This window comes from Miniopterus schreibersii (genome assembly GCF_964146895.1).
Source record: "Miniopterus schreibersii genome assembly, chromosome: 1".
Classification (NCBI taxonomy): Eukaryota; Metazoa; Chordata; class Mammalia; order Chiroptera; family Miniopteridae; genus Miniopterus; species Miniopterus schreibersii.
Window position 1 is genome coordinate 79089987 of NC_138101.1, and position 256645 is coordinate 79346631.

The 256645-nt window shown below is 39.7% G+C and overlaps 4 protein-coding genes across 4 annotated transcripts; 1 reads left to right on the forward strand and 3 right to left on the reverse strand.

The window, feature by feature from the left end:
• Positions 1-7888: 7888 nt before the first annotated feature.
• LOC308553030 (uncharacterized protein) lies at positions 7889-92931 on the reverse strand. Its single transcript, XM_081128540.1, has 27 exons — positions 92452-92931; positions 88103-88217; positions 87767-87940; positions 86941-87038; positions 83592-83662; positions 81514-81564; positions 79039-79089; positions 73930-73980; positions 71172-71222; positions 66217-66267; positions 61268-61318; positions 56339-56389; positions 54585-54635; positions 52825-52875; positions 51461-51511; positions 48323-48373; positions 38510-38560; positions 33116-33149; positions 30649-30709; positions 24166-25278; positions 22372-23301; positions 20668-20820; positions 16833-16957; positions 15195-15324; positions 10364-10639; positions 9297-9463; positions 7889-8118 (listed from the first exon to the last, which is right to left on the reverse strand). The coding sequence occupies exons 1-27, from the start codon at positions 92658-92660 to the stop codon at positions 8022-8024; spliced, it is 4365 nt and encodes a 1454-aa protein (XP_080984666.1). The 5' UTR covers positions 92661-92931; the 3' UTR covers positions 7889-8021.
• A 3927-nt stretch (positions 92932-96858) lies between these two features.
• On the forward strand, positions 96859-194025 carry LOC308553119 (amyloid beta A4 precursor protein-binding family B member 1-interacting protein-like). Its single transcript, XM_081128805.1, has 14 exons — positions 96859-97319; positions 137766-137837; positions 139395-139482; positions 140824-141116; positions 144178-144255; positions 150160-150319; positions 151409-151530; positions 163765-163848; positions 166144-166287; positions 172278-172388; positions 180495-180593; positions 181716-181830; positions 190357-190460; positions 192880-194025. Exons 2-14 carry the CDS (start codon positions 137766-137768, stop codon positions 193366-193368), a joined length of 1959 nt encoding a protein of 652 aa, XP_080984931.1. The 5' UTR covers positions 96859-97319; the 3' UTR covers positions 193369-194025.
• Positions 194026-204617: 10592 nt separating this feature from the next.
• On the reverse strand, positions 204618-230614 carry LOC308566584 (protein adenylyltransferase SelO-like; the record flags this gene model as incomplete). Its single annotated transcript, XM_081157028.1, is given in 14 exon segments — positions 204618-204952; positions 209271-209350; positions 214500-214543; positions 215300-215379; positions 218450-218467; positions 218471-218542; positions 218642-218723; positions 218832-218876; positions 220720-220849; positions 221504-221587; positions 223217-223289; positions 224257-224326; positions 230151-230278; positions 230558-230614. Coding segments are annotated over 14 exon segments (1086 nt in total). The 3' UTR covers positions 204618-204829.
• Positions 230615-236082: 5468 nt separating this feature from the next.
• On the reverse strand, positions 236083-255138 carry LOC308553085 (ankyrin repeat domain-containing protein 26-like). Its single transcript, XM_081128660.1, has 9 exons — positions 255082-255138; positions 252358-253473; positions 250566-251492; positions 248887-249039; positions 245053-245177; positions 243414-243543; positions 238594-238872; positions 237507-237688; positions 236083-236330 (listed from the first exon to the last, which is right to left on the reverse strand). Exons 2-9 carry the CDS (start codon positions 253378-253380, stop codon positions 236267-236269), a joined length of 2883 nt encoding a protein of 960 aa, XP_080984786.1. The 5' UTR covers positions 253381-253473; positions 255082-255138; the 3' UTR covers positions 236083-236266.
• Positions 255139-256645: the final 1507 nt, after the last annotated feature.

The following is a 256645-nucleotide window of genomic DNA, read 5'->3' on the forward strand; positions in this document are numbered from 1 at the left end:
GTTCTCGTGACGTTTTCACAAGTAGATCTTGATGTGAAGTTCACTGAGCAATGGATCCTACAGGATAAGCTCTAAAGGATTTGGATTCAAATGCAGCAGCACCTGGAAAGAAAAGGAAAATTATATTCTTTATCTAAACTACCACTAAGTATAAGTGTTAAGAAGAATGAAAACATCTGTATATGACGACAGTGCACAGCACAAGGTTACTATGGCCTGTAGTCTGCCCGCGATGCACACGGAATGAAGGGCTACTGTGGACACAAACAGCAGTGTGCTGGTTGCCAGAGGGAAGGAGGTGGGGGGTGAAGGGGGGTCTTAATATACGGTGACGGGGGAAGATATGACTGTGAGTGGGGCACACAGAGCAATATACAGATCTTGTGACATAGAAACCCACCCCTGAAACCTATATGCTCATATTAACCATTGTCACCCCAATAAGTTTAACAAAGTGTTATATAAAAAACCAAACCGAAACAAAAATAAACAAAACAGAATTGCTATCATGGCTAAGTAGCAGGCATCTGGCTGCCTTGAGCTTCATTCATTCATTCAACAGCCACACAGTCAGGGGCACGGCAGGCGCTGGAGTTAGAGGGGAAGCTGCTCAGGCCAACCCTGGACAATCACACGCTGTAAACTGAACAGACGGATGAGCAGGCAGTTTCCACTCAGAGCCGCATGTACCGTGGCGAATATAAAACAGGGCCCCACCGGAGCACACAGAAGGGACAATCCAGTTTTGTGTCAGTGTGGCTGGCTTCTGGGTGGCGGGGATGTGTAAGTTGATACCCGAAGGACACGGGAAACGTATGCCAGAAAGAGAACGGCAGCAGGTGCCGAGACTAGGGGTGAGGGGGGCTCCTGTGGAGCCGAATCGCCTCGTTTGCCAGACGCTGGAGCAAAGGGGCGGAGGAGGGGAAGTGGCACCTAGAGGCAAGTCTGAATTATTTGGTGAAAACAGTGGACTTCGGTGTTTTTACTCCATGCAAAGGAATCTGGAGATTTTCCTGAGGGCAGAAGGTAAATGAATGACAAAGTCAGTGACTGGAGATCTCAATGTCGCCCTCGGGTGATAGCTAGGTGAACTGTAGCTGCTTGACTAGGTCCTACATCGCTGGTGAAATCACGAGAAGTGGGTGACGCCCAGATTTCTGGCAACAGTTTCAGCTGACATTCCATCAGCATCACAGAGGAAAGGAAGGGGGTGGCCAGAAATGAGAGATGCACGGCCCGGCTGGGTGGCTCAGCTGTAGGACTGTCCCGTGAAACAAAAGATTGCAGGTTCGATTCCCATCAGGGCACTTACCTAGGTTTCCGGTTTGATCTCCGGTGGGGGCAGGAACTGGAGGTAATCAATCGATGTTTATCTTTCACATCAATGCTTCTCTCTCTCCCTCCCTCTCTCTCTAAAATCAGTAAAAACATCTCCTCGGGGGGGGGGGGGGGGGAATTAAAAAAGAGAGAGATGCACGGACTTTTGAGGTTTCTAAAAGCTACAGGACGCGATGAGTAGATGCAGAGTAAGCGCATCTTCCTCATGCTGCGCTTTCACTGTTCACCCGCTTTGGACAAGAAAACACGTGGTGCAGCGCCTGTTACCCGAACATGGAAAATGCCCTTTCCCACTTACAATGTGTTTCAGAAATCAATGATGTTTCAATTTAATTAGCAAATTTTGGCAACATACCTTCTTTTAGTTTTCTAGTTAGTTTTTTTTTCAAGCTCCTGCTGCATCTGAAGGAAGTCAAATATATTTATACTATTTCAGTTTAATAAGAGACATTATTATAGGAATGATAAAGAGCTTATGAAATGCGTCCTTTAAACAATGCTTTTAGAGACTAGACCTAACTTGGGGATTGCGTAAACAGAAAAATAATCACATAAATAAAATAAACTCAAATTCTATTATTTTAATTTTAGATAACAGAAAGCATGTATATGTAATGCTATTGAGATTAACCTGATAAAAAGCATAATTAATCTTGGTCTATTGAATAAATATAACTTGAGAAAAGTGATGTTTCATCCCATTGGTTCAAAGAAGTTCAAACGAGTCAAGTCATATTTCACACTGAGTGCATTACTTTTCAAGTCTTAGAAAAACTTCCCTTTTTAAAAGTTTAGGGGCTTGTTTTCCATTTTAATGAATTTTTCTTTAAAGTGACTTTTCTATTCTTATACTTCTAGAAAATTAAAATCTCAAAGTATGTTCTATGCCATTAATTTTTCAACCTAAAATGACAAAAGCGGTACTGTCATAGGTCATGTGAAAATTCTACCAGCAAAAATAAATAAATAAATAAATAAAGCTATTTTGCTGTCTGTTCTATGACTGAAACATTTCTTTCTAGAAATTAAGGATAAATTTGGCAACATTCAACTAATTATAATTATAGTCTTCTTCACTATAAAATGTGTGGGGATATTGCAAATCGTATTACATATCCCAATCTAGAGTATTCTTAACTTAAACCTTTCTTGTAAAAGGTATCCTCTCCCTAAAAGCCTGAAACGGGGTTTAAAATACTCTGCTAAACATAAACACTGTGGCGATCATGATAATGTGATACCCGATGCCTTTCCAAGTTTTAGATGTGAAGACAAATTTGTTGCCTAAGATGTTCCCCAGTATTTTCAGAGGCTGTTCTCCGTCCCACTTTACCAGGAGCATGAGCGACAGGCTTATTAAACAGAGAGGGTGGCAGCAACCTTGCTCGACAGGCCTTGTGGTACTAACTCAGCACCTCATAGAGAGAGGCCTTTACTGAAGCAATTTTATGTTACCATTAATAAACAATATGTACAATGTAAAGCACATTTTTACACAACTTGAATTAAGAAACCACTAATGTGACTATCTTTTCCCCAAAAAGCGCTTTTCCTAAATATTTACTTCTGTGACATTTATGCTTATTTCTAAGTGAGGATTCTGTTCAGATGGTGGAAGGAGCTTGAAGTCCAACATTAATAAGGAGAACACATCTGCAATTTTATTTATATTTTTCCATTTACCAAAGATATAGAAAGGTGAGGAACTTATGCACATAAAAACAATGCATCGGCAACTTTAAATTCAAAGGATTTATAATTAGAAGGATTTTTCTCACTACTGGTAGTTCTCAAACTATATCCCATAGGAATCTGAGTTTCCACCGGGGACAAGATAGCATTGCAGAGCCTGAGTTTCCTTCCCTCCTTTAGCTAGACAGCTCTGAGTCTCTGTTTTATATAATACAGTTTCATGAAGAAAAATTTTTTTTAAAGTTCTAGTCCTTGAAAGAAAATTGCTTAAGGTATGAAAATCACTGATTTAGTCCAAGTCCCCAATTTTCCACAAGAGGCAACAAAGGCTCAGAGAGATTATAGGTCGATCGCCCGAGGTCACGAAGCCAACCAGCTACAGGCCAGAGGCGGGCTCTGAGTCCCCCTCCTGAGCCTCGGGCTCCGTGGCAGCTGCTTCCTCACACTCAGGAAAGACACACAGGCTTTTAAGTAACTCAGAGAAAACCAAGGCGCAGAACTTTGTCATGGGGCTCAACAACCTTTCGGCACGGGACGCGAAACAGCAGCTTTCTAACTAAACTGTACGTTTCAATGTCATGAATAAAAATCAAGGGACGGAAATTAGCATCACGTCTCCTCTTAGGAGCGGCCAGGACACTCGGTTTATAAAGCGCAGGACAAGAAACGAAGGAGAAAGTCTTCAGTTAAACCGAACAAGCTGAAATGGAGGAAATTCTCCCTTACAAGAACGATTCCTTCCCCCGAATAAAACCTGGTTTACCAAGCCAGTCAAGGCGTGAGTGATCCATGTTGTGGGTCACCTAGAGCAGGATTTAAAACACGCAGCAGGTCTCTCTTGAGCACCTAGCACGCTGCTGTCCCACTTTCTCATCCTTAGTCGGTGTGAACGACAGACATGCGCTAATTTCCATGATGATTTGACCATCAGAAAGGGCAGGGCCCGCCTCCCTGCCTTCCTCTCACAGGAGGACCTGGGCTCTCTCCACCCGCCCCTAGAGCAGAGGTTTGCCTGGTGGGCGAGTCCGAGAGAAGGAACTGAGGTCACTCGCCTGCTCGGGGCTCTTCCTGGAGAAGCTGTGTCGCCCAAGGGCCAGCAGTGGGTCCCTGAACCTCCTGCTGAGCAGCCTCGGGTGATGCGCTGGGAACCAGCGGGAGGGCGGCTGTCTGCCCGCAGCCCCTGCTCCCATCTCAGAGGGGAAGCGGGTGTCACCTGCCACCTTCCCGCCACAGCTCCAAGAAAGGTGACTCCACAGCCCTCACAGAAAGGTTTTCTTCTTCCCCGACTTCTACTTAATGTGCATTGTCCAGAACCCAACAAAGGCTCCTCTGCTCGACACACTAAGTGGTCCACACACCAGGCCCTCAAAGGTGGGCTTACTGGAACGCGCAGGAGAGGCAGGGTGGAGGGAGAACAGGGACAGGCCCATAGCTGCAGCAGGCTGAACCCACAGCCCCAGCAAACCCAGTAGTTGTGGATGGGTTAGGGTGCAGCCCCCACACTGCAGACCATCAGGGGGCAACAGTCCAGCAGCATTCCTAGCCCCACCCCAAAATCCAGATCCCTGCCCAGCTGCAGCAGTGCTCACACCACCACAGACCAGTAGCAGCAGCAGAGACAAGTCTCCAGCCTCCTGGCCGCAGCACAGTGCTGCCAGTGGCCACGGGGAATGAGGCCGCAGCTCAGTGGGCTCACAAACTGGCTCCCCTCAACTGGCCACATCCCCCTGCCTGCCATGGTGGTGGTGCCCTGAGACCCAGGCAACCCGGGTCCAGCACCAGCACCCACCACCCTGGTCAGCCTGCTGCCACCACTCCCATGTCCAAGGCTAAGCCTCCCACACCTTGAATCACCGCACCCCTCTCCCCAAGCTTAAGTAGCACAGTGAGAGAAAACAAATCCTGTGCTACCCCACCACCTGCTGGAAAACAAAAGAAAGACCCCAAATTATCAACCTGCTGAATTGTGGAAACCAAATGTCCCTAAATAAGAAAAGTGTTCACTACTTCAAATGCACCAGCAGAGAAACAACCCATTAAGCAGCATGGACCACACCAAGGTAACACTAACAAAGAAAGAAAATGACAGTTCTCCAGAAAGAAACTCAAAATAACCGCTGGTTGTGATATAAATGAGAGAGAAATCAAAACAGCAGTCATGAAGAAACTCAACAAGACACAAGAAAACTCAAAAGGCAGTTCAATGAGCTCAGAAGTAAAATTAATGAACAGAAGGAGTACTTTACCAAAGAGAAGAAAACTATAAAAAGAACCAAACAAATTCTGGAGCTTAAAGAACTCCATTAAGGAGATGAAGAACGGATATATTAATAACCATGATACACAATGAAGGCTAGTTGCTATTTCAAGACTCCCTATCATTGCCACCTTAGTCACCAGTCATTCAAGTGCTGGAAAGATATACAGACATAAGTGACCCTCATTTTAAAAATTCAAATATATCGGCAAACATACTGCTGCGAGAGATGTCTGAGATTTTGCTGCCTACGTTTTCTTCAAGGATTTTCATGGTTTCACAACTTAAGTCTTTTATCCATTTTGAGTTTATTCTTGTGTATGGTGTGAGTTGGTGGTCTAGCTTCTTTTTTTGCATGTCCCTGTCCAATTTTCCCAGCACCATTTATTGAAGAGACTGTCCATTGTATGCTCTTGCCTCTTTGTCAGATATTAATTGAGCATAAAGGCTTGGGTCAATTTCTGGATTCTCTGTTCTGTTCCACTGATCTATATGCCTGTTTTTGTGCCAGTACCAGGCTGTTTTGATTACAGTGGCTTTGTAGTATAACTTGGTATCTGGTATTGTGATCACTCCAACTTTGTTCTTCTTTCTCAAGATTGCCGTGGCTGTTTAGGGTCCTTTTGGGTTCCATATAAATTTTTGGAGTGTTTGTTCTAGATCTGTGAAATATGCCATTGGTATTTTAATAGGGATTGCATTAAATTTATGGATTGCTTTGGGTAGTATGGACATTTTAATGATGTTAATTCTGCCAATCCATGAACACAGTATATTCTTCCAGTTGTTTATATCTTTCTCTATCTCTTTCTCTTCTTTTTAATATATCTTTATTGATTTCAGAGAGAGGAAGGGAGAGGGAGAGAAAGAGGTAGAAACATCAATGATGAGAGAGTCATTGATCGACTGCCTCCCTCACACACCCTACTGGGGATCGAGCCCACAACCCAGGCATGTGCCCTGACTGGGAATCGAACTGAGATCTCCTGGATCATAGGTCAGTGCTCAAGTGCTGAGCCATGTCCAGCCAGGCCTCTATCTCTTTTTTTTAATTGTCCTACAGTTTTCTGAGTACAGGTCTTTTACCTCCTAGGTTGTTTATTCCGAAGTATCTTAAATTTTTTTTTTTTTAAATATATCTTTATTGATTTTAGAGAGAGGAAAGGAGAAGGAGAGAGAGATAGAAACATCAGTGATGAGAGAGTCATTGATTGGCTGCCTAGCCTGGAACTGGGCATGTGCCCTGACCGGGAATCAAACCCTGATCACCTGGATCCTAGGTCGATGCTCAACTGCTGAGCCACGCCTGGCCAGGCCGAAGTATCTTAAATTTTTTGTTGCAATGGTAAATGGAATTGCTTTTTAAATTTCCCTTTCTGAGTTCACTATTGGTGTATAAAAATGCCTCACACTGAACCAGCAGAGCTCAGAGGTTGAGCATCGACCTATGATCCAGGAGATCGCAGTTCGATTCCCAGTCAGGGCACATACCCAGGTTGTGGGCTTGATTCCCAGTGGGGGGTATGCAGGAGGTAGCTTATCAGTGACTCTTGCATCATTGATGTTTCTATCTATCTCTCTCCTTCTACTCTTCCTCTCCCTGAAATCAATAAAGATATATATATATATATGTTTAACATATATATATATATTTAAAAGTGCCTCACACTGGTCAGAATGGCTATCATCAACAAATCATCAAATGACAAGTGTTGGTGAAGATGTGGAGAAAAGGGAATCTTAGTACACTCTTGCTAGAATGTAGACTGGTGCAGCCACTGTAGAAAACAGTATGGAGTTTCCTCAAAAAATTAAATATGGAACCGCCATTTGACCCAGTGATTCCACTTCTAGGAATATATCTTAAGGAAGCCAAAACGCCAATCAGAAAGAATTTATGCACCCCTATGTGCATAACAGCTGAATTTACAATAGCTAAGATCTGGAAAGAGCCCAAGTGCCCATCAGTAGATGAGTGAATAAAAAAGCTGTGGGACATGTACACCATGGAATACTATGCAGCTGTCATAAAGGAAGGATCTCTTACCTTTTGAGATAGCTGGAGGGACCTAGAGAGTATTATGCAAAGTGAAATAAGCCAGTAAGAGAAAGACAAGTATCACATGATCTCACTTATATGTGGAATCTAATGAACAAAATAAACTGATAAACAAAATAGATCCAGAGACATAGAAGTATAGAACAGACTGATGAATTTCAGAGGGAGGTTGGGGGTCGGGTGGTGGGGAGAGGGGAGAGATTAATCGAAGAACTTATATGCATATATGCATAATCCATGGACACGGACAACAGTGGAGAGAAGGCCTGGGGTGGGTGGGCCAGAGGGGGCCGATGCTGGGTGGAGGGGATCAGTGGGGGAAAAAAGGACATCTGCAATACTTTCAACAATAAAGATAAATTTTAAAAGTAAATTAATTAAAAACTCATATATCTCCTTAATTTAACTATTTAGAAAATGTACAACTGCTCTGCAAGACATTTTATAAAAATTGAAATAAAAATGCTGGAAGTAAAGTAGCAATTAAGAACATTCTCTCACATAAGAAGATGACAAAAAATGTTCACTTAAAAACAGAAATTAATCCTTTTAGTATTACAAGTTTATTTAATTCATAAAAAGGGTTCTTGAGGCAGGAGTCCCCAAGTTGTATTTTATAGTAGAATTTCTAGAGGGTACAAAACTATTATTAGCATTTTCAACAAAAAGTGTTTCCTAGACTGGCATCGTGCCGGGAGTGCTGTGTAAAGGTCTCTCCTGTTGCTTCTGCCTGAGAAGTTCATTTTTGACCTCTGTCATCTTCTCCTTAGTCCTGTGAAGATTGTAAACAACAAATGCTTAGTATTTTATTTTTCCCTAAGTGACCTGCATTTTTTTAAGTAGCCACAATAGTAAACGGAATTTCCCATTTTAACAATGAAAATGTGTTGGAGCAGACCTTCTATATTCAAGTATAGGTTCTAAGTTGTCCTAGAGAAGCACTATGTTTCTAGGGAGTGGGGGAGGGGGTTCCTCACTAACAAGTAATCCAAAGCAGGGAGGGGAGAGAAATGGCTGTGATGTGGGCCGCTTCTCAGGTGACACTTGCTGCCTCCTGGAAGGACTGTACCTACAAGATTCTGGAGGATGCCCTTGGGCATATCTAGTGAATCACTTGAGAGATTTTTTAAAATAATCCCTCAAAGACACTGTCAAGCATTTGCTTTCACCACCCTTGTACAATACACGCATTACCTTGGGGATTTTAAACATTTCCCATGGAGGCATAATTTAGAGCAACAGCCTCTATGGGAACAAGACAGCCTCGCTGGGGATCAAAATGAACGAAAACAGCTCCAGAGGCATCAGCTCATAACACTGTTCCCAAGGCACTGGAGGGGAGCCGCCCTTTCTGTCCTCCCCGCCCCCCCTCAGGACTCCACCACATTCTTTTTAGCATTTGTGTCAATCATACTGCCCTTCGCCCCTGTTCATCTTTCCCCATTTAACCTGCGTGCCTTTGAGCAGAAAAACTATAAAGGATAGTTTGTCTCAAGGCGCCCTCTAGTGATAATAACAAAGGTCACAATGAAGAAAGTAAATCTACCAAGCGCCAGAATGTGCCCAGCACTTAACCCTTTCAGTTTAAGTTATTTTCCAAAAATAGTTAAACTCGTTAATATTTCTATTTAGGGTAATGACAACAAGCCACTTTATAAAAATATCGCTGTCTAAATTATAAAGCTTCAAAAACAGCTTAAAGGCTAGTAGATCATGTAGGTTAACTTAGGAAAATATTAAGGGGGGGAAAATAAAATGGGGAAGAGATGCAAACTGTCCTGGACAAACATTTGATAGACAAGTTCATTTACTAACATAATTTTCTAAAATTATACTACTTGGTTAGCTTCCATTTCTACTAATCTCATGAACCTGGCTTGATAAAAATTATGCTTTAGAAACTAATTAATGAGGTAAATTTATTTTCTCTGATTTTGTGTTTCGACTTACTCGAGTAGTAGACTTGACAGTGACTTTGCACATTGGTTTTCTCTCTGGTGGAGTTGGTCATATTTTTCCAATTTGGGAAGTTCAGATTCCAGATCTTCAATTATGGGTTCCAACTCCCTTCTTAATGAAACTTTACTATGTGGCTTTTGTTGAGGTAATGGATCCGTCTGAAGAAAATAAGAAGGATACATTTTTTAAAAAAGTATAATCTGAATAATTTTATTTGTTTCCTTTAATTTTGAGTCAGCGATTCACAGAGCAGCTTTAAACATGAAAGCAAGCTGGTTTAAAATATGTCAACTAAATTAAATCTAAATTATAAAAATAAATTTAAATCTTCCTTTTTAATTTAAATTTTATATTGTTAACACTATTGTAGATGTCCCCTGTTTTCTGCCCCTTTGCCGCCTCTAACCAGCCCCCACCCCCCCCCTCCTTGGCCATCACCACACTGTTGTCTGTGTCCATGGTCTATGCACATATGTTCTTTAGCTAATCCCTTCACCTTCCTTTCTCCAGGCCCTCCGAACCCCCTCCCCTCTGACATCTGTCAGTCTGGTCCATGTATCCATGCCTCTGGTTCTATTTTGCTTGTCAGTTTATTTTGTTCATTAGATCCCACATATTAGTAGTATCATATGGTATTTGTCTTTCTCTGACTTGCTCATTTCACTTAGCATAAAATCTTTCTTTTATTAGTACTCATGCATTCTGATAACTCAAAAAATAATAGAATCAATTGACATTTTTAAAAATTGAACAATAGAACTTAATAGTACAATTTTTAAATCAAAATTTTTCTTCCTTTTCTTCCTTATAGTCTTGTTTAACATCAACTGGTCTTAAAAATAAAATGATCCTCTAGTAAGAATCATTCTGAATGGTCAATTTAGTGATAATAATGATGGAAATTAAAATACTGAAATGAGAAACATGCCACCTTCCTTCCTGAAATCTACAGAACAAATTGCTACTAAGGGAAGTGGGGGAAACACATACAATATCTATGTCCAAAGTGAAATTTGCACTGAAATGAAATAAAGCACATTAAAGATCAAGAAATTAACCTTTAACAACTGGGCTTGTTCTAATTTTTCGTTTAAATCCTGTGCTGTTCTCTTGCCAATCATCTGTTTATACTGTTCTATTTCTGACATCTTCATTTCCATTTGTTTTTCGAGCATTTTTGCTTTTTGTTTCCACTTCTCTTTTTTATCCTCTAGTTTTTCACATTTCTTTTGAATTGCTTTCACTGATGGTAATGCCTGTTGAAGTGTATTTTCTTCATCCAGGTGTGCACATGGTGAAGATGCAGGTTCCACTATTGCTATGAAATCATCATTCTGCGTGAATGAAATAATATAGTTTGGTTATGAAGCTGTGGACTGAGAATAGTCTTAATTCAACACCAGTTAATTGTGACATTTTGAAACAAATTCAGTTGCAGTAAAATGTTATCCGTACTGTTGTACAGTCTTAGAATGTGGAACCTTGGATTACTCAGAATCAAGACCAAAGTTAAAACAACCAGGAGTCACAAACATATATTTACTGTCGTCATATTTGCCACACAGAGTCTGCAGTTGATTTTATACTTTTTTTCTGTGACTGTTTCATGTCTTTCCTCCACAAAATGACTATGTGTCACCTCTTAGCAGAAAGTCTCTTACCTCTTCCCCCATCTTAACTCTTCATAATTTTTAAAGAAGTGCAGGGATATCATTTTGAGGTATTTAGGACTGAGTCAACAAATGCATCCCAAAATAAGACTTTCAAAATGAGACTCTAATTCATGAATCTTCTAAATATGGATTCTAACGCCATAAGTCTTGTATTGAACTACAAACGGTTGATGCTCATTTGAATTGCATTCCAAGAAAAAACGACCCCATGGGTTGCGGAGAAATCACATCTCTCACTGTAAAAGTTTAAGCGAGATGAGCCCTAAAAATGTGGGGCTTAAATCAACAGTGAAATATTGAAATTCTTTGTTACTTCCCACAAAATAAGGGACCAAACTCAACAGAAAGAACAGCACCGTCAACAACAAACCTGCTGGAATGTCAGTGATAAGGGTATGGGAGGAACAACCTCCTTAGAGATGATGATTGTTTGCTAAGACAAGGCGAGTGAGGCAGTTACTGAAACATGTCTACAACTCCTTTGCACTTCTCCATGAAGCAGTGCTGGCCTTAGTCGCTGGTTTCTAGTGAACAGAATGTAGTGGACCTGCTGTGTGACTTCTGTGTCTGGTGATACAGCTCCCACTGGTGATCTCACTCTCTCTCGGGAAGTTCACCCTGAGAACCCGGCCACCCTGTTGTGAAGGATGAAGCAGCCCAGGCCGCGCAGTCAGTCCTCATCTTGGTGGCCAGCTGAGACTGCCCCAGCTAATGTCCCAGCCAAAAGCCTGCTGCCACTGACCAACAGGTGAATGAATAGCCTTTACATAAGTCTAGTTCCCAGCTTCAAGTCATCCCAGCTGATGGCAAGTGGAAAAGAAATGAGCTGGCCTCACTGCAGATTTGCAAGCAAAGTAAATGCTGTTTTAAGACACAGGGGTTAGGGGTGGTTTATTAAGCACCAATAAATAACTGGCACAGATACGGATATTAAAAATGGAGTGCTGATGCACACATGTGGCGGAGTGCCTTTGAACAGGAGGTAGGTGGGTCCAGAGATAATGTATAGAGGTGTGACAATGAAAACCAAAAGGGCCTCCAAGAAACAGTGAGTGGAGGCCTCATAGCCCTGAGGAGGCTGACAGCAAGCGCTTCTGGGCAAGTGAGCAAAATGACACTGAAACAAGGATGACGGGATTCTCCCTAGGAAGCGCTGAAAGTGAAATGCACTAGAAAGATGAGCTAAAGGAAGATTATTAAATGGCAAAGAACCAGAATTTACCGGGTTCAAATATCCATTTCCCATTTAGAGCTTCTCCCACATGTCCAATGGTCAAATAATGCTAAAATACACACATGGCTTCTGGGTAACATCAAATCCAGGGTGTTCCAGGAAAGCATGGTCTAAGGATGAAGCCAAGACTTATAAAACCCTTACGACCTCAGAAAGACTCATGTGGTGCCTCAGATGCCTTTAAGGATTTCCAGAATGTGAGAGTTTTCAAGGCACTGTCCTACAACACCTCCAGGAAGCCCAAGGTGAAGAGCTTACCTTAAAACAATGTGTGAGGGCGGCTTTTCTAATGGTATGAACGCCAATAAAATTCACAGGAAACTCAAAGCTTCTAAGAGAATTGTAGTAGCAAAACCCCTGCTTGCTCACTTGGACTAAAGGAGAACAAGACAGTGCACAATAAAAAGAGGCCTGTGGGTCTTAGACCTTCTACAGGGAGGAGGCGGGCTGAGAAAAGAGCTGTAAGCACAGGTCATCTCTTATGAAAAGGGCTCAGGGAGAAGAGCCAAGGGCCATGGAGAAGCAGTCCATGGTTAGGACAAGTTTTCCTTTCCTCAGAGATGAAATAGAGAACTTTATGAAATCACTTTAAATGTCAGCAGTAAAACCAATGTAGTGTCCTTCAGCACCATTTACATACAATTTCCTTCTACCTTACCTCAAGCTTGTCTATAAGGGAAGGTAAGACCAACTCGTCTTTATGTCACACCACAATATTTCTCCATGAAGAACAAATAGGCTTTACATTTTTGAGATTTCAAATTGAGACATATCCAAAGACGAGAGGGGACAAGCCAGGTGTGAACCTTCTCCTCCCTGGGCAGTGAAACCTGCCGGCGAGTCTATGAATTATGAGCTCATCACATGAAGTAAATGCCAAGGCAGCAGATCTGTTACAGGGTTTAATGGAAATGAAGCGAAGCGGGAGGCGCTGGTTAGAGACTAAAGGTGGGAATGGACAGTAAAAGGAATGGGCGTTATCTTTGTGAGCCTACTTTCCCCTCCTGTCAGAGTCAGCAAACACAAGCTGGCCACAGGCTTTAGCAAGCAAAATATCTCCACAAAAGGAGCGTTAAAAACATTCCACTGCACTGACTTTTTATTATTACATAAAACAGCTGGTAATAAGCAAGATGACTGCAAAAAAGCACTCATAAAATTTGATTTGGGCCTAGCAGAAGGACAGACTTATCAATCAATGAATTAGAAGGGAGAATCCAAAAATTAATCCTCACATTATGGCCAAGTGCTTGTTGACGAGGGAGCCAAACAGTTAAATCAGACATGAATAGTCTTTTTTAACAAATTGTGCTGGGACAACTGGATATCCACATGCAAAAGAGTAAAATTAGATCTGTACCTCCTACCAAACATAAAAATTAACTCAAAATGTAAAAGCTAAAACTATAACACTCTTAGAAGAAAAGATAGGTGTATATCTTCATGACAGGATTTGGGTATTTTTCTTAGATGTGAAACCAAAAGACAAAAATAGATTAACTGGACTTGGTCAAAATCCAAAACTTCTGTGCTTTAAAAGACACCATCAAGAAAGTGAAAAGGGCGCCCGGCCGGGCTTGGCTTAGTGGTTGAGCGTCGACCTAGGATCCAGGCGATCAGGGTTCGATTCCCAGTCAGGGCACATGCCCGGGTTGTGGGCTTTATCAAGGACTCTCTCATCATTGATGTTTCTGTCTCTCTCTCTCTCCTTTGTCTTTCCTCTCTCTGAAATCAATAAAGATATAGTTAAAGAAAAAAAAAAAAGAAAAGTAAGTGAAAAGGGGAGCTATTGAATGGAAGAAATATTTGAAAATCCTTTATCTAATAAGGGATTTGTATCTAGGATATATACAGAACTCTTACAATTCAATAATAAAAAAACAATCCAATTAAAACTGGGTGAAGGGATTGAAGAGACACGTTTTCCAAGAAGATATACAGATGGATACTCAGCATGTGAAAAGATGGTGGACATCACTAGTCATTAGAAAATTGCAAATCAAAACCACAATAAGATGCCACTTCACACCCACCAGGATGGCTACAGTCAAAAGACAGGCAATGGCAAATGTTGGCAAAAATGCAGAGAAACAGGAACCCTCATACATTGTGAATGAAAATGCAAAATGGTGCAGCCACTTTGGAGAAAAGTCTGGCAGTTTCTCAAAAATTAAATATATGATCCAGCAGTTCCATTTATAAATATATTCCCAAAGGAATGAAAACTTGGATATGAATGCTCATAGCAGCATTATTAACAAAACCAAAAAGTGGAAACAACCCTAAAGGTCCATCAGATGATGAACAGATAAAAAAATGTAGTTGCTCCATGCAATGAAATGTTATTCAGCAATAAACAGAAACGCAGTACTGGTGACACATGTCGCAAAATAGATGTTCCTTGAAAACATCATGCTAAATATAAAGGGCAGTCACAAAGGACCACATATCGTGTGATTCCACTGATATGAAATGTGCAGAATAGACAAAACTGGGGAGACGGAGCAGACAGTAGTGGTTCCTAGGGCTAGGAAGGGTGCGGAAGTGGAAACGGGCACAGGGTGGTTGCTAAAGGGCACAGGGTTACTTTTTACGGTGATGCAAATGTTCTAAAATGGATTGTGATGATGACTGTGTAACTCTTGGAATATAGAAAAAGCCACTGAATTGTACACTTTAAATGAGTGAATTGCATGGTATGTTCATTATATCTCAATAAAGTCGTTGCCAAAAGGGATTTTAATTTGGTGCTGGTGCCTGGGGTCCAGTAATGGTATGCTTCTTGCCAGGGTTCAAGGCACAGGAGAATTAACAGTATGCCCTTTTTATAGAAAAGTGATAAAGAAAAAAGGCTGTCTTGTTCACTGATACCAAGTCTATACAATTAATAGAAAAATCTGTATTTCACTGCTCAAAGAATTGAATGATATGTATTTCCCCAAGGTAGGTGATTTTGGGGTCCCAAACCTGATTTACAATTACCTTCTGTTTTAACATATTAGTCTGAATTTCCATTTCAGTTAGACTTTGTTCTAAATCTTCAGGAAAACTAAGCTCTTCGTTTTCATGTTCATTTAACTTCCTTTGTGTAATGTTTAAGATTTCCTTAAATCTGCAGAAACGTACAAAATGAGTAAGTCTAATTCTTTAAGAGTAAATATTTGATAAGTATTTGAACAGATACTATGTTCTATCATATAAAATAAATAAATCTATAAATTCTGACCCTCTTATTTGTTCCAATCTAATATTGTTTGAAAGCATACTATCTAAATTATAAATGTAAGGTGAAAAAAACTCATGACATATGTGATACAGAGTTACTATTGAAACTATGCAGAGTTCTTATAAATAAGTTATTAATATTCATTTTATTATGGCAATATAAAACATTAACCTATTATTAAATATCAACTATAAACCAGAGATCAGTACCCCAAGTGAAGAAGAAAAGCATAAGTGAATGTTCTGAAGAGACACAAAAATACCTTTTGGTACCTCTTGACGACAGTCTGCAAGAAGAAAGGCACCAACAAAAACATCAAGGGGCTCATTCGAAACAGAAGGAGAAGCAGGAGAGAAAAATCTTTGAGGTCGGAATTGAAGGCAGAATTAGAAAGGGGCCGGGCTTTAGAAGAAGGGAAGTCCGAGAGAGCATGTGGAGCAGTCTCTTCAAGGCAGTTTTAAGAAGATATCTTTGCTAGCACAACGTTAACAAAATGAAAGGGATACAAAGCAGTGTAGAGAAGGATAGTGAAATGAGAGGAAAACACTGGTGAGGATCAGAGAACAAACTTAAGTGCTCGGCAAATAAACAGAAAGGAAGCCATGTGGGGACTCCCAGATTGGGGAAAATCCCTTTATTTTTTACTAGTGGTAAAAACACGATTATACAACTTCTTTAAGTCATACAGACATTTTTGTATGTGTGGTATATTTTATAACTAACAAAGGAAAAAGAAACATAAGCCAAATCAAGAGAATTTTTGATGTTGTTAAATAATGACACAGGGAGGCTTTTAGATATTAAACTACTTGAATGCTGAAGGGAAGCACACTCACTACTGAAAGTAGGAAAGGTCACCAGAGAGCAAAGACATCTTGCAGAAGTAAAAATTCAAGGTAGACATGAAAAGTGCAGTCGACAGGAAATGCAAAATGCATCCTCATTATTGTTTTAGGGATCACTAAAGAGTAAGTATAGCCCGGCTGGGCGTGGCTCAGCGGTTGAGCATCGACCTAGGATCCAGGAGATCAGGGTTCGATTCCCACTCAGGGCACATGCCCGGGTTGCGGGCTCGATCCCCAGTCAGGGGCGTGCAAGAGGCAGCGGGTCAATGACTCTCTCATCATTGATGTTTCTATCTCTCTCTCTCCCTCTCCCTTCCTCTCTTTGAAATCAATAAAGATGTATTTAAAGAAAAAAGAAGTATAGTATTTTAGGCCTCAAAGCAGTTTCAGATAGTGCTGTGAGTTTCTGAAGTAAATTTTTAAATAGGATAATTTGTTTAATTATGAAAATTACAGATAGGAAATAAATTTGGATTTTGGTTTTAATAAAGTAAATGACAGTTACATCTTAATTGAAGGTGGAAACGGTCTGAAATATTAAAACCTTACCTAGTGAGCTCTTTCTCCAGTTCCCCTGTCTTCTTTAATACTTCACGCAGGCAAGACTGCAGGGGGGATTTTAACTCAGCCCATTTCCTTATGTGTTTCTTTTCATGCTGAATCTGTAAAAAACACTTTTAAAGAGAATTATTTTTAAAAATCTAAACACTCACTCTTCTTTCTTAAAAATATGATTTCTCATGAGTTCATACATAATATGCATAGACAGGTTTATAAAACGTACTAGACAGGTTTATAAAATCTAGTTTATAAACCTGGTGCTCATAAGGACAGATTTGAAAAATATGACCTCTTACAGCAGCTTAAATTGACTTTACAGTTTCACCACTTTTTGTCTGGAATTTAAATTGCCAAAATTTGTTAAAACAGAGGTTTTGACATATAAAATACTAAGTATTAAAAAAAAACCACAACTTTAAGAGAATGGTTATATTGACATTTTAGTTTCTAAAGCTGTCCTAGAAACATTTTCATTAATAATTCAACATATTCCAGGTTTTATTAAATCGAATCTTACTAAGATAATCTTTGAAAAACTCCCAAGCAAATATGACTTTGGATGACATGCTCTCGTTCTCTGTAAGCTTCTTCCGTAAGTTTCAATCTCTCCTTTTCTGTTAAACACTATTCTCTTTAAACAAAGTTTGTCTTCTCTGTATTGTATAAAATCATAACTTTTACTTGATCCTTGTAGCTTTTTCCATCATCCTGCTCCCCACTTCCACTCAACGCTAGCATTCTTTAATGCAGGCTCACCCCCAGGCTCTTGCTCTCCACACTCCTCTCCTTTGACAGGAGAATCGACTCCAACCCTGGAACTGCCCCAAGCACTTCCTGAGGGTCCTTTAGGCCCTGTGCTGCTTTACTTCCCACAGCTACTGGAACAAGGACCACACCCCCACCCTCTGGGCCTCCAACCCCAATTCATTTCTACATGATGGACAGTCCTCGACTCTTTCTATTCCTTTTTAAATTATTTTTACTCTTTATTTATTTTTTGTTTGTTTGGAACAAAGTGGTAGCATGTTTATTTGTCTTCACCCTGTTGAAAGCCATGAGCTAGAGCTACACTGAAGTTGAGGGGAGATGTAACAAGTTTAAGAAACTCAATACCTGGTTTTATAATTTAATGGTCTTTGTTTATAGCAGCACATTAAACTAAAGATATGGGCTAGAGACTGTATACTTAGCACATGAAAATAAGTATATAATCAATACAACAGAAATTATGAGGAATTCCTAAGAGACAGAAAGCTGACAGGCTCAAAGCTGATAGGCTCGAATCACAGACACATGCACAAGAGGAGTGCTCTGAAGAAGGAACTGGGGGAGCTCACTCAAGCAGCAGATAGAGACAGTGCTCACCTAAGACAATCTGTTTTTATTTAACCTTTTTTATGGAAAATTTCTAACACAAACAAAAGAAGATAGAATATTATATTTACCCTCCATAGGTTCATCACCCAGCTTCACACTTTTCTTTTTTATTACTTTTTATTCTTTTTCTACCTCACTTCTTTTTCTTTCTTTCCATCACCATGTATCCCCTCTATGCCCCCTTCCACCTCCCCCCAATCCCCTCACAGCCCTGCAATCACCACCCTGTTGTCCATGTCCATGAGTTCTCTCTAGCTTTTTCTTTTTCGCTCCATCTCTACACCCCTCCCCCCCAACACCACCAACACCTTCAGCAGACAAGTACCATAAGATTTCACTCATAGCTGGAGTTTAATGAACTGAACTACCAAGCAAAACAGAGACAGACTTATAGGTAGAGAGCAGTTCCTTTCCTAAAATTCAGAGTTCCTTAAATCTCAACACTTCAGACCAGATTCCCTCATCAACATTTCCAGCCCTGACCCCTTTGCTGAGCTCATCTGTCCTTCTCTTTCTCCCTTCGAGTTCCTCATAGACAATATCCTCAACTACACACTCATAAACCATGATGTGATATAGGTCACCTACGTAGATGCTAATCTTGTACGTTTTATGTTGATTCTTATTGGTGTTACTTTGAGTGTGCTAGAGTTCTGTTCTGATCTTGGGGGCACCTTCGTTAACCAGCATTCTCTGTCTTGTTTTTTCTCTTATAATGCAAATGTTTTTCACGAGCATCAGATTATCAATTATTTGCCTTTAAAAAATAATAATAATTTCCTATTCCATAGAGACCTGACCTAGGGAAGTCTTCTGACGTGCCTTTCACATGCATACTCAACTATATTGTTTGAAGGCTTGAGAAAGCTAGGGCTATCTTCTTGCCAATTCAGACTCTTCACCTCAACACTGTTGATCAAATCTCTGGGTTTGAATCCCAAGTCCATCGGTGATATAAAGTATTTATTTTTATTCTAACGATAGTTAAACTCAAATATTTCCAATTTATATGACTATGTCATATAATATCATACACTCATATCATATAATATACATCACGGGGAAATTTATACTTATAAAGACAAGATTATCTTTCATGAGAAAAATTCAAACAATGTAAAATTAACGGCTAAATTCTCCTGTACAGCAGAGATGACAAGTGCTTAAAAGAATGAGGTCAATGAGAGTTCAAACAGTCAGAGATCACTTCATGGAGAAGGAGAGATTGGGAGCCGGGTCCATATAGATGTAGGAATAGGCAAGAGGAACAGAAACTGAAAAGTCAGAATGGACAGCATGAGTAACAGCAGAAAGATGTTGAAACCAGCCCAGTTATCTCAGAGGATAAAATCCAATGTCAAGGAAATAAAAACATATGTTCACACAATGACTTGTACACTAATCTTCATAGTAGAATTATTAACACCCAAAAAGTGAAAACAACACAAAGTGCCTTCAACCGATGAATGGATAAATGGTTGAGCCACACAATGAAGTATTTTTCAGCAATAAAAAGAAATAAAATATTGACATGTGCTATAATGTGGGTGAACCTTTAAAACATTACATTAAGTGAAAGAAGCCCATCACAAAGGATTGCAACTTGTGCTTGCATATATATGAAATATCCAGAATAGACAAATCAACAGAGAAAAAGTAGACTGGTGGTAGCCTGGTGCAGGGCGAGATGAGAAGCTGGTAGTGACAGCTAAGAGATGTGGAGTTTGTTTTTGGAGTGATAAAAATATTCTATAATTGATTGAGATGACAGATGCACAACTCTCTGAATATGTTTACAAATATTGATTTGTACCATTTACATGGGCAAATTACATGATATGTAAATTATATCAATACAGCTTTTGTAAAAAAAAATCCAATGGTTGATCCAGATTTAATTTTCTTAATTGTCTATTTCCATGCTTTCATAATATTCTGAGAGGAAATGAAGGATATGCTTACTTCAACCAGTTTGTATAATGACCTTCCCATACAAGTTATTTCAAAATCTGTAAAATAAATACAGATTCTATATCTATTCACCAAAATGAAGGTAAGAACTAAAACAATTTTCTGGAACATTCCATTAAGCATTAGCCTTTGATTTTATCTGGCTGCCTCATCATGATAATGGAGATATCACTAAAAATATTGTTTAGTAAAAAACAAAAAAAACAACAAAAAACCTCTTGACTTCTATGAAGAACACTGAATAATTCTCAACTTTCCTAAGGGTGAGTATTATAAGGAAAAACATAAAACACAAATGGCAGGATAAAAGCCAGGGTTTAAGAAATAAGTGCACTATAAAGATAATAAAATTATAATAAATTAATTACAATAAAAATAGAAAAGAAAGCTGACCAGGAAAAGTAGTACCCTGAAACATTTTATATTGTTTAATGAGCTATAAATGAACTGATGACATGTTAAATTTCATACATACTTGACTTCTGCTTTCATCTAATTCTTTCTTTAACTTCTTTTTCTCGTCTTCTAAATTCATACGATAGGGTGATTCAACCTTCTGGGAAGCCTCTAACGTAGACAGTTTTTTTTTGGTATCAGCCAGGTCTTGTTGAAGTTGTCTCACAACTGCCTAGTAAGATATTTTCATTACTGGTTTTAGAAATCACATTTTAATTAAATTATGTTAATAATTATAACTTCACATACAGGATAGGGCTAAAGGTTACAGCTGTGAGTACGTGAAACACAGTTAACTTTTGTATTGTTATTTACTAATTACTGCATTACTCTCCATATGAACAACTGTAAACCTACTTTTGCCCCACCCTGGATGTACTTAGAGTCACATATTGTTAACATAATATGTAACTGGGAAAATATCACCACGTACATCAATTCACCTTCTTAATCACCACGTACATCAATTCACCTTCATAATGGACAGATTCCTGTTTGCTTAATCAGGCTAAAGACACAGAAATGTAATCCTCCTGCCTAATCCGTATTAGGTTACTTAGACAGCTGATTCAGCCCCTTTCTCAAACCCCGACCCTCTTCATGAATCTCAAAGCTTTACAATCTACTGACGTCCCAAAGAGAAAGGGGTAAGGGGTATGTAGGTGGATCAAGTGGTAGTAAGTTCAATATTGTGGAACATTTTTCTCTTTTTATTTTATTTTTTTAACCAGAGGCTTCAATGAACTTCAGAGTTCCTCACACATTCAATCCCTTGCTCAAATTCTTCCAGTAGATTCCTATCATAATAGAAAGTGAAGTCATTCCAGCGGTCTTCGAGGCCCTAGGTAACCTGGCCTTGCCCTCTCTCCCTGCTACACATAAATCCTGCCACCCGGCACTAGTCTGAAATGGAGATCCAATGCCAAATTAAGAAATCACAGACAGTTACAATTCTCTCTGTATTGGACAAACATCTCCAAATGATAGTAATTAGGCCTTGACATGAGAAACACGATCCAATCAATTGTAAAAATATTCAAAGAAAATTGTAAATGGTAGTGGAAAGATTTAATCAATTACAAATTTATTAAAACTCATCACATTTGTCCCAAATTATGATTTAATGAAAAGTAGATGCCTTTAAAAGAGCTGAGGGGTCTCATGAATATATTACTTCAGACTGAAATATTTCCAAATTTAATTCAAATTCAAAATAACATTATACCAACTAAAATGTATAAGAAGCCACTGAGGGGAAGATACTATGAGATACAGCATCTGCACTTCAGTTCATCTGGAAAATCTGAAATTAAGTGTCAAGATAATCCACTTAATTGAATCTTAATTTCAAAATACTCATTTTAGGTATGAGCATTTCCATTTATCTGCTTCCTAAAGGTATTAAGATGTGGTGACAGAAAGATTAAAATTATTATTGTATCAGTATAAGACTAAACTTTCATATCAATCTATATCTATTAACAATCTATGGCTTAACCTCTTAAAATTTCATAGGCAACACAAAGTCTTGACTCAAAACAAAGCACCTCTCAGACCTAATGTTCAGTTGCTGGATACAATGTCTTTTAAGCTGACAGAGCAAACACATTTATAATCTATATACTTTTAATACTCAACTAGATTCACATTGAACCATCATCAAATATTACTCTGAATTTTCTTTTAGGAAATTGGAAAAATATTTATCTGTATGGATACTTACAACTTTTTCTGCGTTATCATTTTCATACTTATATATTCCTTCTTTTAAATGATGCCATTCATTGGTTAACTCATTTATGTCATGTTCAGCTGGAAATATTTTTCTGACCTCCTGAAGGGGATCTAGGATAGTAACAACTGTCTTTTTGTTACTGTCAGCTTTGCTGTAAGCATCATCCAGCTGCTGCCGAAGCAACATATTTTCACTTTGTAGTTGACATAACTTCTCCCTTAAGGATTCCTGCTCTGCAATGTATTTATTCACTTTACATTGTTCACTTTGATACATGTGTTCAATTTCTGTCTTTCGGCCCTTTGTTTTGCTTAGGTCTCTTTCTACGCCTTCTAAAACAAAGGTCCTTTCTCTGGGAGCATCTCTTGTGTGATGAAGCCCAATTTCTAGGCTACTGAGCTTACTTTCAGCTTTAGAAAGTTGTTGGGAAAGAATCTCATTCCTTTCCTTAAGGTCAGACATGTCCAAATTCATTTTTTCCCGGAAAGAAAACCATTCATCTCTTATTCTCTGGCAACCAAGTTGTAGGTCTTTCTTTGATGTCGGACATTGTTCACAATCCTGTAGAGCAGTAGCCAGTCTAGGTCGGCATGATTCAACTTCTGCTTCTAGTCTTTCTCTGTTTTGTTTTTCATTCTCCAGTTTAGAGTTGAGCATTGCATTCTGAGCTCTCAGGGCAGCAAGCTGTCCATTATACTGAAATGTTGTTTTTCTTAATGTTTTCTTATTCAGTTTTATTGTCTTCTGAAGATGGTCATTCTTTTCTTTGGCAATTGCAATGTCCTTCAAATATTTCTTTTCCATTTCTCGGCTCTGATTTTTTACTGCATCTACTTCCATTCTGAGTGCAGCAATTTCATCCTGAAACTTGTGCATTTCAGGCAACAGGCTTTCTTCTTTTTCATACCTATTAGAAACCTAAGTAAAACAAAGCAGACTTGTAGCTAACACTCATTGAAATGACATATCATGATAGCCTCTGAAATTAAAGAATAACCTATATGTTTATATAAAATAAGGCTGCAGTAAGTGGATATCCCTCTGGAAAAAAATAGAGTTGGATCCAGCCTCTAACTTTAGACAAGCATAAATACTCCAAAGTTCAAAAATTTAATAAGATGATGAATTTTTTAAAGTGAAAAAGAAATCACAAGAGAATTTTTAAGACTCTCAGAATTGGAAAGGGCTTTGTCTGAGTCACCACAGAACGAGAATGTATTATACAAATGATTAATAACTCTACACTTAAAATTTGAGTTTACAGTCTGAACATATGGCTACCCCACAGTAAGACTGTGCATCCTGCATATATTAAGATAGACTAAATTTCCTAAAATTCTTTTTTCCCCCAAGAATATCCCATAGGTATTCTCCTTTTCTAGTACTTTCAAAGTCAGCTATAAAAACTACCTCTAATAATAACTGATAACCTAGGCTTTGTCCTAAGCACTTCTGTATCCATCAATGAACTCATTCAGTTATCACAATCTAGAATGGAGAGGTTAAAAAGATAAGAAAGTTCAGGTTCTTCCCCAGGTGTGCAGACTCCAGAGTTTCTGACCCACAGTTCTTCTCTAGTGTGAATACAGAAACACAAAAGAAGCCTCATATATCAAAGTACAAATGGTGAATAAGATAAAATTTATAGAGCTCTTCTTAGAAAAGTATGAAATTTTTTGTTGTTACAATAACTTTTATTTCTTGTTCACGATGTTTAAAGTAGTAATAAATGTAAAATGGGGGGAAGTACACTGAACTACTTTACAGGAATAAAATACTTACCGATAAATTATCAGATGAACTTCTACCTCTCTTTCTCAAAGCCGGAAGCTCTGCTTTCGACATGTCCATGTTAAGCCTTTGTACATCTTGCTTTAATGCTTCAGTTTCACATCCTGTAGGTGTTCTGACACTATAGGGGTCAGAGGAACTCCATTCTTGTATTTCAGATTTCATGCTTTTATAGTTACTAGCACTGCAATGATCTGCATGTAATGGCTTCTGCAACAAGTCTTGATTTGGCTTTGTTTCCTTATAAGTACTTGTAACAGCATAAGTATCATGCCTTTTTATTTGAATCATGTGGGTTTTTTCACTGTGGCTGGCAATCTGCAAATCAAGATGACTTTTTAGACCACTAGGCTGAGGTGTATGTCTGACGCCTAATTTCCTATTAGTGGTATTTGGGTTCATATTTTTTGTCATCTGCATATCAAACTCTTGGTCTTCTTTCACTTTGGATGTAACTACTGGGTTCCTTCCTTTGATATTTTCTGTATCACTACAAAAAGGCTCTTCATTTTTGTTTAAAACATGTTCAGTGTCAGGTTTGTGATCATTTTCAGAGTGTAATTCCTTTTCGCTTAAACAAAGCTCAGAAGAAGATGACCAGGGAGAGCCCTCCGGGGAACCAGAGCGTGAATGAGATGGAAACACATTTTTGAGGGTGGGTTCTTCTCCTCCAGGAAATGTCTGGAATACTTCAGAGAGAGGCATTCCAAATGCATCTTTTCCCCCACAATCAAGTATTTTATTTGTCAGATTAGAAGGCATTTGTCTTATGCTTGCTCCTTTTTTAGAGTGATGTAGGGGCCCTTCCTCAGGACACTCGCTAGTGCCTTTTTCACAAAATTCATGACGCTTCTGCTTTAACTTATCACTGGTAAGTTGTAAATTCTTCCTCTGTTTGAATTTGCCATGTTTAAGCCACATTTCCTCATCCTTTTGCACAGAAGGATGTCCTGAATATGCGGAAGTATACTCTCCGTCACATGCCCTATTTATTTCTGAGTCCTGAGACATTTTTTCCAGATGCAAAGTTGGAAGATGAATTTGCTTGCTTTGGTTTTCTGCTGTCTTTGCTGTAGGGATATACATTTTTGAAATTACTTCGCCCTTAAGTAATCAAGTATGGACAAAGGAAAATTAGAATATAATTAAAATTTAACTTTTAGAATTCTTAATCTATAGTTAGCTACTCCCAAATCACTGGATTATAACTGAGAAGTAAAACAATTACTGGCCTTGGTCTAAAAGAAAAGAAAAGAAAAACATGAACCCTCAAACTTAATTGTGCCACAATTCATTAGATGTTAAATCTATCAAAAATAAATTAGTAGCTGAATTTTAATGTTAAAAGGCTTCCTCACTTAAAATATTTCACCTCCCCATATCCTAAACAGTGAGCCCCTGTACTGCATTTCACCTCCCCATAACCTCAACAGTGGGCCCCTGCACCTCATTTCACCTAACCAAATCCTCACTAGTGAGCCCCTGCACTGCATTTCAGAATTTTATTAGAGCTGATCTAAGATGGAGCCAAAGGAGCTGAGAGTTACATTCACGTCCTCCCTGGACCGAACTGGAATTACTACTAAGTTACATAACTACCAACCTGAATAAGCAACTGAAGACTAGCTGAACATTACTCTTGTAACCAAGAACTACAGAAGAACCCTCAGCTAGACTGGTAGGAAGGGCAGAGATTCAAAAAGGGCTGGCCCTGCACCCACTTGTGGTGGTTGAGAATGCTGAGGGGTATCTCAGTTGCAAAGTTTCCCCCTGAGGAGCATGCGGTCTCAACCCACACCGGGGTCCCTAGCCTTGGGCACCAGAGGTGGGAAGAGGAGCCCACATAATATCTGGCTCTGAAAATCAGCAAGGATTCTGTCCTCCAGGAAGAAATGGGAGTCTGCTGGAAAGACAGGAGCCCTCTTAAAAGGCCAGCACACAAGTCTTATTCCAAACACTCACTCTGGGACTATGAAGAAAGGGTGTCTCACAGTGGAATGGAGTCATGCGAGGCGAAACTGCTTTGAATGGCTCTGGGAAGAGAGCTGAAGGTATGACCTCTGGGTCCTTCCCTATGCTGAGCCTCTCTCCCACAATGCCCACAGATGCCATCATTCCTGGGTCAAGCACTCCCTTCGTTATAGCATCAACCTGGGGAATCTACTAGCCCCACTGTCCTGACTCCCTGATCTCTACCCTATGGAGCAACACACTACAAAGGAGTCAGCTGCCTGGGCCTATTGTGTAGACTTCATGGAGGTCTCTTGAGGTGGTCTGGTGGACTAAAGGGGTGTCAGAGGCTAAGTTGTGTAACTTTGGGGTGGGGGCCATTTTTCCCTTGCAGGTCTAAGGCCACAATTCCAATGAAGAGCCCTCCCTTCACACAGCCAAATCTTGGCCTTCTGGGGCCTGATGAATTCTGCTGGCTTTTACTCTAATGATTCCCTGAGGCCCCACCCAACCCAACCACAAAGGTCCACGGATACCCCGTGGGTGGTAGCTGGCATTGGTGTATCCTGTAACTTTTGCTGAGTAGCCTCACACTCAGTAATGAAACTGACTTTGAATCTGTATCAATCTGGTGAACACCACTCTCACCTACCTGATGACTCACTTACCTCATGCAACTCACATACCAACAGGAGCTTTTTCAGTGACTGACCCCAACAGAAAGCTAGTAGGGAGAGGTGGATCTCAGGGTGACTTGGGCTTTTTGCTCACCTGCCCCACAGGCTTGGTGCTGGTGGAAGGAGGCGTTGGTGTGCAGCTTGGCCCCTCCTAGGCACACCCAGGCACAGCAGAGTCAGTCACAAACCCTGATAGCTTTGTAACTCCACACAGGTTGCCCAAGGGAAGTCACTGGCAGAACCTGACTTGCACCAGAGTCCCTCCCAAGAGGACCAAGTACCAATACATGTGGTGGGGGGCTTCAGAGCATGATCCAATTAGCTCCATGAAAGCGACGCCCAAAGATTTCTGCAGGCACCAGACCATGTTGGTGGAAATAACTCAACATGGCATCAGCTTTCACACTGCAACACAGTGCATACCGTGGTCAGCCAGCCTGAGAAACAACCCCATCCATGAACAGGCCAATATCAATCAAGACTCTACAAAAGGAGGGCTCACATAACACACACAAGTGACTTTCCTGGAGCACCTAGCTCAGGTGATCAGAAAGATTTTGCCACTGAGCCTCACAAGACACCTAATACATAAGGTTATTATACCAAGACTGGGGGGCATACCCCATACAAAGAAACAAATACAAGGAGGCAGCCAAAATGGGGAAACCAAGAAACATGCCCCAAATGAAAGAACAAGAAAAATCCACCAAAAAAGAACTAAATGAAATGGAGGCAAGATATGCACCAGATACAGAATTCAAGAACATGGTTACAAAGATACTCAAGGAACATAGTGAGAACTTCAATAAAGAAATAGCTAGTATAGCCTGGGCCAGTGTGGTTCAGAGGTTGAGCATCGACCTATGGTCCAGGAGATTGTGGTTCAATTACCAGTCAGTGTACATGCCCAGCTTTCAAGCTTGATCCTCAGTGGGGGTCATGCAGGAGGCAGCAGATCAATGATTCTCTCATCATTGATGTTTCTCGCTCTCTCTCTCTCTTCCTCTCTCTGAAATAGAGACGTGTTTAAAAAAAGAGACAGCAAGTATAAAAAAGGACAAAGACACCATATAAAAGAAGCAGTAAGAAATGAAGAATACACTAGAAGGAATGAACAGAAGATTAGATGAAAAATGGAATAGAATCATTGATTTAGAAGACAAGGTAGCAGGAAACACCCAATTAGAGCAACAAATAATAAATTAATTAATTGAAAAAATTTTTTAAAAATGAGGCTAGTTTAACAGACTTCTGGGACAACACAAGCATAGCAATATCAACATTATAGGGGTGCCAGAAGGAGAAGAGAGAGAGCAAACAATTGAGATCCTATATGAATAAATAATGACTGAAAACTTTCCTGACCTGGTGAGGAAGAAAGACACACAAGTGCAGGATGCAAAGAGAGTCCCAAGCAAGATGAACACAAAAAGGCTCACACTAAGACACTTCAAAATTAAAATGGCTAAGTTTAAAGACAAAGAGAAAATCTTAAAAGCAGAAAGAGGAAAACAGATAGCTACCTACAAGGGAGCCCACATCAGACTGTCTGATGCTTTCTCAACAGAAACATTTCAGGTTGGTAGGTATTGGCACAAAATATTCAAAGTAATGAAAAACAAGGACCTACAACTAAGACTACTCTACCCAGCAAGGCTATCATTTAAAATTGAAGGAGAAAAAAAGAGCTTCCCAGGTAAGCTAAAGGAGCTCATCACCAACAGACCAGTATTAGAGGAAATATTAAAGGGACTTTTATACAAAGAATATGAAAAACAGAGGGGACATAATTATAAAGAATAAAATAAGAATAAGGGTGTACCTATCAATAATCACTTTAAATGTAAATGGCTTCAATGCTCCAATCAAAAGACATGGAGTAGATGAATGGATAAGAAAACAAGATCCTGTCTGGCTGGGCTTGGCTCAGCGGTTGAGCATTGACCTAGGATCCAGGAGATCACAGTTCACTTCCTGGTCAGGGCACATGCCCAGGTTGTGGGCTTGGTCCCCAGCTGGGGGTGTGCAGGAGACAGCCATTCAATGACTCTCTAATCATTGATGTTTCTATCTCTCTCTCTCCCTCTCCCTTCCTCTCTGAAATCAATAGATATATTTTTAAAAAAGAAAAAAGATCCCTACCTTTGCTGTCTACAATACACCCACCTCAGCGAAAGATATACACAGACTGAAAGTAAAGGGATGGAAACAGATATTTCCTGCAAATGCAAACAAAAAGGGCCCTGGCCAAGTAGCTCAGTTGGCCGTCCTGATACGCCAAGTGTGTGGGTTCAATCTCTCATCAGGGCACATACAAGAAGCAACCAATGAATGCATAAATGAGTGGAACAACAAATCAATGTTTCTCTTTATCCCTCTGTCTCTCTCTGTCTCTCTCCTTTCCTCTCTCTCTCTCTCAAGTCAATAAATTTAAAAATTAATTTAAAAAATTTTCAAATGCAAACAAAAAAGCTGGGATAGCACTACTTTGATCAGACAAACTAGAATTTAAAACTAAGGCTACAACAAGAGACAAAGAAGGTCATTACATAATGATAATGGAATCAATCCAACAAGAAGAAATAACCCTTGTAAACATACATGTACCCACCATAGGAGCACCTAAATATATAAAGCAAATATTGGTAGAATCATAGTTGGGGAGTTTAATACCCCATTGACATCAACGGTGAGATCTTCCAAAAAAACAAAAACAAAAACAAAATCAAAACTGCAGGGTATACACTTTTTTCAAGTGCACATAAAACAGTTTCCAGGATAGACCACATGTTAGACCATAAAACAAGCCTCAATAAATTTAAAAAGATTGAAATCATTTCACACATCTTCTCCAACCACAATGGTACGAAACTAGAAATCAATTGCAAAACAAAAACAAAAACAAAAACAAAACACCACACAAACACATAAAGGCTAAATAACATGTTACTAAACAGTGAATGGGTTAACAATGAGATCAAGAAAGAAATCAAAAGATATCTTGAGACAAATGAAATGATAACAGACCACCCAAAAATCTATGGGACACAGTAAAAGCAGTCCTAAGAGGGAAATTCATAGCAATACAGGTTTACCTCAAGAAACAAGAAACCTCAAATTAACAATGCAAACTTTCACCAGAATACATGTTTTAAATGAGCTCATCAGATTGTTTTAAAATGTGTAACATGACCTTAATTTGATCAACTGATTGATTGTTGTTATGACAGTATTCTATCTTTCGTGAGTCAAGTTCACCAAACATAAAGTTAACAATTTTAAAGTGAAAAATGTAGTAGCATTTGCTACATTTACAATGTTGTACAATGATCACCTCTATCTAGTTTCAAAACTTTTCATCACTCCAGAAGGAAACCCCATTCCGATGAAACAATAGCTCCCCATTCCCCCTATTGCAGTTTCTGGCAACCATTTGTCTGATTTCTGTCTCCATAGATTCACTTATTGTAGAAATTGCATGTAAAAGGAATCACGCAATAAAACAGACAAATTTTCTGCTTTGGCTGGTGTGGCTCGGTTAGTTGGACCATCATCCCATGCACAGAAGGGTCATGGGTTCGATTCACAGGGCACATACCCAGGTTGCCAGTTCAATCCCAGTTGAGGCACACTCGGGAGATAGCCTCTTGATTTTTCTTTCTAACCCTTCCTCTCGCTCTAAAACCAATTTAAAAAATATATATCCTTGGTTGAGGATTTAAAAATAAAAAGACTAATTTTCTGGTACAAACCTAAAGGTAGTCTACTACAAAATTTTAAGAGTAAGTGCTACCATGCAAAATTAAATTGAGGGCAGGAAAATTCATTTCACAAGAGAGCACATTACCTTGAAATCTTCATGGTGGGATATAGGAACTGAATCATTAATGCCAGGTTTGCTGGAAAGTCTTTACAGTAAAATATACAAACAAACAAACAAACAAAAAGAGTGAGTTCATTTCTTTAAAAAAAGCAACAAAAAATTTTAAGCGAAAAATCAGCTATCTATGTATCAAATGAAGATTCTTGATATAATTAACATCAGGCCCCTGTTTTAGAAAAGCTTTTAGTTATCTATTTCTGCTGCCACCTCTTCCAGCCTATGAACTATTTAATGAAGACACACTCTGCTTGAGATTAATTTCTTTTTACCACTTAATGGCTAACATAAATTTGTTACCTGAACTGGAACAAATCTGATGACTTAAACCAAGGTAGAAAGATACACTGTCTCTTCCCCATCATCTGTCCCTGGTTCAAAGACTAATCTACATCAGTAAAAAATGGCACTCTTGATTCTTGAGCATGGAAACCACTTATTAAGGAGAACCCATTCCTTCCTTTTACCCTAAAACTGTACAGGAAGTTCCCTGAAATGGTTAAAAGTTAAATGTCCAAATGTCAATGAACAAATTTATGTGTTCTTAGCCTTCCCACTCCCAGATCACCCTTCTGCAGACTCAATGACAGTCTTCAACCTTTAAATCTTCAACCTATGAAGGCACAGACTCCTGATACAAGGCTGGGCTCCAATTACCAAGAATAGGAGCTCTCTATTTCCCTGCTCCTGGAAAACAAACTAAATGGAGTCTCAGTGATTCACTCATAATATAGGCGTGTTATCAACTACCCAACCCCATTACTGATTTGACAGCTAGTCCTGCCCCTGCCCAACCCTGCGTGTACATGGGAAGCACATCAGCTAATTGGGAAAAGAGGTAGAGGTGAGAAGACACCTGCCTTGGGCCATAGATCTATGTCGTTCAGCAATCTCCAGTCCCCTAAGACTCAATGGGACCAAAAGCCCCACTCTGTAAGTCAGAGTTCAGGTAGATAATACCACAGTCCTGCTTGTGATCAAAAGAATCTTTCCAGTGGCTCAAAGTATTTTAATAGCTTTCTGTAATTGTCCTAGTTCCTCCAAATAAACAAACAAAAGAGCAGCAACCTCATCAGGATTCTCCTGAGCCCCTTTTTTTAATGTGCCTTTCTAGACAACTACCAACATCCTGTGGCTTCTTTCTTATAACTTATCATTAACTTGTCATGAACCCCCATATTCTCATCTCTTTTCTAAAACTCTAATTCCTATCCCAACCCAGTGTTGTTCATCTTGAAACTTGGGATTCCCCTGTTAATTCCACTCCTAACCTCTATCCACTGTGTTCACTAGACCCATTCCCCATATTTCTATTATTAAAACACTCACCTACAGGATGATAAAGAGGGAAGATTATAACACTTAGAAACCTGAGTTTACATTTCATTTCCACCACTTACTATGTTCCAAAGAGTCGCTTTAATCTCTTGGAGTTTCAAATTCTACATGTGAACAACCACTTGACCAGGTTATGAAACACAGGTTGAAGTGCTAGAAGGTTTTCTCATTAATTAATTGCTAAAATTCCTTAAACTCCTGAAATTCTATGTGCCTTTGATTCTGTCTATAGAAAAATGGAGAACACCACCGCTGGCAGAAGTGGGAAAAAATAGCACAATGAAAGAAACACCAAAAATAGAGAAGAAAGTAAAAATATCAAGAAAAGTCATGGAAGAGGAAAAAAGGACTCTAGGAAAAAAAGAAAAAACTTAATACAACTAGGCAAAGGTGCTAGCCTGAGGGGAAAACCAGACTGGGAAGTCAGTAAATAAAGTAGTCAATTAGAAATATCCTCTAAATAGATGTCGAATTTAATTAACATAACATGGTCTACACATAGACATTTGTTACTTACAGATAAGGAATTCATTTCTAGAAGAAGAGATATCATTATACCTAGAAACACTTGCCTGATTAGGCCTTGCTTGGATAAAACATTTGGTTCTGTGGCCATAGCTAACTGTGAAGTGCCCTACGGCCTTTAATGGGAAAAGGAGGTACTAGTACCACTGCAATTGTCAAGTATAGCAAGACAAATGCTTGGACTAACTGGGCCTCTTAGAAAAACTCTAAATCAGAGTTAACACACAGTTAGATGTGACTTTCTGAGTTGATATGATTTGCATCCTTATCTCGATGCCAGTGCTGTACAGGGACTTATTCGTGTATGTTGAGGGACCACAGAATAGATTTGGGAGCCAAGTAGGTTGACAGTCAAGTCATGGGTCAGTAGTTGGAGTCATCGGTCAATTAATCAACCTCCCTGAATCACAGTTGCCTAATTAATAAAAAGTAAGCTATAATAGCATAGCTACTTTGCAAAGCTATTGTGATGACTATGTAACACATGTTAATTACATAATATTGGGCCTACCCCACAGTAGAACACTCTAGAAATGCATTTCTTAACTAACATAATTTTTTAAAATCCTACCTCCTTAAAGAGTCTTCTTCAGAGCTCTCACCCCCTATTAAAGAAAAAGTAAAATACACTTTAAAGCAACAATAGAAAAATACAGGACTTTAATGCTTTGTTAGGAAGGATTCCTTTGGGACCACACCTGAAGACTATACTAGAGTGAATAGTAATGATATAATGGATAGGCCATTAATACGTTAGGAACATTTACTTTCCCTTTTTTAAATATATCAAATGCAAGAGAAAAGAAAAGGGTGGGCTCCATCAAAATGTGATACCTACATATGAACTGCTATTTACAATGAACATAACCTTACCCAAACCCCATCAGACTGACAGAAAATGATATCATTAGGAGAAGCAGTATCATAAACGAACAATATCAAACTTAAGTAGCATGAGTTTTCTGGACTCCTGCCATGAAGAGCAGTTAGAAGAGGGTGTGCTTAGTTTGCTATAACACAATGGCCACTTCTCCAGCTCTTCAGTGAAGACTAGCTGGTTTAGGATGAAACGCTCTATCACAAGGAAATTTGGTCACTAAGCACTACACTTGGCAGCACAGCAAAACAAAGGAAACAGACCCTTTCTCTTCCTATACCCAACTGCGAGATAAGTAAGAAAGACTTTGATTCCAGTAGTATAAAGTATAACCCCTTGAGACTGTCTCCTTCCATTGCTAGAGTCTATCTGGACCCACCACATAGAGCAGCGTGGTTCAAACAGTTAGTGCCCTGCAGTAGTGCATGAGGTCATTTTTCTCAACCCTCCCCATTAGTGGCAAATGCCTACAGAAATCATGCTTTTTTGGCTTGTGTGGCATATGTCATCAGATCCTATGCTGATGAACAAGAACAAGCCACAAAGGACAAAGAACATCTTGGGTAACTATATTCAAGTACCTTAGGATTTTAATTTTTTAAACATTCAAAAAGATACCCACTATATGACTCCAACTATTCAACAGTCAGGAAAAGGCAAAACTATGGAGACAGTAAAAGAAGCAGTGGGTTCCAGAGCTTATGGAGCAGAGAGGGATGAAGAAGCAGAGCACAGAGGACTTTTAAGGCAGTGGAACGATTCTCTGTGATACCTAATGGTCCACGCATATCATCATACATTTGTCAAAACCCACTGAATGTACAACACCAAGAGTGAACCTTAATGTAAACTATGGACTTTGGTTGATGATGATGAGTCAGTGCAGGTACATCCGTTGTAATAAATGTACCCCTCCGGTGCAGGATGTCAAAACTGAGGGAGGCTGTGTGTATGGGGATGTGGGGTTTATGGGAACTCTTGTACTTCCCACTCAGTATTGCTATGAATCTAAAAATGTTTTAAAAAAATAATGCTTACTAATTGTTTTTTAAAAAATATCTGCTGAACCTGCTATTAACATAGAGCAACATATTAACACTATTTTCAAGACACAGGCAGCTTCAAAATTAATATAAAGATCCAGTGAGGAAACAACATGGCCGCATAGATAACAGCTGTACACGCTGCCTCCCACAACCACATCAAAATTACAACTAAAATACAGAACCACCATCACTCAGGACCTCCTGAAATCTGGCTAAACAGAAGCCCTAAAGGAGGGAACTGAAGGAGCACCGAGTCCGGCAGGAGGGGCGGAGAGGCGGGCGGATTGGGGATGAATCACCGAGAGGTGATTACCTGGAGCCGAAGGATAAACCTGGGAGGGACATCTTGGCAGTAGAGGTTTCCTAGAGGAGCGAGGGGTCTGAGCCTCATATCAGGCCCCCCAGCCCAGGTCTTCAGGAATGGGAAGAGAACGCCCCACAACTTCGGTCTTGGAAAACCAGCGGGGACTGTGGCCTAGGGATGCGGAGGCTGCGGGAGTCCCAGGCACCTCTTCTTAAAGGGCCTGCACATGAACTCACTCAGACACGCTCCCTCTGAGCCCCAGCTCTGGGCAGCAACTTGAAAGGATGTGGCCCGGCTGCGCATAGCTCAGCGGTTGAGCGTCGATCTAGTATCCAGGTGATCAGGGTTCAATTCCCGGTCAAGGTACATGCCCCTGTTGTGGGCTGCAGCTGATCAATGACTCTCTCATCATTGATGTTTCTATCTCTCTCTCTCCCTCTCCCTTCCTCTCTCTGAAATCAATAAAGATATATTTAAAAAAAAAAAAAAAAAAGGATCTGGGACATTTGGGGAGGAACTAACTTCCCTGAAATCAGAGTGAGAGGTAGAGGGGCAGCTTTCTCCCAGGCAGAAGAGCTGGCAGAGGCCATTGCTCCTTTCTCAAGCCCTCCCCCCACAGAGCCAGGAGGCAGGTGGCATATTTGAATCTCCACCAACTGACTCACACCTTTGGCCTCGCCCCGGTGATTCCAGGAGACCCGCCCCTCCCTACTTGCCAGCTCAACCAAGCCATTTCCAGTGGCTTTTCTATGCAAGTGGCCTCTCAAATCATTTGTTTAGGACTTTCCTAAAATCTCTCAAGCAAGCAGCAGCATGCCCCACATGTCTTGTGAGTGGCCACAGCCCTGGCACTAGTGGCAGCCTGCATAACTTGGCCTCTCCTGGACACCTCCAAGCCCAGCGCAAGTAGCAGCTAACTATGGTTTGCTGTGTAGCTCATGCTGGGTGAACTTGGGCAAGGCACTGGCAGAGGCTGACTTTGCACCTCCCAGGAGGCCCCAGAGACAGTGCACCTGGTGGTCAGACTAGACCACGCTGGATTATAACCCTACTACATCCACAAGTGAAACACTCAAGGGGCACAATTGGTGCACACCAAAGCTCCACTGAAGTAAATCCTGATCCATAGGGGTGCCTCCAGCACACTAGCTCTTTAGTTGTAGTTGCAGCTGGTCCTCATAGCCAATTGGCCTGCAGGTCAATTCCTCCCAGGGACACCAACAGCAACCAAGCCTCAACTACAACAAATCAGAGCACACAGCCCACACAGGGGAGCACCTAAAAGGCCCAGATCAGGTGACTGGGGAGGCTGAGCCACTGGACCCTACAGGACACCTACTACACAAAGCCACTCTACAAATTCCAGGAGACACAGCAGCTCTACCTAATACACAGAAACAAACACTTGGAAGCAGCCAAAATGTGGAGGCAAAGAAACATGTCACAAAGAAAAGAACAGAAGAAATCTCTAGAAAAGGAACTAAATGAAATAGAACCAAGCAAGCTAACAGATACAGAGTTCAGAATTTTGTTTATAAGGATACTCAAAGCACATTAGTAAGAGTACTACAAAAACAAGTGAGACCATCAATGAGATAATAAAGTACAAATTTGAAATGAAGGCTACACGAACTGAAATGAAGAATAATTTACATGGAATCAACAGTAGAGTAGAGGACACTGAGAATCAAATTAGCAATTCAGAACGTGAGGAAACAAAAAGCACTGAAACAGATGAGAAAAAAGAAAAAAGAATCCAGAAATATGAAAATAGTATAAGGAGCCTCTGAGACAACTTCTAGAGGCCCAACATTCATATTATTGGGGTGCCAGAAGGGGAAGAAAGACACCAAGTAATTGCAAACCTATTTGAAAAAATAATTACAGAAAACTTCCCCTACCTGGGGAAAGAAATAGACTTACAAGTCCAGAACGCACAGAGTTTCCCAAACAAGAGGAACCCAAAGAGGCCCACAGCAAGACACATCATAATTAAAATGCCTAAGGTTAAAGACAAAAAGAGAATCTTAAAAGCTGCAAGAGAAAAGCAGTTAGTTACCTACAAAGGAGCACCCATACAACTGTCAGTTGATTTCTCAACAGAAAATTTGCAGGCCAAAAGGGAGAGGCAAGAAATATTCAAAGTGATGAAAAACAAGGAACTGCAACCAAGATTGCTCTCTCCAGCAAAGCTACCATTTCGAATTGAAGGTCAGATAAAGAGATTCAAGGATAAGAAAAAACTAAAGAAGTTCATCACCACCAGACCAGCACTACAGGAAATGTTGAAGGGTCTTCTTTAATAAAAAGCTAATGAACAAAAGAATCTGACAAACTAAATAGATCCAGAGACACTGACGCATGCAACAGATGATCATATTTCAGAGAAAAGAGGGAAGGGGGATGGAGGGTGGGAAGAGATTAACCAAAGAAGTTATATGCATATATGGGTAACCCATGGACACAGTCAATAATGGGGTAAAGTCCTGGGGAGGAGGTGGGAGCGAGGTGGAGGGGATCAATTGGGGGCGGGGGAATGGGACACCTGTAATACTTTCAACAATAAAGATAAATTAAAATTAATAAATATATAAAAAAGAAATATCCAAGTATCAGAATATGGATATTATCCCCTCAATTGAATGAAGCAGATGAAAAGATATAAACAAGCAAATGACTTGAATTGTATATGTACTAGGAAAGGTAAGAAAAACACTGATAAATGTCATTGACTATCTTCTTTATAATTATAAACAGGGAATAAGTGCAATATAAATCAAAACTAAATCATACTTATAATTAAAAGACAATTTTTATTTTTATTTTAAATCAGAAATCATCATGCTGATTTTATCTAAAAATGATCTTGAAACATTATTTGAATAAAAAGAAAAGATTATAAATGCCTAATATTGCTCAAGTCATTTATATACAAATACCTGTGAAATACTCACCAAGAGTAACAAAAGTGGCTGGCATTGCTATTAAATATGCATGATGCAACTGAAACCAGCACAATGTTATATAATCATATTACTTGCTTTAAAAATAAAATTTTAAGTCAATCCCAAAAATTCAGTCAGGACAATAACTGCTGGGCAGAAAAATATTACACAGCAAGCCTAAACCAGCTATCCATAGAAAGTCTTACTCAAATGGCTAACCCTGGGTTGGTGCCAGATAAGCTGAATCAGGAGAGGGTATACACAATTTCTTAACAGGTAAGGAGGGGTTCACTGCGACTAAAAACTTTGAACAACCAATGGGATTCATTCTGAACACTTGTTTTCCATCTGGCCATCTAGAATTTTGGCACACACTATGGGGAAGATGCTATGGGATGTGACTAGGGTGCCATAAAACCCTTGGCATTGAGTTTAACGAGACTCTGGAATTGGTAGGTGACATTTCACAAGTGTTGTCAGAATTTAACACTGGAATACTTGAGTATATCCTGGAAACTCCACAGGGAGAGAGTTCTTCCAAGCTTGTGCCTGGTGTCCTCCACACTTTGTCACACAAAACATTTCTCCTTGTTGATTGTCCTAAGACCCTTCCACTCTACTAAATCACAGGTAGGAGTAACACTACATGTTGAGTCCTATGAATCTTTTCAGTGCATAAGCCCACCTAGGTGTGAGTTAAGGAACACCTAACAGAATGGCATTATGTGGCATTTTTATGACGCAGGATGGTATGTTCCACATGATTAGAGGAAGACGGTGATTTCCAACATACCTCTCCGGGAGTCTGTTTTTCTTAATACTTCTTTTGAAGATCCCTGTAGGACTATTTGAAGGAAGGCATGAAAGAGATAAATTAAACAATGTCAAAAACAATGTGAAAAAACCAAATATCCTATTTACTCAAAATGGAAAAAACAAAATCCAAATAATTAACAACATGTTTTACACAATGAAAGATGCTATAAATGAATTGAAACATTACACTGGAAATTCTCTCTAAGGACACTTTAATTCCCTTTTAAAACAGTTCTGAATGAATCAAGCAACTAGGATAGCGAAAGAAAAACAATAATTCTCAAAGATAGAACAACAGTGTTCTAGTGATTACAGAGTACTATTTCATTGTTTCTAAACTTTTCCTTAATATCTTAGGACACTAAAAACATGGCTCTCCTATGAAAGGCAGTGGTTGTAAAAACAAGGTAAAAAGTCAAAGAAACTGTTTCCAAAATGTAGGGAGAGTTACCCATGGATATCCGAACTATCTCAACATTTATGGGATAAAACTAGTCATTCCTGTTGAGCTGTTGCTCTTCCCTGTTCACCTAATAAAGTCCCATTCTGCACCACCAGTTCACACACCAGTGTGCACACTGGGGACCTATGAATGAACCATCTTAGATTTCTCTCTCCATGATAATATTTCCATTTAATTATCATGAAATCTTATGAACTAGACCGGTTTCCTTTCTCTTCTTTATTTTGCTACAGTCAATGGCCTAAGTCTAACAGGGGCTCTTAATGATGACTTGCACACTGGGCAAAATAACACCAAATATTACTTTCCTTCGGAAATGAAGATTCTTTAAGAAGAACAATACCAATCTCATTGGGATCCTTGATCACTGGCTAAGTGGAGTCGTTTTTATCCTTAAGCATTGGTTTGTGATTCCAGGAAAGTATTGTTCAGTTCCTAGTTTTAGTGACTTTTTGCTGAGACAAATCAATACGCAATAACAAGTATTTATATACTTAGTGTAATCCATTTGCTATAAAAACTAAACAAAAGATCCTGTCTTAACACATTAAGTTTCTCATACTGTGATTATAGAGTAAATACACAACCTCTTAATTTAAAATCCTTTTACTTTTTTTAAATAAAGATATCATATGGGATATTTGAAGTGGTGACTAAATAAATGAACTTCTTCTCCAACAATATTCCTCAAGTTTTAAAATCTCTTACAATTAACTGTTTAAATAATAATAAATACTAGTCTATTAAGGAAAAAATTAAGGAACACTATAGGAGCCCATCCAGCGTGATCCAGGAGTTTGTACAACCAATGGGATACATTCTGAACAGTTGCTTGCCCTCTGGCCATCTAGAATTTGGGCACACATTATAGGGAAGATGTCGATGTGACTAGGGTGCCATAAAACCCTTGGCACTGAGTCTAAAGGGACTCTGGGGTTTGGTAGATGGCATTTCACATGTCTTCTCAGAATTTGACAGTGGAATACTTGAGCACATCCTGGGAACTCCACAGGGAGAGAGACTTGCAAGCGGGTACCCAGGTCCTCCACACTTTGTCACACACACATTTTCTCTCTCCTGATTGTCGTATGATCCTCCCAGTCTAGGAAATCATAGGTAAGAGTAAAACTACATGTTGAGTCCTATGAATTTTCTAGTGAGTAAGCCCACCTAGGTGTGGGTTCAGGAACCCCTGTCAGAATGGCATTATGTGACAGTTTCATGATGTGGGATGGTATGTTCCATATGATTAGAGGCAGAGGGTGATTTCAAGCATACGTCTCTTGGAACTGGGTCTTTTTACTGCTTCTTCTGTAGATTGCAGTAGATCTATTTGAATAAAGGAAAAAAAAGATACCCATGGACACCCCAAAAACCTCAACATGTATGAAAAAAACTAGTCTTTCCTGTTAAGCTATTGCTCTTCCCTGTTCATATAATAAAGTCCCATTCTCCACCTCCAGTTCACATGCCAGTGTGCATGCTGGAGACCTATTAGTGAACCACCTTAGATTTCTCTCTCCATGATAACACTTACAATTAATAATCATGAAATCATATGAACTAGACCTCTTTCCTTTCTCTTCCTTATTTTGCTACAGTCAACGGCCTTAGACTAACAGGGGTTCTTATCGATGGTTTTCACAAAGCAGAAAATAACAGCAAATATTATTTTCCTTCGTAAATGAAGATTCTTTAACAACAACAAAATGAATGTCATTGGGATCCTTGCCCACTGGCTAAGTGGAGTCGTTTTTATCCTTAAGCATTGGTTTCTGATTCCAAGAAAGTACAGTTCCTAGTTTTCGCGACTTTTTGCTGAGACAAATCAATATGCAATAACAAGTATTTATATACTTAGTGTAATCCATTTGGTATAAAAACTAAACAAAAGATCCTGTCTTAACACGTTAAGTATCTCATACTGTGATTATAGAGGACACATGCAACCTCTAAACTTATAATCCTTTTACTTTATTACATAAAGATATCATATGGGATATTTGAAGTGGTGAGTAAATAAATCAACTTCTTCTCCAACAATATTGCTCAAGTTTTAAAATCTCTTACAATTAACTGTTTAAATAATACTAAATACTAGTCTCTTAAGGAAGAAATTAAGAAACACAATAGGAGCCCATCCAGCATGATCTAGGTGTGTGTACAACCAATGGGATTCATTCTGAAAACTTGCTTGCCATCTGGCCATCTAGACTTTTGTCACGCACTATGGGGAAGATGCAGATGTGACTAGGGTGCCATAAAACCCTTGGCACTGTGTCTACAGGGACTCTGGGGTTTCGTAGATGACATTTCACATGTCTTCTCAGAATTTGACAGTGGAATACTTGAGCACATCCTGTGAACTCCACCGGGAGAGAGCTCTTGCAAACGGTTACCTGGTGTCCTCCACACTTTGTCACACACATTTTCTCTTTCCTGGTTGTTTTATGACCTGTCCACTCTAGGAAATCATAGGTAAGAGTAAAACTACATGTTCAGTCCTATGAATTTTCTAGTGAATAAGCCCACCTAGGTGTGGGTTCAGGAACCCCTATCAGAATGGCATATGTGACAATTTTACGCTGTGGGATGGTATGTTCCACATGATTAGAGGCAGAGGGTGATTTCAAGCATACCTCTCTTGGAACTGTGTCTTCTTATTGCTTCCTTTTTGGGTTGCAGTAGATCTATTTGATTAAAGGAAGAAAAAGATAAATGAAACGATGATGTGAGAAAACAATGTGTAACAAAAAAAACAAGGTAATTTCCTCCAAATAGGAAAAGCAGAATCCTAATGATACAGAGCCTGATCTCCTATATGCAAGTGCCTATAAATGAAATGAAATATCACACTGGCAATTTTCTCTAAGGACATTTAATTCCTTTTTACAATAGTTCTCAATAAATCAAGAAACTAGGATAGCAAAAGCAAAACAATAATTCTCAAAGCTAGTACAACAGTGTTCTAGTGATTACAGAGTTCTATTTCTTTCTTTCTAAACTTTTCCTGAATATTTTATGATACTAAAAACATGGCACCCCTATGAAAAGGAGTTGATGAAAAAACAGGGTAAAAAGTCATAGAAATGGTATCCAAAATGTTGGGTGCATTACCCATGGATATTGCAAGAAACAACATGTATGGAAAAAAAGTGGTCTTTCCTGTTGAGCTGTTGCTCTTCCCTGTTCATCTAATAAAGGCCCAATCTCCACCTCCAGTTCACACGCCAGTGTGCACACTGGAGACCTATGAATGAAACCTCTTAGATTTCTCTCTCCATGATAATATTTACATTTAATTATCATGAAATCATATGAACTAGACCTCCTTCCTTTCTCTTCTTTATTTTGCTACAGTCAACGGCTTCAGTCTAACAAGGGCTCTTAACGAAGGCTTTCACCATTGGGAAAATACAAGCAAATATTATTTTCCTTCGTAAATGAAGATTCTTTAAGAAGAACAAAACCAATCTCATTGGGATCCGTGCCCACTGGCTAAGTGGTGTTGTTTTTATCCTTAAGCATTGGTTTCTGATTCCAGGAAAGTATTGTTCAGTTCCTAGATTTAGTGACTTTTGACTGAGACAAATCAATATGCCATCACAAGTATTCATGTACTTAGTGTAATCCATTTGCTTTAAAAACTAAAAGAAGATTCTTTCTTAAAAAGTTAAGTTTGTCATAATATGATTATAGAGGAAACATACAACCTCTTAATTTAATTCCTTTTGCTTCGTTAAATAAAGATATCATATGGGATATTTGAAGTGGTGACTAAATAAATGAACTTCTCCAACAATATTGGTCAAGTTTCTAAATCTCTTACAATTAACTGTTTAAATAATAATAAATACTCGTCTATTAAGGAAGAACTTAAGAAACACTATAAGAGCCAGTCCAGATTGATCTAGGAGTTTGTACAAACAATGGGATTCATTCTGAACAATTCCTTTTCATCTGAACATCTAGAATTTTGGCACATTGTGGGAAAGATGCCGATGTGCCTAGGGTGCGGTAAAACCTTTGGCACTGAGGAAAGGGACTCTTGGACTGGTAGATGGCATTTCTCATGTCTTGTCAGAATTTGACAGTGGAATACTTGAGCACATCCTGGGAACTCCACAGGGAGAGAGCTCTTGCAAGATTGTGCCTGGTGTCCTCCACTCTTTGTCACACACACCTTTTCTCCTTGCTGATTGTGTTATGATACTTCCACTCTAGTAAATCACAGGTAGGAGTAAAATTCTATGTTGAGTCCTATGAATTTTTCTAGTGAATAAGCCCACCTAGGTGTGGGTTCCGCAACCCCTAACAAAATGGCATTATTTGGCCTTTTTATGATTCAGAATACTATGTTCCACATGATTAGAGGCAGAGGGTGATTTCAAGCATACCTCTCTTGGAATCGGTTCTTCTTGATGTTTCTTTTGAAGATTCCTGGAGATCTGTTTGAAGAAAGGTATGAAAAGATAAATGAAATGGCAGCAGAATACAATGTGAAAGAAAAAAACAAGGCAAATTACTCAAAATAGAAAATGCAGAATCCTAATGACAGACAATATGCTCTACTATATGAAAGTGCATATAAAGGAAATGAAACATCACACTGGCAATTTTCTCCAACTAAGCAGGATTTCACTCCTCTGTACAATAGATATGAATCAATCAAGTCACTGAGATAGTGCTAGAAAAACAACAATTATCAAAGATAGTACAATAGGGTTCTATCGATTACAGACATCTATTGGTTTGTTTCTAACATCTTTCTTAATATCTCATGACACTAAAAATATGTCTCTCCTGTGAAAGGTAGTTGTTGACAGGACAAGGTAAAAGTCAAAGAAACTGTATCCAAAATATAGGGTGAGTTACCCATGGATATTCCAACAAACTCAACATGTATGGGGGAAAACTGGTCTTTCCTGTTGAACTGTTGCTCTTCCCTGTTCAACTGATAGAGTTTTATTCTCCATGTCAAATTCACATGCCAGTGCACAAGGTGAAGAAATGTGAATTAACCAGCTTAGATTTCTCTCCCTCTACTAACTTTTTACCCTTAATGGTCATGAAATCCTGTGAACTAGACATCTTTTCCTTCTCTGCTTTATTTTGCTACTGTCAACTGCCCAAGTCAAACAATTGGCTTTCACAGGGGCAAAAATTATACAATTATTATTCCTTCATAAATTAAAATTTTTTAAGCAGAACAAACGAGAAAGACATACGCTTAGAAAAACACAATAATCTTCAATGGAATAAATTGACCCTCCTGACTTGATTTCAGCATGTATGGGTGAGAGCTTCATCATGCCCTGAAGGTAGTCCAAGGAGGCAAAGCTTCCTTTGTCTTTCATTGTCTTTATGTGGTTTCCTTCAATCTGTCCTGTACATGAGCGCTTTGCAAACTAGGGACTATGGGCAATAATACAACCTGTCATCTGGTTTTGTACATAAAGTCTCACTGGAACACAGTCCTCCCTTTTCCTTGACATATTGTTTGTGAGTGCTCTCACACTACAATGGCAGACTTGAGAAGATATGACAGACGACATGACCTAAAATCAGCACCTTTACAGAGAAAGCATCCTGATCACCCCTTCATATCAAAACCAGAGTGCCCCCAGCAAGTGTAATCTTATGACACATCTGCTCAGTGCGCTCCAATGAATCCCTGTAGTAAATATGGCTGACCCTCTACCTTAGTCTTCCTTCTTGCTTGAGATCCCCAGCTGTATTTGGACACTTACTGTCTTGATACACAAAGAGAAATGATTATACTAAGCTAATCACAGTACCTAGTTTACCACTAAGTGTTTTAGGAGTGAGCATGTGATGTACCCCAAGCCTATAAAATGTTAGCCGAAGTCAACTGCAAGCCCCTCAGTTTTCCTCATATTTAAAAGAAACATATAACTCAGCATCACCAATCAGGGAAATGCAAATGAAAGCCATAATGCAGGACCACCTCAGACTCTCAGAATAGCTGTCCTCAGATAGAAATAAATAAATAAATACATAAATACATAAATACATAAATAAATAAATAGTGTTGGCAACAATGTGGAGAAAAGAGAAAGCCTCCCACTCCACTTGTGGGATTGTAAATTGGTACACTTAGTATGAAAAACAGCATGGAGATGCCTCAGAAAATTAGAAATAAAACTGCCATTCCACTTCTGGGCATTTCTTCAACAAAAGCAGGAACACAGATTTGAAAAGATATCTGCACCCCTATACACACTGCAACATTATTTACAATAGCTAAGATATGAAAGCAATGTAGGTGTCTTTCGATAGGTAAAAAGAAGACTTAACAATATATGTTATAAATGAAATATCACTCAGACATGAAAAAAAGGAAATCTTGCCATTTACCACAACATGAAAGGACCAAGAAACTGTTATGCTAAGTGAAATAAGACGATGACAAATATAGTATGTCTCACTTACATGTGGACTCTAAAACGAACAAAACAAACCAAACAGAAAAACAACCCATAGCTATAGGGAATAAACTCATGGTTGCCAAAGGCTAATGAGTTGAGGAGACGCATGAAAAAGAAGATGAATAAGAAGAGAATCTTGCAGTTATATCATATGTGAGCACCCCGGACGCAGTGTACAGCACAGGACATGCGTCAGTACCGTAGTAACTTTGCACAGACATAGAGGGTGACTAGACTTAGCGTGGTCATCACTTCTTAAGTATGTAAATGTGAAACCACCATGCTGTACACCTGAAAGTTATATATTGTGTGCCAACTATACTTTTAACAGGAAATTTCAAAGGAAAGGAGAAACGCATAAGGAAAAGCAGGCCTTCCAGCCTTTACACACTGTCATGTGAGAATATGATGCCTCGGAGCCATCGCTAGGCAGCTGGCCAGGAAAGGAAACATTAACGCTGACAACCATGCACCTGGAAAGGGACAACTGGGATCCTGATGACATCAAGAAAAACCAAAACAATCCTGGTTCCTATTGCTTTGGCCACAGTTAATTAGGCCATCGATCGTCTGAAGCGAAGACCATTCTATGTGACCGACAGCCCAAGGCTTATAGGGTAAGATCTCTTCCTTTCTGGTGTAGGAGACTTTCATAAGCTTGCCTTCGCTAGGTATTAACCTCATTCCCAAGCATTCCCACAGGACACATTCTGCACCATCAAAACAGAACTGGGCATTAATGCTGCAAAGTTCTCTTCTACATCTGAGCCCCTGCACTGCTGTTCCCACTGCCAAACGGAAAGTTCCTCCAGCTAAACGTCACTCTTCTGTCCCTTTACCTGGCAAATTTCTTCCCCTTCTGCATGCTTACTTTACATCCCACCTACACATTTTATGTTCTAATTATAAATCTTCTATTTAATTGATTTCTGACAGAGACAGGAAGGGAGAAACAGAGAGAGATAGAATCTGTGATTTCTTTTTCCACTTCCTTATGCATTCCTTGGTTGATTCAGGTATGTGTCCTGACCAGAGACCAAACCGACAACTTACGCATTTGGGGACAATGCTTTAACCAACTGACCTACCTGGCCAAGGCCTCACCCACATTTTTCAAACTCTAGTCCTTGTCATGGCTCTAAAGTGTCTGGCACATACTACACACCAATGAAAAGAATAAATAATGACAAGGGTAAGCTCCTAGTGCACTCTGCCATCTAGTATGCATTGAGTGAAGCATAGGAAATAATAAAAATGACAATGATAATAAGCTCTTGGAGGGCAGGGAGCGGGTTTTTAAATGTTTGAATTCTGCAACATCAGTATAACACCTACCACCTAAATGATACCTGAGAGTTCAATAGCAAACCATTAAGAGGATCGATGATTAACTGAATTTTTAATTTTCTTTCAAAATTCTGTTTCTGAAAAACACACAGAAATAAACCAGGCACAGCTCTCTGATATTATGAACACCTTCAAGGTCAAACCTCTATTTCATCTTTATGTTTTGTATAATTTGAAAAACCAACTTACACAAGCTCTGGTTGAAGGTATACTAAGTTTAAGGTGTCCTCATGCATTTCACGTGGCAGGCACAATCAACTCAGTGCCACAGCTGGGTAGCACACTGCCATTCTACTTATTGTGAAATATTTCTCTGCTCTTATTATAATTTGTTAAGTCCGTGTAGCGCTATTTGAATATTTATTATGATTATCTTTTGAACAATGGCAATACAGCATGTGCTTCTAAGGAAATTAGTGTCATGACAATTATTCAACAAGTAGAAGGACTGTCTTTTTCTAATGAAGTCAACATGCCTCATTCTGTTTTGACTTCTGACGAGTGAAGTTGATCATAGTGAGACCTTGTTGGTATAATATGTAACATAACCTCTGCTTCTCAACTGCCATTGCCTCTGACTTCTGTACTACTGGTAGATGTTTAGAAACCAATCTCATTGGGATCCTTGCCCACTGGCTAAGTGTTGGCAGTCTTATCCTTAACAATTGTTTCTGGTTCCACGGAACTATTCTTCAGTTCCTAGATTAGTGACTTTTCAGTGAGACAAAGCAGTATGTAATAACAAGGATTTCTTTACTTAGTTTAATCCATTTGCTGTAAAAACTAAACAAAAGATCCTCTCTTAAAAAGTCCAGTGTGTTATACTGTGATTATAGTGGAAACCTACTACCTCTTATCTTAAAATCCTTTTATTCTTTACATAAAGCTGGGATATTAGAAGTCGTGACTAAAGAAATTAACTTCTTGTCCAACAATATTCCTCTGGATTTGAAATCACCTACAATTAACTGTTCAAATAACACTGAATACTAGTCTATTAAGGAAGAAATAAAGAAAAACTATAGGAGCCCACCCAGGTTGATCCAGGAGTTGTATAACCAATGGGATTCATTCTGAACACTTGCTTGCCATCTGGCAATCTCGTATTTTGGCACACACTATGGGGAAGATGCTGATGAGACTAGGATGCCAAAAAACCCTTGGCACTAAGTTTAACAGGACTCTGGAACTGGTAGATGGCATTTCATATGTCTTGTCAGAATTTGACAGTGGAATACTTGAGCACATCCTGGGAACTCCACAGCGAGACAGCGCTTGCAAGCTTGTGCCTCGTGTCCTCCACACTTTGTCACACACACCTTTTCTCCTTCCAGATTGTCCTATGATCCTTCCACTCTAGTAAATCACAGGTACAAGTAAAACTATATGTTGAGTCCTATGAATTTCTCTAGTGAGTAAGCCCACCTAGTTGTGGGTCGGAACCCCTAAGAAAATGGTATTATGTGGCATTTTTATGATGCCAGATGGTATGTTCCCCATGATTAGAGGCAGAGGGTGATTTCAAGCATACCTCTCTTGGAACTGGGTCTTCTTATTGCTTTTTTTGTACATTGCAGTAGACCTATTTGAATAAAGGAATGAAAAGATAAATCAAACGATGAACACAGAAAACAATGTGAAACAAACAACAATGCAATTTATTCAAAATAGAAAATGCAGAATCCTCATGATAGACAACATGCTCTACTGTATGAAAGTGACTAAAACAGAAATGAAACATCACACTGGCAGTTTTCTTGGACTAAGCACAGTATCATTCCCTTGTACAATCCATATAAATTAATCAAGTAACTGGGTTAGCGAGAGAGAAACAATAATTCTCAAAGACAGTACAACAGGGTTCTAGTGATTACAGAGTTCTATTTGTTTGTTTCTAACATCTTTGTTAATAACTTATGACACTAAAAACATGGCTCTCCTATGAAAGGTAGTTGTTAATAGGGAAAGGTAAAAAGTGAAAAATCTGTATCTAAAATGTAGGCTGAGTTACCCATGGATATTCCAACAAACTGATCATGTATGGGGAAAATCTGGTCTTTCCTGTTGAACTGTTGCTCTTCCCTGTTCATCTAATAAAGTCCTATTCTGCACCTCCAGTTCACACGCCAGTATGCACACTGGAGACCTATGAATGAACAGTCTTAGGTTTCTCTCTCCATGATAACACTTACATTTAATTATCATGAAATCATATGAACTAGGCCTCTTTCCTTTCTCTTCTTTATTTTGCTACAGTCAATGGCCTAAGTCTAACAGGGGCTCTTAACGATGGCTTTCACAGGAGAGAAAATAACACCATATATTATTTTCCTTCGTAAATGAAGATACTTTATTAAGAACAAAACCAATCTCATTGGGATCCTTACCCACTGGCTAAGTGGAGTCATTTTTATCCTTAAGCATTGGTTTCTGATTCCAAGAAAGTATTGTTCAGTTCCTAGTTTTAGTGATTTTTTGCTGAGACAATTTAATACACAATAACAATTATTTATATACTTAGTGTAATCCATTTCTATAAAAACTAAACAAAAGATCCTGTCTTAACACGTTAAGTTTCTCATACTGTGATTATAGAGGACACACGCAACCACTTTACTTAAAATGCTTTTAGGCTTTACATAAAGATATCATATGGTATATTTGAAGTGGTGACTAAATAAATGAACTTCTTCTCCAAAAATATTGCTCAAGTTATAAAATCTCTTACAATTAACTGTTCAAATAATAATAAATACTAGTGTATTAAGGAAGAAATTAAGAAACACTATAGGAGGCCTGTCCAGCATGATCCAGGAGTCTGTACAACCAATGGGATTAATTCTGAACACCTGCTTGCCATCTGGTCATCTAGAATTTTGGGACACACTATGGGGAGGATGCCGATGTGACTAGGGTGCCATAAAACCCTTGGCACTGAGTCTAAAGGGACTCTGGGACTGGTAGATGGCATTTCACATGTCTTGTCAGAATTTGACAGTGGAATACTTGAGTACATCCTGGGAACTACACAGCAAGAGAGCTCATGCAAGTGGGTGCCTGGTGTCCTCAACACTTTGTCACACACACATTTTCTCTTTCCTGATTGTCCTATGATCCTTCCACTCTAGTAAATCATAGGTAAGAGTAAAACTACATGTTGAGTCCTATAAATTTTCTAGTGAGTAAGCCCACCTAGGTGTGGGTTCAGGAATCCCTATCAGAATGGCATTATGTGGCAATTTTATGATGTGGGATACTATGTTCCGCATGATTAGAGGCAGAGGGTGATTTCAAGCATACCTCTTTTGGAACTGGGTTTTCTTACTGCTTCTTCTGTAGATTGCAGTAGATCGATTTGAATAAAGGAACAAAAAGACACCCATGGACACCCCAACAACCTCAACATGTATGGAAAAAAACTGGTCTTTCCTGTTGAGCTATTGCTCTTCCCTGTTCATCTAATAAAGTCCCATTCCCCACCTCCACATCACACGCCAGTGTGCACGCTGGAGACCTATTAGTGAATCACCTTGGATTTCTCTCTCCATGATAAAACTTACATTTCATTATCATGAAATCATATTAACTATACCTCTTTCCTTTCTCGTCTTTATTTTGCTACATTCAATGGCCTTAGTCTAACAGGGGTTCTTACCGATGGTTTTCACAAAGCAGAAAATAACAGAAAATATTATTTTCCTTAGTAAATGAAGATTCTTTAAGAACAACAAAACGAATGTCATTGGGATCCTTGCTCACTGGCTAAGGGGAGTCGTTTTTATCCTTAAGCATTGGTTTCTAATTCCAGGATAGTATTGTTCAGTTCCTAGTTTTAGTGACTATTTGCTGAGTCAAATCAATATGCAATAACAAGTATTTATATAGTTAGTGCAATCCATTTACTATAAAAACTAAACAAAAGATCCTGTCTTAACAAGTTAAGTTTCTCATACTGTGATTATAGAGGAAACATACAACCTCTTAACTTAAAATCCTTTTCCTTTTTTACATAAAGATGTCATATGGGATATTGGAAGTGGTGACTAAATAAATGAACTTCTTGTCCAACAATATTGCTCAAGTTTCTAAATCTCTTACAATTAACTGTTTAAATAATAATAAAAAATGGTTTCTTAAGGAGGAAATTAAGAAACACTATAGGAGCTCGTCCAGCATGTTCCAAGACTTTGTACAACCAATGGGATTCATTCTGAACACTTGCTTGCCATCTGGCCATCTAGAATTTGGGCACACATTATGGGGAAGATGCCCAAGTGACTAGGGTGCCATAAAGCCCTTGGCACTGAGTCTAAAGGGACTCTGTGGTTTAGTAGATGGCATTTCACATGTCTTGTCAGAATTTGACAGTGGAATACTTGAGCACATCCTGGGAACTCCACACGGAGAGAGATTTGCGAGAGGGTACCTGGTGTCCTCCACACTTTGTCACACACATATTTTCTCTCTCCTGATTGTCCTATGATCCTTCCACTCAGGTAAATCATAGGTAAGAGTAAAACTACATGTTGAGTCCTATGAATTTTCTAGTGAATAAGCCTGTCTAGCTGTGGGTTCAGGAACCGCTCTCAGAATGACATTATGTGAAAATTTTATGATGTGGGATGGTAGGTTGCACATGATTAGAGGCAGAGGGTGATTTCAAGCATACCTCTCTTGGAACTGGGTCTTCTTACTGTTTCTTCTGTCGATTGCAGTAGATCTATTTGAATAAAGGGAAAAAAAGATACCCATGGACACCCCAACAACCTCAACATGTATGGAAATAAACTTGTCTTTCCTGTGGACCTGTTCCTCTTCCCTGTTCATCTAATACAGTCCCAATCTCCACCTCTAGTTCACATGCCAGTGTGCACACTAGAGATCTATGAATGAACCATCTTACATTTCTCTCTCCATGATAACATTTACATTTAATTATCATGAAATCATATGAACTAGGCCTCTTTCCTTTCTCTTATTTATTTTGCTACAGTCAACGGCCTTAGTCTAACGGGCTCTTAACGATGGCACTCACAGGGGAGAAAATAACAGCAAATATTATTTTCCTTCATCAATGAAGACTCTTTAAGAAGAACAAAACCAATCTCATTGGGATCCATGCCCACTGGCTAAGTAGAGTCGTTTTTATCCTTAACCATTGGTTTCTGATTCCAAAAACGTATTGTTCAGTTCCTAGTTGTAGTGACATTTTGCTGAGACAAATCAATATGCAATAAGAAGTATTTATATATTAGTGTAATGCATTTGCTCTAAAAACTAAACAAAAGATCCTGTCTTAACACATTAAGTTTCTCATACTGTGATTATAGAGGACACATGCAACCTCTTAACTTATAATCCTTTTACTTTGTTACATAAAGATATCATATGGGATATTGGAAATGGTGACTAAATAAATGAACTTCATCTCCAACAATATTGCTCAAGGTTTAAAAGCTCTTACAGTTAACTGTTTAAATAATAATAAATACTAGTGTATTAAGGAAGAATTTAAGAAACACTATAGGAGGCCCGTCCAATGTGATCCAGGAGTCTGCACAACCAATGGGATTCATTCTGAACACTTACTTGCCTTCTGGCCATCTAGAATTTTGGCACACACTGTGGGGAAGATGCCCATCTGACTAGGGTGCCATAAAACCCTTGGCACTGACTCTAAAGGGACTCTGGGGCTGGTAGATGCATCTCACATGTCTTGTCAGAATTTGACAGTGGAATACTTGAGCACATCCTGGGAACTCCACACGGAGAGAGATTTCCAAGTGAGTGCCCGGTGTCCTCCACACCTTGTCACACACATATTTTCTCTTTCCTGATTGTCCTATGATCCTTCCACTCTAATAAATCATAGGTAAGAGTAAAACTACATGTTGAGTCCTATGAATTATCTAGTGAGTAAACCCACCTATCTGTGGGTTCAGGAACCTCTATCAGAATGGCATTATGTGACAATTTTCTGATGCGGGATGGTATGTTCCACATGATTAGAGGCAGAGGGTGATTCAAGCATACCTCTCTTGGAACTGGGTCTTCTTACTGCTTCTTCTGTAGATTGCAGTAGATCTATTTGAATAGAGGAACAAAAAGATAAGTGAAACAATGATGTCAGAAAACAATGTGAAACAAAAAAACAAGGCAATTTCCTCAAAATAGAAAATGCAGAATCCTAGTCATAGACAGCCTTCTCTATGGTATGTAAGTGCCTATAAATGAAATAAAACATCACACTGGCAATTTTCTCTAGCAACACATAATTCCTTTTGACAATAGTTCTGAATGAATCAAGAAACTAAGATAGCGAAAGAAAAACAATAATTCTCCAATACATTACAGTAGTGTTCGAGTGATTACAGAGCTCTGTTTCTTTGTTTCTGAAGTTTTTCTTAATATCTTATGACACTAAAAACATGGCTCTCCTGTGAAAGGCAGTTGTTGAAAGGACAAGGTAAAAAGTCAATGAAACTGTTTCCAAAATATACGTTTAGTTACCCATGGATACCCCAGGAAACTCAACATGTATGTGGAAAAATTGGTCTTTCCTGTTGAGCTGTTGCTCTTCCCTGTTCATCTGATAAAGTCCCATTCTGCATCTCCAGTTCACATGGCAGTGTGCACACTGGAGACCTATGAATGAACCGTCTTAGGTTTCCCTCTCCATAATATTTACATTTAATTATCATGAAATCATATGAACTAGACCTCAATCCTTTCTCTTCTTTATTTTGCTACAGTCAATGGCCTTAGTCTAACAGGGGCTCTTAACGATGGCTTTCACAAGGGAGAAAATAACAGCAAATATTGTTTTCCTTCATCAATGAAGATTCTTTAAGAAGAACAAAACCAGTCTCATTCGGATCTTTGCCCACTGGCTAAGTGGAGTCATTTTTATCCCTTAGCATTCGTTTCTGATTCCAAGAAAGTATTGTTCAGTTCCTAGTTTTAGTGACTTTTTGCTGAGACAAATCAATACGCAATAACAAGTATTTATATACTTAGTGTAATCCATTTGCTATTAAAACTAAACAAAAGATCCTGTCTTAATATGTTAAGTTTCTCATACTGTGATTAAAGAGGACACATGCAACTGCTTAACTTAAAATTCTTTTACTTTGTTATATAAAGATATCATATGGGATATTTGAAGTGGTGAGTAAATAAATGAACTGCTCCAACAATATTGGTCAAGTTTCTAAATCTCTTACAATTAACTGTTTAAATAATAATAAATACTAGTCCCCTAAGGAAGAAATTAAGAAGCACGATAGGAGGCCTGTCCAGCATGATCTAGGAGTGTGTACAACCAATGGGATTCATTCTGAACAGTTGCTTGCCATCTGGCCATCTAGAATTTTGGCACACACTATTGGGAAGATGTCGATGGGACTAGGGTGCCATACAACCCTTGGCACTGGGTCTAAAAGGACTCTGGGGTTAGGTAGATGGCATTTCACATGTCTTCTCAGAATTTGACAGTGGAATACTTGAGCACATCCTGTGAACTCCACCGGGAGAGAGCTCTTGCAAACGGTTACCTGGTGTCCTCCACACTTTGTCACACACATTTTCTCTTTCCTGGTTGTTTTATGACCTGTCCACTCTAGGAAATCATAGGTAAGAGTAAAACTACATGTTCAGTCCTATGAATTTTCTAGTCAGTAAGCCCACCTAGCTGTGGGTTCAGGAACCCCTGTCTGAATGGCACATGTGACAATTTTATGCTGCGGGATGGTATGTTGCACATAATTACAGGCAGAGGGTGATTTCAAGCATACCTCTCGTGGAACTGGGTCTTCTTATTGCTTCCTTTTTGGATTGCAGTAGATCTATTAAAGGAAGAAAAAGATAAATGAAACAATGACATCAGAATACATTGTGTAACAAAAAAACAAGGCAATTTCCTTAAATAGGAAATGCAGAATCCTAATGATAGAGAGCCTGATCTCCCATATGCAAGTGCCTATAAATGAAATGAAATATCAAACTGGCAATTTTCTCTAAGGACATTTAATTCCTTTTTACAATAGTTCTCAATAAATCAAGAAACTAGGGTAGCAAAAGCAAAACAATAATTTTCAAAGCCAGTACAACAGTTTTCTAGTGATTCCAGAGTTCTATTTCTTTATTTCTAAACTTTTCCTTAATATTTTATGATACTAAAAACATGGCACACCTATGAAAGGGAGTTGTTGAAAAAACAGGGTAAAAAGTCATAGAAACTGTATCCAAAATGTTGGGTGCGTTACCCATGGATATTGCAAGAAACAACATGTATGGAAAAAAAGTGGTCTTTCCTGTTGAGCTGTTGCTCTTCCCTGTTCATGAAATAAAGTCCCATTCTCCACCTCCAGTTCACATGCAAGTGTGCACAATGGAGACCTATGAATGAAACCTCTTACATTTCTCTCTCCATGATAATATTTATGTTTAATTATCATGAAATCATATGAACTAGACCTCTTTCCTTTCTCTTCTTTATTTTGCTACAGTCAACGGCTTCAGTCTAACAAGGGCTCTTAACGAAGGCTTTCACCATTGGGAAAATACAAGCAAATATTATTTTCCTCCGTAAATGAAGATTCTTTAAGAAGAACAAAACCAATCTCATTGGGATCCGTGTCCACTGGCTAAGTGGTGTCGTTTTTATCCTTAAGCATTGGTTTCTGATTCCAGGAAAGTATTGTTCACTTCCTAGATTTAGTGACTTTTGACTCAGACAAATCAATATGCCATCACAAGTATTCATGTACTTAGTGTAATCCATTTGCTTTAAAAACTAAAAGAAGATTCTTTCTTAAAAAGTTAAGTTTGTCATAATGTGATTATAGAGGAAACATACAACCTCGTAACTTAAATTCCTTTTACTTTGTTAAACAAAGATATCATATGGGATATTTGAAGTGGTGACTAAATAAATGAACTTCTCCAACAATATTGGTCAAGTTTCTAAATCTCTTACAATTAACTGTTTAAATAATAATAAATACTCGTCTATTAAGGAAGAACTTAAGAAACACTATAAGAGCCAGTCCAGCATGATCTAGGAGTTTGTACAAACAATGGGATTCATTCTGAACAATTCCTTTTCATCTGGACATCTCGAATTTTGGCACACACTGTGGGAAAGATGCCGATGTGCCTAGGGTGCGGTAAAACCCTTGGCACTGAGGAAAGGGACTCTTGGACTGGTAGATGGCATTTCTCATGTCTTGTCAGAATTTGACAGTGGAATACTTGAGCACATCCTGGGAACTCCACAGGGAGAGAGCTCTTGCAAGATTGTGCCTGGTGTCCTCCACTCTTTGTCACACACACCTTTTCTCCTTGCTGATTGTGTTATGATACTTCCACTCTAGTAAATCACAGGTAGGAGTAAAATTCTATGTTGAGTCCTATGAATTTTTCTAGTGAATAAGCCCACCTAGGTGTGGGTTCAGCAACCCCTAACAAAATGGCTTTATTTGGCCTTTTTATGATGCAGAATACTATGTTCCACATGATTAGAGGCAGAGGGTGATTTCAAGCATACCTCTCTTGGAATCGGTTCTTCTTGATGTTTCTTCTGAAGATTCCTGGAGATCTGTTTGAAGAAAGGTATGAAAAGATAAATGAAATGGCGACAGAATACATTGTGAAAGAAAAAAACAAGGCAAATTACTCAAAATAGAAAATGCAGAATCCTAATGACAGACAATATGCTCTACTATATGAAAGTGCATATAAAGGAAATGAAACATCACACTGGCAATTTTCTCCAACTAAGCAGGATTTCACTCCTCTGTACAATAGATATGAATCAATCAAGTCACTGAGATAGTGCTAGAAAAACAACAATTATCAAAGATAGTACAATAGGGTTCTATCGATTACAGACATCTATTGGTTTGTTTCTAACATCTTTCTTAATATCTCATGACACTAAAAATATGTCTCTCCTGTGAAAGGTAGTTGTTGACAGGACAAGGTAAAAGTCAAAGAAACTGTATCCAAAATATAGGGTGAGTTACCCATGGATATTCCAACAAACTCAACATGTATGGGGGAAAACTGGTCTTTCCTGTTGAACTGTTGCTCTTCCCTGTTCAACTGATAGAGTTTTATTCTCCATGTCAAATTCACATGCCAGTGCACAAGGTGAAGAAATGTGAATTAACCAGCTTAGATTTCTCTCCCTCTACTAACTTTTTACCCTTAATGGTCATGAAATCCTGTGAACTAGACATCTTTTCCTTCTCTGCTTTATTTTGCTACTGTCAACTGCCCAAGTCAAACAATTGGCTTTCACAGGGGCAAAAATTATACAATTATTATTCCTTCATAAATTAAAATTTTTTAAGCAGAACAAACGAGAAAGACATACGCTTAGAAAAACACAATAATCTTCAATGGAATAAATTGACCCTCCTGACTTGATTTCAGCATGTATGGGTGAGAGCTTCATCATGCCCTGAGGGTAGTCCAAGGAGGCAAAGCTTCCTTTGTCTTTCATTGTCTTTATGTGGTTTCCTTCAATCTGTCCTGTACATGAGCGCTTTGCAAACTAGGGACTATGGGCAATAATACAACCTGTCATCTGGTTTTGTACATAAAGTCTCACTGGAACACAGTCCTCCCTTTTCCTTGACATATTGTTTGTGAGTGCTCTCACACTACAATGGCAGACTTGAGAAGATATGACAGACGACATGACCTAAAATCAGCACCTTTACAGAGAAAGCATCCTGATCACCTCTTCATATCAAAACCAGAGTGCCCCCAGCAAGTGTAATCTTATGACACATCTGCTCAGTGCGCTCCAATGAATCCCTGTAGTAAATATGGCTGACCCTCTACCTTAGTCTTCCTTCTTGCTTGAGATCCCCAGCTGTATTTGGACATTTACTGTCCTGATACACAAAGAGAAATGATTATACTAAGCTAAACACAGTACCTAGGTTGCCACTAAGTAGTCTAGGAGTGAGCATGTGATGTACCCCAAGCCTATAAAATGTTAGCCGAAGTCAACTGCAAGCCCCTCAGTTTTCCTCATATTTAAAAGAAACATATAGCTCAGCATCACCAATCAGGGAAATGCAAATGAAAGCCATAATGCAGGACTACCTCAGACTCTCAGAATAGCTGTCCTCAAGATATAAATGAATAAATAAATAAATAAATGAATAAATAACTAGCGTTGGCCATGATGTGGAGAAAAGAGAAAGCCTCCCACTCCACTCGTGGGATTGTAAATTGGTACACTCACTATGAAAAACAGCATGGAGATGCCTCAGAAAATTAGAAATAAAACTGCCATTCCACTTCTGGGCATTTCTTCAACAAAAGCAGGAACACAGATTTGAAAAGATATCTGCACCCCTATATGCACTGCAACATTATTTACAATAGCTAAGATATGAAAGAATTGTAGGTGTCGTTCGATAGGTAACAAGAAGATTTAACAATATATGGCATAAATGAACTATCACTCAGACATGAAGAAAAGGAAATCTTGCCATTTACCACAACATGAAAGGACCAAGAAACTGTTATGCTAAGTGAAATAAGACGACCACAAATATAGTATGTCTCACTTACATGTGGACTCTAAAACGAACAAAACAAACCAAACAGAAAAACAACCCATAGCTACAGGGAATAACTCATGGTTGCCAAAGGCTAGTGAGTTGAGGAGATGCATGAAAAAGAAGAAGATAAATAAGAAGTGAACCTTGCAGTTATATCATATGTGAGCACCCCGGATGCTGTGTCCAGCACAGGGAATGTGTCAGTACCATAGTAACTTTGCACAGACATAGGGGGTGACTAGACTTAGCGTGGTCATCACATCCTAAAGTATGTAAATGTGAAACCACCATGCTGTACACCTGAAAGTTATATATTGTGTGCCAACTATGCTTTTAACAGGAAATTTCAAAGGAAAGGAGAAACGCATAAGGAAAAGCAGGCCTTCCAGCCTTTACACACTGTCATGTGAGAATATGATGCCTCGGAGCCCTCGCTAAGCAGCTGGCCAGGAAAGGACACCTTAACACTGACAACCACGCACCTGGAAAGGGACAACTGGGATCCTGATGACATCACAGAAACACCAAAACAATCCTGGTTCCTATTGTTTTGGCCACAGTTAATTAGGCCACCTACCCTCTGCAGCTAAGCCCATTCTATGTGACTGACAGCCCAAGGCTTATAGGGTAAGATCTCTTTCTTTCTGGTGTAGGAGACTTTCATAAGCTTGCCTTCGCTAGGTATTAACCTCATTCCCAAGCATTCCCACAGGGCACATTCTGCACCATCAAAACAGAACTCGGCATTAATGCCGCAAAGTTCTCTTCTACATCTGAGCCCTTGCACTGCTGTTCCCACTGCCAAACGGAAAGTTCCTCCAACTAAACATCACTCTTCTGCCCCTTTACCTGGCAAATTTCTTCACCTTCTGCATGCTTACTTTACATCCCACCTACACATTTTATGTTCTAATTATAAATCTTCTGTTGAATTGATTTCTGACAGAGACAGGAAGGGAGATCAGAGAGAGAGAGAGAAACAGTGATTTCTTTTTCCACTTCCTTATGCATTCCTTGGTTGATTCTGGTGTGTGCCCTGACCAGAGACCAACCCCACAACTTTCGCATTTGGGGACAACGCTTTGACCAACTGACCTACCTGGCCAAGGCCTCACCCACATTTTTCAAACTCTAGTCCTCGTCATGGCTTTCAAGTGTCTGGCACATACTACACACCAATGAAAAGAATAAATAATGACAAGGGTAAGCTCCTAGTGCACTCTGGCATCTAGTATGCATTGAGTAAAGTATAGGAAATAATAAAAATGACAATGATAATAACAAGCTCTTGGAGGGCTGGGAGCGGGTTTTTAAATGTTTGAATTCTGCAACATCAGCAAAACACCTAGCACCAAAATGTCACCTGAGAATTCAAGAGCACACCATCGAGAGGATCAATGATTAACTGAATGTTTAAATTTTCTTTCAAAATTCTATTTCTGAAAAACACACAGAAATAAACCAGGCAAAGTTCTCTGATATTATGAACACCTTCAAGATCAAACCTCTATTTCATCTTTATGTTTTGTATAATTTGAAAAACCAACTTACACAAGCTCTGGTTGAAGGTATACTAAGTTTAAGGTGTCCTCATGCATTTCACGTGGCAGGCACAATCAACTCAGTGCCACAGCTGGGTAGCACACTGCCATTCTACTTATTGTGAAACATTTCTCTCCTTTTATTATAATTTGTTAAGTCTGTGTAGCGCTATTTGAATATTTATTATGATTATCTTTGGACAATGGCAATACAGCAGGTGGTTCTAAGGAAATTAAAGTGTCATGACAATTATTCAACAAGTGCAAGGACCGTCTTCTTCTAATAAAGTCAACATGCCTCATTCTGTTTTGACTTCTGATGAATGAAGTTGATCATAGTGAAACCTAGTTGGTATAATATGTAAAATAACCTCTGCTTCTCAACTGCCATTGCCTCTGACTTCTGTACTACTGGTAGATGTTTAGAAACCAATCTCATTGGGATCCTTGCCCACTGGCTAAGTGTTGGCAGTCTTATCCTTAACAATTCTTTCTGGTTCCACGGAACTATTCTTCAGTTCCTAGATTAGTGACTTTTCAGTGAGACAAAGCAGTATGTAATAACAAGTACTTCTTTACTTAGTTTAATCCATTTGCTGTAAAAACTAAACAAAAGATCCTCTCTTAAAAAGTCCAGTGTGTTATACTGTGATTATAGTGGAAACCTACTACCTTTTATCTTAAAATCCTTTTATTTTTTACATAAAGCTGGGATATTAGAAGTCGTGACTAAAGAAATTAACTTCTTGTCCAACAATATTCCTCTGGATTTGAAATCACCTACAATTAACTGTTCAAATAACACTGAATACTAGTCTATTAAGGAAGAAATAAAGAAAAACTATAGGAGCCCACCCAGGTTGATCCAGGAGTTGTATAACCAATGGGATTCATTCTGAACACTTGCTTTCCACCTGGCCATCTCGAATTTTGGCACACACTATGGGGAAGATGCTGATGTGACTAGGATGCCATAAAATCCTTGGCACTAAGTTTAACAGGACTCTGGAACTGGTAGATGGCATTTCATATGTCTTGTCAGAATTTGACAGTGGAATACTTGAGCACATCCTGGGAACTCCACAGCGAGACAGCTCTTGCAAGCTTGTGCCTCGTGTCCTCCACACTTTGTCACACACTCCTTTTCTCCTTCCAGATTGTCCTATGATCCTTCCACTCTAGTAAATCACAGGTACAAGTAAAACTACATGTTGAGTCCTATGAATTTTTCTAGTGAGTAAGCCCACCTAGGTGTGGGTCGGAACCCCTAAGAGAATGGTATTATGTGGCATTTTTATGATGCCAGATGGTATGTTCTGCATGATTAGAGGCAGAGGGTGATTTCAGGCATACCTCTCTTGGAACTGGGTCTTCTTATTGCTTTTTTTGTACATTGCAGTAGACCTATTTGAATAAAGGAATGAAAAGATAAATCAAACGATGAACACAGAAAACAATGTAAAACAAACAACAATGCAATTTACTCAAAATAGAAAATGCAGAATCGTCATGATAGACAACATGCTCTACTGTATGAAAGTGACTAAAACGGAAATGAAACATCACACTGGCTGTTTTCTTGGACTAAGCACAGTTTCATTCCCTTGTACAATAGATATGAATTAGTCAAGTAACTGGGGTGGCGAGAGAGAAACAATAATTCTCAAAGACAGTACAATAGGGTTCTAGTGATTACAGAGTTCTATTTCTTTGTTTCTAACATCTATCTTAATAACTTATGACACTAAAAACATGGCTCTCCTATGAAAGGTAGTTGTTCACAGGGAAGGTAAAAAGTGAAAGAATGTCTTTCTAAAATGTAGGCTGAGTTCCCCACAGATATTCCAACAAACTGATCATGTATGGGGAAAATCTGGTCTTTCCTGTTGAACTGTTGCTCTTCCCTTTTCATCTAATAAAGTCCTATTCTCCACCTCCAGTTCACATGCCAGTGCACAGGCTGGAGACCTATGAATGAACCAGCTTAGATTTTTCTCCCTCTACTAACTTTTTACACTTAATCATCATGATACCCTAAACGTCTTTTCCTTCTCTGCTTTATTTTGCTTCTGTCAACTGCACAAGTCAAATGATTGGTTTTCACAGGGGCAAAAATAACAGCAACTATTATTATTCCTTCATAAATTAAGAATTTTTAAGCAGAACAAATGAGAAAGACATACACCTAGAAAAACACAATCCTTACTTGATTTCAGCATGGATGGGTAAAAGCCTCATCATGGCCTGATGCTAGTCCAAGGAGGCAAAGCTTCCTTTGTCTTCCACTCCCTTTATGTGGTTTCCTTCAATCTGTCCCCTTCATGAGGGCTTTGCAAACTAGGGCCCATGGGGTCCAATACAACCTGTCATCTGGTATTGTACATAAACTCTCATTGGAACACAGGCATGTCTTTTCACTGACATATTGTCTATGACTGCTCTCAATGGCAGACTTGAGGAGATACGACAGACGACACTGCCTACAATCAGGCCCTTTATAGAAAAAGCTTGCTGAGCCCTCCTTTATATCACAACCAGAGTGCCACCATCGAATATAATCTTGTGACACTTCTGCTCAGTACTCTCCCATGAATTCCTGCAGTAAATATTGCTGACTCCCTGCCCTAGTTTTCCTTCTTGCTGGAGACCCCTAGCTGTATTTGGACATTTACTGTCCTGATACACAAATAAGGTGGTATCTGCCCAGTTCCAAAAACAGAAATGATTATACTAAGCTAATCACAGGACCTGGGTTACCACTAAGTGGTTTAGGAGTTAGCCTGTGATGTAGCCCAAGCCGAAAAAATGTTAGCGGAAGTCTACTGGAAGCCTCTCAGTTATCTTCCTTTATTTAAAAGAAACATAGAGCTCAACATCAGTAATCAGGGAAATGCAAATGAAAGCCATAATGCAGGATCACCTCACTCCTCTCAGAACAGCTTTCTTCAAGATATGAATAAATAAATAAATAAATAAATAAATAAATAAATAAATAAATAAATAACAGTGTTGGCCACCATATGGAGAAAAGAGAAAGCCTTGTGCCCTGCTTTTGGCATTGTAAATTGGTATAGTCACTATGGAAAACAGCATGGAGATGCCTCAGAAAATTAGAAATGAAACTGCCATTCCACTTCTGGGCATTTCTTCAACAAAAGCAGGAACACAGATTTGAAAAGATATATGCTCCCCTATGTTCACTGCAGCATTACTTACAATAGCCAAGATATGAAAGCAATGTAGGTGTCCTTTGATAAAGAAAGAAAATTATATGGTATATAATGAAATATCACTCAGACATGAAAAGAAGGAAGTCTTGCCATTTATGAGAACGTGGATGGACCAAGAGGCTGTTAAGCTAAGTGAAATAAGACAGACAAAAACAAATATAGTATGTCTCTCTCACATGTGGATTCTAAAACAAACAAAACAGAAACACACCCTATAGCTACAGGGGGAAAACTCATGGTTGCCAGATGCTAGTGAGTTGAGAAGACGCATGACATGGAAGAACTTGAATAAGAAGTGAATCTTGTAGCTATAGCATATGTGAGCACCTCGGATGCAGTGTACAGCACAGGGAATGCGTTAGTATCATAGTAACTTTGCACGGACATAGAGGGTGTGACTAGACTTAGCGTGGTCATCACATCCTGAGGTATGTAAATGTCAAAGAGCCATGCTGTACACCTTAAAGTCATATATTGTGTGCCAACTATACTTTTAACAAGAAATTTCAATGGAAAGGAGAAAAGCATAGGGAAAAGCAGTCCTTCCAGCCTTTATACACTGTCATGTGAGAATATGATGCATCAGAGCCCTCGATAAGCAGCTGGAGAGTAAAGGACACATTAACACTGACAAACACACAGCTGAAAAAGGGCAAATGAGATACTGATGACATCATGGAAAACCAAAGCAATCCTGTTATACCATTCTTTTCACCGAAGTTAATTGGGCCACCTATTGTCTGAAGTAAGAGCATTCTATGTGACTGACAGCCCAAGGCCTACAGGGTAAGATCTCTTCCTTTCTGGTGTAGGAGACTTTCATAAGCTTGCCATAGCTAGGTATTGACCTCATTCCCAACCATTCCCACAGGACACATTGTGCACCATCAAAACCAAACTGCGCATTAATGCCACAAAGTTCTCTTGTACATCTGAGCCCTTGCACTGCTGTTCGTGCTGCCAAACGGGTCCTCTCCATACATGTTCCTCCTGCTAAACATCACCCTTCTGCCCCTTTACCTGGCAAACTTCTTCATGTTTTGCATGCTTACTTTACATCCCACCTACACTTTTTATGTTTTAATAATTTTATGTTTTGAATTGATTTGTGACAGAGACAGGAAGGGAGAAACAGAGAGAGAGAGAAACAGTGATTTCTTCTTTCACTTCCTTATGCATTTCTTGGTTGATTCTGGTATGTGCCTTGACCTGGGACAAAACCCACCACTTTTAAAGCGTTTGGAGAAAATGCTTTAGACAGCTGACGTACATGGCCAAGGCCTCATCCACATTTTTCAAACTCTAATTCTCGTCTTGGATTTAAAGTGTCTGGCACATACTACACACCAATGAAAAGAAATAATAATGACAAGGGTAAGCTCCTAGTGTGCTCTGGCACCTAGTAAGCACTGAAAAAAGTATAGGAAATAATAAAAATGACAATGATAATAACAAACACTTGGAGGGCAGGGATCAGGTTTTTTAAATATTTGAATTCTGCAACATCAGCATAATGCCTAGTACCTAAAAGACACCTGAGAGTTCAATAGCAAACCATTAAGAAGACCAATGAACAACTGACTTTTGAGATTTTCTTTGAAAATTCTGTTTCAAAAAAACACACAGAAATAAACCAGGCACAGCTCTCTGATAATAGCACCTTCAAGGTCAAACCTCTATTTCATCTTTATGTTTTCTATAATCAGCAAAAGCAACCTACACAAGTTTTGTTGAAGGTCTACTAAGTCCAAGGTGTCCTCATGCATTTCACGTGGCAGGCACAATGAACTCAGTGCCACAGCTGGGTAGCACACTGGCATTCTTCTTATTGTGAAACATTTCTGTGCTTTTATTATAATGTTAAGCCCACGTTCAGCTATTTGAACATTTATTATGATTTTCTTTTGAACAATGGCATTAGAGCCTCTGGTTCTCAGAAAATTAGTGTCATGACAATTATCCAGCGAGCAGAAGGATCATCTTGTTCTCATGAAGTCAACATGCCTCATTCTGTTTTGACTTCTGACGAATGAAATTGATCATAGTGAGACCTTGTTGGTATAATATGTAAAACTATCTCTGCTTCTCAACGGGCATTGCCTCTATGACTTCCGTACTCTGGTAGATATGTTTAAAAACCAATCATTGGGATCCTTGCCCTCTGGCTAAGTGTTATGGTTTTTATCGTTAACCATTGGCTTTTGGTTCCAGGGAAGTATTGTTCAATTCCTAGTTTAGTGACTTTTTAGTGAGACAAAGCAGTAAGTAATAACAAGTATTCATTTACTTAGTGTAATCCATTTGCTATAAAAACTAAACAAAATCTCCCTTTTTAACACATTCAGTTTGTTATACTGTGATTATACAGGAAAGAACTACATCTTAACTCAAAAATCCTTTTACTTTTTTAAATAAACCTATCATATGGGATATTAGAAGTTGTGTCTAAACAAATGAACTTCTTCTCCAACAATATTGCTCCGGATTGTAAATCACCTACAATTAACTGTTTAAATAATACTGAATACTAGTCTATTAAGGAAGAAATTAAGAAAAACTATAGGAACCCAACCAGTGTGATCCAGGACTTTAAACAACTGATGGGATTCATTCTGGACACTTGCTTTCCATCAGGCCATCTAGAATTTTGGCACACACTATGGGGAAGATGCCTATGTGACTGGGGTGCCATAACACCCTTGGCACTGAGTTTAATGGGACTCTGGGACTGGTAGATGGCATTTCACATGTGTCGTAAGAATTTGACAGTGAAATACTTGAGCACATTCTGGTAACTCCACAGGGAGACAACTCTTGCAAGTTTGTGCCTGGTGTTGTCCATACTTTGTCATATGCACCTTTTCTCCTTGCTGATTGTCCTATGATACTTCCACTTTCTTAATTCACAGATAGGAGTAAAAGTATATGTTGAATCCTATGAATTTTTCTAGTGAATAAACCCACATAGTTGTGGTTTCGGGAACCCCTAACAAAATGGCATTATGTGGCATTTTTATGACGCGGAATTTTATGTTCTACATGACTAGAGGCAGAGGGTGATTTCAAGCATACCTCTTTTGGAATTGCTTCTTCTTGATGCTTCTTCTGAAGATTCCTGGAGATCTGTTTGAAGAAAGGTACGAACAGATAAATGAAATGATGGTGTCAGAAAACAATATGAAACAAAAAAACAAGGCAATTACTCAAAATAGAAAATGCAGTATACTAATCATAGACAATATGCTCTACTGTATGAAAGTGCCTATAAAGGAAGTGAAACATCACACTGGCATTTTTCTGCAACTAAGCAGTGTTTCATTCCTCTGTACAATAGATATGAATCCATCAAGTAACTGGGGGAACGAGAGGAAAACAATAATTATCAAAGATAGTACAATAGTCTTCTATTGATTACAGAGTTCTATTGGTTTGTTTCCAACATATTTCTTAATATCTCTGGACACTAAAAACATGGCTCTCCTATGAAAGGTAGTTGTTGACAGGACAAGGTTAAAAGTCAAAGAAACTGTATCTAAAATATAGGCTGAGTTACACTGGATATTACAACAAATTCAACATGAGTGGGAAAAAATTGGTCTTTCCTGTTTACTGTAGCTCTTCCCTGCTCATCTGATGAAGACCTATTCTCAATGTCCAAATCACAGGCCAGTGCACAAGCTGGAGACCTGTGAACGAACCAGCTTAGATTTCTGTCCCTCTACTAACTTTTTACACTTAATCATCATGAAATCATGTGCACTAGACCTTTATTCATTCTCTGATTTATTTTGCTGATGTCAACTGCACAAGTCAAATGATTGCCTTTCAGAGGGGCAAAAATCACACCATTATTATTCCTTCATAAATTAAAATGTTTTAAGCAGAACAAATGAGAAAGACATAGGCTTAGAAAAACACAATCATCTTAAATGAAATAAATTGACCCTCCGGACTTGATTTCAGCATGGATGGGTGAAAGCTTCATCATGGCCTGATGCTAGTCCAAGGAGACAAAGCTTCCTTTGTCTTCCACTCCACTTATGTTGTTTTCTTCAATCTGTCCTCTACATGAGTGCTCTGCAAACTAGGGCCCATGGGGTCTAATACAACCTGTCATCTGGTTTTGTACATAAAGTCTCACTGGAACACAATCATCCTTTTTCACTAACATATTGTCTATGACTGCTCTCACATTATAATGGCAGTCTTGAGGAGATATGACGGATCACATGACCTAAAATCAGGCCCTTTACAGAAAAAGCTTCCTGATCCCCCCTTCATATCAAAACCAGAGTGACCCCAACAAATGTAATCTTATGGTACTTCTGCTTAATACTCTCCTATGAATCCCTGCAGTAAATATTGCTGACTCCCTACCATAGTCTTCCTTCTTGCTAGAGACCCCCAGCTGTATTTGGACATTTACTGTACTGATACACAAATAAGGTGGTATCTGCCCAGCTCCAGAGAGAGAAATGATTATACTAAGCCAATCACAGGACCTAGGTTACCACTAAGTGGTTTAGGAATGAGCATGTGATGTACCCCAAGCTTATAAAATGTTAGAGGAAGCCAACTGCAAGACTCTCAGTTTAAAAGAAACATATAGCTCAGCATCAAAAATCAGGGAAATGCAAATGAAAGCCATAATGCAGGACAACCTCACTCGTTTCAGAATGGCTATCCTCAAGATATAAATAAATAAATCACAAGTGTTGGCCACGATGTGTAGAAAAGAGAAAGCCTCAAGCTCTATTCCTGGAATTGTACATTGGTATTGTCACTATGAAAAACAGCATGGAGATGTCTCAGAAAATTAGAAATAAAACTGCCATTCCACTTCTGGGCATTTCTTCAACAAAAGCATGTACTCAGATTTGAAAAGATATCTGCACACCTATGTTCACTGAAGCATTACTTACAATAGCCAAGATATGGTAGCAATGTACGTGTCTTTTGATATATAAAGAAAAAAAGAAGATGTAGAAAGTATGTATTATATATTGAAATATCGCTCAGAAATGGAAATAAGGAAATCTTGCCAATTACAGCAACATGGATGGACCAAAAGGCTGTTATGCTTAGTGAAATAAGACAAGAAAGACAAATAAAGTATGTCTCACTTACACGTGGAATCTAAATAACCAAACAGACAAAACAGAAACACACCCCATGATGACAGGGAACAAAATCATGGTTGCCAGAGGCTAGTGGGTTAAGGAGACACATGATATAGAAGAACATGAATAAGAAGTGAACCTTGTAGTTACAGCATATGTGAGCCACCCGGATGTACTGTGAAGCACAGGGAATGTGTCAGTATCGTAGTAACTTTGCACCGAAATAGATGGTAACTAGACTTAGCGTGGCGATCACATCCTAAAATATATGTGTCAAACCACCATGTTGTACACCTGAAAGTTATATATTGTGTGCCAACTATGCTTTCAACAAGAAATTTCAAAGGGAATTAGAAACGCATAAGGAAAAGCAGGTCTTCAAGCCTTTACACACTGTCATGTGAGAATATGATGCCTCGGAGCCCTCGCTAAGCAGCTGGCCAGGAAAGGACACCTTAACACTGACAACCACGCACCTGGAAAGGGACAACTGGGATCCTGATGACATCACAGAAACACCAAAACAATCCTGGTTCCTATTGTTTTGGCCACAGTTAATTAGGCCACCAATCCTCTGAAGCTAAGACCATTCTATGTGACTGACAGCCCAAGGCCTACAAGGTAAGATCTCTTCCTTTCTGGTGTAGGAGACTTTCATAAGCTTGCCTTCGCTAGGTATTCACCTCATGCACAGCCATTCCCACAAGACACATTCTGCACCATCAAAACAGAACTGGGCATTAATGCCCCAAAGTTCTATTGTACATCTGAGCCCTTGTTGCTGTTCCCACTGACAAACGCAATGTTCCTCCAGCTAAACATCACCCTTCTGCCCCTTTACCTGGCAAACTTCTACACATTCTGCATGCTTACTTTACATCCCACCTACACTTTTTATGTTTAATTATAAATCTTCTTTTCATTTATAAATTTATTTGTTAGACAGACAGGAAGGGAAAAACAGAGAGAGAAAGAATCATGATTTGATGTCCTACTATTTATGCATTCATTGGTTGATTCTGGTATGTACCCCTACCAGGAATCAAACCCACAACTTTGGCACTTGGGGACAATACTTTAACCAACTGACCTACCTGGCTAAGGCCTCACACACATTTTTCAAACACTAATTCTCATCATGGATTTAAAGTGTCTGGCACATACTACACACCCATGCAAAAGAATAAATAATGACAAAGGTAAGCTCCTAGTGTGCTCTGGCACCTAGTAAGCACTGAGTAAAGTACTAAAAATAATAAAAATCACAATGATAATAAGAAGGTCGTGGAGGGCAGAGACCAGGTTTTTTAAATGTTTGAATTCTGCAACATAGAAGAACACCAAGTACCTAAAAGACACCTGAGAGTTAAATAGGAAACCATTAAGACGGAACCAATGAATAACTGAATTCTGTGATTTTCTTTGAAAATTCTGTTTTAAAAAACATACAGAAATAAACCAGACACAGCTCTCTGATATTAAGAGCACCTTCAAGGTCAAACCACTATTTCATCTTTGTGTTTCTTATAATTTGCAAAACCAACCTACACAAGTTCTTGTTGAAGGTCTACTAAGTCCAAGGTGTCCTCATACAGTTCACGGGGCAGGCACAATGAACTCAGTGCCACAGCTGGGTAGCACACTGGCATTTTTCTTATAGTGAAACATTTCTCTACTTTTATTATAACTTGTTAACTCTGAGTTGAGCTACTTGAATACTTATTGTGATTATCTTTTCACCAATGGCAACAGAGCATCTGGTTCTAGGGAAATTACAGTGTCATGACAATTATCCAACAAGCAGAAGGATCATATTGTTCTAATGAAGTCAACATGCCTCATTCTGTTTTTACTTCTGAGGAGTGAATTTGATCATAGTAAGACCTTGTTGGTATAGTATGTAAAATAACCTCTCCTTCTAAACTGGCATTTACTCGCTGACTTCTGTACTTCTGGTAGATATTTTTAAAAACCAATCTCTTTGGGATCCTTGCCCACTGGCTAAGTGTTGTCGTCTTTATCGTTACCCATTGGTTTCTGGTTCCAGGGACGTATAGTTCAGTTCCTAGTTTACTGACTTTTTAGTGAGACAAATCAGTATGTAATAATAAGTATTAATTTACTTAATCTAATCCATTTGCTGTAAAATCTAAACAAAAGATCATTTCTTAACAATTTCAGTGGGTCATAATGTGGTTATTGAGGAAACATACTATCTCTTAATTTAAAATCCTTTTACTTTTTTACATTAAGATATCAGATGGGATATTAGAAGTCATGACTAAATAAATGAGCTTCTCCAACAATATTGCTTCTGATTTTAAATCACCTACTATGAACTGTTTAAATAATACTGAATAATATTCTATTAAGGAAGAAATTAAGAAAAACTATAGGAGCCCAGCCAGCCGGAGCCAGGAATTTGTACAACCAATGGGATTTATGTTGAACACTTGCTTTCCTTCTGGGGATCTAAAATTGTGTAACACACTATGGGGAAGATGCCTATGTGATTAGGGTTCCATAAAACCCTTGGCACTGAGTCTAACGGCACTTTGGGACTGGTAGATGGCATTTCACATGTTTTGTCTGAATTTGACAGTGGAATACTTGAGTACATCCTGGGAACTCCACAGGGAGAGGGTTCTTGCAAGCTTGTGGCTGGTGTGTTCCACACTTGGTCACACGCACCTTTTCTCTTTGATGATTTTCCTATGATCCTTCCACTCTAGTAAATCACAGGTAGGAGAGTAAAACTATATGTTGAGTCCTATGATTTTCTCTAGTGAATAAGCCCACCAAGGGATGGGTTCAGGAACCCCTAACAGAATGGAATTATGTGTCATTTTTTATATGTGGGATGGTATGTTCTACATGATTAGAGGCAGAAGGTGATTTCAATCATACCTCTCCTGGAATTCCTTCTTCTTGATGCTTTGTCTGAAGATTCCTGTAGATCTATTTGAATAAAGGCATGGGAAGGTAAATGAAATGATGATGTCAGAAAATAATATGAAAAAGGCAACAATTATATTTATTGAAAATATAAAATACAGAATCTCAATAACTTATAACACGTTCTATAGTATGAAAGTTTTCGTAAAGAAAATGAAACATCACTGTGACCATTTTTGCCAACTAAGCAGGGTCTACTTCCTTTGTACAATAATTATAAATTAATCAAGTAACTGGGATAGTGAGAGAAAAACGATATTTCTCAAAGATAGTACATTAGTGTTCTAGTGATTACAGAGTTCTATTTCTTGGTTTCTAAACTTTTTCTTAATATCTTATGACACTACAAACATGGCTCTCCTATGAAAGGCAGTTGTTGACAGGACAAGGTAAAGAATCAAAGAAACTGCATCCAAAATGTGGGGTGAGTTACCCATGGATATTCCAACAAACTCAAAATGTGTGCGAAAAAACAGGTCTTTCCTGTTGAACTGTTGCTCTTCCCTGCTCATCTGATAAAGTGCTATTCTCCACGTCCAATTCACATGCCAGTGCACAAGCTGGAGACCTATGAATGAACCATCTTAGGTTTCTATCCCTCTACTACCTTTTTACACTTAAACGTCATGACATCATATGAACTAGACCTCTTTACTTTCTCTGCGCTATTTTGCTGCTGTCAACTGCCCTTGTCAAACGCTTGGCTTTCACAGGGTCAAAACTATCAGCAACTATTATTGTTACTTCGTAAATTAAAAAGATTTTTTAAGCAGAACAAACAAGAAAGACATACTCCTAAGAAAACACCAACATTTTAAATGGAATGTATTGACCCTCCTGACTTGAATTCAGCTTCATCATGGCCCGATGCTAGTCCAAGAAGGGAAAGCTTCCTTAGTCTCCCACTCCCTTTATGTGGTTTTCTTCTGTCTGTCCTCTGCAAACTAGGGCCCATGGGTCTAAAACAACCTGCCATCCACTTTTGTACATAAAGTCTCATTAGAATACAGTCATGTCTTTTCACTGACATATTGTCTATGACTGCTCTCACACTACAATGGCAACTTGAGGCGATATGACAGATCACATGGCCTAAATTCAGGCCCTTTACAGAAAAAGCTTGCTGATCCTTCCTTCATACCACAACCAAAGTGCCCCCATCAAGTCTAATCTTGTGACACTTCTGCTTAGTACTCTCCCATGAATTCCTGCAGTAAATATTGCTGACTCCCTGCCCTAGTTTTCCTTCTTGCTGGAGACCCCCCTTCTGCATTTGGACATTTACTGTCCTGATACACAAATAAGGTGGTAACTGCCCAGCTCCAAAAAGTGAATTGATTATACAAAGCTAATCACAGTACCTAGGTTACCACTAACTGGTTTAGGGGTGAGCATATGATGTACTCCAACCCTATAAAATGGTAGGGGAAGTCAACTGCAAGCCTCTCAGTTTTCTTCCTATTGAAAAGAAACACATAGCTCAGCATCACTAATCAGGGAAATGCAAATGAAAGCCATAATGCAGGATGACCTCACTCCTCTCAGAATGGCTGTCCTCAAGATATACATAAATAAATCACAAGTGTTGGCCACGATACGGAGAAAAGAGAAAGCCTTCTGTCTTGCTCCTGAGATTGTAAATTGGTACAGTCACTATGGAAAACAGCATGGAGATGCCTCACAAAATTAGAAATAGAACTGCCTTTCCACTTCTGGCCATTTATACAACAAAAACCTAAACAGAGATTCGAAAAGATATCTGCATCTCTATGTTCACTGTGCATTACTTACAATAGCCAAGATATGCAAACAATGTAGGTGTCCTTCGATAGACAAAGAAAGAAAGAAGATGTAGCAAGTATATAATGGTATATAATGGAATATCACTCAGACAGGAAAAGAAGGAAACCTTGCCATTTACGACAATGTGGATGGACCAAAAGGCTGTTATGCTAAGTGAAGTAAGACAGACAAAGACAAATATAGTACGTCTCACTTACACGTGCAATCTAAAACAACAAAACAAAACAGAAACACATTCAATAGCTACAGGGGAAAACTCATGGTTGCCAGAGGCTAGTGAGTTGAGGAGATGCATGATATAGAAAAATGTGAATAACAAGTCAATATTCTAGTTATAACATATGTGAACCACCCAGATATACTTTCAGCAAAGGGAATGTGTCAGTATCGTAATAATTTTACATGGAGATAAAAGATGTCTAGACTTAGCGTGGTGATCACATCCTAGAGTATGTAAAGGTCAAACCACCATGTTGTACACCTGAAAGTCACACACTATGGGGAAGGCGCCTATGTGACTAGGGTGCCATAAAACCCTTGGCACTGATGTAACGGGACTCTGGCACTCGTAGATGGCATTCAAATGTGTTATCAGAATTTGACACTGCAATACTTTAGCATATCTTGGGAACTCCACAGGGAGACAACTGTTGCTGGCTTGTTCGTGGTGTACTCGCACTTCTTCACATGCACCTTTTCTCCCTGCTGAGTTTCCTATGCTCCTTCCACTCCAGTAAATCATAGGTAGGAGTAAAACTATATGTTGAGTACTATAAATTTTTTTAGTAAATAAGCACACGTAGGTATGGATTTACGAACCCCTCACAGAATGGCATTATGTGGCATTTTAATGATGCGGGATTGTATATTCTACATGATTAGAAGCAGAAGGTGATTTCATACATACCTCTCGACGAACTGGTTACGCTTATTTCTTCTACAAAACATTTCTTTAAATCTATTTGAATAAAGGGATGAAAGATAAATGAAACTATGATGTCAGAAAATAATGTGAAAAAAGCAACAATTCCATCTATTGAAAATATAAAATACAAAATCCTAATGAGTGATAACACGTTCTATAGTATGAAAGTTTACATAAATAAAATGAAACATCACACTGACCATTTTTTCCAACTAAAGAAGGTTTAATTCCTTTGTACAATAGTTATGAATCTATCAAGTAACTGGGGTAGCAAGAGTAACATGATTATTCTCAAAGATAGTACAATAGTGTTCTAGTGATTACAGAGTTCTATTTCTTTGTTTCTAAACTTTTTCTTAACATCTTATGACACTACAAACATGGCTCTCCTATAAAAGGCCGTTGTTGACAGGACAAGGTAAAGAATCAAAGAAACTGTATCCAAAATGTACGCTGAGTTACCCATGGATATTCCAACAAACTCAACATGTGTGGGGGAAAAAATGGGTTTTCCTGTTGAACTGTTGCTCTTCCCTGCTCATCTGATAAAGTCCTATTCTCCATGTCCAGTTCACACGCTAGTGCATAAGCTGGAGACCTATGAATGAATGCTCTTAGATTTCTCTCCCTCTACTTTTTACACTTAATTGTCATGAAAGCAAATGAACTATACTACTTTTCTTTCTCTGCTTTATTTAGCTCTTGTCAACTGCCCTATTCCAATGGTCGGCTTTCACAGGGTAAAAAATAACAGCAACTATTATTATTCCTTCATAAATTATTTTAAGCAGAACAATAGAGAAAGCATACGCCTAGAAAAACAATCATCTTAAATGGAATGAATTGACCCTCCTGACTTGATTTCAGCATGGATGGGTGAAAGCTTCATCATGGCCTGATGCTAGTCCAAGCTTCCTTTGTCTCCCACTCCCTTTATGTGGTTTCCTTCAATCTGTGCTCTACATGAGGGCTTTGCAAACTAGGGCCCATGGGTCTTAAACAACCTGTCATCTGGTTTTGTACATAAAGTCTCACTGGAACACAGTCCTGCCTTCTCACTGACATATTGTGTGTGACTGCTCTCATACTACGATGGCAGACTTGAGGAAATATGACAGACCACATGGCCTAAAATCAGGCCCTTTACAGGAAAAGCTTCCTGATCCTTCCTTCATACCACAACCAGAGTGCCCCCATCAAATCTAAACTTGTGAAACTTCTACTCAGTACTCTCCAATGAATCCCTGCAGTAAATATTGCTGATTCCCTACCTTATTCTTCCTTTTTGCTGGAGACCCCCAGCTGTATTTGGACATTTACTGTCCTGATACACAAATAAGGTGGTATCTGCCCAGCTCAAAAATAGAAATGTTTATACTAAGCTAATCACAGTAGTAGGTTACCACTAAGTGATTTATGAGTGAGCATGTGATGTACCCCAAGCCTATTAAATGTTAGAGAAAGTAAACTGCAAGCTTCTCAGTTTTCCTCCTATTTAAAAAAAACATAGCTCAACATCAGTAATCAGGGTAATGCAAATGAAAGCCATAATGCAGGACCACCACACTCCTCTCGGAATGGCTGTCCTCAAGATATGAATAAATAAATAACAAGGGTTGGCCATGATGGGGGAGAAAAGAGAAAGTCTCATGCCCTGTTCATGGGATTGTAAATTGGTACAGTCACTATGGAAAACAGCATGGAGATGCCTCACAAAATTAGAAATACAACTGCTATCCACTTCTGGGCATTTACAACGAACACAGATTTGAAAAGATATCTGCACCCTTTTGTTCACTGCAGCATTACTTACAATAACCAAGATATGGAAGCAATGTAGGTGTCCTTCGATAGACAAAGAAAGAAAGAAGATGTAGCAAGTATATAGTATATAATGAAATATCACTAAGACATGGAAAGAAAGAAATCTTGCCATTTAAAACAACATGGATGGACTAAGAGGCTGTTATGCTAAGGGAAATAAGACAAAGAAAGACAAATATTGTATGTCTCACATGTGGAATCTAAAACAAACAAAACAGAAACACACTCAATAGCTACAGGGAACAAACTCATGGATACCAGAGGCTAGTGAGTTGAGGAGATGGATAACATAGAAAAATGTGAATAAGGAGTGAACCTTGCAGTTACAACATATGTGAGCCATTCAGATGTACTGTACAGCACAGGGAATGTGTCAGTATCGTAATAACCTGCATGGACATAGAGGGTGACTAGACTTAGCATGGTCATCACATCCTAAAATATGTAAATGTCAAACCACCATGTTGTACAACTGAAAGTCATATATTGTGTGCCAACTATAATTTAAAAAGAAATTTCAAAGGAAAGGAGAAACGCATAAGGAAAAGCAGGCCTTCCAGCCTTTACACACTGTCATGTGAGAATATGATGCCTCGGAGCCCTGGCTAAGCAGCTGGCCAGGAAAGGACACATTAACACTGACAACCATGCACCTGGAAAGGGGCAGCTGGGATCCTGATGACATCACGGAAACACCAAAACTGTCCTGGTTCCTATTGTTTTGGCCACAGTTAATTAGGCCACCGATCCTCTGAATTAAGAGCAGTAACTGACAGCCCAAGGCCTACAGGGTAAGATCTCTTCCTTTCTGGTGTAGGAGACTTTCAAAAGCTTGCCTTAGCTAGGTAGTCACCTCATTCCCAACCATTCCTACAGGATACATTGTGCACCTTCAAAACTAAACTGTGCATTAATGCCGAAAAGTTCTCTTGTACATCTGAGCCCTTGCACTGCTGTTCCCGCTGCCAAATCGGTCATATCGATAGAAGTTCCTCCTGCTAAACATCCCTCTTCTGCCCTTCTACCTGGCAAACTTCTTCACGTTCTGCATGCTTACTTTACACCCCAACCACACCTTTTGTTTTAATTAGAAATCTTTTCAATTGATTTGTGAGAGAGACAGGAAGGGAGAGACACAGAGAGAGAGAAACAGTGATTTCTTCTTCCACTTCCTTATGCATTCCTTGGTTGATTCTGGTATGTGCCCTCATCAGGGATCAAATATACAACTTTTGCATTTGGAGACAATGCTCTAACTAACTGACCTACCTGGCCAAGGTCTTGCCTACATTTTTTTTTTTAAATATATCTTTATTGATTTCAGAGGGAGGAAAGGAGAGGGAGAGAGAGAGATAGAAACATCAATGATGAGAGAGTCACTGATCGAGCCCACAACCGGGACATGTGCCCTGACCGGGAATCAAACCCCGATTGCCTGGATCCTAGTTAGACACTCAACAGCTGAGTTACTCTCGGCCGGGCTCACCTACATTTTTAAAACTCTAATTCTCACCATAGATTTAAAGTGTCTGACACATACTACACATCAATGGAAAAGAATAATGACAAGAATAAGATCCTAGTCTGCTCAGGCTTCTGGTAGGCACTGAATAAAGTATAGTAAATAACAGAAATCACAATGATAATAAGAAGGTCTTCAAAGGGAGGGACTGGGTTTTTAAAATGTTTGAATTCTGGAACATCAGCATAACACCTAGTACCTAAAAGACACCTGAGAGTGAAATAGCAAACCATTAAGAAGATCAATAAATAACTGAATTTTGAGATTTCCTTGGAAAATTCTGTTTCAAAAAAACACACAGGAATAAACCAGGCACAGCTCTCTGATATTATCAGAACCTTCAAAGTCACCACTATTTCATCATCATTCGTTTACTATAATTTGCAAAACCAACCTATACATGTTCTTGTTGAAGGTCTACTAAGTCCAAGGTGTCCTCATACAGTTCAGGTGGCAGGCACAATGAACTCAGTGCCACAGCTCGGTAGCACACTGGCATTTTTGTTATTGTGAAACATTTCTCTACTTTTTTTATAATTTGTTAAGTCCAAGTTGAGCTATTTGAATATTTATAGCTATTATCTTTTCACCAATGGCAACAAAGCATGTGGTTCTAATGAAATTACAGTGTCAGGATAATTATCCAGCAAGCAGAAGGATGGTCTTGTTCTAATGAAGTCAACATGCCTCATTCTGTTTCGACTTCTGAGGAATGAAGTTGATCATAGTGAGACCTTTTTGGTATAATATGTAAAATAGCCTCCACTTCTAAACTGGCATTGCCTCTCTGACTTCTGTACTACTTAGATATGTTTAAAAACCAATCTCATTGGTATCCTTCACCACTGGATAACTGTTGTTGTTTTTATCATTTCCCATTAGTTTCTGGTTCCAGGAAAGTATTGTTCAGTTCCTAGTTTAATGACTTTTTAGTGACACAAAGCAGTATGTAATAAGTATACATTCATTTAGTTTAATCCAATTGTAGTAAAAACTAAAGATCCATTCTCTACAAGTTCAATTTGTTATATTGTGATTATAGAAGAAACATACTATATCTTAACTTAAAATCCTTTTACTTTTTTACATAAAGCTATCATACAGGATATTCGAAGTCATGACTAAATAAATGAACTTCTTGTCCAACAATATTTCTCTGGATTTTAAATCACCTACAATTAACTGTTCAAATAATACTGAAAACTAGTCTATTAAGGAAGAAATTTAAAAAAACTATAGGAGCCCATCCAGCCTGATCCAGGAGTTTGTATAACCAATGGGATTCATTCTGAACATTTGCTTTCCAACTTGCCATGTAGAATTTTGGTACACACTATGGAGAAGATGCCCATGTGACTAGGGTGCCATAAACCCTTGGCACTGAGTTTAACTGGACTCTGGGGCTGGTAGATGGCATTTCACATGTGTTGTCAGAATTTGACACTGGAATACTTTAGCATATCTTGGGAACTCCACAGGGAGAGGGCTCTTGCAAGCTTGTGCCAGGTGTCCTCTGCACTTTTTCACACTCACCTTTTCTGCTTGCTGAGTTTCCTATTCTCCTTCCACTCTAGTAAATCACAGGTAGGAGTAAAAGTATATGTTGAGTACAATGAGTTTTTCTAGTAAACAAGCACACGTAGGTGTGGATTTAGGCACCCCTAACAGAATGGCATTATGTGGCATTTATGATGGGTGATGTTATGTTCTACATGATTAGAAGCAGAAGGTGATTTCACACATACCAGTCGTGGAATTGGTTATTCTTATTTCTTCTACCAAACATTCCTCTTGATCTATTTGAATAAAAGCATGAAAGAGATAATGCTTTCATTTTATCTGAAATGATGATGTCAGAAAATAATGTGAAATAAGAAACTATTCTATTTATTGAAAATATAAGATACAGAATCCTAATGACTGATAACACGTTCTGTAGTATGAAAGTTCCTATAAGAAAATGAAACATCACACCGGGAATTTTCTCCAGCTAAGCAGGGTTTAATTCCCTTGTACAATTGTTATGAATCTATCAAGTAACTGGGGTAGTGAGAGTAACACGATAATTCTCAAAGATAGTACAATAGTGTTCTAATGATTACAGAGTTCTATTTCTTTGTTTCTAAACTTTTTCTTAACATCTTATGACACTACAAACATGGCTCTCCTATAAAAGGCCGTTGTTGACAGGACAAGGTAAAGAATCAAAGAAACTGTATCCAAAATGTACGCTGAGTTACCCATGGATATTCCATCAAACTCAAAATGTATGCAAAAAATCTGGTCTTTCCTGTTGACCTGTTGGTCTTCCCTGCTCGTCTGATAAAGTCCTATTCTCCATGTCCAATTCACACACCAGTGCACACACTGGAGACCTTTTAATCAACAGTCTTAGATTTCTCTCCCTCTACTAACATTTTGTACTTAATCCTCATGAAAGCATATGAACTAGACTTCTTTTCTTTCTCTGCTTTATTTTGCTACTGTCAACTGCCCTAGTCAAACATGGGCTCTTAATGAATGGCTTTCACAGAGGGGAAATAACAGCAACTATCGTTGTTCCATCATAAATTAAGGAGATTTTTTAAGTAGAACGAGAAAGACATACGCCTAGAAAAAGACCTACATTGTAAATGGAATGAATTCTGTAAAATCAGAATAACGCTTAGTACTTTAAGATATATGAGAATTAAATAGCAAACCATTAAGTGGGCCAATGAGTAACTGAATTTTGAAATTGTATTTGAAAATTCTGGTTCAAAAATACAGAGATATAAACCAGGGGCAGCTGTCTGATACTATGAGCACCTTCAAGGTCAAAACTCTATTGCATCTTTGTGTTTCCTATAGTTTGTAAAACCAACCTACACAAGTTCTTGATGAAGGTCTACTATGTCCAAGGCGTCCTCATACGGTTCACGTTGCACAATGAACTCAGTGCCACAGCTGGGTAGCTCACTGGCATTTTTGTTAGTGTGAAACTTTTTTCTAGTTTTATTATAATTTGTTGAGTCCTAAGTTGAACTATTTGAATATTTATTATGATTGTCTTTGACCAATGGCAACAGAGCATCCAGTTCTAAGGAAATTACAGTGTCATGACAATTATCCAACAAGCAGAAGGATGGTCTTGTTCTAATGAAGTCAACGTGCCTCATTCTGTTTTGACTTCTGAGGAATGAAGTTGATCATAATGAGACCTTATTGGTATAATATGTAAAATAAGCTATGCCTCTCAACTGGCATTGCCTCTCTGACTTCTGTACTATTGGCAGATATCTTTCAAAACCAGTATCATTGGGATTGTTTCACTGTGGCTAAGTGTTGTAGTTCTTATTGCTTGCTGTTTGTTTTTGGTGCCAGGAAAGTATTGTTGAATTCATAGTTTTAGTGACTTTTTAGGGAGGCAAATCACTATGTAATAACAAGTATTCATTTACTAAGTGTAATCTATTTGCTGTAAAAATTAAACAAAACATCTATATTTAACAAGTCCAATTTTTTATACTGTGGTTATAGAGGAAACATACTACATCCTAACTGAAATCTTTTTACTTTTTTACGTAACGATATCATATAGGATATTAGAATTCATGAATAAATAAATTAACTTCTTTTCAAACAATATTGTCCCAGATTTTAAATCACCTCAATTAACTGTTTAAATAATACAGAATACGAGTCTATTAAGGAAGAAATTAAGGAAAATTATAAAAGTCCGTCCAGCCTGATCCAGGCATTCCTACAACCAATGGGTTCATTCTAAACACTTGCTTTCCTTCTGGGAATCTAGAATTTTGGCACACACTGTGGGGGAGATGCCTATGTGACTAGGGTACCATAAAACCCTTGGCACTGAGTTGAACTGGACTCCGGGATAGTTAGATGGCATTTCTCATGTGTTGTGAGAATTTGACACTAGAATACTTTAGCATATCTTGGGAATTCCATAGGGAGAGGGCTCTTGCAAGCTTGTGCCAGGTGTCCTCTGCACTTTTTCACACTCACCTTTTCTGCTTGCTGAGTTTCCTATTCTCCTTCCACTCTAGTAAATCACAGGTAGGAGTAAAAGTATATGTTGAGTACAATGAATTTTTCTAGTAAACAAGCACACGTAGGTGTGGATTTAGGCACCCCTAACAGAATGGCATTATGTGGCATTTATGATGGGTGATGTTATGTTCTACATGATTAGAAGCAGAAGGTGATTTCACACATACCAGTCGTGGAATTGGTTATTCTTATTTCTTCTACCAAACATTCCTCTTGATCTATTTGAATAAAAGCATGAAAGAGATAATGCTTTCATTTTATCTGAAATGATGATGTCAGAAAATAATGTGAAATAAGAAACTATTCTATTTATTGAAAATATAAGATACAGAATCCTAATGACTGATAACACGTTCTGTAGTATGAAAGTTCCTATAAGAAAATGAAACATCACACCGGGAATTTTCTCCAGCTAAGCAGGGTTTAATTCCCTTGTACAATTGTTATGAATCTATCAAGTAACTGGGGTAGTGAGAGTAACACGATAATTCTCAAAGATAGTACAATAGTGTTCTAATGATTACAGAGTTCTATTTCTTTGTTTCTAAACTTTTTCTTAACATCTTATGACACTACAAACATGGCTCTCCTATAAAAGGCCGTTGTTGACAGGACAAGGTAAAGAATCAAAGAAACTGTATCCAAAATGTACGCTGAGTTACCCATGGATATTCCATCAAACTCAAAATGTATGCAAAAAATCTGGTCTTTCCTGTTGACCTGTTGGTCTTCCCTGCTCGTCTGATAAAGTCCTATTCTCCATGTCCAATTCACACACCAGTGCACACACTGGAGACCTTTTAATCAACAGTCTTAGATTTCTCTCCCTCTACTAACATTTTGTACTTAATCCTCATGAAAGCATATGAACTGGACTTCTTTTCTTTCTCTGCTTTATTTTGCTACTGTCAACTGCCCTAGTCAAACATGGGCTCTTAATGAATGGCTTTCACAGAGGGGAAATAACAGCAACTATCGTTGTTCCATCATAAATTAAGGAGATTTTTTAAGTAGAACGAGAAAGACATATGCCTAGAAAAAGACCTACATTGTAAATGGAATGAATTCTGTAAAATCAGAATAACGCTTAGTACTTTAAGATATATGAGAATTAAATAGCAAACCATTAAGTGGGCCAATGAGTAACTGAATTTTGAAATTGTATTTGAAAATTCTGGTTCAAAAATACAGAGATATAAACCAGGGGCAGCTGTCTGATACTATGAGCACCTTCAAGGTCAAAACTCTATTGCATCTTTGTGTTTCCTATAGTTTGTAAAACCAACCTACACAAGTTCTTGATGAAGGTCTACTATGTCCAAGGCGTCCTCATACGGTTCACGTTGCACAATGAACTCAGTGCCACAGCTGGGTAGCTCACTGGCATTTTTGTTAGTGTGAAACTTTTTTCTAGTTTTATTATAATTTGTTGAGTCCTAAGTTGAACTATTTGAATATTTATTATGATTATCTTTGACCAATGGAAACAGAGCATCCAGTTCTAAGGAAATTACAGTGTCATGACAATTATCCAACAAGCAGAAGGATGGTCTTGTTCTAATGAAGTCAACGTGCCTCATTCTGTTTTGACTTCTGAGGAATGAAGTTGATCATAATGAGACCTTATTGGTATAATATGTAAAATAAGCTATGCCTCTCAACTGGCATTGCCTCTCTGACTTCTGTATTATTGGTAGATATCTTTCAAAACCAGTATCATTGGGATTGTTTCACTGTGGCTAAGTGTTGTAGTTCTTATTGCTTGCTGTTTGTTTTTGGTGCCAGGAAAGTATTGTTGAATTCATAGTTTTAGTGACTTTTTAGGGAGGCAAATCACTATGTAATAACAAGTATTCATTTACTAAGTGTAATCTATTTCCTGTAAAAACTAAACAAAACATCTATATTTAACAAGTCCAATTTGTTATACTGTGAATATAGAGGAAACATACACATCCTAACTGAAATCTTTTTACTTTTTTACATAACCACATCATATAGGATATTAGAATTCATGAATAAATAAATTAGCTTCTTTTCAAACAATATTGTCCCAGATTTTAAATCACCTCAATTGACTGTTTAAATAATACTAGATACTAGTTTATTAAGGAAGAGATTTCGGAAAACTATACATGTAACTTACACATTGTTGTTTTTTTTAACTGCTCTTTTTTTATCAGAACTTCCTTACTCTTTATCTATGGTGGGAACTCTTAGAGTCATTCACTATCACAAGTCTTACCATGATCGCTCCTTTCAGAACATTTTACAGATTGCCTTTCTCCTTCGTTTTCAGTACTTAGTTGTTGATTACTATGTATAAAGAAATGGTGATAAATAGTATTATTGTATTAATACTAAAGCAAAATATTTTCCAAATGTTGGAAATTCTTAGAATATTTCAGGTAATATCAGAGCTAATATACAAACTTTAATTATACCATACACTTTAAATTTGTAAGTTCTACAACTTTTTATTAAGCACATAACTTAAAAGGAAGTTACATGAAATAGTCATGGTTTGAGGGCAATATATTTCAGTGAATTAATTAGTGTTAGCTTGACATAATGGCAAGTGTCTTCAACTCAGACATCCTAGTTTTATAACCATCAACTATTTGTTCTCAAACAAGTCACTTTTCTTTGGGTCAAACTCCTCCTCTACAAAATATGAATCTTACTGCCTTATTTTAGAAGGCTATTAGGATGATTATATGAGATAGTACAGCAAAAAGACATGTTGAGAGAAAGAGTAAGGCAAGGAAGAAATCTGTTCATGAACTTTATTTGTTGAAACTATTTTGGAATCCCAAATAAACACCAATGTGGGTTTTTCATAGTTTCTAACATTCAAATATTGCAGTTTTTAGAAAATGTTATTAATTTTGGTTATTAACTGTTCTTTCTTCATGGCTTGTAATTCAGGGTATCTCAACTAGTATATAACTTGCAACTAAATTTATTTACAATTATATTTCTTCATGAAGTCAGATATCAAAATACTCCCCTATTTTTGTAGTTAATCATCTCAATGGCAGAAAACTAAGAGAAGTCACGACCTGGCCTGGATTCCCACTCTCCCTTCTCTACCTACTCAAACTGTGATAAAGCAGATCTTTATGAGAGTGATGCATAATCTCCTTGTCCACCCCCATTTAGCTTGCGAGTTAGAACCCTACTTGTCACTCATGGATACTGATGAGGCACACATGGGCCCTTAGCAAGTCTCATGCCCAATAACCTACTTTTGATTCAGAGCTTTCTATTGACTGACTTTCCAGGTGAGGCATAATTTAAAATATTTTGAAACCGGAAGTAAATTCAAGTCACTTGGGAAAGTGTCATTATTAGGGCAAAGATATCACTTGAGGGGACAACTGTAATTATGGAATCTCAGAAAGTTGGTACCTATTATTCTGGGAAAGGCAATATGGGACCTTCCATTACCTAAACAAAGATGCTCTACAGGATATAAAGTGACCATGGGATACACATCTGGTAACAAAAGAGAAAGGTAAGTCTGGTCTTTTCCTGCAGCATTATTTGAATCTCTCTGACAGCTTAGAATGGTTGTTCCATCTAACACCTGCTGGCAGGAAAAAACAAACAAGAAGCTTAAAGGGTAACTCATCTGCAAAAGTCTGGGTTAATATGTGAACTACACATAGCTTTTTCAGTGTCAGGGGAAGGCTGTGGGTAGCTAAAGCTAGGAAGCCAAGCTGCCAGAACACAGTGCTGGTAATTAGAATAATGGCTGAGCATATAAGCATATGTATATAAACTAAAAAATGCTGTAACTTTCAAGTCCAAGGGTGAATCAACATGAACTCTCAGGAATCTGGATCAGCAAGGGCAGCCTGGGAGCAAAGATCAATTATGACTTAGGACCTGTTTCAATAGCAACTCTGCAGCAATAGAACCAATGGAAACAACAGAAAGATCAGAATGTCCTTTTCACATCTCCATCTGACTTGTGAAAGAAGACTGTCTCCCTTGGACTTAGGGAATCCTTTAGGTTCCTACAAAATTCAAGGGGGAGAGTATAGGAGATAGCCCCCAGCAAATACACATTTTTCTGCTAATGTGATCACTTCAAGACCCCAAGTAACTAGTTAGAAAAAACAGAGATGTGACTTTATTTGTAACCCCATGCATAGAGGTCCCACTTGGAATGAAATGGATAATGTTAGGATCCTTATCAATAAAGATCTTAAAAGTCCTGAAATAAAGAATCTGGCCCATTGTTACTTCAAACTGGTCTAGCCTTTTGCTTGGAGTCTGGCTGATGACATAGACTAATTCACTGCCATTCCCAAACTGCCTTAAATCTCACCTACTCCATTAAAAGTTAACAGTGAAATTATTTTAAACCTCAGTTTCCTGTTAACTAGCATTTTAAAGTAAATATTTACAAGATAAAATCACTAGATAATCTTACACACAATCACCCTTGAAGGATATATTACTATCTTCCTTGTCATATCCAGAAACATATTTGGAAATGCTAAGAAACGTTCCCAAGGTCACACACCTGGCAAGCAGGAAAGCTGGGAATTAAATTCCATTTTTTGTGAATTGAAGGCCCTTGTCTCTTTTCTTTATCACTCACATATGACTTGCCTCCATTAAAGGAAGTGGTTATTCAATTAAAGTTATCTTTCTCTTTCTACCCATACCAATAAAAACTAAAAACATTAAAATATACTAGAAATGAAAGAGAATAATAACTGATGAGCCCAGACTATATCTGGTAGCAGTTTTCACAGTCACTTAGGGATAACCTAATTATATCAGTGTTTGTCAAACAAAGCAATTTAAAGCAAAGGATTATCCAAAAGACAAAATCAACTTCTATTTATATTTAACATGCACCTTTTAAGGAAAACTATATACAAAGTAAAGGTTAAAAAACTGTAAGAGAGACTAACTCCACTATTGTATCAAGTGAACTATCAGTTAGAGTCCATAAAATACATAATTAATAAAACTAGTATGAAACCCCTCTAGCTAATATAAAATAAATGATGAAAAAGGTCACATTGCAAATGACATCAATCAAAATTAAAAATAAATAGAATCTTCCAGTATTATATTTATTAACTGCTATTCCAGTTGCCCAGTCAGAATAATTGTTTTTCTACCTAACTGATAATATGTTCATATTTTTTACTACATAATTATAAGTTAATCTTCTTGTTAATTTAATCTTTCTCATTTGAATGATTGTTACCACTCTAGATCAATACTAAGGTTTAAAAACAAAAAGAGAAGCACACTCTCCTCTCGGGAGCACTCCTGAGCCTTTCCCTTGCCCCTCTTCACCCTCTCAGGCTTCCATCTCCTAAACTCTAAGAGACCTCATCAGACTTGCAACCAGGGGAGCAGTGGGCAGTGGAAGCTCATCCTGGGCTAGCTCTCTGAACCTGTCTCCAAAGCCCCTTTTCTCTGAGTTTCCACTGAGCCAAAGCAACCCTGCCTAGGCTCTCTCCTATTGCTTCTTCTATCCTAAGCCCTTCCTTGTTTCACTGTCCCCAGCTTTAATAAGTGTGCTCTCCAAATACAAACTAAAAAGGAAGAACAAACTATTGTACCTTTCTATGTGGTCATCTTTTGCACCTCTGCGTATTAACAACTCCACCATCTGATGTCTATTTTCACGTTTAGCAAGTGCAAGTGGTGTGCAGCCATCCTGTAAAGCAGCAAAAACAATTTATGATTTATAAAATTACATATATCCAAACTGAATATTAAAACTTATAAAAGATCCTCTGAACTTAAACATGTAATATAGAAAGTAAAGAAAAAAGAGCTGCTTTCCTCTCACCCCCGTGCAGGCACTGACTGTTAGAATGCCCTCCACTCCCTTTTCAACAGGTTAACTTCAACATCATTCTCCAGATCCCACTTCAGATATTTAAAGTCCTGATTCCAAGACTCTTTGTTCCTATCACAGTACCTATCGTGGCATGCTGTCCTTCCTTTACTGCCTGGGGACTGCGGCTTCCTCCTCCCACTTCCACTCACCCACCTCCCCCTGCTGGGTACTAGGTCTCCCCCTCCCACTCGTGCCCAGCAGCACCCATTTCCTAAGCCTCTGCCAGCATAGCAGCCAGTCCCCACCATCACTTCACTCCCCCAGGCCTTCAGTCCTCTGTGGGCTCCGAGCCTCCCACCCACTCCCAGGCTCTAACAGGAAGTTGTCCTCCTGGGGTAGAAGGGTAGCTGGGAGACAGAGCTTTGCCCCTTCCGTGGGCACTACATTTCTCCAGCCCTCCCTGACTGGGCTTTGGAGTTGTTGCCATGGTGACAGCCTGATAATACTGTGTTCAGTGCATGTGTGTGAGAAAGAAAATGCTTGCAACTAAAGTAAAAAGGTGTATTTCAAATGTTTTGTAAATAAAGTTACTTGATGTATACCTTATTTCTTGCATTCATATCGGCCTCGTGGAGAAGCAGCTTTTCCACTATAGCTTTACTTTGACCAAGGACAGCATAGTGGAGGGCGGTGTTGCCATTGATGTCCCTTATATCTGGATCAGCACCATGGTCTAGCAGAATAGCTGCACACTCTTCCTGCTGATATTCTAAAGCCTGTCAGTATTATTCCAAGAAATAGATTATAAACTCTAGGAATTCAAAGTAAACATTCCACAAGTTTCACCAATGACTTATAGTTAAATGAGAGAAATTCATTTTTATTCTAAGTGATTACATCAAATCCATCGCATGTTAACATAGTTGGCTAGTACCTACATGAATCAGAGCCGTCCTGTTTTTAGAGTCACAGAGGTCCAACAGGCAATTTCTCTCTATTAGGAGAGTCACCACTTTGGGATGGCCACAGGCACAGGCTACATGCAGCGCAGTCCTATGAAGGTGAGAGGACTCTTTAGGAACTTAGAGTGCACTATTTCAATATACACAATTATTCAGGTAATTATAAAAATTTGTCCCTACACCTTCGATTTCTTCTGGAGACAGTACAATATTTACTAGTTCTTGTTATGCACATTAATGAAGCAGCAGCCTATCTGAACAGAGGATGACCTGGGAATTCAGCTCAGCTTGAGTCTGATCCTGTTTTAACTGTCACTTGTTAGCTATCACTTGACCTTTCTGTGCCTCAATTTCCTCATCAACAAAATGGGGATAAAAACAGTAGTTATCTCACAGGACACCAGTTTGCTTTAATGAGAATCTATGCAAACCATTTACAACAGTTCCTAGCACCAAAAAACTGCTTAATAATTGTTAGATAATATTAGTATCACTATTACTATTACTACGACTTTACAAAGACAACATTTCAATTAAGTAAAATGGTATCATTATACCTACTTTGCAGGCGTGTATTAAGGATCAGAAAGAATACTGAGTATTTCAATGATTCTAAGATGCTTATTCTCTCACATTTTCACATCTCCAACATTGGAATCCAATTTTTATTTCAGAATGTCTTACAACTATAGTTGGCAGCATTGTTTAAAAAAACTCTTATTGATACATAAAATACTGGCATCATACTGTCCAGGGCGCCTTTCACTGAGTGAACAATGGTCAATACAACAGACCTGTTGCACTTCTGTTCAAATGGTTGGCATTTAAATAAGTTTTAGTTCTTAAAAGCCTTATGGGGGAACGAGAACCAAAAGAACAAAACAAGAATTTTTTCAAGTAATTCTTACTTTGATTTTCAAGAAAATTTAAGCCAAAGGAAACTCAGGATTTAAATGAAAAGAATGGCTCATTTTGTTCAGTATTTAGATTTATAGATTGTATGGAAAGCAAATCTTCCCAATGATCAATATTAGGGTTTAACACTATTATACATTTTCAAAAGGGCAGGTAAAGGTCATCTTTTACAATTTACTACCTTCAGAAATACTTTTGCTTGAAAGGAGGGAGAATAAGCTTCAACTGTGATTAGGTCCTAATACTTCAATTTTGAATTTCTCATTTTGCTCATATTGGGCAACATGAAGATTTTAAGGATGAAAGGGGCCTGAGAGAGAGATTGAAAACGTCCTGAATAGAATATGTCTGCTGCATAATAGGCATTCAGGTTATATTTCATGTACAAATGGATTGAAAAAATGGATAAACATAGTAGGAGAGTTCAATATTTTTAAAGAAAACCTTTATAAACTAAAATGATACTTCTGCAATAGTAATAATCACTGATATTTGCTTTTTTTAAAGAAAAAAGCCAGTTAGAGAAAAACAAATATCACATGATATCACTTATATGTGGAATCTAATAAACAAAAATAAACTAACAAAATAGGTCCAGAGGTATGGATGCATGAAATAGAATAACAGATCTCGGGGGTGAGGGGGTGAGAGAAGAAGGGATTAACCAAAGACATATATGCATATGCGCATAACCCATGCACACAGACAATAGTATGGGGAAGGCCTTGGGTGGGGAGGGGGTTGGGTGGGTCAAAGAGAAAGAAAATGGAAGACATCTGTAATACTGTCAACAACAACAAAAATTTTAACTTTTTAAAAAATATTTATGTTTGTTTTAAATTTATTTTCAAGAGAGAGGAAAAGGCAGAGAGAGAAAGAGAGAAACATCCATAAGCTGCTTCTTGTAGGCAACCTGACCCGGGACTGAAACCTGGGTATGTGCCCCGACCGGGAATTGCACCAGTGACCCCTCAGTGTATGGGAGGGGCATGGCGATGAAGCTCCAACCAACTGAGCCACACTGGCCAGGGCATAATTTTTTTATCTTTTATTTTCACAAGGAGACAGCTAAAATGATTAATCTATAATCATTTACATATTGTATGTAATAAAGCTATATAAAGTAAAATATATGTGTGCATACACTCTACAGGCAGATAAGAAACAGCCCAAGTGCCCATCAGTAGATGAGTGGATAAAAAAGCTGTGGGACATTTACACAATGGAATACTATAGAACTATAAAAATGGAGGAACTCTTACCCTTTGTGACAGCATGGGTGGACCCGGAGAGTATTATGCCAAGTGAAATGGGCCAAATACAAATACCATATGTTCTCACTTATATGTGGGATCTAATGAACAAAATAAACTGACAAACAAAATAGGACCAGAGGCATGGATACATGGAACAAACAGAGGGAGGGGGTTGAGAGGAACTGAATGAGATTAGCCAAAGAACATATATGTGCATATATGGGGAGCCCATGGCCACAGACTACAATGTGGTGAAGGTTGAAGGGGGCTGGGTGGAGGGGCACTAAATGGGGAGAAATGGATGACATCTGTTATAGTGTCAACAATTTAAAAATATATATTTCCTTTACTTCTGAAGAGGCTAAAAGTTGTCAAGAGGTACCCATCCTCAATAAACCTTCAGAAAAAAACAAAATAGAAAGAGAAATAATTTTATCTCTGCAAGATTCATATTATTGCTCTTCCCCAGAATGATTTCATTCATAGTAATATTTCGTAGAATTTCTATACCTGATCATTGCAGAAATCAGATGTTTTAAAAAATACTCACTGAGAATGCTCAGAAATGAATTTTGTTACATTTTGCACATATTTTCAGCTAACATAAGATGATAGTCTGTGTGTATGTATAATCAAACTGATTTTTTTTCTTAATACATTGCTATTTTAAGCAGTGCTGAGAAAAACAAATTATATGTAATTTATCTAATTATTCCATAAAGATATTTTAGTATAAATAGAATTGATGGGTATAGGATACACACACACACACACACACACACATTTTAAATGTGGTACTCAGCACCAAATTGCCTATTTCAAAAGTCAGAAGCAACTTAAACTTTAAGCGGCAGTATAAGGACAATCCCTGGTCGTCTTCACAAATTCTGTGGATGGAAAACATTATTTTACTCCTCTTTTAACATAAATTACTTTTTTTTATCAGGGGCACTAAATATTTCTTTTTTGTCCATTGGTCACTTGTACATAAGCAAAAAGGTCTTTGTCCACTTTCAAATTCGTTTTTTCTTGTTGATTTCAAAGACTTCTCTGTAAAATGAACATACACTTTTTCTCTGATACACAGACATTGTAAATATTTTGCAAGTATATTTTCTTCTATTTTGCTAATGTTGTCTGATGGATACAGGGTTTGAATTTTTTATATTGCTCAAGCAACCCCCAGAAATCTTGCTTTTGAAGTCTTTGCCACCACCAACAAAAATCTATAAATGGGCATTTGTGTTTTCTTCTGGTACTTTTCTCATTTTGTGTATTTAAAAAATTCAACCTAGAATTTACATGGAGGAGATAAAAATCTAGTTAGTTTTCTCGAAATACTTCACAGGTATTTCTCCACCCTTTGTACTTGACCTTTTCCTACAAACATGAAATGTCACCAGTAGCAAGATCTAAAGTCTTATGTATATTTGGGCATTTTCCCTTCTTTCCCAATCATTTATCTGTCTTTTCAGACACTAGTAAGCAAATAGTTTGTGGACATTTATAGCACATGTTGATATCTAGAAGGGTAAACCTTTGTCTGCTACACAAATTTTTTCTTAATTTCATGACAATAATGAAAGATAACCAACGTAACTCAAAACATTTTAAAACCATACTTATTTGGTTTGTAAAATTGATAAACATAGGAAGAGCACACATTTTGAGAAACTGAGTCTTCCTATTGAAGGGCAGCGCCATCCTCCCACCTGAAAGTGCCTTCTGAGGTCCCTCAGTAAGGAACGTAGGTGTGCCCCGAGATAAACGGTTATTGGGTTTTATCTAAAGAACTTTTAGCCCAGAAGTTGCTCTATCATGGGAATAAAGTGTGAACATCAATATAAAATGCTGTATACACTTAATTTCGTTTCCATTATTGATATGTAGTTAAATCGCTTAAAAACTGTCAGTAGAGTGTGTGTAGGAGGAGTTATGAGCGGGTCCTTGTGCTTGTGTCTGTGCTGCTCACGGAGTGGCCCGAGCGCTGGGCCCGGCGGGTCCCCGGGAGGCGCTGCGGCTCCGCCGGAGGCGGGACAGCGGGCGGGGCAGGCGGCCTGCGCTCCCCCCGCTGAGCTGGGCAGAAGGGGCTCCTCCCGGGCCCACCCGCCTCCTCCCGGGGACCCCGCGCCCCAGCCTCTCATTCCCTGTTACCTGCTCATCCCGTCTCTGTCATGCAAGCGACTTTTCCCGAAAAACAGAAGTTGCTTCACTTTCCACACGCTGCCGGCCCTGGCAGCTCTGTGGATCGCTCCCACATCGCTCTCTTCAGAGCCGCGCCTTCCAACTCCAAAGATGCCCCCCCTCTGGCGTGGGGGGTGACCCAAGGGGACCAGGGTCGAGCGCCTCCGAAAACCAAACATTGCAGAGGCAACGGGCTTCCGAGAAGCCGCACCTTCCCCTCCGCTTTTCGCGCCTCCCGCGCGCTCCCAATACTCACACTCTCTCTCTCTGTCTCTCTCTCTCCCCGTCTCTCTCTCTCTCTCTCTCTCTCTCTCTCTCTGTCTCTCTCTCTCTCTGTCTCTGTCTCTCTCTCTCTCTGTCTCTCCAACAACCCGCCACCACAGCCTTCAAGCAGAGCCTTGGGCAGTTGAGGGCTTAGAATCTCCAGGCCCAGAATCACCGTAACCAAGCAACGCCTCTGACATCACTGCGCATGCGCACAGAGACCTACAGCCAAGGGTACTGGAGCCCACGTGCGCCGCTCAAGCATCGCAAATCTCAGAGATTGCCTGTGGGCGGGTTTGGGGTTCTGTTCAAACATCCCTGGGAGTTAGCTGTTTCCTGACGCTTGCAAAATTTATTCACCGCAGTGAAAAAGCAGTCTTTGCTTAAGACCAGGGCTATGGTGCTGTGAAACTTCAGGCTCCCCAAGGTCTTCTCCTCCAGAAAACTCCCCTTTAAAAGAGTCCCTAAATCTCCTTGTGGCTCAATTTATTTCTCTTCCACATTTGTCTGGACCCCAGCCAACCTCTAGTTGATCTATTCTCCAGGGAATTTGCCAGATGCAACAACAGAAGGATGCTTTCATAGTTTCAAAGATTATGGCAATATGTGTCCCCGCACGTGCAAATTTATGGGAAACCAGTGCACCTTGTCCTAATGAAATGAAAGCAATTTTCCATATGCCTCTTAATTCTCTCCCTTTGGCCCACCTCTTACATTTACATTTTATTTCCCTTGTCAACATAAGAAACATTCAAACCTATAGAGAATTTTTGAGAGTTTATTGCAGGGAAACTGTCAACAATTGTCAGGAGGCAAAATCTCAAAGGATTGCGATAATGCTCCAGAGAATGGCAGGTTTTGCTCCTTATTTTATACATTACAATCAAAAGAGAAGACGTGGGTGGGTTACAAGAAATCCCCTGGTGATAGATTAGGGAGGTGAGAGAAAGCAAAGTGGGGAAACCTCTGGGGTTGGATGAAAAGTAAAATGATAGGCACATACATCTTTTACATCTGTGGATACAGGATAGTTATCAATCAACAATTAACATGATAACAACATGATTAACATGAGAGGATTTGTGGTCTCTGCCCTGGTGCATTGGCTGTGCCCTGAGGGGTCTGGAAAAGGGGAGTTACCTTGGCCTCCCAAAGGTATGCTCTGATAGATGCAAAAGACAACAGACAGGCTCAGTTAAGGTAAAGATTGACTTTTGTCAGGGAAGGTTCTAGCCTAGGACATGACTACCCGCCATAAACTACTTTCAGTTTACATGTTTTAATTTCAGACCATCCTTTGTGGTTACTTTAGGTCTCTGAGTTTGCAAGGCCACCATACAGGCCTTCCCTGAGTTTGTCAGGTTAGCATATGGCCCCTTTTCGTCCACACCCCCAAATAAATCTTTAATCAATCCAAGATCTGTTTTGGAGCATGACGGTAACATTTAAGAACTTAAAAAAAAAAAAAAAGGCTATTCACGTGCCACAAACCACCTTTTCTCACCTAGTTTGAAAAGTGACTTTACTGTGTGTTAAATTCTCAGGTTATGTTTTTTGTTTTGGGGTTTTCTGTTCTTACCCATTGAATGGTCTGCTGCTTTTTGCATCAATGATACCGTTGTAATAAACACAGTTGTAAATACCTGGATAGGAGCAAAGGCAAGGCCAAATTTTATAGGCATGTCATTTGTGCAGCTTTGCCAGGAAGCTGCAAATTCACACTCCCCAGGTCTATTTTCCCCAGGGAAGGGGCTGGACAGGGCAATAGATGAATGCCCAGTAAAGCCTGGGTGAAATAGGGAAGGTACTTGTCCATCAGTCACATCTGGGAACAGGTCATTGGCTAGAGTAGGCGTGGCCACTGCAAGCTTGAGAAGACTTGAGATACTTAAACTCCTAAACAAAGGAGTTCTCTCTCTTGCTCAGTCTGTGCTCCTGGCCTATGGGACTTCTATGCTCCTGCTTTTGCCTACATGAGGACCCTACACACAATGGACTAATAGGCTGCAACTAGCCTAATGGGACCCATGGGACTCAGCTCCACCATGGCAGGGAAACACTGGATGCTGGCTTTGCCTCTAGCTCTGCTGAATCCCCAGCTGCACATTTTACAGAACTAGATCATGGGAATGGGACTTTGCAAACCCAGGGATGTAAATCACTAATCCTTCTATGAGAGTCTCAGAAACTTCTTTTTCTTGAGATATTGTAAGGCCCCAACACCAAGCACCCAGTGGGGAAGGAAATACCCCACTTCCACTGATAACACTGTGTGGTTACTTTAGGTCTCTTGAGTTTGCAAGGCCTGCCATGCTCCTCCTCTGAGCTTGTCAGGTTTAGCATGTGGCCACTTTTTCACTCATGCTTGACCTGGTAAATATTTTTTTATTGTCTATTCTCTCCCAACTAGAATGTACCATCCATGAAAAAAATAATTATTTTCTTCACTATTTATTTTCATTGTTCTTAGAAGAGTAGGTGCTTAATAGTTTCTCATTAAATAAATGACTGAATTATCTGAAATTACCTAATTTATAAGTCTAATTTATACCTTTATGTTTCCATCACCTCCCCATATAGCAATGTTGTAGGCAGAGGGAACAGCACCAGGCGTCTTGACTGTTGGGGTCAGACCAAACCGGGTTCAGCAAACTTAGTTCTTGGGTTCTGGCTAGGAAATAATTCAGCACCAAGACCCAAACTATAAGAGAACATTTATTTGGTAAGTCACAGAGGTAGAAGAAGTAATTCCTAGAAGAAATGGGCTTAGAAAACAAGTTGTAGAGGTAAAGGAAGGGGGCCTTGGAGCTTGGGAGTGAGGAAGTTAATAGTAAGAGCCTAGGGTGAGGGGGAGGAAAAGGGAAAGGTGTGGGAGTGCTCCCAGGAGGGAGAGGGCACTGGGTCCTCATCCTAAGGGTTTTAAGGGTGGAGATTTTAAGGGAGGCCCCAGAAGATCTCAATAAAATATTCAGCAATTTTTCAGGTGTGTCCTTTCAGGGTCTACGTCTCCACTGATTGATTGGTTGGCACCAGGGCAGTGGGGTCATTATCCGATGCAGCTTGGTACTGAGGTCTGCCATGGATGGGGGTCAATGGTCTGGTTTTGCTGCTTTTCTGGGCCTGGAGCTGAAATACAACCGAGGCCTAGATGTTATCTCTAGGGAGGAAAGGGCAAGGGGTCCAAACAGCAGGACCATCAATTTGCTAGGGGAGGAAAGGTCCCCTGAGGGGAGGTCCCACCCTATAATTGTCCCTGGCTAAGCACCTTGGTGAGCTTTCCACCTTGGTGACCTCCTGTACCTGGCCCATTGTCCTTGGTCTGCTCATGTCTGTCTAACTGCATGCCACAGAAACACTTGAAGACAGCTGTATAGGGAAAGAGGAGGGTCATCCAACCCTACTTACAAATGGTAACTTATTTTAAGGTGTGTATTTTCGGATCTCCCGACTTTCTCTCAGGAGACTCATGTCCCAAAAGGTCTAGGTCCTTTCAGGGTCTAGGTCTCTGAAGGTCATGGGGTTATTTCCAGCCAGTCCTTGGCTGTTACAAATAGAAAGTGGCAGAGCATATGCATTCCTCCTTTTCATCACAGAATCTGCCATACATTCTTAGAAGTGTGATCTCTGGGTCAAAGGGTAATTGCAATGTCAACTAAACAGTTATTGCCCCCACTCCCACCCCCAGGACTCATACCATTACCATTTTGGACTTCCACGGGCAAGGTGTGAGAAGCCACAGCTGCACCCGCCACCTGAGTGTGGTTGAGCTTTGGGTGTGGGAAGGTCACCAGTGGGATCGGATCCTTAAGAAATGGCCTAGGCTGAGGGCGCGGTCCCCACCCCTGCTCCCATGCCTCCTCCCACCCCCATTCCCCCCCAAGCTGCTGAACTCAGAATAAACTCCCCCGCTGGGTGCCCTGCAGGGGAGGGTGCGCCCACTGGGAAGAGGACCTTGCCCAAGGGGCTGGAAAGAGGGAGCCCAGATGGGGCTGAAGCAAACACTTAGGAAGACACATTTTGAAAGAAATCGGGTTCTCGGCCTTTGTGGAACCGTCTCCTGGCCCCAAGCCCCTTAGCCACTAATATATTGAGGTGACAAAGAAGGGTCAGTTCACCAGGGAACGGTCCTGAGAGAAGGGGGTGCTCGGCGCCAAGCAAGGGAAGGATGAGACAGGAAAGCATGACTTTTCCCAGATTTTAAAAAACAAACAAGAACAAAAACACCTCTTTCTTCAAGGTTGTCAAGGTTGTAGCGTAGAGGGCGCTAGTAAGGGGAAATGAGGCACAAGTCAGAGGAGTGGGGCAGATCAGCCCCGATTTTTCGCAGCCCCCCACCTGCCTTTCTCAGTGTGTGTCTCCTACAGGCGCCCCGCCTGCACCCAGATGCTAAGCGGCGGGGAGGCCAGCGCCCCATCTGCGGCCGCGGGGGGGGGAGGGGCAGCTGATACCACTTCCTCCCCGAGGCAACCCGGCGGGGGACCTGAGCCCGGTGCAGCCTGAGCGCAGCTGCGCCTCTGCCCCGAGGCCGCCCGCGCCCCCCCGTGCGCCCCTCGAGTCCCTGCAGAGCCCTCAAGGTAAGCGGTGCCGCCGCCCGGGAGCGCTGGGAGCTGCAGCCGGGACCCTCCGCGCTGTCCCTGCACCGTGGGTCAGGCCGTGGGGTCCCAGGCGGGGCTCCGGTTCCCGAGGAACGCCAGCCCCCCACCCCTGCCTGGACCCCGCTCCCCAGGGTCCCCACTGCCTACCTCCACACTCGACCCAGCTCCGCGGGCATTAGGGCTTCGGCTTTTCTTCCCCGAGCTCGGTTTCATCAGATTTGACTGATTTCCTGCCCAGAAAATTGCTGCAAAGTCCCCCGAGGAACCGGTACGAACGCCATCTGTCCTCCAGGGCCCGGAGCCTGCCCCAGTGGGTGGGATTCCCGCGCATTTCGGGGCATGTAGATTAAATGCAGGTGAGGATTCGAATTTCCTCCCTTTAAAACTTTCAGACAGCTGTTTCTTCTTTTTAAAAACAACTTTTCCTCCGAAATTGTCCTTTTCGTTTTAAAGATAGAGGAAAAATTTGGACACCAGGCAGAGGTTTTATCATTTGTCTTGGAAATTAGTGTCTGGAGTGTGGTTTTATAGCATGAAGGAAATAAGCAGGGGGCCTTATACCCTGGAGGACTCAGGCAGGGGTCCGGCTGAAAACTTTGCCCAGTGTACCTTTTACTCTCCTTCTGGGGAGGTGCTTCTTATTCATCCCATGTGAAAGGCCAACTGTGCTGTTTCCTAGCCATTCACAGCAAAGCGGCTCAAAAAGAACGTTTAATGTGACCATTAGAGAAAGAGAAATGGAGCAACAGGAGAGTAACATACAGGGAAAAGGCACATGAGTTTTATTACTCCCCAGGATATTGTTTCTGGTGGTATAATGTGATTTAAACAAAGGCACAGATACTAGGCTACTACTAATTTTAAATTCTAGGCCTTTGAAAATTTCAGAAAGAGAGCCTTTGTCCCCTTGCATAACCCCCAGTGGCAGTTTCCCTCTGGCCTCATTGAAATACTGGAATGGCACGTGGGCAGTCTTAACAGTAATGCTGGCTGGCAAAATTAACAGAGGTTCTACTAAGAAATCTGTCATGTTTTCCAGATGGTATTTCCTGTCTGCTTAATGTGTGGTGAAAGGTCAAGGAATTTCATGTCGTCTTCAGACTATCAGTACTTAATTTTCACGCTATAATGAATATTTGTGTCTTTTGTGGGTGTTTGGGAGACTTGGGTTCATGTCTGCCTTTAACTAGAACAAGGGTGACCTTGTTTAAGTTGTTTTAGCCTCTCTGGACCTGATACGATTTACCAGTAAAGAGATTATTGTACTACAGTATGTCTGTCATTAACGTAGCGATTAGGCAATTGTTATAATTCTTTGAATTTGTCCTGTCTGGAATGCTGACAAAGTTAGAATTGCTGATCACTAACCAAAAAGAATGGAGAAAATAATAATGATAACAAATTTTGTTAGATTCTGATATTTCAACACTTTTGAAGCCTTTTGTTTCTCTAAACAATCAATTTCTGGCCTATAGATGGTGAATTTCCATTCTGTTGAAAAACTGAATTGATGTTCCCATTTAGGCTGGTCAATAATAGATTTCAAAATTCTTCAATTGTTATTTCTCAAGAAATATAATTTTGTAATATGGATTGCTTTACAATTTAGTTACTTTAAATCTTAAACACAGTACTTACTAAGTGATGGTAGTGTCCATTAAATTTTTTGTGCCTGGCCGGGAGTGGCTCAGCGGTTAGCATGGACCTAGGATCCAGGAGATCAAGGTTTGATTCCTGGTCAGGGCACATGCCCAGGTTGCAAGCGCGATCCCTGTTCAGGGGCGTGCAAGAGGTAGCCGATCAATGACTCTCTCATTATTGATGTTTCTGTCTATCTCTACCTTCAATAAAGATATATTTAAAATATATCTGAAATCAATAAAGATATATTTAAAATAAAGAAATAATTAATTTTTTTGCATTTTTATATCCTAAGAATATATACTAATTACCCACTTTTTTTTTTTACTTTTTTCACTTATAAGTAAAATTTCCTAGTTATTTCATATTATTCTTCCAATGACCTTTTTCTAAAATTCATTGCTAAAAATGACTGTTTAATATGCCACTTTGAATTTTTTTAAACAATCCTACTTTTAAAAAGCATTATTATTTTCATTTACTTCTAATCCTCCTTGACCTTATTTTAATTATTTTTATACCTTGCACCTTTTAGAGATTCCACAAATCTTATAATAAATTAAGTTTTCATTTTTATAGTCTGTCACACCAAAATCAATTTTATAGAACCTCATGATTTTATTTTATAGGCAATAGTAAAATGATCTTAGTAATTCTCACCTCAAGATAGAACAGTTCTTATTTACATAATTAATATTTTAGTGGGAAAATATATACATATTTCATATTAATCCTGTCATCCTAACTGGCAAATAACTTAAAATTTAAGCATGTCTTATAAATTCAAGTACATAATACATGCCAGGATTTAAGGCATTGGTATACTGGTTGTATAGTAATGTTTATATGTATTAGAGTTATAATTATTATGAGAAACATGACTGTTAGAGGAAACTGCTATGTATTTGGAGAAGTAATTATTAGATTTCTCTTGAGAAGAGAGAATAGTGGCACTAAGGTATGGCATTTAATGACCTATAAACAGTTCAAGGAGCTAGATTGTACATGAGATGTGACAAGTCAGGGCCTGAGGACAGCTTCTAGGGACTAGAGGATGTGACCTGCCACCACTGCCTAGCCAAATTCCTGGCACCATAGTTAGGACTCCATAGTGTTGGCTAAATGTACAGATACTGTGCCAGTTCCACCTCTGAGTTGTACCATCAAAATGTCACAAGCGCAGCTGGCCCTGTTGGTACCAACCCTGAGGCACGAGCAGGCAGAGATGTCACCCCACTCCAAAGCACCACACCTTCTCAGTACCTATTCTGAAGCTTGAATTCATGACTCAGTTTCCAAACATTTCATGAACATTAACTATGCACTTGAGTCATTAAGACTTTCATAAAAGCTGTTTTCTTTCTTCTTTGTCAACTCAGTCAAATGGTAATAGTAAGTAATTATAATTTATAATCTGTACCAGACCCTGTGCTAACTAATTTAGATGTGTCATTTCATTAATCATGAGGACGTCCTGGCTTATACTATTATTATCGCCTTTTCATCATTGAAGAAATGAAAGCACAGAGAGGTTAGGAGGATTACACAGAGTCAGAAGCACAGCTGATCTTTGAACCGAGACAGTCTGGTACCAGCTCTCGAGGTGCTATACCAAGTGCAAGGGCTTAAATGGTGAAGAAACATGGGACCTTTCCTTGGGGTCATGGAAGGGAAGATTAAAGGAAGGTAACCAAGCAAGATCTTGCCTTGTTAGTTCTTTTTTTTTTTTAATCCTCTCCGAGGATATATTTTCATTGATTTCAGAGGGAGAGAGAGAAACATCAATCAGTTGTCTCCTCTGTGCACCCTGACTGGCTATGGAACCCACAACCTGGATATGTGCCCTGACTGGGAATAGAACCAGAGACCTTTCCTTGCACCAGTCTGCTGTCCAACCAACTGGCCAGGGTACCTTGTTAGTTCCTTAGTTTAGTTAGGTTTTTCTTAGTAGGAAGGCAAGATAATATAATCAGTTGTGAAGTTATTATCTTTTTATGTGTCTTCTGAAAAAATAATCTTCTTTGACAGCAATCTTGTGTTTTCATTTTCATCTTTATTGTATTCTAATCCCCCTTGATAGCTTGCAAGGTTGATAAAATCAGTGAAGCAGTGGGTATAAATTTTTTTCATATTCTACTGGAGATCTTTCTGATTTGATTTCATATCCCAGACGCATCAGTGAAATGGCTGTGGGAAGGGAGGGAGGGTAAATGCTCAATCCCACAGCAATTGTGTCCACAAACTGACTAGAAGACTTTATGTCCAGAGAGTGATAGCAAACTGAAGAGAAAAGAAAGACTGGTTGTAGAACAAGGAAACACTGGACTAGATTTATTTTTGTTCCTTTTATACTATGAAATAGTTCATACATATTAAATATGATATGGGGTTTTTTTATCCTCACTTGAAGATATTTTTCTCCCATTGCTTTTACAGAGAGAGTAGGGGAGAGAGAGAGGAATATGTATGTGAGAGAGACACATCGATTGGTTGCCTCTTGCATGTGCCCAGACCAGGGCCAGGGATTGAGCCTACAACCAAGGTACATGCACTTGCCCGGAATGGAACCCAGGGTCTTTCAGTCCAGGGGCAACACTCCAACCACTGAGCCAAACTGGCCAGGGCACGAACATATGATGTATGATATATGTAAATTATAACCAATAATAAAGCCAATATCCAACATCTGTATATCTATCACCCCAGCTTAAGAATGAAAATATTACCAATACATCTTCTGACTTCTAAATAGCATTACCCTTTTTTTCCTAGACAGAGTCATTCTGAGTGTGCTGGTTTTTTAGAAAGCATTCGGAAAGCATGTACATGGATTTGCAAAATGTCAAACTGGAAATTAGAGTACATTGGCACTCGGGAAACTGGATTTAGAATCTCTACCTACTGTAGACATGATCATAAACACTCTGTTACATAAAGACAACTTACTTTAACTTAAATAGCATAAAAACAAAGTGGATTATAAATGGTTAAAGTTAAGTATCATGGAAATACTTGGAAGTATCTTAGTCATTAATGAAGTGACTAAGACTCATCAGTGGATAACTATAACTTTTAAGTGTAATAAAGAATATCGAAGTTAGAAAGTGCTGATTTTTCCATAGTACTTAGATTTCTACTTTAAATACAATCTGATCATTCCAAAGATATTTGCCAAGTATTACTATAGGTGCATGGGACATATTGGTGAACAGAAGAGACAAAGATCTCTGCATTTGTGGAGCTTATATTCTAGTCTGGAGAAACAGACAGTACTCAGTAACCATAATAAATAAGTAAATAATATAAATCTTAGCTAGTGAAAAGTGCTATAAGAAAAGACAAAGCTGAGTGAAGTATAGTTACAGTATTATAGAAGTTGGTAAGGTTTGGCCTTATTGAGATTTGAGCAAAGATCTAAGGAGTTAAGAGGCTATCTGAGGGAACAGTGTTCCAAGCAGAGGAAACAGGCAGTGCCAAGGCTGTAAGGCAGGGGTGTGCCTGGTATATTTGGGGAACACGAAGGCCCATGAAGCTAAAGGTAAGCGAGCAGGGAGAGAGTTACAGGAGATGTGGCTGGAGAGGTAAGAGGAAGGTGAAGAGGTGGCAGATCATATAGGGTCTTGTAGGCCATTTAAAAATCTTTAGCTTTTGCTCTGAGTGAAATTGAGGGCCCATTGTGGGATTCTGAGGAGAGGTAAACCTGATCTGTCTGACATTTAAAAGGCTCACTTGGACTGCTCGCGAATAAACTGGCAGGAGCCAGGATGAGAGCAAGAAGCCCATTAGGAAGCTTTGAGAGTCAGCATGTATTTTGAAGGTAGAACTAACAGCATTTCCTGACAGTGGACGTGAGGTGTGAGGCAATGAGGAGTCAAAGCTTTTGGCCCAAACACCCGAATGATGGAATTGCCATTAACATGGGGAGGTTGGAGGGGAGATGATCAGAAGCTCACTTTTGGATATGGATATGAAGCATCAATTGGTAATAACTCAAGCTGTTAACTCTTTCAGAAGATACTATTATTATTCTCATGTTACAAAATCATAACCTCAGAACCAGGTTAAACTGCTCCTATCCTTTTCTAACGAGATTTGGAACTGAAGATTAAACCTTGGATGCACCACTTACAAGCAAACACCAGTCACAAGTAAAACTTGTGCACCGCTAACTGCTTCCCACCCCCCATGGACCCAAAGGACCCCTGTGAGCAGAGCCTGAACACTGGAACCCTTTCTGAAGTGAAGGGTCTGTTGTCCAGGATGATCCTGTGCTGAAGCCCCTTAAATCTTGCCCTTGGACTGGGGAGACAGATTTGAGGCTAACCTCCTGTCTTCTTGCCAGTAGACTCACAAAGAAAAGCTCTTTCTTTTCTTAAAAGCTGATGTCATGGTGTTGGTTTCTATGCACGTAAGGCAGCAAGCCCTTGCTTGGTAAAAAATTAGAAATGACAGTTTAGAGAGTTTAAGAAATTTGCCCAAGACTACACAGTTTAAGAAATGGGACATAAAACCAGATCTTGGGAATCCTAAAGCTTTAACCATTCTTTCAAAAGTTCCTGGAAGGGCTGTAAATAAGAATATAGTCAGCTAATCAGTAATATTCCACCTCCATGGGATTAAAGACAAAAATTATTTTTAATAAATGGAAGAACAAGAAATGAATAGTAAGAAGCCCCCATATTCATGCTTAAATTTCTATCCAGTAACATGGGCAGTATGCAAGACAAGGTTTCTATGATTATGAGTTTAACAGCAGGATTCTAAGGGATGGAAGATAAAGGCCTTTTCCACAAAAGAGCTTTTTATGCCTAGACTTTAAGATACTGATATTTTCAAAATCTAACACCAGATCTGGAAGACAAGGGAGCTTCCTTCCTGCAGAACTGGATTTCCAATGGATGCCAGGGTTAGAGGTGGGCTAAAGGTTCACTAGTAGCTCCTGAAGAATGTTAGATGACACTGTTATGATATTTGGGAAAGTGAAAGTGGGTATTAGAAAGTAGTTACCGAGATCAAGGTAACTGATACTTCGTTTTAGTTGTAATAGGTATCAAAGCAGTATAATTATGAAATAGTTGTATTTAATAAAATGTTACTTAAGTCATTAATTACCGTTTAATAGCCATTTAAGGGCAGAAGTCCAGTTTTCAATAAGTGCGTTATTAGCATTTTTATCTCAAAAAGAAAAGAACAAATTAGTTATTCAGCAGAACAAAATACCATATAATACTTTTCAGGTGATTTAGAGTGTATTATCTCAATTAAGTTATTGATTAAGTAAATTTATCTAAGGTCACTATTTAAAGTACAAACTTTCATCTCCACTGATAATAACCTATTCACAACTGACAATTCAATGAACTGATTAGGTTTGGGATGTAATATTTGTTGGTTCTGGTGTTTTTAAGAGAATAACTTCCCTCTGATTAAATAAATAATGTGGCTTAGCAAACCAAGACAGTCTTTGTTTTTTTTGTCAATCCTTACCCAAGGATATTTTTCTCCACTGATTTTTTGGGGAGACTGGAAAATACGGTGGAGGGTGCTGGCAGAGAAGGAGAGAGAAACATTGATTTGTAAACCCAGTGAAATGCTGTGAACAGATGTCTCGTAAGAGCACTAACTTTTTTTTTAATGAATTTTTTAAAATTTTATTCAATTAAAGTTGACATAAAATATTATAGTGGTTTCAGGTGTACAACATAGTGATTAGATATTTATATACCTCATGAGTAGAGAAGCTGAAACACCCAGGTAGCTCACTACACTGACTGTCAGAGCAGAGAAGCCCTCCTGCTCTTGTGGAGGCTTACAGAGGGGCTTAGGTACTTACACACTTCAGATGAATGAAACTCTGCTCAGCATACCGTAATTGAAACTGTTTTTTTGGGGTTTTTTTAGTTCAACACATATCTGGTGAGGGTCAACCATGTGCCAGCGTTGGGGGGCACATGGCCCCTGACCTCAAGAAGCTTCTAGTAGAGTGGGAGAGACAAGCCTGTAAATGAACACATTGCAATGTGTCATGTGCAGTGATAGTACAGAAATAATATGGTGAAGAGAGTGATTCTAGGGAAGGCATTCTATGGGGGTGACAAAGAGGCGCTTTGGAAGATAAAGGTATTTCCAGGTGGTCCAGGGGAAGAAGGTCCCCCCAGGCCCCACATGCGTTTAGCGGTACTACACTGGAGCACAAGGTACAGAAGTACAGTGGGAAAGGAAATGGGGAGATTCTGATTAACACTTGATTAGTAATATTCAGATTACATTCATATGACACAGTCACCACAGTCTACCACTTTGAGTCAAATCCTTAGGCACTTGTAACAACAGAACTGGAGCGTCCTGGAGCAGTACTCTCCAGCTCTCCATTGGGAATATAATGCACACCATAGAGATAACTTTGAGTTTTCAAGAAGCCCCATTAGAAAGAGTAAAAAGAAACAAGTAACATTAATCTTAGTAATAAACTTTATTTAGTATATATACAAAATGATCATTTAATTAATATTAATTACATTAAATTTAAGTAAATTACACTAAATTTAAGTATTATTAAAATTATTGATGACCTCTTTTGTTCTTTTCTTTTGTACTAAGTCTTCCAAATCCAGTGGACAGTGCAGCTCTAGATAATTGCACAAATATTGTGTCCTAACTGCCTGTTGACTCTTCAGCTGTACGGAGGCTACTAGGTGAATTATGATGTAAGCTGAAGAAACAGCATTTTCTAATAGTATGAGACCTGTTGCTGGAACCCAATTTTAATTCATATTTAAATTTATACCCAGAATGCCCTATTAGTCTTCTAGCAACAAAAACAGCCTCAAATTGTCATTGCTTACTTTTAATTCTTTCTTCCCCTGCACTAACTGTTGGGTTCCACCTAATAATAACAGGGACTCACAAAGAAGGGAGATAAATGGTGGAGCTATATGTTGTAAACCCACATCCTGCAAAATGTGATCTGTGGCCTAGGCAACAGCAGTTGTAAACTTTTTTTTTCTTTTTTTTCTTCCACCTGCTAGTTCGGAAGAATAGCATATCCTCATCAACAGGAGCTCTCTTTGCACTGGTTCTCAACTCCAGAAACATACCTTCCCTCCTGGGAGGGTGCTGTGATAAGGTGTGGAGTTGGAGGTGCCCTGGGTATGGTCTGAAAAGTCTCAAGGACATTCTGATGCCATTCCTTTCTCATTCACAATAGTTAAGAATCTCTAGGAACACTCCTTACAGATGTCTTTCCCACTGGCTTAGTCTTTAAAAAATGTACCCGGCCTACAAAAAATGGAAGTCCAACTCACTGTCCACGTAAATAGAAACGCAGCAGACAGAAGTAACTAAACAGTGAGGATTTGGGAACGTGTGTGTGTGTATGAATAAGGGGCTGATATTTGTCTCCACTGGTGATTTTAGAGGAGTAATATAGTAGTAATAAAAATGATAATGATAATGATTACAATAATAGTTGAGATTAGTATCACTAATATCACTTTATACATGCCAGACACTATACTGATCACTTTATAGGCACCACAGGATCCCTGTGAGGTAAGGACTGTTTTGATCACCATTTTACAGATGAGGAAATGAAGCCAACAGAGAGGTTGAATAACTTGCCCAGGATGACTCAGCAGCTAAGTTTATTTGCTGAGTACATGGCATGGGTCACACAGTTGGGTGAAAATACAAGTTGACATGCCTGAACTCACAGTGTGATGGACACAACCATTTATATTAGATGTGGACACATAGACACTGTAACATCAATATCTATGAGCAAAGTAGCTGCCACTTTCCACCTCTTCATAATCACAATGCATGTTTTCAGAAGGCAACATCGCATGGTGACTGTGAGCATTGGCTTTTGCATTAGACCTGGGCACAGTCCAGTCACTGAACTCACACAAAGTATTTAACTTTTCTGGGCCTGAGTTTTATAACCTGTAAAATTAAAATAATGTCACCACATTATAGAATGGTTTTGAGAATTAAATGAGATGCTATAGGTGTCTGACCTGTAGTAATTGTTCCATATTTATAACCCCTACTATTCTTATTCTAAAGTAGGTGCTAATACATATTACTAAGAGCTAGCACATATTGAATTCTAGTGCCAATTATGGTACTATGCTGAGTACTAAGAGGGTTGAAGTATAAATTTTGTCCCTCAACGTACTTGAGAAGATAAAAAAACATACAAAAAGACAGGTAAACCATAAGGCAGCTTGTGAACTGTTAAATTAGTGATCTTAATGCTGCTGCTACCGGATTTCAGACAAGGGTAGCTCTCTGGGATCCAGCAGTGAGCCCTGAGCTGGCCTTGAATAGAGGGTGGGACTCATGTGAGAGGAGGAAAAATGGGAGAAACAACAGAGGTATTACAAATGGTGGGTACAGGGAAGAAAAATAAACCACTTTCACTGTAAGCAAAGGTTTAATGGGAGAAAGATGTTGATGAATTTGGAGTGGTTTGTGCGGGTGGATTGTGGATGAACTCAGTCTAGCAGACGTTTTCTTTGAGCAGCTGTTCTAGCTACCTGGGGAGGTGCCAGAATGGCTTGTATGCATCACAACTATAAGGGCCATGGATCAATCATCTAGCCTCTGCTCCTGGACTAGAAGTGCTGGCTTCCTGTCACCCCCTCCTTCACCTCCTGTGTGCCTTTTTCTGGTTGACATGGACTTCCCATAATTGATGTTTAAACACTTTAGACCAAGAGTGCTCAGACATCCTATAGATCTGGTCCTAGAAACTGCTGACGTTCCTGTGGGCTACAGTATAGACCCTGGTCACTTTTGGAAAACGCCTCAGGGCAGTTGCCCCCGGGGGGTTAGTGACAGAGAAGGGTCTTGAATGGCCCTCCACAATTTGACACCACATTATGAAGGGACAAGAGAATAATTTGTTTTTGGCTGGTAGTTGCTGTAGCAGAACTTCAATCATGTTGCTCAGAAATCTGCTGGGACTGAGCCAGTGGTGCAAGAGGTTCAGATTCTTTACCAAGAGGCAAACAAATGATAGAAATCTGAGAAAAACAATATATTGCTTAGCTAATCGAAATATAAATGTGGGGCATAATTTAAGTACTGTGAAGGTATCACCATAAAAAAAGTGTTTTGCAATTTTCAGTTCAACTTAGTAAAGTTACATGGTAACAGTTATGTGAAACATAAAACACATAGAACATAAAACACATATGCTTCTAGAAGTGAATTTCAATCTGGTAATTCACTCTTTGGGGTTCTTGAGGTTTGGGGGTATTTTGTTTTGTTTGTTTTTTTGGTGTCTGTGTGTTTTAAGCCAAGGATTAATTTCCATGCCAGGTTAATCAATAACTTTCCTATGGATCTAAACCAGTTTTGGTGGAGTCAGTTCTTTGCAGGAACAATCATTAATTTACCCAAAATCCATTTGGATTGCTCCTGGATTACAATAGTATAGTACTTGCTGCTACAGTTCCTTTCCTATTTTTATCATAGTGTCTGGTTCACTACTGCTTGCATTTGCACAAATGATTCAGTGAGTATATTTTGATTGAATGTGCATTTTTGGGGGAGATCCTTTAGGTCTAAAAAACACTGCTCTCAATAACATCCCTTAAAAAATAATGACTCACACTACACAAAACTAACTCAAAATGGGTCATAGACCTAAATATAAGAGCTAAAATGATAAAACTCTTAGACGAAAGGATAGGAGTAGATCTTTATGAGCTTGGATGAAGGAATAGCTTCTTAGATATACCAAAAGCTCTATCGAAAAAAGTAAAAATAAATTGTACTACATCCAACTTTAAAACTTTTGTGCTGCAAACAGTGCCATCAAGAAAGTATAAATTTGGAAATAGCCCAAGCACCCATCAGTAGATCAGTGGATAATAAAGCTTTGGTATGTTTACACAATGGAATACTATGCAGCTGTAAAAAAGTAAGATCTCTTACCCTTTGAGACAGCATGGAGGGACCTGGAGAGTATTATGCTAAGTGAAATAAGCCAGTCAGAGAAAGACAAACATCACATGATCTCAGTCATATGTGGAATCTATTGGACAAAATAAAGTAACTAACAAAATAGATACAGAGATATGGAAGCATGGGACAGACTGAGGAATCTCAGAGGGAAGGGAGAAGGGGCATGGTGGGAAGAGATTAACCAAAGAACTTATATGCCTATATGCATAACCCATGGACACAGACAATAGTGCAGTGAAGGCCTGGGGGGGAGGCATGGGTGTGGGGTGGAGGGTGTCCATGGGGGAGGGATAAGGGGACATCTGTAATACTTTCAACAATAAAGTAATGTTTTTTTAATCCTCACCCGAAGATACTTTTTCCATTGCTTTTTTTTTTTCCCAGAGAGAGTAGAGGGGAGAGAGACAGAGAGACATCGATTGGTTGCCTCATGCATCCTGCACCTGCCCCTACAGGGGCCAGGGATCAAGCCTGCAACCGAGGTACGTGCCAGGGCCAACGCTCTAACCACTGAGAAGACCGGCTAGGTCGATAAAGATAATTTTTTTTAAGAAAAAGGTATAGGCCCAGCCAGACGTGGCTCAGTGGTTGAGTGTGGACCTAGGATCCAGGTGATCGGGGTTCGATTCCTGATCAGGGCACATGCCCCGGTTGCAGGCTAGGCAGCCGATCAATGAGGACTCTGTCATCATTGATGTTTCTATCTCTCTCCCTCTCCTTTTCTCTCTCTGAAATCAATAAAGATATATTTAAAAAATGAAAGAAAGAAAGAAAGAAAGAGAGAGAGAGAGAGAGAGAGAGAGAGAGAGAGAGAGAGAGAAAGAAAGAAAGAAAGAAAGAAAGAAAGAAAGAAAGAAAGAAAGAAAGAAAGAAAGAAAGAAAGAAAGAAAGAGAAAGAAGGAAAGAGGAAGGAAGGAAGGAAGGAAGGAAGGAAGGAAGGAAGGAAGGAAGGAAGGAAGGAAGGAAGGGAAAGAATAAAGACTAGAGACAGTGCACAAAATGGGAGAAAATACTTGATTTGCAAAGCATATATCAGAATGTTGAAAGACTTCTATTGTAACAACAACATAATAATATATTTTATAGATATAACATATAATTATATATAATACATAGTATGTAATAAGATATAATATGTAACCCCTTTTAAAACTGGGGAAAGGATCTGAGTAGCCTTTTCTCTGGAGAAGATGTAAAAATGACCAATCACATGAAAAGATGCTCCCCATCGTTAGACATAAGAGAAGCGCAAATGGAAACCACAGTGAGATTGTCACACTCGCTAGGAAGGCTGTCATCAAAACGACAGGCGCGTGTACGGCTGAGACTGGAGAAATTTGAACTTTCATATACTGTTGGTAGAATGTAAAATCATTCCATACCTTTGGGAAAAGTCTAGCAGTTCTTCAAAAGTTAAATAATAAAGTTACCGTACAGCCCAGTAGTTCCACTCCCAGGAGTCCCAAAATGAAAACATATCCATGCAAAATCTTGTACACAAATGTCCACAGCAGCATAATTCATAGTAGCTGAAAAGTAGAACTAACCCCAATGTCCATCAAATTATGAATGGGTAATCAAAATGTAATGGTTCAGTACAATGAAGTGCTCAGCAATGAAGAGAAATGACATGCTGATGCATGTTGCATTGTGGATGCACTTTGACAGCATTGTGTTAAGTGAAAGAAGCTGGCCATGAAAGAACACATATTGAATGATTCCAAATATGTGAAATGTCCAGAGAAAGTAGAGTGATAGTTTCATAGTCCTGGGGAGGGGGAGGGGGAATGGCAAGTGACTATTAAAGGGTATGGGTTTCTTTTAGGGGAGAAGAAAATATTCTAAAATTATATTGTGGTGATTGTTGCACAACCCTGTGAATATACGAAAAGCTATTGAATTAGACGCTTTCAATGGGTGACTTGTATGCTATGGGAATCTTATCTTAATAAGATATTTTTTAAAATATGGAGCACAAGGCCCTGTGTTCAAGGTGCTGCTCCAACCACTGGGAAGATGGAAAGATGCATTAGAAGCAACCTGTGCTCTGGCTTCAATACATTAAGTGAAAGCATTTGGTGTGCCAGGGGATTATAAAGAAACTGCAGTTATAGCAGCAGAGTAGGTTTTATGGGGAGACCAGGGTAATGTCTAAAAGATGAAGTTGGAGAGGTTGGTGGAGTTGGACTGTGGAAGAATTTAAAAGCCACATACATTAAAGGGTTTAGATTATATTCTACAGACTACAGAGCCACTGAAAAGTTTTGCTAATTGAAAAGGTAAGAACTGAACTGGGTTTTAAGAAGAAAACTGGTGGCATTGTAGACCCTGGGTTTAAGAGGGAAAGACTAGAGGTATGGAGATAAAAAGTAAGCAGGTGGCATAGTTCTGGTTACAGCTGTGGAAGAGCTGAACTAGGGTGGTAGTTGTGGGAAGAATGGGACAAGTTCAAGGGCATTTGGAAGGCCGAGTTTACAGGACACACTAACTGATCAGATTGGGGACCTCAGGAACTGGAAGCTAACAATTTGCCCTGGCTGTAGGTCAAGATGGATGTAGGCTGATTTGGGGGAGGAGGGAGGTTGCTGTCTGGGGAAAAGGCTATTTTTGTCTAGGTGGCTCCTTTCAGAACCAAGTCTGAGCCTGTCTGTCACAAACATCCACAGCTATTGTTAGCCCACGCTGATGGTATTTCTTCTCCCAGCCTGTTCTTGCCTTTGCCTCATCTGCTTTCCCACTTCCTAATGTGGGGCTTCTGTTTCAGTTTCACAATTCTGGTAGCACTTATACTTGACTTTGGTGTCTTCTGCCCAGACACCCAGTCTCAGCCTCACTTCACTGCACTGCTCCACTCCTTCCCCAGGATCTGATTTTCACTCAGAGCCTTCTGTGCTGACTTTCTCCCCAGTTCCCAAGATAACCTCTGGCTTGGATCTTGCTGCACCACAGGCTGTATTGGCAAGCCAAGGGAACTGGGCTGGGGTGGAGGAGAGGAAGCTGGAACGGGGCCATGCTGCGGTCTCTGGTGGGACGCCTTGTGGAAATGCCCTGCAGATGATGGGAAGTATAAATGCAGGCTTAAAGTTAAGAGAGAGGTGGAGATTTAGATAAGTAAGATGTTTCTGTTTCATTCAATGTCTTCAGAGACTAGGTAATAGGAATAAGGATAATATAAAACAAAGATCAGGGAGGATCTGCCCCAAAGATAATCTGGATCACAGCTGAAATGATTAAGTCATTTTTATGAAATGGCAAGTTTACTGCCACCTTTACTTCAGAAAGTAGTTAAAGCTACATCTTTATATATATTTATGAAATCTGAACATCTGTACTATCTAATACCTTTATCAAGACATCCCCCTTGGACAATAGGAGGAATGGAATGGAATGGAATAATGGAATGGAATAATGGAATGGAATGGGAATGGGATGGAATGGAATGGAATGGAATGGAATGGAATGGAATGGAATGGAATGGAATGGAATGGAATGGAATGGAATGGGGTGTGAGGAGTCCATGGATGGTTTCTTGGAAGTTTTACTGAGATGTTATCTGCAAAAGTTCATGCACAACTGTGTGAAGAAATTAACCAAGCACAGTATCATATTTCTCTCTCAGTATTCATATCAAAACAAAGCAAAGTTGTCCTGGCCCGTTTGGATCCATGGTTAGTGTCAGCCCTCAGACCGAAGGGCTGTGGGTTTCATTCTGGTCAAGGGCGCCTACCTCAGTTGCAGGCTTAATCCCCTCCTGGGTTGGGGTACATGCGGGAGGCAACCAATCCATGTGTTTCTCTCACATCAATGCATGTTTCTCTCTCTCTCCCTCCTCCTGCTCCCTCTTCTCCACTCTCTCTGAAAAAAAAAAAAAAAAAGTCAATGGAAAAAAAATATCCTCAAGTGAGGGGGAAAAAAAAGCAAAGTTGTACCTTATTACATTATCTGCCTTTTATAGTAGGGCATCACTGCACAGTTGCAATGTTCAGAAATAAGTGGTAAAATAGGTACAAAACAAAGACTCTATAATACATGAATCAAAAAAATTAAGACTGTATTTTATTTTATGTGTTAGATTCTGTTAAGATTACTAAAGACCAAATTCTTTGATGTTCTTTAATATGTTTCTGCATCCTATGTGGCATTATTATCTACTTTATTCCTACATCATTACTGTTCTGCTTTAATCAGTGTCATTGTGGAAGTCTCATTTTTTCTTTTTCTCCAAAATTTCTTCTGAATTTCACTTTGGTTAAATTATGTATGTGTATATGTAGTGTGTAGCTTTCATTGTGTTTATTTTCTAGATAGTTTGAAATTCTTCTTTTGAGATTTTCTTCTCTGATCCCTAAATTGTTAGGAAAATGCTTTTCTCGTAAGGATTTTTAAATTTATTTAATATTTTATTATTAGTTTCTATTTTTATTGTATTTTGGTTAGAGGATGTAGGTTGTACAATTTTTCCTTTAGGGAATTTATTGTAATTTTACTGTATATGACTGGTTTTTAATAAATATCTTATGAGATAAGCTTAATTTTTACTCAAATCCTGTATAATAGTTCTATTTTTTCTTCCCCATTAGTCAGTAAAATAGAGAGGAAGTATACTACCATTGCTAAGGTCATAATTTTGTAAGCCAAATTGTTCAGTACTATTTTCCGTAAAACATTGATTTAGTCTTCAAAATAATTTCCATAAATAAAAGAATATATTCTTGGCTGTAAAATTTCATGATGAATCAGTTTTGAACCAAGACAAATAATGCTAAATTCTTTTTTTTTTAAATTTATCTTTATTGTTGAAAGTATTACAGATGTCCCCTTTTTTCCCTGTTGACCTCCCTTCTACCCCGCACCCACTCCCCACCCCAGGCCTTCACCACACTATTGTCTGTGTCCATGGGTTATGCATATATGCATATAAATTCTTTGGTTAATCTGTCCCCACTCACCCACCCCCAGCTTCCCTCCAAGATTCATCAGTCTATTCCATGCTTCTATGTCACTGAATCTATTTTGTTCATCAGTTTATTATGTTCTTTAGATCCCACATATAAATAAGATCATGTGATGTTTGTCTTTCTCTGCCTGGCTTATTTTGCTTGGCATAATATTCTCCAGGTCCATCCATACTGTCCCAAAGGGTACGAGGTCCTTCTTTTTTTATAGCTGCATAGTATTCCATGGTGTAAATGTCCCACAGCTTTATCCATTCATCTACTGAGGGGCACTTGGGCTGTTTCCAGATCTTAGCTATTGTAAATTGCGCTGCTATGAACATAGAGGTGCATATATTCTTCCTGATTAGTGTTTTAGGATTCTTAGGATATATTCCTAGAAGTGGGATCACTGGGTCAAAAGGCAGCTCCATTTTTAATTTTTTGAGGAACCTCCATACTGTTTTCCATAGTGGCTGCACCAGTCTGCATTCCCACCAGCAGTGTACCAGGGTTCCCCTTCTCCACACCCTCGCCAGCATATGTAGTTTGTTGATTTGTTGATGGCAGCCATTCTGACAGGTGTGAAGTGATACCTCATTGTGGTTTTAGTTTGCATCTCTCTGATAATTAACAATGTTGAGCATTTTTTCACATGCCTCTTGGCTATCTGTATGTCCTCTTTGGAGAAGTGTCTATTCAGGTCCTTTGCCTATTTTTTAATTGGATTGTTTGTCTTACTCTTGTTGAGTTGTGTGAATTCTTTGTTTAATTGCAGTTGTTGCCTCCAGAAAATAAAGAAAATAATTAGCTTATAATAAGAAAAACTCTCCCAGGAAAGTTACTGAGCATAATAATAAAAAAAGAAACAACTGAATTACCAGTTTTACAAATAAAATAGTCATCATAAAATTTGCCAATCAGAAACAACACGTGAAGGATACATTTTAGTTTGCATTTCCTTTTCACGAAGAATTTTTAGAGTCTAGGCAAGAAAGACAAAGAATGCAATGCACTTTCCACTTCAAATTGTCCTCCATTTCAAATTGATCTTCAACAATGTTTTGGAGAGTAAAGTCACAATTGAGTAGGGTGGAGAAGAGTCTCTTTTCCTTTTGGTGAGCAGCCCTCACATTAGAATTTAATAAAAAATCAGCCTATGGAATGGGAGAAAATATTTGCAAATCGTATATCAGATAAAGAATTAATATCCAAAATATATAAAGAACTCATTCAATTCAATAACAACAAAAGTTTTTGATTTAAAAATGCACAGAGGTTATGAAGAGACATTTTTCCGAAGTAGACATCCAGATGGCCAGCAGGTACATGGGAAGGTGCTCAACATCATTAATCATGAAGGAAAGGCAAATCAAAGCCATGATAAGATCTCACTTCACATCTATGAGAAAGCTGTCATCAAGAAGACAAGGGATAACAAGTGTTGACAAGGTAGTAGAGAAAAAGGAATGCTTGTGCACTGTAGATCAGAACAGAAATTAGTTCAACCACTATGGAAAGCAGTATGGAGGTTTCTCAAAAAATTAAAAGTAGAGCCACCTAATGATCTGGGATATCCAATTCTGGGTATATATTCAAAGGAAATGAAAGAATCTCAAAGAGATATCTGCACTCCCATGTTCATTGCAGCATTATTTACAATAGCCAAGATATGGAAACAACCTAAATGTCCATCAATGGATGCATGGATAAAGAAGATACGGCTTTTCACAAAGATGGCACTGAAAGCAATAGAGAAAGCTCCTGCTTCTCCTAAAGCCGAAGGCAAAGCAAAGGCTTTGAAGGCAAAGAAAACAGTGCTGAAAGGGGTCCACAACCACAAAAAGAAGATCTGCACGTCACCCATCTAAATATCCTCAGAAGAGTGCCTCCGGGAGAAACAAGCTTGGCCATTGTGCCATCATCAAGTTCCCCCTGACTACTGAGTGAGTCATGAAGATGAGAGAAGTCAATAATACACTTACATTCATTGTGGATGTCAAGGCCAACAAGCACCAGATCAAACAGGCTGTAAAGAAGCTCTATGACATTGATGTGGCCAAGGTCAAAACCCTGATCAGGCCTGATGGAGGAAAGAAGGCATATGTTTGACTGGCTCCCGACTGTGATGTTTTGAATGTTGCCAGCAAAATTAGGATTATCTAAACTAAGTCCAGCTGGCTAATTCTAAGTATAAAAATTTTACACTGTAGAAAAAAAAAGATGTGGTATATATATATATACAGATGTGGTATATATATATATATACAATCACAAGAAAGAAGGAAATCTTGCCATTTGCAACAACATGGATGGCCTTTGAGGGCATTGTGCTAAGTGAGATAAGTAAAACAGAAAAAGACAAATACTGTATGATGTCACTTATATTTAGAATCTAAAAAACAAAACAAAACAAAAAACAAACTAATTAAAACAGAGAGTAGAATGGTGGTTACCAGGCCTGCAGGGTGGGGGAATTGGGGCAATGTTGTTTAAGGGTACAAACAAAGAAATGATAATTATGTGACATGATAGAGGTGTTAGCTAGCACTATGGTGATAATCATGTTGTAATATATAAATGTAGCAGATCAACACATTGTACACCTTAAACATACACAATGTTAGATGTCAATTACCTCAATTTAAAATATGTATATTTTACATATGTAATATATATATTTATAACTCTGGTTTTACTAACATGCCCTTTAAGTCATTTCTATGGGCTTGAAACCAATTGTGACTCTTAACTCTATTTTAAATTGTGAAATCAATACACTATAGAAAATTTGGGAAATATAGACCAGCACCCTAATACAAGCACTGTTTCACATGTTGAGTTGTTCTAGTATTTTTTCTATGCCTTTGGCTTTCTCATATTATTATAATGTTACAATATAAATTATTTTGTATCTTATTATTTTACTTAAATATATTATTACAGTCTTTACAGCCATCATTTTTTAATGGTACCAAGAAACCCATTGAGTACATACAGTAATTAACTTTTCCATATTTGTTATATATTTAAATTGTTTTTAATTTCCAATAATGCTGCAGTTTCACCTTCAGTCTTATAGAATTCTTACATAGTTTATAAATTTCCTTGAATTAAATTATCAAAGGTTGAATTAGTGAACCAAAGAGAAAGAACATCTCCATGATATTTAGATATTTAATATCTATTGATGAACAAATGAATATAAAGGAGTGTCTTATTTTTTTATTGATTTTTTTTTTCGGGGGGGAGAGGGAGAAAGAAGCATTGACTTGTTGCACTGGTTCATGCATTCATTGGTTGATTCCAGAATGTGCTCCGGCCAGGAATCAAACCCACAACCTTGGCATATTGAGATGACACCCCAACCAATGGAGCTACCTGGCCAGGGCTAAAAGAGTTCTTTTAAAACTACAGGATTTTAGGTCATGCTTGGAAAACTCCTCACTACTTGTAATGATCAGATAACAGAATCCGTAGATCTCAAAAGTTCTCATCACAAGCAAAAAATATTTATTAACTGTGTGATGGATGTTAACTAGACTTATTGCAGTGATCATTTTGTAATATATACAGATATTGTATCATTGTAGTGTACACCTGAAACTAATATAATGTTGTATGTCAATTATACCTCAATTAAAAAAAAATAACAACAAAACAATCTAAATTAAACCAGGAAGGCATTTATTACCAGGTGTATATGGCTGCATACAAAACTGGGAGGGATTGGGGAGTTATGTCTAATGTTAACAGTCAGGAATAACACAGCCAGAAGAAATGCCCAACCATCCATTCAGGGCTGTTCTGGCAAAACCTCACTGCTGCTAGCTCCCACTACTCAATCTAAGATCATAGGGACAGGACAACTGCCCCCAGAAGATTCTGTTTTCTTCACGTGTGGCTTTCACTTCATGTTGCTCATAGGTCACATCAGTGTGTCTCTTTGACTGAATTACAGGTAGAACCCTAACTGCAAGGAAAATGTGATTTCTAGATTTCCAGCTTCAGTATTATGGGACCAGTATAAAAGGTACTTGGAGAGTGTTCAAAAGCCAGTTAGTAGCATCTACCACAAAATTATATGGAAGGAAAGGGAGAGAAGGAAGAAAGAAAAACTTTTTTCTTCTATTATTCTTATAGTTTTACTGTTACACTTAGATTTTTAGTCCAACTTGAATTTATTTTGTGTATGATGGGGATCTCATTTTGTTTTCTCCAAATGGATAGCCAGTTGTCTCAATATCATTTATTAAATAATCTATTATTTTCTACTGATTAACTCTCAACTGTTTCATATATTAAATTTGAATTCTGCAATCTCTGTTCTCTTCCACTGGTTTATTTATGCAAATTGTAAAGCACCAAAATTTTTTTCTTTAAAATACATTTTTATGTTATTATTTAAGGATAATATTTTTTTCTCAGATGAAGTTTAGAATCAGTTTGTCAGCTTTTCTTTGTTTGTTTGTTTTACCGATTGGTGCATTTAATCGGAATTGTAAAAAGTTTATCTTCATTTAGGAACAAGTGACATCTTTTCCATATTGAATGTTTCCTTCTAGTAACATGATGTCCCTCCATTTGTTCAAGTCTACTACTATGCCATATAGTATTCTCTATCTAGAATTGGCAAATTGCTCACTATTATTTCTATATTTATTTTTCACATCTTTTGCTACTGCTATAAATTTGATCTTTGTGCCATATCATTTTCTAACATTTTGCTGGGTGTATAAGAATGTTACTATTTTGAATATACATATTTACCTTACATCAGCTATCTTATTAATTATACTTCTCACTTCATTCTCTTCAATTTTCTGTGTAGACAATTATATCACCTATATATTATGCTAATTTTGTCCCTGTTGCCGAGGTCCCAAATCCACTGTGGTGCTTTTGTAAATAAAGTTTTATTGATAGTAGCCATGCTTGTTTACATACTATCTACAGCAACGCTTTTTCTGCAACAGAGAGAGAACTAGAGAGCTGTGACAGAGACCATTTGAGCTGCTAAACTTAAAATATTTACTATCTGGCCCTTTATAGAAAGCGTTTGCCAAATTATGCCATGGACTATCTATAAATTTGAGATCTTTTTTCTGGACTTTTATTTTCTAAGACCACCTGAACAACCATAAATAATAGCAATAATGATGAGACTCTGGCTTGTGTCTGACTTTAATAGGAAAGTTTTCTGTGTTTTACAATTAGAATAAGGATTTCCATTGGTTTCTGGTAGATACCGTTTATCAAGTTAAGGAAAGTACCAACCATTTCAACCTTACTGAGAGGTTTTTATCAGGAACGGATATTGTATTTTACCAGCTGCTTATTCACCATACCTTGAGATGATCATATGATCTATCATTTAATACTTAATGAAGTGATTTACTCTGTTTCCTACTGGTAAGCTGTCCTTGTATTCCTAGTTATTGTATATTGTTCTTTTAATATACTTCTGGAATTAATTTTTTAAAATTGTATTTGGGGTTTTTGCATCTGTATTTGTAAGTGGTATTAATTTGTTTTCTTATTTTCTGGTTGCTTTTTAATAGCAGCTTATTCTCATTATGGCAACTTAAATCTCTCTGAAGACATCAGTTGAAATTTTTTAAAACCCTTTTTCAATTTCTTTCATCAATTCTGTTTCCTCAGGTGTCAATATTCTGGTTCTTGGTCTTGATGCTCCCATGCTCTTGTTTTTCCTCAAATATTTCATGACTTTTGGTAATTGATTCATAATTTTAATTGAAGGACCAGAATATTATAGGAATGTGGTATGCATGTACTTGGCAGCTGTAATAAACCTCTTTCTTGACTAGGAGGCTAACTGTAGGGTTCTATTGATGAATGTGGGGCTTGATAGATGGCAGCTTTCCCCTTTGGTTTGGATAACAACCAGGTATGTGTCTTGTGGGTCAGGAATTTGGACAGGCTATAACAGGGCTAGCCTGTCTCAGCTCCAGGATGTCTGTGATCTCAGTTGGGAAGATTTGGACAGCTAGAGGTGACTCACACAGCTAGAGACTAGGCTCATGTGGAGAGTTTTTCACTCATCTGCTTAACCCCTGAGCTGGGTGGGGACTGACTGGTTTCTAGAGCACCTCCTGTGGCCCCTCCAGGCAGCTCAGGCTTCTCACAGCCTGGCAGCCTCATCAGCCTCTTAGAAGGAATGTCTGGAGGGAATTCTGAGAGGCCAAGGGGGGTAAGGGGGACAGGAGGAGCCAGGGTAGTGGGGAGGGGAGCTTTAATGGCCTACCCTCCAAAGTCATGCAGTTTCACTTCCATCATACCTCCTCCATCAAGGGAGGGAACAGAGACCCCATGTCTTAATGGGAGAAGTATTCATATTTAAAACACCAGCAGTCATCATCATTATCATAATTATGCTGTGAATATGCTCTTTGTGATGAAACAGAAAAGAAGTGCTTCGTGATCCTACAGGAATTGAGTGAATATTTGCTTCAAGAGGTTATGCAGTGCCCAGGGCAGGAACATTAATGGTAAAAATGAGCTTGAGTCCTTGATCTCTAAGATTAAAACACTAGGTTCTTTTTTATTCTGTTCCTTCAAACAAAAAAAGAGATGATAATTTCTAAGGCATTTTCAACACTGGGATAATGCAGGGTATGGAAAGTGCCTTCTTTTCTTGGGTTTATCACAAGCCATTTTTGTCTTGGCTACAGGTTTTGGTTCTCATAATCCCTCTACTTTCTGCACTTGCCAGTGCCCTATCGTTTTTTTACTTCGCCATCTATTTTTAAAGCAGTGGTTCTCAAACAATGGAATCACCTGGGAAGCTTGTTAAAGCACAGATTATTGGTCCTCACCCCCAAAGTTTCTGATTCAGTAATTTTGGAGTGGGGCTCAAGGATTTGCATTACCAAGTGTCTGGGCGATGCTGCTGCTGCTGCTCTGAGGATCCACACTCTTGCAGGGAAAATGCAGAACCAAATCCAAAGATTAGCTTTGACCTCACTGGGTTACTCACCTGTATCAACCTGCCATGTGCTCTCCAGTGTCTGACAATCTTCTCATAAGATACATGTACTAACTAAACAGTGACAATGACAATACGATCACTCTTACCAGTTATTGAGCATTTAACATGTGGTAAACCCTTTGCACACAATATCATATTTTTTAACATTACTCTTTATTGTTGAAAGTATTACAGATGTCCCCATTTTTCCCCCATTGATCCCCTCCACCCCACATCCACACTCCCCCAGGCCTTCATCACTCGATTGTCTGTGTCCATGGGTTATGCATGTATGTGTATAAGTTCTTTGATTAATCCCTCCCCACCCACTCCCCCACCCCTGCCTTCCCTCTGAGATTTGTCAGCCTGTTCCATGCTCCTGTGTCTCTGGATCTATTTTGTTCATCAGTTTATTTTGTTCATTAGATCCACATATAAGTGAGATCATGTGATAGTTGTCTTTCCCTGACTGGCTGTTTTCATTTAGCATAATACTCTCCAGCCCCCTCCATGGTGTCTTAAAGAGTAAGAAATCCTTCTTCTTTACAGCTGCATAGTATTCCATTGTGTAAATGTCCCACAGCTTCTTTATCCACTCATCTACCGATGGGCACTTGGGCTGTTTCCAGATCATAACTATTGTAAATTGTGCTGCTATGCTCATAGGGGCGCATAAGTTCTTTCTGATTGGTGTTTCAGATTTCTTAGGATATATTCCTAGAAGTAGGATCACTGAGTTAAATGGCAATTCCATATTTAATTTTTTGAAGAAATGTCATACTGTTTTCCATAGTGGCTGCTCCAGTCTGCATTCCCACCAGCAGTGTACTAGGGTTCTCTTTCTCCACATCACATTATCATATTTAATCCTTACAGGAACCCAGCAAAAGATCCCCATGTTATAGATTTAGAAAGCAAAGCTATTAAGGCTAAGTTTCCCAGTACCACAACACAGTAAGTGCAACGCTGAACCCCGATCTTTCAGATTGCAGAGTGCGTGCTCCTGCTCTTACCAGCTGTCTATCCCACCATCTTCTCAGGCTGCCAAGAATAACATCTCACCCAAGGAGAAGTAATGGTGTCTCTTCTTTGATCCCTTATTATTTTATCTGTGTCTTTTACGTTTTCCTTATGTAGTGTTATTTCCATATAGGTCATCCTCTTTAGAATGGGAACTTCATTCATTTAACAAATATTCAAGGTATGGATTCTAGCAATTACCACAGGGTCTGGCAGAGAGTCTGCATTCCCTGAATGCCTCTTGAGCTAATAAGTGAGTGAATTTAAAAGTGAAAAGTCATGGTAAAAGACTATCATTATATATGCAAATGTGCTTAGGTGAAAATAAACAAGTGATTGCTATCTGTGTATGTTTGTATGGTGCCCATTTCTTTAGGCTGTGCCAACCTAAGGGAACAATTGGCCAATACGGTTACTGTCTAACCACCTTCAATGGTGTGTGTGCAGCCCAGCTCATAGGTTCTCCCTATCTCATTCCCGGAGTCCAGAGCATGTCTCACATGAGCCTTCAGATGTGACTGTCCTGTGCCAAGGATCGAATTCATTCCTACTGTACCCCCTATGACTCCCCAGCTACGACACTGATGCTGTCCCTGCAAGTTACATGTTCTTCCTGTTGTGGCTTCACCGTCACCCTTCCCAAGGTGGCAGCTCTGCCTTCCTCTTTTGATCACTGGGTAATTAGCATGGACCTAGCAGTTACTCTGGACAGTTCCAGTGTATCTTTAGGGCCTCTTAAAAATCTCTCTCCCTTTTCTTTCAATTCATAACCTCCCCACCAACTACAACCAAGAACATCCCTGCAGCCAGGTGGTTTTCCTGGTGGGGAAGGGATGGGGGAGAGGGAGGGTCCAGGTCAGGAGACTGTTGACTCTAATAATATGGCATGTTGTAGTCACCATCATTCTCCGCTCCAAAACCATGATGGGAATGTCTGCCCTCAGCCTGTGTCTTTGCACAAGGGATTTTCAGGCTTCCCGGAGGCTACAAAAATGACTACAGTTCCAATTGCTTCATAGTATTAAGACTCACACTTACTAAGCTCTCAGACCTAAGCCAGGCCCTGTTCTGTGCACTTTACATGTATTAATTTCTAGAGTTCTCACTTTGATCCCATGAGGCAGCTTATTATCACACCTTTCTCAAAGATGAGAGGAGGAAAACAGAGAGGTTAAGTAATTTGCCCAAGGTTACACAGTCAACAAGTGGCAGTACACTCTGCTCTAGACTCTGTGTCGCTGTGGGAGGGTCTTGTCTGCTCTGAGTGGTCCCCCTCTGAGGCCCACCTTGATAGGCCCACATGTCATGAGGGAAAGGCACACAAAATAGAAGCTCATGCACTGCATCTTAGCTACTGAAGGATAGTGATTTTGGAGAAAAATACTAGATTTTTTGGTTTTATTTTAAGGACCGAATCATCTTGAATGTAGGAGAGTAAAAATTCAGTTTCTTTCTTGCTTTAAAAATAAAAGAGTGAAGCCTGGCTGATGTTGCTCAGTGGTTTAGCATCATCCCATGCACCAAGAGGTCACTGGTTTGATTCCAGGTCAGGTCACATGCTCAAGTTGCGGCTCCATCCCCAGGAGCTGGCGTGCAGGGGCAGCCAATCGATGTTTCTATCTCTCCCTCTCCTCTCTCTCTAAAGTCAATAAAAACATATTTTAAAAAATAAAAATTAGAAGGGTGTAAAGTGTTCAGTAGCATGTTTGAGGGGGCAGAGAGAAAATTTATTAAAAGACTTAGGGAAAGAATAAAAATGGGCTGCCACTGAAAAATTTTAAATGTACCTCAATTTTTTTCTTAGGTAGATGTTTTGCATGGCATCTTTCACCCGTATAGATTATGGACACACGAACACTCAAAGATATGGCTGTAAATACTTCCAAATTCTGAGAAATTAATGGCACAATGGGACACACACTGCTTGAGCTCTTTAATGAAGTCTTCATCACACTTGTCTGTCATCTTAACCAATAGCCACAATCCTTTGGGGTTTTAGGTGCCAGGTGCAAAACATTAACCAAGATGGGAAACAGAAAATGCTTCACCCCGAAGAAAGGCAAGAATTGCTTGATATTTCCAGCTTTATCCTTAAGCCATGCTGCATATAATTTTTCTGCAAGTGAAAACATGTGGGTCATATCATCATGTTTTGAAAGGAAAAGCTAACTATAAATTTCCAATAATAGACAACTGATTAAATGATGGTGCAACACATCCACATGAAAGATGCTTGGAGCCGTGAAAATGACTTTGGGAGAATTCCAAAGGATAGAGAGGAAAGCATTTTACAATATCTGTGGACACCACCTTCTCAGGAACATTGTCTGTGTTCTTATCTCTATTTCCCACTCACTTCTGAAGGTGCTCTGTTTGGCTTCCACTCCCAATGTTCCTCCAGAGATAACCAGTGACTTCTGTGTGGTTAAAGGCAAAGGTCATTTTTCAGTTTTCATCCTGAGACCATTCAACATTGTTATCATATTTCATTGATTAATTCATTAACATTTTCTTTTTGGAGTAGGGGACACTGCATTAAGTGTTCAGAAACATTGTGGGACATAGCATACAGTTGTTCGTGCAATTATATATCCCTTCATGTTTGTATTACAAATAAATATGTCTTCTCTTCTTCAAGCTGAGAATCTAAAGATTCTAAATTAAGAATCTAAGATGTGCAGAGCCTGACAGGACGCTCGACAGTCCATTACCTAAGCCCATACAGAGTCTTATTCCCTAAAACCTTTGGAGTTTGCAATATAATTTTTAGGCTTATCAAAGAAAGTTATAAACTTTCTGAATTTCTTGTTTGTTTTAAAGACTTATTTTTCCTTATTGTCTTAAGTATTGAACTCTTGAATTCCAATTAAAAGCATTTGCTAGGTAGGCATTTGGTACATAAAGGATAATTCTTCACGATGCATAAATCTGCCATATCATTTGCTTTTCACTTTGAAAATTACAGTCAGAGCTTTGGCAGTTTCTGATGCCATTAATTGTGTATCCTGGTCTGTGAACGGCAGACTTCTTCAGACAATAATTTTGTATCCTTTTGAAAGCTTTTTAAATGATGATTTAACATCTAAATTTAAATTAAGCTGAACTGTGTATTCTACTACCAATACAGATAACTTAAATGACAATTACAGGAGTAGACACCTTTTGTGCTCTACTCAGTTTGTATGTCATAAGCTGATTCCTGTTGCTGGTAGCCAAATTTCATGTTCCACTGGATGAATGATGATTTCAGAAGCATTAAAATGTAAAATACGTTTTTTAATTGAAGAAATAAATCACCTTTGTTTTTCCTTTTGGTTTCAGTGGTTTTTTTATGTTCTGCAACAACCTGTAGATTTATTTTGCAATTAGAAACCATTCAAAACACACCACCAGTCCTAGAGTAGTAATTCAGCAGTTGTGTGGCTGCTGCCATGGTGGACTCGGCTCCTGGGAGGCTATGCTTTCTAAGCGAAGCCTAGAATCAGTGCTCTCTCAGTGGACATGACTGGTTCTCATGACACCAGTGATGGCCAAGATCATGACCCTTAATTCTTCAGAATGTTTAGTAGATATCCCCACTGCACTCTTGGAAGTTAAAAGGCCACTCGACACTATTATTCCCATGCTTGGATATTTGAGAATTTTAGCGATCAGAGAGGGAAACCTTCCTTGCACCAGAACACATTGAGCTTCACTGCCAAACCAAAATGAAGAGTGGAAGCCAAAGTGCTTTAGCCCCCTCTCTTCATCTTTTTCCACTTTCAACTTGGAGTTTGGAAAAAGAGAGAAGACTAATATTTTTAAATCAGCAATCAAAATCTTACGATTACCAGGTAATTGCCATTCCAACCTGTTCGTTAAGCAAGACGTCTAGACCCAGGCATATGCCTTCCTCTCCTTTTCCACTTCGACAAGGGGTGGATCTCAGGGTCATGGCCAGATATGGACCTTCCCTGGTTTTTGTGAAAATCAGATGAGATAACATCTCAGCAGTGCGCAGGGTGTATGTGTTTTGCATTGTCTTTGCTTGCCTTTACTTTTCATTCTCTCTTCTTCCTCTTTCGTTTTTGTTTTGTTTTGCTGTGCTTTGCTTTTTTAAACTGAAGTCTACCTCCTGACTTAAAGATCCGTTCTTTTTTCCTCAGCTTTGTATTTTGAAGTTTCAAAACTTCAACAAATCAGAATAGGGCAATGGACACCCGTATTGTCTTCACCTAGATTCACTAATAGTTTACATTTATCACATTTGCTCTATATTCACCACGTATCTGTTAAGAACAGACACTCTCTTGTACAACCACAATACAGTTATCACCCTCAGGAAACTTAATTAATCTAACACATTTTCCTGATACATAGTCTATAGTCAAATAGTCCAGATTATCCAAAAACTGGTTTTTTTTAATATTTGAAGAGTCCAGACCAGTTATTTTGTTCATTTCCCTCATTTTGGATTTGTCTTATCGATTCCTCTTGACTAGCTAGACTCAGGCTTAAAGATTCTGGCAGTGGAGTTATAGAGAAGCCATGTGCTCAGTTCATCACATCAGGGGCACGTGATATCAGAATGGCTCATCAGTGATGATTCTAAGTGTGATCGTTTGGTTAAAGTGTCTCCACCAGCTTTTTCCATTTAAAATATTCCCTTCGAAAGTGTTAAATAATATGTTTCTCTGTGTCACATACTCTTTCACTCCTGAGTTCTGTTTAGCATTTTGGGTCATACTCAACCATCTCACCTCTCACTTACCCTGGAGCTTGACTTAGCAGAGTTGGGGGGCGGGGGGGCGATGACACTTTTAGTGAATATCATTCCTCAACTCTCTTTCACCCATTGGTGTCAACACCCATTATTTATTCTTGCCACCTGTGGGTGGTTGTAGAAGCATTTCTTTATTTTTTTAATCTGTCTCCTCCTCTCTTCATTTCTTCTCCATTGCTCTGCCGTAAGGCATTCATTTATTCAAAGTACAAAAGTGTTCAAATACTTTTAAAGGTCTTCCATGACCAAGGCATGCACCATGCTCAGCACTAGGAATACAAAGGTGTCCCCTGCCCTCGTAAGCTTAGGTGAATATATTGCTTTTTATTTATCCATTCACTCAGTTTCTATCATGTATCTACATTACTTTCTGGGAATTCAGCAGTAAACAGAACAGTCAAAACCCTGTCTCATGGGGCTTACATTCTAGTTGGTGAGCAAGGAGAGAATATAAATAGGGAAAATTGGGGTGTGGGAAAGAGCTGATTTTGAAATCGGTTAGGGAAGGCCTCAGTAATGAGGGAACATTTAAGCAAAGACCTGAAGGCAGTGAGAGAGAACCCATTTGGAGAAGTGGGAAACAGGTGTTCCAAACAAAGAGAAAAGCATGTGCAGATGCATGTTTACCAAGGAACAGCTGGGAAGCCCGTGTGAGCAAAGTTAAAGGAGATAAAATCAGAGAGGCAGAGGCAGGGCCGTGCCAAGTAGCAGTTGACTATGCGATGTAAGAGAGGTTTGGGTTAGAGATACATTTTGGGAGTTGGCAGCATATATATGGTATTTAAAGCTTTATGTCACCTAGGGGGTGAGTGTAGATGGAGCCTAGGAGGAAAACTATGGGATCAAGGAGATGAGAGGAACCACCAGTGGCAGCTGCAAGGAGAGGCCACTAAGGTAGACAGGGATGGAGCCAGATCCCTGGGACCTAAATCTTATACAGTTTGGGGAGACTGCCATTGTAATTATGAATAAAAAATTAAGAACTTAAGTAAATATTTATTTAGAGAAACAAAATCACAACAAATTACTAACTCTTTAAAATGCATACTACAAGCCCTAGCCAGTTTGGCTCAGTGGTTAGAGTGCCAGCCTGGGGACTGAAGGGTCTCAGGTTTGATTCCGCTCAAGGGCATGTATCTCGGTTGCAGGCTAGATCCCCACCCCTGTTGGGGCGGGTGTGGGAGGCAACCAATCGATGTGTCTCTCTCACATCGATGTTTCTCTCTCTCCCACTCTCTCTGAAAAGCAATGGAAAAATATCTTTGGGTGAGGATTAAAAAAAAAAAGAAAACACATACTACAAACATCACAAAATCCAAAAAGTAGCATATTTTTATTAGTACTAATGAACTGCCTGATATGTTTTTTCCCCATGTTTTTGGTTGCATATTCTTTGATCAACTCTCCATTTGAGGATAACTATGAACTACAGTTTTCTATAGAGGAAGTAGAAAATTTAGTCTTTCCTCCAGCATGGTTGCTCAAAATTAATTTTATTATTGATAGTTTAGAAAAAGTATGTTTCAATCTCACAGCTCTCTATGGTAAGGCCTCATCTGTGACTTCCTCTGTGGTTTCTCACTGTAGTGGTGCTTCTTGCCCAGAAGCAGACCCCAGAGAACTTAAGTATTTGCTCTCTCTAGATATGGCATGACACCCTATAGCTCCCCATGGCCCAAAAAGTAGCTGGTCCAGCTCAGCCAGGACCACACAGCCTTCAGTTTCTGCCCACTCCCAACTGCTAGGCTGGTCCTGAGGGTGATGTAAGGTGGCCAGAATGAATCCTGGGTCAGGGTGACCCCATGCAAGGAACAGAACACAACAGCATCTCCTTCAGACCTTCTCCCTGGAATAAACGATGGGATCCACAGTCCTTGAGATCTACCATGAATCTAGCTCTTGCTGGAGTCCAGCTGAAGTGGCAGTAGTGCTGGCAGCCCACTGGCCTCACTCCAATCCCTGGGACCCCTACCAGGATGATCTCCCAGCAGGAGAACAGTGTTCCATGCCATTGCAGGGTGTCAGAAGAGAAATGCAGTCTTAGAAGAGGCCTGCTAGTGAGGAGCCCTGAAGCTTCAAGGTTAATTGGCCTCTGTTAGGAGGAGAAGGGGGAAAAAAGGCTTCCATGGAAGCCGAGTGAACAAAGATTTCCAACAGAGAGTGATCCATGAATGGTGTTAAGTTCTTTTTAAGATGCTAAGAATCAACCATTGGATTAGTAACATGAAGGTCATTGGTAATCTTGACACACTTTGGTGACATGGAGGGAACAAAAGTCCAAAGGGGTACATGTCTTAGTCAATTTGGGCTGCTAATATGAAAATACCATAAATTGAGTGGCATAAACAACAATTATTTCTCACGGTTCTGGAATCTGTGAAGTCCAAGGCATGGGCAGGTCCTGTGTCTGGTGAAGACCTGCTCCCTGGTTTGTGGCCTGTCTTCTTGTATGCTCACATGGTGGGGAGGGAGAGAGAAGAAGCATGCTCTCTCATGCTCTTCTAATGAAGGTTCCACCCCCATGACCTAATTAGCTCTCAAAGGCTCCATCTGCAAATACTATCACCTTGGGGATTGAGGCATCAATATATGAATTTGGGGTGGGAGGGGACCCGAACATTCAGCCACAGCAGGGCAAATTCAAGAGAAAATAGAGATGAGTGAAACAGTGAATGCAGATAACTATTCACAGGAGTTTGTGTATGAAAATTAATGTCCGAAGTTTTATTTGCAAATGAATGAATAATGTTTTTCTATTTTCATGTCTTCACAAACCCTAAATTACGTTGTCACTTTAGTTTCATGTCACAGTAGATCCGAAATACAAAAGCAGTTCCCCAATTCTTATTTAGATGTTCAAAACAGAATGAAAAGGGAACTTAAAATCTCATCTTTCAGACCATGTATATCCAAATGAAACTAGTGTACAGCTTGTCTCCCAGAGATATAGAAAAGCCATCTGGACAGATGGAAGTGAGAATATCGTGTTCATATGAGCTGACCTTTGTTTCCCTGTGTCACATACTGTTTACTTCTGAGTCCTGTTGGACATTTTGGGGTCTTTTACAGCCATATCACTTTTCATCTGCCCTAGAGCTTGACTCAGCAGAGTATGTTACTCTGCCCCAGTCCACCCTGCATTCACTCAAAAGCAAAGCAATTAAGAAGTTAAGCTAATTTAAAAATCAAATCATACTTTAAAAAATATGGTAGCCCATCCCATGTTGTGTGTATGTGTGTCAGTTTCTACACTGTGACAAATTCTAAGGCTTTTCAAAGCACCCTCTTAATGGTTTTAAAATTATTGACATTATGTCATTTTATGATTAACTTTTTATTTTAAAATGTTTTTCCTCTAACTTTGACCATCGCAATATTGCTTACCAAAGAACCCTATTGTTTTGGCCATTCCTTTTGCAGTGTCCACACCAGTTTCCCTTGTGATTGATTGTTGTGTCGGTCTGAATTATTCATATGACCATAGTTGTTATCCTATTAACTTAATAACTGTTTGTTAGTCAGTCTATTTCTTAAAATTTTCACTGGTCTCAGATGTACTGAACCAAGAGATTTCTTCATCTTACTTTTTCTTGAGTAGTATTTGATATTATGTGTAATTTCAGAGATGCTTCTGTTTCCTGTTTCATGTTGCACTGAAGCTTTAGCCTCTCCCCTTCCCCCAACCTTTAACCATGTGCTGTGAACCACTTCCTCTTGATAAGTGCCTTCACTGCATTTTAAAAAATAAAAAACACTGAAGGAATCAGGTAAAATCCAATATTGTCAAATTATTTTCCAGCCATACCGTACTCTAGCTCTCAAGCTACTTCAGTTTCCACAAGTATTTGTGATCGTCTGGATGCTGCACAACATATTTCATACTGTGTGTGATCCCTAGCATCAACAGATTTTTTAAAATTTTCTCTTCTTTTGTATCTGTAGTTGTAATGTGTGGGCTGACTTTTTCCTTGAAAAGCATAGGTTTTAAAAAGTTTTTAAATAATAAAAATACCAAAGCAAATTGATACTGACAGAGCCTCATATTTTTCAACCTTTTTTCTCATCTAGTTATATTGGAGCTCAGTTAATCTAGCTATAGACTCAAAACACTGTTCACCTGGACTAAGAAATACATGATACGATGGAGGGTAAAATAATTAACAGTCTCAGTGCAAGGATGCAAACATTTTTATTTCAGCAGCTTTAAAACGGGAAGGGGTGTGGTATGTAGGTAAAGTCAGATAGTTCATCCTTAGCACATTTATGAAGAGAAATGCAGTTGTGGAAAACCCGCAGAGAACAATCTCCCAGAGGTTTGTTTAGGCCTAGCACAGTATCTGGGATCAATAAATATTTGTTGACTGACTTAAATTGTGTAACTTCAGGCAAGTTACTTAATCTGGGTGCCTTCGTTTCCTCTTCTGTAAGATGGAAATGGAAGTGTCCTACCTAAAGTGGCTGTGAGGATGGGTTTAATCAGCAGTACAAGTAAAGCACAAGGACAGGGCCTGGCACAGAGTGAGAACATCTGAGAGTTACTAGTTATTGTATCACCAGGCAGAGAGAATGGAGAGAGCTTTCTCCCTCTCCCCCCCCCACTCTCTCTGTCTTTCCTTCTCCCACTCTCTCCCTCTCTCCCAACCCCCACTCTCTCTCTCCCCCCACAGCCATGCTCAGGAGCAACAGAGAGGATTGTTTTCTCCTTGGTAGATCGGTAGCAACTGTCCTGCTAGAATTTTGAAGATCAATTCTAACATGTCTGAACTTAACTGACTGATCACTTTATTGATCAGAAAGTCATTTTTATATATCCCTTGTTGTTTCCTTTAAATTTTTTACTAACAAGTATTCTGGTTTTTCCTTTAATTCCTACTGCTCTAAAATTTTTATTCCGTAATTGGTATCAGTATCCAAATTCAAGTAAAGATTATGCATAACTAAGAGCACAGCTGAAAAGATGAGCCTTGAACCATTCAAATTAGACCACCCATGAGTTCATAATATCCTAATTGGATGCTACAAAAAGCAGACTTTTGACAATAAACTCCTTATAAAAACTGAAATAACTGGAGACTGTATGGCATTGATGGTGGCCGCCACTGATTGTGTCATTCCTGTAAAGCCAAGAATTGATAATCACAAGAAAAACATTTTAACCTTTTGATTTTAGGAAGAAGTTGTTAGGCCCACTTTATAAAATCTTTATGAAAAGTAGTCTTTTTAATTGTTTTTTTGTTTTGTGAAAAATTCTTATGAGTGTTATTACCTATTTTATTTAATATACAAACTTGTATGTTTTTATGAATAAATCTTTTAGTTTTAAATGCTTTAAATTAACCCTTAATCTAATACTATTATGCTCAAAATTCAGTTCATAGCAAGGAAGTATATCATATATAAGAGAGCAGTATTTGAGCATGTTCATCTGTGTGTTCATTTTTGTTCTTACAAAATTTAAATATAAACACATGACTCAATAAATGGTACTGGGAAAATTGGACAGATACTACTTGCAAAAAATGAAAATAGACTGCATTCTTACACCATACACAAAAATAAACACAAAATGGATTAAAGACTTAAATGTAAAACTGGAAACCATAAAAAATCCTAGAAGAAAACATAGTAAAATCTCAGATATTTCTAGTACACTGCTGGTGGGAATGCAGACTGGTGCAGCCACTGTGGAAAACATTATGCAGTTTTCTCAAAAAATTAAAAATGGAACTGCCTAATGACCCAGCGATTCCACTTCTGGGAATGTATCTGAAGAAACCCGAAACACTGATTTGGAAGAATACATGCACCCCTGTGTTCATTGCAGTGTTATTTACAATAGCAAAGATTTGGAAGCAGCCTGAGTGCCCATCAGTAGATGAGTGGATAAAAAAGCAGTGATACATTTACACAATGGAATACTATGCAACTGTAAAAAGAAAAGAAAAAGGAAGAAAGGAAATCTTATAATTCAGCTGTTCTAAAGTGTGGTATAAATCTATGTTTACGGGGTTGAAATTAATTAGATATATTATGTGAATAAAGGAATAATTAAGGTAGAAGACATACTTGCTTTTATGTAATAAATAATGGTTAATTAACCTACTACTTGAAATATTAACTGGCTTTAGATTGAATTACCTAAGAAGGAAAGTCATTGATAGTGTCACTCAAGCTGGGTAGCTATTAGATTTTGCTCAAAAAATTTTGGGTTTCAAAACTGATACAAGCTTATATGGATGTGAGCTCCAAGGAAACCTTTCTGTTTACCAACAAAATTTATCTGTGTAAATGTCAGTATTAACTCACTTGGAAAGCACTGCAAAAAAAGAACTATTGCTGTAGTGGGTGTGGTTCCACAAACCTAGAGCTGTGACAACGGCTTAGAGACAGATTTTTTGTTTAATTGCCCCGATACCTATAGGAAACATGGACTTTGGCGACTTATAAGGACGGTCCGTCCCTGCAACGCAGTGAGTGGCCTGCCCCTGAGAGCAGTGCACCGCTCCATGTCCAGGGCGCAGAAGGTAGAACCGCTAGAGAGCTTTCTATGCAGCCTGAGACCTGCGCTCTAGCCCACTTTTCCTGTTAGTTTGGGAGGTTACTTAGGCTTTCAACAAAGCATTTTTCAATGCAAAGATGAACCAGATCTATCCTTACTCAATAACAGCTCCCAATCTGGGAAGAAATTCTAACATGATAACAAAAACAACATGATTTAGTATGGTAAGTGCTATTACTGGTGTTACACCAAGGACTGAATGCTATTTTGTTTAAATGTCACAACAATCCTATGAATTATATACTAGTCTCCTCATGTTACAGACAGAGAAACAAGCCCAGGGAAATTAAATGCGTTATCAAGGTTGAGTTTGGGACCAGAATTTACTGATATGGTTCCCAGATGCAATGGCTGGCAAATATCTCTACTGATTATGAAGACACCATTGAAGTATTGACACAAAAGCTGGATTTTGAATGATAATAGGATTTTATGAAGGAGAAGTGGACAGAAGAGGATATTATTTAAAGGAAATAGCATAAGACAAAGAAATGTTTAAAGCCTGTTCAGACAATGTCAAGGGCCCTGAATGGCAAGAGTCGAAAAGTAGGTTGGGGAGATTATGAAGGCCTCGAAAGACATCTTAAGACCTGAACTGCCTCCACTTTATCTTGATCAGCCTTGAAGGTTTTCAAACAGGAGGGTGACACATGCAAATTCCTATTTCAAATTGCCAGTGATGGTGGTGAGGCTTGATGGGGGATCTGGGAGACTGGAGGCTGATGAGCTGATGAGGGTCTGACCTATGGCTTCACAGTGGGGATATAAAGGAGAGCACTTCCCAGGAAAAACCAGCAGCATTTTTGACTGATTCGATGGAAAAATGGGAGGAGTCGAGGATTACACCAAGGTTTCTAGATTGGACTAATAAGTGGATGACAACCACTAGCTAAAATAGGGCATGTGGGAGGAGAATGCACCAGAGGGAGAAAATAATGAAAATGCCTGTTACATGGTGAATGGGCTCATTTTAGGCAACTACCCTGACAGATAAAATAAGGCCTGTCCTAAAATTACTAATCCAAGGAGCAATGACTCCTGCATCCAAACTGAATTAAGCATATGAGGTTAATTTTGCCATAGATGTAAATAAATATATACTGTACTTAAGATAGATTTCCCCCCAGCTGTATTGAGATATAATTGACATATATAACACTGTGTAAGTTTAAGGTGTACAACATAATGCGGCGACTATATATCGTGAAATGATTACCACAATACGTTCAGCTCACACACCCATTATCTCACAGAGTTACCATATTTTTCTGTGGGTAGATTTTTAAAATATGTATATATGAATTTTATATATGAAATTTATACATGTGGAGAAGAGAAACTATTGGAGGATGAAAACTAAGGCTTAGAAATCTGAGCCTTAGGGAAATATTGAGCATTGGGGAAAATTTCCTTGGACATTCAGGAAATCTAAGGAAGGACTCCAGCCTCTCTCCTATCCCCTCCCTACCCCACCCTAACCCTCCAAAAAAACAACAACAATGAAATCTATCTGATAAAGTAATATTCTAGTTTTATTTTATTCAACTGTTGATGTTCTTCCCCAGACAGAAAAGGAACTCAGAAATGACATACTCACAAAAAGATGTGAATTCCACCCAACATGCTGTGCACAGCGCTTGTTTTGCAATCCGTTACTTCACCAAGGCTGCCCCACCCTGCTGTTAACCCAAATAACACTTGCAGCTCTAGAGCCTGGGTGTTTCCCTCCCTCTCCCACTCCCTCCCTCCCTCAGCTTCATTTTGACCATTGGAAAATACCACACATACAAACAGGCACATCCCTTTTTCTCACACTTGTGTGTGTGCCTTGTATATATTTGTGTGACTCGTATATATTTCTGTCCATTCCAGAAATAAGGTTTTCCTGTGGGGCGGGATGGATAAGTATGCAAAATGATTATATTTATAGATTAATACAAATTCATGAATTTATGTTCATAATAGCTCTCAACTCAAATTAATGTCTTCTTATGTTCACCAAGGATGCGACACTTCTAAACTGTGGTTCCTTCAGTAGCAGATTTACTTACAACTAGATAGATTTACAGCACATTTTTGAGCTGACTGCTTTTAATAATTCCATATCAACAGACTCTGGGGGAAAGGAATGAAAGGGCAGGGGGAAAGATTTTCCCCAGATTAACCTAGGAAGAGTGTCAGCAGAAGTCACGAGAATGCTGGTTTCAGTTATTTCCATGTTAAGTGTAAGATTCGCTGTGGCGTGTCCTTGAGCTGCTGTGAATGGATGGTGGGCACAGGCTGGAAACCAAGGTCTTTGGGCTCAATGGGTTTTTCTGACTCACGGGTACCATGTTCCTTTTCAAGACTTTATTCTTCCTCACTTCAGTGCTTTTCCAAATTTAATGATTTAAGAGAAAGCATCAATAGCAGGATTCTTATTAGCATTGTCTTTGGTTACTGTGAGTACACTGTAATGCTGGCTGGCAGTTTTTTGAGTTCAGAAGATAAATCTGTTTTTCCACTTTGAATGGGTTACTTTTCTCTTATGAAAAATGTGAAATATGTTAACACTAATGCTGTCAACTTTTCCTGTTAAAAATAATTCATCTGAAAGATTCTTCTATTTTGTCACATTATTGTAGTACATAATATTCTAATGAAAGTAAATGGGCAGTTCTGAAATTTTATCATTTATTCTGTTCATTTCCTCTTATTAAAACAATGAACGAATCGTCCATTATAAGATTTTAAACACCAAATTAACTTTTTGCAGAGACAGTTTGTGAAGCCATGGGTACTTTGTTGACTGAAAACCTTTCTTTCCTCCATTTTGTAGGTAATTTGAAGAAGGGAGGGTGTGAGTCAGATACTTTGTAAGCAACTGGGAGGGGGTAAAACCACATGCCAGTGGGTCCCGCTTTGACTCCCCTCCCGACCTGCAGCTCTCTTTCCTTCTGACTGCAGTCAACTCTAAGGCCAACAGCCCACATAAAATAGGATGGGCATCTCCCGTGTTTCTTCCCTGGTCTCTGCCTGAGCCCTCCCTGGCCTCTTAGATCTGCACACACGGACTCACACCGGGCGGTGTGTGCCTTGTCTGTCACTTTCGTACCTGTGCTCGCCTTGTGTGATATGACCCTGAGCGTTCGCTGGATGGCCCCCTTGGGTCCCTCCCTGCCCCGTGTGTATGCACACCTGATTCTCTCATGTGCCTGCTCCTTCGGAATGTGCTTGTCCCATGGTATCGAGACCGCGCGAGTTTTAACTGAAGTCCCTGTCCTGGCCCTTTCCTGGCCAGCCCAGTTTTGTAGCTACCCATGCTCCTGCAAGATACCTCCTCCACTGGAGGCCAGATAGGGTGTTCTGGAAAATTAATAATCATCACCGAGATGACAGTAGTATGGTTATGGTAAAAAAATCTTTTATTAGAGTTACATAGTGAAATATTTATGGAAAAATAATATTTGCTTCGAAACAATTATTGGGAGAAAATATAGATAAGATATTTAAAATTAAAAGATCAGTCATGACGTGATCATTGTTAAAGCTGGACATTGAGTACATGAAAATCATATTGTTTTCTCTACTTTTGTATATGTTTAAGTTAACATATATAATGATTAAAACACAAACTTACGCATACACACATAAATATTATTTGGCTTGAACAATACATGCTGATCCTCTACTCTAACCAGACTTCTTAGCTTGGACTATAATTAGCATTAATCTTCTAATGTTTTAGAGCACTTAGGACCCTTATAAATTATCTCCAGCAAACTTATCTTACAAGAGAAGTAGTTAATTCCCTCTGCCAAACAGCGTATTACTAATTAGCAGCTGAAAGAAGCCTCGTAATCATGTCTCTTAATTTCCTAATTCAGCCCTGCCCAAATGTTAGGAAGAGGGTTGCCACCCCACTGTACAGAAACACTTTTCCTCTCTTGGGCAATTGCTTCATTTGTCTTAGGCAAAGAAAGGTTCTGATGTAAGATACTACATGATTTATTTCCTCCTCTTATCGCTGGATTGTGACCATTTTAGTGTTTATCATCCCAATACTTCCAAGTAAATATACTAATGCTGCTGTTTCAGAGAGCCTTTGTAAAGCAGGAATCATTTGGTAAAGATGCTTACCCACTCCTGACACATTTCTGTAAATTTTTAAGTGGAGGGGAAGTTCTGCATCTCTTTCCTTCATAACCACCTGTTGCCTGAGGCTTTCTCAACTCTTCTAAGAAGGGTGTTCTGTGGTGAGGTGAATTCCTGAACAATGTCCACTTTGTCTCCTTGGCCCCAAAGAGACTTGTTTAGTCTGGAGAAACAAAGTCTGGTTGTATCTCTGAGGCAGTTTCCCAGGGTTTGGTTGGATCTTGGACCGAGCAAATTGGAAAGGGAACAGTCATAGAATTTCAGACTGAAATGAACCTTCCTCTCCACATGGCCATCTCTTCTCAACTTACCCATGGATGGAGCACTTGGAGGGGAGAAAAAGGGATGGGACAATTATCCAGAGATCAGGCTTTTATTAGACTGTTTATATCTGGGTTTCTTTCTTTTTCAGATGGAGGAGTCAAATGATGATATAGACCAAATGTTCAGCAATTTGCTGGGAGAGATGGATCTTTTGACCCAGGTAAATCCCCCATTTTACAATCAAATTAGAGAAAATGGAGTTACAGAATTTGATTTTAATATGAAAAGAGAGGTACCTTTAAAAAAAACAGCTGTAAGGCTGGGTGTGGCTCAGCGGTTGAGCATCGATCTAGGATCCAGGAGATCTCAGTTCGATTCCTGGTCAGAGCACATGCCCGGGTTGCGGGCTCGATCCCTAGTAGGGGACGTGCAAGAGGCAGCCGATCAATGACTCTCTCATCGTTGATGTTTCTGTCTCTCTCTCTCCCTCCCTTCCTCTCTCTGAAATCAATAAAGATATATTTTTTTAAAATAAAATAAAACAACTGGAGATTGATGATATTATATATTGCTGATGTAACTGTGACCAATGGTGGAGAAAAAAATAAAGCTTTTTGCCTAATTATGCCTGAGTTCAGTTGTTTGAAGACATCGGTCACACATTCATTCTGTCATGGCAATTCCCATGCTCATCGTGGTCAAACATTTAGCCAATAGAGGGATTTTCCCCAAGTGAATCCCTCCCACAACCACTACCACTAAACAGTCTCCCCTGCACTTACTTTTATAGAAAGACTAGGTTAGAAAATTATATAATCTCTAGTGTCTATATTTATATATATATTTTAATATTTTTTTAATTGATTTCCAAGAGAGAGGAAGGCAGAGAGAGAGAGAGAAACATCAATGATGACAGAGAGTCACTGATCGGCTGCCTCCTGCACGCCCCCTGCTGGGGATCGAGCCCGAAATCTGGGCATGTGCCCTGACTGGGAATCGAACCTCAATCTCCTGGATCCTAGGTCGATGCTCACCCACTGAGCCATACCGGCTGGGCCTTTGGTAAATTTGACCAATTTTGGAGGAAAATGCTACACTTTAAAGGACTAAAGGGAGTTACTGTGGCCTCTTTACACTGTAAGAACTTTGTCCCCTCAAAGTAGCATGAAAGCCACTCAGCCATAGGCCCCAGGTCTAAGAAAGACCAGATAAACTCAGAGTCAGTCACTGTTGACTGGAGCCCAGAGGCTGCTGACCTGAGAACCACTGACCCAGGTTACAGAGTCGCGTGAGCTAGTGTGCCCTGCAGTGTTCTCATAGATTCAGAGCATGGTTGGCTCATCGCTTCTTGCATAAAATATTGAAATAAAAACAACCCAATATTCCTAAAAAAGGTAGGGATCTTAAACTTTTCTACAAAATGAATGAAGAATAGTGTATGTTTTTAAAGAATACTGTATAGTGTATATGTCACAAATGCATCATTACAGGAAATATTTTCTGTTGTTTGTAAAAATTAACTTTCTCATTGTCATCATTCTCAGTTGACCTGTTTTGTTTCAAGATGTACTTTCTAGAATAATTTTTAAGTTGTAATCTAATGCGGGAGTGGGAGGAAATCACATAAAACATTCTCAAATAGGGATACCATTTTTAAAGAACATATTTAGAGAGAAAATGTGTTAACAATAAGTCACTTTTGACTTAATGACTAAATGTGCTGCAGAAATGTTAGCGTCACGATTAACTTTCTGGGGGCGGGGATCTGTTTCCACAGAGTTTAGGAGTCGACACGCTTCCTCCGTCAGACCCTAAACCTCCCAGGGCTGAATTTAACTACAGTGTGGGTTTTAAAGATTTAAATGGTAAGCATAATAATTTCTTTTCTTAAGTAATTTGAAGTGATAATAATGACTGAAATATGTGTGGAACTATAATTTGAAAACAAAATTTAAGGAACCTTGACATCATGGTAAGTACAATTTTTATAATTCTGCATTTCAGATTGCATTTTGTGTGTGTCTGGATTGAGTTGCAGGGGCAAGAAGATATTTTTGTCAGCAATGAAAGGGAACACGATCCTGCATTTGAGTAAAGTCTCAAAACTATCTTGTTTTTTGTAAGAAGTAAAGGGAATTTTTTTAATCTAGAAGTTTTTAGAGTAATATGGTACAGTAGGTATAAAAATATTAATAAGTAAATGTTTCTTCAAAGATAATGTTGAACTGTTTGTTGAATAATGATTGATAATATATGAATGGATGCTTCCAAATGCCATATATTTTAATTTCTATATATACTTAACATATAATATGATACATTTGCTCTATTTGACATTTTTTATTCTCCCTGAGATGTCACATTATTTTATTAACAACAATCTCTCTTCTTGTTTAGTGCAGACACAATCTTAAGCCCATGTGCCGTTCAGATTACAATGAATTTTAAAGTAATCGCTTCCAAATGAATGAGAATTCATGGCAACTCTTGAAACAGATTTTCCAAAGACTGGCAGTGTCTACCAAAAGACTGAAAAGCAAAATAACAAAGAAATCCAGTTACGGAAATCCTGAGTTCCAAGTTTTATTTCTGACATTCACTGGGTTTCTTTGTTTCTGTTCTTTTCAGTAATTTTTTGCTAAATGTGTACATGCCAATACCTGTATCTTGATAAACTGCAATACACCTCTTCCAATTTTCTCTTTTTCCCATCCTCTTTTCTATTATTTGCCATATAAATTTATTATTCCTGTCTGCCATTTCCATCATAACACTGAATGAAAGAAGAAGGTAAACTATGAGTCACTTTTGCATGGGTAACATTCATGAAGTTGAAAAAAAGCAATACACTTTTATAAAATTATGACAGCATATACTAGCATATAGATAGCATATACTTGCACGTATGAACAATGAAGATTTGCCTCTCCACACATATATATCTTTTCTGGTTTTTTTTATATAAGGATATTTAAGTTCTATTCTGTCCGCAGATTTCAGTTCTACAATACAGTGTTATCAATTATGGTCACCATTAGATCCTCAAGCCTCATTCCTCTTATAACTGAGAGTTTGTTCCCTGTTGCCCCACACCCACCCTCAGCCCCTCGGGGCCAGTGCTCAAATATTATTCTGAAAATGACCTCGATTCAGTTTTTCCAGGTACAAATCTTTGTTTTGATTATTAATGTGATTTTCCCTATCAGAATCCTTAAATGCACTGGAAGACCAAGATTTAGATGCGCTCATGGCGGATCTGATAGCAGATATAAGTGAAGCTGAACAGAGGACAATCCAGGCACAGAAGGAGTCTTCTCAGAGTCAGCATCACCCTGCGCCTCCCGAAGCATCACATTTCAGTGGCGCAGCCTCGCCTGATTATGGAGCAAATGTCGCTGTAACTAGTGTGAGCCACTATGAGGATGATTTACCACCTCCACCAGCGGATCCCATGTTAGACCTTCCTCTGCCACCGCCACCTCCTGCGCCTCTCTCTCGGGTAAGTGCGTGGGGCCAGAGATGGCAGGGGCTCTGCTACCCATCATTTTGATTTTCTTCAGTGAGAGTTACATTCATAATTTTGTACCTGAAAGTTCTGAGATACTAAGAAACAAGAATACTGACTATGTTCAATGCAAAGGCAGAGTCCTCTAAAAATAAGATGCATAGTGTGTATAAAGAACATGTTAAGACCATAATCAGGCATTATTATAGTTTGGAAAAATCTATATTTATATGCAGCGCTTCTTGATAATAGTTAACTTTGGGGGTAATTTTTTGTTAACTTGGTGTGAACTGGGGAACTGATTTCTACATTTCTGTGTCCCTGGTGCTAGCCCAGCACATGAAGAATTGAAAGCATTCCTTACATATTTCTGAATTGAACTAAGTGGAATTTTGCTGAATTGGGGCAAAGATATATCTAAGAGTCACTTGTAATGTAGTTAGGGAAGGGTGTTGTGGGGCAGGCAGGCGATGAGTGTTTGATATTAGTACATTTGTGAAAACTGGGAAAACAGCTAGAAACTTGATGTGGTCACTATTTGGGACATTAACTAATAACGTGTCTCTCATAAAAGTGAAAAAAGAACTTTTAAGATTTTTTTCTTAGAGTAAATCACATTAAAATATTTTAGAGCAAGAATATCGCTCCATTTCTTGTGGCTTCCACATTTGTTGAGCAGTGTGATGATGGTTGGTGTTCATAAATATGACTCTAGTAACCCTGAAAGCTTCTGCAATGCCTTTTGAATGAACAAATATTAAATAGAAATCAAATATTAAGTCATATTCATTGCTATATTGTGTACTTATTGTAGAAAAATTGTTTAAAAAGTGATGATCCACATAGAGCAGAGGTTCTTTTTTTCATTTTGATTGAGCTGTAACTGACGTAATAGTCTGTAAGTTAAAGGTGTACACATGATGATTTGATATACAGGTTGTGAAATGGTTTCCACAATAAGGTTAGTTATCCCTCCATCCCTCCACATAGTTACCTTTTCTGTGTATATGTAGTAAGAACATTTAGAACTACTGCCTTAACAACTTTCAAGTACATAATACAGTATTTTTTACTATAGTCACCATGCTGTACATTAGATCCCCCAACTAATTTACCTTATAACTGGAAGTTTGTACCCTTTCGCCAACATCTCCCTATTTCCTTCATCCCCCATGCCCTAGCAACCACCACTCTACTCTCTGTTTCTGCGAGTTCAGCATTTTTAGATTCCACATATAAGTGAGATCATACAGTATTTGTCTTTCTCTGTCTGACTTCTCTCACTTAACATAATGCCTTCAAGGTTCACCCATATTGTCATAAATGGCACGGTTTTCTTCTTTCTTGTGGCTGAATAATACTGTATTTTATATGTGTGTGTGTATATATGTATATACTTTTTTTATAAATATATACATGTTTTCTTTATCTGTTCTTCCATCAATGAACACTTCAGCTGTTTCCGAGTCTTGGCTATTGTTAATAATGCTGCAGTGAACATGGAAGCGCAGATCTTTTCAAAACAGTGATGTTATTTCCTTTGGATAACTACCCAGAAGTGAAATTCCTGCATCATATGATAGATCTATTTTTAATTTTTTGAGGAACTTCCATACTGTTTTCCATAGTGGCTGCACTAATTTACACTCCTACCAACAGTGCACAAGGGTCCCCTTTTTCTCTACATCTTCGCCAACACTTGTTATCTCTAGTCTTTTTTGTAATAGCCGTTCTACCAAGCAGAGGCTCTTAATATAGGGCTCATGAAGATGTCAAGGAGGCCATGATTCCTGAAAGTATGTGCAAAGTTTAATGCATCTGTGAAGTTTTATGGGTTTCATCCCTTTCAACATATTCCTTAAGGCGTTTTTGGCTCAAAAAGAAAAAAATTAAGGACCACTGGTGTGAAGAGGTATATCTATTTTCAAGTAATTAGAACATAACAGGACAGCTCATTTCCTCATCAGTATAAATATAGGTAGGAGAGCCTTAATAATCCTGCTCTCAGAATATTAACTTGCAAAAATCAAAAGGTTTGGGGCTCATAAAATATTTAATTCTGTTTTCTGCCTGCTCATGTGTGTTTGTCAGTGTTCTTTTGGTGAATTGTAAGTTTAAGTTTGAGCCTAAGTCTTAACTTTGGGGAAATTAAGGACACTTTTGGGAATCTAATGAAAACTAGGGATCCCAGAAAAGTGCATATTGATCCAAAAGTATGCATATAATTTCAACTTTGAAAACCAAAACTCTATGCCTATTTTTTAAAATCCTCACCCAAGGATATGTTTTTATTGATTTGAGAGACAGAGGAAGGGGCTGATGGAGGAAGAAGGAAACAGATCGGTTGCCTCCCGTACACACCCTCACCAGAGATCAAACCCACAACCTAGGTATATGCCCTGACCAGGAATCAAACCGGAAATCTCTTGGTGTGCGGGATGACACTCCAACCAACTGAGCCACCCAGCTGGGGCTTAAACTCTATACTTATTAAATGATAGTTCCCTACTCCCCCTTCCCTGAAGCCCCTGGTAACTACTATTCTCCTTTCTATCTCTATGAACTTAACTACTCTAAGTACCTCATATGAAAAGAATTCTGGAGACAGATGGTGGTGATCATTGTACAGCAATGTGAATTTATGCAATGCCACTGAAACTGTACACTTAAAATGGTTAAAAAAAAAAGCATATAATTTCTGGAAGTGGGCAAAAGTGCTTAAATTCCTTCAGCTCTACCCATAGACGCCTCAGGTTGGACCCCAGTTTTGAGCCAAGCAAAGATTTTTGTGGACCAAATATGTGAAGTTCTGTTAGCGCCATCATTTCATCTTTTAAGTTACTATTCTTTAATATAAAGGGTGACTGCCTTCTATATTTTGGGGCTGGAGATTTCTGTTATGGTCACTTAATTCTGAAAATCGATCATGCAAAATTTGCTGCCTTATAATACAACCTTTTGCTAACGTAAAGTAACTAAGACACTAACAACGGCACAGGTGTTTACTAGCTGGTAGTCTTTAATGGGCTGCATTGAATGTCTTACCATTTTACAGGAAGAAGAAGAAGCCCAGGCGAAGGCTGATAAAATTAAGCTGGCATTGGAAAAACTGAAAGAGGCCAAGGTCAAGAAGGTAAACTATGGATCACTTTTGCATGGGGAAGTTAAATTAATGAGATTTTATTATACTTGTTTATTAAAAATACAATGTCAAGTGGTACTTTCCAAATAATTGTAATTTTTTCAATTTAAGGACAAAGATAAATTATACAGGTATTCTTTCTATGACATCAGTTAGCTCATTTATGTTAGTATACAGCTGGAAGTTTTCCAGTCTCTATACCCAGGGTTCCCTCACACCCAAGGAGCCCTCTCTGGTTCTGCTTAGCTGTTAGCTAATAGCAGGTGGCACCACCTTCTGGGCCTGCCTTAGTTGGGCTAGAGCTCAGCTTCTGTTGGCCTTGCATCCATCTCAGCATTTCTGTGATCGCTTGTGTGCATTTTTCATATTCCCTGAGGCAGCCTTCAGCCTCGCTGCCTGCCCTGGATTTCCAACTTATCTCCCAGTGTACCAAAGGTTGATCTGCTAGTGCTCTGGTTTCAAAGCTGCATAGGTTTGAGGGATCTCCCCTAACCTAAGCCTGTAATTTTACTGTGCATTTTCTGTAGAACATAGGTTTTTCAGGAGTACATATGTTGTATTATAACAGAAACACCTATGTTTAACTTTAGTAGAAAGGTATACCTAATTAAAGTTAATAATAGTTAATAAATAAAGAGAAAAATGAAATGCTCTTTGTCTTATTCACCTCCTGAAGCATATCTCTCGCTGAGACTCCTTAAGAGCTTTTCACATATAGTTGGGTGAATCATTCTTTTCATCAAGGGCCCTTGACTTTATGTTCATGGCCCTTTGAATAAAGGCATTCAATACATGTTGATCGATATTGAATTAATATTCCATGACTGTCCCTGGATCCAGACTTTTTAAAAAATTTATTGATTTTTAGAGAGAGAGAAAAAAAAACACACATCAATTTGTTGTTCTGCTTACTCACCCATTTATTAGTTGATTCTTGTATGTGACCCAACCTGTGATCAAACCCGCAACCTTGGTGTGTGGGGACGACAACACTCACTGAATGAGCTACACAATCAGAACGGGACCCAGACCTTCAGTTTTCTCTTTGAGTCTCCAGATCACCCGGTTCCATGCATCCTGTGACGCCCGGTTCAGTCCAGCTCTCCTCAGCCTGGGCCCTCAGTGCTGCCTGAGCTGTACCAGTCCAGTCACTCTCCCACTAACCTCGGAAACTCCTTCTACCTTGTCCTCTCTTAAACCCTCCAGGACCCCTCTCCCCCTCCACACCCGCTCAGCTAATGGTGTTGCTGCCCGCTGCACTTCCTGCCTGCCTGCCTGCACCTGTGACACAGAGTCCATAGTCTTTCCTGTTACTTAGAAACTGTCATGTTTCTAGGACCAGCCTCTCCTCGTGTGCTCCAGTTCCCATCCTCGCTTCTTGTCCCTCTGCTCAAAGCCTCCGGTGGCACTCAGCTCACACAGTAAAGCACACACTCTCACGATGGCCTGAAGCCCCTCTGTGACCTGGCTGCCCTCTGCCTCGCACCACTCCCTCACTCACCCCCTTCTTACTACATGGTCTCAGGGCTGCTGCTTAAATGGTCTAGGCACACCCTTGCCCTGCCGCCTGGAAAGCTCTCCCCCAGATTCCAGGGGGTCCTCTCTGCCCCTCTTCTAGGTCTGGTCACCTGCCCAGGGAGGCCTTTCCTATCAGACATCATACACACCCAGTAACTCCCTGCCCTTCCCAACTTCCTTCTTCTCCTCAGTGCTTGTTACCTTCCAGCACAGTCTACCTTATTCATTTGTCGTATTTACTGCCTACATCTGCTCCTTACCCCCACAGAGGCTCCTCCAGAGATTGTGTGTGTTCTTCACTGATGCATCCCCATCTCGCAGAGCAGGCGCTAGGGAGATAGAGAGGTGAACAAATCAGGCGAGGTCCCTGCTTGTGGAAAGATAAATTCTAGCAGGAGAAAGAAGTGCCCAAGAGAAAGTAAAGCAGGAAGGAGTGATAGGCCCAATCAAACCTCTGGTTGTTTATAAAATGAGGGCCAGGTTAGATATATTTTCAAGAGGGGAAATGAAAAGAGAAGTTGCTTCTTACATGAAAAGGTAGAGCAACTAACACATTCAGTGTGTTTGCTTCAGCTGGAGGTTAAGAGAACAGGGAAGAGAGAGCAGCTGCTTTCCGCTGTGTATCAGAATTGGAGAGAACAGGAGGTGAAAAGTGACAGTAACACCAGTCACAACCTGTCCTGATACAACAAGAAGATGTAAAGCAGAAAAACCATCCTGATCAGTGGAAAAGGAAAATTAAAAGGCCAGCTTGTATATTTGTGCTGATTTCAGACACTCCAAATGTCTGTCTTAAAACAGAAGTCTGTGTGTGGCACAGAACGTTAAGAAAATAACTCACATACTCATACATCAATAAAATGACTAGTATGTGCCCACACATCATCTACACCGGGCTTTTCTCAAGATTATGGAAAACAAGTTATCTCAAGTACTTTGCCCTCCAGTGTTCTGAAATGTACACATCTTGTAGGACAAAGCTTTGGGAACTGGGAACATAGACTCACTTGTTAATTTTGTTTGTTTTAAAGCTCCTGTAACCCAGGAGAACAATTCCATTTATAAATTTTATTATAGAAGAAGAAAATATTGCAAATGACTCAGACCTGGGTTATTCTTTCATTTAACAGCTTGCAGAAGAACAAAAAGACTTTCTAAAAACTATAAAATCTGTACTGGAATGCAGCAATTTTCAACCCTTTTTGTCTCCTGGCAAACATAAACGAATTTCTAAACTTCTGGGGCACACCAAAAATACATTTTTTGTCCATCTGACAAATAAATATAGCTATAAGTTTGATTTGTTCACACCAGATGGCTACTGTTGTTTGTGTTGGCTGTTGTCATTTTTTAATTTAACAGCCTAAGGGAAAAGAGGCCAGTGCCCCTGACTAAATAGCCAGGTAGTGCATGTTTTAAAATTCCTACAGGTCACCAGTTGAAAATCGCTACTGTAATGGATTAGAAAAGGCAAGCTTTTCGTTCTTGAACCATTCTACCCTGTATCACATAGTGTAGATATGAAAAGTACTTAGTTTGCTAAATCACATAACTGCGATTTAGCACTGTTACGTGTTGGTGTAGATACTCTTCAGTTTGCAAATGAGATGGAAGGTGTGAAAAATAATAAATATGATTCCTTCTTGCTAAAATCACCAGCCTTCTCTTGTTTTTTTCATTTTCTAAGTTTCATAATTGTGGACATTTATAACTACATGTGGATTAAATTTAGTTTGCAATTTCTGCAAAAAAACAACTTTTCATCATTGTCAAATTATGTGGTTTATTTTTTTCTATATATATATAGAGAGAGAGAGAGAAATAGAAGAAAACACCAACATGCCTTATTTTCTCAAGATCTAAGAAAGAATGAAATGTGGTCAAACATCATTAATTTTTCCACCAGGAAGATTAAGTCTTCTAAATCCTATCATTGGCAGTGAGCTGCAAGAACTTTTAAAACATGCCATACCTGACTATTTACTCAGGGGCATTGACATTTTTCCCCTTCTATTGTCAAATTTAAAAATGACAACAGCCAACAACACAACAGCCATTCGGTGTGAATTAATCAAAATTATACCTTTTTTGTTTTTTGTCAGATCAGCAAAAAAAAATTTTTTTTTTTGATGTGCTGCAGAATTTTAGAAATTCATTTATGTGTGCCATGAGATGAAAAAAGTTGAAAATCGCTACTTTATAGCAATAATTCTCAGCAGAGAGAAAATAAATCATAGTATAGACCTCTCTTTGAAGAATATCTGTTTTTCCATGCAACCCTCCAGGCCTCATTTTTCGGGTCAGGTGAATGTGTCTTTGGCACTGGCCCTATCATTTTAAATGCATCAAAAGACAAACTTGATAAAAAGCAACTACCCAACTAGAGGTTTCTGGGCTGCAGGTTGGAAAGAAGTATTCTTAGGTAAGCTTGAATTTGAATCATCCCAGGAGCCAGAATTGTACTTTTCCTGCCCTGATGGCTACAGTTTGACTCCTGGAAAGACAAGGCACTACATGAAGCTTCAACTTGTGGTCCTTGCATGCTCTGACCCAGAATTTATCACCACTCACGCCCTTGTTTGCTATCAGTAACTCTGCCTAACACTCCAGGGGAACTGCACCTTCTCGGTTGACAACTTGATGTTCTAAAGATCAGATTAGGTGGAAGTGGGACAGGAGGGTAGTTCCTCAACTTGCTCAGAATCTAACCGAAAGTTTTGGGGAGGAAGAAATGTTACCAGTTGTATGGCCTCTTTCTCCAGTCCATCTAATCACTTTTTAAAATAATAAGTCTCCTTTGTGAATTACCATGACCAACCCTACACAAACTGAATAGGCAGAACTTATCTTGAGCTATTTCCCTTTTTAAGTTAGAATAGAAATGTAAGCAAGAAGATCAGACCTAGCCAGTTTGGCTCAATGGTTAGAGCATCAGTCTGTGGACTGAAGAGTCCCAGGTTTGATTCTGGCCAAGGGAGTGTATCTCGGTTTCAGACTCCATCCCTGGCCCAGGTCAGGGCTCATGTGAGAGGCAACCAGTTGATGTGTCTCTCACGTCAATGTTTCTCTCTCTCTGTTTCTCCCCCACCCCCCTCCTTCCCTTCCACTCTCTCTGAAAAGCAATGGAAAAAATATGTCAGGTGAGGATTTAAAAAAAAAAAAAAGAGTACCAGATAGTTCTGGTTTATGATGTTGTTTCCAGGATTTCTCTACTGGGTGTGTGTGGAGTAGCTGCAGGCACCGCAGGTTGGAGGTCAGACAGTGATTGTCTGGAAGGAGGAAGGTAGCACCTTTTTCACCCATTCCGCTCAAAGGTAGGCCCTAACTTGATTGACTCTGACTAGACTAATTCCCACTTCATTAGGTAGGATCAGTTTAGTAGGCACCTTTCCACTCTTCCTTTTGAAGACTGTACATATACCACCATTATAACCTGTAACACTCATAAATAATAAACTACTGTAATTAAAAATACACTGCAAATACACACATGTCAAAGACAAACCCTGGCTGCATTACTTCATGAATTTTCTTGTATTGCATCAGAATCATGGTCTCTCTTGAGGATCAGAAATGGAATAACTTTTATGAGTTGTCTGGGAAAAGCCAGAGAAATCCTATGTCCTTATTGGAGATGAGTAAATGCTGCTCCCACCAAACCCTCCAGGTCTGGAGAGAGGTAACTACCAATTTGACTGTGAACTCAGTGCAGTAGAATTTTTACATACAGAATGAAAAGTCAATTAGATCATTAATTTGCCTGCATGTCTCCTTAATAGCTTCTTTCTCAGTCTACTTTATTTCACTTAATCCACCTCTGATCCCAACCGTGTTCTGCTGAGATACAGCCTGGTTCTCAGGCTCCTCAGTGATGCCATGTCACTGTGCAGTCCCCACCTTCAAAGAACGGTAGGCTCGCCAGCTTAGTCTTACTTGTCTTAGAGCTCTTGGGCTGCAAGAAAAGGGACCCAGCTCCAGCCAAACAAAAGAGAATAATTTATTACAAAGATACAGGTGTGGCTTTCAATCAAGAAATGCTCCTGGGCTCCAGGATGAACCTTGAGTAAGTCACAGCCAGATGTCAGGAGAACAGGAAGTCAGCACTTGTCTTCGGCCCCCCTCACCAGAATGCAGTCTCTGAAGGCAGGGCAAGGACTTTGTTTATTGTACGTTTTTCTATTTTTGTGAATTGGTTTCTCCACCTCTACATTCCTAACTCCTTAAACAAGTGTTCAGAGTGTGAGTTCAAATGGAGTTCATTCGTGGGACACATGCTCGTGTAAATTAGCAGAAGCAATAGCAATTTTGAAACCTTAAATCTTGGTGGCCTTCTTCAGTTGCTGACATTCAGTGGCTGCTCTGTGGCTTTATCCTCAGCTGGTTGTCAAGGTGCACATGGATGATAACAGCACGAAGTCGCTGATGGTGGATGAGCGGCAGCTGGTCCGAGACATTCTAGACAACCTTTTTGAGAAAACCCATTGTGACTGCAGTGTGGACTGGTGTCTTTATGAAACATACCCAGAACTACAAATTGGTAAGTCCCACCCCCAGCTCCAGGCTGTTCTCCAAATACCTGTGGGTTTGCTTTAATATGGGTTTTGGTCTACTCAGAAGAGTTTGGTTGAAGGCCATCGAGACTTCCCAGACATCCCCTCCCTTCTGTCAGGTTCAGTTCTTTCCTCTTCATTTCTTTGTGGGGAAGAGACTCAGGTGATAGCAGGTGGCCAGACCTTGGGAAATGTAAGCATTATTGCTGTCACTTCTCTAGTGGTTCCTAAGGGAAAGAAAGTGGCAGGATGATGCTTCTTACTGCATGCTTAGTAAACTGAGCAGATTGTGGGAGGGCCTGGGTATCTGTCTGCTGATGTCTCTTTAGAGTTTGCTTTTTTAACTATAGTGTAGCCGCCTCACATCACTGTCCATTTCCCCTTTCTGCCTCCCACTTGCTTAATGTCTGATACTTTGTCTACTGAAGAGTCTCTGCCCCAAAGAGAAAGTACTGTTGATAGAAATTGACTTAGAAAAAGAAAAGAAATACTGTCACTTCTCATTCTTAATACCACTCACAGAACAATTGTCTGCCAGGAGAGCTTGGTGGAATAGAGCACTGCCTGTGTTAGAAGCTTTTGGTGAGATTTTTTTCTGGAGGAAATAGCCTACACTGAAAGAACCCCTCGAAGTTTTCTTCAACTCTGAGTCAAACACAAAAACGAAAGCCTTCCTTTATGCTTAGGTCTGGTTCCGATATTGGTGTATTGCTTTTAGAGTTTAAGGAACGATATTTTAGAGTGCTTATCGCATATCTCACAGCTTCATTCACAGTTGTTTAAACTGATTATTGCCTAATTGTCCTCCTTACAGACAGGATGTTCACCTCCACCTGGAACTATTTACAATCAAAAATGTCAATATGAAAAAATGGGATGGCTGGCCATTATTACTATAGTGTAGCTTCATCTGTGATTTTTTTTTATGGAAAATAAGCTAAACACCTGACACTGGAGAGTTAAATAGAACAGGGCTGTTACAATGTGAGATCATGTAAGAAACAGGAGTTTCTAAAAAGCTATGTGAAGTATGAGGCAATGTGCTTAATACTAGCCTGCTTTTCTTGTTTCATCAGAAAGGTTTTTTGAAGACCATGAAAATGTTGTTGAAGTCTTATCAGACTGGACCAGAGACACAGAAAATAAAGTGGTATTTTTGAAGAGAGAGGAAAAATATGCTGTATTTAAAAACCCCCAGGTAAGATAACTTGTATACTGTTAAAGCCATAAAAAAAATGGAGGATTTTTTAAAATGTCGCCTGTGGACTAACCACATCACTCACTATCTCACAAAACACCACAAGTATATTCCTTTCAAAGAAACACAAACTCAACTCTTAGGGCCATATGTAAACTAAGCGCCCCCTGAAAGATCCAGAAAGAAAAGAATTCATTTTGTGTCTTTTCATTCACCACCCAAAACCCATCAATCCTTCGACTGATCCTTCCTCCGTGTCCGTATTTCTCTTTGGCTACATTAACCCATATACCTCGATGCTCTCTGGGTCCTTAACGGTTCATATTTTGAAGGCACTTTTTCCTTTGTTGTTCATATTTGGTGCTTACTGATGCTGGGATCACCAAAAGGAGCACCTGGGAAATGTACAACGTCTGGTGCTTTAGTTGTACAGTCTACGTGATAAAACGCAGTGTTCTCCGTGTTTGAAAAAGCTTCCTTCAAGTCATGTCTATGAGGATGTCACAGAAGTCGAGGCCTTTCCCACTGTGGCCCCCAGCCAGCTGTAATTGCATGATGGTCATTAAGTCTTTTCAGGAGGGTCAAAGAATGTTAGACACCCATGAGAGCCTTCCTTGGAGACAGCCAGACACCTTTAGATTTTTCAGGTTAAATAAAACAAGTCTCATTTACTAGAGTCAGAATTAAAGGATACTCTAGAGCAGGTTTCTCACGGGAAGATGCTCTTTCCCCTGGACCGTGCTTTTCTCTAGGGTCTTCCCCAGGTTGCGTGGTGGCAGACCCACAACAAAGCAGTTACATACTGTTGCTTGTGACAAATTGCAAACAATGAGAGTACAAAGTTTTCAAACCATAGCTGCCTTCAATCCCATGCTTTAATGCCTGTATTAGTTAGGGTACCATCTGAGCTAGAAGCGTCTTTCTTTCTCACATACCAGCCCAGACACAGGTTGGAAGGTCTAGTAGAATGGTTCTGCCATCCTGAACACGTGACTTTCATCTCTGGGTCCAAGGCAGCTTTTCCACCTGGCTATTTTCCAGTCTGGGTGAGGGGAGGAAAGGGCCAGGGCAGTGCATCACCAGAGTTCTTACTGGAAAGACCTGGAAATGTCCCTTTTACTTTGCTTATATTCCATTGACCAGAACTGAAGTTACATGGTGAGCTACAAGGGAGGCTGAGAAATGTGGCTTCTCTCTGAACAACTGTTACAGGCACGTCTCCCAGACACCAGAGAGGAGGTGTTGGCACAGCCCCCAGAGTCAGAGTTGGAGGGAGAGAGCTGTACACGCCTCGATTCTTATCTTCTTGTATGATTGAATTCAAACAAGTGACTCCAGAGAATTGCATTGTGTTGAAGCACATTTATTAAGAAAGTAATTTATGAAGAACGTAAAGCATGCAAATTTATTACAGGAGCAAAGCGAGTCCATCTGTCTGGCATAAAGCACGGTTGGGCTCTCTCAGCTAATCCGAGGATCAAGCGGGGTGAGGGGCTGGGAGGTGCCTTATATACTTTTCTATCTATAGATTTTAAAAGTCCTCTGCGGAATATCTTGGTACAGATTAATTTTAAAAGTCCCTCTTTTACTATGTGGTGCCTTTCCCGTAATTTGTGAAAAACACCTGGCAATTTTTATCTTTCCAGGCCCAGAGACCACTGGCTTGTCTGTTCGGGGAGTAGGATGAGATAAGACTGCGCTCTTCCTTCCCCTTTCTCCCCCTTCTCTGCTGTCTTTGGAGAGACATTAACCATTTGTTCTCCTTGGTTGGAGGAAGATAAGGACCTGCTGTTTATAAGCTGGCTGCAGGCTGCCAAACTGTTTGGCCTTATTTAATTTTCTTGTTTCGATTTCCCTGTTCCTCCTGCCTTGGAATTTTTCTAGCTTCTTGCTGTCTTGTAACACAACCACACACATAGCTACATTTGGGAAGTTACATTCAGGGCCACCACTTGCACCACTCCTCCGCATTGTGTCTATAAAATAGTGCCTGGCAGTTGTGTAACATGGCTGTACTATTGTTAAATAAGAAGAGGAAAAGGAATGGGTGCTAGTGGCTGCCTGCATTTTGCCACAGTGTCTAATGAATTAGTGCGCAAGACATCACTATGCTCTATGAATTTTTAGAAACTAAACATACCCGCTCAGTTACGACCCACATGAGATGCAGAGCATCCGCAGTGCTCCTGCAGCCTCCCTCTGCCCCTTCCCAGCCATTAACCCCACTACAAAGGTATTCACGATTCTGACCTCTATCACTTTTTCATTTCTGAACTTTATGTAAAATGGAATCGCATCATAGTCTCTTTTGTGCTTAGCTGTTTTTATCCAGCTTTCATTTGTGTTGTTGCATATAGCAATACTTTATTTTTTTTTTTAATATATGTTTATTGATTTCAGAGAGAGGAAGGGAAAGAGAGAGAGAAAAACATCAATAATGAGAGAGTCATTCGTCGGCTGCCTCTTGCACACCCCCGACTGGGGTCGAGCCCGCAACCCTGGCATGTGCCCTGAGCGGGAATCAAACCATGATTTCCTGGATGCTAGGTCAATGCTCAACCGCTGAGCCACACCAGCCAGTCAATTCTTTATTCTTTTTCCTTGCAGTTTAGTATTCCATTGTGTGACTATACCAAAATATGTTTATTCATTGTATTACTGATGGACATTTGATTTGTTGTTAGTTTGGGGCTTTAACAAGTAATGCTGTTGGGAGCATCCTTGCACATGTCTTTGTTGAACACATGTAGACTTCTCTTGCATATATAGACCTACGAGTGCAATTGCTGAATCATCACCTAGGCATAGATTTGGCTTTAGAAAATAGTGCCAGGCTGTTTTCTAAAGTAACTCTATGGTTTGCCCTCCCATTAGCATTATATGGGAATTCTTGCTGTTCCAGATGCTTGCCAATTTGTTTGTTTAGCTGTCCTCTGTGGGTGTGTAGTATTATCTTCTGTGGATTTAAGTTTAATTTTCCAGTTACCAGCGATTTGAGTATGTTTTCAAGTGTTTACTACCCATTTGAATATCCGTTTTTGTGAAGCGTCTGTTCAAGTCCTCTGCCCTGATTCCCAGCCTCACCTCAGGCTCAGAACCTACAAATGCCCTGAGGGGAAATGTGGCTCCAAGAATGTCCAGACACCTCTTTCTAGTTTCTTTTTGTCTTGGATCTTGGTCCTTAGAGTCCTGGTTGCTTCTGCAACTCTCCAAAGCCTTCACACAGATTTTTTGGAGCCAGCTTTTTAGCTCTTTTTGTGGAGCTTTGGCCGAACTGCAAGCTACTGTGTCATAGGGGCTGGCAGAAATCTTCCTAATGAATTCTTTTGGATAATAATATGTTCTTTAAAACCAAGTGAGCAGACTCTCTTAATTTACAATCAAATTTAAAGACCAAAATTGAAATGGATGCATTTTTTAAGAGACTGATGTTAAGCACTGCTATTTTCTCAGTGTTTGGTTGAATAATCTATCTTCTGATCAGTACTCTGCATGGCTAGTACTTCAGCATGGTGAGCTTAAGGTGAGAGAGGCGGACTGGGACCATTTTCCAGGTCGTGTTTGCATGAGACACTTCTCCCAGAAATACCCTCCATCTATCTTACCACCTTCTCTTGAAGGTAATAATTTCCTGCAACTTTTTTCTGAATCCTGAAGTTCATTAATTGTATAGATATGCTGTTTGGAAAGTCTTTCAGATGGTACTTCTCCTGAGGTCCTGCAATACTTTGTCATAAGCATGATGTTGGTTTTTCCTGTTCACTCATCCTAGATCAGGGCAAGATCGCTCTATAGTCAGTCTCTGTCTACAGGCTAAGTCCGTGGTCTGCCCTTAGCCCTACTCTGTATGCCTCTGTGCTGTGGATATTTTTTATCTTTAGGGCTAGGGCTTTGTTCTTACAGAAACATGATTTATGGAAAGTAGAGATGATGAGTGAAATGCTATCTGCAGAAGGTAATGATATGATGGAAGATTCTGAAGTCACTGAAAGTAGTCAAAGGTAACGTTTGTTGTATTTTCCGCCATCGCGATGCCTGTCAGAGCTGCTGGAGGCCTGACACCTGGCAGGACTCTCAGTGCCTGGAATAGGTCCCCTCTTCTTAGCTGGCAACAGTGCAAAGGCCAGTGGCATCGGGCTGTTGGTTTACACTAATGTCCCTCTCAGAAACCCAGAATTTCAGGAATAGACGCCAAACTGCCTAAGAATGAAATAGAGATTTTTTTAAAAAAGAACATACTTGAAAAATGGGCCAGAAGTCTTAGGCACAGCAAGGAAAGTTTTTAACCAATTTGGTGTTTCTGCTGTGATTTTATTCCTGACCAAGTTATTTCATACAAATCATATGGTCTTAGCAGGATTTTATTTAGACTGTAAAGAAGCAGAGACAAGGTGGTCAAGAGCCTTGTGAACAGTGTTCAAGATGTTGGCCTTTAACCGGAGGCTCTCAGGGAGCCACTGAAGGATCTGAATATGGGCAAGATCATGTGGCCACACGATGGAGAATGGATTTGGAGGAAGCAAAGTAAAATGGAGAGGTGGTTACAGAAGCCCAGCAAGAGGAGATGGTGATGTACTGGAGGGCAGTGGGAGATGTTTCGGAGGACGAATTTATGGTGGTTGATAGGGAAACGCTGAAGGAGGAGGCAGAGATGACACCACCACTCTGGTTTCAGACGCAGATCCTCACGCCATTCGCTGGGGCAAGAAGCACCAGAAGAGAAAAGGGTCGGCAGGGGAACACTACAGCTAGATTTGAAAAATGCTGAGTTTGTCCCTCTTCCTTCAAAAAATCCCATTTCACCCTCCATAAAATTAGCAGGAAATTTACACAGTTCACTTAAGCATTTTCTTTCAGATGAGAAATATTATATCTCTAAATGTCCTTAGAGACATGGCCCTAAATTTTTCCTTGAGTTGTTTTCCTGTTCTCACAAGATAGTGGAAACCATTCCATTGCTGAGACACTCGTCTAACCTGTTGTCAGAATCCAGGGGGGGAAGGAATTGCCTGGATTTCTGTCACAGTCCCCATAATCCCCATAGTGAAACTTCTAGAGATAAAGTTTAATGATAGGAACTGACTCATATTAAATATTATTGTTTCTCATTTCCTAAGGTGACAAACCTAGGAACTTATTTTCATGGAAGTTTGTAACAAAAACTATTTATTTTCAAATGCAGGGGAAAGAAACTGAGGATCCAGGGAAAGAGGAAAATTACTAGAAACTATTCACTTAATACCTACTATATTCTAGGCTGGATGTTTTGTATATGTTATCTTTAATCTTTAAAACTATGAGGATTAAGAAGGATATATTGCTATTCCTTCTTTACAGATGAGAAAACTGAGATTAAAGACAGAAAGGAGGCCTCTGTCTGATCTTAAGACCATCATTGAGGACAATGATGAGCAGTTTTCACAGACTGATTCTTCTGTTCAGAGCTTCCTAGATGGTAGGAATGGAACTGGTAGACCTAGTGACTGTGGAAGGTCTCAGCCAAGATCAATTGTGTACAGCTATCAGGGCGGTACCACTGCGAAGTTACTAAACTGCCACAGTTTCCCACAGTGAGAAGAGATTGACCCAAGAGGCCCAGATCAGAGTAAGCCCACATTTATTATTCTGCTCTCTGTATAGAAGTATGTGCAAGAGCATGGCCCAAGTCACCATTCCTGGAGAGCCATGTGCTGCTGTCTAACAGTCACATGGTTTTACATGGCAAACGACGTCCTCTGTGCCCTTAGGGAACAAGGGTGCCTGTTCTCATAGGTTTGCACATGTAGACCCCTAGTGTGCTTGAGAGTTCAGATTCTGACTTTCTCCTTGACATCTGCGCTCACAATGCCAAGGTCAGTCTGTTCTTGGCTAGCCTGAGCCTGTTTGATGTCTAAAGGATGGGTTAGCATTTGCAGCTTGACTGAGAAAGAGCTTATCTGACCCAGAGTATCAGTTCTTTTGGAAAGTTACCAAACTATATAAAACTTAATTTCATGTTTAACATTCCAATATTGAATCTTTAATACTTAATGGAAGTCTTTTACACATTACTTATCTCAGGGATAGGTCTGAGAGAAGACAGTAAAATGAATGCCAAGAGAGGCTTTGAGCTCAATGATCAGAAACGAGCCGGGAGGGAATTGCGCACATCAGCGGTGTGCTCATGCCGGCACACATATGAGGCACCCATTTCCGTGATGACTGGAAAAGTAATGTTGCTCACCTGGGTCTCGGGTGTCACCTGCTGACTTGGCGGGGGGTGGGGGGGCTTTGGCATGCTTTCTGACAACACTTAAACTCAGCTTCTGCATTTGAATAACTGGTACTGCTGTGCGCACATTCCCCCTCCCCTACCCCCCCCCCCCCCCCCGCAGGATCAAATCCAGCATGAAAACTGCTCACTACATGGTGACATTATGGGTAGAAGTAAAGTGGTTTGAGCCCACCTGAAGTTCAGCAGTCATGTCTAATAAATTTATGGAGAGAAACTAGTTCTGCAAATTTGTGGACCCAGAGATGCTTAACTAAGAAGGAATTCCACCAGGAGTTTATAACAGATCGCTCTATTTTAAAGTGAGGAAACACAGCAATGAATTCGCATACTGGTTGCTATTGGGCCCTATTCCATTAAAAAGAGACTTTCAGCTCTTTGAGACACTCATTGTTTTAGCTTCATCCCCAAGAGGCAGGAACTGCGTATGAGCCTGACTGCCGAGTCCTGATGAGGATCCAAGATGATTAGTCGTCCTTCAGAGCCATTGCTGAAGTCTGAGGGCGCAGACGCTGCCACAAACTGCCACTGGGGATCGCTTGGTTGTGATAGAAACGGCCCCAATTAGAAATTTTTTCGAAGTGGTTATTGAAAAGAGACAGACGAGTGAAAGATAGGAAGCATGACCGGGACTTTCAGGGGCTGGAGCTGGATGGGGAACATTGTGGGGACCACAGCCAGCAGCATCTTGACCCCGGCCCTCCCTCGGGCCTCTTCTCCCTCTATCACTCGGCCCCTCCACAAGCTCAGTCCTTCCTCTCCCTCTGGGCAGACCCTGATTCTGCTCACTTCCCACATAGAGACCTCAAATGGTGGCTCCTCTGTGAATGGACAAACTCCTGTGCTTGATGTCCCCTAGGAGAAGTTCGAAAAACTCTGTAGTGCCGCACGCATTCGTATGTTGGCATATACAATTTTCAACACAAGTTTAAATAAGTGCAAAAAATGCAGTGTGCAGCATATTATAAATTTTGGCATTTTACAAAGTTATCCAATGAAAACTAACTACAGTTCCATGGCAGTTTGATTCCCACCAGCATCCATTTAACGGTTTTTAAAAAATATGTTTTATATTTTAGAGCAGCTTTGGTTTCACGGTAAGCAGGGGAGTGGCTGGCTGAGGGTCCAAACAGGGACCTTCTAAAAGCGTGGTGTCAGACACAGGCCCCTCTTACCCGGGTGGCACTGCCTCTTTTGGGTAAAGTGTGTTGGGGCAGTAGAACCTTACTATCCTAATAAAAGCAACTTTATTCAAGAAGCAGCTTCGTTTCTCAATCTGGAAAGTTCTCCTTGCCAGCTGATTCTTTGCAGCTGGTCTGCTCCTCCTAACACAGGGCCAGGTGTTCACATGGCAGTCAGCTGTAACCTAAAGGGTTTCATTTTCCTGGCTGTGCTGGCATGTAGCCCTGCTGTGCAAAGACCAGTGTCGTTGCCTGAAACCCCAAACAGTCCTAAGGACTGAGGACTGTGTCTGGAGAGGGAGCAGCACTCCAGTGTTCACATTAGCCTTTCGTCACTAGAGGCCAGAAGAATCTGGTTTTCAGGAAAGGTATTGGTAAAATCAATCAACTTCAGGTTGCTTGCTTACTGTATTGCTTTTTATTTCTTTTAGTAACATCTTTTATTTTCCTGACTTCAAATATAATATCAATGTATTGTGTTTAAAAAGTTGAAAAACGAGAGAGGAAATTTCAATCATCCATAATGCCCCACTGATATTTTAGGCAATTTCCATTCCTTCGTTTGTTCCGTTTCTTAACTGAACTTTGGTGGTGGTTGTGGTTTATTGTTGGCTGCTCGAGGAAGGAGCAGAGAGAGAACACAACTTCATTCCTCCCCTCAGGTGCAGAAGGGCTCCAGCCACTGGGAGACCCCTCAGGGCCGTCTTTCCTCCATTCCTTTCCCACCTCCCTCTCCCACCAAGGCTTATCTGTACCACCCAGGGCCAGGCCCAGCTGGGAGAGAAGTCCTACAGTAATCACATTTATGGTCCCCAGGATGGCTACTGTTTTAAAGCAGAGTCAGCCCTTGGCTTCAGCACACAGATCCTTTCACCAGCCAGCGTGGGTGTGTGTATTAGCCAGTGTTTGATGCATAAAAGCAGCCTCAGGATCCCAGTGACTTACAGCAACAGATATTTCCCCTCTCCTGTGTCTGCGGGTCAGCTGTCCTTGGCTCCAGATTGTGAGTCAGGTTCAGGTAGTTCCACAGGCCTCTCTGGTCCTCGGCCCGGCAGGTGCTTGTGACACAGCCTCATGGTGAATGGCGCGGGCAGGAGCGGGAGTGGAAACACGCCACCGTCCTCTGCTCAGTGGGTGCACCGACCCTTCCACCTGCATGCTGTCGGCCAAGCGAGTCAGGGGGCCAAACCCGGCCTAAGTGGGACAAGGAAGGACGCCCTGCCCATCCCAGGGAGGCCCTGCCCAGGCCCCTGACCAGGGGCAGCGGGAAAGGCGGGAAGGATGGGGAGCGGTGGGCTGCATTCGTCGCGTGCGCTGTATGAATCCCCAGCTCCAGCCGGACCGGCTGTTCACTGGTGGTCCACAGAGACCCAATGTTTAACTACCTCTGGCCTTTGAACATGATTTTCTTCCTGCCTCAAATGCTCTCCTTTCTCCTTTATTCCTATGTGAATATTGAACATCTTTCAAGATCTAAGTCAGATTTTTACCTCCTCTGTAAAGTCTTCCTTGACCATAGTGATTTCTTCCTCTCTCAAAACCTATCGATTTGGCTCATTTTGAATTTACACAGTATCTTCTATAGCTCCCCCCATCTATAAATACATACAGGGGTGGGTAAAAGCAGGTTAATCATAATAATTAGAGACAATAATTAATAAATAAGCAATGCAAGAATAAACTTTTGTGTCGCCCAGTCGGGTGTGGCTCAGCAGTTGAGCGTCAACCTAGGATCCAGGTGATCGGGGTTCGATTCCCAGTCAGGGCTCATGCCCTGGTTGCGGGCCAGGCAGCCGATCAGTGACTCTCTCATTGCTGATGTTTCTATCTCTCTCTCCCCCTCCTTTCCTCTCTCTGAAATCAATAAAGATATGTTTTTAAAAAAGAAAAAGAATAAACTTTTGTGTACTCACACTGTAAACCTGCTTTTGCCAACCCCTGCATGTAGTCATCTGTCCACCTTTCTATCTATTTATATTTATCTTCTCAATGTGATAGAAAGCTTCTTAAGAACAGAGATATTTTACGTGTAAAGGGTGCTCACAAATATTTGTTCTTGGACTGACAACTGTTTGCTTGATTTACTCTTTATTCCAAGAAGTTGGCATCTGAGTAAGTAACGTATTTCTTCTGTTTCTTTCCTGTCCAGCTGTCCCAAATCTTGAATTTTCAGAAACTATAAGAAAAGAGATCAGGCCATGATTGAAAGTCTCATTTCCCGTTTTATGATTCTCTTATTATTCATCGGATTTTCCAGAGTTTCTTTTGCGACAGATAAGGAATTAACTTCTGAGTCCAGCTGTTCACCACAGAGCAGCTCCAAGTGAGTTGGCTGACCTCGTGCCAGGTGGAATCCCTGGCCCAAAGGCAACCAGTCCTTTCTAGGGACCACCCCTCCCGATCTCCAGCTCAGATTTACTTTGTGTTTTTGCATTTTTCATCAAAACAAAAGTACAGTGTAGCACTGTCACTTGGAAGGGAGGGAGTTATTCAGAAGCTGAAAAAAGAGAGAGGGATCTCAGAGAAAGATGTGGCTGCAGATCCCCCATCCTATTCAGTGGGGCCCTTCACAGTTGAGAAAGGCCCTTACCTGTCCCTGCTGAGGGTGACACACACTCTCCTTTTCCCAGATGGTGATCACAAGCAAGCACATGCTGTGGAGTCTTCCTCAAGTTCTCTTTTCAGCCTTTGAACTCGAACATGATTCGCATTTCTAGGACCCCCATGCAAGATGTGCTTGCCAGTGGCCCTCTTTGAATTTATTCCTGTGACTAGGTCATCTCAGTTGTTTATTGCGGTAAAACGTACATAACACAGAATTTACCATTTTAATCATTTGTAGGTGTGCAGTCAGTGGCATTAAGTACACCCACACTGCCGCGCTGGGTTTTTTCCTGTGGGATTTAGAGCAGAGAAAAATTATGAAAAAACTCAAAGCTCTCGCACTGACTGGCCTTGAGCAAACTCCTTAATCCTCCCGCTTCCTGATCTTTAAAATAGCAATGGCGCTGATCTTATGTGGTTCTTAAATGGATGCAATGAAAAGCATACCTGTAAGGCCTTAGTGTAGCGTTCTGGCAGGTAGTACACGTTACCTGTCAGGGCTAGGCATAGTCTTCAAGCCAAGCATGTAAAATTAAAATAGTTTCTGACCTCTTTATGAAATCACACTAATTCACAATATGCTATCCTTCTAAATAGCAAGTAAATAAAAGACTTGAAAACATATTAAAAGATAATTCAATAAGAATTATAGAAGGAATTGTACTTGACCTTTTCCCTCTGTTTAAGTTAGCAAGTCACCCTTCTTTTGCATGATATGTTTAGGAGATGCCCTAATCCTGCAAATTTTACTTGCAGTTTGCTTCCTTACTCTGTCCAGTATACATTCTGTTCTCAAACTCCAGTATGAATAAAAATCATCCAGGGACAATGTTGGAATGCAGATTTCCAGGTGCATGCCCCACAGATTTCAGTTCAGTGTGTTGGGAGCCCGGGGTCCAAGGGGGATCAGGGATCACACATGCAGAAACACTCCTCTGGTACAAGTAAGCTTCTGTGTCTATATTCAGGAGGGTCCTTAATTTATTCAGTGTGCTCCAGAGGTATATGTTCTAGTTTTAATACATTTTTTCATGCATTATTTTATAAAACTCTACATTTTCACGTAAAAATCCTCAGCTATGACAGCGGTCACTCATACAATCACTTTGTATATTGACACTTCAGCTTTACTGGTGATGCAAAACTTGGCCCTTGGATGCTCATGAATTTTGGGGGGAATTTATGCATTTAACATTTAGTTTCAGCCACCTCATTGATATTCAGAATCAACAAGATATGCTACATAAATTTATACCAACTCTGCTTAGAGAACATGCACCCATTTAGGAGTGCCATGGTCTTCCCTGCCTTGGTTAGGCTGGCTCTCCTTCAAGAAATGCCCTGTCTGCCCTAGCCAATTTGGCTCAGCAGTTAGAGTACTGGCCCACGCACTGAAGGGTCGGGCTTCGATTTGGGCCAAGGGCATGTACCTCGGTTTCAGGCTCGATCCCCGGCCCCGCCTGGTCAGAGCATGTGCAAGAGACAACCAATCGATGTCTCTTTCACACTGATGTTTCCCTCTCTCTCTTCCCCACTCTCTCTGAAAAACCAATGGAAAAAATATCCTCGAGTGAGGATTGAAAAAAAATGGAATGCCCTTTCCACTTCTGTCTGTCCTTGGGAGTTGCCAAGCAGCCCCTCTGTGTTGTGATTGACCCACCAGTTTTTTTTAAATTAAAATTAGTTGCCAACATTTATAAAATTCCAGACTTCAGGCCTCTCTTGATAAGCCAGAACCTTGAGTCCACAGGGCCTTGGAATCCTACATGGTGTCCACCAGCCAGAGCAGCCCCCTTCTCAGGCAGGGGACATGCATTCCACCTTCACTCCAGCCCCAGGCTCTTCCCAGTGCATTAGGGCCTCCCAGCATCCAGCATTTCCACGTGTTCTAGACCATGGAATTACAATCAGATGATGTCGTAGCCTTTACCAGTGTTTTCGATCTTATGTTTGTTTCCTCATTGATGGTGCACTTGGGAGAAAGAGAAGGTTTACTTAGCCCAGTTATGTGGCCGTCAGCACTCGTGAGGCTCTCGGGAAGCACTTGGTTGGCAGCATTCGCTGTGGTTCCCAGTTGACTTGCTACAGGTACATCTCTCTCCAGCCAGACCGTGAGTTCCTGCAGTGGCTGGCGTGGTGATGAAGACTAACTGATCTGACTTCTAATATTTTATTTAGAATTTTTACCTGGATAACAAAGGAAAAAAAGAAAGCAAGGAAAAAAGTGAGATGAATGCTAAGAACAAGGAATGCTTACTTGAGGTAAGTTTAATTTTGCAGAATAGAAGAAAAAGAGGATGTTCATTGTATCTATTTTTAAATTATTTGCTTCTCAGAACAATGGGTGATTCTGAGACACACTGAAATGTTAACTTGGGGTTTTTAAATCACATTATTACTAAATTATAGCTATTTAGATAATTAAATTGGCTCTTTGAGTCACTTGTTTAAAAGTATGGCTTTAGACAGTATATTTTCCTCTTCATGAAGTTAGATTAGTAATTCTTAACTAAAAGACCTATGAATCTGCATAAAACTCATCTCCTTAGGATTCATTGTTTAAGTGTTCCACAGAAGTCAAATGTCAGGATTTCCAAATCTGCTTTACAGTGAATTCTAAGGTGCCCTCCCAGAAGCCAGGTGTGGTAGGAAATCAAAGATTTGGAGTTTGAGACCTGATACAAAGTTGGCTCTGCCTATAGATGTTCCTGTGTTATTGGGCAAGTCCAAGAACCTTGGTCTCCAGGATCTTACTGAATTATTTCAGAGACCCAGGGAGGTGGTGGAAGCGCAGTGTGTCCATTACTGTACAGACATCTGCGATTATCACCATAGGGCTGTCTTCTGGAAGTTCATGTAATGGTTGATTTTTTGAAATTCCTAATGAATTTTCACATAGTAGCTATGCTATGAATCCAGGCTCTGTTCAGTGTGTAATGTAGATGAACACCAGGTCACAGTCTCAAATGGGCAGGCATGCTGGAGCCCCAGACAGGTTTTCTTTGTCCTTGACAACCTTTTCCCGAGTTAGTAGATTTTGGATTTCACTTGATAAAACACAAGACCTGGTGATGCCCTGGCCCACATTCCCACCTGGAGTCAGTCTGCTGATGCTGAAGAGCACTGTCTCCCATGCACCAGGGTCTTTCCCAGGTTCCCGCACATGTTTCCATTACCTCCAGGCCTCGCAGCTCTGTATCAGAGGATCAGACCCCAGAACCTTGCTGCCATGCCCAAGGTCCCACATTACAAATTCTGGTTCTTGGGAACAAGATCACAGTGGACATTTCCCAGGGAGGCCCAATAGTGGGAATGGGGAGGTTCTTTCTGCATTTGCCAGACTCCAGGTTGAGTTGAGGAAGATAAGGCGCCAGGTGTCCCCAGCAGCAAGGAGATTGGAGTTCTGAGCATACATACGTAGTAGTCAACACTGGCAGACGTGGAGGGCTGTGAGTAGTTTCCCCACACAGCCATTTGTTTTCAATCAGTGCTTATACATCGGCTACTGTAAGTCCGGGACTGGTTATGCTTGATGTATACAGTTGCCTAAAGCATTCTTGTTAGAGGACTTCAGCAGTGTTTTAAAAGTTTGGATGTGAACACAAATACAAAGCATGTTCTGCTCTGAAAAACGAGCACTATGCAGCTTTCTAATTTGGCCCAAAAACCTGACTGAATTTAAGAGATATTGACAAGACAACTAATACTAGCTAAATTTGGAGGAAACTAGAGGGAATGTGAACAGAAAAATGTACCTCAATTCCACTACGTATAAATTTACTTGAAGGATACAAAATTAGAAGTTATTCTACCTCTATGAGACTGAATGAAAGGAGGTTGAGAGTTACAATAGAAAGCAAAAAATAAGTTTGAGTATTTGAACTGGAAGATGGAATAATATGTGCAATTTTACTACATTGCTTTTTAAAAGAAATTTACTAAGAACTGTAAATCTATGCAAGTTTTGACCTTTGAAAATCTACATCTAGAAAAATGTACTTAGGCAGTATCCTTTCAGACATCATAGTATTAATAAGCCTTCTTCATTCTTTGATAAGAAAACCATCCCAAGTTATTAACATACACATATTTGATGTATAGAATTATACATTGTAATTTTTCTATTTCCTAGCAGTGAAATAGTAATCTTTTTTGCTTACAGGAAAAGTAATAATTTTTTAATTTGCCAACTTATAAGAATAATAGCCTTTAGTACTTTTCTTACCATATACCAAAATTTTACTCACAACCTTCTTTATGAGGTAGGAACTATTATTACTCCATTTTTGCAAGTAAAGAAACTGAGGTTTAGTGACTTGCCCGCTGTCATAGAGCTAAGTGGTCAAGAAGCCTTGAAGTCTAACTCAGGAGCCAGGACTCAAGCACCATGGAATTCTCCTCTTTAGGCAAAAAGAAGGCAATACAAACATACTTTCAATCAGAATTGTAGACAGAAATGACTTTTAGTTTAAAGGCTAGTTTGCCACAGTTTGTTTAAATGTGAACAAAATGTGTTTTATCTTTCATGTGTTTATACAATTGGAATCTCAATTTCAGGAAAGTTTCTGCGGAACATCCATCATTGTGCCAGAACTTGAAGGAGCTCTCTATTTGAAAGAAGATGGAAAGAAATCCTGGAAAAGGCGCTATTTTCTTTTACGAGCTTCTGGAATTTATTACGTACCCAAAGGAAAGACTAAGGTCAGAAAGGGGGGAAAAATAGCAAAAAAAAAAATTTCATGAAAGTGAAACTAAAGAAATACTCAGGTGGCAATTTAAATACACTCTCTTTGTTGTGAGAGTGATATTATTACAATGTTCATACAAATACATACCCGATTGGGACAGAATCACAGGATTCCTTCTGTAATTTTTCCCGCAGCTCTCTCTCGAAGGTGAAGAATTTTATGCGTTTTAAAATCAGGTTTCAAAAATTATGGCCAAAGCATTTTTCTAGAGATTAATTTGTTTCTTCATATATTTATTCCTGAGGACTTTTCCCCCTGTATTTATTCTCTTGATCTATAGTCATTATAGTAAAACTTTTATCTAGAATCAAAGAGGTATTAGAAGTCTTGATAGATTTTCATTTAGATTTTAGCCCTGATCCTCTGAACATTGGAGTTGTATTCTGAGGTGTACTATATGCATTTTCACATGTAATTTAGCAGAGTACCTTAGATGTCAATTTAACTCTCCTTGGTGATTCAGGGTTAGTGCCTCAAATCTACAAGCAGACAGTAAGTTTTTCCTTGAAATGTAATTTTAACTCTCATTCTGACCATTAGCTTTTTCTTCTCTTTCTTTCTTTTTTTTTTTTACTTTTTAAATTTATCTTTATTGTTGAGAGTATTAGAGGTATACAATTTTTCCCCCACAATTGACCCCCTACACTTCCCTCCTGCCCCCTTCCCAGGCCTTCACCCCGTTATTAACTGTGTCCATGGGTTATACATATAACTTCTTTGGTTAATCTCTTCCCACCGTCCACTCCCCTTCCCTCTTTCCTCCGAAATATGATCGTCCATTGCATGTGTCAATGTCTCTGTATCTATTTAGTTTGTCAGATTCTTTTGTTCATTAGCTTCTTCTTAGAGAAGACCCTTCAACATTTCCTGTAGTGCTGGTTTGGTGGTGATGAACTCCTTTAACTTTTCCTTGTCTGAGAAGCTCTTTATTTGACCTTCAATTCTAAATGATAGCTTTGCTGGAGAGAGCAATCTTGGTTGTAGTTCCATGTTTTTCATCACTTTGAATATTTCTTGCCACTCCCTTCTGGCCTGCAAAGTTTCTGTTGAGAAATCAGCTGACAGTCCTATGGGTGCTCCCTTGTAGGTAACTAACTGCTTCTCTCTTGCTGCTTTTAAGATTCTCTCTTTGTCTTTAACCTTTGGCATTTTAATTATGATGTGTCTTGCTGTGGGCCTCTTTGGGTTCCTCTTCTTTGGGACCCTTTGTGCTTCCTGGACTTGTAAGTCTATTTCTTTCCCCAGGTAGAGGAAGTTTTCTGTAATTATTTTTTCAAATAGATTTTCAATTTCTTGGTGTCTTTCTTCCTCTTCTGGCACCCCAATAATATGAATGTTGGGCCTCTTGAAGTTGTCCCAGAGGCTCCTTACACTATTTTCATATTTCTGGATTCTTTTTTCTTTTTGCTCTTCTGGTTGGGTGTTTTTTGTTTCCTCATGTTCCAAATTCCTGATTTGATTCTCAGCGTCCTCTACTCTGCTGTTGATTCCCTGTAAATTATTCTTCATTTCAGTTCCTGTAGCCTTCATTTTAAATTGGTGCTTTATTATGTTATCGATTTTCTCAGTTATTTCCCTAACCATCTGCTTAAACATCCTTATAACCAAAATTCTGAACTCTCTGTTAGCTTGCTTGGATCTATTTCATTTAGTTCGTCTTCTAGAGATTTCTTCTGTTCTTTCCTTTGTGACATGTTTCTTTGCCTCCGCATTTTGACTGCTTTCAGGTGTTTGTTTCTATGTAGTAGGTAGAGCTGCTATGTCTCCTGGAATTGGTGGAGTGGCTTTGTGTAGTAGGTGTCCTTTAGGGTCCAGTGGCTCAGCCTCCCCAGTCACCTGAGCTGGGCATTCTAGGCGCTCCCCTGTGTGGGCTGTGTGCACTGTCCTGTTGTAGTTGAGCCTTGGTTGCTGTTGGCTTCCCTGGGAGGAACTGACCCCCAGGCCAATGAGCAGTGAGGACCAGCTGCAACTACAGAGAGCTGCTGTGCTGGAGACACCCTTATGGATCAGGATTTACTTCAGTGGAGCTTTGGTGTTCACCAAGTGCACCCCTTGAGTGTCACTCGTGGATGTGATAGGGTTGTAGTCCAGCGTGGTAGAGTCTAATCACCAGGTGCACTGTCTCTGGGGCCTCCTGGGAGGTGCAGAGTCAGCCTGTACCAGTGCCTTGCCCAGGGCCACCCAGCATGAGCTACACAGCAAACCGTAGTTGGCTGCTACTTGTGCTGGGCTTGGAGGTGTCCAGGAGAGGCCAAGCTATGAGCCAGTGCAGCTGCCGCTAGTGCCAGGCCTGGGGCCACTTATCAAGCTGTATGGGGCATGCTGCTGCTTGTTTGAGATATTTTAGGAAAGTCCTAAGCATGAGGCTTGAGAGGCCACTTGAATAGAAAGGCCTCTGGAGATGGCCTGGATGAGCTGCAGGTGGTGAGGGGCGGGGCCTCCAGGATCATGGGGCGGGGCCAAAGGTGTGAGGCAGGCGCTGGCGATTCAAATATGGCGCCTGCCTGCCGGCTGTGTGCGGGGAGGACTCGCCAAAGAGCAACGGCCTCTGCCAGCTCTTCTGCCTGGAAGGAAGCTGCCCCCCCACCTCTCTCCCCGACTTCAGGCAGGTTAGTTCCTCCCCAAGTGTCCCAGGTCCTTTCCGGCTGCTGCCCGGCGCTGGGCTCAGAGGGAGCGTCCGAGTGAGTCGGTGCCGGGCCCTTTAGAGGAGCTGCTGGGGCTCCCGCAGCCTCCGGGACCCTCAGCCACAGTCCCCGCTGGTTTCACAGCCCAGAGTTGTGGGGACGTCTCTTCCCGGCCTGGAGCCCTGGGCTGTGGGCTGCTGTGGGGCTGGGACCCCTCGCTCCTCCGGGAAACCTCCGCGGCCGAGATTCCCTCCCAGGTTTCAACCGCGACACCGGGTGTGGGCCTGCAGCACATCTTTGTGATTTAGCCCCCATCCGCCCGCGTCTGCGCCCCTCCTACCGGTCTCGGTGCTTCTTCAGGTCCCTGGTTGTGGGGCTTCTGTTCAGCCAGGTGTCAGGAGGCTCTGAGGGATGGTGGTTCTGTGTTTTAGTTGTGATTTTGATGTGGTTGCGGGAGGCGGCGGGTGCAGCTGTTACCTACGCCGCCATCTTGTTGTTCCGCCCCTGACCATTAGCTTTTTCAAAGGCCCTTCCTAGAGGCTCAGGGCATTTCCATCTTTTGTTTACCTTTTAAAAACTTTAGAATATTTCTCTCATCTATATCTGGGGAAAACAGAAACATTTCGCCTTCACTGTCCAGTCCCGGGCACCACCAAATGGCATATTTACAAATTGCGGGCTTCCGATAGGCTTGCCCCACAGTCCCATGCAGGTGAAGTCACGGTGACGGTCCAGGTCTGTCGGGACTCTGTAGGGCTCTGTCACCTCGGTTGGAACGCAGGACAGGCACTATGGATGATGCTTGGCCCACGGCAGCTACTGCTCCTCCTTCGTCTCAGTCTTGGAGCTGCCACTGTTCCAGCCCCACCATCCTCAGTCCAGTCCCACTCCGGGGATGTCACAGTTGACCGACGAATAATTTGTTTTATTTTAGAAATGTTATGTCTTTGGCATTTATGTATAAATGAGACATAAATAAACCTACCGCAAACAACACAGTGCTATTAGAGTAGGACAAGGGCGCTCTCTCACGGCTGCTGTTAACAGTGGAGTGGAGGAATCAGCCAGGAAGGCAAGAAAAAGAATAAGAAATGTATTTATTGGAAAAGAAGAGGCAAAAATTCGCTATTCATTGTTGACACGATTGTCTACCAGACAATGTTAAGACACTCAGCGGAAACACTATTAGGACCAAAAAAATTTACCAAATCAGAAATTGTTTTCCTTTATACAAGCAATATACAAATTAAAATATAATGGAAAATGTTCCATACATAGTAGGAATAAAAATGCAAAATACCTAACCATTAACAAGAAATGTTGAAGGCTTATATGGCATAAAATATAAATTTTAATAAAGGGAGTGAAATAACTGGATAAGTAGAAATGTGACAGGTTACTAGATATTGATGCTCACCCCCAATATTCTATATATTCAATCCCTAATTCATTTTACTTGAAGTTCACACTGTTCCTAAAATTAATCAGAAAGGTTATACCCCCAAAATTGTGAAGAACATTGAGATAGAACTCCTCCCCTAAAAAACATAAGATAAAAGTAGGATAGGTAGACACAAACAGATGAACAGAGAGCCATCTGCTCTAAAGGAAATTAAAGTAAGCATTTTACAGCAGTGGGGAAAGAATGAAGTATTCAATTAATAGCATTGAAATAAATGTACATCCACTTGGAAAAAAGTTTCCAGGCTTATACCATGTTCCAAATTAAATTCTAGACTAAGTAAACATATTTAGGAAAAAGGGAATATAAAATCTTAATAGAAAATATACATTAATATTTTCATAATTTAGGGGTAGGGAAGCCTTCTTAAGCAAGACTAAAAACTCAAGATTATAAGGAGAAAATTGACAGGTTTGACTGTACAAAGTTGTTCTTAATCCCTCATGGCCAAAGATCCAAACAAGAAATTAAAGATTAGCTATAGAGCCAGAGAGTACATCAGCAGCATGTATAACCAAATGTGAAGATCCATAAAATACAAAGAGTTCAGCAAATCAATAAGAACAAGATAAACATACTCGTAATAAAAAAAAGATAAAGCTTAGTGAGAACTGACAGAAAAAGAAATATCAGTAGCCACTGAATAATTAAAAAGTTGCTCCACTTATTAAAATCAGGGAAATGTAAATTGGTGAAATATTTCCTCCCATGAGACTGATAAAATTAACAATATTGATAATATCCAAATTTCAGTAGGAGGGGTAAGAGAAACAGGCACTCTCATGCACAGAAGCTGGAATGTAAATTGGTATGAAACAGTATTTATAGTAAAATCACATTATGTTTTTAAAAATTGTGTGTGTGTAAGAATATGTATGTATGTGGGGATGTCTACACATACATATGTGTACAAATGCTTACCCAAAAACATCTGGAAGAATACTACCAAACTATTAACGATAGTACTTATGGAAAAGAGTGGAATTACAAAAGGTAGTGATGAAGGAAGATTTTCATTTTATTATATCTGTATATATGCATTATTCTTTCAATTATAATGCATATGTTTTATTTTTCTAATTAACAAATGAAAACTTTGAAAATCAAGAAGAAAATACCATACAGGAAAAAATGAACAACCATAAGTAAAGGCATAACTGTGCACTGAGGTGTAGCAATTCTTCCCTTCACTCTTTATTCACTAACTAGGTAAAGAATTACAGAAAGTGATGGGGAAAAAGTAATAGGACAAATTTGTCATTGAAGTGTAACCAAATATGTAGATTAGAGGTGACAGTCTCCACGTTATAGGTGGAGGAGAGGTTCCTGTTTCCATAGCAGCTCCATCAGCCCTGAGGAGAAAGCGTGAAAGGAATCTTTTTCTCAGGAGGAAATGCATGAAGTGTGCACTGATTTACTGACGTCACATTTACCTCTCGTTGTTCCTCCTAAAGGGGACTTTTTTTTCATGCTCAATCATGAAGTCCATCACTGACTTAGAATGGCAAAAGCCAAAATGACATTTCTGACAAGGTGGCCGGCCACCTGGTCTTGTGCATCACTAATGATGTCTCAGTGACGGCCGTCAGCTGTGACCCTGGGGGTCCATGTGCAGGAGCCAGGACAGCAGTAGGATCTTTCCCTCTACTCCTGGGCCTGCGGAATGAACTCCCTGGGTGACCTCCTTTACCTCTGAAAATGCTTTTAGAAAGCTAAACATGGTGGATGCTTCAATAAATTACCTGAAATTGAATATTTTTCTACTAAAATGTCATCCTTAGTTGTGCCATCAAGAACAACCTTGGGAAAATATTAACTGTCAACTGTGTTACAGTTATTTTTTTCCTTCTCTTTCAGACATCTCGAGATCTGGCGTGTTTCATACAGTTTGAAAATGTCAACATTTACTATGGGACTCAGTGTAAAGTGAAATATAAAGCACCCACTGACTACTGCTTTGTTTTAAAGGTATGTTGTAAGAAGTCCTTACTTTATGTCTATAAGCAATTTGAGTTAATATTTCCTTTTAAGGAAAAAAATATTAAATGTTATATAGTTAACCACAAGTATAATAATATAATAAGCTTTTTATTTTAAACCAAAATAGGAAAAGGAGGGAACATTTCTGCAAGTTCAGATCATTCCCCAAGTCTACAACTCACAGTGAATCTGTCTGACAGTGTGGTGACTGCCAGAGGGGAAGGGGTGGGGCAGTGGAAGAAGGTAAAGGGGATAAATGGTGACTAAAGGAGACTCACCCCGGCATGATAAACACACAATACAACAAGCACCTCAAACCTATATAATTTTATTCACCAATTGCCACCCCAATCAATTCAACTTTAAAAAAAAAGAAAGAAAAAGAAAAAAGTAAAGGGAATCTGTCCCGGCTTCTTCATCACTTATGAAAATGAAAGCTCTACATTTTGAACAAATTTTATGTATAATTTTATTGATAATACTGACTAAATTTTTCAGATCTTTATTTATTGGACTCTTATTCCACTGTAAGAAGTTTTTAGAAATTAAGAATTTAACAAGATTTCCTAGAAAAATACAGAAAATATAAAAACTAGGAAAAAAAATCTTTTTTTTGCATCGGTTTTGTTTTTTTCTTAGTCAAATACAATAATTGGGCTCAGTCTTATTTAATAATTTTGACTACTAAGTAACCCATCCCTACACATTTACTTTTATTTATTTTTTATTATTATTATTATCGAATAATTGGTTGACGTGATTGGCTTCATTGAGGGCTCAGGATAATGTGTGGTGTTTATTTAGATGTTCATAGTCCACTTTGTTGTTACTGAGCATCTACTTTCATTACAAATAATAATAACAACAACCACTATTCTAGCTCAATCAGCCTGAACTCCCCCAGTATTTCTCAGCCAGGGCAATTTTGCCCCCCAGCAGACCTTTAACAATACCTAGAGACATTTTTGTTTGTCATGACTTGGGCTGGGGCTGTTACTTCTTATCTCTGATGGGTAGAGGTCAGGGACAGTGCTAAATACCCTACAATGCACAAGGCAACCCCTATAACAAAGGATTAGCTGCCCACAAATGTCAGCAGTGCTGCTGTTGAGAAGCCTGCCTTAGACAGAGTAGTCCAGGATAATGGCTGTACAGGGACGGGGGAAAGAGAGAGAGCAAGATTCATTCATTCATTCATTCATTCATTCATTCATTCATTCATTCAGTATTTACTGAATGCCAGCTATCTGCTAGGCACTGTCCCAGGTGCCAGGAATACAGAAGTGAACCAAACTTACGATAATCTCTGTCCTCATGGAATTTACATTCAGTGTGAGGGAAATGGCAATAAGCAAAAAACATGTAATGTGATGTCAGGGCATGATGAGGCTATGGATATAAAGCAGGGTAGGGGACAGATGTGCCAGGACTGGGGCCAGGAATTCTTTGGGTGAGGTGTTCAGGAAAAGGCTCTCCAAGGGAGTGACCTTTGACCAAGGGATGTGAGTGAAGTGAGCGAATAAGAATTATCTGGAGGAGACCGTTCCAGGAACAAGAACAGTAAGTGCAAAGGCCCTGAGGTGGGGCCTGTTGGGGTCAGAAGAAAGAGAGAGATGAGAAGTATTCCCCCGCCTACTTCAGGTTCCTACACTTCTCTGTTCCTGGGATAGAAAGGGTAATGAGAATAATGGCAAACACTTATATAGAATCTAGGATGCAGTGTTTTAAGAATTTTACATATATTAACTCATTTAATCCTTTTATCAATCTTATGAGGTGAGAATCCATGATTCTCCCTAGTTTATAGATGTGGAACCTAAGCGAGGATGAGAAGCCAGCTGGTGACTCAGAGACCACCTCTCTCTCAGACACTGTTTACTATGAAACAAAATATCTTCTCTTATCCACCATACCCCCACCACCAGCGCCCTTGAACTGTGTCTTCATTGTGTTCCTATCTGACCCCAAGGCCCTCGTTTGGAATCCTGAGACCCTGAAAAATCACCAGAAGGGAGGCCTTCATTTCCATGTGGGCATTTGTGTGCACTTCATCTCTGGAGTGTTGCCTATATCTCTCAAGCAGGGAGAAGGTTCTGGAGAAAGATTCTGAAATTGGTCAGTAAACTGGCTGAATCACAGTCAGGAGAGGCTCATTAGAAATAGATTACGTCAGGACACGTGCCCAGATTGCTTGCAGGAGGCAGCCGATCAATGACTCTCTCTCATTGTTGATGTTTCTATCTCTCTCTCTCCCTTCCTCTCTCTCTGAAACCAATAAAAATGTATTTTTTTAAAAAAAGAAAGGAATACAGATTACTGAATCAAAATGTTTAAGGATGGGGCCCAGAAATCTCCCTTTTTATTAAGCTCAGAGCGTTAGAAAGTATCCTAAGTCTGGTAATGAAATACCCTTCCGAGTGGACAAAACAGGATGAAAGTTGTCAAAAGGAGCAAGGGCCCAAACCATAGGGCTCAGCCACCAGAGACTGGAACAGGGATGTCTGGCAGGAGAAAGACAAGATTTCAGACCTAGAAGTCCCAAGATGGGATTTTAGACATAGTGAACAGTCTCAGTTTCCCGTGCTGACTCACACATTTGGGACTAGGTCCTAGAGTCATAGCTTGAGTTGAATTATCAGACTGGAACACAGGTTATCCTGGGCTTCAGTGAGAATGGAACACTGAGACCCGGGGTATTGGACTAGAACTTCTGAAACCCTTCTATCCAAGACCTATGCCTTCAGGAAAGAGTCAGGGCCTCCCTGACGGGGAAGAAAGCTCAGAGGTGGAGAAGCCAGCAGGCCTCATGGATCTAGGAACCAACAAGGGTCAGAGGCAACCCTAGTGGAACATGCATTTCCGTTTTTCTCACAATGACGATCAGTTCTGTCCTCAAGCCAATTTCTTCATGTGCAGTCACCCTGCTCATTTTGTTCTTTTACATGCTTGTCAGTTCCTTCCCAAAACATTGGCAATATCTATAAATTTGCTGAGTATAAGGCTCTATCACAGTTTGGAGAACTTGATTTATGAACATTTTGGTCACATATTTCCCTTTCTGACCACTATGAAAAAAAAATTGTTGATATTCAAATATTTCATTAGGATAAGCAGATTTACAGAATTCAAACAACGCATACATACATTTCAAAAGGAGTTCAAGATGTGGAGAAGCATGTTAAGAGATTGCATGATTCCATGGACACACACTAACAGATAAGTCCAGCCCAGAAGGTTTTTATTCAGTGTGAGCTTACTGATTATGCCAGACCACGGCGGATGCTATCAGAAAAATTGGAATTTGAGTCCTGGCCTTTGACCATAACCTGTCAACCCTCACAAACTCCTTTTTGCAGTCCCTCTGAAGATGACTGGCACCATCACCCACCGTATCAGTTTCCAGGGGCTGCGATAACAAAATACAACAAACTAGGTGACTTTAAAGAACAGAAATGTATCCTGTCACAATCCAGGATGCCAGAAATTCAAAATGGAGACATCAGAAGAATTGGTTCCTTTGGAAGGGCTCTGAGGGAAAAATCTGTCCATGCCTGTCTCCTCTCTTCTGGCAAATTCCAGTGATCCTTGTCATTCCAGGGCTTATACCTGCATTACCTTAGCCTCTGCTTCCATTATCATGTGGCCATCTTCTCTCCATGTGTCTATGTTTTTTCTCTTCTTACAAGGACACTAATCAACAAATATTCTATTTCGGACTTTGACAGATCTTTGGAGGGAACACAATTAAACCCATAATCCCCACCTACTTTTCCAAGCTAGAAGAGAAATCATCCTTGAAGTCCATTCTCTTCCCTTTCTTAGCCAGTCCATCATCAAGTTCTGATTTTCCCTCAGAGACGTCTCTCCTCCAGCCCTCCCTTTGTCTGTCCTTCCTCTGCACTGCAATCCACCTTCCACATAGCCACCAGTTCTGCCTGTATTACTCTACTGTTTTAAAATGTCTGATAGACCCACTGCCTAGAGGACAAGTCCAGATACTAGTTCAACACATAGCCTTGGGCTCCATGACTTCTGTCCAGCTTATTTTCTGCCTCTTCTTTCCATGGCTCCCAGGCCTTAGCCACACAGACTTTCTAGATGCTCCTTAAATGTATTACAACATTCTATCACTTTCTCAGTCTGTTTTCAAAATTTACTATGAAATGTACCATGTCACAGAGTAATCATATATTGTGTACATGTGTGCCCCCCAGCAACAACCCTCGGCACTCCTTCTTAATTATGGTGTGAGCCTCCTACTCATCTTTATTTACCTAGGGCTTGGTATATTTCCAGGCACCCAGAGGTATTTGTTGAATGTGTGGAGCCTTGGTTCTAGTTATGGTTCTGACACTCTCTTTGGACTTGGACAAATGGCTTCCCCTCTCTTGCACTTGGTTTCCTCATTTGTAAGTTTAGAAGATCTGTAAGTTCCCTTTTAACAGGAAACTTACAATTCTGCAATTGCCCAGACCTCTGTGTTCTGTGCCAAGCTTCTCTCTTTTTATGGTCAGAAACAATCAAACCAATTGCGGAAGAGTCTGGCTGGTGGCACTGAACCAGAATTTTTCCCTTAAACTGCTTTGCAAATCATTTTTCAACAAAAGTATCAGTTTGTCAGTAAACCCCTTGGCGAGGTCCCAAGACATCTGGAGAACCAGCACAGTGACTTGCTATATGATGTCTTGGGAGCCAAGAGGATTTGTGTTAACAAGGGAGCCAGGAAGGAGCCTGGTGTCCACTAGGTAGCTCATCTTAGAACCATAAAATCTGAGGATTGCCAGAGATCCTCGAGATCATCTGATGCTTAATTCTACTGTATATGTTCGTACTGCACATGTGGTGTAAGGAAGTTAGTGCAGCTCGTTCCACTAATGTTGGAGAAAATGAACCAAGATCTGTACATCTGCCTCCTCACCATAGGAGGAGCCACTGTTAGAACTCAAGTTCAAGAGCTCTTGCCTCTGTTTATGCTCAAAAGCCATATGTTTAAGGGAATGACCACATTTTACTCAATTTGGATGAAATTTATTGTACTCTTTAAGTGGATATCTCTATACAGACCGCTTTGTGAATTTCATGGCAAGTACAATGTGAGTTATAGTCTGCTCCTGGGAACCTGGCTCTCATATGACATGCACCAAATAAATAAATAAATACTCAAAACTTCTAATATAGCAAAACCAAGTCAACAGTATCACCTTTTTTAATTTCTCAGAAAAAAAAATAGCTGCTTTCTAAGAACCATTTTAAGCACTAAATTGCTCAAGAGACAGACCCATGTTTACCCCTCTTTCTTGACAGTCAGAACAAGAACCTTGTTCTAAATTAGGGAACTGTGTTTCTGGTACTGAAAGAGAAAGACTTTGGTTTGGCTCTGTGAGTTTTATTGTTGAAAGGAGTGCTTCAGGCATTTGTGGAATGTCAGATTCCATTCAGGGAATAAATTCTCAGCTTAGTATACTTTTCATCAATGTGACCTTCTGATTAATTAATGCTAACAAATCCTTCTTTACTATTGGGCCACATTATCTGAGCTGATGTACAGTTTCAATTTTAAGGGACTCCAAAGGGGATGCTTAGTTGGGGTAACATTTACAAAAATAAAATCTAACGTTCATATCTGTCTATTCAGTTCAATATCTTATTAATTGCCTACCCTATGCTCAGCATTATTCTAGGCCCTAGAGATAAAGTCGGGAACAAGACAAATATTGTCCCACACTGAAGGAATTTAAAAATAAAGGCATTAGCATTAAACTTAAGAAGAGAAAAAAGAAAAAGTCTGACTTGTTTGCTAATAGATACCAAACTGTTCACAGTGGTTAGTTTGGAGAGTGGGATGGGGCTGGTGGTGTTGGTGGGTGTGAGGGATAGATAAGAAGAGGATGTTCATTTTCCACTATAATGTGGTACTACTAAAAATAATTTATTATAGGCATATATTACTTTTGTGTTTTATATATAACTATATATATAACACATATATAAAATTTATTTTGAAAAGTTTGTCTTATAGAAAAGTTGCAAAAATAATAAAGTATTCCCTGTGCAGTAAAAAAAAAAAAAAAAAATTCTAACATTCAGAATTAATGAGGAAGCACTGAACCCAATAACAAGGTGTTACACATTCAAAACGCATTCAGAAATGCGTGCTGCCATCTGTCAGCCAGAACAGAAAATGACAGGCAACATTCAGGAGCCTAGTGTGGAGCTCAGGAGAGAGGGGAACCTGCGGTACCTAAATAAATAGGAACTGACTGTTCTTCAAATGATGCTGTCACAAATTCAGAGGGCTGAGGGACCTCAATAAAGGGAACAGTTTATATAAAGGTAAAAGTATAAAGGTAGACTTTCTTCAATTGGCTCAAAGGCCAAAAGGAGGAATTCTTTATAATTTCTGAATGTTTCTGAGGGATCTTTAGAGTCTGGAATTTTGGCTTCATAGCTTGATATAAATGCATAAATTCTAAGGGGCAGGACAAGAGATTCCATGCTGCTAGTGGACCCCGGGGTAAAGTATATAGTAACCTCTCTGAGCCTCAGTTTTCCCATTTGTAAAACCAAGAATTACTAACCTCTCATCAAGCACTTAGGGTCTCTGTGGGTCTTGTTATTTGTTTGGGGCACAGATAGCAATACCAATGACTCTCACTGGCTGTGTCGTTAGATAGATCAGAAAGGTGACTACTCCACTGCTGCTTCTCAGATTCAAACTGAAGTTCAAGGCACAATGCCCTTGGCTTAGGTCAGCTTTGAAAATAGCCATTTCCTTGAAGGTCAGTGATTAAGCCAAAAGCAAAAGTGAAGTGGGGAGGTCTGTGCAAATACCCAGAAAGCGGGAGTGGACAGCTTCACTCCTTTCCTGCCCACTGAACATGGCTTCCAGCTCTCTTGGCAATCCATCTCACTTTCTGCACCACCAGCAATTGTATGCTTATCCTAGCAGGATTAACAAACTCCTCTGAGAAATGGAGAGGGGAGAAGGGGATGGGGGCATGCGGGTGAACACACACAATGGTTATGGTTGGAAATTATTTTCCTGTATCATAAAACTTATGAAAAATTATAACCACCCACGAAAAGTTACATGGTTCACATCTTAGAACCTCGATTTGGTTGCCTGCCCCTTGTGGTATGGCCATAAGACTTCTGGCTGAACAAGAATTCTTGTACTTGTTTGTTTCTTTTAACAATTATTTCCATCTCTAGACTGGAATACTGACCATATACCAGGCCAAGTGTTAAGCCCTGGGGGTCTTCAGCAGTGAATGGCAGACATGGTTCCCACCCTCATGGAGTACACGGACTACCAGAGACATAAAACAGAGATTACAAAGGCAGTGAGGATTCAGAAAGATGAGTGCAGGGTGAAATGTATGGCCAGGGGCCTCTGTCTCTATTCCCCTCCCTGCCTGCGCATATCACTGTTCTCACTGATTGGGAGCTCCCAGAAGGGCTGATGATTCCTACTACAATCCCCAAGGTCATTGCCACTTGAGAATAGACAGAATTATTCCTTCTCCAGGCCATCCATCCAGAAGCCAAAATGGCCCATTTGGGTAGGAGAGGACAATTAAGAAAGGATAATTCCTGGTAGCAGAAATAACCCTAGGATTGACTAGGAGTCACCAAAACATTACTGATTCTGTGATATAAGATTTACGTTGGGTAAATTCCCTAATCTGGTAGATGGTGAAATGACTCAGATTTCTTTTGGGGATAGAAACATGGTAGATGTGAAAACTTTCAAAAGTTGAAAAAGCAGAAGTGAAAATTATTATTTATAAGACAGTAAGGAGTACTTACGATAAATCATGTCCCAGATTTCTTAAATCCTTTCAAAATTTAGCTCGTTTTAAAAGTATCCCTCTTCTTAATCCTCAAATTGCTCCAGTAATTTTTGCCATCTCAGGAAATCACATACATTGTCAGAGTTTTAAAAATTTTTTGAAATATTATACACCTGAAACCTACATAATTTTATTAACCAATGTCACCCCAATAAATTCAATAAAAACGTTTTAAAATTTCTTTGAAAGGCACTAATGAATGAAGAGTTTATAGATGGTCTTTGAAATGACTGTTTTCTAGCATCCCCAAATTCAGAAGGAGTCCCAGTACATCAAGTACCTCTGCTGTGATGACGGAAGAACTCTAAGCCAGTGGATCACAGGAATAAGGATCGCAAAGGTGAGTGAGCATTTGGACTCCACCCTCTCTTGAATTTGAATTTGCTTACCGGCTTCCTGGCCTGAGTCGTCTTCGTGCTCCTGAGAAATGACTGACTCATTCTTAATGGGTCAGTGCTGCCGATACTGTCCTTATTTATTTGCCCATTGGATTGTTGCAATAGGTGACAGGTAGAAACATGGACCCCTCCAATGATCTGAGAATCAGGGGTTTACTTTCACGTGAGACTTTTCAGATCTCTCTTTACTCATGGAGAGCATTGCAAGCATAGTGTGTAATTAAGAAACATGAGATGTAATTACATACATAAGGTATAGAATTACATAAAGACATGTAATCAGAACTGCATGGCTAAAGTGGTCCTCTAATGTCTGGGTAAAAGTATTAACTGTCTCTGCTAAACTGGAAAATTATTTAACACATGAAAAAAATTGTTATTGAAATACTGATACCACTGACCCTTAAACAACCTGGGGGTTAGAAGTGCCGACCCCTGCACAGTCGAAAATCTCAGCTGTTTTTGACTCCCCAAAAACTTTACTAATAGCCTACCTGTTGACTGGGATTACCGATAACATCAACAGTCAATTAACACATATTTTATTTTTTATTTTTTTAATCCTCACCTGAGGATATGCTTATTGATTTGAGAGGGAGAGAGAGACAGAGAGAAACATCCATCAGTCGCCTCCCCCACACACCTTGACAGAGGATCAAACCCCGAAACCTGGGAATGTGCCCTGACCGGGAACCATATCCACAACCTTTTGGTTTATGGGGCAGTGCTCCAACCAGTTGAGCCACCCAGCCTGGGCAATACATATTTTATATGTTATATGTATCATATACTGTATTCTTACAATAAAGCAAGAAAAAAAATGGTATTAAGAAAATTAGAAGAAAAAATACATTTATAGTATTTGTTGAAAAGAATCCGCATATAAATGAACCCACACAGTTCCAACCTGTACTGTTCAGGGGTCAATTATATTAAAAAACAACTTGGGGAAAAGGTAAAAAGAGTACTTTGAAGTATTTTCCCCCTCAATAAGTATATTGCAAATGAGTGCAGAATTTGGGATAAATGGATGACTTCTTGCTTCTTTTGTGTTTCCTCCCTAGTATGGAAAAACCCTCTATGACAACTATCAGCGGGCCGTGGCAAGGGCTGGGCTGGCCTCTCGGTGGACAAACCTGGGCACCGCCAATGCAGCTCCACCAGCTCCACCTTCTACAGGTACCATGCACAACAGAAATCCTGACGCTTGGTCAAGCTCAGAGCTCACGTTCAAACTTATCCAACACATTTTATAAAAACAGAGCTTTGTAGATGGTACAGAGTACATTTCCCTTCTGATGGTCAGGCTCAAGATCTACACGTATTGCCCTGGCCCATTGGCTCAATAGTTTGGCACACCTTCCCACACCATAAAGGTGGCAGGTTTGATTCCCGGGCAGGGAGCATACCTAGGTTGCAAGTTTCATCCCCTGTTGGGGCACGGATGGGAGGCAACCAATCGATGTTCCCCCCCATTCTAAAAAGAAAGAAAAAAAAATACCCTCGGGTGAGGACTTAAAAAAAAGATCTACACATACACACCCCTGTATCTGTTTCTTTATAAGTGATTTTTAGCAAAGCTTTGACCTTTTTTCAAGATATGCTTGTAGATAAGATGGTGATCATCAGTTTAAGAGTGAGCTGGTAGGGAGCTGTCTCATCAGAGTACAAATGTTCTATTTGTCCAAGAGATACCAGATTTTCTCCTTACCGGGTTCTTTGCCTCATGGAGTTGAAGAATGAAATTCATGGACAACGGAAGAGTAAGGGAACGAGTACAAAGGTTTACTGTAAAGAAAGCAAAGCTCTGGGTGCAGGAGGGGTCCGGAAAAGGATCGCCTCCAAAGCTCACTAGTCTAGGGGTTTATATTTCCTATATTTGTTCCTCATGGGCTCCTTCTAAGAATTCTACCTTAGTGACAGCCAACCCTCATTGTTTTTAGTTTCCCACTTCAGGGGGCAGGATGTAGGGCAAACTTGTTTTTCTCTGTAGGGCAACCGTGTTTCTCTCATACTCTGTTTGCCTGGAACATGTCACCTTTGCATGGTTCCTTTTTCCTCAGGGTCCCCACCCTAAACTCCTGGCCATTTCTGACTCCTCAAGGCTTCATTAGTCTCCAGCACACTGCCCACACCAAGGACAAGATCATTCCCTGATGTTCTGCCTCAGTGACCTCATGAGCCTTGTACCCAATCCTGGACATCACATTTTAAGGGGTAGCATTACGGCTCCTTGTTGTGTTTCTGAGGACAGGGTGTTGCGGGATGAAGTGGGTACTCTGTGCAGCGTTACATAGCTTCTGGTTCTTACAACAGCCCTGCAAAGTAGAAACTATTAGCCCACGCCCCAGTTGAGAAAACTGAAGCTGAGAGAAACTACTATCCAGTCTCCTCTCAGCAGCTGAGCTGTAATTCAAACACATTATCTTTATGATAAATAATGGCTGAACTATCTGGAACCAACCATTTATGGCAGCAGTCTAGTCATCGTTTTCCAGTGTTAAAGGGTGGTCAAAGCAAAGGCCAGCATTTATGGTCTTTGCTGCTTGAAAGGGTAAAAGCAGCTTGAATGTGTGGAAGTTGCCATTAGGGCGACTTGAGGAACATTTAAAGATACTTCTTTTAGATGTATCCAGTCTGGCTGCCCTGTGAACCATTAATTTGTTCCTCGCCTGCGTTTTCCACCAGACTCTTAAGTGTCCAAAGAACAGCCACCATTTCTGCTTGTTCCACGGTGGATCCCCAGGGTTTACAAGGCTGGCGTAGAATAAATATGTGTTGTTATAAATAAAAGGTTGCCAGGACTGATTGGGAGCTGGTTTCAGCGACCCTAGAAGGAATCCTAATTTCATCAGTCTTCCACTTAGGGGTGAAATATCACTTGAAGTTCCTAGACTGTCACTCTCCGGGACGAGGCATCCTGGGGTATTTCTCTCAGGGGCATCCGCCCCCTTTCCAACAGACTGCTGACCTCCTTCTGGGGCAGAGACTGTAGCCTGGAGTCTCACTCACTGAGAGTCAACCATAGGTCCTAAGTTCTTTGACCTTGGGGGAACTCTAAGGCACCTTTCCAGACAGCCAAAAAATCTTTTTGTTCTGAGTATTTTTCTCTGAAATGAGGATCACTTCCTTTAGTTGTATTTCTTACCAAGTCTTATAATTTTTCTAGTTATCTTTCACCACCATCACCTCTACCTCTTAGCTAGCTGACACACCAGCTATGTAATTATGAGCTGAACAGTTCTAAAACAATTGGGATACCTTAAGGATATCAGCTATTTCCCAGAATTAAGCAACTCGTGTTTTGCACATAGTGTTACCTAGACAGGTTTCATGTATCTCTCAGGAAGTGTTTAGGTCAGTAACTAGGAAGAGCCATTTTCAGTCAGGCTTGCAGGAGCTTCATCGTTGGCTAAGTTGTATACATTCATTTCACAAACCCTTTTCTGTGGTTCAGTAAAGACTAGGTCTGGTCTTTAGCCTCAATTTCTGACACAGCTTCAATAGCCTGTGGAATTTCCTGAGTGATGGGAGTGTCTTTGTTAAGCTAAGAGATGACTCTGGGGTGGACTTTCAGATGGGGGCTGGTCGCCAAAAAGACCAAGCACCTGATTAGAGGGTTAAAACCTCCAGGGGTGTGACCTCCAGGGAGAGGAGGTGGACTGGAGTTTGAGCTTGGTCACAGGGCCAGTGATTAAGTCCATCCTGCATATGTAATGAAGCCCCAGTGAAAACCTGAGACACTGAAATTTGGGGGAGCTTCCTGGTTAGTGAACATATGAATGTGCCAGGAGGGTGATGTGCCCTGACTCCATAGGGAGAGGGCATGGAAGCTTCAAGTCCGAGACCTTGCCCTATGTGTATCCTTTATAATAAAACTGTAAGTATAGTGTTTTCCTGAGTTTTGTGAGTCATTCTAGGGAATTACTGAACCTCCTGAGGGGGTCATAGGAACCCCTGAACTTGTAGAGGGCTAGTAGTCAGAAGTTTGGGTGACTGGCACTAAAGTGAGGGCTGTCTTACGGAGATTGAGCCCTCAAATTGTGGAGTCTGGTGCTAACTCTGGGTGGTCCCATCAGAACTGAATTTCAGTCCCCTTTTGAATTGCACCCAGGACCCACTTGGGGCAGAAATGGAGTACTCTCCCTGCCAGGGCCTTAAGTCTGCCAGTTATGTATATGTCAGAGGTCATGGGGATTTGGGAATGTTGTGAGATGCTATTATGATAGGGCACCCACAGATCCCATATCCAGCTATAGGCATCCCTCCTGGGAAGGTCCCAAGAAAAAGAATTATATACACCAGGAACACAGAACTAGAATTCTGCATTTTGCTTAGCTGGGCCAGTGTGCATAATTCCTAACTCAAGGCTCTTTGGTAAAATAAACTAGAGCTTGTGGTTTAAGCCCAAAGCCTGAAATGGACATCTCTCCCCTAAGTCTCAGTCTTAATACCAGCCTCAGCCAAAGGTAACTACAGCACCAGTCATTTAAAGAAACAGAGGAAGAAAAGAGGGGAACAACGGAGGTGGACGGGATGAAGGACGAAGGGAAGAGAACAGAATGACTGTCCTTAACTCACAATGACGCTGCCCACTGTTACCCTAGTAGATGTGGAGAGTGAGGGAAGGGGAGGGTAGGAGCGGAAAGACTTCTCTAGGGCGAGGACAGGGATTGAGACATCCTTTCCTCCTGGAGGGCTTTACGTACAATAGACATTGACTCCACCACAAATTTGGGGACATCAACCACAAATGGTCCCTATTACTGCCTCTCGATCTTACTATGTTTCTCTTGTCCAGTTCCTCTAGACTATGGCCCCCAGAGAACACTGGCAAGGTCTGAAAACATTTGTGGTTCTCGCACCTTGGGGGATGCTGGGGTCATCTAAGGGGCAGAGGGCAGGGATGCTGCCTCCTACAGTGCACAGGACAGCTCACACACAAGGAATTTTCCAGTCAGTAATGTTGAGGAAACCTGTTCCAGTCAATGTAATCTTCGAGTTTCCCTAATTATCTTAGATGTACTTCACTCTCCTCAGACTTCCAACCCCCCAGCTCCTTTACTCTCATCAGAGAAAATGGACCCATCAAAAGGGAACTCCTTTAACTTCCCACCAACAAACCCAGCAACTTGTCTGCACCTGCACCCATCCTGGACTGCGTCCATTATGTCACCTCCTAACAAGAGCCAACTCTTCCATACATGCTCCGGTCCCCTCTTCTGACACCAACTGGTGTACTGCAGCACAGCTCTGACCCCACAGGCTAAGGACACCGTCCCAAGGAGGCTGCACTTCCTTCAGATGCCAGCCACACTTCAGGAGTTTCCAGGCCACCCACACTTTTGACCTCCTGGCTACAAACTTGGGGGTTTCCATGACCCTCTCAGATTCAGCAGTTTGCTAGAATGACTGAAGGAACTCAGGAAAATGTTATTCTTAGGACTACAACTTTAATAGAAAAGATATAATCAGAACCAGCCAAATCAAAAGACACATAGGGTGAGATCCAGGAGGGTCCTGGATGCAGAGCTTCCATTTCACCTTCATGTGGAATTAGGGTGCAAAACCCTCCCAGCACTTTGATGCACTCACGACCAGGAAGCTCCACTGTGTTCACTGTCCAGAGTTTTTACTGAAATTTCATTTCACAGGCATGATTTCTTTTTTTAATCCTTACCTGAGGAGTGAGAATATTTTTTCCTCATATTCCTAATATTTTAGAGAGTGGAAGGCGGTGGGGAGAGAGAAACATCAGTGTGAGAGAGACACATCAATTGGTTACCTCCCACATGCGCCCTGACTGGGGGCAGGGATCGAACCTGTAGTGCAGCTATGTGCCCTTGACCAGAATCGAACCCCTCTGCTACACAAGCCGGTGCTCTAACCACTGAGCCACGCCGGCCAGGGCCATGGGCACGATTGATTGAATCATTGGCAATATGATTGAATTCAGTCCCCAGCCCCCTCCATTCCCCAGAGGTTAGGGTCTTTCTGGTAAGCAGCCCCCATCCTGAGCCACATTATTAGCATAAACTCATATGTTATCTTAGGTTCTCACGAATAACAAAGATACTCAGATAACTTGGGAAATACCAAGGGTTTTAGAAGTTCTGTGCCAGGAACCCAGGATGAAGGCAAGACAGGTGCTTCCTTATACCTTTCTCTGCTGCTCTACTGGGCCCTTCTCATCAACATGGCTCCCTTCTTCAAGCAAACAAATTTTAAAACCTTACGATGCCACATCCCCCTCCAGCTACTGCCTCACCTGACAGCCAAACTATTCTAAAGGGTGGACCACATTTGCTGTCTTTTACTTCCACTCTTCTACTTCCATTCACTCTTCCACCCATCCAGTAAGGCTTCTGCCTCCATTACCCCATAGAAAATGTTCTTGCTAATCTCACCAGTGGCCTCTATGTTGCTAAATCTAACTATTGCTAACGCCTCTTCTTATCTGACTTGTCAGCAACATCCACACAGTTGACCACTCCTGCTTGAAACAATCTCCTCTATTGGCTTTCAAGATATCACACACTCCAGATCCCCACCTCACCCCACCTTCTCTATTTTTTTCTAACTTCCTCTACTAACTGTTCTTCTTTCCCACTTTAAATTACCTAAGGCCAGTCAATTCTAACCCTTTTCTTATTTTATACAATCTCCCTAAGTGCTTTAACCCACTTTCAGCACCATCTCTAAGTATACAAATCCAATCCAGCCTTCTCTGTTGACCTCCACACCAATGTATTGAACATTCTGCTCTGTGGCTTCCCTAGGATACGTCACAGACAACTCAAACCCAACATCTGTAAAACTGATATCATCTTACCCTCCAAACTTGCTCCCCCACTGTTTGTTGTTCTGTTTCCGTAAAGAGTATCATCATCTGCCCAACTGGTCATGTAGGACACAGGCAATAAAAGCTCACTCACCCTCAAATCCATTCACTCCTAAATCCTGTTGATTCTTCCTTCTAAATATTGGTTAAATCTGTCGTGTTTTTTCATCTCTATTGCCATCAAACCCAAGCCATCTTTCGCTGGCCTCATGCACTAGTTGAGTTGAGTTGGCCTCCAGCTAAGCCTGCATTTGCAGGCTTCTTCCCCTCCACGAGTCACCTTCCCTTACCTAAAGCCCTTTGGAAGCTTGCCACTTCTCTCAGATAGTCTCAAATCCTCAGCAAGACCAACAAAGCTGCATAATATGGGCTTGCCCATCTCTCCTGCCTGTTTCTCCATCCCTGTCTTCCTATTCCTACCACATATGCCATTTGCTTTTGCCCAGTTCTACAAATCCCCCAGCACCATCCTTTCTGAAACAGAGATTTTATCCCTACATAGCCTCAGGTCTCAAGTGAGCTGTCCTTTTTAAGCCAGTCATAATTAATAATCTGTTAGGGTTTTGGGCTGGTGACGCAGGCTATGAAAGATTTCACAACTAAGAGAAGAGATACAGAGAAAAAGTTTATATTACTTTCCCCCACCCCCAGAAGGGAAAGGGCTGATGCATGATAATCAATACAATGGCAAGAATCTAAGGGCCAGCCTGCGTTTAAGCAGGTACATTGCTAGGCGACAAGGAAGGGAGGGGTTTGGGTTGTCTTGAAGTTGATCAGGTACCAGGGAGGTTGTCCTGAAAAGTTATACTTTGTTTGCTTTCCAGGAGATAGTCCGACAGACGTCCTAGGGAGGTGTCTTAGTATTTTCCCCAAGCCTGTGAAACATGCTTGGAGCAAAAGTTACAAAGAGTGCAAAAGAGGCCTGTTTGAAGGGGAGGGGGAAGGGAACCTTCTACTAACTAGAGACTCCTCCTCAGTGTGAATTATCCCTGGGTTGTGAAAACAGCAGGGAGGAGGGGGGGTGCAAAGAATGTAGCCTTGAGAGCAGCTTATCTTGTCCCACCCTTTGAACAGAGGGGCTGTTTCAATCAGAGGAACCAACAATCTTGGGGCTTAATTATGAGGTGCTTCTCATAAATTGTGGAAGGCCACAGCAAAGACAGAGAGGCCTTTTTCTGTCATGATAGTCTGTGTGATTATTAGTTTAGTATCTGTTCCCTCCTCTAGACTGATGGAAAGCATGAGGTCAGGGACCGTTTCTATCTTGTGTATTGTGGTTCCCCCAGCACCAAGTGCAGTGCCTGGCAGATAATAGATGCTTAGCTGGAATTCAAAGATGGTTGGGACAACAATTGAAAAAATGATTTAATACCTTGTAGGATTTCTCTGAAGATTAAGTAAAATAACGTATGTTAATGACCTTAATGCTAAATGCAATATAAATGTTAGTTCCATTCCTTCTAAATGAATGCTTAAAACCAATTTTTGAAGAACACCATTGCAGCAGTCAAGTGAGATTTCCATTGATTAAAAAGGTGAATCTTGTACATGATGGAATATCCTTACTAAATAGTAAATTAACCCATGTTGGTGCTGCTGTAGTCTTATCAAAAATTCTTAGGTTCTGTCATTGACATCAGCCCTACAGAGAACAAACATGCTGAGATTTTTTTAAATAAACCATACTAGGAACCACTAATTTTTTAGAGACAGTGGAAGGAAGGGAGAGAGGGGAGAAGGGGGAAAGAGAGAGAGAGGGGAACATCAATGTGAGAGAGACACATCGATTGGTTGCCTCCCACATGTGGGGCACCAGGGATTCAACCTGCAAGCCAGGTATGTGCCCCTGACCGGCAGTGGGACCCGAGACCCTTTGGGGTGCAGGCTGATGCTCTAACCACTGAGAAACCAGCCAGGGCCATTGATTTTTTATTAATGGCAGTTTTTCTTTCTTACTGGACAATAGTCATGGAGGTTTTTTAGTACTTACTAAGTGATTCCATGACTTTGGCAACTACTTTCAGTCAGGACTCTATATGGCAATGGACAAAAATCCAACTCAATGTAGTTTAAGCCACAAAAAGTGAGGGGGAGAGATTTATTAACCCACAAAACTAGAAAGTCCAGGGGTAGGCTGCTTTCGGGTACAGCAGGATCCAGAGGTTGAAGTGATGTCATGAAGATACTGTCGCTGTGAGGTGGCAAGGATTGCCACTGACCCTCTAGGCTTATTTTTTCACACAGCAAAAATCTTAGTTCAAAGATTCTCATCTCTGGAAAAGTCCCAGGAAGGGCTCTGTTTCATGCCCATTCTTAAGCCATCTCGCTTCACCCAGGGGGATGCCGTCTTCTGCTCCACCAGGTGGAGTGGTGGGATCGGCCCTTTGCAAACCATGTGGGTTATGAAGGGGGGTATTTGGGGGAGGCTGCACATTTTGCTCAGTTCCCTCTACTATTTTTGTGCCCAGAGTACCTTTTGCTGAGGATAATGTTAAGAAGTTGTTCCTATATATAGCAGTGTATGAAACCAGATACATTTCAACAACAGGAATTTTTTTAAAGAGGTTTTTAAGGTTTATTTTCCAATGACCAAAAGTGTTTAAAAGCAGAACATACTAGTTGTCCCCCAGGTAATCCAGATTTTGTAGCCTGTATAAAGCATGCACTTTCCTGAACTATTTGCAGAACCTCACAAAGTCTTGACATAAAACCTCAGGTTTTTCCTAAGGCCCAGTTAACCATACTATGCCCATGAATCCCTTTCCTTTGCATTGGAGATATAAACTGCTTTATATTTTCAGATGGACTTTCAAGAATGCTGAAATGTCTTCCCCACTCTTCTTGTCTTTCTTCCTCCCTCTCAGGACTTAAAACAGGCACCGCCCAGGCCAATGGTCAGATTCCCCAGGCTGCACACTCTGTGAATGCTATTCTTGAAGAAGCCCAGAGACAAGTTGACACAACTAAGGTAGGCCAGAGAGCAACAGACATAATTATATCAAACTGTCACCGGTAAACCCATATTCTAAACCATTAGTGGTGTTCTAGTAACTGGTCTTTCAAAAAGAAAATAGCTAGTTACAACTAAGGGACTATAACTTCATTTAGGTAATTGCTTTATATTTTTTATATTAAAATTATATAGCCTAGAATGGAAAGTTAAAACCAACTGCTATCACACTGCTTTGGGAAAATGTAAGATTCCTTTTTTAATGCTGAGGATTGATAACTGTTTTTAATTTAGCTACATATATCTGACTGAAGCGATTTTCTTGGTTTAGTCAATGGTTTTACACTGTCTGAAAGTGGCTCCTGGGTTTTAAGCCCTTGGGATTTCTACTTACTTTTTCTGAATAAATTAGAGCAACCAATTAGTCAGAAGCCCTACATTAAATGATTACTGAGTCCCAAAACCAGATTAAAAGACTACTAGTAAAAGGATTTCACTATAAAATGTGCAATTTATATTTTTCTGTTAATGTTCTACATATATTTCAGGGTGATGGAGAAGAAAACACATTTTAAAATAATAGCCAAATTGGCATAACATTCTCTCTAACTTTTTTTCAGTAGAGGAGGTTAATGAAGATTCATTAAATATATCTAAAAGCTGTAGTTAAAAGCTATAATTTAGTTACTAGCCCAATTGGTAACATCTCAGTTGACTATCCCAGTTTCCTTGAAACTTGCCATGTGTGTGACTCAAAACAACCTTAAATAATTGCACCTTCAGAAAATTTTCTCTTCATTTCCACCTTTCATTTTGTCCATCAGCCAGTGGTGGAAACAAATCAATCTTATTTTGATTGAACTTCTCGGAATTTGTGAAAACCACTGTAGACAGTTATACGTTGTGTTTCTGCCATCTCATCGTGCATGTGCTTTCAGCTGTTATTATTTTCACGGTTTCTGTGATGCCAGCTGAAGACAAACATTTTTAAATACTGAAAGCGATGAAAAAGATCCCGGAATAGAAATCACTTAACTATATGTGAACACCAATTCCCCAACTGACTGTTCAGAAATTTTTTAAAAGTACATCATCAGTTAATTAGCTTATCATGTTAAGCAAATAAACTAAATAAAGTAGAAACTCTACCATAAGGCACTTTCTTAGGAAAAAACTTCAAAATGGAATCTGTAGTTGGAAGAGGTTATTAGACAGAGAAAGAAAATGAAATCCTGATAAAATGTAAATTACAATGATAGTTATCACTAAACAGAGGGACTCAATTCAGATGCCTGAAATTTCTGGGGAAGTTGCATTCTATAAATACAATTTATTATTATCTCTTCTACCATTGGCAGAAGAAGGTCTGTGCTTTTGTTAGCCTTTGGGCAAGTTTGGTGTTTTGGTTTCTACCAATAGCACATGCCTCATGATTTTCCTCTTCAGAACCACTCACATTGACCTCATTTGATCGCATTTTAACCCTGAGACATAGGCAATAATAGGGATTATAATTAGCCAGCCGGCTTTCACACAGTAAGAAAAGGTAAATCCTTAGGACTGTGGACCCGGTGTGCGCCTTCCCGCTCCACCCACCTACCACATGCCCTGAAGCTGTTCTGTCAGAGGGAGCAAGCCTGTAATTAGCTCCTCCCTAGAAGCCCAAGGTCCTGGGAAAAGGCCCTTTTCTTCTCAGCGTGCCAGCAGGGAAACATTTCTTTGCCAGGACAGGAGGCCTTTATGCTGGGTTTGCACAAAGGTTACCTGGAGCCCAGAGAGAACTATTCTGGTTTTCTTTTTCCCTTCCGCCTTCTTGGTGCTAATCAAAGTAGGACATTTGAGATTTTGGGAAGGTTTTGGGACACTCCTTAACCAGGTCTCTGCCACTGAGGATGTGGTACAGGGGCAAAGAAATCTTCCAGACACCTGCTCCTGACAACTGAGCTTCACAACCAGCTCAACTCAGGCCGAGAAAAATGCTATGGATGCATTTGCCTGTGACCCTGGGGCTTTTTCTTGGGAACCAAGGCCTAAGTGGGAATTCCAGGAGAGGCGGTTTACTTCTATTTTTAACTCCTCAAGCTACCTCTCAACTAGCTAAACTCTATCCCACTGAAGCTCTTTTAAAGATAACATTGGTCCTGAGGCGATACACAGTCTAAAACACAGCCTGCAACTCCTGGGACGGTGCAGTCTTGCAGTCTTCCGTTTAGAGGAGGCGCGGTGGGTTTTAGGGCCGGGGTAATACTGTTAAAGCCGCTTGGAGCCCTCTCCCCTCCCAGAGGAAAGATGGGCTCAGGAACAACCTTGTAGCCGCAGGGTCGGGGCCGAGGCTCCCGGGGAGCAGACAGGGCCGCGCTCAGCGCGCTCGGGGGCGACGGCAGCGTCACCCCACCGTGGCCGTGGCCGGAGTAACGCTGGTGTTGCTTTGTTGCAGGACCAGAGGCCAGCTCTTGGCCACCAGGACCCAGGGGCGCCCAGGGCCCATCACGCTCCCAAGCCCGGCCTGCCACCGCCCCCTCCCGTGCGGCGGTCCTCGGACACCAGCGGCAGCCCAGTGATACCCCCCAAGCCCAAGGGCACGGGCTTCCCAGCGCCGCCCGACGACCTGCCGCCGCCGCCCCCGCCGCCCCCGCCGCTGGACGACGACGAGCTCCCGCCACCACCCCCGGATTTTAACGACGAGCCTCCGGACTTCGTGCCCCCGCCTCCGCCAGCGCTTGGGGGGGACGCGGGGTCCTTACCTCCCCCGCCCCCGCCCCCGCCCGCCCTGGCGCCCGGATCCCAGAGGCCGTCCCCCGCTGTCACGAAAAGGCCCCCCATTCCCCCAAAGAGGCAGGAGAGCCCAGGGCCGCCCAGCGGGGAGCAGGATTTCATGTCAGACCTCATGAAAGCCCTGCAGAAGAAGAGGGGCAACGCGTCCTAAGGGGAACCTGCGGGTGTCTTTGCGGGACAGGGTCTCGTCCTTTCCAACCACAGGTATTTTTTGTGACTTGATTGTCCTGACATCGTGGTCATTTTAGAGAAAATACTCAAGTGCTGGCACTAGGAAGGATGCAGAAGGTATCGCCGCTCCCCAGTGCCTTCCTAGCCAGTAAACTCACAGAGTGTAGAGCATCTTTCCGCTGTGCTGTCTGTCCTGTGGTTTCCAAGTCAGTGGATGAGTCTCACCTTCCAAGCCAACCAAACTGGTGTGTGAAGCGCATTCAGTTTATGATGTTCAGAGCATCAAATTAATAAAAGTTTTTTTCCAGAAGATGGTCTTTCTAGAAATATCAGTGTATAAATCTAATGCAATTTCAACACTTCTAATAATATACTTGATTTTTTTTTTTTAATATTACAAATGTCCCTTTTTCTCCCCAATAACCCGTTCCACCCCATCCCATCCCCCTCCCCAGTCCCTCTCCCCACCATTGTCCCTGTCCTTGGGTTGTGCATATACCCATATAAATTCTTTGGTTACTCCCTCCCCCTCCACCCACCCGCCCTGCTCCATCCCTCTGACATTCCTCAGTCTCATCTATGCTTCCATGTCATTAAATCTGTTCTGTTCATCAGTTTATTAAATTCTTTAGATTCCACATATAAGTCAGATCATGTGATGTTTGTCTTTTGCTGCCTGGCTTATTTCACTTAGCATAATTTTCTCCAGGTCCATCCATACTGTCCCAAAGGGTACAAGATCCTTCTTCTTTACAGCTGCGTAGTATTCCATGGTGTAAATGTCCCACAGCTTTTTTATCCACTCATCTACTGATGGGCACTTGGGCTATTTCCAGATCTTGGCTATTGTAAACTGTGCTGCTATGAACATCGGGGTACATATATTCTTTCTGATTAGTGTTTCAGGATTCTTAGCATACATTCCTAGAAGTGGAATCACTGGGTCAGAAGGCAGCTCCATTTTTAATTTTTTGAGGAACCTCCATACTGTTTTCCATAGTGGTTTCACCAGTCTGCGTTCCCACTAGCAGTGTACCAGGGTTCCCCTTTCTCCACACCCTCGCCAGCACATGTCGTTTGTTGAGTTCTTGATGGCAGCCATTCTGACAGGTGTGAAGTGATACTTCATTGTGGTTTTAATTTGCATCTCTCTGATAATTAGCGACGTTGAGCATTTGTTCATATGTCTCTTGGCCATCTCTGTGTCCTCTTTGGAGAAGTGTCTATTCAGGTCCTTTGCCCATTTCTTAATTGGGTTGTTTGTCTTCCTCTTGCTGAGTAGTATGAGTTCTTTGTACACTTTGGAAATTAGCCCCTTATCAGATACATCCTTGGCAAATATGTTTACCCAGACCGTGTGGTTCCTTTGTATTTTGAGGCTGTTTTCTTGTGCTGTGCAGAAGCTTTTTAGTTTGATGTAGTAGCATATGTTTATTTTTTCTTTGGTTTCTCTTGCCCTAGGAGATGCATCAGTGAAAATTACACTATGTGGGATGTCTGTGACTTTACTGCCTATGTTTTCTTCCAGGATTTTTTTTTTTTAAATATATCTTTATTGATTTCAGAGAGAGGAAAGGAGAGGGAGAGAGAGAAATAGAAACATCAATGATGAGAGTCATTGATCAAGCCCACAACCTGGGCATGTGCCCTGACCGGGAATCAAACCCCGATCTCCTGGATCCCAGGTGGACACTCAACCACTGAGCCACTCCAGGCCGGGCTCTTCCAGGATTTTTATGGTTTCATGACTTACGTTTAAGTCTTTTATCCATTTTGAGTTTATTTTTGTGTATGGTGAAATTTGGTGATCTAGTTTCATTTTTTTGCATGTAGTTGTCCAATTTTCCCAGCACCACTTATTGAAGAGACTGTCTTTACTCCATTGTATGCTCTTGCCTCCTTTGTCGAATATTTACTGACCATAATGGCGTGGGTCTATTTCTGGGGTCTCTGTTCTGTTCCATTGATCTATATGCCTGTTGTTGTACTAATACCAGGCCATTTTCATTACAATGGCTTTGTAGCACAGTTTGATGTCCCGAAAAGTGATCCATCCCACTCTGTTCTTTTTTCTCAAGATGGCTGCAGCTATTTGGGGTCTTTTTTGGTTCCACGTCTGTGAAATATGCTGTGGGTATTCTAATGGGAATTGCATTGAATTTATAAATTGCTTTGGGTAGTATGGACATTTTAATGATATTAATTCTTCCAATCCATGAGCATGGTGTATTCTTCCACTTGTTTACATCTTCCTCTATTTCTTTTTTTAGTGTCCCATAGTTTTCCAAGTACAAGTCTTTTACATCCTTGGTTAAGTTTATACCTAGGTATCTTATTTTTTTAGTTGCAATGATAAATGGTATTTTTTTTTAGTTTCTCTCTCTGAAAGTTCACTGTTGGTCTATAAGAATGCCATTGATTTCCAGATGTTGATTTTGTATCCAGCTACTTGCCAAATTTGTTTATCAAATCTAGTAGTACTTTGATGCACTATTTAGGGTTTTCTATGTACAATATCATGTCATCTGCAAATAATGACAGTATTACTTCCTCCTTTCCAACTTGGATACCTGTTGTGTTTTCTTCCTGTCTGATGGCTGTGGCTAGGACTTCCAGTATTATGTTGAATAAGAGTGGTGAAAGTGGACATCCCTGTCTTGTTCCTGTTTTTAAGGGAAATGGTTTTAGTTTTTCACCATTGCGTATGATGTTGGCTATAGGTTTGTCATATATGGCCTTTATTATGTTGAGGTATGATCCATCTGTTCCCACTTTGCTGAGAGTTTTTATCAGAAATGGGTGCTGGATTTTCTCAAATGCTTTTTCTGCGTCTATTGATATGATCATATGATTTTTGTTCTTCATTTTGTTTATGTGATGTATCACATTCATTGATTTGCGGATGTTGTACCAGCCTTGCATCCCCGGAATAAATCCCACTTGGTCATGATGTATGATCTTTTTAATGTATTGCTGGATCCGGTTTGCTAGTATTTTAGTGAGGATTTTAGCATTTTTGTCCATCGGGGATATTGGCCTGTAATTTTCTTTCTTTGTAGTGTCTTTCTCTGTTTTGGGCATTAGGATGATGCTAGGCTCATAAAAAGAGTTTGGGAGTTTGGGAGTTTTCCCTCCTCTTGAATTTTCTGGAATAGTTTGAATATTGTTAATTCTTCTTTGAATGTTTGGTAAAACTTGCCTGTAAATCCATCTGGTCCAGGACTTGTTTGCTGGGAGTTTTTTGATCACTGCTTCAATTTCATTAGTTGTTATCAGCCTATTCAGGTTTTCTGCCTCTTCTTGATTCAGCTTTGGAAGGTTGTATGCTTCTAAGAATTTGTCCATTTCACCCATGTTGTCCAGTTTGTTGGCATTTAGTTGCTCATAGTATTTTCTTATAATCCTTTGTATTTCTGTTGGGTGAGTTGTTATATTGCCTCTTTCAATTCTGATTTTATTTATTTGGGTCCTCTCTCTTTGTTTCTTGATGAGTCTGGCTTAAGGTGCATCAATCTTATTTATCTTTTCAAAGAACCAGCTCTTGGTTTCATTGATTTTTTTGTATTGTTTTTTTAGTTTCTATGTCATTAATTTCTGCTCTGATATGTATAATTTCCTTCCTTCTACTTCTTCAGGGCTTCTCTTGCTGTTCTCATTCCAGTTCTTTTAGTTGTTATGTTAAATGGTTCATTAGATCTTTTTCTTGTTTCTTGACATAGACTTGTAATGCTATGAATTTTCCTCTCAGGACTGCTTTTGCTGTGTCCCATAGATTTGGGGTTGTCTCTTCATTTTCATTTTTTTTCCAAGAAGTGTTTGATTTCTTCCTTGATCTCATTGGTAACCCATTCATTGTTTAATAGCATGCTATTTAGCTTACATGTGTTTGAATATTTTTGAGTTTTTTTATACTGCTTGATTTCTAGTTTCATGGCATTGTGATCTGAGGAGATACTTGATATGATTTCATTCTTCTTGTATTTGTAGAGACTTGCCTTGTGTCCTAAAATGTGATCTATTTTTGAGAATGTTCCACGTGCACTTAAGAAGAATGTGTATTCTGCTGCTTTGGGGTGAAATGTTCTGTAAATGTTAATTAAATCCATTAGGTCTAGTGAGTCTGTGTTTCCCTGTTGATTTTTTTGTCTTGATGATGTGTCCAGTGCTGACAGTGGGGTGTTAAAGGCCCTCACTATGATTGTGTAGCTGTTGATCTCCCCCGTAAAGTCCACCAAGAAATTTTTTATATATTTAGGTGCCCCTGTATTGGGTGCATAAATGATTATAAGGGTTATTTCCTCCTGTTGGATTGATCCCTTTAGTATTATGTAGTGACCATCTTTGTCTCTTGTTATGGTCCTTATTTTAAAGTCTGTTTTGTCAGAAATAAGCATTGCTACTCCAGCTTCCTTTTCCTTTCATTTGCATGGAATATTTTACTCCATCCCTTCACTTTTATCCTGTGTGAGTCTTTTGCTCTCAGGTGGGTCCCTTGTAGACAGCATATATTTGGATTCTGTTTTCTTATCCATTCAGCTACCCTATGTCTTTTGATTGGACCATTTATTCCATTTACATGTAAGGTTACTATTGATATAAACTTATTTAATGTGATTTTTCCCCTTTATGCTGATGTGCCTTTCTCTCAGTATTCTTTCTTTTTCTTAAAGCAGTCCTTTTAGCATTTCTTGCAATGCTGATTTGGTGGTACTGAATTCCTTTAGCCTTTCTTGTCTGGGAAGCTCTTTATTTCCCCTTCTATTTTAAATGATTGCCTTGCTGGATAAAGCAATCTTGGTTGCATGTTTTTGCTTTTCATTACCTGGAGAACTTCATGCCACTCTCTTCTGGCCTGAAGAGTCTCTGTTGAGCCTTATGGGGGTTCCCTTGTAGGTCACTGCTTGTCTCTCTCTTGCAGCCCTTAATATTTTCTCTTTGTCCTTGACATTTGCCATTTTAATTATGATGTGTCTTGGAGTGGGTCTCTTTGGGTCCCTCTTGCTTGGAACCCTCTGTGCTTCCTGAACTTGTGTGGCTTTCTCCCTCGCCAGCTTAGGGAAGTTCTCTATCATTATTTCCTCCACCAAGTTCTCTATCCCTTGCTCTCTTTCCTCCCCCTCTGGCATTCCTATAATATGAATGTTGTTTCACCTCATGTTGTCCCAAAGCTCCCTTACACTGTCCTCATGCTTTTAAGTGTTTTTTCCTTTTTGCTGCTCTGATTGATTTTTTTCTACCTTGTCTTCTAAGTCACTTATTGTATCCTCTGCTTCATTGAGCCTGCTTTTAATTCCTTCCAGTGCATTCTTGTTATCAGATACAGCATTCTTTATCTCTGTCTGACTTTTGTTTATGTTATATATCTCTTTTTTCATATTTTCACTAAGGTCCTCTATCTTATCATCTAGTGTCTTCTTAAGTTCCTTGAACATCTTCATAATTAATACTCTGAACTCTGTTTCTGATAATTTGCTTAACTCCATCTCATCAAAGTCTTTTTCTGGTGATTTTTACTTTTCTTTAATTTGGGGGTTCTTTGTCTCCCCATTTTGGTAGGTCTTAGTGTTTGTATCTATATATTAGGTGTATTTGCTGTCTCCCAGTCTTGTGGGGAGGGATTTTGTATTGTGAGACCGGTAGAACCCAGAGGTGTGTTTTCCTTATACTTCTGAGCTCTTTGCTCTAGGTGTGTCCCTTTTGTGAGTGTCCCTTTTGTGGGTTCTTTGTGTTCTTCTGTTGTGGTTGGGTCTAGAGTGTTGTTTACCAGTCCTTGGGAGGGCTCTCCTCTCAGGTTGGCTAACTGTGTGTCTCAGCCCCAACCTCATCGTGTAAGCTGTTGTACTGGTGCTGTCAAGGCAGGACAATACCCAACTAAATTTCCAGGAAACAAGGGGTACCATACAAATTATCTTCACATTCACAATGAAAACAACCCAAGTGAAAATAGAACTGGGAGAGTAAAGGGAGAACACAAGTTCTAGAGAGAAAAAAAAAATAGCTTAAAGAGAACGAAAAGTAAAGCTTAGAGAGAGAGAAGTATGTTGTTGTTAATAGTGACTAAAATTTAGAAAATAATAATAAACTAAAATGTAAAAGATAGAGAAGCTACTGGGAGATAATAGAGGCAGAGAAAAGATTCTGAAAGAAGGGCCAGCAAAAAATTAATGGAGAGAATAGGAATAGGATAATAGTTGAAAATGAAAAACTAAAAATACATTAAAGAGAATAAGAGAAACTAACAATCTAACAAAAAGACAGGAAGACAGAAGGGAGGAAAACGAAAGAAGGAAAAGAAGAAGAAAGAAGAAAAGAAAAAAAAAGTTATGCCAATGGATCAAGAGGAGAGATAAAGCCTCGGCAGGGAGGGAGTCCCATAAGAGATTTGGGGTAAACTATAGAGAAAAGCAGTAAACTTGTTGGTTGTAATGATAAAGTCCCAGCCATTAAGCAGGAATACCAAGAAAGTCTTGATTTTAGAAGCAAGGATAAAACAAAACAAAGCAAAGAAACAAAGCAAAACAGAAATAAAACAAAAAACAAGGTAAGCAAAATAAAATTCTTTAAAAACATAAAATAAAATTTTAAAAAATTAATTAAAAATTTTGAAAAAAATTTAATTATTATAAAATTTAAAGAAAAGAAAAAACAAATAATTTTTTCCCTTTCTCTTCTTCCTAAGGGAAAAAGAGAAAAAACAAACAGACAGAAAGAGTCAATCAGGTGGGTTTCTTCTGGGCAGCTTATGTTGTCTGAGGCTCACTGTTTTGTGTGCTGGTTTTTGTTCTCCTGGGAGGTGCTTGTGTATCATCCAATGTGAGGAGCCGTCTAGGTTTGGCTCTGGTGTCCTTAGGCAGATGGTTGATCTGAGGCTCTCCGTGGACCACCTCCTCTTGTCAGCTATTTTGCAACTTTGTAGTTTCCTGCCCTTGCTCCAGTCTTCTGTAGTCTTTAGGGTGCAGCGTGTCTAGTGTAGCCCAGGGTATCACCCCCTTAGAGGTGTTGCTGTTCAGGCGCTCACTCTGCTGGAGTTAGTCTCTGCTCCACCGCCAGCTTCTCAGTCCCTACCCTGTCCTCTGATTCTAGTTCCCCAGGCTCTGACCTGCTGCAGTTTCAGATTGACTTCCTTCTGCTGCCTTTTCTGTATGGGCCATTTCAGCAGCCTGGGCTCAGTGGGTTCGATTAAAGAACATTCTGGTGAGCCCTTTGCCTGCCCAGCCCCCAGCAGGGGCTTTCAGCATTTCCTCCAGTTCCCAAACAACAGTCCCTGAGTGCTATTCTTGTAAAGTCCTCCTGTGAGCTGCTTTCCCTTACCCCTCAAGACTATGCCCTGCAGGGGTGTCTGGGGCCTCAGTGAGCTGGGCCCGCCCCTTTCCTGTTGGGGTGGGTGCTCCTGGCTGCAGGAGAGGCAGGCGGGCTCTGTCCCTCCCTGCTCAGCTCTGGTTGACTGGTCGCACCAGGCCCGCCCCTCAGACCCTCTACTGTGCAGACCCCAATCCCAGCCTCTGCTGGTCTGTGCACATAGTGCATGCCAGGAGGGTGGGAGCCAGTTCTGTGATCAGACTCAAAAATGCACAAAGTTGCTCTGCCTGTATGTTGCACACAGGCAGAGAGTACACCCTGCAAGGTCCCGCCATAGGCGCAACATGGCACCCAGCAGGAGGGGACCCAAAGGCAGCTCCACGCAGCTCCCCGCACCACTGGTCTCAGCAAAGCTGGGGCTGCTCCATGCGCCACCACAGCGCCCCCTAGGGCCGGTCACAAATCCCAGAGTCTCTGCACCGGGAGCTCAGGGCGGGAGGGCTCCTCACCCTCCCCGCACCACACAGGTTCAGTGCTCTCTGGGACTCAACACAATGCCTTACAGGCAGGCAGAGGGTCCCTGTGTGCGGCCACTCAGTCCCAACCCCTGGTTCCTTACCATTCAGACACCACACACCCTGGGACAGCCTTTCCCACGGTCAGCATTAGACACCAGTTGAGTCTGCCACTAGAAGCTTTGTTTCCTAGGAAGGCGCCTTCCACCATTAGAAGCTTTGCTTCATTAGGAAGGCACCGTCCCCTCCTCGTGGACCCACTGCTCCCCTGGGTCCCTCTGCCCTGTGCGCAGGGTACTCCTTCCCCTCTCCTCGCTCCGGGTGTGAGATCCCCGCCCCTCAATGCCGTTCTGCTCTTTCTGATGGAATCAGATAGTTCTCATTGAGCTCTTTCATTTTTTATGTTCAAGTCTCTCTCTTCTTCCCTTTGCTTCATTTCTAGATTTCTACCTTCAATATCACTGATCCTTTCCTACCTTCAGTTCTATTTTCTGTGCTCACTAGTTTATACTTGATCTCTTTTATTGAGTTCTACATCTGCAGGATTTCTGTTTGGTACTTTTTTAAAGTTTCAATCTCTTTAATGAAGTACTCTTTTTTTGTGGTGTGTGTGTGTTTTAAATATGTCTTTATTGATTTCAGAGAGAGGAAGGGAAAGGGAGAGAGAGATAGATAGAAACATCAATGATGAGAGAGTCATTGATCAGCTGCCTCCTGCGCACCCCCCACTGGGGATCGAGCCCACAACCCAGGCATATGCTCAGCCTCTGAGCTGGACAAAAGTGCTCATTTTGTTCATTGTTTTCTGAGCTTGCTAAATTGCCTGTCTGTATTTTCTCATATGTCGTTATTTTCAGAACTGCAATCTTGAATTCTCTGTCACTTATGTCACATAGTTCAGTGTCTCTGTTTTCTGGAGATTTTTCCTTTTCCTTCCAATAAGCCTTACCACCTTCATGGTTATTCATGGTATTGGATTTCTTCTCTGTCTAGGCATCAGTGTGTGAGTGGAAGTTCTCTAGCAGACTAATATGAAGAGGTCTTTCTATTCTAGTAGGTGGCACTGAATCACAAGTTCTTTTTAGCTCTGTGAAATCCCAGTGTTGACCTGCAGTCTCTGGCTGCCGTCAGTGTAGCTGCAATGCATCGGGGTTGGGAGTGGCTGTGGAAAGCCGCCAGCTTCTTTGTTACTTTGTCCTCCCAGTAATGGTGATCTTGGTCCTATACCAGGTCTCTCCTACACACCAACCCTGGAACCAGTCACAGAGTGCACCCTTCACTCAGAGAGAAATGGGATTATGTAGGGCTAGTTCTCAGGCTCACAGACAATGTGCTCCACAACCCAACACCAAGGGCAAAGGAAGGCAAGCACATTCTGGAAGGTAGGGGAAGCAACGAGGCTCCATTGCTGTGTTTCTCCACCTGAAATGCCGACAACTTGACAACCACAGCCATACTCCTGTGCTGTGTGTCCTTGCCCTGGTTTCTTGGCTCCGCCACAGCTCATACTGCTCACTCCTGCTGGTGCCCAAGTCTCTTTGCTACTCCCAGCTGAAGAGAGAGTCGGCCGCAACCAGATTCCTTGCCTCTCCGCAAAGCCCTGCTGTGAGCTCCCAGCTGCCAGGCTGCACCCTTGGCCCCTATTAGCCCCTCTCCCTTTTTGCCTTCCCCTTTTGCTCCACTTGCCCACCTTTAGATGTTTCAGTGCATGGATCTCTCAGGTGTTGGGCATTGAGCAGGGAATCCTTTGTTGAGTTATAGCTGTTCAAATTGTTGAAACTTCAAGGGGAGAGACCAAGAGGATCTCTCATGCTGCCAGTCCTCTGACATCACCTGCCAAAGAGCTAAATGAGCATTTTATATGATTCCATTTTCTTTCCTTTTTTAGCACATCAATTATACTTCTTTTTTTACATGCTAGCAATAGGTTCCAGGGCTAAGGTAAGAAGTATACAGGATGAACATGGAACATCTTATCACACCAGAAAACAAGGATGTTATCAGAAACTAGGATCATGTCCAAAGAAGCCAATATGAATAAAACCTCACTGGCCAAATACAGGACACTTTGTACATCAGTAAGGATAATAAATGCAATTATTTTAAAACAAAATATGCTTAAATTCAGGAGTTCATACTGACACTAACATAATCAAGCCCAGTGCTTGTCTTTGGAGCATGCTAGGGAACCCATCATTAGTTGGCCTTTCTGTATCTCAGGATAACCAAATAATTAATAATAAGAAGTTTTCTTCTCTGAAAGGATTCCTAACAAAAGAGTGATAGGATTAGATTATCATCATTTGCAACCTTATTGAGTCAGTGCAGTGGGTCAAGGTGATTGTCAGTGGTTCCTGATACTACAAAATGAGACCTGGTGGAAGGACATGACACTTGCCTCCTGGTAGCACGTATTTTTATCAAATCTGAATCAAGCGCTAGATTTACAGAAATACAAGGGACACATATTAAACAATACCACAGAGATGCAACCAGCAAAATACAGACTAGGAAACACTGCAGAATAAATTATCTGGTTACTTCAACTAAAACAAAACAAAAAATTGCAAGAAAAAAAGATGTATCCAGATATCAAAAGAAACTTAAGAGGGCCTAGCTGAATAGCTCAGTTGATTAGAGTGTCATCCTGAAAACCTAAGGTTGTGGGTCGGATCTCCAGTCAGGGCACATACAGTAATCAAGCAGTGAATGCATAAATACGTGGAACGATGAATCAATGTCTCTCTCTCTCCCTCTCTCCTTTTCTCTCTTCCTCTCTTTCTCTAAAATGAATAAAAAAAAAATTAAAAAAACACGTAAGAGATTTTGTCAGCTAATTTTAATGTACAGTCCTTATGTGTATCCCAATTCAAATAAATAAAATGATGCTGATAACATAAAATAGGAAAAATTTGAAAACTGGCTATTTGATTTCATGCATTAGGGAGTTCATTGTTAATTCTCTTAAGGTGCAATGGTATCATGTGCATATGCTTTAAATTATTGATGTTTGGAGATGCATACAAAAATCTGTAAATTAAATGTCTGGGAATTTCTTTAAAATACTTGGGGATATATAAATTATACCTTAATTAAAATAGTAACTAGGAACATGGGGGAAGTGTGTAGGGGTGTAGATGAAAGCAAGATTGGTCATGCACTGATGATTAATAAGCTAGGTGAATGGTAAATAAGGTTCATTAAACTATGCTCTTTACTTTGGTAAATGTTTGAGAATTACAACAGACAAAAAAAGCTCTAGGAGTACAATGAAACTATTATACTTATTAGATGTGCCCCAGAGTACTGGGTACATAGTGAGTATTCGATGGACACTTACAAATTCATTAAAATATTCTCAAGATTTTTTAGTTATTGAGAATAACTCACAATTTACCAAAAATACTTTATTATTCCATTAAGTTTATTAATTAGAACAAAAATGATCACAAAGATGTTACAAAGAATAGGTCCAGTTTATTTGGTTAAAAAATACTTTTATATACAATCATTATTATGCAATTCAGGATTGTCATCAAAATGTAGATGGCCATTAAGAATTTATCAAATTGATTATTCCATGTTGAGTTCAATAATAGAAATATTCATTAATTAATTTTTTCCAAATTAAGATGAGCAGCTAACTCTGAGATCTCTAGCCCAAGAAGGAGTAGGTGAGGAGTAGCCTGCTTTCTCCGCTGCAGAATGCTTCTGGAAAGGATGCTGAAGACCTTGCTGCAGAAGATACACCTGTAAACAATTTAAGTAGGTAAATATAGATTTTCTTCCTTAGGACCCTTATCAATTTTCTAAATTTCTAAAACAACAAGGCAAGTTTTACATTGGTTTGAAAATGTTTAAACATTTTATATTTTATTAAAACTTCAACTATAGTTGTTACTTAAAATTTCTATTGTTCCACAGAAAGTTACTTAAGTACTAGTTTTGTGTTAAAACAGGAGAGTGAATATGTAGTGTTACAAAGACTATATATATATCTTGATGATATTAAAACTCACAGCAGTAAAAGGATTATAATTTTCTAAAGTATTTACAAAAATAAAACTCTCAATAATTTGCAATCTTTCCAAATCAAGGGCATGGATTCCAACTTAGGCTGCTTCCTCACTTGCAGTTTTGCCCCACGGTAATAAACTGAGGCATCAAAGAACACACCTCTTTAAACAATAATTCTAGGAACAAAATGTGTATTTTCATCCAGTCATGAAACAGTTAAGTCATGAGGATGTAATGTACAGCATGGTGACTACAGTTAATAATACTGTATTGCATATTTGAAAGCTGCTAAGAAAATAAATCTTAAAAGTCTTCATCCCACCTGGTCAGTGTGGCTCAGTGGTTGAACTTCGACCCAGGACCCAAGAGGTCACAGTCATATTCCAGGTCAGGGCACATGATTGGGTTTCGGGCTCTATGCCCAGTAGGGGACATGCAGGCGGCAGCCGATCAATGATGTTTCTCTCTTATCAGTGTTTCTATCTCTCTATCCCTCTCCCTTCCTCTCTCTAAAAATCAATTTAAAAACATTTTAAAAAGTCTTCATCCCAAGCAAAAAAAGATTTTTGTAACCATGTATGGTGCTAGTTACTGTGGTGATCATTCATATGCACAAATATCAAGTCCTTATGTTATACATCTGAAACTAATACAGTGTTCTACATCAGCTATATCTCAATTAAAAATATTTTTCCAGTGGTTTTATCACTTCCTTGGATATTCCTAAGAAAATGCCTAGTTCTAATAGAAAAAGGCAGATGATTATAAGAAAGTAAAGCCAAGAGATCAAATAGGGTATATTACCATATTACAGTATTTTAATAGGAAGACTGCAGCAGCAGCGATCTTAGCGCTGCTCTTCACTTCGCCCCAGGTCCTTCCTATACGTAGCCTTTCAGTAAAGTCAGCGTTAGACCTACCTAATCTCACCTGCTAGTTTGAAAGCTCCCTGAATCAATTTTTAGTACTTCTCCACAGCGCCTCATGTAGAGTGGATTCTCGAGAAATGTTTGAAGCGAGAAGGTAAACATACGTTGTATGTGTAAATGGTTTCATGTAAAAGGTTTAACAAAACCTTGTTCCTTTCCTGCATGACAGTGAACCCTCAGTGAATGTCCCAGGCCTGCTCCCTGGCGCCCTGACGAGGGGAGGTGGTGTGTCCGCTGTGTCATCAGACACCATTGCTTCCGATTGAAAAATAGCTTCCAGACTGGAAAACTGAACACCTGAGAGACTCCTCAGGGCTTTCTTTAGTGTGGTGACTCCCAAGGCAGGTCTCCTGTGGGGACACTGCAAACTACACCTATGGCTCTGGCAAGAGAGATTGCTTTCTGTGGAACGTGAAGCTTTTTTATTTTTATTGAATTTATTGGTATGACCTTGGTTCATAAAATTGTGTTTCAAATTACACTTCTATAACATATCATTTGTATATTGTATTGTGTGTTCGTCACCCAAAGTCAGTCTTCTTCCATCACCATTTAGATCCCCTTCACCCCTCTCCTTCTGGTAATCGCCACACTGCTGTCTGTGTGTCTGAGTTGTTTGGGTTTGGGGTTTTTTTTGCTTAATCCTTTCGCCTTATCACCTAGCACCCCCACCCTCTGACAGCTGTTAGTCTGATCTCTGTATCTGTGAGTCTGTTTCTGTTTTGTTTATTTTGTCCATTAGATTCCACATACAAGAGAAATCATACGGTACTTGTCTTTCTCTGACTGGCTTGTTTCACTCAGCCTAATACTCTCCAGATCCATCCACACCTGTCGAAAAGGCTAACATTTCCTTATTTTTCACAACCAAGTAGTATTATTGTGTAAATGTACCACAGCTTTTTTTTTTTTTTTTTTAATGTCTTTACTGACTTCAGAGAGAGGAAGAGGGCGAGAGAGACAGAAACATCAATGATGAGAGAGTCATTGATCGGCTGCCTCCTGCACGCCTCCTATTGGGGATCGAACCCGCAACAACAGGCATGTGCCCCGACCAGGAATCGAACCGTGGTCCCCTGGATCCTAGGTCGATGCCCAACCACTGAGACATGCCAGCTGGGCTGAACCACAGCTTTTTTATCCACTCAACTACTGATGGGCACTTGGGCTTCTTCCAAATCTTTGTTATCAATAAAACAACAAAAAAGTGCTGGCGAGGGTGTGGAGAAAAGGGGGCCTTTGTGCACTGTTGGCGGGGTGCAGACTGGAGCAGCCACTATGGGAAACAGTGTGGAGGTTCCTCAAAAAATTAAAAATGGAGCCGCCTTATGACCCATGATCCCACTTCTAGGAATATATCCAAGGAAAACTGAAACAGTCATTGGAAAGAATATCTGCACCCTCTGCTCGCTGAGTGCCCCTCACAGCAGCCAGGATCGCCCCCGCCGCTCTCCAGCGCGGCTCTCGCCTCCTCACACCCGAGCTTCCCACGGTGCCTGCTGCTGGTGCGGCTGCTGCCAGACGCCTGCCCAGGGGACCCTGACGTCGCCCTGTTTGTAGCCACGCTTCTGTCCTGTGTCTTTCTGAGGGCAGTGGGGCCAAGAGCAGCCTGTGATAGTCTTGTGCGTCTGAATGTTTACTTGAACTTGGGAAGATACCTCCCCACCCACTGTGGGCACTGCATCGTTACTCAAATATAATTTTGAGGAAGGGAAGAAACAAAAGGGAGGAACAAGCCAATGAAACAACTTATTAAACAATGTTTAGTTTCCTCAGCTTAGACTGCTTTACCTAAAGATTACTGAGTTATTTCCCTTTTCTTTGTTTTTCTTAACACCAAAAAAAAAAAAAAAGAAAAAGATTATTATTTAAGAATATTTTAGTTTCTAAAATGAAAACCTAGAGTTGTCTGGCTAATTAAACTACTAAAATAAAAATTTAATCCAAGTTCCAAACTAGAAATAGCCAATTTCCTCTCTCATGTGAACTCTGATGGGGAAAGTAGTGATGAGAATGATTCTGAGGCTGTGACCAGTTTTAGAGAGTGAGAGAGCCATGATCACCAACAATGTCTGCTCCTGTACAGGACAAAAGAGTGACAGCATAGGTGCCAGGGCCATTCCACTTCTAAAATATATATTATATGCAATGCATTTTAAACAATTAACTATGAAATAGCTGAGGCACAGAAGAAGGTATGCAGAATAATATAATGAACTCCTGTGTAGCTTCCATTCAGCTTCAGAAATAAAATACTTCCAATTTTTGGGCCAAGTTTCCTTTCCTGACTCAAATTTCCTTCTTACTGCAAAGTCACCACTGTCCAAAGTTGAAGTTTGTCATCTCTGGTCATTTTGTTACTTCTACTATATACGTGCCTATCCCTAAGTAGCATATAATATGACTTGGCATGGTTTTTGGTATAACTAAGTGGTAACACCCTGTGTGTATTCCTTTGGCACTGCTTGTTTTGCTTAATGTTATATGCGAGCTTCATCCGTGCTGATGTGCACAGACCTAGTTCATTCATCCTCACTGCTCTCAAGATCAATTTAAGTGGAGCCAGGTTGCTGCTGCCATCAGGCCTCCATGGATTTCAGAGATTGAATCCAAATTTCCCAAACATAAACAGCAGCAGCAGAATAAAACCCTCAGATGTTCAAATAATGTACCTATATAATATAAAGGAATATTTTTAAATTTTATTAAAAGATAAATCAGAAAATATGAGAAAGTAATTTACTGATACACAAAAAAAGAGAGACCAGGCATTGAAAATTCTGGAAAGCTAGTGCTGGCAATGGTCTAGTGTATCACGTCTGCAAACAAAGTCAGTGTGTTTAAAATGTGACATATTTAAAATTAATAAAAATAGCCTGGCCGGACATGGCTCAGCAGTTGAGCATCGACCTGGGATCCAGGCGATCGGGGTTTGATTCCCGGTCAGGGCACTGCCCAGGTTGTGGGCTCGATCAATGACTCATCGATGTTTCTATCTCTCTCTCTCCCTCTCCTTTCCTCTCTCTGAAATCAATAAAGATATATTTTAAAATTAAAAAAAAATAAAATAAATAAAATTTAATAAAATTAATAAAAATAAATGCAGAAGTCAACCACCTTACCTCTGAAAAATCATTTGTTTCTGCTTTTCGCACTGCAGATTCTGCCATCCAGTTCTTCAGCACGTATCTAGGATTAACAGCTTAAACAAGAGGGGAAGCACATATTGGAACCACAAATTACTAGGTCAACACAGGCCGTACAAAATTACAGCTGAAATTAGATAATATTCGAGAACTTTGCTGGAAGGCTCTAAAGAGAAGAAATGATCAGCATTAGTCAATTTTGATCATTTATAAACAATGTACAGTATTTATTACCTTATGGTACAGAAAAAACTTTTTGAGCGATATTTTTTCTTTTCAGTGTTTCATCAAGTTGTCTTTTTCAGTATGTTCAGTTCACTAAGCATTTTATAAAGAACAGAGAAAGCAGTGAATTCATCTGAATTAGGCCCTTTATTCTAAGTGGAGAGGAGAAAAGTTGCTGCTTTTAACATCCACAATCACAGAACTAAGGTCTGACTCGGGAGCACTGCTTAGAGCTGATGCTGCCAAGAACACACAGGAAAGGTTACCTGCAGGCAAAGTTCTATTTTTGATAGTAACCATGCATTTTTAAATACTAAAAAGTATTATAACAATGGCACATTTAGAAAAATTCCAGAAACTATGTCTTTATTTGAGATGAGGTTTTTTTCAAAATAATTTATCAACTGGGTGGCATAAGGGAAATTCTAGAAATTACTATTTTGTGGTTTTCAACAGCAGTTTTCTGAGTTACTTGAATGCAGGAAACAAATTGCATTTCAACTTGTTTTTAAAGGTATGCCAAGATATGAGAGATAATTAAAAATAGAAGTGCCCTGTGACTCAGTAATTCTAATTCTCTAAAAATATAGTCTATGGGGGCAAATTTAAACATTAAAAATATTATTCATATTATTAAGGAAAACTAGAAATAACTTAAATACTTAATAATAGGGGTATGGTTAAGTAAAACATTATATATACCTTCAAAGACGTATTATTATGCAGCTATTTAAAATGTTACATTATAAAAAAAGAAAAACTGCTTAATTTATTTTTAGTGAAAAAAAGATCCAAAATTATAGCCCTGTATGATTACTACTGTATTTTTTCCTAATCAATGCACAGAAAAAGAGAGACTTGAAGTAAATGCATCAAAAAGTAAATAGGAATTGTCTTTGGGAATACAGGAATCTTTTTATTCTTTTTACAAGTTTGCCTTTTTAAAATTTTAAAGAATTTATACAGAACTACTTTAAATAAAAACCTCTGTACACTATATATATATATATATATATATATATATATATATATACTATCTTTAAACAAAAAGAAAACTACATGCAATCAAAATTGTGGAAGCACTCAACTTAGGCAAATTTGACAAACATTTTCTAGAAATCTGCCAACAAAATACCGTTAAAATACATTGGGAATTGCAGCTACAAGCAGAAGTACTTTGGATCATATTATATACAAAGTAGTTAAAAATCATAAAATTATGTATCTGTTGCCCTAGCCAGTTTCGCTCAGTGGTTAGAGCATTGGCCCGCAGACTGGAGGGTCCTGGGTTTGATTCTGGCCAAGGGCCTTGGTTGCAGGCTCGGTCCCCAGCCAGGGCGGGGGTATGTGTGGGAAGCAACCAATCGATGTGTCTCTCTCACACTGATGTTTCTCTCTCTCACTCTCTGAAAAAGCAGTGGAAAAAATATCCTTGGGTGAGGACTTAAAAAAAAAAAAAATTAAAAAACAACATTTAAGCAGTTGGGTAAGGAGAATTATGTTCAAAACAAAAATCCAACCACAGTTCCACATAATTTGGTGATCATTGATAAACTAAAATATAGGCTACTTAAGGGCAAGTATCTAATTCATCTTTGTAGTTTCAGCTTTAGACAATGTGACTGTGCAAAAACTAGCACATAAGAGGGGCTTAATATATGTTTGCTGAATAAGTAAATTTAGTGCTGGGAAAAGAAACTTAAGATCATGTTTTATGAGTACATCATAATCTCAAATAAAACATGCCATTGGAAAATATCAATGAATCAGAAATTCAGCAGACCCAACGGCCATAAAAAGCTGAACACTTCCAATTATTAAACTCAACCAATCTCTGATGGGCTCGCAATAAAACTGGTAGTTAGATTTATCATATATTCAATTCAATAAACTATATATGTTAAAATAGAAATCTGATTCATTATTAAGTAGTTATTAAAATAATTTAAAGGAAAATTATTGGAAATATATTCAACTTTTTCTCTTCCCTCTCTCTCTTCCCCCCCCCCTGATGCCCCAGAGGAGGGATAAAGTAGAAAATTTCCTTTATTCTACTATCTAGAAAAGGTGAAGTCTGCAAGATTAACTTGAGGCCACTATTTAAATTTACACTATCACCTTAACTTGGTGATTTTCAAACTTTTTCATCTAATGGCACACATAAACTAGTTAAAATTCTGCGACACACCAAATAATACTTTATATTTTTTGCCAATCTGACCAAAAAAGTATAATTCTGGTTCATTCATACCAGATGGCTACTGTTGTGCTGGCTGTTGCATTTTTTAATTTGAAAATCTAAGGAAGAAGAAGTCAGTGCCCCTGACTAAATAGTCAGGTAGTGCATGTTTTACTTTTTCCCGGTGGGCATGGGCTTTACTTGGGGACTGTCGGGGGAGGAGAGAGAGGAGCTGGGCTGGTGAATGGAGGGAGGGAGGGGCCTCTCAACTTGCTGCTTGTTTAGGGCAGTGGCCTGGAGGCGGGGTGAGTGAGAATCCTGTAGAGGCAGAAGAGGGAAAGGGAAGGTCGTGGAATGGACACTTTCCTTAGGGCTAAGAGCCAGGACTGGGGGGGGGGGGGGATGGGGCCTGGGGGTGTGGAGGGAAGGCCCCTGCTTGATCCTAGCTCCCCTCCTCCCCCACCCCAGCTCCTGGCCCAGATGCCTGCCCTGCAGCTCCCTGGGCTTCCTGTGGAGAGGAGGAGGGAGATGTGGGGCACGGTGGCACCCCCTGCCTCCAGGGCCCTTGCCCAGAAGAACTGCTCACTCAGCCTGCCCTTGTGCCCCAGCCAGTCAGGAGGTCAGGAAGCCAAGGTGCAGCAGGGGAACTGTGCCCTTCCCCGCCCCCCTGCCCTCTGCCCCGCCCCCGCCCTCTCCGAGGCTGCAGCTCCTGGCTGGGTCCCCGTGTCTCTCTCCTTCCTCCGCTGTCCCCTGGTTTGGCCGCCCTGCCAGCTGAGCGTCTGCATCAGGACAGGCCAGGGGCCAGACTGGATCACAGCGAGAGGAGCCCGAAGTGCTCCACATCCTGAGCTCATTGCAGCCTTGTCCATGGCAGAGCTTGCGGTGTGGTTCTCGGACAGGGTGGGGACACAACTCCAGGGGCCGCGTCCTTGGCGACCACCCGCAGCAGCGCGGTTCTGGCCACACTGCGCCCCTCACCACAGGATGTGCAGCGGCCGTTCTTCCCCTGGCTGTGCACCCCCGACGCCCCACTGCCCCAGCCCCACACCCCCGCAGTCCCCTTAGGCCCACACCATCATCTCAGGGGACACACCAAGCCCCCACCCAGCCGGCGGCCGGGGCGCCCCTCTGCCGCCCCAGCCCCTTAACAGTTCTTGTGCAGTAGCGCACACCTTGCAAATCGCTGCCTTAACTGAAAGCCCTTTCACCTGGATCACCAAATGACCTTGTCTAATTTCCACTGAGAGGCCTCAGAACACAAAGGAAAGGTGTCTGACTTGCAATCAGTCTAAGGTTCACCTTGTGTTATTTTCCAAAAGCAGTAAGTTTGTGTTGAGCCAGCCCTGGTTTGGGCCAACTCGGTCCCTCATGGTGGGGGCCATTTCCAAGGTGGGGGGGCGGTCAGTGGAGTAGGCCTGGGGCTGTGCTCTATAGCGAGGCTCAAGCCCAGGACTTCAGTGCAGCTGCCTTGAGCTTTAAATAGCTGTGTTCTAATCAGCTGACCAAACAAGATAGATTCTTCTGACCATGTGCCACAAATTCACGAGTAGGCATGAAGAAAAGCAAAATTACACTAAGTTTTTAGAATTACAACCAGCCTCATTTTATTGCAGATGCAGATATTTTAGGGCTTTTGAAAATATCTTCCTAGCAATATAAGCTGAATCGTGTAATGCTGGAGCTACCTAGAGTAACCTACCTATTAGTGTCATCCCTATTTCATCTACATGAATCAGGTCCCTGGTGACACCAGTAGCTCTATACAACCCCTAAGTAAGGCAAGAGTACTTAAGGACTTAGAATTCATATTGCAAAAAGAAATTCTATTGTTCCTTTCTCCAAGCCACATGTCACATAGCGAACTGAAATCAATATATAAAGATGATTTATTCTTAGAGCTATCATTACTTGAATGTTTATTTTAGCCCAGGCACTGTAACAAGATCCTTCACATATATTATTGCTCATCATTACAACATCCCTGCAAAATATCCACATTTTACAATAGCTAAGGGCCTTAAAACTTGGAGAGGTAAATATCTTTCAGATTATACATCTAAAAAGTGGCAAGATGTGATTCATCTGCCAGATTCTAAAACTCATGTTCTTTCTACCGAGGAGTTAGAAATGGCCAGGAGTTTAGGGTGGGGACCCTGGGGAAAAAGGAACCATGCAAAGGTGAAACGTCCTGGGCAAACAGGATACGAGAAAAAGAAGTGTGCCCTACACCCGACCCCCTGAAGTGGGAAACTAAAAACAAAGAGGGTGGCTGTCACTAAGGTAGAATTCTTAGAAGGAGCCCATGAGGAACAAATATAGGAAATATAAACCCCTAGACTAGTGAGCTGCAGAGGCGACCCTTTTCAGGACCCCTCTCGCACCCCAGAGCTTTGCTTTCTTTACACTAAACCTTTGTACTCTTTCCCTTACTCTTCTGTTGTCCGTGAACTTCATTCTTAGACTCCACGAGACAAAGAACCAGGTAAGGAGAAAACCTGGTCTCACCGCCATAACCCAAACCGCCTTTCTGTCTCTCTCTCCACCATCTATTAAGGCTGAATCACTTTAACACCAATATGCAAACTGGCTGAAAACAAAGCTATCATGCTCTGAGTTAAAAACCACCCACTGAAATTAGAAAGCTCATATATGATAGTCCAACTCAGCTAAAATTTATTCATCTAGAATTCTTCTTGTTTAAAAAAAATAAAGCTTAGTTCCCTCAGGTAGTTCCTTCTGGTTTAAAAAATGTTGCTTTTATGTGATTATTTAGTTCTTTAAAAATGAAACTGATTACTTACCCATCATTCTTCTCCTTCTTTCAGAATCTGAATCATTCATGTTATTAAAATATGAATAAAAGAAAAGAAAAATTACCTACTGTCTCCCCAAATTATCTTTTTTTCAAAAGGGTGGGAATTATTTCACAAGACAAGTATTGAAAAAAATTAAAAATCACCTTGAATCAGTGTCTGAAAGGAATACAGAAAATATGAGTCGATTAAATATGTAAAATACTACCTTGTTTAGTTATTTTAGATAATATCAAACCTTTTATTTTTACAAATTAAATTATATTTGTCTAAAAATAGTCTAAATTGACCAAAACCTTTCCTTATCTTAAACACAGTTTTCTGAAAATATTTTAACTTCTCCTTGATTACTCAGGACCATCTTTACAAACAGCCCTCGGTGGCCATGGAACTGGGAGGGCGATTTGCTCCCGTGTGTCCTGCGGTCTCCTGTCTGTCCCTTCAGCTGCCTCCACCCACAACTCCTTTACTCCTTCCTGTTTGTTGCTTCTACTTCATTTTGAGTTATGAAACAAAATAACTTCTTACAATTGTGTAAGATGTGCCAGTAAGTCAACATCGGATGAAAGCCCGAGGAGCTCTCCTCCACTTTCAGGGCTTGGAAAACCTGGGGAACTGTGTGATTGAAGAGCTGATGCGGGGGAGGTGTTACTGCAGCCGCCTCAAGCGTGCGAAGTGCCCAGGAGTAAAAAGGAAATGGTGAAAAATGAAAAGGGAGGGATCTGATGGATTAACTATGCTAAAGCAATATATCTTATGCTTTTTTGCAGATCATTAGATTGCCTTACCTCTTCAGTCTCAAAAGGTACTGGGACACCCAGGCAGGGAAGAGTTCATGCTCTGAAGTCACCTTCAGTGCCCAGAATTGCTAAATGAAAGTACAGCAATAGGCTGCTTATTCTATTTGTATTGGTTCAGTTCATTTTAACTCCACGTTCCTTTTAATTATATTCTTTAATAACTTATCATATCCAGATTTTTTAAGGTATACTATCTCAAGTAGAAGTAGTACTAAAAAGGAATAATATTTCCATTTTCTTTATATAATATTTAACTCTAAAATCTAATTCATAGACAAACATGTAATGGCATGACTTAAGAGAAATAAAAATATACAAAGTTCTATCAAAGAGATTACATACATGTGACTACTTGCATGACCAAAAGTCTTCCTTTAAATAGGGAACTCCCTTAATGTAATTTATTTTTAAAAGCTTAATTTGCAACTGCATTTTATTTAGTCACCTATTAATTTACTTAACAAATATTTTTGTAACGTCAACTATTGCTAGGAACTTTATTAGGTGGGAAGGATATAAAAATTAATAAGACATGATCCCTGCATTTAAGGAAAGTGTATAAACAAAATATTCAATGCCATTTTAGAAATATACATATTTATAAAATATATATGTATTATAGAAATACGTATATTAAGGATAAGAGAACACCAAAGAATGAGCAATTCTTTGGTGTCAGGGGATTGAAAAGGTCTCATATCAAAAGACACGGAAATTAACTATTGAAATGATGAAAAGTGTAATAAGCTCTTCACAATTAAATTATCCCAACTCTTAGTAATTTAACTATTGAGATCTGTCAAAACTTGAACAAGTCACTTTAATATTACTTTGTCTCAGTTTTCTACACATTAAGTGATAATTAGTGATTATCAGTAATTAATTATTAATTCTGATAGATTCATCACTAACACTTTTTTCAATTACATCAAAGATTCTTATTGGTTAACATTTTTTGGTATTTCCAACTGAACAGGTAGACCTTTTTTTAATTCAAATCAGTCCTGGAAATGTAATTTAAGGCTATCCATGCCCATGAGAAAAACAATTTTTCTTTTTCTTTTTTTTGTTGATCCTCACCCGAGGATATTTTTTCCACTGATTTTTAGAGAAAGTGGGGGGGAGGGAGAGAGAAACATGGATGTGAGAGAGACACATCAATTGATTGCCTCCCATGCAAGACCCGACTGGCTGGGAATGGAGCCTGCAACCCTTTAGGGTGTGGGGTGATGTTCTAACCATTGAGCCACATTGGCCAGGGCAAAAAATAACCATTTCTTATAATTAGTATGATCCATACCTACCTTTACAATAACACTTGCTATGCTTCTTTTTCAAAGAACACTAGTTTAACTCTCATTTCCTACACTGACAGCTATTCTTGTTTGAAAGTAGTTATAAACAAGTTGTAAGAGCTGAAGCCTCTTGGTAGAATAGTTTCAATCATGGCAGCCCTTCCTTTAAATCCCATGTGGAGATCACGCTGAAAAAACAGAGTCTGAAATCTCTACTCAGAGGGAACAGTTGAGCACCTATGAGGTAGGTATGATTATTAATCCTCTTACAGGGGAAACAAGTGAGGGCCAGAGAAACTGAGCAACTTGTACAAGCTCACGTGGCCTGTCCAAAGGGCACTCTGGATGTGAAGCACCCACTCTGCCACCAAGGCCTGTCTCTTCAGTCACTGCAGCACACGGCCTCCTAAGTGCCCGCGATGAACATGACCCCTAAACATCCACAACTCCACAGGACTCTCAACTCCAAGCTTTATGACTTATCCCAAGCTGCCTTTCCCCTGGTGACTGACTGGATCAAGGGACCGAGAGAAGAAGCCCATCCTTTTCTTACACGAGAAAGATGCGCGGAGCTCAGGAATGAGGAGCCTGAACTCTGGGGAAAGCTGCCTGTGTTTGCATCCAGCCAGACTTTTACGAGCTGTGTGACCTCGCACTTGTTGCCTCTCTATGCCTCAGTTTCTTCATCAGTAAAACAGAGATCACAATGGTACCCACCTCATGTTATGTCACCAATTTTACATATAAAATTCTTAGAATAGTGCCTGGAACATAATAAGCACTCAAATGTTAGCTATTACTGTTGTTATATTATTATTAACAATATTTTTTATTATTTCATAAAGTATTTATTATAATGCCTCTCCCAGAATAAACTGTCAATAACAATGGGTTCTCAATAAGTACTCATTAAATGAGTGTATAAATGAGGCTGAATTTTTTTAATTGTGAAAAAATAACATTATACAGAGAATGTCATGAATAATAATGAAGAAATTGAAATGAAAAAAATGAGGCTAGGTTTTAGTCTCAACAATGACAAAAACAAGAACTGCAATATATAGGACTGAGACATTAAAAATAGATCTATGTTTCTAAAAATCTATAATAAGTAGAAATCTTCTGGCAATACCCATATTATTCCATAAATAATATACTCAATGTATTATAACTTAAATAAAAAGGCAACACATATTCTTAAAAGTGAATTAAGTGCAGCCACTTCGGAAACAGTTTGGTGGTTTCTTAAAAAATTAAACAGATTTATTAAACCACCCAGCAATTCCACTCCTAGAATATACACAAGAGAAATGAAACATGTTCACACAAAAACTTGTACACTAATGTTCAGAGCAGTATTTATTCACAATAGCCAAAAAATGGAAATGACCCTAATGGATCAGCAAAATGTGGTATGTCCATACAATGGGGTACTGCTCGGAAACTAAGAGAAAAGAACTACTGACACAGATTACAACATGAATGAACCTCAACACATGTAAAGTAGAGAAGCCAGACACAAAAGACCACATATTGTATGATTCCATTATAGGAAATGTCTAAAAGTGAAAACCTTGAGAGATCGAGAGTAAATTAATAGTTGCTTGGTGCTGGGAATAGAAACAGAAACTGATTGCAAAAGAGCACAAAGGACCAGAAGTGTGATGGAATTGTTCCAAAACTGAATTGTGATAACAGCACAGATATGTAAATTATTTTAAAAATCACTGAATTGTATACTTAAGGTGAGTGAAATTTTATGGTATATAAATTATACCTCAATAAACCTGTTAAAAAAAAACAAACAGAATTAAGAAAAAAGCCAAATGTCACAAACTAATACCTGAGGAATATTGAGCTCCTATAACTGGCTTTGAGTAATCTCACTGAGCTGCCGAAATGTCATGGTAAAATCAGCTTCTGTCTTTTCCATGAGCTAATGAAAATAAGTATATTTACCAATCTCAGTTCATTGAGAAGATGCTAATTAGTAATTCAGATGTTAATCAGAAAAAAGATTAAATTATAAACTCACGTGTAAGAGAAATGCAATTAAATCATCATCACCCTCCCTTTCTCCAAGTAATCCCAATTTGGCTTTGAATAATTCTCCAAATCTAAAAGAAGAAATGTCAATTTAATATGTTATTAAATTTCTCACTATTTTAAGAACTGTCCTCAAACCAACCAGGATGCTTTAACATCTATATTCAAAAAGGACAAACCTTGTGTAATAAAGGATAGGATACCCCTCAAGAATCTGAGCAGCGCTATGGGAAGGAAAAAAGAACAGTTAAACCTTGATTTAAAATTAGCATTCTTGAATTACATTTTACAAGAAAAAAAAGAACTTTCTCATGTATTAAATAACATTAGATTATGTACTACTGATTCTGGTTTGGTGATTTAATTGTATATCATATCTTAGAGAAAATTATCAATACTAATTTACTCAAAGATTTGAATACAGTACAAATCAAACCATGTCACTTCTGAAACACTATATACAATTAGCTTACAGGATAAATGTTGATATAAATGGGTTTTTTGGTGTACTTTTAAAATCTTCTTAGACCAAAAATAATGCATTACAAGTAACTCACCCAACACAATATTTTACGTGTCTGAATGTATGAACACATATAGTGAAATATTTCATAAAAATATAAAAATTAGAGTTTGTAACCTTAAACCCATCTTTAAACAAATAGTTTCTATTTCTTAACATTCTTAAAGGTATTTTCAATTACATAAAACTCAACACATTCTGAAGCTAGGCTCCCTTTACCTTCCTGACCTCACCTACAACTCTTCCCCTTGCTCATTCTGTGGCAACCACCTTGCTGTTCCTTAAACACCCCGCACACTCCCACCTCAGGGCCTTCGCACAGGCTATTCCTTTGCCTGTAGTGCTTCCCCCCAGGTATCTCTGCAGGGTTTGTCCCTGTGACTCCTTCAGGTCTTTGCTCAGGATCTTTGCTGACCATCCTTTTAAAACTGTAAACCCTGTCTCCCTCCCTATACTCCCTACCCACTGCTTTATTTTTCTCCATAGTACTTATCTCCTTCTAATATGTTACATAACTTATTTATTCCGTTTATTGACTGTCTCTCCCACCAGAAGTAAGCACTATGAGGGTGTTTATTGTGCTGTTTTATTCACTGCTATCATCTTAGCACTTAGAACAGTGTCTAGCACATACTGAGGAGCTCAATAAATATTTGTTGAATGAATGAATGAACTCTGCAGGGCAAAAGAGATGTAAAATTAATGGAGACAAGCTGCTTGTCTCCATCAATGGGATGAAGCTGCTGAATGAATATCATTTTATATCATTTTGATTTTGAACTATGTGACTGTATTACCACTATAGTTTTAAATTAATTAAGAAAGCCATACATGGGTTATAAAACTTTTTTATCTTTATTGTAGTAATTTTTTGCTACCTGAGATTAATAAAATCACTATATGCCTTGTCTTCCACTTGGAATCTTGTACTGGAAACAGTAAATTTTAGATTGGAGGTAGGGGGAGGAGAGTGGAAAACAAAATATGTTTTATCTTCTAGCAAGTACATTAGAGACACAGAAATGAATAAAACATGGCCCTGCCCTCAAGAAATTCAATGTCCAATGGTACATCAACAAATATTTTAACATAACCCTGGCCTAGTAGCTGCTGGGTCCTGGAAGACACAGGCAGACCTACAGGGTAAGAGCAAGGCTTCAGCCCTCACTCTTGAGGTAAAGCAGGGCTATACAAACCCTCAACACATTTTGAATAGTAGATTTTACTAAACACATTCTTTGATCCCAAAAATATGGACATAAGTTCAACTACTTAGAAATTAAGAAATAGTGATAAATAACCCTTAGATCAAAGAAGAAATAAACTAAAACTTTGCAACATCTAAAAAGCAATAAACAGGAAAACAACTTATCCTGAAAACTATGGAAAAAAGCAAAAACTGTACTAGAGAAAAAAACAGAGTTGGAATACTGTCATTATTAAAGACTAAATAAGCTGGTTTTTAAGATGTTACTTTCTTCCATTTCAAAATATGATCCTTATACAACTATATTTTTATACAGATTTAATTAGGATTTACTCACAGCTGCTTTTGCCCTGGATCCGGTAATGGGTTTAGAGCTTGTAACAATTTATTTAAGTTAAACATCCCAATATTGGCCTGGTTTCCTATTTTATATCTTCTTTCATCATCAGATGTGTTTGGTACAAAATCTGTTTAAAACAAAAATACTATCCTTATACAGTGAGCTATTTTCCTCATTTTTAAGTTTATACTTAAACTTAATAAATTTACATTTATTAGATAAAACTCTTTCTGACATTAAACATTTAACTAAAAAGTAATATAAATATTTAATGTCCATACACATGAAAATACTTTATACTATGAATATTTGCCTAATAGAAGAATACATGTCTAACCTACAAGAATTTCCAGGTCACCACATACATACTTCAAATTCAAACTCAAGTAGCATGTCATCCTCAAAGCCCACTCTGATCTTTCCAGGGTCAAGTATTATATTATTGTCACCTCCATTTTATAGGTTAGTAAGTAAGAGGTCAAGTAACTTGTCCAAGGGCATTAAGGGTCAGATGCCAGAAATCAAACTCATGTCTGTCTGATAACATATTCCCTACTGTGCTTCATGTTATCTTCACTAATATCTAATTCCTTGAGGGCTAAGGTTACAAAGAGCTCATTTTTGTATCCCTATGGCACCTAGAAGATTGTGTACCACACAAAATTACCATTCTACAATTGACCCCAATTCTTTTACTACCCAATCACTGTATTAGGTATAACAGTTTAAAATAAACTTGTGAAATAAGGCATATTTATATATACATATAAATCATACATACCTGGGTTATAGGCCTCCATAAAACCAAATGGACCATAGTCAATTGTAATGGATAACAAACTGAAGTTATCAGTATTACAAACACCTAAAACAACAATAAAAAATTCCAAAAACATGATAATAAAATAAAGCATTTTGTTGTTGTTGTTAATCCTCACCCGAGGATATTTTTTCCATTACTTTTCAGAGAAAGTGGAAGAGGGGAAGGAGGAGGGGGAGGAAGAGAAGGAGGGGAAGGGGGAGGGAGAGGGAGAGAGAGAAACATTGATGTGAGAGAGACACATCAACTGGTTGCCTTCCCCATGTGCCCCAACCAGGCCTGGGGAGTGAACTCTCAACCCAAGTACATGTCCTTGACTGGCAATCGGACCCACAACCCTTTGGTATGCAGGCTGACGCTCTAACCACTGAGAAAAACCAGCCAGGGCAACAAAGCATTTTTTAACTGTATAAAATTATCCAGAATAGAAAAGATCAGGGAAATGCATTTGTATTAGAAATGAAGCAAAATTTTATTATCAATTGAAAGTCTAACTGATGAAGACAAATAGCTTAATATATACTAAAACTGTACTTTAAAAATCAATTTAGCCTTTTGTTTTATATTCCCCAGTTCCCAAAGATTTCAAGTACTTTAGGAACAAAAGCCCCAAGAAATAAAACTTCCTCTTATTTATCCTCAATTTCTAGCAGTTATTCAAACAATAAATTATTTGGAATGGAATTGAGACTAGTAAAGGAATAAAATTAATTTTCAAAGGCTGTGAAAAGGGGAAAGGGGGAAAATATGGATATGTGTCCCCGTAACAGTCCTGAGTTGCAGACCACTAGCAGTGTGGGGGTATGAGGAGAGTGACCTCTTAGGTGTGGGGTTCATGGATGGGGGCAGAGTGTAGGGTAGGAGGAAGCCATGGGCACACCAGCCTCATATAGGATTTTGGGCATGGTGGCACAGTGTTCAACAGAGAGATTTTCGACCTTTTTCAGAGAAAGATGGCCCTTTTTATCCAAATGTTAAATGTACAGACTCTCTAATGCAGCCATTCCACTTGTAGGAGTTTATCCTCAAAAACTCATCTTCGAGAATACAAAGGGATAGTTGTGTGGTGATCACTGCAGCACAGTTTATAACAGCAAAAGCTCTGAAACACCTACGCTGTTCTCCACCCAACCCCAAGTGAGACACAGAGAGTGTGTGGTAATTAAAGCCAATTTCAAAAAGTTTTGCAATGTGGAATCCTCCTTTGGTATTTATCTAGAGACCTTGCTTTTCAGCTATTCCTAGTTCAGGCAGATATTCCTGCCAATGCAACCAGGCTGTTTTTATAGGAGAGATGTGAATGTCATCAAAATAAAGTCTAGGAAACTTGGTATGAAATGGTTAATAATGATTATCCCAGAGAATGGAACTCAAAATGACTTGTGTATATTTTAAATTCTTTACCACAAGCATGTAATACTTTAATAATTAAGATTTTGAAAATACCTTTAAGGAGGTCTAAATATAGACTCACAAGGTCATCCTTATTCTATTTTGTGTATGCTGTTCAATTCAAAACCATTTTAAATTGTTGCTAAAAAAAATTTGTATGCTATAAATGTTAAGAAGCTCAATGGCAGGAATATTTTGATATACCTAAAAAAGAAGCCTCCTGCCTCAACAGATTAATTCTACTTTCTCACTGGAAGAGTGAAACATTAATAGATAACTTACCATGAGCAAAACCAACAGACATCCACAGGGCAATAAGTTGTGCTGTCTTGGATACCACAATAGAAAAAAAGTCCTAAAATAAAATTTAGAAATTTTTCAGATTTTACAAATGTGGGCCAATAGTTGACTAAAGAAACAGAAATTATATATGGAAGAACATAAAATTATTCATTTAGAAATAATTTATAAAAGGCTCATACACAGTATTATGATCAGGCTTTCTCAATGTCCAATAAAAAAAGGAAAAAGCGCCCTGGCCCGCGTGGCTCACTGGTTAGAGCACTGGACCATGCACCGCAGGGTCACAGGTTCAATTCCCAGTCAAGGGCAGGTCCCTGGGTTGCAGGTTCCATCCCCACCCCAGTCAGGGTGGGGGGATGTTCGGGAGGCAACCAATTGATGTGTGTCTCTCACATCAATGTTTCTCTCTCTTTCTTTCATTCCCTCCCTCCCTTTCACTCTCTCTAGAGATCAATGGAAAAAACATCCTTAGGTGAGGATTAACAAAGAAAAAAAGGAAAAAGCATGAGAATTCAGCACAAGGGAGTTAAATGTAAGGGAAGTGAGTTATTAAGCTTTGAAATGAGTCACCAAGATAAATAATGGAATCCTCTTCTCTGTGACTGTTAAAAGAATGAAAAAAGTTATGAAAATAAAAAAATTTCCACAGGAATAGAAAACCACATTTTCCTATTATGTGTTATGTTTATTTTAAAACTACAACTACAGAAACAGCTATATATCTAATGGGTGAGAAAAGAAAATATGTGACCAACTTATAAATGCTGCTCAAAAATAATGTGTACAGTCAGGATGCAGTAGCACCTGTTCTTGTTTTCTAGAGAACCTTCAAACAAAACAAATTTCTTCCCTATGCCTTGCTTATGAAGCCGTTCATCTTACTCTCCTCTAACAAAATGCTCATGATGCTCTACATTTCCTTGCCTAACTGTAGTTTTTTAAGTCCTAAGTTGTAACCACTAATGTTGACAGGCCAATGAGAGAAAACAAAGTATTGCCCTTTCTCTTTAAAAACTTACCACAAATCTATTAGGTTCTTTGACATCTACTGAGGGGAAATGTTCCTGTATGATGAAATCTAATAATGTCCTGGAGATGAAAAGGAGATAGTATCAGTGTTCCTCCAAATATAGTCTCTAATATCCAATCACCTAAATCCACCCTTGCCACTCATGAATTCATTAGGTTCACTCTTAACATTTTTAAAATTAAAATAAGATTGTATACCCCTAAAACAGCAATAGATAAATATTTCCTCAATACTAATCAAAACTAGAAATGTGTTTCTAAGATCATATTAGATTCCATCTTATTACGTTACAAATTCAAATCAGTTCAATAAACATCATGGAATAGCTACTGTACCTACTGTGTGCCACGCCCTGTGTGGGTGCCAGGAAGAAGAATGACAAGATTCAGACACAGCCCTCAAAAAGCATATAGTCAATTAGGGGAGAAGAACATACAAAAATAATGACATTACAGCACAACACATGCCACTGTAGAAATGCACACAAAGTGTAAAAACAGCAGAGCAGCCGGGCCGGAATAGCTCGGTTGGTTCAGCATCACCCCATGTGCCGAAGGGCTGCTGGTTTGATCCCCGGGTAGGGAGCACACTGAAGGCAGCCAATCGGTGTTTCTCCCTCACATCCCTGTTTCTCTCTCTCTTCCTACCTCTCCCTGAGCGTGTCCTCAGGTGAGGATGAAAAACAACAACACAGCAGGGAGTGACTATGTGTGGAGGTCATAAGGAGATGAGAAAAATCTGGCCAATGTCTGAAGTTAAAATATTTAAGTTGCATATGCATCATGTTTTTACTCCCCATTTTAACCAACTTCTCTAGTTAGTCGACTACTCATGTTATTGCATTGCATAAGAGAGAATCCAAAAAAAATTGGAGGTTGTAGATATTATTTGAGAATTACTAAAACCCAATCAAAACAACAGGAGTGGATTAGAGTTGTATATATGCATTTTTCAATACTTTAATCATTTAATAACTTCAGTAAGTGCCTATACGTCAAAGATTGTTGCAGGCATTTGGGAACAGAAAGGTCTATGTAGTCATGTTAGCCAGAGGAGGCATTTCAAGGATGAAGTGGTCACCTCTGTACATCAGTGTCAGAGAGAGAAGTGAAATACAGCTGAAGTATGGCCACCAGATGGAGCAATTTCAGTGACATGGTGAATCCAAACAGAAGTGACCAAAAAACAAATGGGATGTTAGAAATAATGCCCAGTGAGAATAGACAACTCTCTCCTCAAGCTGAGATGACCACAAACTTAGTGAACATTTGCTAAAGAGATTCAGAGAAGCTTTCGTCAAGATAGTGAAGGAGAACTTCCCACAACCACATCAAAATTACAACTAAATTACTACATAACAACCATCATTCAGAACCAATAGAAATCTACTTGAAAAGAAGTTCTACAACTAAGGATATAAAGAAGCCACATCAAGACAGATAAGAGGGGCAGACATGCAGAACAGGCTGCCACACCTACCTATGGCAGTTCAAAATCAGGAGGGCTATCTCAGCTGCAGAGGTCCCCCTTGAAGAGCGAGGAACGCTCTCCTCTCCAGCCCAAGGTTCCAGTCCCATAACTTCTGGCTGTGAAAACCAGCAAGGATTATGGCTGAGTGAGACATAGGGTGGCTGGAGTCCCACGCAGTTCTTCTTTTTTTCTTTTTCTTTTTTAACATATCTTTATTGATTTCAGAGAGAGGAAGGGAGAGGGAGAGAGGGATAGAAGCATCCATGATGAGAGAGTCATTGATCAGCTGCCTCCTGCACACCCCCCACTAGGGATCGAGCCCGCAACCCGGGCATGTGCCCTGATGGGGAATCAAACCGTGATCTCTTGGATCCTAGGTAGATGCTCAACCACTGAACCACACCCAACCGGGCCCAGGCAGTTCCTCTTAAAGGGCCTGTGCATGGACTTACTCAGATTCACTAACTCTGAGCTCCAGTGCTGGGGAAGCAGCTCATAAGGTGCCAGGGACATATGTGCAGGAACTGAATTGTCTGGCTTTGGCTGAGAGTTGGAGGGGCAGCTTTCTCCCAGACAGAAGTGCTGACAGAGGCCACTGTACCTTTGCTGAGCCCTCCCCGTAACCCCTACAGAGCTGGCAGGTGGGTGCCATATCTGAGTCTCCATCCACGTGGCTAACACTCTTCAGATGGCACTGGTGACTCTCTGAGACCCCCACCTCACCAAACTTGCAGGCCCACCTAAGCTATTTTCAGTGGCTTTTCCAAACAAATGGCCTGTCTTGGCTCATGCTGCAGTTTTTCCTAAAATCTCTCAAAGGTTCACAAACCCCAAAAAGCAGCATCTGGCTTCATTGTGTCCTGTGCCTCTCACTAAGTGGCCCCAGGCCAGGCACCAGTGGCAGCTGGCCTCAGATCAGAATTGGCCCCTCCTGGACATCTCCAAGCCCAGCACAAGTAGCAGCCATCTGAAGATTGCTCTGTAGCTCATGTTGGGTGGCCCCAGGTAGGGCACAGGGGGCATCTGATCTTGGCTTATAGCTCCTGGGAGGTCCCAGAGCCAGCGCACCACATGGACAGCTTCAGACCACATAAGAGCACCGCCTAACCACTTCCATGAGTGACACACTGAAGGAGCAGACTCTGGGCACCAGAGCCCCGCTGAAGTGAATTCTGCACCATGGGGTTGGTCCTTGCACAGCAGATCCTCCACTATAGTTGCAGCCAGTCCTCGAAGCCAATTAGTCTGAGTGTAAATCCCTCCCACTGACATACCAACAGCAATTAAGGATCAACTATAACAGGAGGATGCACACAGTCTACACAGAGGGGTGTATCTGCAGCACCTAGTTCAAGTGACCAGAAGGCTGTGACATGGCGCCCTACAGGACACTTACTACATAAGGCCACTCTACCAAGACAGAGAGACATAGCCGCTCTACCTAACACATAGAAACAAACACAGGGAGGCAGCCAAAATGAGGAGACAAAAAAACATGTCCCAAATGACATAACAGAACAAAACTCTAGGAAAAACTAAATAAAATGAACACAAGCAATCTACCAGATGCAGAGTTCAAATCACTGGTTATAAGGATGCTCAAAGAACTTAGGGGAAAAGTGGGTGAACTTAGTGAGAACTTCAACAAAGAGATAGAAAAACATAAAAACAGAGATAAAAAACATAAAAAAGAACCAGTCAGAAATGAAAAATACAGTAACTAAAATGAAGAATACAATACAGAGAATCAACAGTAGAGTAGAGGAAGCAGAGGCTCAAATCCTCAATTTGGAAGATAAAGTAGCTGAAAACTCTCAATCAGAACAGCAAAAATAAAATTTTTAAAATGAGGAAGTTTAAGGGGCATCTGGGGCAATAGCAAGCATACCAACATTCAGATCATGGGGATACCAGAAGGAGAAGAGACGAGCAAGGAATTGACAACTTATTTGAAAAAATAATGATGGAAAACTTCCCTAACCTGGTGAAGGAAATAGACATACAAGTTGAGGAAGTGCAGAGTGTCTCAAACAAGATGAATCCAAAGAGGCATCATAAGTAAAATGCAAAAGGTTAAAGACAAAGAGAGAATCATAAAAGCAGCAAGTTAGTTACCTCAATGGAGCTTCCATAAAACTGTCAGTTTCTCAACAGAAACTTTGCAGGCCAGAAGGGATTGGCAAGAAATATTCAGTGATGTAAAGGAAAGACCTACAACCAAGATTACTTTACCCAGCAAAGCTATCATTTAGAATGGAAGGACAGATAAAGAACTTTCCAGACAAGAGAAAGCTAAAGGAGTGCATCACCATCAAACCAGTATTACAAGAAATGGTAAGGGGTCTTCTTAAAAAAGAAGAAGAAAATAAAGATCAGAAATATGAATAATAAAATGGCAGTAAGGACATATCTGACAACAATTACTTTCAGTGCAAATGGATTAAACGTTCCAATAAAAAGACCCTTACAGATGCTGTATACAAGAGACTCTCCTCAGATCAAAGATACATACACACTGAAAGCAAAGGGATGGAAAAAGATATTTCTTGAAAATGGAAATGAAAAAAGCTTAGGTAGCAATAGTTATACCAGACAAAATAGACTTTAACACAAAGTTTATAAAAAGAGACAATGAAGGACCCAGTAATTTGACATCTGAGTATTTATCTGAAGAAACCCCAAACACTTAATCAAAAAAACATATATACCCGTATGTTCATGCAGCATTATTTATAATAGCCATGAGATGAAAGCAACCTAAGTGTCCACCAACAGACGAATGGTTAAAGAAGTAGTGCATGTATACAACAAAATATGACACAACCATAAAAAAGAATGAATTTTGCCATCTTCAACAACACGGGTGGACCTAGAGTGAAATAAGTCAGAGAAAGACAAATGCCATATGATTTCACTTATATGTGGAATCTAAAAAACAAAATACACAAACAAGCGGACCAGAACCAGACTCACAGATATAGAGAACATTTTGATGGTTGCCGGATGGGTAATGGGTTGGGGGAATGGTTGAAAAGGTAAAGGGTTAAGAAGTATGAATTGGTTGTTACAGAATAGTCATGGGGAAGTAAAGTGCAGCATAGGAATACGGTCAGTAATATTGTAATAACTATGTATGGTGTCAGATGGGCACCAGATTTATCGGGGTAATCCCTCCATAAGCTATATAAATGTCTAATCACTGGGTTATATACCTGAAACTAATATAATATCGTACATCAACTACAATTTAAAAATATTTAAAATAAATAAATTGGGGGGAAAAGAGAGAGACTCAGTGAACAGTCATGTCAAGTGTGATAACTTCTCTGCTCTGCTCATTCATTTCCCTCATTTATTTTCCCCCTTATTCTGCATGGACTAGGTATCTGGGTTTACTAAACTAGTAATTACAATATAAGATCTATATTCCAAATGATTCTAGTTTGTCTAAGAGAATTTTTTTGCTTATATGTATATTTCTAATGGTTTTTAAAAACTGTTTTATATTTTGTTGTTGTTAATCTTCACCAAAGGATATTTTTCCATTAATTTTTAGAGACAGTGGAAGGGAGGAAGGGAGAGGGACAAAGAGAGAGAGGAGAGAGAGAGAGAGAGAGAGACAGAGCGAGAGAGAGAGCCATTGATGTAAAAGAGGCACGTGGATTGGTTGCACTCTGTGTTTAAATGCTTTGTGGAAATTTAGTCTATTGTTTTTCCTCATGCTGTTGAAGGGGCTGAGTCTCACATCTGGGTCAACCCAGTGTGAACAGGCATAACACACATGTCAAAACTGCAGCCCAGGAAAAAAGAGAAATAAGACAAAGGACACATGACGGGAATCCCAGAAATTAAAAGGAGAGCTTTGGCCCTCTTGAGGCTGCAGAAATGAGGAGTCTGAGTCACTTCTACCCAGGTGTCTGAGTGGCACAGAGGCCCTCCGCTGCAATGAGGGTGCATACGAAACAAAAAATTCCTTGAGAAAGTGTCTGCCAGGTCCTGCGCTTCTCTTTTTATCCTCCTAGAAAACCCACACAACGTTAGACACACAACAAGTATTAAGAATATTTATTAATGCCTGGCTCGGTGGCTCAGTTGGTTGGAGCGTCATCCCACACACAAAAAGGCACAGGTTCCATTCCTGGTCAGGGCACCTGCCTAGGCTGTGGTTCAGTCCTTTGATGGGGTGTGTACCGGAGGCAATGATGGATGTTTTTCTCTCACATTGATGTTTCTCTCTCCCCCTTTTTCCTCTCTCTAAAATCAATAAAAACGTATCCTCGGGTGAGAATTAAATATATATACACACATACATATATATATATAAATTGAAAACCAAAAATATTTAACTTCCCAGCACATAAATAAGCATTTTCAAATTGCCTTCTACCATTTTTAAAAAAATCACTTTCTAACCTTAGTAAATCCAGTTCACCATAATGAGCCAAAATTTCTAATGATCCAATTCTAAACCATGATTTTGCAACACGCAGCACTACTGCACCTGCAAAAGAAACATTTATTTCAGCATAAAGTATTTCAAACTATGCAAATGTAGCCTAAATGCTTTCCTTAAAAAATAAAACTATTTTAATAAAAAAGAATTCAGTATCTGAGTTTGTTGCAAAAACAACTAACTTATACCTGCAAAAGGATCAAGGATTTTTGCTCTATTTCTTTAAGCCTGAATCAATTAGAATGTTAGGAACCACAACCCTTTCAAAAATACTGAGACTCCAACCCAGCTAAAGGCTGCTCAGTTAAATCGTTAGGCTCCAAACACTGGGATCCCAGTCTCCTCTGTTGTGACCTTTCCCCTCTACCTCACCTTGAATTACTGAATTAATTACTGTGGCATAATCCCTGCAAGTGCCTTTCATTTGTGTAACTAACTGAAAATTAACTTCAATAAATAAATGTCTGCATATGTTCTAACTTATGAATACATCGAAGAAATAAAGTACATCTATGCATTTTGTGTTTGGTTTTGTATTCTTCTATTACTGCCTTCTGTTTTGATTATAGACATAGCAATACAATTAAGAAATAGAACTCATGTTTCTTTCATATAGGAAATGCTGTACTTACATGTGCTTAGATATCAAGATGAAGTCTGTCCCAGGCGCTCCTGCCCTGTTGGTGCTGTCCTTCAATGGGCTTCCTGCTTCCTCTGGTCCTTTGTGCTAGTCTCCCCTGCTCCACATGCCCCACACCCTCTTCACCCCATACTGAAATCTTCCCTAATCTTATACTCAAGATCGATTCCTGGCCCTGGCCGGGTAGCTTAATTTATTAGAGCGTTGTTCCAGTACGCCAACGTTGCAGGTTCCATCCCCAGTTAGGGAACACAAGAATCAACCAATGAATGCATAAATAAGTGGAACAAAAAAATCAATGTTTTTCTCTCTCTCTCTCTCAAGATAAATAAATTTTTAAAAATGTTTTTAAAGATCAATTTCCACTTCCTCCATAAAGCTAAAATGATCCCCCTTTTACTGACCTCAGATTTATTATTATTCATCTGTTCCATATATTTAAGTCTTTTCTCTATGAAGACTGAGTTTCTTAAGACCAGGACTATAATATATACTTACTACTCCTGTACCCCCTAGAGTTTAGTCCAGTGGAAGGCACAGAAAAGGGCCTATTAGTATTTTCTGGGCTGACTGAATTACCATATAGTCAGAATGTTGTCACAATATTAATCTAGGCATTTATTTTTATGTGGGGTTTTTTTGAGCAATAAAAATGTAGTCACTTAGAAAATGTAAGAGCTCAATAAATTATTCTAATGTTTATTTAATGACTGGCCAATGAATCACTGAATGTTAGCACTGAAAGACACAAAGGGTGTCATCTAATCTAATAGCCTCATTTTAGATGGAAAAACAGGGCCAGCATGTGACTTGCCCGAAGTCACAAATCAATTCCCACAGAGCCGGATCTAGGTTTCACACATTCTTTTTGCCTGTCCAGCACTTTTCTCACTGTACCACAGTGGCTACTGGGCAAATATTAGTGTAAAACCACACTCAAAACATCTGTCGTTTAGATATGGAAATTCTAGTAATGGACTAAAAAGGAGAAATACTTGAAACTATTTGAAGCCATTAAGATTGTGGTTCAGAATTCAGATTAGCAATAAATGTAAGTCACGGCCACAAAAGTAAGTAGTGTTGTATTCATCATCTGAACAGTCTGTGGTTGGACTCTCATTTCCAATCACCATTAACAAAAAGACTGAAATAGTTATTATAGGCTTGTGTGCAACAGTTTCTATTTTATCTAGATGAAATTAAAGGGGAGAGAGTTGCCATAAAAATAAATAACCCTACCTGGCCGGGCATGGCTCAGTGGTTAAAGCATCGACCTAGGATCCAGGCGATCGGGGTTCGATTCCCGGTCAGGGCACATGCCCGGGTTGCGGGCTGCAGCCGATCAATGACTCTCATCATTGATGTTTCTATCTCTCTCTCTCCCTCTCCTTTCCTCTCTCTGAAATCAATAAAGATATATTTTAAAAAATAATAATAAAAAAATAACCCTTAATCCTTCAAGCATGAATATTTTGGGGGCATTGTTTTTTATGAAAATCTTATCAAAACATATTATGCACTATATAAAGAACATAAAATGTGCTCTGGTGAATCACCATGAACCTCAGTAAAAATGCTGCCCCGTGATGCAGTGACCCCAATAGAGCACGGAAGGCTGTCAGCGGGGCTTGATAGCCCTGCTTTTTTAAGCAGTTAAATATGTTTATTACCGATTTTCAGGTCCCCTCTCTCCCCAGAGATTCCGAGATTCTCCCTTTTTGCTGCTCTACAGCACACTTTCTGATCCTTTCTAATTTTTTATTTTTAACCTACTTAAGGTTGAGGAAAAAGTTAATTGAACTCATTGGAAGTCAACATGAAGCAGGAACAGCCAGGCTCTGAGGAAAGGTCTGAGGGCTCTCCTGGGAAGAGAGTGTACCAACTTTCATGTACTAACTTTGTAACATTTTGTCAACTGTCCATAAACATTTTTTGTTCACTTCCCAGACATTTGCTGTTTGAAATAGACGGATCCGTGATGTTAGAATGTGGGACAGGAAATTCTATTGTAATATTATAATGCTGAAATATCTGGAAGAGCCATGAGTCATTCTTTAAGAAGACTGAAAAGATGTCGAATATCTTTCTAAGAACTTGGTCTGGTGCCCAAGTGCCCATCAGTAGATGAGTGGATAAAAAGCTGTGGTACATTTACACAGTGGAATACTAGTCAGCTGTACAGAAGAATGAAATCTGCCGAGCTGGTTGGGCTCCGTGGTTAGAGCATCAGCCTGAGACTGAAGGGTCCCAGGTTCAGTCCCAGCCACGGGCATGTACCTCAGCTGCAGGCTTGGTCCCCAGCCCCAGTCCCATGTGGGAGGCAACCAATCAGTGTGTCTCTCTCACATCAATGTTTTTTTCTCTCTCTCCCTTCCACTCTCTCTGAAAAGCAATGGAAAAAATATCCTCAGGTGAGGAGTAAAAAAACAAGCAAACAAAAAAGAAGGAAATTTTACCCTTTTCAACAGCATGGATGGACCTGGACAGCACTATGCTAAGTGAAATAAACTAGTCAGAGAAACACAAATACCGTATGATCTCACTTATATGTGTAATCTATTGAACAAAATAAACTAACAAAATAGAAACAGATTAGATAGCAAACAGACTAACTGCTGTCAGAGGGAAGGGGGTTTGTGGGGCTGAGTGAAAAAGGTGAAAGGATTAAGGAAAAAAAACAAAACCCAAAAAAATCCTCATAGACACAGATAACAATATGGTGATTCCCAAAGGGAAGGGGGTGGGGGCAGGTAGAAGAGGCTAAAGGGGGGTCCAAGCCCGTCTGGCTCAGTGGTTAGAGCGCTGACCCACAGAATGAATGATCCCAGATTGGACTCCAGCCAAGGGCACATACTTCGGCTCAGTTGCAGGCTCAATCCCAGGCCCCAATTGGGGTGCATGTGGGAGGCAACCAATCAATGTCTCTCTCACATCGATGTTTCTCACCCCACCCCCCTTCTGCAAAGCAATGGAAAAAATATCCTTGGTTGATGATTAAAAAAAAGAGGGTGAAGGGGGATCAAATGGTGAATAGTAATGGGAGGAGACTTGACTTTGGGTGGTAAACACACAACACAATATACAGGTGATGTGTCATAGAATTGTACACCTGAAACGCATACAATTTCATTAACTAATGTCACCCTAAAAATTTTTTTTAAAAGTAAAAAACAAAAAAACAAAACTTAAGCTAATTTTATATAAGTAATCTAAAAACTGTTATTTCCTCGTTCTTTCATAACGTTTCCATTGTAGAACTGATCTCTCCATACTTCATCATCACTTACAACTAGACTGGAACATAACAGAATCAAACAATTAAAGTCACACTTCACCTGCAAGCAAGCTATCAAGAAGCACCTAAAACTGCCCTGGCCGGTGTGGCTCAGTGATTAGTGTCAGCCCATGCACCAGAGGGTCGAGGGTTTGATTCCCGGTCAAAGGCACGTACCTGGGTTTCAGGCTTGACCTCAAGCCCCAGCTGGGGCATGTGTGGGAGGCAAATAATCAATGTGTGTCTCTCACATCAATGTTTCTCTACCTTTCTTTCTCCCCCCTCCCCTCTTCCCTTCCCCTCTCTTTAAAAATCAATGGAAAAAATCCTCAGGTGAAGACATTGTAATGATGTTAATTCTGCCAATCCATGAACACAGTATATTCTTCAAGTTGTTTATATCTTTCTCTATCTCTTTCTCTTCTTTTTAATATATCTTTATTGATTTCAGAGAGAGGAAGGGAGAGGGAGAGAAAGAGATAGAAACATCAGTGATGAGAGAGTTATCATTGATCTACTGCCTGCCTCACACCCCCTACTGGGGATCAAGCCCACAACCCAAGCATGTGCCCTGACTGGGAATCTAACTGAGATCTCCTGGATCATAAGTCAATGCTCAAGTGCTGAGCCATGTCCAGCCAGGCCTCTATCTCTTTTTTTATCATCCTATAGTTTTCTGAGTACAGGTCTTTTACCTCCTAGGTTGTTTATAACTAAGTATCTTAAATTTTTTGTTGCAATGGTAAATGGAATTGCTTTTTAAATTTCCCTTTCTGAGAGTTCACTATTGGTATATAAAAATGCCTCACACCGAGCCAGTGGAGCTCAGAGGTTGAGCATCGACCTATGATCCAGGAGATCGCAGTTTGATTCCCAGTCAGGGCACATGCCCTGGTTGTGGGCTTGATTCCCAGTGGGGGGCATGCAGGAGGTAGCTTATCAGTGACTCTTGCATCATTGATGTTTCTATCTATCTCTCTCCTTCTACTCTTCCTCTCCCTGAAATCAATAAAGATATATATATATATATATGTTTAACATATATATATATATTTAAAAGTGCCTCACACTGGTCAGAATGGCTATCATCAACAAATCATCAAATGACAAGTGTTGGTGAAGATGTGGAGAAAAGGGAATCTTAGTACACTCTTGCTAGAATGTAGACTGGTGCAGCCACTGTAGAAAACAGTATGGAGTTTCCTCAAAAAATTAAATAGGGAACTGCCATTTAATCCAGTGATCCCACTTCTAGGAATATATCCTAAGGAACCCAAAACACCAATCAGAAAGAATTTATACACCCCTATGTGCATAACAGCTCAATTTATAATAGCTAAGATCTGGAAACAGCCCAAGTGCCCATCAGTAGATGAGTGAATAAAAAAGCTGTGGGACATGTACACCGTGGAATACTATGCAGCTGTCATAAAGGAAGGATCTCTTATCTTTTGAGATAGCTGGAGGGACCTAGAGAGTATTATGCAAAGTGAAATAAGCCAGTAAGAGAAAGACAAGTATCACATGATCTCACTCATATGTGGAATCTAATGAACAAAATAAACTGATAAACAAAATAGATCCAGAGACATAGAAGTATAGAACAGACTGATGAATTTCAGAGGGAGGTTGGGGGTCGGGGAGAGGGGGGAGATTAATCGAAGAACTTATATGCATATATGCATAATCCATGGACACAGACAACAGTGGAGAGAAGGCCTGGGGTGGGTGGACCGGCGGGGGCAGATGCTGGGTGGAGGGGATCAGTGGGGGGAGAAAAGGACATCTGCAATACTTTCAATGATAAAGATAAATTTAAAAAGTAAATTAATTAAAAATTCATATATCTCCTTAATTTAACTATTTAGAAAATGTACAACTACTCTGCAAGACATTTTATAAAAATTGAAATCAAAATGCTGTAAGTAAAGTAGCAATTAAGAACGTTCTCTCACATAAGAAGATGACAAAAAATGATCACTTGAAAACAGAAATTAATCCTTTTAGTATTACAAGTTAATTTAATTCATAAAAAGGGTTCTTGAGGCAGGAGTCCCCAAGTTGTATCTTGTAGTAGAATTTCTAGAGGGTACAAAACTATTATTAGCATTTTCAACAAAAAGTGTCTCCTAGACTGGCATCGTGCCGGGAGTGCTGTGTAACTATCTCTCCTGTTGCTTCTGCCTGAGAAGTTCATTTTTTACCTCTGCCATCTTCTCCTTAGTCCTGTGAAGATTGTAAACAACAAATGCTTAGTATTTTATTTTTCCCTAAGTGACCTGCATTTTTTTAAGTAGCCACAGTAGTAAACGGAATTTCCCATTTTAACAATGAAAATGTGTTGGAGCAGACCTTCTATATTCAAGTATAGGTTCTAAGTTGTCCTAGAGAAGCACTATGTTTCTAGGGAGGGGGGAGGGGGTTCCTCACTAACAAGTAATCCAAAGCAGGCAGGGGAGAGAAATGGCTGTGATGAGGGCCGCTTCTCAGGTGACACTTGCTGCCTCCTGGAAGGACTGTACCTACAAGATTCTGGAGGATGCCCTTGGGCATATCTAGTGAACCACTTGAGAGATTTTTTAAAATAATCCCTCAAAGACACTGTCAAGCATTTGCTTTCACCACCCTTGTACAATACACGCATTACCTTGGGGATTTTAAACATTTCCCATGGAGGCATAATTTAGAGCAACAACCTCTATGGGAACAAGACAGCCTCGCTGGGGATCAAAATGAACGAAAACAGCTCCAGAGGCATCAGCTCATAACACTGTTCCCAAGGCACTGGAGGGGAGCCGCCCTTTCTGTCCTCCCCACCCCCCCTCAGGACTCCACCACATTCTTTTTAGCATTTGTGTCAATCATACTGCCTTGCTCCCCTGTCAATCTTTCCCCATTAACCTGCGTGCCTTTGAGCAGAAAAACTATAAAGGATAGTTTGTCTCAAGGCGCCCTCTAGTGATAATAACAAAGGTCACAATGAAGAAAGTAAATCTACCAAGCGCCAGAATGTGCCCAGCACTTAACCCTTTCAGTTTAAGTTATTTTCCAAAAATAGTTAAACTCGTTAATATTTCTATTTAGGGTAATGACAACAAGCAACTTTATAAAAATATCGCTGTCTAAATTATAAAGCTTCAAAAACAGCTTAAAGGCTAGTACATCATGTAGGTTAACTTAGGAAAATATTAAGGGGGGAAAAATAAAATGGGGAAGAGATGCAAACTGTCCTGGACAAACATTTGATAGACAAGTTCATTTACTAAGATAATTTTCCAAAATTATACTACTTAGTTAGCTTCCATCCCTACTAATCTCATGAACCTGGCTTGATAAAAATTATGCTTTAGAAACTAATTAATGAGGTAAATTTGTTTTCTCTGATTTTGCGTTTTGACTTACTTGACTAGCTGACTTGAAAGTGACTTTGCACATTGGTTTTCTCTCTGGTGGAGTTGGTCATGTTCTTCCAATATGGAAAGTCCAGATTCCAGATCTTGAACTATGAGTTCCAACCCCCTTCTTAATGAAGCTTTATTAGTCTCGCTTAACTCCTGCAGATCTTCTTGAGGTAATGATTGCAGCTGAAGCAAATAAGAAGGATACATTTTTTTAAAAAAGTATAATTTGAATAATTATATTTGTTTCCTTTAATTTTGAGTCAACGATTCACAGAGCAGCTTTAAACATGAAAGCAAGCTGGTTTAAAATATTATGTCAACTAAATTAAATCTAAATTATAAAAATAAATTTAAATCTTCCTTTTTTATTTAAATTTTATATTGTTAACACTATTGTAGATGTCCCCCGTTTTCTGCCCCTTTGCCACCTCTAACCAGCCCCCACCCCCCTCCCACCTTGGCCATCACCACACTGTTGTCTGTGTCCATGGTCTATGCAGATATATTCTTTAGCTAATCCCTTCACCTTCCTTTCTCCAGGCCCTCCGAACCCCCTCCCCTCTGACATCTGTCAGTCTGGTCCATGTATCCATGCCTCTGGTTCTATTGTGTTCTTCAGTTTATTTTGTTCATTAGATTCCACATATTAGTAGCGTCATATGGTATTTGTCTTTCTCTGACTTGCTCATTTCACTTAGCATAAAATCTTTCTTTTATTAGTACTCATGCACTCTGATAACTCAAAAAATAATAGAATCAATTGACATTTTTAAAAATTGAACAATAGAACTTAATAGTACAATTTTTAAATCAAAATTTTTCTTCCTTTTCTTCCTTATAGTCTGGTTTAACATCAACTGGTCTTAAAAAGAAAATGATCCTCTAGTAAGAATCATTCTGAATGCTCAATTTAGTGATAATAATGATGGAAATTAAAATACTGAAATGAGAAACATGCCACCTTCCTTCCTGAAATCTACAGAACAAATTGCTATTAAGGGAAGTGGGGGAAACACATACAATGTCTATGTCCAAAGTGAAATTTGCACTGAAATGAAATAAAGCACATTAAAGATCAAGAAATTAACCTTTAACAACAGCTGGACTTGTTCTAATTTTTCCCTTAAATCCTGTGCTGCTCTTGTGCCAATCATCTGTTTATACTGATCTATTTCTGACATCTTCATTTCCATTTGTTTTTCGAGCATTTTTGCTTTTTGTTTCCACTTCTCTTTTTTATCCTCTAGTTTTTCACATTTCTTTTGAATTGCTTTCACTGATGGTAATGCCTGTTGAAGTGTATTTTCTTCATCCACATGTGCACATGGTGAAGATGCAGGTTCCAGTATTGCTAGGAAATCATCATTCTGCGTGAATGAAATAATATAGTTTGGTTATGAAGCTGTGGACTGAGAATAGTCTTAATTCAACACCAGTTAATTGTGACATTTTGAAACAAATTCAGTTGCAGTAAAATGTTATCCGTACTGTAGTACAGTCTTAGAATGTGGAACCTTGGATTACTCAGAATCAAGATCAAAGTTAAAACAACCAGGAGTCACAAACATATATTTAGTGTCGTCATATATGCCACACAGAGTCTGCAGTTGATTTTATACTTTTTTTCTGTGACTGTTTCATGTCTTTCCTCCACAAAATGACTATGTGTCACCTCTTAGCAGAAAGTCTCTTACCTCTTCCCCCATCTTAACTCTTCATAATTTTTAAAGAAGTGCAGGGATATCATTTTGAGGTATTTAGGACTGAGTCAACAAATGCATCCCAAAATAAGACTTTCAAAATGAGACTCTAATTCATGAATCTTCTAAATATGGATTCTAACGCCATAAGTCTTGTATTGAACTACAAACGGTTGATGCTCATTTGAATTGCATTCCAAGAAAAAATGATCCCATGGATTACGGAGAAATCACATCTCTCACTGTAAAAGTTTAAGCGAGATGAGCCCTAAAAATGTGGGGCTTAAATCAACAGTGAAATATTGAAATTCTTTGTTACTCCCCACAAAATAAGGGACCAAACTCAACAGAAAGAACAGCACCGTCAACAACAAACCTGCTGGAATGTCAGTGATAAGGGTATGGGAGGAACAACTGCCTTAGAGATGATGATTGTTTGCTAAGACAAGGCGAGTGAGGCAGTTACTGAAACATGTCTACAACTCCTTTGCACTTCTCCATGAAGCAGTGCTGGCCTTAGTCGCTGGTTTCTAGTGAACAGAATGTAGTGGACCTGCTGTGTGACTTCTATGTCTGGTGATACGGCTCCCACTGGTGGTCTCACTCTCTCTTGGGAAGTTCACCCTGAGAACCCGGCCACCCTGTTGTGAAGGATGAAGCAGCCCAGGCCGCGTAGTCAGTCCTCATCTTGGTGGCCAGCTGAGACTGCCCCGGCTAATGTCCCAGCCAAAAGCCTGCTGCAACTGACAAACAGGTGAATGAATAGCCTTTACATGAGTCTAGTTCCCAGCTTCATGTCATCCCAGCTGATGGCAAGTGGAAAAGAAATGAGCTGGCCTCACTGCAGATTTGCAAGCAAAGTAAATGCTGTTTTAAGACACAGGGGTTAGGGGTGGTTTATTAAGCACCAATAAATAACTGGCACAGATACGGATATTAAAAATGGAGTGCTGACGCACACGTGGCGGAGTGCCTTTGAACAGGAGGTAGGTGAAGCCAGAAATAATGTATAGGGCTGTGACAATGAAAACCAAAAGGGCCTCCAAGAAACAGTGAGTGGAGGCCTCATAGCCCTGAGGAGGCTGACAGCAAGCACTTCTGGGCAAGTGAGCAAAATGACACTGAAACAAGGATGACGGGATTCTCCCTAGGAAGCCCTGAAAGTGAAATGCACTAGAAAGATGAGCTAAAGGAAGACTATTAAATGGCAAAGAACCAGAACTTACCGGGTTCAAATATCCATTTCCCATTTAGAGCTTCTCCCACATGTCCAATGGTCAAATAATGCTAAAATACACACATGGCTTCTGGGTAACATCAAATCCAGGGTGTTCCAGGAAAGCATGGTCTAAGGATGAAGCCAAGACTTATAAAACCCTTAAGACCTCAGAAAGACTCATGTGGTGCCTCAGATGCCTTTAAGGATTTTCAGAATGTGAGAGTTTTCAAGGCACTGTCCTACAACACCTCCAGGAAGCCCAAGGTGAAGAGCTTACCTTAAAACAATGTGTGAGGGTGGCTTTTCTAATGGTATGAACGCCAATAAAATTCACAGGAAACTCAAAGCTTCTAAGAGAATTGTAGTAGCAAAACCCCTGCTTGCTCACTTGGACTAAAGGAGAACAAGACAGTGCACAATAAAAAGAGGCCTGTGGGTCTTAGACCTTCTACAGGGAGGAGGCGGGCTGAGAAAAGAGCTGTAAGCACAGGTCATCTCTTATGAAAAGGGCTCAGGGAGAAGAGCCAAGGGCCATGGAGAAGCAGTCCATGGTTAGGACAAGTTTTCCTTTCCTCAGTGATGAAATAGAGAACTTTATGAAATCACTTTAAATGTCAGCAGTAAAACCAATGTAGTGTCCTTCAGCACCATTTACATACAATTTCCTTCTACCTTACCTCAAGCTTGTCTGTAAGGGAAGGTAAGACCAACTCGTCTTTATGTCACACAACAATATTTCTCCATGAAGGACAAATAGGCTTTACATTTTTGAGATTTCAAATTGAGACATTTCCAAAGAGGAGAGGGGACAAGCCAGGTGTGAACCTTCTCCTCCCTGGGCAGTGAAACCTGCCGGCGAGTCTATGAATTATGAGCTCATCACATGAAGTAAATGCCAAGGCAGCAGATCTGTTACAGGGTTTAATGGAAATGAAGCGAAGCAGGAGGCGCTGGGTTAGAGACTAAAGGTGGGAATGGAGAGTAAAAGGAATGGGCGTTATCTTTGTGAGCCTACTTTCCCCTCCTGTCAGAGTCAGCAAACACAAGCTGACTTTATCAAGCAAAATATCTCCACAAAAGGAGCATTAAAAACATTCCACTGCACTCACTTTTTATTATTACATAAAACAGCTGGTAATAGGCAAGATGACTGGGAAAGAGCACTCATAAAATTTGATTTGGGCCTAGCAGAAGGACAGACTTATCAATCAATGAATTAGAAGGGAGGATCCAAAAATTAACCCTCACATTATGGCCAAGTGCTTTTTGACGAGGGAGCCAAACAGTTAAATCAGACATGAATAGTCTTTTTTAACAAATTGTGCTGGGACAACTGGATATCCACATGCAAAAGAGTAAAATTAGATCTGTACCTCCTACCAAACATAAAAATTAACTCAAAATGTAAAAGCTAAAACTATAAAACTCTTAGAAGAAAAGATAGGTGTATATCTTCATGACAGGATTTGGGTATTTTTCTTAGATGTGAAACCAAAAGACAAAAATAGATTAACTGGACTTGGTCAAAATCCAAAACTTCTGTGCTTTAAAAGACACCATCAAGAAAGTGAAAAGGGCGCCCGGCCGGGCTTGGCTTAGTGGTTGAGCGTCGACCTAGGATCCAGGCGATCAGGGTTTGATTCCCAGTCAGGGCGCATGCCCGGGTTGTGGGCTTTATCAAGGACTCTCTCATCATTGATGTTTCTGTCTCTCTCTCTCCTTTGTCTTTCCTCTCTCTGAAATCAATAAAGATATATTTAAAGAAAAAAAAAAAGAAAAGTAAGTAAAAAGGGGAGCTATTGAATGGAAGAAATATTTGAAAATCCTTTATCTAATAAGGGATTTGTATCTAGGATATATACAGAACTCTTACAATTCAATAATAAAAAAACAATCCAATTAAAACTGGGTGAAGGGATTGAAGAGACAGCTTTTCCAAGAAGATATACAGATGGATACTCAGCATGTGAAAAGATGGTGGACATCACTAGTCATTAGAAAATTGCAAATCAAAACCACAATAAGATGCCACTTCACACCCACCAGGATGGCTACAGTCAAAAGACAGGCAATGGCAAATGTTGGCAAAAATGCAGAGAAACAGGAACCCTCATACATTGTGAATGAAAATGCAAAATGGTGCAGCCACTTTGGAGAAAAGTCTGGCAGTTTCTCAAAAATTAAATATATGATCCAGCAGTTCCATTTATAAATATATTCCCAAAGGAATGAAAACTTGGATATGAATGCTCATAGCAGCATTATTAACAAAACCAAAAAGTGGAAACAACCCTAAAGGTCCATCAGATGATGAACAGATAAAAAAATGTAGTTGCTCCATGCAATGAAATGTTATTCAGCAATAAACAGAAACGCAGTACTGGTGATACATGTCGCAAAATAGATGTTCCTTGAAAACATCATGCTAAATATAAAGGGCAGTCACAAAGGACCACATATTGTGTGATTCCACTGATATGAAATGTGCAGAATAGACAAAACTGGGGAGACGGAGCGGACAGTAGTGGTTCCTAGGGCTAGGAAGGGTGCGGAAGTGGAAACGGGCACAGGGTGGTTGCTAAAGGGCACAGGGTTACTTTTTAGGGTGATGCAAATGTTCTAAAATGGATTGTGATGATGACTGTGTAACTCTTGGAATATAGAAAAAGCCACTGAATTGTACACTTTAAATGAGTGAACTGTGTGGTATTTTCATTATATCTCAATAAAGTCATTGCCAAAAGGGATTTTAATTTGGTGCTGGTGCCTGGGGTCCAGTAATGGTATGCTTCTTGCCAGGGTTCAAGGCACAGGAGAATTAACAGTATGCCCTCTTTATAGAAAAGTGATAAAGAAAAAAGGCTCTTGTTCACTGATACCAAGTCTATACAATTAATAGAAAAATCTGTATTTCACTGCTCAAAGAATTGAATGATATGTATTTCCCAAGGTAGGTGATTTTGGGGTCCCAAACCTGATTTACAATTACCTTCTGTTTTAACATATTAGTCTGAATTTCCATTTCAGTTAGACTTTGTTCTAAATCTTCAGGAAAACTAAGCTCTTCGTTTTCATGTTCATTTAACTTCCTTTGTGTAATGTTTAAGATTTCCTTAAATCTGCAGAAACGTACAAAATGAGTAAGTCCAATTCTTTAAGAGTAAATATTTGATAAGTATTTGAACAGATACTATGTTCTATCATATAAAATAAATAAATCTATAAATTCTGATCCTCTTATTTGTTCCAATCTAATATTGTTTGAAAGCATACTATCTAAATTATAAATGTAAGGTGAAAAAAACTCATGACATATGTGATACAGAGTTACTATTGAAACTATGCAGAGTTCTTATAAATAAGTTATTAATATTCATTTTATTATGGCAATATAAAACATTAACCTATTATTAAATATCAACTATAAACCAGAGATCAGTACCCCAAGTGAAGAAGAAAAGCATAAGTGAATGTTCTGAAGAGACACAAAAATACCTTTTGGTACCTCTTGACGACAGTCTGCAAGAAGAAAGGCACCAACAAAAACATCAAGGGGCTCATTCGAAACAGAAGGAGAAGCAGGAGAGAAAAATCTTTGAGGTCGGAATTGAAGGCAGAATTAGAAAGGGGCCGGGCTTTAGAAGAAGGGAAGTCCAAGAGAGCGTGTGGAGCAGTCTCTTCAAGGCAGTTTTAAGAAGATATCTTTGCTAGCACAACGTTAACAAAATGAAAGGGATACAAAGCAGTGTAGAGAAGGATAGTGAAATGAGAGGAAAACACTGGGGAGGATCAGAGAACAAATTTAAGTGCTCGGCAAATAAACAGAAAGGAAGCCATGTGGGGACTCCCAGATTGGGGAAAATCCCTTTATTTTTTTACTAGTGGTAAAAACACGATTATACAACTTCTTTAAGTCATACAGACATTTTTGTATGTGTGGTATATTTTATAACTAACAAAGGAGAAAGAAACATAAGCCAAATCAAGAGAATTTTTGATGTTGTTAAACAATGACACAGGGAGGCTTTTAGATATTAAACTACTTGAATGCTGAAGGGAAGCACACTCACTACTGAAAGTAGGAAAGGTCACCAGAGAGCAAAGACATCTTGCAGAAGTAAAAATTCAAGGTAGACATGAAAAGTGCAGTCGACAGGAAATGCAAAATGCATCCTCATTATTCTTTTAGGGATCACTAAAGAGTAAGTACAGCCTGGCTGGGCGTGGCTCAGCGGTTGAGCATCGACCTAGGATCCAGGAGATCAGGGTTCGATTCCCAGTCGGGGCACATGCCCGGGTTGCGGGCTCGATCCCCAGTCAGGGGCGTGCAGGAGGCAGCGGGTCAATGACTCTCTCATCATTGATGTTTCTATCTCTCTCTCTCCCTCTCCCTTCCTCTCTTTGAAATCAATAAAGATGTATTTAAAGAAAAAAGAAGTATAGTATTTTGGGCCTCAAAGCAGTTTCAGATAGTGCTGTGAGTTTCTGAAGTAAATTTTTAAATAGGATAATTTGTTTAATTATGAAAATTACAGATAGGAAATAAATTTGGATTTTGGTTTTAATAAAGTAAATGACAGTTACATCTTAATTGAAGGTGGAAACGGTCTGAAATATTAAAACCTTACCTAGTGAGCTCTTTCTCCAGTTCCCCTGTCTTCTTTAATACTTCACGCAGGCAAGACTGCAGGGGGGATTTTAACTCAGCCCATTTCCTTATGTGTTTCTTTTCATGCTGAATCTGTAAAAAACACTTTTAAAGAGAATTATTTTTAAAAATCTAAACACTCACTCTTCTTTCTTAAAAATATGATTTCTCATGAGTTCATACATAATATGCATAGACAGGTTTATAAAACGTACTAGACAGGTTTATAAAATCTAGTTTATAAACCTGGTGCTCATAAGGACAGATTTGAAAAATATGACCTCTTACAGCAGCTTAAATTGACTTTACAGTTTCACCACTTTTTGTCTGGAATTTAAATTGCCAAAATTTGTTAAAACAGAGGTTTTGACATATAAAATACTAAGTGTTAAAAAAAAAAAACAACTTTAAGAGAATGGCTATATTGACATTTTAGTTTCTAAAGCTGTCCTAGAAACATTTTCATTAATAATTCAACATATTCCAGGTTTTATTAAATCGAATCTTACTAACATAATCTTTGAAAAACTCGCAAGCAAATATGACTTTGGATGAGATGCTCTCGTTCTCTGTAAGCTTCTTCCGTAAGTTTCAATCTCTCCTTTTCTGTTAAACACTATTCTCTTTAAACAAAGTTTGTCTTCTCTGTATTGTATAAAATCATAACTTTTACTTGATCCTTGTAGCTTTTTCCATCATCCTGCTCCCCACTTCCACTCAACGCTAGCATTCTTTAATGCAGGCTCACCCCCAGGCTCCTGCTCTCCCCACTCCTCTCCTTTGACAGGAGAATCGACTCCAGCCCTGTAACTGCCCCAAGCACTTCCTGAGGGTCCTTTAGGCCCTGTGCTGCTTTACTTCCCACAGCTACTGGAACAAGGACCACACCCCCACCCTCTGGGCCTCCAACCCCAATTCATTTCTACATGATGGACAGTCCTCGACTCTTTCTATTCCTTTTTAATTTATTTTTACTCTTTATTTATTTTCTGTTTCTTTGGAACACAGTGGTAGCACGCTTATTTGTCTTCACCCTGTTGAATGCCATGATGTAACAAGTTTAAGAAACTCAATACCTGGTTTTATAATTTAATGGTCTTTGTTTATAGCAGCACATTAAACTAAAGATATGGGCTAGAGACTGTATACTTAGCACATGAAAATAAGTATATAATCAATACAACAGAAATTATGAAGAATTCCTAAGAGACAGAAAGCTGACAGGCTCAAAGCTGATAGGCTCGAATCGCGGACACATGCACAAGAGGAGTGCTCTGAAGAAGGAACTGGGGGAGCTCACTCAAGCAGCAGATAGAGACAGTGCTCACCTAAGACAATCTGTTTTTATTTAACCTTTTTCATGGAAAATTTCTAACACAAACAAAAGAAGATAGAGTATTATATTTACCCTCCATAGGTTCATCACCCAGCTTCACACTTTTCTTTTTTATTACTTTTTATTCTTTTTCTACCTCACTTCTTTTTCTTTCTTTCCATCACCATGTATCCCCTCTATGCCCCCTTCCACCTCCCCCCAATCCCCTCACAGCCCTGCAATCACCACCCTGTTGTCCATGTCCATGAGTTCTCTCTAGCTTTTTTCTTTTTCGATCCATCCCTACACACACACACACACACACACACACACACACACACCCCTCAACACCAAAAACACCTTCAGCAGACAAGTACCATATGATTTCACTCATAGCTGGAATTTAATGAACTGAACTACCAAGCAAAACAGAGACAGACTTATAGGTAGAGAGCAGTCTATTCCTTTCCTAAAATTCAGAGTTCCTTAAATCTCAACACTTCAGACCAGATTCCCTCATCAACATTTCCAGCCCTGACCCCTTTGCTGAGCTCATCTGTCCTTCTCTTTCTCCCTTCGAGTTCCTCATAGACAATATCCTCAACCACACACTCATAAACCATGATGTGATATGGGTCACCTACGTAGATGCTAATCTTGTACGTTTTATGTTGATTCTTATTGGTGTTACTTTGAGTGTGCTAGAGTTCTGTTCTGATCTTGGGGGCACCTTCGTTAACCAGCATTCTCTGTCTTTTTTCTCTTATAGTGCAAATGTTTTTCACGAGCATCAGATTATCAATTATTTGCCTTTAAAAAATAATAATAATTTCCTATTCCATAGAGACCTGACCTAGGGAAGTCTTCTGACTTGCCTTTCACATGCATACTCAACTATATTGTTTGAAGGCTTGAGAAAGCTAGGGCTATCTTCTTGCCAATTCAGACTCTTCACCTCAACACTGTGTTGATCAAATATCTGGGTTTGAATCCCAAATCCATCCATGATATAAAGTATTTAATTTTATTCTAACAATAGTTAAGCTCAAATATTTCCAATTTATATGACTATGTCATATAATATCATACACTCATATCATATAATATACATCACGGGGAAATTTATACTTATAAAGACAAGATTATCTTTCATGAGAAAAATTCAAACAATGTAAAATTAATGGCTAAATTCTCCTGTACAGAAGAGATGACAAGTGCTTAAAAGAATAAGGTCAATGAGAGTTCAAACAGTCAGAGATCACTTCATGGAGAAGGAGAGATTGGGAGCCGGGTCCAGATAGATGTAGGAATAGGCAAGAGGAACAGAAACTGAAAAGACAGAATGGACAGCATGAGTAACAGCAGAAAGATGCTGAAACCAGCCCAGTTATCTCAGAGGATAAAATCCAATGGCAAGGAAATAAAAACATAAGTTCACACAATGACTTGTACACTAATCTTCATAGTAGAATTATTAACAGCCAAAAAGTGAAAACAACACAAAGTGCCATCAACTGATGAATGGATAAATGGTTGAGCCACACAATGAAGTATTGTTCAGCAATAAAAAGAAATAAAATATTGACATGTGCTATAATGTGGGTGAACCTTTAAAACATTACATTAAGTGAAAGAAGCCGATCACAAAGGATTGCAACTTGTGTGCTTGCAAATATATGAAATATCCAGAATAGACAAATCAACAGAGAAAAAGTAGACTGGTGGTAGCCTGGTGCAGGGCGAGATGAGAAGCTGGTAGTGACAGCTAAGAGATGTGGAGTTTGTTTTTGGAGTGATAAAAATATTCTATAATTGACTGAGATGACAGATGCACAACTCTCTGAATATGTTTACAAATATTTATTTGTACCATTGAAATGAGCAAATTATATGATATGTAAATTATATCAATACAGCTTTTGTCAAAAAAAAATCCAATGGTTGATCTAATTTTCTTAATTGTCTGACTATTTCCATGCTTTCATAATATTCTGAGAGGAAATGAAGGACATGCCTACTTCAATCAGTTTGTATAACGACCTTCCTGTACAAGTTATTTCAAAATCTGTAAAATAAATACAGATTCTATATCTATTCACCAAAATGAAGGTAAGAACTAAAACAATTTTCTGGAACATTCCATTCAGCATTATCCTTTGATTTTATCTGGCTGCCTCATCATGATAATGGAGATATCACTAAAAATATTGTTTAGTAAAAAAAAAAAAAAAAAAAAAGCCTCTTGACTTCTATGAAGAACACTGCATAATTCTCAACTTTCCTAAGGGTGAATATTATAAGAAAAAACATAAAACACAAATGGCAGGATAAAAGCCAGGGTTTAAGAAATAAGTGCACTATAAAGATAATAAAATTATAATAAATTAATTACAATAAAAATAGAAAAGAAAGCTGACCATGAAAAGTAGTACCCTAAAACATTTTATATTGTTTAACGGCCTATAAATGAACTGATGACATGTTAAATTTCATACATACTTGACTTCTGCTTTCATCTAATTCTTTCTTTAACTTCTTTTTCTCGTCTTCTAAATTCATACGATAGGGTGATTCAACCTTTTGGGAAGCCTCTAACATAGATAGTTTTTTTTTGGTATCAGCCAGGTCTTGTTCAAGTTGTCTCACAACTGCCTAGTAAGATATTTCCGTTACTGGTTTTAGAAATCACATTTTAATTAAATTATGTTAATAATTATAACTTCACATACAGGATAGGGCTAAAGGTTACAGCTGTGAGTATGTGAAACACAGTTAACTTTTGTATTGTTATTTACTAATTACTGCATTACTCTCCATACGAACAACTGTAAACCTACTTTTGCCCCACCATGGATGTACTTAGAGTCACATATTGTTAACATAATATGTAACTGGGAAAATATCACCACGTACATCAATCCACCTTCTTTTCCTCATAATGGACAGATTCCTGTTTGCTTAATCAGGTTAAAGACACAGAAATGTAATCCTCCTGCCTAATCCATATTAGGTTACTTAGACAGCTGATTCAGCCCCTCTCTCAAACCACGACCCTCTTCATGAATCTCAAAGCTTTACAATCTACTGACGTCCCAAAGAGAAACGGGTATGTAAGTGGATCAAGTGGTAGTAAGTTCAACATTGTGGAACATTTTTCTCTTTTTATTTTATTTTTTTAACCAGAGGCTTCAATGAACTTCAGAGTTCCTCACACATTCAATCCCTTGCTCAAATCCTTCCAGTAGATTCCTATCATAATAGAAAGTTAAGTCATTCCAATGGCCTTTGAGGCCCTAGGTAACCTGGCCTTGCCCTCTCTCCCTGCTACACATAAATCCTGCCACCTGTCACTAGTCTGAAATGGAGATCCAATGCCAAATTAAGAAATCACAGAGAGTTACAATTCTCTCTGTATTGGACAAACTTTTCTCCAACTGATAGTAATTAGGCCTTGACATGAGAAACACAATCCAATCACTTGTAAAAATATCCAAAGAAAATTGTAAATAGTAATGGAAAGATTTAATCAAATACAAATTTGCTAAAACTCATCACATTTGTCCCAAATTATGATTTAATGAAAACTAGATGCTTTTAAAAGAGCTGAGGGGTCTCATGAATATATTACTTGAGACTGAAATATTTCCAAATTTAATTCAAATTCAAAATAACATAATACCAACTAAAATCTATAAGAAGCCGCTGAAGGAAAGGTACTATGAGATACAGCATCTGCACTTCAGTTCATCTGGAAAATCTGAAATTAGGTGTCAAGATAATCCACTTAATTGAATCTTAATTTCAAAATGCCTCATTTTAGGTATGAGCATTTCCATTTATCTGCTTCCTAAAGGTATTAAGATGTGGTGACAGAAAGATTAAAATTATTATTGTATCAGTATAAGACTAAACTTTCATATCAGTCTATATCTATTAACAATCTATGGCTTAACCTCTTAAAATTTCATAGGCAACACAAAGTCTTGACTCAAAACAAAGCACCTCTCAGACCTAATGTTCAGTTGCTGGATACAATGTCTTTTACGCTGACAGAGCAAACACATTTATAATCTATATACTTTTAATACTCAACTAGATTCACATTGAACCATCATCAAATATTACTCTGAATTTTCTTTTAGGAAACTGGAAAAATATTTATCTGTCTGGATACTTACATCTTCTGCGTTATCATTTTCATGCTTATATATTCTTTCTTTTAAATGATGCCATTCATTGGTTAACTCATTTATGTCATGTTCAGCTGGAAATATTTTTCTGACCTCCTGAAGCGGATCTAGGATAGTAACAACTGTCTTTTTGTTACTGTCAGCTTGGCTGTGAGCATCATCCAGCTGCTGTCGAAGCAACATATTTTCACTTTGTAGTTGACGTAACTTCTCCCTTAAGGATTCCTGCTCTGCAATGTGTTTATTCACTTTACATTGTTCACTTTGATACACGTGTTCAATTTCCGTCTTTCCGCCCTTTGTTTTGCTTAGGTCTCTTTCTGCGCCTTCTAAAACCAAGGTCCTTTCTCTGGGAGCATCTCTTGTGTGATGAAGCTCAATTTCTAGGCTACTGAGCTTACTTTCAGCTTTAGAAAGTTGTTGGGAAAGAATCTCATTCCTTTCCTTAAGGTCAGACATGTCCAAATTCATTTTGTCCCGGAAAGAAAACCATTCATCTCTTCTTCTCTGGCAACCAAGTTGTAGGTCTTTCTTTGATGTCGGACATTGTTCACGATCCTGTAGAGCAGTAGCCAGTCTAGGTCGGCATGATTCAACTTCTGCTTCTAGTCTTTCTCTGTTTTGTTTTTCATTCTCCAGTTTAGAGTTGAGCATTGCATTCTGAGCTCTCAGAGCAGCAAGCTGTCCATTATACTGAAATATTGTTTTTGTCAATGTTTCCTCATTCATTTTTGTTGTCTTCTGAAGATGGTCATTCTTTTCTTTGGCAATTGCAATGTACTTCAAACATTTATTTTCCATTTCTCGGTTCTCATTTTTTACTGCATCTACTTCCATTCTGAGTACAGCAATTTCATCCAGCAACTTGTGAATTACAGGCAACAGGCTTTCTTCTTTTTCATACCTATCAGAAACCTAAGTAAAACAAACCACACTTGTAGCTAACACTCATTGAAATGACATATCATGATAGCCTCTGAAATTAAAGAATAACCTATAAGTTTATATAAAATAAGGCTGCAATAAGTGGATATCCCTCTGGAAAAAAATAGAGTTGGATCCAACCTCTAACTTTAGACAAGCATAAATACTCCAAAGTTCAAAAATTTAATAAGATGATGAATTTTTTAAAGTGAAAAAGAAATCACAAGAGAATTTTTAAGACTCTCAGAATTGGAAAGGGCTTTGTCTGAGTCACCACAGAACGAGAATGTATTATACAAATGATTAATAACTCTACACTTAAAATTTGAGTTTACAGTCTGAACATATGGCTACCCCACAGTAAGACTGTGCATCCTGAATATATTAAGATAGACTAAATTTCCTGAAATTCTTTTTTCCCCCAAGAATATCCCATAGGTATTATCCTTTTCTAGTACTTTCAAAGTCAGCTATAAAAACTACCTCTACTAATAACTGATAACCTAGGCTTTGTCCTAAGCACTTCTGTATCCATCAATGAACTCATTCAGTTATCACAATCTAGAATGGAGAGGTTAAAAAGATAAGCAAGTTCAGGTTCTTCCCCAGGTGTGCAGACTCCAGAGTTTCTGACCCACAGTTCTTCTCTAGTGTGAATACAGAAACACAAAAGAAGCCTCATATATCAAAGTACAAATGGTGAATAGGATAAAATTTATAAAGCTGCTCTTAGAAAAGTATGAAATTTTTTGTTGTTACAATAACTTTTATTTCTTGTTCATGATGTTTCAAGTAGTAATAAATGTAAAATGGGGGGAAGTACACTGAACTACTTTACTAGGAATAAAATACTTACCGATAAATTATCAGATGAACTTCTACCTCTCTTTCTCAGAGCCAGGAGCTCTGCTTTCGACATGTCCATGTTAAGCCTTTGTACATCTTGCTCTAATGCTTCAGTTTCACATCCTGTAGGTGTTCCGACACTATAGGGGTAAGAGGAACTCCATTCTTGTATTTCAGATTCCATGCTTTTATTATAGTTACTAGCACTGCAATGATCTGCATATAATGGCTTCTGCAACAAGCCTTGATTTGGCTTTGTTTCCTTATAAGTATTTGTAACAGCATAAGTATCGTTCCTTTTTATTTGAATCATGTGGTTTTTTTCACTGTGGCTGGCAATCTGCAAATCAAGATGACTTTTTAGACCACTAGGCTGAGGGGTATGTCTGACGCCTAATTTCCTATTAGTGGTATTTGGGTTCATATTTTTTGTCATCTGCATATCAAACTCTTGGTCTTCTTTCACTTTGGATGTAACTACTGGGTTCCTTCCTTTGATATTTTCTGTATCACTACAAAAAGGCTCTTCATTTTTGTTTAAAACATGTTCAGTGTCAGGTTTGTGATCATTCTCAGAGTGTAATTCCTTTTCGCTTAAACAAAGCTCAGAAGAAGATGACCAGGGAGAGCCCTCCGGGGAACCAGAGCGTGAATGAGATGGAAACACATTTTTGAGGGTGGGTTCTTCTCCTCCAGGAAATGTCTGGAATACTTCAGAGAGAGGCATTCCAAATGCATCTTTTCCCCCACAATCAAGTATTTTATTTGTCAGATTAGAAGGCATTTGTCTTATGCTTGCTCCTTTTTTAGAGTGATGTAGGGGTCCTTCCTCAGGACACTCGCTAGTGCCTTTTTCACAAAATTCATGACGCTTCTGCTTTAACTTATCACTGGTAAGTTGTAAATTCTTCCTCTGTTTGAATTTGCCATGTTTAAGCCACATTTCCTCATCCTTTTGCACAGAAGGATGTCCTGAATATGCGGAAGTATACTCTCCGTCACATGCCCTATTTATTTCTGAGTCCTGAGACATTTTTTCCAGATGCAAAGTTGGAAGATGAATTTGCTTGCTTTGGTTTTCTGCTGTCTTTGCTGTAAGGGTACATATGTTTGAAATAACTTCACCCTTAAGTAATCAAGTATGGACAAAGGAAAATTAGAATATAATTAAAATTTAACTTTTAGAAATCTTAATCTATAGTTAGCTACTCCCAAACCACTGGATTATAACTGAGAAGTAAAACAATTACTGGCCTTGGTCTAAATTAAAAGAAAGATATGAACCCTCAAACTTAATTGTGTCACAATTCATTAGATGTTAAATCTATCAAAAATAACTCAGTAGCTGAATTTTAATGTTAAAAGTCTTCATCACTTAAAATATTTCACCTCCCCATATCCTAAACAGTGAGCCCCTGTACTGCATTTCACCTCCCCATAACCTCAAAAGTGAGCCCCTGCACTGCATTTCACCTAACCATATCCTCAATAGTGAGCACCTGCACTGCATTTCAGAATTTTATTAGAGCTGATCTAAGATGGAGCCAAAGGAGCTGAGAGTTACATTCACCTCCTCCCTGGACCGAACTGGAATTACTACTAAGTTACATAACTACCAACCTACATAAGCAACTAAAGACTAGCTGAACATTACTCTTGTAACCAAGAACTACAGAAGAATCCTCAGCTAGACTGGTAGGAAGGGCAGAGATTCAAAAAGGGCTGGCCCCGCACCCACTTATGGTGGTTGAGAATGCTGAGGGGTATCTCAGCTGCAAAGTTCCCCCCTGAGGAGCATGCGGTCTCAACCCACAGCGGGGTCCCCAGCCTTGGGTACCAGAGGTGGGAAGAGGAGCCCACATAATATCTGGCTCTGAAAATCAGCAAGGATTCTGTCCTCCAGGAAGAAATGGGAGTCTGCTGGAAAGACAGGAGCCCTCTTAAAGGGCCAGCACACAAGTCTTATTCCAAACACTCACTCTGGGACTATGAGGAAAGGGTGTCTCGCAGTGGAATGGAGTCATGCGAGGAGAAACTGCTTTGAATGGCTCTGGGAAGAGAGCTGAAGGTATGACCTCTGGGTCCCTTCCCTATGCTGAGCCTCTCTCCCACAATGCCCACAGATGCCATCATTCCTGGGCCAAGCACTCCCTTCGTTACAGCATCAACCTGGGGAATCTACTAGCCCCACTGTCCTGACTCCCTGATCTCTACCCTATGGAGCAACACACGACAAAGGAGTCAGCTGCCTGGGCCTATTGTGTAGACTTCATGGAGGTCTCTTGAGGTGGATTAAAGGGGTGTCAGAGACCAAGTTGTGTGACTTTGGGGTGGGGGCCATTTTTCCCTTGCAGGTCTAACTAAGGCCACCATTCCAATGAAGAGCCCTCCCTTCACACAGCCAAATCTTGGCCTTCTGGGGCCTGATGAATTCTGTTGGTTTTACTCTAATGATTCCCTGAGGCTCCACCCAACCCAAACTCAAAGGTCCATGGATACCCTGTGGGTGGTAGCTGGCATTAGTGTATCTTGGAACTTTTGCTGAGTAGCCTCACACCCAGTAATGAAGCTGACTTTGAATCTGTATCAGTCTGGTGAACACCACTCTCACCTACCTGATGACTCACTTACCTCATGCAACTCACATACCAACAGGAGCTTTTTCAGTGACTGACCCCAACAGAAAGCTGGTAGGCAGAGGTGGACCTCAGGGTGATTTGGGCTTTTTGCTCACCTGCCCCACAGGCTTGGTGCTGGTGGAAGGAGGCGTTGGTGTACAGCTCGGCCCCTCCTAGGCACACCCAGGCACAGCAGAGGCAGTCACAAACCCTGATTGCTTTGTAACTCCACACAGGTAGCCCAAGGGAAGTCACTGGCAGAACCTGACTTGCACCAGAGTCCCTCCAAAGAGGGCCAAGTACCAATACATGTGGTGGGGGGCTTCAGAGCATGATCCAATTAGCTCCATGAGAGCGACACCCAAAGATTTCTGCAAGGACCAGACCATGATGGCGTAAATAACTCAACATGGCATCAGCTTTCACACTGCAACACAGTGCATACCGTGGTCAGCCAGCCTGAGGATCAACCCCATCCATGAAAAGGCCAATAACAATCAAGACTCTACAAAAGGAGGGCTCACATAACACATACAAGTGACTTTCCTGGAGCACCTAGCTCAGGTGATCAGAAAGATTGTGCCACTGAGCCTCACAAGACACTTAATACATAAGGTTATTATACCAAGACTGGGGGGCATAGCAGATCTATCCCATACACAAAAACAAATATGGAGATGCAGCAAAAATAGGGAAACAAAGAAACATGCCCCAAATGAAAGAACAAGAAAAATCCACCAAAAAAGAACTAAATGAAATGGAGGCAAGATATACACCAGATACAGAGTTCAAGAACATGGTTACAAAGATAGTCAAGGAACATAGTGAGAACTTCAATAAAGAAATAGCAAGTGTAGCCTGGCCAGTGTGGTTCAGAGGTTGAGCATCAACCTATGGTCCAGGAGATTGTGGTTCAATTCCCTGTCAGGGCACATGTCCAGCTTGCAAGCTCAGTCCTCTGTGGGGGTCATGCAGGAGGCAGCAGATCAATGATTCTCTCATCATTGATGTTTCTCTCTCTCTCTCTTCCTCTCTCTGAAACAAAGACATGTTTAAAAAAAAAGAGAGAGAGAGAGAGCAAGTATAAAAAAGGACAAAAAAACCATATAAAAGAAGCAGTCACAAATGAAGAATACACTAGAAGGAATCAATAGCAGATTAGATGAAAAGGGTAATAGAATCATTGATTTAGAAGACAAGGTAGCAGGAAACACCAATTAGAACAGCAAAATAAATAAGTAAATAATTTAAAAAAAAATTTTTTAATTGAGACTAGTTTAACAGGCTTCTCGGACAACACAGAGTATAGCAATATCCACATTATAAGGTTGCCAGAAGGAGAAGAGAGAGAGCAAACAAATGAGACCCTATATGAATAAATAATGACTGAAATCTTTCCTGACCTGGTGAGGAAGAAAGACACACAAGTGCAGGATGCAAAGAGAGTCCCAAGCAAGATGAACACAAAAAGGCTCACACTAAGACACTTCAAAATGAAAATGGTGAAGTTTAAAGACAAAAAGAGAATCTTAAAAGCAGCAAGAGGAAAACAGATAGCTACCTACAAGGGAGCCCACATAAGACTGTCTGATGCTTTCTCAACAGAAACATTTCATGTTGGTAGATACTGGCACAAACTATTCAAAGTAATGAAAAACAAGAACCTACAACTAAGACTAC

Excerpts from the sequence above, each read along its gene's own strand:
- LOC308553085 (XM_081128660.1), bottom strand. The coding sequence starts at position 253,380 with ATGTCTCAGGACTCAGAAATAAATAGGGCATGTGACGGAGAGTATACT. Across the intron at positions 251,493-252,357 it reads GTTCATCTGATAATTTATCG|GTTTCTGATAGGTATGAAAA; the intron begins GTAAGTATTTTA and ends TGTTTTACTTAG. Across the intron at positions 245,178-248,886 it reads TAGATGAAAGCAGAAGTCAA|TGTTTTTTACAGATTCAGCA; the intron begins GTATGTATGAAA and ends TCTCTTTAAAAG.
- LOC308553030 (XM_081128540.1), bottom strand. The coding sequence starts at position 92,660 with ATGTTTGGTTTTCGGAGGCGCTCGACCCTGGTCCCCTTGGGTCACCCC. Across the intron at positions 66,268-71,171 it reads AAGAAGGAATTCCAGGAGAG|ATCTCCAGGAATCTTCAGAA; the intron begins GTATGATTGAAA and ends TTCTTCAAACAG. Across the intron at positions 56,390-61,267 it reads AAGACCCAGTTCCAAGAGAG|ATCTCCAGGAATCTTCAGAA; the intron begins GTATGCCTGAAA and ends TTCTTCAAACAG.
- LOC308553119 (XM_081128805.1), top strand. The coding sequence starts at position 137,766 with ATGGAGGAGTCAAATGATGATATAGACCAAATGTTCAGCAATTTGCTG. Across the intron at positions 163,849-166,143 it reads ACAAGGAATGCTTACTTGAG|GAAAGTTTCTGCGGAACATC; the intron begins GTAAGTTTAATT and ends TCTCAATTTCAG. Across the intron at positions 180,594-181,715 it reads CAGGAATAAGGATCGCAAAG|TATGGAAAAACCCTCTATGA; the intron begins GTGAGTGAGCAT and ends TTTCCTCCCTAG.